Source organism: Plecotus auritus (assembly GCF_963455305.1).
Source record: "Plecotus auritus genome assembly, chromosome: 5".
NCBI classification, from domain to species: Eukaryota; Metazoa; Chordata; class Mammalia; order Chiroptera; family Vespertilionidae; genus Plecotus; species Plecotus auritus.
In genome coordinates this window covers 182,933,437-183,175,201 of record NC_137776.1, presented here as the reverse complement: position 1 = coordinate 183,175,201, position 241,765 = coordinate 182,933,437, and the positions used below count along the sequence as shown (strand labels likewise).

Sequence of the window (241,765 nt, the reverse complement as noted above, 5' to 3'; positions counted from 1 at the left end):
CCGGCCGGGTTGCCAACATCTTGCTGAGTCAGGGGCTCTTGAGTTTCAGCATCACAAGAGGTGAGATCTGCTGGGCTCCGGAGCGCCCTGTCCCTCCGCCTCCTTCACCGCCCGCCCTCTCCCTGCCCCGGCCTCTCCCTGCCCCAGCCTCTCCCTGCCCCACCCTCTCCCTGCCCCGGCCTCTCCCTGCCCCAGCCTCTCCCTGCCCCACCCTCTCCCTGCCCCGGCCTCTCCCTGCCCCAGCCTCTCCCTGCCCCACCCTCTCCCTGCCCCGGCCTCTCCCTGCCCCAGCCTCTCCCTGCCCCACCCTCTCCCTGCCCCAGCCTCTCCCTGCCCCAGCCTCTCCCTGCCCCAGTCTCTCCCTGCCCCACCCTCTCCCTGCCCCAGCCTCTCCCTGCCCCAGCCTCTCCCTGCCCCAGACTCTCCCTGCCCCAGCCTTTCCCTGCCCCAGCCTCTCCCTGCCCCAGCCTCTCCCTGCCCGGGCGGGCGGTCAGGAGGCAGCAGGTGCGGATGGAGAGAGGTCTGGCTTTGGAAGAAGGAGGTGGAGGGGGATAAGACCTTGGGAGAGAGCAGGCCACATCCCCGCTCCGCCACTGGTTAGGCCACCTCTCTCAGCCCCTCGTTTTCCACAGGAAGGAGACAGGACAGCAGCTGTGCGGGCTGGTGGTGCGGAGGGCTGACCCCTAGGAGGGGTCACAGAGTGATGGCCATTCACCCAGGGCCCCACTGGGTCGTTCCATTCACCGCCGGGGGTGGCAGAGCCTGAACGGAGCGTTCCACCCCGTGAACTTGGGAGGCAGATGTCATAGGGGGCCCGTGATGGGGACCCCATGACCCTGCAGCTCCCACCAGATTCTATGCTCCCCTGCTCTGTGGAGTCCTCCCACACTGTATCGTGATTTCCTGGTCACCCTCCCCACATCCTCCCCTCCACACCCCCTCCCCCGACCATCCACTCCCTGTGGGGCGGCTCTGCCTCGCTGGGTCCATACAGACTTCCCAGTGCCTGGCCCCTCGCAGGTGCTCCATAAGCGTTTGCTAAATGAATGCATGGACAGCGATGGGTAAGAAGATGGGGTGGTGCTGCTGATTGTAAAGGACTCCTGTGTACACAGGTAAGGCTGAGTAATTAGTGGATTAATAAGATCAGCATGGCTGCTAATTGGAATAGTAAAATCAGATTCTTCTAGTTCTTGATGGTGTGCATGCTGGTTCTCTCTCTCTCTCTCTCTCTCTCTCTCTCTCTCTCTCTCTCTCTCTCTCTCTCTCTCCCTGCTGAGTAGCTGTCAGCTTTGCCAAGGTACACACTGGGCTCTGACCATCACAACTCTGAAATCTTCTCACTGATTTGATCAGAAAGGAGAGACAGGTCTGAGCTTTACCGCCCCGCCTGGAATTCCCACGGCAGATCCGGGCCACCAAGAACCTCCAACACGTAGAAGACAAAACACAGCTGCCACGGCCCATGTCGGATGTCCAGCATCCGGCCCGGTTCCCTCTGTCACACTTCCAGGAGGGGAGGAGGGCGAGGGGGATGGGGAGGAGGAGGAGGAGAGGAGGCAGAAGAGGAGGGAAAGGAGGAGGAGGAGGAGGTCTAGGAGGGAAAGCAGCCGTGGGGGACTGGAGGGCCAGCTGGTGGCGGCAGGAGAGACACCACCGAGCAGCACCCAATCATTGGACATCTGACCCTGACGCCCCGAAAGGCCCAAGAACTGCCCCTCCACTTGACCTCGGGGAGCTTTGTGTGAGCTGGGAGGTGAGAGGCAGCCGACAGCGCAAGGGCTCTGTCAGTCGGGGATGGCACGGAAAGCCCTCCAGAAGACAGTTCATCCCAACACCCGTCCCTGATGCATTATCCCCAGACCCCGCCGTCCCCCCCTTACTCCTCAGCCGGCCACACTCAGCTGCCCATCGCCTAGAAAACGGGGGTGCCAGGTAACCCTGAAACGCTAGCCCAGTTTACCTCGCCATCCCCATCACGACGCCCCCTGCCCCATTTGCTTTAGTCAGTGGGAGCCAGGCTGTTCCCCATACACGCCTGCTGTCCCCCGCCGGGTCTGTCGGCCACTGGGAACAAAACAGTAGGGGCGTGAGCCTCGAGCCCAGGCCCCCTGCCTCCCCTGTCTCAGGGCCTCCTGCGTGGCTCCAGAGGTGGCACCCACGCCCTCTCCTCTGAGAAGCTGTCCCTGGCCTTCGAGCCTGGAAGAACCCCGAGGCCCCCCGACTGCTCTGTGGGGAGATGCACAGTGTGCTGGCGAAGCTCATGGCTCTGCAGACAACCCATGGGCCCCAAGGCCCAGCCCCACCCTCGGGCAGTGTATGACTTCGGACACATTAACTGATCTCCCTGGACCTCAGTCTCCTCATCTGCAAAATGGGAATAAGACTAGCCCCTCCCCCCAAGATTGTCCTGAGGCTACAAGAGATGAGCAGGTGCCCAAAGCACACGCAAACCGCGTGTCACCCATCGTAAGCGCGCCGCCGACACTGGCTTTGTGGCACTGAGATCACAGCCAGACTTGCACTGTGGCTGTCAGGGCGTGTGGCCCAGGTCCTGCCTCGGGCTGTGAAGAACGTGCAGGCAGGGACCGCTTAAGACACATTGGAGTCTTTCCAAAACTATGTTGTTATCGATTTCAGCGAGGAAGGGAGGGGGAGAGAGAGAAACATCAATGAGGAAAGAGAATCATGGATCGGCTGCCTCCTGCACGCCCCACAGTGGGGATGGAGCCCGAAACCCCGGAATGTGCCCTGACCGGGAATCGAACTATGACCTCCTGGTTCATAGGTCGATGCTCAACCACTGAGCCATGCTGACTGGGCACACATTGTAGTATTTTATTCCCTCCAACCTCACACCCACCCCCTTTGTTAAAGAGGGAAGGAAGGAGGGAAGGAAGGAAGGAAGGAAGGAAGGAAGGAAGGAAGGAAGGAAGGAAGGAAGGAGGGAGGGAAGGAAGGAAGGAAAGAGAAGAGGAGAGAAGGAGGGAGGAGGGAGGGGGGAGGGAGATGGAAGAGAAAGAAAGGGAGATGCTATTACAGCCATCCCAGCAGCTGGTTCCCGCAGGCCCTGTGCTTTGTAACCATCACCCTGGCCCCCACTGCTCTGTGCCATCACTGTTTGCTCCCAAATGAGAAAACGGGGGCTCAGAGTAGTTGAGTAACTGGCCCCAGGTCACCCAGCTAGTGGGAAACGAACCCAGGACCCCTGACCCTGAGCTGGGGCTCAAGGTCACGGTGCACGTGGTTGGAGAAGGGGAGCCCGCTGTGTGTGCACGCCAAGCCGATCCGACCCGGGTCCCCAACCTCTCTCTCATGGAAGAGACTTTAAAACAGGGTGAACGGCAGCCGAAGGTGGGGAGGAGCAGTTTGGGGGCCGCCACCCTATGGAAAAAAGAGGCGCTGGCCGAAACCGGTTTGGCTCAGTGGATAGAGCGTCGGCCTGCGGACTGAGGGGTCCCAGGTTCGATTCCGGTCAAGGGCACGTACCTTGGTTGCGGGCACATCCCCAGTAGGAGGTGTGCAGGAGGCAGCTGATCGATGTTTCTCTCCCATCGATGTTTCTGGCTCTCTATCCCTCTCCTCTCTCTTCCTCTCTGTAAAAAATTAATAAAATATATTTAAAAAAAAAAGAAAGAAAGAAAGAAAAAAGAGGCGCTGATGTTTGGCGACTTCGACCAATCCTGCCCCACTCTCTACTCGGGCGCTATTTTGATGCACGGTGGGAAAATGATGATTTCACCCCTCCCGCCCCAGGAGGGGTGGGGTGGGAGGAGCGCCAGTTTCCCGTGCACAGGAAGATGACAATCCGGGGTGAGACGCAGAGGACAGTGAAACTTGGAGAAAGGCAGAAACAGCCCGGAGTGGCTTCTCCCGCCGCAACCCTGCTCCCTTACCAGGCTGCATCCCATGGCAACAGCATTCTCACTTCGTGCAAATAAAACCTCCTGCCAGCTGGGCCCCTGGTACAGTGGAGCCCGAGGATTAGCATATTCCATGTGAGCGACACAGCGGCACCGGCTTCTGGAGGCAAAGGGGCCCCGGAGCAGCCTGGCTCCGCCAGACCCCAGAGCCCCTTGGGCCGCCCACCGGCGTTCTTGACCGACACCAGACCAGGGCCCACAGGACGCGGCAGTGAGGAGAGCCTGGTGGGTAAGGACCAGGCTAGTGGAGGCTGAGCTTGAATCCCAGCTCTGCGGCTACCTGGCTATTCGACCTGGAATGAGCCACTTCTCCTCCCTGTGACTTAGTTTTCTCATCTGCGACATGGGTACAACAGCACGTTCCCACCAAGGGTTGCGCATGATCCAGTGAAGAAATATACGCAAAGCGCTCAGCACGTAGCGATCATTGATCCATGCCAACTTTCTGGTGAGTTCTCCCACAGCCAACTTTTCAGGAACACACCTGGTGGGAAAAGTGAGAGATGTTTTTTTAACGTTGTGCGCTTTGTGAAAATTTTTATACTAGTCCATTGCTAAATATTGCCATAAAGCTGTGTGTCTGAGTGTGTGTAAGTGTGATGTGTGTGTGTGGAAGAGAGAATGTGTGCATGTGACACTCAACGCTGAGCGGGGAGGGGGCGCTCGGGAGCCTGACTGATGGCTGGAGTCCCGCCTCCTCATTTCCGCCGAGATCTTGGCCAAGTCACTGCACTGCATCCCATCACATCGCACGGCAGTGTTATTGAGGAAGTTAAAGTGGCACGTGCGTCGGGTCACCTGACCTGAGGGTAACAGCCAGGGAAACTGGGCGAGGGGTGAAGACTTTGCCTTGAACTACCCTCCCAGTGGCTATCAGGGCGGAACCCTGGCGGAGGCGGTGGGGAATCGGACGCATCCACACTCGGGCCTCAGGGTGAGGGCCGTCCCGGGAGACTGTGGCCAGGTGACAGCAGGCTTCCTCACCCGGGCCCCGTCCTGGTCATGGCCTACAGGAGCTGCGGGACAAAGGTGCCACAGAGCACCCAAGGAGCCCAGCCTGAGTGATGGGGCCCCAGGAGGGCTGTGCTCCCCGCCCAGCCTCTGCAGACGTGGACAAGTGGGGAAGCAGCCACCCTGGAGAGTCCCATGGCAGCGAGGCCTGGGGCGGTGTGTGTGTGTGGGGGGAGGGGGGGCTGGGGGGTGGCGCGCAGCCACGGGGGTTCTGGACTGGGAAGCAGGGTGGAGTGGGGGGTTCTGGACTGGGAAGCAGGTGGAGTGGGGGGTTCTGGACTGGGAAGCAGGTGGAGTGGGGGGTTCTGGACTGGGAAGCAGGTGGGGGGGTTCTGGACTGGGAAGCAGGTGGAGTGGGGGGTTCTGGACTGGGAAGCAGGTGGGGGGGTTCTGGACTGGGAAGCAGGTGGAGTGGGGGGTTCTGGACTGGGAAGCAGGTGGAGTGGGGGGTATTTGGACTGGGAAGCAGGTGGAGTAGGGGGTTCTGGACTGGGAAACAGGGTGACGTAGGGGGTTCTGGACTGGGAAGCAGGTGGAGTGGGGGGTTCTGGACTGGGAAGCAGGTGGAGTGGGGGGTTCTGGACTGGGAAGCAGGGTTTAGTGGGGGGTTCTGGACTGGGAAACAGGGTGACGTAGGGGGTTCTGGACTGGGAAGCAGGTGGAGTGGGGGGGTATTTGGACTGGGAAGCAGGGTTTAGTGGGGTGTTCTGGACTGGGAAGCAGGTGGAGTGGGGGGTTCTGGCCGGGGAAGCATGTAGAATGCGGGGTATTTGGACGGGGAAGCAGGGTGGAGTGAGCGGAGAGGGCGGTAGGTGTTCAGCTCACATCCATCACTGCTACTCATTCATGCTGGTTCCTATTTGAGCCCCATCAACACCTGAGTCACCAGAGTTCCTGGCGATAATGATAGCAATCAGGTTAGGAGCACATAATTGGATAATTCAATTGCTTTCCAGGGAGAGCTGCTGTTTAATTAAAGAGGACTGAAGGCAGAACGAGGAGGCTGGGGAAGACCTGCCTGAGCATCGGGAGGGATTGCAGCGATCTGACAAGGTGAGGAGCGGGAGCTGAGGGCGGGCACTGCCAGCGGCAGCTGCTCCTGGCTGCCCTGAGCAAGGCACCGGAGAACACCAGCTTGCTTCCCTGGAAAGGCTGGGAGCGGCTCACATCACAGCCAATCAGAAGGCCATCCATCAGCCTAGATTTTAAATAAATTTGCATTTAAAAATAAACACCCTATCCTATAGTCTGCCAGTTCCTAGCTGTGTGACCTCAGGAAGCCACTTAACCTCTCTGAGCCTCGGTTTTCTGCTCACAGTCACAGGCAAGGACTGTACCTGTTGGGGAAGGCGAAGGATTCTTTCAACATTTGATGCTTTGTAACCCTTTTTATATCGGCTAACTACTCAATGTGGCCATGAAGCAGCGTGTGTGTGCATGTGCATGTGCATGTGCATGTGCGTGTGCGTGTGTGCAGGTGAGGGAGGGGGGTGATTTCCCTTTGGGACATACGGGTTAAGTTGTGCTCAGCTGGCTGTGGAGTGAGGCCGCCGTGCCTGCCTCCCGGCGTGTGTGAGGGCTCAGTGAACGCGCGCATGGAAGCCCTCAGAGCAGGCCCGGGTGCGGGCCCAGCGTCCAATGAATGTCAGTTATCGTTAAAGGAAAAAAAGTAATTAACACAGAAAATGCCTGCTAGATGCCTGGTGTGTATACATTTATTATAAAGTGTCAGCTCAAGAGACAAGTTCCCTGGACAAACAGAGCCGTTTAAGAGGTCTCCGCCCATTTTCAAAGACACTCGAGGGCTGCTTGTAACGAATTAGGGAGCCGTCTCCCGTCCCGTAGCAGTGCCGCTCAGCGAGTTTGTACAGAGCAACGGCTGTGAGCAGGCTGGGCACCCGTGGGCAAGGCGGGCAGGGTGCCCACCCCCCGGACATAACTGCCGGGTCCGTGCCACGCCATTGCCTTTGGTCTTGGGGGTAGGACGCCCTACGTGGCAGATAAGGGCCCAAAACAGGCACAGAGTGAAGGCAGTCATTTCTTGCTTCCACCAGATCAGGCAAGTCAGTGAGCGAGACCGAGTTCCCGCCACTCCCTCCGCCAGTTGCTTGCAGGATCTCCCTGCAAACCTTCCTCAAAGAACAGAGCGGCCGCCCCCCACAGCGACCAGGCCCTGTGTCCCGTGCCCTGGCGCCCGGTTAATGTTCTTAATTGGAGCTCTCTGTGCTTGGGGGAGGGGCTGTCCCAGCTGGAGCGTGGAGGAGGCTGCCCCAGGTGTCTCACCCGGCCTCCCCGGACCATGGCCTTTCATCTCCCTGTGGAAGGGCCTTTCCTTCCTGTCATCTCTCTGCTGCCATCTCATTAGGGAAGCTTTGCTCTCCCCCAGCGTCAGGCATTGTTTCTCCTCCCAGAAGCCCCTGCGCCTGCGCTTCACTGCCCAGCACACCCAGCCTCCTGGCCAGAGTGGCTGCCCGGTGAGCTGGGGTGAGGGGGTGGGGGAGTGGGGAGGGCGAGGGGAAACAGTGGTGACAGACCTGAACCGGTGAGTGGCAGAAGCTCTGGCCTGGGGCCTGCAGGGGGACAATGTGGGGGAAGGATCCAAGGGATGAGGCGCGGTAGGGGGAGCAGGAACAGAGGCAGAGCCTGTACGGGAAGACGTTTAAGGGTCATTAATATTAACAGCATTGTTCCAAACAGAATAATGAGCAGGGCTCTAATGAATCGTTTCTAATGGCAGCTTTGCTTCCGTTTCCATGCTGTATTTTTAATCAACAAGTCTCCCGAGGGGCCGTTCGCCGCGGAATATGAACTGTGGGCGCCTGCTCCCTCCCCCGAAGGAGCCCAGTCCGCGGGGATCTGTGAGAATTCCCCGGAGGCTGCCGCCCAGACCTGGTCATTGCAGAGATGACGGTCCTGCATTCCCTCGACAACGTTTTAGAAATCTCTACCGTGCACCCGGCCGCCTCGAGGCCCCGAGGAGGCAGCCGTGGTCGGAGCGATCACAGCCCCCCCGCCCCCCTGGTCAGCGAAGACAGACGCAGGAGCCATTGCAACCCCCCGCAGAAGGGCCGCCCGGAGCTCGGGGCGCCACGGGAGCCTCCCAGGAGGGGACCACCGCCCGTCCAAGCACGGCAGGAGGGCTCCCTGGAGCAAGTGCCATGAAGCTGAGCCCTGAAGTGTGGGGAGGGGGCACCAGAGGGGAGGGGCGCCCCAGGGGCGGACAGGCCGGTGCAAAGGCCCAGAGGCAGGAATTGCGAAGCGACAGGTTTGAGAACAGCACACGGTGCGGAGAAGGGCGTGTGAGCGGCACACCCGCGGTCACAGCAGCGATTCCCAACCGCCCGGGTGGAAGCAACCCGTGTCCGTCAACGAGGGCGAGGTCAGTGAAACACGGTAGGTCCGTGCAATGGGCCGTTACCCGGCCACGAAAAGGAGTGAAGTTCTGTTCCATGCGACAACACGGATGAACTTCACAATCACGGTGCGAAGTGCAAGAAGCCAGACGCAAACAGTCACGTGTTGCGTGATTCCACTTACGTGGAATGTCCGGAAGAGGCGGATCCATAGCGACCGAGCAGGTGGGGGCTGCAGGGGGCGGGGAGCCGCGGGGACGGCTGCTCCTGCACACGGGCTTTAGCGGGTGGTGCACGTGCTTGGGGACTGGGTAGAGGTGGCGGCTGCACAACACTGTGAATGTGCTAAACGCCACCCGATCGCTCACTTTAAGATGGTTAATTTATGTTATGTGAATGTCACCTCAAAAAAAAAAAAACACCCCGAAAGGTGAGAAAAGATAGCGTGTTTGAGAAGCCAGGCCAGAAGACGCAGGCTGTGTGGGTCCTCACCGGCAGGAAGCCCTCCGCCCGCTAAGGGAAGCCTCTGAAGCCAGCGCGGCTGCCCCCAGGCTCTCACAGGTGCGAGGACGCTCCCGGGAACCGGGTGACGGCGGGCTGGCGGTCTCCTTACAGAGGATCCAGGGAGTGAATTACCGGAAGTGCCGAAGCGTGCCTGGCACAGAGCGAGGGGCAGACACGTGCACCGTGACAACACCACCAGCTAAAAGAGACTGAGAGCTTTCTTTGGCCCAGACATGCAGGCCAGCCTCTGCCTGTGTTGTCCCCTCTGACCTCCCACCAGCCCCGTCAACCAGGCACTACGATGAACCCCAATGTACCTGTTAAAAGAAACACCCCAACAGCTCAGAGATGTTACGTCACTTGCCCAAAATCACACAGCTGAGAAGTACAGACCCAGGCCTGAATTCAGGCTTGTCCAGCTCCAGGGCTCTCAACCGTTGTGCTCTGTCGCTTCCTAAATGATCAACTATTTGAAAAGCCCTGACTCCCTCCCTGCCCCCTCCCTGCCCTGCCTGGCCCTCTGCTCCGAAAGCCCAGACCAGTGGTCGGCAAACTCCTTCGTCCACAGAGCCAAATATCAACAGGACAACGATGGAAATTTCTTTGGAGAGCCACATTTTTTAAACTTTTTTTTTTTTTTTTAAATGTTTCTTTCTGTTTTTTTTTTTTTTTAATATATTTTATTGATTTTTTACAGAGAGGAAGGGAGAGGGATAGAGAGTTAGAAACATCGATGAGAGAGAAACATCGATCAGCTGCCTCCTGCACACTCCCCACTGGGGTTGTGCCCACAACCAAGGTACATGCCCTTGACCGGAATCGAACCTGGGACCCTTGAGTCCGCAGGCCGACGCTTTATCCACTGAGCCAAACCGGTTAGGGCACATTTTTTAAACTTAAACTTCTTCAAATGCCACTTCTTCAAAATAGACTCGCCCAGGCCCCGTGGTATTTTGTGGAAGAGCCACACTCAAGGGGCCAAAGAGCCGCATGTGGCTCGCGAGCCACGGTTTGCAGACCACTGGCCCAGATGGTCATCTTTTTTTATCCCCATTGCAACGTCATCCGGAGGACGCGGACGAGAGCAGCGACAGGGCTCCGGGCTCCGGGCTCCGGGCCCCAGGGTGCGGGATGTGTGTTCAAGGCCTGTGGCCATGATGCGTGTGGGTGCAGGAGATGGGCACGCAGCCTGGGAAGCAGCCCTGAGGCCAGCACGACGTTGGAGATGCCCCTCGTTGCCGCTCTATCGCTGGCTGGAGACGGGCTGTGGGAGAATGGACAGCGAGGGTCGTTGACATCGTAACTTGCAACCAGAGTATTGATTGGCCATCAGGAGTATGACACGGCCCCAGCAAAGCATGTTCTCGCCCCGGACCGGCCAGGAGCAGGCCTGGCTGCTTCCGCTCGCCCCAGACCGGCCAGCTCTTCTGCGAAGATGGTCCCTCTGGACAGTTACGGAAGGTGCTCTGCACGCAGTCACTGCTCTCCGCGGCTAGTGTCCCGGCAAAGACCGGAGGCTGCTTGTGACAAACGGGTACAAACCGAGCGCCAGGGCGTGGACACGCAGCCCCCAGGTCAGAGGGAAGGTAACGGGCTGGAGCAGAGGCGGACGGTGCGGCCGTATAAACCAGAGATCGCTGTGTGTAGCGACTCGGCTCGCTTCCCGGGCCCATGTCACGCGAGCCCCGGTTGGTGCTGTGCCTGTTTGCAGCCCGTTGGAGGGCCGGCTCCGGCTCCGGCCTCACATTGATCTGAAACACCATGGCCAACGGGAGGAGGGCGAGGGCACGTTTGTTATTGACTTCATTGTAAAGGAAGTCGGGGAATCAAAGGCAGGCGGCCAAGGAAATGGTACCACGTTGCCGTGAGTTTGAATTCCATAGCAACCGACGGCCCCCAAACTGCCATCATGGCCCGCAGGTGAGGAGCCCGGGAAGGAGGCAGCGGACACTCACACAAATGACACTTTGGGGCGCTTCTTTGGCGACAACAAAGGAAAGAAGGCTCTGGTGCAGTGTGGAAGCCACCCACCTATGGGGTCCCCGTTTGCCAGGACCCGGAGGGAAGGACGGGGGCTGGGACTCAGCGGGCACAGGAGAAGGCTGACCGTCATGGGCAGCCACCCAGCAGCCAGCAGCCTCAGGGACAGGAACAGGGGTCTGGAAACAGCCATCTCTGTGACGGAGAGGCTCGGCGTGGCCTGGGCCGCGGTCGGCTTGCTTGTCTCCTCGGTACACCCCTCCCCCCTCCCTTTGAGGAGCATCGATCAGAGTCGGGACTGAGAAGGTCTGAAGCGGCAAAGGCCCGGAGTAATGGGCTAGCCGAGGGGAGGCGGGCAGAGGGGAGGTGGCGGAAGCAGAAGAATCCCATTAAGGAACAAGGCGGATCAATACGGGCTGCAACCAGGAAGGTTTAAAAGCCTCTCCGCAAAGGCCGTTCCCCGCGGTCAGAGGGGAGAGGGGGCTGCAGAGCTGGGGGCCGAGGAGCGCTGGAAGGAGAAGCCGGGGAAGGGGTGGGGGTCCAGGAAAGCCTCGGCTGTGGCAGGGCGCCTGGCTGGTGCAAGGGCCACTGGCCTTGTGGCTAAAACTCAGCGGCAGGCAACCCCCTGTGCCACGTGCTCAAGGCGGCTCCTACTGATCAGGCAGGAGGCGGGACTTGCAGTCACATGGCCTCAGGGTTGGGTCCCCATCCTGTCACTTACTAGTGACCTCAGGCCAGTCACTGAACTTGCTCCCATTGTGTTTCCCATCCGCAGCCCCGAAAGGACTCCCCAGGCCATGTATAGGGGCTCCCCAGGTCATGTATAGGGGCTCCCCAGGTCATGTATAGGGGCTCCCCAGTTCATGCATAGGGCGCTCCCCAGGTCATGTATAGGGGCTCCCCAGGCCATGCATAGGGCGCTCCCCAGGTCATGTATAGGGGCTCCCCAGGCCATGCATAGGGCGCTCCCCAGGTCATGTATAGGGGCTCCCCAGGTCATGTATAGGACACTCCCCAGGTCATGCATAGGGGCTCCCCAGGCCATGCATAGGACACTCCCCAGGTCATACATAGGGGCTCCCCAGGCCATGTATAGGACACTCCCCAGGCCATGCATAGGGGCTCCCCAGGTCATGTATAGGACGCTCCCCAGGTCATGCATAGGGGCTCCCCAGGCCATGTATAGGACACTCCCCAGGCCATGCATAGGACACTCCCCAGGTCATGTATAGGGCGCTCCCCAGGTCATGTATAGGACACTCCCCAGGTCATGCATAGGACACTCCCCAGGTCATGTATAGGACGCTCCCCAGGTCATGTATAGGACGCTCCCCAGGTCATGTATAGGGGCTCCCCAGGTCATGCATAGGGCGCTCCCCAGGTCATGCATAGGACACTCCCCAGGTCATGCATAGGGCGCTCCCCAGGTCATGCATAGGACACTCCCCAGGTCATGCATAGGACACTCCCCAGGCCATGTATAGGGGCTCCCCAGGTCATGCATAGGGCGCTCCGACCACGCCTGGCCCTCAGCACCGGGTAAGCTGTGATGACTTCCTCTGTCTATCATCTGTGTTCCACAGGAAGTGACACAGTATACCCACGTTTCATTTAAGCAGCCTGCAAGGGATCCACCAAGCAGATGGTTTAGAATGAATTAGTAATTATACGTGACTAATCGACGGATTGAAACTCTCTGTGCCTCTGTTTCCTCATCTGTAAAGGGGAGTGATCCCCACCTCCTGGGTGGGGTAGGATGCCATGAGCTGGGCATGTAGGTGTGAGGCACCGAGCCTGGCACCCTGGGGGGGACCAACGAAGGTCGGCTATGATTATTGTCAGTTAGTGGGCAGCCGATCACACCGGCCCCGGTGTTGGCATCTGACAGGCGCAGCCTGGGAGGCTCACTCCTGCTTCCTGTGTGCACACAGAAGAGGGGCCGAGACAACTGGGTACAAGTCCAGTCTTGGTAGCAGTGAAATTCAGTCCTGAGAGATGAGCAGTCGATGAGTGGTTACTGAGGACTGTCATGGGATGAATGCCCTGGGGGAGCTCAAAAAAGGCCCCCCTCTGCTCTTGGGGAGCTCCTCCTCCCCCCACCCACTGACCCCTCAACCGCCTGTCACTTCTGGCACGTGCTCTGCCTTTGCTTGTGCTGTACCCCTGCTTCAGCGCCCTTCCTTCCCGCCCTCCTGATCTGCATATTTAAATTCTATGCAAAATAAAAGGCCCAGGTCCAAAGGGTAACCGCCACAGGGTCCCATCCCTGCAGCAGCCGCGGCCTCTGAGGTCCTCGCTCTCCCCTTGGTCAAGGACCATCAGCTGGCAGACTGGTTCCCGGAAGCAGACCACAGAGAGGCAGGTGGAAGGGTCCCCCAGGTCCAGGGACTTGGATGGGATCGGGGATTTTTCTTTCTGCCTCTCTCTCTCATCTCAACTCTTCTCTGTGGGGGGCCCCATTCTCTTACCAAGGGAAAAGAGGACTCCCCGCCCCCCTTCAGTATGAAAACTTTCAGGGAAGAGCTCTATTGGTCTGGCGTGAGTCACACACCCACTTATGGACCAGTCATTGCTGCTCCCTGAAGGAAAGTGAGTTTTGTTTTTTTTAAAATATATTTTATTGATATTTTACAGAGAGGAAGGGAGAGGGATAGAGAGTTAGAAACATCAATGAGAGAGAAACATTGATCAGCTGCCTCCTGCACACCTCCTACTGGGGATGTGCCCGCAACCAAGGTACATGCCCTTGACTAGAATCGAACCTGGGACCCTTCAGTCTGCAGGCCGACGCTCTATCCACTGAGCCAAACCGGTTTGGGCAGGAAAGTGAGTTTGATGGCAGGAGAATGGGAGGCGGGTGCCCGGGGGCGTTTGTCCAATACGACACCCCACCTGTATCAGGATGTGAAGGGCGGGGTCGGGGGGCGCATTTTCAGTTTCCCTGAATAGCGCCCCCCCTTTTTTCTCCCAGCACCACTCTGGGGGCGGCGTTCAAGGGCTTTGTCTCCTGTGACAACTCGAGCAGACCCAGGTTTCCTCACTCCCCACATCTCCTTCCCGTGTGTACAGGGCGGGGCAAAAGCAGGTTTGCAGTTGTTCGTATGGAAAAGAGTAGAATAATTAATAAATAATAACACAAGACTAAACCCTGCCTTCCACGTACTCAGCTGTAAACCCACTTTCACCCCTCCCTGTCTTGTTATATCCAGATACCACCCCGACGATTACTGATTTAATTTTTAAATGTTGACTCCTCTGATGTTTACCCTGATTGTATGTGCTTTAAACGGGAACTCGGTATCATGAAAGCAAATGGAAATTCAGTACAACTTGCAGCACACGTAAGGTCACTATAGAAACAAATATCACAAAAGCCAAACGCTGCTGCCAGTTGCTAGAGCTCCGTTCCCACGCAGGCCGGGGCCCCGGGACCGCTGTCCGCGGTGAGGAGGGGGGCTAGCAGGAACGAGGAAGATGCGGGAGGCGCAGGAGCACCTGAGTCAGAACTTCCCTTGGAGCCGTGAAGGTTGAAAGAGACTTGGAAAGGGAGCGTGCTCGCTGTGACTTACCGTTACTCAGCATCGTGCCCGGTTCCGCGGAAGCCCTTCCCCGTGCCACCAGGGCCGGCGTCCCCGCGTTGGCAGGCGGCGAGGTGATCCATAAGGAGACACCTCGGGGGTCCCTGTGCCGGATTCCAGGAATCCTAAGCACCACCGGGTTTACTACACACCATCCAGCCCTCCTTTGCCCTTGGTCCCTGCGGGGGGAGGGGTCTAACCGACACCAGGCCTGAGCCAGTCCTCTGTGGAGGATCCCAGGAAGGCCAGGGACCCAGGCCGGGCCAGAGATTGCCATCGGCCAAGGTCGTCCCTGTTATTACGGGTGCCCCTCCCCCACAACCTCTGACACTCCATCCGCCAGGGCTGATAAATCCCTCGCATTTGGTATTTTGATAACTTGAGGCCCCGAGGCCACTCGCCAGCAGAGACCACCCCCTTGGGGGGCGGGGGGGCTGAGTTATTACCAAAGGGGCAATGGGGTGGGGGAGCCGGAATGGGGCCTCCACGGCCTGGCTGTGCGAGGGAGAGCGTGCGCACTTGCAAATCTCTGGCTAGGCGGCGGGCCTGGCGGGCCGTCCCTGCTTTTATTCATCGCAAACACAGCTCTGTTTCACACTTTCGGCCACGGGGGTCGCTGGCAGAGGGCGGAGGAAACTTCCACTCTAAAGGAGAAACTCCGGGGGGGTGGGGGCAGTGCTTGGCCCAGGCGCGGGGAGGGGCTCTTCAGGAGCGGCTGGCTTATTTCGGAGGCTCGCGGAGGGCGGGTGGACTGTGAGACTTGCTTATTGAAAAGAAATTATTGATTACGGGCGATCGATGGCAGTAAAGAGTTCTGTCTGAATGGCTGGCGTTGAAGGGCGCAGCATCGCTTCCTCCTGGCTCTCTCCCCGCCAGGGCTGGAGAGCCTCCTGAGCCTGAGACGAGGCTGGGGCTAGGCCGCTCGGCTCTCGGCTCCCACACAGGAGGCCTTCCTTCAGACATCCGACGGCTCACGGAGTCCCATCCTGGGTGCCCATGGGCCTTTTCCCTCCGGAAACCACACACGCGGTTCCTGATACGGGATCTTAGCGGTCACGGTCACGGTCACGGTCACGGTCACGGTCACGGTCACGGTCACGGGAGAGGGAGGGGCTGGGGAGGAAGTAGGCGCGGTCGCTGTAAATAACGCGTTTCCAATGGGCATGGGAAAGCTGTGTTGTCCCTTTGGTGGCCTCCGGAAACCAAGCCATCTGCTGGGGGCTGGCTGCTAAGAAGGGGAGACCAGAGGGGCGGCGTCTGCTGATAAAGGAGCCTGGGACCCAGCACCACCCCTGGTGCCCGCTGCCCGCTGACCTGGTTTCAACGGGAAGCTGAAACTAACAGGGACAGACGGCTGCTGGGAGTTCAGAAGGCCGCGTGAGAACACGGAACCGGGCTTTCTGAGCCCTGATCAATGCAGATGACGCCAGTAACAGCCTGTCTTTCTCTCGTGCTGCCCGCACCCTTGAGCGGGCTTTCCGCTTTTCCCTCCAAGTCCTCTGTGGAGGGGCCAGAGGGGCGAGGGGGGCAGGCTGAGGTCATTCCCTGGTCTCATGGTGCTGCTGGCAGAGGCAGCCCTGTGTGGGGAGGGGACCCGGAGGGAGGCGGGGCCAGGCTCTGGCTCACCTGGATCCCTCTGGGTAAACAAATGCAGCATCAGCATGGCAGCGACAGGAGCATCCCAGGGCCCTGGAGGAATTGCCTAACCTACTTAGTATTTCGGGAAAACGATACAGGCTAAAGCCGAGACCGGAAGTGCAAGGTGATCTGCAGCAAAGCCGGAGGGGTTGTTCTCAAGGCCTCCCCGAGGCTTGAAATGGCGGCCACGGCCCCATGGACACGTGGAACCAACGACACCCTTTTTCCCCTTAGGAGAATGTTTTATACCCTCTCACTACACCCCGCCGCCCCGCCCCCTGCCGTCAATCAACCTGATAGATTGTTACAAGAGCCAATCGATTTGATAGATTCTCCCCAGGCAATGACCTGCCGTCCAGTGGAGTGAACAGGCGGCGTGTCTGGTGTGGGACAGACAGGACTGAGCCCCACCCGCACGCACACAGCCTCCCGGAGCCCGGCCGCCCTCCTGCGCCCTTTGGCTTCACACGGACAGCGACCCCTGAGATGAGAGTTGTCAGCCCAGGTCACGAGGAGAAGACTGGGGCCGGGGAGGTGGACCGGAGGCGGGAGTCCCGGGCAGCCGGGCACCGAGCCGCGGAGGCTGACGGTGCGCACGTGGTCTTGCCTTCCTCTCACCCCAGGGACCCGGAGTCTCAGAAGAGTTGAGGGGTAGCAGGGTCACAGTCAAGTTCAACAAACGTCATCGTCTTTTGCTTTTAACCGCCACCCACCCTCGGCCTCCTCAACCTCTCTGATTCTGGCGGGGATGTCCTTGTACCCCTGACCCCTGCTTTCTTTCCTTTTTTACTGTCCCTTCCCCCTCCTCCCCCTTCCCTTCTCTCAGGGCCCTTCCAGGCATAGTGCCTTCGGGCCAATAGATTTAAAAAAATATATAGTTCCATTGAGAGGAAGGGAGAGGGAGAGAGAGAGAGAAACATCCATGATGAGAGAGAGTCATGGATCGGCTGCCTCCTGCACGCCCCACACTGGGGATCGGAGCCCGCAACCCGGGCAGGTGCCCTGACCAGGAATCGAACCCTGACCTCCTGGGTTCATAGGTTGAAGCTCAACCACTGAGCCACACCAGCTGGGCTGGGCCAATAGGTTTTACTATGGATTTGTATAAATGTATTTTGTAGCCCTGATTGGTCTGGCTCAGTGGATAGAGCGTCGGCCTGCGGACTGAAGGGTCTCAGGTTCGATTCCGGTCAAGGGCATGTGCCTTGGTTGTGGGCACATCCCCCCAGTGGGGGGTGTGCAGGAGGCAGCTGATCGATGTTTCTCTCTCATCGATGTTTCTAGCTCTCTATCCCTGTCCCTTCCTCTCTGTAGGAGATCAATAAAATATATTTTTAAAAAATGTATTTTGTAATCGTTGCTAAGCCGAATAATGTATTTTTTTTTAATCTACCAAGGAATGATTTTCCTTACAAAAGAACCCCAGAGTGAGTTTCCCTGCAAAGTGCCGGGGGCGGGCAGCTGTCAGGGTCAGTGCCCACACGGCCGCCGAATCCTGGGGGGGAGGGTGCCTTACTGTGAGCACCCTTTGGGCTTCCTTCTAACTCTGAGGACCCATGCTCCACCTCTGCGTGGCATTTGGGGTTTATCCTGAGTTTATCTTAGATGATCTCCTGGTTTATCTCTCTCTCTGTTTCTATTTTACATAACAAATGCCCTTTGAGACAGACTACATTTGGAAATTCTACAAGATGAATGACTTCGTTTCTTCCACAACTAAATGCCATTTCAAATGCTGCCGGTTAGGAGGGCAGAGGCAAGTACAATGTCATCCTTATTTGGGTCCTGACTCAATTGTACACAGACGTGCTTTTAGACCCTCGGGGGGAACCAGGTGGCGGAGGGTACGGCACAAGGAATTGCCTGTGACTGTGTTAGAGGTGATCGTGGTATCATGGCTGTTTCAAAAACGCCTGAGCTGTGGGAGGTGATTTCCCAAGCAATTACTGATGCAAGATAGGATGTCTGGAATTGGCTTTAAAGTGTCCCCTCCCCCCCCCCCAAAAAAAGGAAAAAGAAAAGCAAGGCCCTGACCGGTTTGGCTCAGTGGATAGAGCGTCGGCCTGTGGACTGAAAGGTCCCAGGTTCGATTCCGGTCAAGGGCATGTACCTTGGTTGTGGGCACATCCCCAGTGGGAGGTGTGCAGGAGGCAGCTGATCGATGTTTCTCTCTCATCGATGTTTCTAACTCTCTATCCCTCTCCCTTCCTCTCTGTAAAAATCAATAAAATATATTTAAAAAAAAAAAAAAAGAAAAGCAAGGACATGGCATAAGAATAGCAAACCGTTTCAACCCTCGAATCTGGTCGACGGCTTCGTGGAGTCTCATGTTCATTCTGCCTTTTGTGTGTGTTTGGCATTTTCCACAGTAAAAAAAGTTAAAGTTTTCAAACACGTGCCCCCTTCGAATATCTACCTGAACGGATGCTGCTGCTGTCAGAATCCTCACCTGCTCACCTCTCTCCACGTGGGGCGCGTGGGGCGCACGGGGCGCGCGTGGGGGAGCGTCCCCTCTGCTCAGCGGGATGGTGAGGCTCCTGAGGACAGGGCCCCCGCTCCCACGTTGTTCCCTTTTCCCAGCACCGGTGGGAACCTGACTCTGGGAGGAATTTTACGCCTGTTTTTTGGCTGGTCGGCCAAGGGCAGTCAAGGAAACTCAGCAAACATCCCCAAGGCCTTGGACTCCTGGCAACGGGAGCGAGCATTCAGGCAAGCGGGGCCCCGAGACGCAGGGGGCCGGCCTGTGGAGAGCGACCAGGGCAGGTCTTCCGAAGGCATCGCCATCCCTCATTATGCAATGCCCCTGATGAAGTAAGCTCGAACCGGGATGGAGAAAAGCCTTACTTTGCAAATGGAGCGGAGCACACACAGCAAAGATAAATGGCAGGGTGCTGTCTTGCCGAAGGGGTGGGGACCCGGTGTTTGTGCTGCTCTCGTGTAACATCCTTAATGACGCCCTGCAGGGACGGAGCACACAGCACACGCATGAAATCTGCATTCGGGCCTTCACGGGAGGTGTGGCTCTCGCCAGGGAGGGCCGAGGAGCAATGCTGAGGCCTCACAGGGGGGTGGCGATACAGATGGAAAATAACAAAATGAGATTTGGCTCCGAGGGAGAAAGGCAAATTCAATTGGGAGGAAAGTCTAAAGCGGGATATTCCCTGGAGAGGACGATGCAGAAATAATGCTGCCAGTGGCTCAGGCAGAGAGCAACCTTCGCGGGAAGTGCCAGGGGGGAAATGGTCAAGATGGTGAAGGACATTCAGAAAGGAGTTATCTACACGTGCCACTGGTGGGCGCCCCGTTCCCCGCCCCCCCCCTCCCCGCCCTCCCGGGGCGTCCTGGGCCCCAGACTCCATCCTGGGCCACATAGGCCGCCTGGGCCCCGCCCCTCTGCTGGGGAAGTGTCCTTACACGCTGCAGGGCATTTCCACGGTGAGGTCATCCTGGCTGCCCGAGGCAGACGAACATTTCCCAGAAGCTGTACCCTCTCGGCCAGGAAAGGTTGGCCCCTGGACGGCCAGTGGACTCGGGCTGGTGAGGCTGACCCTTGGAGGTTTTCTGGACCAAAGGAAGAGGGATTGTGGCTTCTGGAAATGGGACTGGGCCGCTGTGCCTGTAGAGGCACCTTATTCTGCTCAGAGATGCCAGTACCGTTTCTGTTCATATAAAACTCAAGCACTCATCCAATGTTTTGTGAGTACCCACTTCAATGCCAGGCATCCAAGCAGACTCGGTCCCTGCCCCCTGAGCTTAGACTCGGCTAAACGTTTACACCGGGGCTTCGAGGCCCACGCCCCTGAAGGGGATGGAGACGAGGCAGCGAGGCGGCGATCTTTTTAGGAAGAGACCATCCTGCAGATAACTGCGCAAACCTTTCTGCCCTCCCCCCAAACTCCAGGAGACCACCAGCAACTGAGAAGAGGGGAGGCGGACCTGGAAAGACGAAGATGAAGAACAGGAACAGGACAGGAGGGTGTGGATCGTTGTCCAGTTCTAATGCGCCCGTGGCAGGACAGTGTTTTCCCATAGGTATGTGACTCCCTGGGTCTCAAGCCTGCAGTTCAGTGGGAAGGCCGGCCGGCCAATATCTTTGAGTCAAGAGACCTTTGGAGTTAGCAGACTGAGTGTCAAGTTCAAGCTGCAACTCGTACCAGCCGTGTGACCCCGGGCCAGCCACCGAACCTCTCTGACACGCAGCTCCCTTCTCTGGCCCCATCAGCACCCACTTCCTGGGAGATGGTGAGGGACTTCAGTGGCGCAATGCATCGAGAGCGCTTTGTGCTGCACCGGGGTCGGGAGCCATTCAGTAGCGTGACTCTCAGGACCTCCTTATCGGCACAAGACAACCGGCGACACCCACATTTCCTGCGCACCTGGAGGGAGCGTCTCGGCCCCGTGTTTCCCCCGCTGGCTCTTCCGGGGAGGCCGCCACGCTCGCATGCTCCCTGGTGTGTGATGTCGCGGGGCCCGGGCTGTGTGTGTCTCCTGTGGGGCAGGCACTGTTGCTTCCCGGTCTTCCCTATGGCGAGGTCATTTCCCACGCTCTGTGTGTTACCCCCGAACACGCACGGGGCGCCTTCTCTGCACCAAGCTCTGTGGGTACAGAGACGCGGGGACCTGCCTTCTCTTCCTCCATCTTTGAAGTGTGAGCTTCTTCGTGCTTCCTTGACACTCTCCTGACTGCTGTCCCCAATGTCGTCTGGACTGAGGGGATGGGCTTCGAGTTAGGAAGCCCTGGATTTGAAACCCAGCTCTGCCTCTAGTGTGTGATGGTGGGGGAGTCACTTAACCTTTCTGAGCCTCAGTCTTTCCAGCTGGGAAATGGGGAGAACAGGCCCTCTTCCCGGGATGGCTGTGAGGAAGGATGGAATGAGTTACATCACCTGCCTTGGGAAGCCCCTCCCCTGACCAGCCGGAAGTACCCAGTGAACAGCATGCAGTAAGCCAGGCGTCCTCAAACTACGGCCCGCGGGCCACATGCGGCCCGCCGAGGACATTTATCCGGCCCGCCGGGTGCCGCTGCCTGTCCTGCTTAGCAGCTGACTCGTCCCGGGCCCGCAGTGCGCATAGGAATTTGTTCATAGTTTTTTTTTTTAAACTATAGTCCGGCCCTCCAACGGTCTGAGGGACAGTGACCTGGCCCCCTGTTTAAAAAGTTTGAGGACCCCTGCTGAGTAAGCTAACAGCTCTAGTCAAATGACCTTGACTGGGACAGAAAAATGCATTATTTCATCCAACAAAATCCAGCGACTTATTTCAATACGATTAATTTTATCTTTATTTCTATTCAAAAGGCCAAACTATCTTGAAAACATTGGTCTTGCCACCTTGTTGAGGCCATCCTTTCTCTGGGCCTCAGTTTCCCCACCTGTGAAACAGGAGGGCTGGATGCTCAGCAACCTCGAAGGTCCCTCCTGTCTCCCAAAGTTTGCAGACTGTGTATCAGGCCATTCCTTTTTGTCCCCTGAAGCACAGGGGCTTTGGGCGACGATTAAACGGCGGCAGCTCACCCACCAGGCACGTGATGGTCGGCGTGTCTGGGCCTCCCGGTCCAGGACCTTCTCGGCAGTGCGCACCCAGACGCTGGTCCAGCAGAAAACTGGGAGCAGGCTTCCCGCTGGACCCCCTCCGCCCCGCCCCTTGCATCGCCTCCTGGTTGATGGGGCCAGGTATTTGCAAACTGCTTAAGCGCACGTGCACACACACACACACAATCAATATCACAAAGCATAAATCTGCAGCAATTGACTCCAGGCTGCCCTGCCACTAAGTGACAATGTAAAACGATCAGCGCTTGAATACATCGCGTTTTTATCTTGGAGTCTTCCTACAGAATACCCGAGCACTAAATACTCTCTGGATAGCAGGGAGATGCAAGCACGTGTTTTTTTTTTTCCTGTGGAAGATAGATGCGGCTTTTGCGAAGGCCTTAAATACTGATGCAGGGAGTGAGCTCTCTAAATGCCCTGCCGCGACTGGCCGCTTGCCGGTCCTCCGAGGACGATTTGCATCCCTAACTCCATGCCCCCATCAGTGTTCTTTAAATAACAGCGCTGGCCTCGGGGGCCCTTTCCTGGCCCCGAGGAACCCCTCAGTCCAGCCTTGCTGCGCCGTCTTCCTCCGGCCAAGCTCGGGGAGCCAAATGGGGACACGGAGGCAGGGGGAGGGTTAGAGTCTTGTCTAATGGCAGTCACATAGGAACTCAGTTTCCCCAGATTCAGTCCTATGGCCCATGAGACGAGAGGACAGAGCCAGTGCATTATGGGAGCTACAGGAGCAATCGGATTGCTGGGATGGGCCTCAGAGGCTTGCGGGGGGGCCCTATGAGGTGCAAGTCATTAAAAATGCGAGACATCAGCCTCACTCTTTCGAGCTCAGAGGCGCCGGGGTGGAAGGACGTGGGCTCAGCAATAATAACAGCCACGCAGTGAGTGGCAGCAGACCAGGCATTGCACCAAGAACTCCACACGCACCCTCTCAGCTGGCTGGGCCTCCCAGGAGCCCATGAGGTGGGCATCGTCAACCCGTTTGCCAACGAGGCAACATTGCCAGTGACGGGGAGCCAGGGCAGGGCAGCGGACCTGGGCTTGCGTGTCAGGCCCTGTGTGAATTCGGGCAAACCGCGACCCTCTTTGGCAGGCTCAGTGACCCTGAGAACCCCCATCCTCGATCACGGTTGACTCTGTGAATATTCCACTAGCTGGGCACACTGTGTCCGCAGCGTTCGCCCAGTGCCTGCGGCCTGCCGGTCACGGGGGGACACGCTTGCAGCACTGCCGCGGAGCAATGCGTCGCCTCCGAGTGGAGAGAGAGGCTGGAGACGCCGTCCCTCCCCCGTCCAGTTATGGCCAGAGGTAATCAAATATTAATCTGCTCTGGTGCGCCTGGCACGGTCAGGGCTTGATACAGAGCATTCAGAGAGGAAGAAAACACAGTTCCTGACTTGAAGGACTTGGCAATTATGCTGGAGAGGAGACTGGTGCCCAGTAAAATGTCCTCTACTATCGAGGATGGGAGCAGGGCCGGGAGACTGGGGGGCAGGAGAGAGCACTGTAGGCGGGACCCGAAGCCCTCTGGTCTGCCGTCAGTCATCAGGGAGTTGGGCCGGGTGCCCCCAGGTGGATCTCAATGCAGATCTAGTGCGAATCGGCACAGAACCTATACAGTTAGACGTTTGCTCCCTCTGACAAAGAGCCCGTGAGTGCCTCATTGACTTAGAAACACTCAAATCTAATTGAGGGACCAGGGTATATCATCCGGACTGATTGAGAAAGTAGTGCCAAAACCGGTTTGGCTCAGTGGATAGAGCGTCGGCCTGCGGACTCAAGGGTCCCGGGTTCGATTCCGGTCAAGGGCATGTACCTTAGTTGCGGGCACATCCCCAGTAGGGGGTGTGCAGGAGGCAGCTGATCAATGTTTCTCTCTCATCAATGTTTCTAACTCTCTCTCCCTCTCCCTTCCTCTCTGTAAAAAATCAATAAAATATATTTAAAAAAAAAAAAAAAAAAAAAAAAGAGAAAGTAGTAACCTGCCTGGCCGGCGTGGCTCAGTGGTTGAGCGTCGACCTATGAAGCAGGAGGTCACAGTTCAATTCCCGGTCAGGGCGCATGCTGGGCTGCAGGCTCGATCCCCAGTGCGGGGGGGGGGGGGGTGGGGGTGGGGGTGGGGGGGGAGGCAGCCGATCAATGATTCTTTCTCATCAGTGATGTTGCTGTCTCTCTCTCCTTCTCCTTTCCTCTCTGAAACCAATAAAAATATATTTAACAAAAGAAAGGGCTTTGTCACTGCCTTGTGGGACAAGGGTTTTCATGACCCTTGTTGAATGTGTGTGTGAAAACACAAACCACCACAAACAGAAAAACAAAGCAAAGGGAAGGAGTTGCTTTAAAACCCACTAGAGACTAAGAGGCTTTTAAAAGCAGGGTCTTGTTCCCCTTGAGAATGGCTTCTGCTCCTTGTCGCCTTTCGTAGATGACACCTCTTAACTCTCTCAGCGGTCACAGGAACACGGGACTTCGGGGAAATAAAATCTCGATCCAAGCAAAGTGGGAGTGACATTTCCCATCTCGGGGGCCCAGGGTCCTACCAAACATTTTCTAGGTACATCTTTCTAACCAACCTATTGATTAGACCGTTCGCCAGGATGAAGTTAGTGAGCCCCAGTCCCTCCCCACAAAGTGCCCCCGAGGGGAAGCGGCTCATGTATGAAGATGCTCTCACGTTCACAAGCTGATGTTGCAGACCTGGACCAATGTCTTTCCACAACCGGCTGTTAATCCATTTCTTCTTGTTGATTGCTACTTTCCGAATCCTGATCCGGTAACTTTGAATTTGGGGGGGGGGGGGTGTGTGTGGGGGGGGTGTTGTCTCCCCAGGATGGGAAACATGCATTCTAGGGGGGTGGTAACTGGAAGACTCAGTCTTGATCAATGAGAGATTTCATTTGTGTAGCTGAAGGTCTTAACCAGGGTTCGGATCCAGCCCTCCAGGTGTATTATTACCAAGGACGGTTCCTAAGGCATGTATACTTTCTTTGTAAATGCATGTGGTTCCCGATACGGTGCCAGAAGTACATTTTAGGACATGTTCCTCCCCCACCCCCGCCCCTACCCCTCTGCGCCCAGACCCTGAAATCGCCGGGATACCCGAGAAGGGAGATCAGAGGCAGATTTCTGTTTTGTTGTAGACAGTTCTTGTCCTAACCACCCCATCACCACAGGAAACAGAGGTGGGCTGGATCAGCGGGTTTGGCTAATGAATATACCTAAAGGTGTCATTTGTGAGGGGCACCTCATAACCACCGCACCACGGAAACAGAAGAGATGTCATTTTATTACCAGAGTGGTTGTATGTGGAGTTTTGTTTTTTGGGGTTTTGGCTTATTTATTTGTTTGTTGTTTCTCATGATTATTTATTGAATGGTATTTAGTACAGAAGTTTTTGAAAGTTGGGGGCAAAAAAAGCCCTTTTCTAAAAAGACAACTAATGGGGTCTGGATGTAAACGAGAGAAAAGTAGAACTGCTTTGGCTAAAGACGGCCTGAGAACTGACACCACACCCCCCTCGCCGCCCCGACCATCCCTTCTTGACCTCTACCCTGAGACAGAACCTTCATGATACTTCTGAGGGATATTGGTGCCTTGGGGAACCCACTTTAAAACCACTGGTACAGTCCTAGCCAGATTGGCTCAGTGGCTAGAGCCTCGGCCTGCGGACCACAGGGTCCCGGGTTCGATTCTGGTCAAGGGCACATACCTGGGTTGCAGGCTCCTCCCCGGCTTGGGCCCTGGTTGGGGCTTGTGCAGGAGGCAACCCATCCATGTCTCTGACGTAGATGTTTCTCTCTGTCTTTCCACTCTCTCTAAAAATCAATGGGAAAATATCCTCAGGCGAGGATTAATGCAAAGAAAAAGAAAAGAAAAGAAAACCACTGGTGCAGAGGCATAGCAAGGCCTTGAATTGGGAGACCTGGCTCTTCCCTAACTCTGCCCTTAGCTGTTGACCTTGAGGGAGCCATTCAATGCCCGTGGGCCTGAATCTGTTAGACTGGCTGGTTTCTGAAATCCTGGACTCTCCACTTGGACGTAATGAAGATCCCATGACTATAAGATTTGGATTACACAATTTTATGATTCTCAAATTCTAGATGTCTATAACTTAAGAGTCCCTGAGAGCACTTGTGTACTTTAACAATAATTTTATAGTAATGCCTATATTTTTTTAAAAAAAGAAAAAGAAAACAGACTTGAAGAGTTACCTTTTTTTTTTTTTAAAGAAAGAGTGATTAGAGAATATCTCCACGGAGAAAAAGCTTGAGTTATACAGAAATCTGTGGAAAAAGCATTCTCGGGAGAAGGATCAGCAGATGCCAAGGTCCTGTGTTGGGGAATGAGCCCAGCATATTGAAGGAACAGCCAGCAGGCCAGCCGGGCTGGAATGGCTCAGCAGACGGGAGGGTGGTGGAGGCGAGGTGCCGAGTCGCGCTCCGTCCTCCTGGGCAGGGCGCTGAGCCTGCGTTCTCCTCTAAGTGCCGTGAGACGTCACAGGAGGGTTTTACGCAGGGGATGACGTGACCTGATCTACAGTTTCGAAAGAAACTTTTGGCATGGGAAGCAAAGAGACCAGAGAGAGTGCTAAAGTAGCATTCCTGGTGCGGGTTGACCGTGACATGGGCCGGGGAGACGCCAGAGGGGGCGGTGAGTGACGGTTGGGTTCCAACTACCTTTCGAGGGTAGAACCATCAGAGCCCGATGACTGATTGGGTGGCATGCCACACATACCGAGTGACTGTGGACGCAGAAAACAAAGAGCAAGTTCTAATCCGAGCCTTAAAGGGCGTGAGCATGCCGCTCAGAATGGCAGATGCCGGGGTGCATGGGGCTGTTCCTCACGTGGGAACGTCTGGGAGCCTGCCGCGGGTGAAGGGTAGCGGGCCGTGTTTGTGTAACAGGTGTTCAAGGTTCCTCACCACATGGGATGGGTCGGCGCGCACAGATAGAAACACATCAGCAGGCTATAGACAGTGCAGACAGCCAAAGGTGGAATTGTGAGCAGTTTGCTGCTTTCCCACACACTTCTCTGTTTTCTAAGTTGTTTTAAACAGGGATTTGTAACTCGTAATCAGAAAGAATTCCCTTTAATGCCAAAACCGGTTTGGCTCAGTGGATAGAGTGTCAGCCTGCAGACTGAAAGGTCCCAGGTTCGATTCCGGTCAAGGGCATGTACCTTGGTTGCGGGCACATCCCCAGTGGGAGGTGTGCAGGAGGCAGCTGATCGATGTTTCTCTCTCATCGATGTTTCTGACTATCTATCCCTCTCCCTTCCTCTCTGTAAAAAATCAATAAAATATATTAAAAAAAAAAAAGAAAGAATTACCTTTAAGACAAAAAATAAATTGAAGGCAGTCCTCCAGTAGAGAGGGGTGGCTTGATGGATTCAGAGGGGCCGCCACCCTGGCTGTCTTTTTTGCTTCCAGTGCTCAGCTCTGAGCTGCAGCTTTTGTTGATTTACCGACGGGTAAGCTGCCACGTGCCCCGTGCTGGCTGCCACCGCCCTCCTCCCGGCTCTCACCTGGGCTTGGGCTGCGTCCGCCCGGGGCTGCCGGGGACAGGTCCCTGCTCGGGCGCCCGCACTGGGCCCGCACAGAGCGGGGCACACCCTGCCAGGCGGTCTTGGGACCGAGGCCGCCTGAGTGAGGCGTTAGTCTAAAGGGAACACGTTGCTGGGACGCTGCGCTTGCTGTTTCCTCACAACGTTTTGAGGTTTTCCTCCTGACAACTGCGCTCATTGCCGTCGTGGGGTAAACAACACGAGAAGGAACCTCGTGGGCCACAGGATTCTGAACGCCTAGGGAAACGTTTGATTGTACCCACCGAGAGGGCATGAACGGCGGAGACAGCTCAGTCTGGCTCGGAGAGCGGGGCAAAGGTGTGGCCCCTTCCCGCCCAGGGGGACAGACACCCAGACCTCTCCGGCCGGGCGGGGTGGGGCAGTGCGCCCCGGAGATGCTGGTGACGGCAGGTTGCAAAGGTGGCAGTGCCCGAGTCTTTAGCCCAAGACCTGCCAGCTCTGCAGAGAGTGTTGCGCTCGGCCCAGGGAGGAGATCAAGGAACTGCGAGGCCTCCAAGGCTGGGGACCCAGGGCGGTGACCCTTCTTCCCAGCGCCCGGAAGTTCTTTCCTCTCGGGCTCACGTGAAAGAACAGAACAGAGTAATGGATGATTTTAGAGAAGGCAAAATTAAGTTTTCTGGAGGTTTCTAATTTTACTGCGCAGGGAGAAGGGGGACCCCCCGCCAGCTACGGCTAGCTACTATTATTGACGGAAGCGGTAGTCACTCGGTCAGCAACCGTTAGCTGAGCCGTTACCGCGGGCCAGGACTGGGATTAGACAACAGGTGGTGAGCCCTGAGTTTTAGACTGTGACAAAGACCAGGTAAATGTGACAACCGAGGGTTTGTTTCATTGTCTCCCTTTCTCTGATATTCCTTTTTATTTTTATTTATCTATTTATTTAATACTAGAGGCCCAGTGCAAGGAATTCGTGCACGGGGGCTGGGGGGGTGTCCCTCAACCCAGCCTGCACCCTCTCCAATCTGGGACCCCTCGAGGGATGTCCGACTGCCCACCGGGATCGGGCCTAAATGGGCAGTCGGACATCCCTCTCACAATCCAGGACTGCTGACTTCCAACTGCTCGCCTGCCTGCCTTCCTGATTGCCCTTAACCGCTTCTGCCTGCCAGCCTGATCACCCCTGACCACTTCCCTGCCAGCCTGATTGATGCCTAACTGATTCTCTGCCAGCCTGTTTGCCCCTAACTGCCCTTCCCTGCAGGCCTGGTCACCCCTAACTGCCCTTTCCTGTGGCCCTGGTTCCCCCCAACTGCTCTCCCCTGCAGGCCTGGGTCCCTCCCAACTGCCTTTCCCTGCAGGCCTGGTCGCCCCCAACTTTCCTCCTCTGCCAGCCGGGTCACCCCTAACTGCCCTCCCTTGCAGGCCTGGTCCCTCCCAACTGCCCTCCCCTGCTGGCCATCTTCTGGTAGCCATCTTGTGTCCACATGGGGGCAGGATCTTTGACCACATGGGGCAGCCATCTTGTGTGTTGGAGTGATGGTCAATCTGCATATTACTCTTTTATTAGATAGGATAGAGGCCTGGTGCACGGGTGGGGGCCAGCTGGTTTGCCCTGAAGGGTGTCCCGGATCATGGTGGGGGTTCCCTTGGGGCATGGGGCGGCCTGGGCAAGGGGCCTATGGTGGTTTGCAGGCCGGCCCCACCCCCTGGTGACCCAAGCAGAGGCCCTGGTATCTGGGGTTTATTTATCTTCTACAATTGAAACTTTGTAGCCTGGAGTGGAGCCAAGCCTTCTGCTTGCTCCGTGGTGGCAGCCATTTCTGTTGGAATTTATGTATCTTCTATAATTGAAACTTTGTAGCCTTAAGTGGAGGCCAAGGCAGGCCAGAGCAGGTGGAAAGCTTGGCTTCCTCCATCACCGGGGGCAACCCTAGCCTCCTGCTCTTTCCAGCTCTGTGGCTGCCGCCATTTCTGTTTGGATTCATGTATCTTCTATCATTGAAACTTTGTAGCCTTGAGTGGAGGCCTGGGCCGGCAAGGGCAGGCGGAAAGCTTGGCTTCCTCCATCGCCGGGGAAACCCAAGCCTCCCTCCTGCTCTCTGTGGCTGTAGCCATCTTGGTTGGGTTTATTTGCATATCCGCTCCTGATTGGCTGGTGGGCGTGGCTGGTGGGCGTGGCTGGTGGGTGTAGCGGAGCGATGGTTAATTTGCATATTACTCTTTTATTAGATAGGATGTTTTTATTGATTTCAGAGAGGAAGGGAGAGGGGGAGAGAGATAGAAACGTCCATGATGAGAGAGAATCATGGATTGGCTGCCTCCTGCACTCCCCCTACTGGGGATCGAGCCCACAACCTGGGCGTGTGCCCTGACTGGAAATCAAACTGGGACCTCCTGGTTCATAGGTTGATGCTCAACCACTGAGCCACACCAGCCGGGCTGATGCTCCTTTTTAAGAGGCGGGTGTTAGGAAATGTTCGTGCCCACACGGACTGAGTGGCTGCAAGGTGCCAGCCTGCCAGGCATCCTCTGGTGGGACCCTACAGAGTGTAAGGCAGGCACTCGGCTGTCCGCTCTTCAGGGGAGAAGCTAAGGCGGGTGAAGGCAAACCACTCGCCGAGGTCCCACGGGAGCGAACGGCAGAGGGATGCGCACTCAGGGGGCTGAGGTGGAGCCCGTGCCCACAGCCTGGCACCCCACGTGCCTGGCTGCCTCGGTGCTCACCGGGCACTTGTTAGAAAGGCTCCTGCGGAATCATGACTCATTTTAATAGGCACCGAGGCGACTCATTTACACATGAAAACGTCAGAGGCACTGAGCCGGGAACGCGCACACACACACTCACTCTCATGCACGGAACACACTTTGGAAATAGTCTGTCTTCAACCGCTTCTTAGATGCCGTGATGCAGCTTTTAACGAGTGCTCGCCCCCAGAGTGGGAGGCCGTGGAAGCCGAGTGGTAAAAGTTGCCAGTGGCCATTGTGGACAGCGGTGTGTCCTCCGAGCTATTCAGGACGGATCAGGGACGTGGGGCGCGTGTGCGGGGGGAAGAGGGCGATTTTATTTACAAAGCTGGGTGCCTAAGGCTGAGGGCCCCGGTGCCACAAAGGGAGGCCAGAGCACACGAGCCCGCTTTAGGAAACAGTTGGCACCAGTTCTAATATAACTGGTGAAACTTTCATTCTCCCTCTCTTACCTCTCGGCGAGCGAATGCAGGCCCGCTGCCCTTTGTGTGGGTCTAACAACCGCTCAGCTCAACGTTGGGGCTTGAAGACTAATCATAACCCAGAAGTCATGGACTTGGGGCTACCCACCGGCCTCTACACCCTATAACCTGAGAAGCAGTCGGGGTTACTGGAACCCACGTGGCAGCACCTTGGTGCGAGGTAGAAAATGGTGCGCCTCCAGGTAGATGCCGCTGCAAACCACGTTGACTTGGTGAACGGGCCACAGGGGGGATTTCAGCTCCCACTTGTCCCCTTGGCCTGGAGCCCTTGTGCGGTGACCACCCTGCACGGCCGCACACAGCAGAGCTGCAGGGAGTGGTCACTTAAGGTCAGTTGTGAAGTTGGATTGTCAGCTCCACCAGGTGGAAATCAACTCTCCCGTTCTCCGCTGTGTTCAAGCACCTAGCTCAGGGCCTGGCTCAACGCTGGTGCTTAACTAAGTATATGTTGCACGGATGGATGAATGGATGGAGTTGAGGCATCACCAGACTCAGACGTGCCAAGTCGATGGCCTTGGGGACACCCGTGCGGTTGCCTCTCATCCGCAACTTTCCATGACCTCGAAGGCATGACCGCTGCGTGAGCAGCCTCTGTTGCTGGGGGGCCTGGTGGTATTCTGCCTTTGGAAAAGGCAAAAGGGCTCTTTCTGAAACTCTTGAGTGAGGGCTCTTAGCAAATGCATGTCTTGGCTCTTGAGAGCTACCCGTAAGGCATGGAACTAAACAAATCTGATTCTCAGGATGGCTTGGCCTAAAAACATCTCATGTTGTCTTTTGTTGGTGGTGGTGGCGGTGGTGATTTTTGTTTTTGTTTTGTTTTGTTTTGGTGGGGGTTGAAAAGAAATCAAGAAAGAACCAGCCCTGACCGGTTTGGCTCAGTGGACAGAGCGTCGGCCTGCATACTGAAGGGTCCCGGGTTCGATTCCGGTCAAGGGCATGTACCTTGGTTGCGGGCACATCCCCAGTGGGGGGTGTGCAGGAGGCAGCTAATCGATGTTTCTCTCTCATCGATGTTTCTAGCTCTCTATCCCTCTTCCTTCTTCTCTGTAAAATATCAATAAAAAATATATTTAAAAAAAAAAAAAAAGAGTCGTGTGCCATGCCCCCGTTCCCAGGCCGGACGTGACCATGTTCTTCAAACTCTTCACCACTTTTCGGATCGACTGTGCTGAGCTCCCCGGCGCCAGCGCTGCCTGGGGTCTCGAATCCCAGGGAAACCTCTCAGCAGCCAGGCCCTTCACTGCTGATGGAGGCCAGCACTTCCTCTGGCTCCCCAAGCCCCCCGCCAGGCTGTCTCCTCCCCTGAGATCTCTGAGCTGGAGACTGGAGCAGAGCGCTGTGGACAGCGGACAGCGGAAGGCGGAGGGGTCTCTGGCTGCAGAGGAGGCGGAATTGTATTCACATCCCCAGCGAGCGTCAGGGTGGAATCAAGGCCGAGCTCCCAAGCTCTCAGGCCTCCCTCTCCACCTCCCCTACCCAGGTCTGTCCCCGGAAGCCTAGTCACCCCCAAGTTGACCCCTGCACCGCGGCCACCAGGCTTGCTGGGAGGATTCCGGGCAGTGACAGGTGCTCTCAGCTCACGGGACCCTGTCCTCCACCCTGTGTTGTCATAGCAGCAGCTGCCATGATCCCTGGGGAGGGCGGAGGGCGAAGGGCGTCGTGGCCCCGCAGGACCGCCCGCGGGTTTGCGGTCCTCTGCGGAGGTCATCTCCCTCCTGTGGTCTGAGGCTGAGTCAGGGCAAACCTGGAACCCCCGCCTGCTGCCTTTCCAGAAAGCATTCACGTCCTTCCCTCTCTTTAAATCAAACGTTTGTCCTTAAAGTAATACATGCCCATAATTTAAAACATCAACCAGGCTTACAAGGCTTATATTTTGAAAGAGCCCCACCTGCTGACCCTAATGTATTGCCCCAGAGGTAGCTACCTTCAGCTCTTCGAACTCGATCTTGGCTTTTTCAGTTGTTGGCACCACCTACTTGACTTCCTGCTAGGGAAAATGTGCGGGGGCCAGATGCGGCGGGGATCTCCCTTTTCCGTGTCCAGCACGGAAAGAGAGATGAATGAACCGGTTCTAAGTGGAGGCGGCCAGGGATTGAGAAATAAAAGAAAGAATGAAAGAAAGAAAGAAGACGCAGAGACAGATTAAAAAAGCTGGGAGCTGGGTGGAACCGCTGCCACCTCTGATGGAGAGGCAGGGACCCCGAGCCTACGCAGCACATTTATTTTATACCCCCAAACACCAGGAAGTAACGCCAAAACTTAGGATCAAAGGAGCTTATTTGCATTCTTGAGTAGGCCCTAGCATTCCTGGTGCTTGCGTGGATTTACTTATCAAAGTCCGCTACGCTGACACCTGGGCTGATATGAAGGCCCAGCTGATAACATGTCCAACCGTTTTGGGGAAGCATGTTCCCAGGGCGTGGCTCTGCCTATCACCCTGAGTTCAGCTGACAATAATGAAAGAAATGCCCATGTGCCGTCCCAGGCGCTGTCTACAAAAATGAGGCGTGCGCTCTTACACACACACACACACACACACACACGCACACACACACTTGTGTGCACACACACCGTCCCTCTCCTCACCCTCCCGATCGCAGAGATCCTAGTTAGATCAATGGTCAGTGTTTACTGTCCTGTGATTTATGTAAATATTGTTTCCCACAATGCACTAGGATGGCATTTTTTTGTGCAGTTTTATGTGTCTCAGGGCTAGTAATTTTTTGGTCGCTTCGTTTTCTAGCTAGAGTTTATCTCTAAACTCTCCTTCATAACTGTAAAGTCCTTGTTAATGTAGTAAAAACCTCAGAATCCTATTCGTTTTGTAAACACATGTTCGGCTCGGAGCCCCACTTACGTGCCGGGAACTCTGAAGGTTCCTTAAATCTTGAAACATACGCCCAGCAGTGCTGGGAAATGGCCAGATATGATTTTTCCCAAGAATTTCCTCCCTTCTGTGCTCTCTGTTCTTTTTGCCTGCAAATCCTATTTTTGGGTATCGGTATACCTCGGTGTGGTAGACAGAGTATTGCCCCCCCAAAGATGTCTGCACCCCAACCCCTGAAACCTGCATGTTGACTGACATGGCAGAAGGGACTTTGCAGAGGTGATGAAGTTCAGGGTCGAGAGACAGGGAGCATCTGGCCTGGATTCCTGAGGCGGCTCCGGTGTCATCACCGGGATCCTTCTAATTGGGAGGCGGGAAGGTCCGAGGCAGGACAAGGAGCGGGGGCGGGAAGCAGAGGTCACAGTGCTGCGCTTTGCGGGTGGAGGACGGGGCCGCGAGCCAAGGGACGCGGGTGGCCTCCGGAGCTGGAAGAGGCCGAGCCTCGAGTCTGCAAACGGAGCACAGCCCTGCTGCCCAGGCTTTTAGCCGAGTGAGACGTTTCAGGTTTATGACCCCCGAACTGTGAGAGAGGATGTGTGTGTTGTTCTAAGTCACGAGGCTTGTGGCCATTGGGAAGGCAGCCACAGAAAACCAAAGCAGGGCCTAACAAGTACCTACTACGTGCCTGGGCTCCGCCCAACAGTTCACGTGGATTAGCGTTGCTGAAACTCTCCGAGCCTTCGGGTCAGGAGGGGCCCCGCCTTGCAAGCTCCCCCTCGTTGCCTTCGTCGGAATTCTGGTTAAATAATGATGGCTGAGCCAAAACCGGTTTGGCTCAGTGGATAGAGCGTCGGCCTGCGGACTGAAGGGTCCCAGGTTCGATTCCGGTCAAGGGCATGTAAATTGGGTTGCGGGCACATCCCCAGGAGGAGGTGTGCAGGAGGCAGCTGATCGATGTTTCTCTCTCTTCGATGTTTCTAACTCTCTATCCCTCTCCCTTCCTCTCTGTAAAAAATCAATAAAATATATTTAAAAAAAAAATAATGATGGCTGAGAGTCTCCCTTCAGTGTCTCCCTCCCGTCGGACCACGAGGGCTCGGACTGTGGGTCTGTTCACTTTATCCACCGCTTTGGTCTCTTCGATGTCAATGAATCTGGGCCGCGTGAAGACTAAATGAGTCAACGATCATCACCAGTAGTCCTCACAGCAGCCCCGTGTCACAGGCCCGGACACCAAGCCACACATGAGCTCCCCCCCACCCCGCCCAACTTTCCCAAGGAGGCGTGGATGAGAGGGGCAGGGCCAGGATCTGCACCCGGCCTTGTCTGTCTGAGCCTTAAATCCCACGAGTTCAGCCACTAAACTAAAGACGTCCCTCTAGACTGTCTGCCTGGGCCCTGCCTCTGGCTGGCTTCCACCCGGACCTGACACTGGCGGACGGCGCGTCTCAATTAGGCCGCCCTGCAGCTGTTCGGGGAGCCGCCTGGGCCCCGGGGGAGGAGGGTGCAGCGACGAATCCCTATCCGCACCGGGCTGGGCTCGGGGCAAGGCGCTGCAGGAGTTGCTCCGGGCAGGGCTCCAGAATCACAGTGTCATCATCCTTATTATTGTTTTTATCTCATCTGCTCTGCAGAGCAACCATTTTGAAATGGGGCAGAAATACAGCCTAATATATTTAAACATATATTTTTATTTTTATATGATTTAAAAATAAAACGCATTGATGTACATTTCCCAAGTGCCTGCCTGCTGCATCCCTAATGTAATACAACATGACTCAGAGCTAAATTTAAAGAGAGAAGCACATATGTTTAAAGCAGGCACCGACTTTCAATCGGAGGAGAAACAGAGGCAGGAGGATTTTTTTTTAGCGTGGAACGGACTGAGTGCAAAGTGAATTATCGCCAAGCCATCTGGGAAGTCTGGTGTTTTTCAATGCCTTCGCGACTCTAATTTTAAGCCGTTATTTGGCCTTTAAATAACAATATCTTTTCTTTCCATTGGAATCTGCACCAGATTCCGCATTTATTGCGCCATCCACTCCAAAAAGAGCCCTAGCTTGGAGAGCAAAAAGAGCAAAAGTTATTGAACGTATTACTCTGCAGATTGGCTCTGGGAAGCACCCAGCAGTCTGATATTTTGCAAATGAAGTTTGACGTATTCTGGGACGGCATAATGCACTCACCACCAACAGGCTGGGTGCGCCTGGAGGGGAAGGTGTAACGAAAGCCCCTCAGCAGCACGCAGCTCGAGGAAAAAGGCTCGGGGTGCGCTGGAAACGACCTTCACGTGTCCCCCAGGGCTGGAAGGTGAAAGGAAGGTGAAGGATGATAGCATCTTAGCTCCCAAGGGGCTCTGCTCCAAGCTCCCAGACGGTGCTGGAATCCCGTGCGCCGATCCCAGATAAATGTCCACCCCCTTTCTACTTGGAGCTAGTCAGGGAGCTCACTGCCGTTCCTGCTGTAGACGGTCCTTCGCAACATTAGGTTGCAATCTTCCTCCTACAGCCTCCCTGTAACGGGTCCTTGTGATGGCCCCCGGATAACGCGAGGACTCTCCCCGGCGGTTGACATGAAGGTGAGCTGAAGGTCACCACCACGACCTTTCTCCGCTCCCCGCTGAGCACACCACCTCCCCCAAGGACGCGGAGCATGACGGCTTGGGCCGGCGCTCCGAGTAACAGAGAGTCATGCTCTGGGGCCTGCTCAGGGTGGACAGGACAGGAGACAAAGAGGCATCGGACCTCCGTGAAGCCAGATTTGCTTGAACCCTAACCCTTCCATGCCTTCCGCAGCCCCTGAGTATGTGCTGTCTGGAGGTGCGGGCCCCCCCCCGGAAACCAGATTGACTGGGACAGAGGTTCTCAAACACAGGGGCCTGTGACTGCACCACCCAGTCCATAAACCAGGGGTCCTCAAACTTTTTAAACAGGGGGCCAGTTCACTGGCCCTCAGACCGTTGGAGGGCCGGACTATAGTTTAAAAAAAAAAAAATATGAACAAATTCCTATGCGCACTGCCGGCCCGGGACGCGTCGGCTGCTAAGCAGGACAGGCAGCGGCACCCGGCGGGCCGGATCCATGTCCTCGGCGGGCCGCATGTGGCCCGCGGGCCGTAGTTTGAGGACCCCTGCACCCTCAGACCTGCTCCTACCTGTTCTCTCTTCCGCCACAAGAAGAAGACACGCCAACAAACGTGTCAGAATTGACACGAAAGGACTCCCACCACGACTTGATGGAATGCATCCATCATCCGCGCATTGGCAGGTGCTGTCTGCGTGGAAGGGCCCGTGTGACCTCACCTCCCGCAGCCTCTCTTTTCCCTTTCCTTCCGCAGGGACGCCCTCCCCGCAGCCCGCCCCGCTCCGTCCCTGGCCTCACCCAGGTTCCCTCTCAGAGATCTCCTTGCCAGACCAGCCTCCCTGAACCGCCGCTTCCCCGTCACTCTGTCCACTCATCCTGCTTTATTTTCCTCCTTAACATCTCTCCCGGCGTGACACATTATAGATGGCTGCAATAAAAAAAAAGGCAGGCAATAAAGTGTTGGCAAGGATGTGAAGAAATTACATTGCGGGTGGGGATGTAAAATGACGTAGCCACTGTGAAAAAGTCTGGCAGTTTCTCAAAAATTTAAACAGAGTCACATGGTGACCCAGCAATTCCACTCCTGGCTGAGTATCCGAGAGGACTGGCAGCAGACGCCCACACCATCACTCCCGCGTGTATGTCAGAGCGGCATTGTTGGTAACAGCCGAAAAACGGGAGACACCCAAACGTCCACCCGTTGTTTTATTTTATTTTACTTTATAGATTTCGAGGGGAAGGGAGAGGGGAAAGAGAGATAGAAACATCAATGATGAGAGAGAATCATTGATCAGCTGCCTCCTGCGCGCCCCCTACTCGGGGTGGAGCCCACAACCCGGCATGTGCCCTGGACCGGAATGGAACTCGGGACCCTTCGGTCCGCAGGCCGACGCTCTATCCACTGAGCCACACCGGCCAGGGCTGTCTACCAATTGTTAAAGGGTAAACAAAATGTTTACCTTCCTTTGTTGCCTCTCCTGAGGCAGGAGGACAGGGTGCGGGGCTGGAGGGGGTGTTGGGAGGTGCAGGGGCTGCCGCCCCACCCGAGGCCCTGAGACAGAGCCCCCTGTGCCGCTGAGGCCACCCACACGCCTGGCCGTCCCCTGGGAGCTGCAAGCTGGCATCTGCCCTGTGCCCACGGCTGCCGGGTGACAGTTCCAGGTTCAGTAGCTTCTGGCTGGCGGCCCATCGCCCTCTTGATCGAAACACACCGCCCACATCCTCGTCGCCCCGCAATGAACAAGAAGGTGGCTCCTCCCTCACATGGGCTGCGGTCGCGGCTGCACGCAGCTTGCGTTTTCCTCTGCTGTGATTTGGCCTAATGTGTTGGCAAAAGGGTTCGTTCCTGAGGTGTTTCGCACTTAATTACGTATGAACACGGCAGTAAGTGGAGGCCCCTAATAGCATGCGTGGCGGTTGATGAAGTGAGCCTGCAAATGGGCGATTAATCATTGACTAAAATATTTAAAACGCCCCCCGGCTTCCTGGGATGGGCAGGGTATGGCTCGTGTGTGGTCCCTGGGCGGCGGCTCGGCCGGTGGAGATCTGCCTGCCTCTCTGGCCTCTGCCCACTGTCCCCACAGCCAGAGCGGGACCTACACAGGCGCAGGTCACACGGCGCTTCCCTGCTCCCCACCGCCCCTCGTTAGCCCTCTGTCACCGGCAGGCGGACCCAGGCCCCCCCCTCTGCCCAGGACACGGATCACTCTCTCTAGAGACCCCAAATTCTCTGGGCAGCTGTCTCTGCACTTGAACCTCCTCACGTTTCATGTTGCGTTTGTGGCTGCCTCCCCTGCGAGGCCGCGAGCGAGCCCACGGGAGCGGGACCTCGTTCTGTCTGGACCCTCCCGTAACCCTTCTGTGTGGGGAATGTTGCTGAGCTCATGAAGGGTCTGGGAGTGCAGGGGTCCTGGGGCGGGGCTGCGATCCGAGCTCACGGCCAAGGGTGCTCCGTCCTCCTTCTTGAACAATGCGCAGCCTCCCCTAACCTCATGCTCCGGGGTGGTGACCTCTGGAGGGACCGCCACCTCCTTACTGACTGGAGGCCAAGCCTGAGATCCAGAAGAACGAACTCATTTGCCTGAGAGACAGAGTCAGGGGCGGAGGCGCCAGTCTGAGCCCACGTCCTGCATCGGCTTGTCCTTGGGGTCGAGCTGGTCATCACCGTCATTGTCATGTCAAAACCATGACCGGCAGGAAAAGAGAGGACACCCGGAGCGGGGAGGGGAGGGCCGGTGCGCGCCCTTCTTGCTTTGGGTGGAGGATGACAAATCTGATTCTCAGCATTTAAACGTGATCGATGCACTGAGGCTTAGACAGGTAGACGCGGAGCCCGATCCATGTCAGGTATTCTTGGTGGCCTTGACCGGGGCGACGCCGGGCCTGGCTTCATCATGGGCTCCCCAGCTGTTCAGAAAATGTGGAGCACAGTAAATATCTATGCTTATTGAACGACTGACGCGAACACTTGCCATGGCCCGGGGCTGTAGGCCGCCTCAATTTAATCCTCGGAGCCAGCGTGGGTCTGAAGCATTATGCCACGCTGATTACGACAGGTGACTTCCTGGCCTGGTGGCTTATCCAAGGCAGATTGCTTTTAAATCCTTCTGGTGACATTCTGGCCAGCCGTCCAAACGCGCGGCTCCGCCTCGAGTGAATCCTTAATAATTATTAATTGATGAGGTGCTTTCGCCGCCTGAATGCTTACACCACGTGCCCTCTGAATACGGCGCGAGCTGCGGCGTATTTTAATTAAATACTGACGACTTTAATTCGACTGCTCCCTCTAATACTCTCGGGCCGAGAGCACCAGGCTAATGGCTTGCTCATTTTGGAAGATATTAGCAGCAGGGTGCTGCCTTTTACCCAAACATGAGATCATCGTAATTAAAACCTGATATTGTTCGGAATGAACTCCTTTTAAAGTAATTTATGTCCCACAAACACACACAGATGCAATATATGTGCCAGCGTTCTCGAGAATTTACAGCACCTCGGAGGGGCTCTTGTCCGCTCCTTTCCAAAATGAAACCTTCTCTGTCCAGGTGATGAAAGACTCCTTACTGGGTTCAGGGGAAATGTGTGTTTCCACGGATCAATTTCCGAGTCTCCCCGAAGAGCGGAGCCATGGAGAACTCCGGGAAACGAATGGCGGTGGGAGCAGAGTGCATTTGGACTTTATTGCGCCAACCAGCGTCTAAACCACTGAAACAGAGACAGAGACAAAGAGAAATCTCACTGTGCGTGTGCGTGTGCGCGCGTTTGTGCGTGTGCGTGTGTGTGTGCGTGTGTGCGTGTGTGTGTGTTTGGGGGGTTGGGAGGCTGAGCAGGGGGGAGGAGAGACGATGTCTGAGTAGACAAAGAGATGAAATAATTTGGAGCGAGGGTCCAGAAGGCGAGTATAACAGTGTGTGTTAACTCACCGCTTCAGCTTACACGGAGCACAGATGTGTCCCCAGGCGTGGGAGACCCTACGTCCGCCAGCCATACTCCAGGGCGCTTGCCTAGAGCATGACTCTCAACCAGGGGCCCATGTGTGGCTTTAGGGGGAGTATGATCGCCCTGAAATTATATGCAAAACCTGTTTATGGGTAGATATTGGAATGGGCAGAAATAGATGGGTACTTCTTTTCTGATGATAAGGTCTACGGCGTGGGCCACATTCTCTAAGCCTTCGGGGTCCCCCAAAAGGTGAATCAACTTGGAAGTGGAGTTTGCTTTCTCTAACCTTCCCCTGAAAAGGATGGCCCAACCGAAGCCAAAACCCCAACAAGCCAAGGAACACAGATATCTCACTTTGTGAAGGTAAAGAAAAATATTTTCTACAAAAACCTTAAAAACAGCACGGCGACTCTGTGAATAACACCGCATTGCATATTTGAACGTTGCTAAGAGAGTACAGCTTTTTAAATACATGTTTCTTTTTTTTTTAAAGTTGATTTCAGAGAGAGGAAGGGAGAAGGAGAGAGAGAGAAACATCAATGATGAGAGAGAATCATGGCTCGGCTGCCTCTTACACGCCCCTCACTGGGAAGCGAGCCCGCACCCCGGCCACGTGCCCTGACCAGGAATCAAACCATGACCTCGAATCAAACCACGACCTCCTGGTTCATAGGCTGACGCTCGACCACTGAGCCACACCAGCCAGGCTGAGAGTACATCTGAAAAGTTTTCCTCCTAAGGAAAACAGTCCTGTCACTGTGGGTGGCTGTAGATGTCATGGTGACCATTTCCCAATATACACAACCATCGAATCATTAGTTGCACTCCTGAGACTAATGTAATGGTTGTGTGCTACTTACACCTCAACAAAAATAATTTAAAAATCCAAATTGGAAAAAAACAAAAAAAAAAACAAACCTTCAGGAAAAGGAAAACCCTGCACTCCAGAGAAAGAGAAAAAGGCCACCCCAAAATCGTGACTGACCGACAGGACTCAGTTCCCTGACCAGCTCCTGTGTCTCGGAGTTGCCCTTTGCAGGGTCATGTCGTTAGCGGTCACTGGAGGAATAGACCTGTCGCTCATCCTTGCTTGGTTCTGCTCAGGGTCTAGGGCTGGACACAGACGCATGGGTCTGTGACCCCCGAGGAACTTTCTCGGCGCGTTCTCCTCCCCGCTACCATCTTCTGAGTGCTTACTATTTGGGAAGCATCCTTTCAAGAGCTGTGCCTGCAGGGGATTATCACACACCTGTTTTGTACGAACAGGCATCATCATCGGTCTTCTTACAGAGGAGGAAACTGAGGCTCGGGAAGGTTCGTGGCTTGTTCAAAGCTCACAGCTGGAAGTCTCCCGCTATCTCTACCCCCTTTCCCTAAAAACAAACAGACAAAAACCTGTAAATGGCAATACTTCTAAAGGTGAGGCAGATGTCAGGAAATGAAAGCAACGATACAAACCCAAGACAAGCACCTTTCGGCCTCACGGGACTGTAAACGAACTGAACGGTGTTTATGAGCTGTTTGTCTCATGGGGAGCAACATCAGGCCCAGTTTATGTTTTTTTTTTTTAAATATATTTTATTGATTTTTTACAGGGAGGAAGGGAGAGGGATAGAGAGGTAGAAACATCGATGAGAGAGAAACATCGATCAGCTGCCTCCTGCACACTCCCTACTGAGGATGTGCCCGCAACCAAAGTACATGCCCTTGACCAGAATCGAACCTGGGACCCTTCAGTCCGCAGGCCAACGTGCTATCCACTGAGCCAAACTGGTTAGGGCAGGCCCAGTTTTTTGAGCAGAACTCATCCTCACAGTTCCAGAACTACACGAGTGGAATTGAGATGGCCCAGGCTTGGGGGAGGGGGAGTGAGGTTGGAGAAGAAATGAGACTTTGAAGGAAGTGGGTTTAAGGTAAACTACATAATTTTGAAGATCCTGGTCCACAGAGCCTGGCAAACAAGGTTTTTCTTACCACCTAGACCAGGGGTGGGCAAACTTTTTGAATCGAGGGCCACAGTGGGTTCTTAAGCTGGACCGGAGGGCCAGAACAAAAGCATGGATGGAGTGTTTGTGTGAACTAATATAAATTCAAAGTAAAGGAGAGGAGGGGAGAGCAAGAGAACCGGATAGAACAGCCGGATCCGGCCCGCGGGCTGTAGTTTGCCCAAGGCTGACCTAGACTGTGCCTGCACTGTCCCTGCTCACTTTTGATAGCCATTGGAAACAATTTATTTAGACACAATTTCAGTCTTACCCTTGCAAGAATAGTACAAATAACTTCTACATATCTTCCATCTAGATTCCACAACTGTTACTATCTCACTGCATTTGCTTTATCTTTCTCTAGATAAACATATCCATCCCATCTTCCTCCTCATGCAGACATAACGATGCTCCTTTATCTTCCAGGGTACATTTCTCCAAAATGAGGCTATCCTCTTTTAGAACCACAATACAATGATCCAGATCATAAAGTCACCACCGATAAAATACCATTAACTCATCTACTGCCTTACTCAGGTTTCACCGATTGTCTGGGGCTTGTCAGCAAAAGGAAGCCCCGGGTCATTCAGCTGTCCTGCTTCTTCTGTCTCTCTGACGTCGGAACTGTTCCCCAGTCCTGTTTTGACTTTCATGACACACGCTTTGTGGGAAAGTGCAGGTCAGTTGTTTAGTCGAATGTCCTTCCGTTTGAGTTGTCTGTTGTCCTGACCAGGTTCAGGTTTTGCATTTTTGGCAGGACTGTCACAGAGGTCATGCTACCCTCTTCTCAGGGCATCATTTCAGGAAGTGATGTTGACCTTTGATCTCTTGGTTAGGGTAAGGTCTGCCAGGTTTCTCTGCTTTAAAGTCACCAGTAAACCCCTCCCCCCCTTTTACATGACTGAATTAAAAAATATATGCTAAAATATATGTAACATAAAATTGACCATTTTAACCACTACTAAGTGTCTAGCTCTGTAGCGTCGAGTGCATCCACACTGTTGTGCAACCTACACCGTCGTCTGCGGAACTTTTTCATCTTCTGCAACTAAAACTCCATCCCCATTAATCACTAACGCCCCATCTCCCCTCCCCCAGTCCCTCCTCCACCGTTCCACTTTCTGTTTCTATGAATTTGCCCACGCCAGGTACTTCACATAAGTGGAATCACACAGCATTTGTCCTTTTGTGACTGACTTATTTCATTTAACATAATGTCTTCAAGCTTCATCCACATTGTAGCAGGTGTCAACATGTCCTTCCTTTTTAAGGCTGAGCTATTCCTTTGTATGTAAACATCACAGGTTGCTTAAGTAGTCATCTGAGGATGGACACTGGGTTGCTTCAGCCTCTTAGATATTGTGAGTAAAGCTGCTATGAACACACGTGTGCAAATATCTGCTCCAGCTTGCTTTCCCTTCTTTTGGATCTGTGCCCAGAAGAGAAATCACTAGATCCTTGTTTTTTTCTTCTTAATTAATAAGTTCCTTGGGAGTGATACTCTGAGACTATATAAATATCCTGTTACTCCTCACACGTTCACTCACTAGTTTTAGCATCCCTCGATCCTATCTGAATCAAGTATGACTCCAGTGTTGCCAAATGGCAATTTTCTTTGCATCGTTCCTTCTACATTTATTAGTTGGCATTCCACTGTAGGAAATAACTTTCCCATATCTCCCACTTATTTATGGGTATGGACTCATGTTATTCCTGGGGTTATAGTTCTTTACTCCATGGACAGTATTGCTCTGAGAAATACTTTTCCATATAACTCTCAAGAGCGCCAGTTTGGGGACTCTCTGTATTTCTTTGTCACCACCAAGAAAGCCCAGCGTGCAGCCTTACTTCCCTAAATGAAGATCACTTTCCTGCCCATGTATTCGTGTAGTTAAACTAGAATCCCTTTTTTGGCTACTTCTCCCGCACAGACCACCTGAGCAGCCTCGCCCCGCGGAAACTACATTTCCCAGAGGCCTCCGCGCGCGCGTCATCAGTGAGCGCGGCTTTCGCTCGCGAAGCCGGCTATGGAGCGGCTGTGGTAGCGGCGGCGGCGATATGGCGGACGCGCTGAGCGTCGGCGTGAACCTGGAGGCCTTCTCCCAGGCCATCAGTGCCATCCAGGCGCTGCGTTCCAGCGTGAGCAGGGTGTTCGACTGCCTGAAGGATGGCATGCGCAACAAGGAGACGCTGGAGGGCCGGGAGAAGGCCTTCATCGCGCACTTCCAGGACAACCTGCACTCGGTCAACCGGGACCTCAAGTAGGTACCGGCCGAGCGGGTCGGGGTCGGGGCCGGGACCGGCCCGGCGCGCACCATCCCGCTCCCGCGCGAGTCTCTCTCCTCGGGGTCTGCTCCCCTTTTCCGCCTCCACGCCTCTGCCTGCCCCTCGGGGGCACGGCGTCCCCACCTCCGCGTGCTTGACTCCCTGCTCTGGGCCTCGTCGTCTTGGCTGCCGCCGCCGCCTGGACCCCTTCGGGGTCGTTCCGTTCCTCACGAGGAGACACGCCTTTCCTTGAACTTCCACTCCGCACGTCAGCCTGGCAGGCTCTCCCCTGTAGCCCTCTGTGCCCCAGCGGCCTCACCCAACTACTGATGGTCCCAACCGGGACCGACCGGCCCGGCCCCAAGCCCAGGTGCACCCCATCTGATGAGCCCTAATTCCTCGCCGTGGACCTGGAATGCATCAGGCCCACCTGTCCCACCCCCAAGCACCACAGAACAGGCCACGATCAGCCTTTCCCTCCCCCTCCAACACCCCGGCCCAGTTCCCTCCGAGGACAGAACCAGGCTCAGGCGTAACCAGCGAATCCTTAACACCCCCTCCCTCCCTTCACTTACTAGTTTGTGGCCCTTTAAGGTGAAGGATTGTACGTTTCTTTCTCTTTCAGACAGGTTAACCTTCATTCCTTCCACATTATAAGTGGTGTTGTAAGAATGAAGTGGGAGGGCATTTGTAAAACGCACATAGTAGGCACTTTTAATCGGTTAGGTCCTCAAGTTGTCTTCCCTGCCGTGAGAGAGCCAGCCTCTCCGGATTTTTGCGTTTTATTTCTCAGAACTGAGCTGAGCAGGGAAAGGCACTTGGTGAGCTAGCCCTCCTTTGAATGCTGGGGTGGTTAGATTCTCTTTTTCTCAACTTGTCTCCTTAGTCACCAGATGGAAGAGGGAGGTAGAACCCAGGAGGAGGTGGTGGCCAAGTGATGGGTGCCTCTTCCATCCCCCCTAAGTAGGTGCCATTCTCTTCTGGGGGAAGGCCAGGGAATCGCACCCCCTCCTCGGCTCGCACATCGCGGGCTGTTCTCTGGCGCCGGCCAGCCACGATTCTCCCGCTGGAGGGGATGTGTTGGTCACCCTTTCCTTCCTCTTCCGTTTCCTCCCGATTTGCTTCCCTTTGCAGTGTTCAGGAAGCTGTGCCCTTCACTGTTGGAGAGTTTAGGAAGGTCTGCCTTGCCCCTTTGCCTTCTTAGATCTTTCTGCGAGAAGGTGACGGGAGCTTCTGCAGGAACGTGGCATGAGCAGCTGCTCCTTGGGCGGCTCCTGGGGACAGTTTGGGACGGCCCCTCGGACCCCTCGGACAGTGCTCCTGGAATGTCCTTTTCCCTGGCTCCCTGTCCCAGTTTCTCCAGCCGTGGGCAAACTACGGCCCGCGGGCCGGATCCGGCTGTTCTATCCGGCCCGTGGAGCCGAAAGAGCGGAGGGTTCTCTTGCTCTCCCCTCCACTCCTTTACTTTGAATTTATATTAGTTCACACAAACACTCCATCCATGCTTTTGTTCTGGCCCTCCGGTCCAGTTTAAGAACCCATTGTGGCCCTCGAGTCAAAAAGTTTGCCCACCCCTGTCGGACGCAGCCCCTCCGTAGGGTCTTCCCAGTCCATTTGTTTATTTTATCTCTTCTTTGTTAAGTTTTACCATCTGTGAAGCACCAGGGACAAATCTATCCCTGGGTGAATGGCAAGTGATCATCATTTAACTCAGTCAGGTACTCGCTGTTCTGCCGAATGTAACGACCTGTTTGTGGGCCTGAAAACTCAGCGAGGAGCAGTGTTTCATTTACCACCTTCCAAAATTCCGGAGCATCTCCTCCCCCGTCACAGAGAGTAACGCGAGCTGTAAAATCCCAGTTTTAGGCGTCATACTGATTCAGGTGCTCTTAACTTTCCCCCTCCTTCGGAATGGCACCCGAGAGCCAGGTTTTCAGATAAGCGCCCCGATAGGGGTTTTCTGGATGGTTCCCAATCTTTTTCACCAAAAAAAAAGTTCTCTTTGCGGGGCTTCTGACCACTGTGGTGGCGAGCCTGGCCTTTCCGGGGACTCACGTTTGCTCTCCCTGCTCTTTTCAGCGAGCTGGAGCGTCTGAGCAACCTGGTGGGCAAGCCGTCCGAGAACCACCCGCTCCATAACAGCGGCCTGCTGAGCCTGGACCCGGTGCAGGACAAAACGCCCCTCTACAGCCAGCTCCTGCAAGCCTACAAGTGGTCCAACAAGGTAAGGCGACGCGTCAAGACGAGCGCATGTGGGGAAAGCCAGGTTTCTGGTCTACCTGAGTGCAGGGTGAGGGTTTTTCTTTCTTTTTTTGTTCCTGATTCAGCATGGCCTTACAGAGCTGGGAGTTTTAGAATCGCCCTGTGAGCTCCTGTCCTTGGAAGTCCTTGGAAGTTTTTGAGGCTTAGTCATGATGCTCGGGTAATTAAATTAAAAAATCTACGGTGTGATTGACCTGGAGGCTGGCTAAGGAAGCAGCTTTTTTTTTTTTTTTTTTTTTTTCCATCCTCACCTGAGGATATGATTTTTATTGATTTTAGAGAGGGAAAGAGAGAAACAGCGATGGGCTGCCTTCCATAGGTGCCCTGACTAGGATTCGAACCCACAACCTAGGTATGTGCCCTGACTAGGAATTGAAACCACAACCTTTTGGTGTATGGGACCATGCTCCAAGCACATGAGCTACCCGGCCTGGGCCGTGGGAAGCAGCTTTTATGAACCCCTTGAAATTATATCCAAAATAATATTGTGGTCACTTTTCCTGGGGAAGATGTCCTGGCTTCGTCAGCTTCTCAGAGGAGCCCTGGCCCCGCAAGGGAGGGCCTGGTGGCCTACACGTTCGGCCCTCAGCCTTGTCGCACCGCTTGTGCTGTCATCCCCGTCCTAGGTGAGGAGCACTAGCGTGCTGTTCGGTAGATTTCTCTTTAATCACCTGAGGCTCCATCTGAGGGAGACTGTTCTGTACACGTGTCACAGAATTTGCTACTTACGGTTTCCTCAGCCGGTAGGCCTGGGGCAGAGACCCCTGGGGCAGCTGAGGAAGGAAAACGAAACTGTAGTCTAAAGATAACAGGTGCCCGGCCGGCGTGGCTCCGTGGTTGAGTGTTGACCTATGAACCAGGAGGTCACGGTTCGATTCCCCATCAGGGCACATGCTCGGGTTGTGGGCTCCATCCCCAGAAGGGGCGTGCAGGAGGCAGCCGATCCATGATTCTCTCTCATCACTGATGTTTCTCCTCTCCCTTCCTCTCTAAAACCAATAAAAAATATTAAGAAAAAATAAAGATAACAGGAACAGTTAGGTTCATAGCCTGGAAGCAGTTTGTTTATTGACAAGTTCCTTTTGTTTGGGTGCTGAGGGTGGTGTATTATTTTTTTTTCTTTCTTGTTCTTGCTGATAGGAAGTGAGGATATATGTTTGGAATGATTTTGGAAGCATTTCCCTTTACTCTGTGCCACCTCCCTGGAGACACTTCTCACAGTTACTGGCCCTGAGCTGCGCTGTGCCCTCGATTACCCTTTGTTTTTCTCCTCTTTCCTGTCGGCCGTGCCCCGCAGGTCTTGGATGAAAGATGAGCTTGGACAGTTTCTTCCTTGTGCAGAGTTTTTTCTTTGAACTTCTCTCTGGGGGCATTTAGTATCCTTTGGTTTTAGGTGGAACCCTGGAAACTGAGTCTGAGATTTAGGGAGAAGTGATTGATCGTGGGGTGCTAAAGAAAGAGCTTGGGTCTCGGATGCATACATTTAGCCTCTAAGGCTTGTCCCCCAAATTCTGGGCGGCTGGTGGCACACTCAGTTTGGTTTTGAGGATCGGGGTGCCCAGGTGCTGTGGGGCTCTGTCACTCTCTTGCCCTCTAGGCCCGCTCTCCTGGGGTGGCCTGACGTCCACGTGGTAGAAGAGATAGCCCTGCATTCGTAGGTTTGCATGGTCCTTAAAGGAGGTCACCTCCTGGTGTCCACATCAGACCCTGGCAGAGGGCTGGCCCTGCTTGGTAAGTGGCCCCAAGACAGTTCATTAAATCCGGGGGGTGGGATTCTCTGATTGGCCAACACAGCTCACTGGATCACAGGAAGCACAGGAAGTGGGGCTCCTTGGAGCTGGAGAGAGGCGGTTCCCAAAAGGGGGGATGTAGGCCCACAACAAAATTCTCTGTGTCTGTGGCAGTTGCCAAGGCCAGACCCGAGACTGGCCAGCCCTCACCGACAGCCCTGCCCCTCGCTGTCCGGTGGTGCCTCCTTGTTTCCCAGGGGGGCTCTCTCTCTCGGGCATCTCACAGGAGCTCAACTGGTGAGGTGGGTGGGGTGGGGCCGCAGCGCATGGTGGGGTTGACTTCTGGTCAGACTCCTCGTCTGCTTCTTGGTGTTTGGACGTGGGAGCCGGGTCGACGTATCACGTGGTAACGTTGTTCTTGGAACTTGCTGGAGCGATGGAGACTTGTCAGCGGTGGGAACACTTAGCTGATCCTGAAAGCACACGTGGCTGGGACTCCAGTGACTGGGGTTACATGGGAATGATGATGCTGAACTTTTGAATGAAGGTAGCTTAATTGGTCACTGGGTTCAATGGTTGGAGAATGAGAACAGAAGTGCCTGCCCTGCCCCCGCCCTTCCCCAGGGAGGGAAGGGGGTGGTGTTAAGGGAAGAAATATGTGTACGGAGCCCCTTGTTCTGGGGATGCTGCAGGCTGAAAACCGATGGAGACATTTATGAGGTTGTGTCATAAAAGAAAAGAGGAAAACCAGGGCAAGGACTTCTTATGTACATTTCTTTAAAAACGGGACAGGTAACCCCAAGGAATAAGGCAGACAGTGTTCTAATTTTCAGCTGGGGCTATGGAAGCTGCAAATGACTATACACCGAGTGGCCAGATGATTGTGATCTCTGAACACATAATAATCTGGCCACTCAGTGTGTATCCTATATAATAAAAGGCTAATATGCAAATTGTCCCCTCGACCAGGAGTTCGACCAGCAGGCAGGCCAGCCAACCGCCCATGTCCCCGCCCCCTGGCCAGACCGGCCGGACCCCACCCATGCACGAATTCATGCACCGGGCCTCTAATATATTTAAATATACACTGAGTGGCCAGATTATGATGATCTCTGAACGCATAATCATCTGGCCACTCAGTGTGTATCCTATATAATAAAAGGCTAATATGCAAATTGTCCCCTCGACCAGGAGTTCGACCAGCAGGCAGGCCGGCCAACCGCCCATGTCCCCTCCCCCTGGCCAGACCAGTCGGACCCCACCCATGCACGAATTCATGCACCGGGCCTCTAACACACACACACACACACACACACACACACACACACACACTGAGTGGCCAGATTATTATGCGTTCAGAGATCATGATAATCTGGCCACTCTGTGTATATGTTCATCATATGTGTTAATCTTGCCTCTCCTGCAAATGAAAAGGGCTTTTTCATGGCTGGGCTTTCAACACTCATCACTTTAGCCTCCCAGAGCGTCAACCAGCAAGTGCATTAACGTGTGAGGGGAAGTTGGGGCGAGCCTGCCACTGTCAGCTCTGCGCTGGCTGAGGGGGAGGAGGCGGGAAGCGATGCCACCCGTTATGTGCTGAACTCTCCGTCTCATGCGCTAGTGGCCGTAGAAAAGTCTCGTTCTGCCTAATAACAAATTATTTCCTTTAGGGGGTTTGTAATTTTTGTAGCATCATTTGGAATATTAATTATGTGGTAGTTGGCATAATTGTTAGGATAACACATTTAAAAATTAATCTCACCCAATAAAATGATGTCAGGTTGCTGTGAGCAGCACTTTTCCATGCTGAATGGGGAAAGAAGTCGCTTTTAACTCTCGGGCTCCTGTGGCTGATGGTTCTGTGGGATGACAAGCTCTGGTGGCGGACAAGAATAATTGGCGGCAGCGCTGCTCGCTGCAGAGTCCTCGGCGCACACTTTCTATCGCTTTTTCTGTTCAGAAACGTGAGACCGGCTCATCCGAGGCCCCTCTCCGAAGGCTTCAGCGTCCTGGGCGCAGGCTTCTGTTTGGGGCTTGGACTTCCTTCCTTTGTTGGAGGCAGAAGGCTGCTGGTTTAAGGCTGCCCAGCAGGTTGAGACTTCAGCCTTTTTCTGGAGCAGCAAAGACCCAGCAGCCACTCTCCCCTGTGTGTGGGGGGGGTGGGGGTGGGGGGGACTCTCCCCTGTGTGTGTGGGGGGGTGGCGGGGGGCGGGGAGTAGCGGAAGCTGCTGCCACTGCCTCCAACGTTTCTACACACTTAATTTACATGTTTATTAGAGAAAAACCCCTTTTATTCCGAGAGTGTCCAATTGGAAAGTCCCACACATCTCCTCTGCTCTACCCGCCCGAACTCTTCTTACCAGAATCTAGTTCCTTAATGGTTTTATGTGACCGGGACAGTCATCTCTTCCCGACCTGGCATGCTTTGGCACCGTGGAGCGAAGAGGGTGGCATTGTTTAAGTTGCGACACAGCCTTTTCCTTTAGGGACCTGTCCTCCTTTAAGCCCCCGGAGAGGTGCTTTGTCTGCTGGATCCTGCGGGCGTCGCCTGCACCTGCCCCGGTGCCTGGTGTACAGTAAGCATTCAGCTAAAATGCCCTGAATGAATGAGGCTGAAGAAGAGCTCCTACTGTTGCATTTTTCATTTTTCAGCCCCTTCTGTGGTCTGCTGGCTGGCATTTTTGGTGAGGTGCGATGGGGCATTCTTACTTCCGGCCAGTCCTGAGCGCCTGGCGGTGTCACTTGCGGAGAAAGGCCCGAGCCCGCGCGGCGGCTGTGGCTGGGTTCCAGAGGGGAGTTGGGAAGGACGGGATGAGGTCAGTTGATGAGCTGGGGATAAGCTCCGAGGGCTGAGGTTCGCAGTTTTATCTGTGTCTTTGCCACCCGGTGTGCCCTTTCTGGGAGCCGGTTGGCAGCCGGGGCTTCGGAGGGGATGGGACTTGGTGGAATCCTGGAGTTGACTGCGTCAGGCTCGTGAGCCGATCACCTGATGTCAGGGGTCCTGTGGCAGCTGTCGCTTTGGCAGCAGCGTCACTTGCCAGCCATACGCTAATGACACCTCACTGTCACCAGCCTGAGCGCTCCCCGGACATCCGGACCGCGGGTCCACGTGGCTGCGGACATCTGCACTCGGAGACTCCCAGGCTCTCCGAGTGGGTCCAGAACTGAAATCCTGCGCCCACCACCTGCTGCTCGTGGTGGCGCCTTCCCAGCCAGGTGCCCAGACTTCACACCTTCTTCTTCTTCTTTTTTTAAATATATTTTATTGATTTTTTACAGAGAGGAAGGGAGAGGGACAGAGAGTTAGAAACATCGATGAGAGAGAAACATCAATCAGCTGCCTCCTGCACACCTCCCACTGGGGATGTGTCCGCAACCCAGGTACATGCCCTTGACTGGAATCGAACCTGGAACCCTTGAGTCCACAGGCCAAAGCTCTATCCACTGAGCCAAACCGGTCAGGGCCTCACACCTTCTGACTAGGACCTGCTGAGTCCACCCCTTAAACCTCCATCTCCAGCCTCTCCATCTCCACCGCAGCTGCCTGACCAGGCCCCGCTGGTGCTGGGCGATGCTGAGCTCCCGTCTAGTCTGTTTCCCACCCTGCCTCGCTCCAGGGTCTTTGTAAAGTTGACACCCGCTCCCACTGCCTTCCTCTGCCGTCCGTAGGACCCAGCCCCGCTCCCTGGCTGGCATTTGCAGGCACCTGGTCATCGTGCTCAGGGCCCCGGGTCCAGAAGCAGACAGCCCGTGGCCAGATTGCCTAGCCTCAGCCTCCCCAGCTGGCACATGGCCGAACGGTCCTGCCGCTCAGGGAACTTGTGAGGACGGCATGAGCACTGCACTGGAGGGTTAAGCACAGAGCCCGGCAGCTTGCTGTTCCTCGGTCCCTTAGGCTCAGCTGAGTTGCGGCCTCCTCTGGGAAGCCTTCCGAGATGTGCCCAAATCGGGTGCCCCCCGAGTTCGCACCTGTCATTGCTTTTATCCCACTCTGCCTGTTTGTCATCCTCACAAGGTTAAGCCTTGTCCTATGTTAGGACTTAGATAACTTTGGAAGGTTATCTAACACCTTTGAGCCTCAGTCTGCGGGACTGTGAAATGGGCATAATACCGATCTCCTAGGATTGGTCTGAGAGGCTAATGGGAAAATGTGTATAAAGTTTCTAGTTTGGGGTAGGATACTTCGTGGCATTTAAATAGCAATTATTGGTAGTAGCTATTTCCAATGTGTCAGAAAACAGCATTGGACGGCTCAGTTGAAGCCTCTAAATCTCTTCTCTTTCCTTTTTAGATTCTTTGTTTTTTCCTTGTAGAATCTGCTTCTGTGTATTTCACCTTGACTTTGTTCAGATTGTTACTGTTGGCCACAGGAGAACAGAAGGGGAAGTGAGGCTTCATCCTGGATTCTGGCCTCTGTACCCTAACCTCAGGGACCTGGGTCGGGTCAGGCTCTGCCCTGTGAGGGAGGCAGCGGCGTGTCCCGGCCAGCCCAGCGTGCTGCCCTTGGCTTCCGGAGCTCCCGTCTGCCCTCCCCCTCGCTTCGCGGGCTTTGCTGCATCACTTGTTCCTGGAGACTCCGGCTCACTGCAGCCTCCTGGGCTTGGCGGAGCTGCTGGTGGGGCCGCTCCCTGGCCCAGGGCTTCGGCTCGGCCTTCTGCTTTTCCTTGAACCCCCCACGAGCCTCCCTCTCCCGGGCAGCTTACTCATCTAGTAGGTTCTGGCCAGGCCATGCCGTGCGCCTCCCCCTTTGGAGCACTGTCAGCGTGCCCTCAGCCCTGTGAGTGCAGGTGCCTTCTGAAGCCTCAGCTCTATTTGTGGCTGCTCTGCGAGGCGCCAGCCCTCTGCCAGGAGCACAGTGTACCTTCCTGAGTGTGTTCTCTCTCGCTTCCTCCCCAGCCACATCGAATGTTGCTGAGAGAAGCCCCCATGTGACCCGGCAGGGCCGATCTCTGGCTCTGCCCACGGCCTCTCGCTGTGCTGTGGCTGCTCGCACTCCAGGTCTGTCCCGTCTTCTCCAAGGCTGGGGTTCGGCGTCACCTTCCAGCACCTCGAATCTAGTACATAGAAGGACTTAGTCACTGAGGTCCCCCTGCCGTATTTCCAAACAGACTCTCAGAACTGTGCCTCCTTTGTGTTCGATCCCAGGGGACTTCAGTGATCACGTAGGTCATCACCTCATTTTATAGAGAGTGACCGTCCCACGCCGCCCGCCACCCTCTGCCTGAGACCGCAGTGCTGGGCGGCTTGGACAGACCGGATGGCCAGAAAAGCAGAGGCTTCTCCCGCCCCTGAGGCCATTACAGCGCTGCCTTTTCCTGTGGTGGTGCGGCTGCCGACCCCGGCAGTGTAGCAGGCGCAGTGGGCAGTCCACATGGCACATCAGGGGACCGGCAGGGATCGGTGCGATCCGGTGACCGCTGCAGTCTGTGCAGAGCAAGCTGTGCAGGCCCAGCCCCGCGGGACATGGCTCAGGGCCTTACCTTGACCTCCAGAGCAGAGCAGCCCAGCCCCTTAGTGTCTAGAGCAGCCGTGGGCAAACTATGGCCCGCGGGCCAGATCTGGCCCGTTCGGCTGTTCTGTCCGGCCCGCGGAGCCGAAAGAGCGGAGGGTTCTCTTGCTCTCCCCTCCGCTCCTTTACTTTGAATTTATATTAGTTCACACAAACACTCCATCCATGCTTTTGTTCCGGCCCTCCGGTCCAGTTTAAGAACCCATTGTGGCCCTCGAGTCAAAAAGTTTGCCCACCCCTGGGAGGCAGGCGCGCTCAGCTGCTTTGAGCTCTGAATACAGTAAATTGGTATCATAGCAACTAACTGGCATCTTTGCTGGGTGTTTCATGGAGAGAAAGGGACTGCCTTGATCTCTTACTGACGGGTGTGGACACTAAGGGTGGCTGTGTAAGGATCAGACCACTCCCCCCCCTTTTCCTTTTTTAAATATATATTTTTTTTATTTCAGAGAGGAAGGGAGAGGAAGAGAGAGAGAGAAGCATCAATGATGAGAGGGAATCATTGATCGGCTGCCTCCTGCACGTTGGACTGAGCCCGCAACCCAGGCATGTGCCCTTGATCAGAATCGAACCAGGGACCCTCTGGTCCGCAGGCCAACGCTCTATCCATTGAGCCAAACTGGCTAGGGCCCCTTTCCCTTTTTAACAGGAACTGTGCCGAGTCCTCCGGATGCCAGTTGCTCTCAGCTTTTCCTCATTTGCGTGTGTCTGCGTGTCTTAGGTTGGAGAGTGACCCTGTACCGTGGTTACTTCCAGCCAGTAGGCTCCTCTGGTTATCGATAGCTTGTCAGTAGTTGCCACCAGGAAGCGTTCTGGGCTCGGCTGTCTCCTGATGGCTACGTGGTGGATTTTGCAGGGAGAGAGCAGGTTTGGAGTACGTGCATACCTTCACATGCCAGAAAATGCACTTGTTGTAAATGCTCCATGTTATTCATTTCCAAACTGCGTTTGAGTAGTGTGCTTTTCTCGCTAGGAAAATATCTAGTCCATCTACCCAGTACATGTTTGCTGAGCACCTATTATTTCTGCACAGTGAATGGAACTGATAAATTCCCATCTTCTTGGAACTTAGACTATATCCAATTCTCTGACTTGATCAGAGAAGTTAAGTGCCAAGCCACCTGATTTTAATAATTCCTGGCTCTGTGGCTGATCCCTTTTCCTCCTTAGTCAGTGGCCTTTATATGCCTCAGTGTACCAGTCTTTTTTAAGAAATATGTTTTTGTTGATATTAGAGAGAGAGAGGAAAGGAGAGGAGGGAGAGAGAGAGAGAAAAAAACATCGATGAGAGAGAGAAACGTGGATCGGCTGCCTCCCGCATGCTCCCTACTGGGGATTGAGCCTGCAACCTGGGCATTACACCGGCCCCCTCTTGATGCATGGATGCCGCTCAGCTAAGTGAGCCACCCGGCCGGCGCAGTTTACCAGTCTTTACTGTCAGAAAGGAGCATAACTCGTGGAGTTCTGGGTGACAGTTGGCGGATGTAACTTTATGTCCGAACAAAGGGAATTTTGTCTTGTAGCCCTGATATCTTACATATCATCCTGTTTGCATAGCTTGGTGCATTTTAATTCTGTCACATGATTAACGCAAATGCAAATTTTTTGCTAGTAATACACACTTTTCTGGTTTGTGTGCATGGCACCAGTTTGCCCTTATCTTACTCAGCCGAAGCTGTGTTTGTTTTAAGGGGTTCTCATTGGTTTTGAGGGAGCAGTAAATGCATATCTCACATATGTGTCCAGAGGGAAAAAGCAGTCGTTCGGTCAGCTTCGGGGCACTGCCTTCCTTGACACCTTGGGCTTCATCCCTGGCCAGTTGGTCTGTCTCTGTCATAAGAGAACTCTGCGTGTTCTTCGTCACGTGGTTTAGTGACTCTGTAGCAAAGGGTACTTACTACACACGTGTTATTCCCTGTATTTATGACGGGGTCTGTTTAAATTTCATTTCGGTGCCTGGAGCCCTGAAGGATGATTTGCATGTGGTGCGATTGGCCTTAGGCACCAACTTTAGTCCCTCACCCAGGGGCAGGAGCAGGCCAGGGTCCCACTGGGTGCGCTGTGCTCCCTCTGATGGGCTGTCTATTCTGTCATCTGTCTCACCACTTAAACTCACACTTTATAGTTCAGTACACCTCCCGGAGTTAAATGCATTGATCAAATCCTACATCAGCCTTGGGTTTGTGATGAGAATTAGAATCACCCTGAGTCTCCAGATGGAATGACTTCTCGACCTCTGCTGCTCAGCGAGCAGATGACTCAGCGATTGCTGAAGCATTTTGTTGAAGGGATGGGTGGAAGCACGCTTTCCTTGTAAAATTACTGGGATCCTTTCAGTCCGCTGAGTTCCTCACCACGCTTCACCCTCATCACCTGCAAGATGAGTTTGCAGACGCTTGGCACAGGGCCCACACATAGTAGGCACTTGCTGGGTATCAGTTTTTCTTTCATCCCTGCCAGTTCCCATCTGCTGTGCCCTCCACCCCACGCACTGAACTCCAGCCAGGGAGACTTCCTGGTTCACCGGGTGGTTGGGACAGCAAAAAGGCTAGTGTTAAATATCTTTAAAATGTTAAAAAAAAAAAGTAACAGAATCATGGAGGCCAACACTCTCCTGTCCCTTGCTCTCCCGTCTAAACAGGGCAGTCCAGCCCTGGCCGATGTGGCTCAGTTGGTTGGAGTATTTTCCTCCCATGCCCCAGAAGGTTGTTGGTTCAGTTCCCAGTCAGGGCATACCCAGGTTTCAGGTCCTATCCCCGGTTGGGGTGCTTATGCGAGGCAACGATCGATGCTCCTCTCTCGCACTGATGTTTCTCTCTGTCTAAAAAGAAAGAAAATAAAAATATATTAAAACAGAGCAGTCCAAGTTAACTTTAATTGCTCAGAGGAGCCATGACATTGAGATTTTAATGCATTTTCCCAGTAGCTCAGACAGCGTAACCACTTTATCTGGCCGGCAGTTCCTTGGGGTCCTTGGCCAAAATCCTGTGCTGGGGACCTCGGCTTTTCAAGCTGGGCCGTCAGCGCCTGGCAGGCCGCTTGCGGGGCGCTGCTCCTCCTCGGGGCTTCCCGAGTGGTGGGGCGCTGCGTTGCCTTCTGAGGCACGGTGCTGGGCGTGCAGAGCTTTCGAGGAAGGCTCCCCAGGCTTCTGCTGAGCAGAGGCGCCTCCGAGGGAGTCGCTTTGTGCTGATGAGTCACAGAATGGGCAAGGCCTCGGGTCCGCCTCCGGTCTGCTTCGGGTCCCGAAGGAGCATTGACAGTATCTGCACCCTGGGTGACGGGAGGGCAGCTCCCAGCGACTCCCACTCCCAGGCAGCCTTGGGTGGGAGGTGACAGCTGAGAGCTGCTGCCAGCGGGGAGCTGGGAACCCCGGGCCCGGGCGAGTAAGGAAGACCCGCAGCCTCAGCCCAGTCCAGCGTGGTTCGCACTGGTTTCCGGCGCCGCAGCGGGAGCCGGCCCTGCTGGGCGTAGTGCTTGTTGCTGATGGACGCGCAGACGCTCCCTCCCGTCCCGCTTCAGCCGCCTTCTCCCAGAGCCAGGGCACTTGCAGCCGTCTCCTCACCGGCCTCCCTTTCCCCACGCAGTCAGGGTGCCCTTGACAGTGCACGTTTGATCGCCTAAGTTTTCTGCTGAAAACGTGTAGCCGACGCCCTTCTCGTGCTCAGGATTCAGGCCCAGTTTGAATGTAGCTGTCCTGCGGACCCCGCAGGGCCCTGGCCCCTGGCCCTCGAAGCGCCACACTCAGCCTGCGTGCCTCCTGCCCTCCCTGAGGCTGTTTCAGCTCCCGCCTCCCCCCGTCCCCCTGTCTGGCTAATACCTCCCACTTTATCTTTCCAGTTCTGTTTGTAGTCACATACGTGGGACAGTGTCTCCCCGGTCCCCCCGTGCTCAGCAGCCCTGCCCCCCATCATGGCAGGGTTCACGTTGGCCTGTAAGTGCTGACTGGCTGGACAGGGACAGGGACCCTGCCTGCCTGGTCACTGTGCCCAGCGAGGCCCACCAACAAAACAAACTCACAAAACACTTAGTTAAATAAGTGGCTTCCTGGTCCTTGCAGTCACTACCGCAGTGCTGACTAGCCGTGGCTTTGAGGGGCGGCGGGCAGAGGTGGGCGTCCAGGCCCACGACTCGCTGGTTTGGGTGGAGTGACACTTGACCGCTGCGTGTCCTGAGCCCACAGCTGTGCAGCGTCTGCTCGCGCCTGTATTCCCCTCACGGCTTCCTGCTGGAGGTAATGACATTAAGTGTGCGTTTTTTGGCTTTTAAACTAGTTTGGGGAGACAAGCAGAAGGCAGATTCTCTTGATTATTTTGAGGCAACTCTGGAAAGGGCAAAGAAAGGGTACAGCTAAGTTCCCCGAGTGCCTTTCAGCTCCGTTAGCGCTTTACCGGTTCTCACGCACCCAGTGGCATCGTCTCGTCCTACAGAGGCCGCGGAGGGCGGCGTGGACAGCGTGAGCTCTGGGCCCACTGCCTGGGTTCAAGTCCCGCTTCCCCCTCTGCTCCTGTGGCCTGGGGGCGCGTCCTGGTGCCTGCTCTGTCAGATGAGGGGGCGTGCTGGGTCTCCTGGGGCGTCGTGAGGTCTCAGAAGATGGCTGGTCCCCGTAGCTGTCATCACCACCGTCAGTTCTCTAGGAACCGACGCGCCTGGTTTCCCCGAAGAGGGGACTCGGACTCCTCAGAGTTAAGCCACCTGCCCAGCTCCAGGGTGTCAGGGGCCCAGGAGAGTCAGGTCACCAGCTGCCAGTCCTCTCTCTGTGCTGGGCCTCCGCTGTCTCAGCAGCAGGCGGCTGGCCGCTGCTTTCCCGAGAACACGCGGGTGTCTTTATGGCAAGGGCCTTGTTGGGAAGTGGCTGTTCTTTTTTTTTTTTTTTTTTTTAAATATATTTTATTGATTTTTTTACAGAGAGGAAGAGAGAGGGATAGAGTTAGAAACATCGATGAGAGAGAAACATCGATCAGCTGCCTCCTGCACACCCCCTACTAGGGATGTGCCTGCAACCAAGGTACATGCCCTTCACTGGAATCGAACCCGGGACCCTTCAGTCCGCAGGCCGACGCTCTATCCACTGAGCCAAACCGGTTTCGGCGGAAGTGGCTGTTCTTGCAGGAAAAATTCTTGCATAGAAACTTCCGAAGTTGCCCTAGCCGGTTTGGCTCAGTGGATGGAGCGTCAGCCTGCGGACTCGAGGTCCCAGGTTCGATTCCGGTCAAGGGCATGTACCCTGGTTGCGGGCACATCCCCAGTAGGGGGTGTGTGCAAGAGGCAGCTGATCGATGTTTCTCTCTCATTGATGTTTCTAGCTCTCTGTCCCTCTCCCTTCCTCTCTGTAAAAAAATCAATAAAATATATTTAAAAAAAAAAAGAAACTTCCGAAGTTACTAACTTGATTGTGAGGCCTGTGTCCTGAGCATTTGTGTAAGTCACCAGGGAGCATCTCTGTGGACTGATTCCCTGACTGACCTGCAGCCCTGCATGTTCAGGCTTGGTTATTTGGTGGCGTTGCCTTTAAGTTAGCGGCTAGAGCATAAGTTAGCTCTGCAAACCTCAGGGACGTGGAGTGACCCCTGGTCTTGGTGGCGACGTGCTTGCGTTTCTGCAGGACTGAGCCGTGGCTCCTTCACCTCACGGCAGGGACTCCTCACTCTGCCACCGAGGTCTCCGCACGTGGGGTCAGGCTTATACTGATAGGTACTCTTTTACAAAAGAAGCAGAAACGGGACTTTTGTGAATTTGCTAATATTTTTTCCTGCCTTGAGCCCCCTCCCGCCCTGGCAGTGTAGATACCTAGATTGAATCCAGGCTCTGTGTTAATTCACTCCGTGACCTTGGTCTGTCCTGAGCCTCCGTTTTCACATCTTAAATGGGGATAACAGTTCTTACCTTGTGGTTGTTGTTTGTGATGATTCGGTGAGCTGATGCTGGTAAGGAACTTAGCCCAGGGCACGCGACTGAAATAGATTAGTGAGGCCTGGCACTAATTTACTGACACTGACGGATTCCTAACGGCTGTTCCAGGCGAGGAGGGTGGGGGAGAGAAGATGTGCGTCCCAGCACTCACGTGGCAGACAGATCTGAGCTGTGTTTCGGGCAAAGCATATTAATGTCCGCCTCCCCTCGGCCTTCGCTTTCCGAGGATTTATTTGCCGCCGTGATGTGTCAGTGGCTGTGGGTGTTCAGGCTGTAATGGATCTTGTGCTTAAGGTTTCCATTGTCACGGCTGGCTCAGCAGGGCGCGCCCTCCGCCTCGGCTCAGCGCATGGCTGCACCTCGGCCGCCCGTCACCTGCGGCTCCGGTCGGGCGCTGTGTCAGCCTGGGAGCTTGGCAGGCTGGCGGTGGAGCTGGGCAGTGGAGCTTGCCAGCACAGTTCCTGCTCTGATTAATTTACTTAATCTCACTATCTTGTGTCGCTGAGAGGTAATCGTGCACAAATTACTGTTGAAACTTCAAGCTTGTCTCCCTGTAACCAAGCCCATGCTCCCTTCCTCCTCCTCCCGCCCTCCCCGCGGCCCCCGCCTCTGCCCAGGTGAATGCTGGAGTCGGGAAGGAGCTTTTAAGTAAGGAAAGCACTGTTTGCCTTCCCATCCCGCAGGTCACAGCTCACTCGGAGAACGGAGAACGCTTCTCCTTTGTCTTTGCTGTGAGTTAAATTCCTTTTCTCTAATGTGGGGAGGGTACACAGCCCGCTGCTGCTGCTTCCTTCTTTCAAATGAAGTGGGTTTCAGCATGAGGCTAGGAGGGTTATTAGCTCTCTGCGGGGTTGGGAAGGAGGTGTGGATGGGGGGGGGGCACGTTCACCAGTCCCTCTGTTGTCGTGACTGTCAGATGCCGTTGGTTGTAGGTGCATTGCTGTTTCATGTCCCACTGAGACAGACAGCCCCACCAAGATAACTCCAGATGTCATGATGAAAGGTGCAGTGTGATTTCAGCATGTTTTAGAACAGGGGTGGGCAAACTTTTTGACTCGAGGGCCACAATGGGTTCTTAAACTGGACCGGGGGGCCGGAACAAAAGCATGGGTGGAGTGTTTGTGTGAACTAATATAAATTCAAAGTAAAGGAGCGGAGGGGAGAGCAAGAGAACCGGATAGAACAGCCGGATCCGGCCCGCGGGCCGTAGTTTGCCCACGGCTGCTTTAGAATAAGTGAAGTATGGTAGATTGATAATGGAGTTAGTTATAAAATGCTTAGTTTTGATACATTTTCACCGAAGTTGTGGAGGTGTGGATTTGGAGGGCACAGACGTTTTTGTCATAGTGTTCTTCACATGACCTTCCACTTGCTGGAAAATGTCGTGGACTTGGCCTGTCTGTGCAGTTAGGTGAGGGGACCAGAATCCCCTGTTATACATGTTATGTCATGCTTTTTATGTATGACTTTCAAAGGATCACATGTCCTACTTTTTCACTCAGCCTAATATAAAGATTTTACTTTTAAAATTGGGGGCAAGCCCTGGCCAGTGTGGCTTGGCTGGTTGGAGCGTCACGCCGTATACTGAAAGGTCACAGGTTCAATTCCCAGTGAGGGCATATACTCAGGTTGTGGGTTCGATATTCAGTCTGTGTGCGTACGGGAGGCAACTGATTGATGTTTCTCTCTCACATCAGTGTTTCTCTCTCCCTCTCGGAAATCAATAAAAACATATCCTCGGGTGAGGATTAAGTACATAGATAGATAAAGAGATAAATAAATAAAACTGTGGCCCAGTGTTATATAATTCTTAAAAATGGCATTGTCACTTGTGATGGTTTTTCCCCTCGCACGCAGAACGTTCCCTGGTATTTGCTGCCCTCCCTGGGAGTCACAGTCGTGGCATCATCATCGTCAACAAGGAAGGGCTGAGGAGGTGGAGGGGACACGATGGTTCGGCCTCTGGAAGAAAGATGAGCTCAGTCTTCCGCTTCCAGGGGCTTACGAGTACTAGATCAGGGAGTCTTTTCACTTCGGCCAGTAATGCTGGGACACCTGCTAGGAAACCCCCGGGATAGGCAGGGTCTCCTGGTCGCCAGCTGGCTTAGTATCTGGGAAGTTGAAATTCTGGCCTCCCACCTGCTTTGATATGTGCTTTTACTTATCCTCGGGTAAATGAAGTTTCCTGCGCTCCTCCCAACTTACTCCCCATCATTTCAGGCAGGAGGCAACTGGCTACAGATGCAGGGGAGTGTTCAAAGGCGTTGCTGAGCGTGACCCGCGCTGGGCTCTTTCCACGACCCCATCTCTCTTCCCTTAGAGGTCGAGGAGCCCGGACAGATGCCACTAAGTGATCTTCTCAGTGGAGTGCTGAGGGTTACCTCAGGGGGTGCAGGCCAGTGTTTGCATCTGCCTAGTCTGGGCCAGGGGTGGGCAAACTTTTTGACTCGAGGGCCACAATGGGTTCTTAAACTGGACCGGAGGGCCGGAACAAAAGCATGGATGGAGTGTTTGTGTGAACTAATATAAATTCAAAGTAAAGGAGCGGAGGGGAGAGCAAGAGAACCCTCCGCTCTTTCGGCTCCGCGGGCCGGATAGAACAGCCGAACGGGCCAGATCCGGCCCGCGGGCAGTAGTTTGCCCACGGCTGGTCTGGGCTCTTGTTTGCAAGGAAAAGATTCACTTGAGTTCATGGGAGCAAAAGGGGGCCTTTATTGGGTATTTTGTGGGACCAGTGGTCAGGAAATAGAGCCAGAAAGATGTTGGGGACCGGAGCCGTCCCTTTGCCAGGCTAGGCTCTCAAGGACCCGTGGCCCTTGTCCTGCTTCTTCATGCGTCTCCAGCAGGTGCACTGGGTGGGACAGGACGGCCTCCGGCCTCGGCATTACATCACCCCGCTGATGTGAGCGGGTGGCCGATGAAAAACCCACCTTTCAGCTCCACTGTCCACCAGGGAAGCTGGCGTTGCCGTGTGTCTGGTTCAGTGGATATCCATGGAGTCGGGGGCAGTTCTTAGAGAAGCGGGGTCATGCCGCACCGCCCAGAGGCTTCCCTGCATGGTCGTGAGTCTGTTCCTCCCTCTTTCCGCTCAGAAAGTCGGGGAGTTGCTTTTCAGAATGGCTCAGACCCGCCTGGAAGTTGGGGATATTGTCACCCAGCAGTTCTCGGCATTGTTGGGTGGGAGGCTGGAGACCATCTGATCACTTACCAGGGCGCCGTCCGCCTGGTGAATTGAGGTGTCGTGATGGGACCGTGAGGAATCGCTCAGATGGAGAAAGCAGATCAATCCCGGGTCCCTCAGAGGAGCAGCGTGTGCTGTGGACTAATGAGCTGTGAGAATGGCCGTGTTTGCCCTGGTAATGAAGTTACCGCAATGAAGGCAGGAGATGATCAGTATGTGCTGCCGATGGGAGCACTGTCACGCCATTTGAGGGTCAGCCTGCGGAGTCAGGTCCACAGTGTGACCTGATGATGAAGCACTGAGCTCTGGCTCCGGGTTCAAGCTCTGCCTCCGCCATTCCCTTCCTAGTGTCCTGGGGGCGAACGTCTTCGCCCCCTGTGCTTCCCCCCTGCAGGGCGCCTGCCCTCGGCAGCTACCTCCCTGGGCGGCTGGGAGCCCAGGGAATTAATGCCAGGAGCCTGAGAATGGCGTCTGGCTCAGTGAGCAGCTGCTTTTCTTCGCATTATTCATTGTGACGGTTGCACTGCGGTGGGTGCAGGCTTTGCATCCTGTGAGGGTTTGGTGGTCCCCTCTGCTCTGTTGACTCCGTGAGCGGATGGGTGATGGGAGTCCTTTCTGCATTGATGCTCACCCAGGTCCTTGCCTTCCGAACGGGCTGCCGTGGAGGCAGCTCATCCGTGCGGGAGTGTAAGGCATCTTAATGGCAGGTTTCATCTGCGGTTTGGAGTACCAGTTGACCCACGTCTAAGTCCTCCTTGATTTAATCGTCTTTGCTATCCTGTTTGAGCTTGTAAATATTAATTTCGCCTGATTGCGCGTGTGGTTTTCAATGGTCCCAGGGTTAATTACTGGGTTTTGTTTATAAAGTACTCGTAGAGGGCTGGGCCATCACGGAGGGCTGAGGGCCCAGTCCCAGTGCAGCCTGCAGACCCGCGCTAAAGCTTGGGGAGCAGCAGGAGAAGGATTTCGGGTTCTTCCTAGATCTGGCTAGCACATTCCTGTTTCAAGAACTATCTGGGGCATGACTGTTCTCTGCCTTTTCCTGTGAGTTGACAGATGTGAGGAATCCCGAATCTCATCTTCTGAGAAGGATGGGGAAGTGCCAACAGGTCATTTAGGAAGCGCTTCTTGAGGGCCTACTGTGTGCAAAGCTGTGTGCTGGGCTGGGAGGGGCCCAGAGAAGACAGGCCCTGCCTTCACAGTGCCTCCAGGCCGTGGTGGCAGCAGGACGTCCCAGCCATGAGCGTCCCAGGCCGCCTTCTTGAATTTGTTTTCTTGGCGCCATAATTCCCATGTCACTTTCACTTTGGTCACTTGATAGCTTTTAGATAGATTAACTATTTTTCTTAATACATTCGCTTTAACAATGGAACTTTATGACATTTAATTATTAATTATATGCGTGTGTTTTTTGGTCTTGTTAATTCTCACTTGAGGATATTCTTTCCGTTGATTATCAGAGAGAGTGGGAGGGAGGAAGGAGGGATGAGGGGGGAGAGAGAGAGAGAGAGAGAGAGAGACATTGAGAAACATTGATATGAGAGAGACATATGCATTGGTTGCCTCCCACATTGCCTCCCACATGTGCCCACCGGGACCGGGAATCGAACTCTCAAACCCCTTGGTGCACTGGCCGATGCTCTAACCACTGAGTGACACTGGCCAGGGCTATATGTGTTCTTTAACAGATGTTATAACACATAGCTACTAAAGTGAAAAACAGTGCTTGCCTGCAAAGTACCCAGCAGTCACCTGGTAGACGCCAGTGGTCCATCTGACACGCTCTGGTGAACTCTGTCTGCGGGAGATGTGGCTGTTGCCTGGAACGTGAGGCGTGCGAAGAGGAAGCTGGAGGATGGGTGTGGCACAGGAGTTACAGACCCTTCCTAGCTGTGCGGCTTCAGGCATGTTGTTATGTCTCTGTGCCTCAGTTTTCACATGTAAAATGGGGTTACTAACAGTGTTTACCTTATTGGGCTATTGTGAGAATTGAGATGATATCTGTAAATTACACCCTGTAGGGTCTGACACATAGCAAGCTCTCACTAGTGTCCTTGTTTCTGTTTTTAAGCGGCTTCCCCTAATCAATCTCTTAATCCCTCCCTCCCTCCCTCCCTCCCTCCCTCCCTCCCTTTCTACCTCCCTCCCTCCCGCCCTTCCTCCCTTCCTCCCTTCCTCCCTTCCTCCCTCCCTTCTTCCCTTCCTCCCTCCCTCCCTCTCTTCCTCCCTCCCTCCCTTCCTCCCTCCCTCCCTCTTTTCCTCCCTCCCTCTCTTCCTCCCTCCCTTTCTACCTTCCTCCCTCCCTCTCTTCCTCCCTTCCTTCCTCTCTTCCTCCCTCCCTCCCTCCCTCCCTCCCTCCCTCCCTCCCTCATAATGTATTCCCATCTTCGGTGCTTGCCTAAGGAAATGAGCGCCTCCCGCCGCATCGCTTTCTCTCCCGTTACGCGTTTTCCTTGATAGCCCAGCCGACCACCGGGTCTCTGAGCAGCCCCCATGGCACCCTGAGGGCTGTGCACCTGAAGAGAACAGTGGAGCCGCCACTCCAGCCGACCTGTGTGTCCGGGAGTCGCACTGGGCCGAGTCCGGCTGGCTTTGTTCGAGGTTTGTTTCTCTGGTGTGCATTTAAGTCTTCCTTTGAAATGTACCTTCCACAAAGGGCTATTAGGCTCCATCCCGGAGCCATTATGTACTTCAAAACCATGCCGAGTGCACAGCCACCAGATAGCCGCTCGGAATTAAGCTTTTGTTATTAAACCCCAACATAGGGACTGTTTGCAGATGAAATGTCAGCTCTTCTCCGAGATGTTTTGTTTCCTTTTGCTTGTGAAGCAGAAGTTTGTGGACAAGTAGCTGCCCCCTTTCAAAGGAAATGTAAAAGGATAAAGTTGTCTTCAGGTGACTGCCTCTCAGGGCCAAGACATCCGGCTACTTGCTGCTGCTTTCTTTCACAGTCCCCTTTCTGAGCGGCCACCCAGCGCTGCCTGTGAGGGCGGCTGCGCGCGACAGCTCAGCCGGGGCTGCACGCGACAGCTAGGGCCTGGGCTGCACGCGACAGCTAGGGCCTGGGCTGCACGCGACAGCTAGGGCCTGGGCTGCACGCGACAGCTAGGGCCTGGGCTGCACGCGACAGCTCGGCCTGGGCTGGAGGAAAGGAGTCTGAACGATGGCCCTGCTCTTTTCTCTTGATGCCCTTTCCTGGAGCACAGGTTGTTTTGTTTTGTTTTTATTGATTTCAGAGGGAGATGGAAACATCAATGAGAGAGAGAGATGGATCAGCTGCCTTCTGCTCGCCCCACACCCGGGATCGAGCTCACAACCCGGGCCTGTGCCCTGACCGGGAATCGAACTGTGACCTCCTGGTTCATAGGTTGACGCTCAACCACTGAGCCACGCCGGCCGGGCAATTTAATTTGTCCTGTTTTGTTGCCCGTCTTTTGTACAGTTGATCCTAAGCTGAACGCCCTTTATAGTTAAGGTGGCAAGGCACCTTCTCCTCCTCCCCTGGAGTTCTCTGTCCGCATTGTGGCGTGTGACCTGCTCATGTTCTCGGATGCAGAGCAGTGCGGCCCGCAGAACTCTGTGGATGACGGCGATGTTCTCAGCTGTATTATTCGCTATGATAGCCATCAGTCACACGTAACTAGTGAGCACTTGCAACATAGTTAGTGTAACTGCGGGATTACATTTTATTTAGTTTTAATTAGATTTAAATTAAATAGCCACACGTGGCCAGTAGCCATTAGATGGGATGACATCGATCTAGAGGCTGGAAGGAACCCCGGGCCTCACCCCCTTTTTTTCATTTAGCTGAGAGTGTTTCCTGGCTTCCAGCTCGGGTATGGCGGGCGGCACAGGTCTTTGAAAAGCATTGGCTGTTGTGACGGTAATGACAGGATGAGGAAGAGCGCAGACCTCAGCTAGAGGGAGTCAGGCTGTGGCAAGACAAGCCCTCTTTCCCCAGCAGGGTCAGGTTTTAGAGCCAAGTGCATGAGGCCTTTGGGCTAATCTTTCCCGCGGCCCAGGGCGCAGCTGGCTGTGATTCCGCTCCTTCCGCTCCCACTCAGGCACGCTGGCTGCACTGCAGGTGAGTGCAGACCGTGACGGGGGCCTCGAGTCCGCTCTGAGTGCTCAGTGCGTCACTGACAGCCTCAGGTGCTTTGTTACTGTCAACACCTTGTTTGGGGTGCGCCTCCCCGTTGATTAGAAAGACTGCTGTCTTGACATCTCAGTTGAGAAGATGGATGGATCAGAGCATGTGCGGCAGCGTGCGGGCAGGTGTATGTGTTTATGCACGTGTGTTTGTATGTATTGAGCCAAGGGTTTCCTGGGTGAATTATGAGTGAGAAACACTGGTTGAGCCATGACTGAGTCTTCAGGCGTCCATCCAGGATTTACCAAGCGTTCATCATATGCCAGGTGTTAGCAGGATGAAAAAGCCTCCAAGTCCTTGCCCTTGTGGCGCTTCCATTCTGGTGGTAGAGTAGACACACACAAAATACAGATAGCATCATGTGGTAATACGTGCCTTAAAGACAAAGTGATGCAGGAAGGGCTGGAGGGAGACGGGGGTGGAGCTCGCTTCGCTGGGGTACCGGGTGTGTGTGTGTGTGTGTGTGTGTGTGTGTGTGTGTGTGTAGCAGAGGGGCCCGCGGGCAGCTGTCTGGGAGAGCCTTCCACAGAGGAAATGACAAACCCGGCCTGGAGGCTGGGGAGGCATTTGCTGCAGCGGTGCTGTCAGTGCTTTTATGTCAGGAGGTGCCTCTGTCTACCATTCCCATTGCTCTCCCACCTCCGGCCCTGGGAGTGCCGGCGGGCCTGGCCCTGGCTCCTGCAGACTTCCCTTGGTGCACATCTTCAGCCCGAGTCAGGTTGCCCGTGGCCGCCACCTGCGGCTCGCTCCTCCCGCTGGCCTGCCCACGTCCTCAGTGGTGACCCCTCGCAGCCCTCCCGGCCTGGCGCTGCCTCTCCCTGCTGCCTCTCCTCGCCCGCCCAGTGCCCGGCACGCATCCTCCTTTGGCCAGACTGTTCACTCTCTCTCTTTGGGCCACAGCTGTGCTTCCCACATTTCCCCTTGCTGACATGGTACCTCTCCCCGATGCCCTTCTCTCCTCACTCCTTCCAGCTCCCCCACCCCAGGGCCCACCTGCCTCCCCTCTTCTGGGACGCTGTCCCTGTCACCTGAATGCGACTGGAACCCATAGTTCCTGATTCCTAGTTATGTCCTGTCGGTATGACATCACAAGTAATGCCCCATATTTGTTGAGTTGGTAATTAAATACGTAAGAAACATGTTTTTCGATATTTTGGGCTTGAACTCAAAGACTCTGTGTTGTTAGGTATATATATAGATATGCATGTATGTATACACACACAACCTGTGTGTGTGTGTGTGTGTGTGTGTGTATGTACATACACACACACATCTCCCAATTCTGGATTCCTTTGAAGAAGTTTTACCTTTTCTCTCCTGATTTCCTCCATTTCCTCCTGGCAGTGTGTTCAGTTCCACTTGTCCTGAGAACTGAGTGTGTGGTGTGGTTAGGCTAATGGGGGCCTGGGAGCCAGCCTTGTCGATGCAACTGCTCGCATTGTCTCTCTTCTTCCTCTCCCCTTTCCAACTGTGAGCCGTGCCCACATCTAACCTCCTGTGATCCTGTATGTTCTCCTCGTTGGGCCGACCTGGCACTCTGCTGACACGCAACCAGATCTCACCGGCTGGTCACAGAACTGTCCGAACCAGTGACGCCCCGCTCCCGCGACCTGGCTCCTTGCACGGCGCCACGCCCCACGGGGCTGTGTTGTTCCTCTGGCGCCGAGCGTGAGCCCAGGCATGCAGATCCCATCGCAGCATATTGAAGCTTTTCCCTGATTTTCCCACAGTCTGCGGAGCCTGATTTAGGGCCGCAGCAGGATTAAGTGAGATCACCAGCAGCTTCTCTCCGGCTCTCTGGTGTATCTTGTATGATGTGTCCTAATAACTATTGATGTCAAGTTCATCCCTCAAGAAGCCGAGCCTGACCTTTAGTGTCCTGCTGAGGTTGCAGTTTTATGATGTGTTTTTCTTGCAAGTAAAATCAATGGAGAGAAAGCTTGCTAACTTCTCCTGCACGCGAGGCGGGTGGGCCCTGCTGCCTCCGGAGGCCCGTCCCTTGGCAGGGCACACTCTTGTGTCACGTGCAAGGTTGTTCACCAAATTGATTGGTTGGTCCACTACTCTTAAAGGTCACGCTTAATGACATTTTGGGAAGATTGAGGAAGGTGCCCTGGCCGGCCCCGCGTTCTCCTTCGCGGCTGTTTGCTTTTAGCCGCCTTCCCTCATTTACTAGGCAGTTATACCAGTGCTTAAAGGGCAGGGCCCGCTGTGCATTTTTATCCTGAAACTGAGCCCCAGCTCGTCCGCTGCAGTTCACAAATGGTCTGTTTGGCTCACGGGAACCCTAATGTGAATGGATGACACCCCATTGCTGCGAAGCCCTGCTCCACCCCCGTTAACCAGGGTGTGGGATGCAGGCTGGACCGGGCCCGCAGAGTGGGCCGGCTCATCTGTGCGGCTGCCCGGCCAGGCTGACCGTCCAGGGGGTCCTGCCGGTGGCCTTTCATGTTGAGCCTGTGCTGAAGAACAGATGGAGGGGAAGGGGCGTCCTTGACAGGCTGGGAGGGTGGGGACCTTTAAGTTAGAGGAATCAAAAGAACAGTTTAGTTATTAGTGGCATGTGTGTGACAGCTTGACATTTGGTAATTGTCCGCCGAGACCACGCTGCTTTGGAACGTGTTCTTGCAAATGTGCCACGTGACATGTTTTTCCTAATAAGGAGGACTGGTCTGATTTGGATAGTTCTGAATAATTTCACATTATTTATTAAGCATCAGCAGTAGGAATATTTTTTCTTGCCATCATGGTTGGCCAGCAGATTAGAAACAAGAGTAATTGAGATTCCTGCTCAAGAAACATGATTTTCATTCTTTTTAAAAAAATAGATTTTGTTGATTTTTTACAAAGAGGAAGGGAGAGGAATAGAGAGTTAGAAACATCGATGAGAGAGAAACATCGATCAGCTGCCTCCTGCACACTCCCCACTGGGGATGTGCCCGCAACCAGGGTACATGCCCTTGACCGGAATCGAACCTGGGACCCTTGAGTCCGCAGGCCGACGCTCTATCCACTGAGCCAAACCGGTTAGGACCATGATTTTCATTCTTGAGAGAAACGTTTTGGTTGGAAAGTTTCTGTAATCTGACTTAGTATCCTGAGAGATAATGTTGTGAATGTTCACAAGATAGGAAATATTTTTTTTGGCAGGAAGTAGTTAATTACCATTTTCGAAGTAATAAGTGCTCATTATCCCAACTGAAGACCATAGAGAAGCGCAAAGAAGAAAAGATGGCATCTATAATCCTCCACTTACAGTGTAGCATGGTCAGCAGCTTAATATTCTGTCTTTTTAGTCTTTTTCCTACATAAATGTTTGTGTTTAGAAGTGTTGTAGTCATTCTTCATATGCAATGAAAACCACTCCCACTCTGTTTCCAATTATAACCTAAGAATTGTTGTGCTGTGATGTGGTGATACTAGATAGTACTCAGAACATCTCACATTTAAACACTGTGTAACATTCTCATCGTTCCCTATTCTGTTTCCCTGTTAGGGCAGACAGTTACTTAGTTTACCAGCGTTACAAATGCGGTTGGGGTAACGATCTCCAAGCACAGTTTTCTTTGTTCAGGAGAACCCCTAAGGGTAGAGGCCCAGGAAGAGAGTTACTGTGTCAGAGGTCTAGGCTGTTTTATTCTCCAGGACGTGGATAAGCTTTATGTATAAAACCATAGCTCACCAGTTGAGCCACTGCAGAGGCGCCAGGTGGACTAGGGTGTGTGTGCGTGTGTGTGCGTGTGTCTATTCTTCTAAAAATGCCATTTGTCTGCTCTTTGTATCTTCTGTCTCTTTGCAAAGACTTTTTCTATTCATTTCAAGAGTGTTTGCCCTTTACTCGTCGGAGGATTTCTATAGGAACCATGTGATGTCTCTGTCGGAAAGTTCCAGCGCCTCTGGCCTCCGTAGTGACATCGTTGCCTGTGTGAACTGAGGTTTTCCTTATCATTGAGGGCCAAGTCATGTTGGCTCGTGTCCTGGACATCGCGGATGTTATGCTCGGAGGTGGGCCGTTCGCAGAGCACAGGGATGTTCCTGGGGAGCAGGTGGGCCCCCGCTGGGTGAGGCTGCGAGTTGAGGTCCGCCTTCTATGGGTTCGGGTCTCACTGTTCGCTTTGTTTTCAAAGACTTTGCATGTTGGTTCCAGCCGTCTCACGTGCATGCCGCTCAGTGCCTGTGGCTCGGTGCTCCTCTGTCCTGTGTTCAGTCGCTAGTCCTTTTCCTTCTCGGGAAGGTCAAATCGGCGCTGGTCCAGCTTGGATGGAGCAGGCGTTCAGACACTGCCTCACGAGGTCACTTCTCCGGGCTTCTGTCCTGCAGCCTCTCCTGTACTTGCTGGCTGTCGGGGCCTCTCCTTTTCGGTCCCTGGCCAGAAGCGGGCCTTGATTTGCGCTGCTCTGCGTGCACGTCTCTGTGGCACCGGGACAAGGCAGCGGGCGGCACGTCTCACTGTGGCACCGGGGACAAGGCAGCGGGCGTGCACGTCTCTGTGGCACGGGGACAAGGCAGCGGGCGGCACGTCTCACTGTGGCACCGGGGACAAGGCAGCGGGCGGCACGTCTCACTGTGGCACCAGGGACAAGGCAGTGGGTGGCACGTCTCTGTGGCACGGGGACAAGGCAGCGGGTGGCACGTCTCTGTGGCATGGGGACAAGGCAGCGGGTGGCACGTCTCACTGTGGCACTGGGGGAAGGCAGCGGGCGGCACGCCTCACTGTGGCACTGGGGACAAGGCAGCGGGCGGCACGTCTCACTGTGGCACCAGGGACAAGGCAGTGGGTGGCACGTCTCTGTGGCACGGGGACAAGGCAGCGGGTGGCACGTCTCTGTGGCATGGGGACAAGGCAGCGGGTGGCACGTCTCACTGTGGCACTGGGGGAAGGCAGCGGGCGGCACGCCTCACTGTGGCACTGGGGACAAGGCAGCGGGCGGCACGCCTCACTGTGGCACTGGGGACAAGGCAGCGGGCGGCACGTCTCACTGTGGCACTGGGGACAAGGCAGTGGGCGGCACGTCTCACTGTGGCACTGGGGGAAGGCAGCGGGCGGCACGTCTCACTGTGGCACTGGGGACAAGGCAGCAAGCGGCACGTCTCTGTGGCACCGGGGACAAGGCAGCGGGCGGCACGTCTCACTGTGGCACCGGGGACAAGGCAGCGGGCGGCACGTCTCACTGTGGCACTGGGGACAAGGCAGTGGGCGGCACGTCTCACTGTGGCACTGGGGACAAGGCAGTGGGCAGCACGTCTCACTGTGGCACCGGGGACAAGGCAGCGGGCGGCACGCCTCACTGTGGCACGGGGACAAGGCAGCGGGCGGCAGAGAGAATAAAAGGGGGCAGGGAGTGTCCCTTCTCTCCTGGGACTACCGCTCCTGATGGGAGGGGACATTTCCCTGCCTCAGAATTGGACGCTCTTCTGGGTTCCCATAGCAGCTGCTAACGCTGAGGTCAGCAAGACTGCTGCGATGCTGAGGGCGGGGGCATGGGGAACAGAGAGAAGAAAGAGCCAAGAGGAAGTGCCCGCTCGGTCTGAACTGGGGCACCTTTCCACTCCTTGAGCCGGAACGGGGCTGTCTGGAACTCCACTTGTCCGCTCCAGTGGCCTGGGGTGTTTGTCTGCACTCCAGGTCCGGCAGCGTCCCGTCGAGGCTGGGCATACTGGAGGACAGAGGGATGGCTAACCACCTCTGGCTTGGTGGTACTTCGGAGTGGGGCTTCTTTCTTCAGTCCCTGCTACTGCTTGCTTCTCGGAACCCTCAGCTGCTCCGTGCGGTGGAGAGGCGTGGCCCTGGGATGAGGAATGGCTTTTTAGACTCTCAGTGCATCTTACCAGGTTGCTTTCTCAAGTGGCTACACCAGCTTCCAATTCCTAACCTGTGAGTTGGCTTATCTCGGTGCACTTCATGAGCGATGGGAAAGACTGTCAAAACAAAGCAAAAATACTCCCATCTCTACCTATTGAAGGTGAACCACAGCAGCTTACCGGGTCAGTCTCCTTAATTAGAGATTAGGATCAAACTTTCGCCTTTATATTTATTACCAAGGTGTGTCTCTTTGCTTCTTTTCACTTGTTAATTCAGGTCCATTGGCTATTACTGTGCTAAATTTAGACATACATTTATTTCAGGGTCAGGTTTGGTTGTAAATAACGTAGACCTCCCGAGATATCCCAGGGCTGCCAGGGGAGCTCTGTATTTGCAGGAACACAATGTTCAGCTCACCTCATTGCTTTGCCAAGCACAGCTTCTATCCCCAGCTCTCCACGGTGGCTGCTGGGGCTCCAGCCATCACGTTCTCATTCCTAGCACAACCTGGAAGAAGGCATGAAGGAGCGGTAACTCTTAAGGTGGCTTTCCAGAACTTGCCCAGAACATTTTATTTGCATCTTATTGGTCAGAACTTACACAGACACCCCACTATCCCGGGCTATAAAGGTTGCTGAGAAAGAGAGTCGTTGGCCCGACAGCAGAGAGTGCGTTTAAAAACTTGGGGTCTGTTATTAAGAAAGAAGAAGAGATTGGATATTGATGGGCAGTTGGAAGTGGCTACCACAGTATCCTTTTTTTTTTTTTTTTTCCAGAACTAGAAGAGAATATCTGTTTCTAATAAAACAAGCAAACACAGAGGTCTGAAAAGGAAAAAGTGAGTGGCTGGAGGGGGGGTCCCTCCCTGGAGCCCTTTCCCTTTACACTAAGATGGAACCACTGTTAGCAGCTTGATGAAAAGTTCTTCAGGACCTTTTTGTGTGTATATGCGCAAGTGCACGAATCTGAGATCAAAAAAACAAATGTGGGATCTTACTAAACATATCCTCCTATATAATAAAAGGCTAATAAGCAAATTGTCCCCTTGGGAGTTCAACCAGGAGACTGGGAGTTCGATCGCTCCCTATGACGTGCGCTGCCACCAGGGGGTGGCTGCAGCAGGGCTCTGAGGGAGCAAGGGAAGGAGGAGGTGGGGAGGCGGGAAACCTGATCGGTCCGCATCGCCAGCCAGGCCTAGGGACCCTGCCTGTGCACGAATTTCATGCACCGAGCCTCTAGTTCTCTTAAAATTTTCTTTCATTCACATCACATGTAAGCGCACCATTCATGTGCTATTCTGTTATGTGGCTGTACTGTGATTTACTTAACTTTCCTTCTATTGATAGATGGGTTGCCTAGTTATTTCATTTGAAAATATGTTGTAGGGGATATTCTTGAAAACATAGCTTGGCACACTTTGTACAAATATTTTTCATTGTTTTTCTAACTCTATTAACATTAAGCTTTTTCATTTTTGAAGATATCTTCCCAATTTGTTGTTTGCCTTAGACCTCATTGTCTTCTTCTTCTTCTTTTAAATTTTACTGATTTTCAGAGAGAGGAAGTGGGGGAGACAGACAGACAGACATTGATGTGAAGGGAAAACATTGATCAATTGCCTCCCCTATGTGCCCTGACCAACGATCAAACCCACAACCCGTTGGTGCATGGGACGACGCTCTAGCCACTGAGCCACCTGGCCAGGGCGTTGTATTCCCTTTTAACATAAAACGTTTGAAGTGTTTATTATCAGATCTGGTGTCCTTTTCTTTGTGACTTCTGTCTCTTTTAAACTAACAAAGTAGTTTGTCGTGACATGCTCACATCGGTTTTCTCCCAGGTTTTTCTGTGATTTGATTTCATACTTTTAACTCTAATCCAGTGGCTCCCAACGTGGGGCACATGCCCCATAGGGGGGCAATTTGATTTTTAAGGGGGGCAAGTCTAGAAGGAGTTATTAACAGTGAATTTTTTGCATTTTTTATGGTTGTAGGGGCCTCCTATACAGTATGTATATTGTGACATATTTATGCATTTCAGTTCTTTATTATATGTTTTGAAACTATTTGCTGTTTTTTCATATCTATAATAATAAAAGCATAATATGCTAATTAGACCGGATGTCCTTCCGGACGACCTTCCGGACGAAGCCGGGGCTGTGAGGGAAGCCCGGGTTCCGGGTGCCAGAGGGAAGCAGGTGCCAGCAGCCGGGTGAAGGAAGGCCTCCTCTTACATGAATTTCGTGCATCAGACCTCTAATCACTTCATATTATTATTATTTTTTTAACAATTTCTTAGTGATGTCTTCCTCAGACTTCAGTTGTCCTTTCGTTCTTTTATGTTTCTCTTTCATGGATGCCATGTTCTTTGGAAGCTTGTTTAGACCAAGTCCATGGTCTTTTAGGATTCCTCCACGTGACTAGGAGTTCACTTTTTGAATAAGAATTATATGTCATGGGGGTGGGAGGGATCAGGATTTTAGAGATGCTTAGGTGGGGCATGGCCATAAAAGGTTGGGAACCCTGGTCTAATGGATCTAAAATTACTGTTGGTGTATGGCAGGAGGTAACACTCAATTAACATTTTTCCTGTTTTTAATGCATTTCCACTGAATTAAATGAATTTCATTTTTGCCTTGTTAATAGCATGTCTTCATTAACTGGAAACTGACCAGAAATGAAAACAATTGAGTTAGTTCTCCAGGTAATTTTCCAGCCATGGCATTTGTGGGTAAAATGTGCATTGTTTTTATCATTTAAGCAGATACAGGATTGTCCTTCAGCTGTGAGGTCAGCAGATCCAACTGCAAAGCAGATAATTAGAAACAGTTTGCAGACTGAAATATGGTGCAGCGGGCAGACCGGCTGCCAGTGGCGCGCCCGCCCGCCCGCCCCGGGGAGAGTGGGCCTGGCCGTCCTCCCTCTCAGGACAGGCCTCCTGGGCACCATCTCCCTCCTTCATTTCTGCTGGAAGACCCTGAAAGAGTAGCGGCCATTAGAAGTAAGAATCGTAATGAAAGAGCATTGGCTGCGCATTTAGGAACTGTCAGAGGGCAGGCGAGGGGCGTCACCTTATGTCTAACCCTGGAAGCAGCTCTCACGTGCGCACTGTGGTCCCTGTTCGCTGAGGAGAGCACTGAACCTGGAGGGTCGGGACCTGCGCCAGGGCCACAGCCCCCAAGTGCAGGTGCCAGCGTGCTGCCCCGTCCCAACCTCACGCTCCCCTTCCCTCCTCCTCTCCCTCCACCTGTGTTCTCTCTCCCTTTTCTCCTTTTTTCTTTGCTACCTGATGAGTCACTTAAACAATTACATTTTAAGTTTAGAAAGTCGCAGGTTTAGTATAGAAGTTTGGAGATACAGCAAATAGGAGGAAGAAAATAACTCCCCGTCTGCAGCCTTGACCAGAGTGTGTGAAGGCCGTTCCCCTCGCTCATGTCACTGCTGGAAATTACCAGAAGGAAGTCTCTCCCGCGGCCTGGGAGGCAGTGGCACTGGCGCCTCCGGGCACATCGCTGCTTCCTGATTTTGCTCCCTTCGCTTGGGTGGTTTGTTGCTTTTCTTATTGAGATCCACGGCCCGTCCGCTACGCTGTCCACTATTGCTTCTCTCCCCGCAAGAATCTTTTTTTCTGAATCATAAATTGTGTTCCCATTAGAATTCCTTTTCAAGTCTGTTAAGGATTTGAATGAGCCATTTTAGTGAGCCATTTCTTTCAGCTTACTCTTCTTTTTTTGTTTAATCTTCACCCGAGGATATTTTTCTATTGATCTTTTAGAGAGAGTGGGAGAGAGAGGGAAAGACAAAGAGAAACATCGATGTGAGAGAAACACATCGATGGGTGGCCTCCTGCAAGCCCCCCTATCAGGGCCCAGGCTGGGGAGGAGCCTGCAACCAAGGTACGTGCCCTTGACTGGAATCGAACCCGGGACCCTTCAATCCACAGGCTGAAGCTCTATCCACTGAGCCAAACTGGCTAGGGCTCAGCCTACTCTTTCCTGATAGCACATATTTTCATTTGCTCTCCACAGTAGGGGAATCAGAAGAGTTTTCCCTTTTTTAAATCAGAAAAAACTTGCTATGGAAAACATGAATCTGCTCATTCATGAAAGGTGGCATAGTAACAAGGTGAGCACCAGGGGACCCACTCCTGGCTTCAGAACGAGCAGGAAGCAGCTCCGGCCCAGGTGCGTGTGAGACCCCCCCCTGGGACACCCCCCCTTGGGACATCTCCCCTGGGGATCCCCCCCAGCTCTCCCAGGACACTGCTGCCCCAGGCAGTGGGCTTTGAGTTTTGAGTTATTTCCTTTCTTTTTTTTTAGATGGAAAATTAAGCTTTAAAAGGTTCGGTGAGTTTCCCAGGGCCTGGCAGTAGAAATAGCTGAGGTCCTGGCACCTGGGTCTGGGGTGTCTGGTCCTCTCTCTCTCTCTCTCTCTTTCTCTCTCTCTCTCTCTCTCAGCATGACACATGACTGCCTCCTCACTGGCTAGTAGTATGGCATTTTCCTCCTCGTTTTCACTACATAGATTTCTGAAGAGTGAAGTCAAGTTGTTTCTTGGAAGCAGTGCTTTTATTCACATTCAAACCTGAGGGTTTACACTCGTTGACTTCAGATGTTATTGGAAAACTGAACACTTGCCTGGCGCTCAGAAAGAAAACAGTGGTGTGTGGGAGGCACGTGTGGTCCTGCTTTGTCCCCGTGTCTGGAGTTGGTGGAGGTGATGCCGACACCATCACTCCCTCCACACCGTAAATGCAATGGTTCCAGTGAAGAAACGTGTTTTGGAAGATACTTAGCTGGCCTTTCAAAGAATCAAGTCCTGGGGATTTTCCACTGGATTAGATCACTTTTTGTTCATTTTCACAGCGCCCATCAGCATTCGGCTCACAGACGGAGGTGGAGGTGGAGCTCGGGAATAGACGCCTCTCGCCGTAACAGGCACAGTGGAGTCGCTCCCAGTCCCAGCGCCAGCGTCCGAAGTGGTGGCTCGGAGCGAAGGCAGGGCCTGGCTGCTGCACCCTAGGCGCTGGGGGGACAGGAACTGGGGGGCGGGGGCTTGTCTCCCTGAGGCCTGGGCAGCACAGTGCCTTGGTCACAGGGCGGCGTCTGGAGTCACACACATATCTTGGCTTTCCCACTCCCCGCTGTGTGGCCTTGGGCACGTGACTTTGCCTCTCTGAGTCTGGTTTCTCACCTGTGAAATGGGCACATTAGTACACACGCTCTTTGGCGTAGGAGTTTAAACAAGGTATAGAGAGTAAATGAGATCAGTGATGTCAGCCCTATCTCAGCGCCTGGCACAGCGTGCTCTAGTGATCAAAGCTGCATTGTCATCGCCGTCTTTCAGCCAGCCTCCCATTTTGTGGAGGAAGAAGCTGAGTCCCAGATCTTACAGCCGCTCAGGCTGAGCTGAGACAAGAATCCCGGTGTCCGGCCCTGCCCCTCTGCAGTGCTTCCTCCCGCACGCACATCACAGTCCCTTACCTGTCACCTTCTCTGCCTCTCAGCGGCTGCTGCTCGCCTCCCCTCTTGAGCCGGCAGATCCTGACAACAGATGGTGCTGTTTTGAATTAAAACAATTTAACTCAGGATCCATCAACTGCCAACATCAAACATCCTTAAAAGAAGGAGAGAACCTCATTATCAAGAGTATTTAAGCAAAGTAGGTATTTGATGTAGCCTCATCATTTGCATTCCTGAGCAGAAGCAAGGCGGTGGCAGCTGCCGCCACAGGCAGCCTCCGTGCGCGCGCCTGCACCTAATTGCTTCGGGATGAATTTCCCCTTCTCTTTGCCACACGGCGCTAATTTGGACTTGGGTCCCAAGGTTTTAAGCCACACTGAATATTAACGAAGTGTTTTAACCTAATCTTGTGGTCCACAAATCCCGTGGCTGTACATTTTTCAGCGGCAGGGTTAACACTCAGCTACTGCTTTGTCCAAATGCATGTGACCACGGCAGGCCGACGGACCACATGGGGTTGTGCCTGCAGCCCTGCGGGTGGGGCGGAGCTGCCGGCACCGAGCCAGTCCCGGGACAGTCACTCCCCTGCTCACAGTGCAGTGCCCAGAAGTGAAGTGTATGTTCAGTGCCACGCCCCCTGCCCACCATACTGTTCTCCCCATCTTTCCAAAGGCCACTGTCCATAGGATCACTCCTGCACCCAGTCCCCAAGCGGATGGTGAAGGGGAGTGGATGTGATGCAGTAAAAATACTCAGACTCCAGTCCAGGCGTCTGGGAGCCCCGTTAGACCTGCTCACGCCTGGCTCCGCCGAGGCTCTCCCCCTACTGCTTTCGGCTCCCTGCCCTGTTCCTCTCTGCCCGCTCATCTCCGCCCTCCCGTCCCTTCTTGCCTCTGGCGCCCAGGTGAGGGGCTGAGGGGTGCAGGAGTTCGTGCCCCCTTCGACCTGTCTTTGTTCCGGTCCTCCTCTGTGCCGCCTACTTTATTTTCTCTTTCTCTTTCCTCCCTTGTATTCTCTCCGCGGCCACAGTGCGGTCTCGTGACTAATGCGGGCCCGGCCACCGCATGTCCCTGCTCCTCGAGTAGACTGAGTGGCACCCCGGGAGCCGCGATCCCGGTGGCCCAGGTCCTGGTCCTTAGCTCTAGCCTCGTGTCAGCAGGAGATAAGAGGACTGAGGTGAGCATCCATGTGTCTGCAGCCAAACAAGGGGTTATCACTGCAGCTGGGGCCTTGCTAGAGTCCCAGGGGCTGCTGAGTGTGAGTGGAGGGGTGCACCTGCGGGGCGTGCACCCGCAGGGGAGGCGCCAGCAGAGGGACCAGCACCTGTACTTGTCTCCTTTAGGCCTTCTTTTCGGGCCGTTGTGTCCTTGACCCAGAGTTCAGGCCTAATGGGCCGGGGGGTCCTGTGCTCCCGGCGCGATTCTGCTGAGAGTAAACGTGCTGTCTTAGTGTTTGTTTGCCGCATCGCGCTTCTGCCCGACGTTTGGGTTTGAAAGCCTATTTATAGTCTCTCGTGACATTTGCACGGACAGCCCCGTCAGGTGATGCCTTCTGCGTGAGCCCCTTTCATCCTGCCCCGCCCCCCGTGTCCACTGTGATGTCTGACCTCTATACATGGCTCTTCCTAGCGAGCGGCCAGGCGGCCTCTGCTGAGTTCGGTGTAAAGGATCCTCCCACGGGGACATGAAGCGAGAAGGCGCGGCGCGGCTGTCAGCGCTCATAACTCGGTTCCCTGCCGCAGGGAAGGGGTGAGGCCCAGCGGCCTGAAGCCCCGTTTGTTTAGGGTCCCTGGGCCGTGGGAGGACTGAAGCCGCTTTAGGAGGCCACAGACACGATGAATCTCACAAGTAATCCATCTAACCTGTATCTGACGGCGTTTTGAAAGGTGATGTGTGCGTAGTGCGTGTTGGCGTGGTGGTATGAGTGAGATTTATCATATCAAAGTCGGTGTGAGGGGAATATCTGTTGTCTGTTTTCACTTTATCAAATGTCCTGCTTTTGTATTGATACCGTTCCCCCCTCCTGTGGTCTTAGAAAACAAAACACGGAGGCATGACATCTCAGAGCTGGAAGGGAGGCCACAGAGCCAATATCTCCTGTGGGGGGGGGGACCCGTGGTCACAGAGGTGAGGGTGTTCCCGGTGAAAGCCCCGAGGGGGACCCAGGCCCCCAGGGGACATGGCTGTGGCCCCTGCTCATGGCGATCCTGGGGCCGGTGAATACTGCCTCCTGGTTCCTTGCCTCATCCTTGGATGCGGGGTCTTCACGCGCTCTCCATGGGGCCTCTCTGGAAGAGGGCTCCCCCTGCCAAGGGGACACCAGACAGCTGGGGTGGGTTCAGTTCCGTGTCCCTCCCGCGAGGGCCTGCCTCAGGGCTTCCCTCGCACAGGCAGAGGGGAGGACTGCGCGGTGAGAGCTGATGGCGGCAGGGCTGAAGCTTAGCGCGCACTGGCTCTGGGCCCTGGGCCCTGGGCTCTGGGCACTGGGCTCTGGGCCCTGGGCTCTGGGCTCTGGGCACTGGGCACTGGCACTGGGCTCTGGGCTCTGGGCACTGGCACTGGGCTCTGGGCACTGGGCTCTGGGCTCTGGGCTCTGGGCACTGGGCTCTGGGCACTGGGCCCTGGGCACTGGGCCCTGGGCTCTGGGCTCTGGGCTCTGGGCACTGGGCTCTGGGCACTGGCACTGGGCTCTGGGCACTGGACTCTGGGCTCTGGGCACTGGGCTCTGGGCACTGGCACTGGGCCCTGGGCCCTGGGCCCTGGGCTCTGGGCTCTGGGCACTGGGCCCTGGGCTCTGGGCACTGGGCTCTGGGCACTGGGCACTGGGCTCTGGGCACTGGGCTCTGGGCACTGGGCACTGGGCTTTGGGCACTGGGCACTGGGCACTGGCACTGGGCTCTGGGCTCTGGGCTTTGGGCACTGGCACTGGGCACTGGGCTCTGGGCACTGGCACTGGGCTCTGGGCTCTGGGCTTTGGGCACTGGGCTCTGGGCACTGGGCACTGGCACTGGGCTCTGGGCTCTGGGCTTTGGGGACTGGCACTGGGCCCTGGGCTTTGGGCACTGGCACTGGGCACTGGGCTCTGGGCTCTGGGCACTGGGCTCTGGGCACTGGCACTGGGCTCTGGGCACTGGCACTGGGCCCTGGGCTCTGGGCTCAGGGCACTGGGCTCTGGGCACTGGCACTGGGCTCTGGGCACTGGCACTGGCTCTGGGCACTGGGCACTGGCTCTGGGCACTGGCACTGGGCTCTGGGCACTGGCACTTGGCTCTGAGCACTGGCACTGGGCTCTGGGCACTGGGCACTGGCTCTGGGCACTGGCACTGGGCTCTGGGCACTGGGCTCTGGGCACTGGGCACTGGCACTGGGCTCTGGGCACTGGCACTGGGCGCTGGGCTCTGGGCTGGGAGCTGGGCTCTGGGCACTGGCACTGGGCACTGGGATCTGGGCTGGGCGCTGTGCACGAACGAATGCGTTTCGTCCCCACAGCAGCCTCATGGCATGGGCACAGCTGTGATATGACTCGTGCCAGAGGCGAGGCGCTGGGTGGGTGCAGCGAGCTTAAGTCCTTGGCTGGCGGTGGTGAAGTTGGACCCAGACCCACGCCCTTCACCAGCCGAGCCTCCTGCCTCTCAGCCGAGCACCTGGCACATCGCACCCGCTCGGTAAGTGACAGGTTTGATGGAAAGTTAAAGCACTGAACGCCACAGCTCCGAGGGGTCCTGGGGTTACTTTGGCCTGTGGCATCCCCACAGTTTAGAAGTCCAATCGGAAGCAGAGGGACTAAAATCATATAATTGGAAGCCATGGTTAAGCCAGGTGGACGTTCACGTTCTTGTTCAGGCCCTGCCTTGGACTGGCTGGCTCTCCTGCTCCTTCAGCCTGTGCTCGGCCAGCAGCCAGAGTCCCGAGACTGGAAAAGTCATGGGGTGCCACTCCCCTGCTCAGGCCCTGCAGGGTGCTCGCCTCACCCAGGGCACCTGCCTCACCCAGAGGAAAGCCATGTGCTTGTAGTGGGCTTCCACACCCACAGGATCTGCCTGCCACCCCACGCCACCCCACCCCACCTCCTTGCTGCCATCTCCTTCTCTCTCTGCCCAGCCATTAGCCTCCTTGCCGATTGATCCCAAAACATTCAAGCTGAGCTCCCACCTCCCCCGGCCTCGGGGCTGACTGCTCTGCCTCCGAATAGTCCAGACTCTTTGCTCAGAATCAGCGCCGTACTTAACCTTGCAGCATTCCCCCCTCGCACTCCCCCTTCCCTGCACATCTTAAAAACCGGGACACTTCTAAAACAGCATATTTTTACTTTTAAAATATCAAGAGCTTATTGTCTGTCTTCCTCTACTAGGGGGTGTTCTTTGTTTGGTTTATTGATGTTTCCCAAATGCTTAGAAGATACCTGGCCCATATTTTTTGAATGAATGAATGAATGGATGAATGAATGAATGAACAAGCGAAAGAAATGGATGAGTGTAGCCTGGCCGGCACGCCTCAGTGGTTGAGTGTCAACCTATGAACCAGGGCGGTCACGGTTTGATTCCCAGTCAGGGCACATGCCCCGGTTGTGGGCTTGATTCCCATGTGGGATGTGCAGCAGGCAGCTGATCAATGATTCTCTTTCATCATTGATGTTTCTCTCTCTCTCTCCCCCCACCTTCCTTTCTGAGATCAATACAAATATATTTTTTTAAAAAAAGAAAAGAAATGGATGAGTGTTGCCTGGTGAAGCCACTTTCTCGTTGGGCCATTTAAAAATCAAATAGCTGCTTGTACCAGATGAAATGTCATATCCTCCCGACTGCATGCTCTGTGGGTTCTTTGCACCTTGTCACGTGGATGTGTCACCCATCCGTGCTCACCCCGCAGGATGTGGTATTTGTGGGGCAGGCAGCACTTAGCTGGTGTTGAGGAGGCAGGTGACATGACATGCTGGAAACAGAGGCCCGCGTGCTCATCTCCTTTCTGACGGGAACAAGCTCTGTGTCAGCCAAAGCTGATGCGAGTGAGGCATGCCACTCCGCCCAGACTGCAGTCGCTCTGGGGGGCGGGGGGCCTTACCTGTTTTGCCAGTTTTCGTTCCGCGATGTTCCCCGGAGACTCGCAGCCCCGCTGTTGTCATCTCCCCTCCCCAGCGTGCTCCCGGGCCCGTGGTCGCTGCGGATTTGTCTGCATATTGCACGCCACCTGCGATGTGCGCCGTCCAGGCTTTAGAGTCTGAAGGATGACTTACTAGCCGCTCCATGGCTCTCAGCTGCTCGCTGTTGGTTGTGTGTGCCGGTAACGCGTCCCAGCGGTTCGAATCCCCAGAACCGCGGGCTGGGCAGCCTTGCCTTGCCTGGTGTGTAGACCCCTTGGACAGCCCTGGAGGCTGACCGATCCAGTACGCAGGCCTCTAATGGAAGTGTGGCTTGCGAACCTTCTCCCGCAGCTGTTGCGTTCAGGCCTGCGTGCCGTAGGTGACACCGAATTGGAAAGCGCTTCGGAGAGTTGTGGCACAGAGCAGCACCGCACACAGGGACCGTGCGGTAAGGGTCCTTATTTCCAGTGGGCTCATTTGCGTGGTGACTGCGCTTCCCTTTCTCCGTGATAAGGTAAAGGGCATGCTTGTTCCCTGCAGTGTCTGCTCTTCCCACTACCCTTTGCGGAGCGCTTCGCCTGTCCCCAGCGCTGCGATGAAATGTTCACGCACTTTCTTCTTGCGCTTCCTTTAACGTGCTGAGCCCCCTCTTGCTTCGGCTCTTGCTTCGGCTTTTGCACGTGCTGTTCCTTCCGCTAGGATGTCCTTCTGGTACCGGCTTCCAGCACCTGTACCTCAAAGGGCATTAAGTTTTGGTTTGCGGGAATGTCTCTCTAGACGTCCAAGCTGTCGGCTACAGGGGCACAGAGCTGTGTCCTGAGCACCAGCACCATGCCTGGAACAGAATCCTGTGCCTGGAACAGAATGATCGCTGTCTGCAGTGAGGGCTGTGCTCCGGCTTGTGCAGATGGCCCACTAGGTGCATGCATGTCATCGTTCCTGTCTTAGTGACCGGGACACTGGGCAGGGGAGGTCAGGTCACTTGCCCGAGGTCACCAGGTAGTAGCGGCAGAGCCAGGATTCAGACCTAAACCATTTCCTCCTGCTCTTGTGTAACAGGCAGGGGACGCTGGCCCTTGTGGCGTACTAATCATAACCAAGCCCTGATACGGTCAAAACAACAGTGCAGAAAGCAAAAGACCGTGTTCGAACTGCGTCTGAACACGTAGGAAAACGAGGTGTTCTTATTTATTAAATGTCAGCTAGAGCCCTCGCCGGTCTGGCTCAGTGGATAGAGCGTCGGCCTGTGAACTGAAGGGTCCCGGGTTCGATTTCGGTCGAGGGCACATGCCTGGGTTGCAGGCTCGATCCCCAGTAGGGGGCAGGCAGGAGGCAGCCAATCGATGATTCTCTCTCATCATTGATGTTTCTATCTCTCTCCCTCTCCCTTCCTCTCTGAAATCAATAAAAATACATTTTTTAAAAATGTCAGCTAGAAAATATTTTTGTTCTGTAGCTTTTTCAGATGTTTCCAACATGCCTTCTGCTTTAATCCAGCGCGAATGTCATTCGCTGTTGTTGTTGTTGTTGTTTTTTAATTTTAATTTATTGTTGAGGAATCACCAGTTTCTTCAGAGCCATCACCCAGGGTGCAGCCCACACTGGCTGACTGGGCGGGTGGGCCGCGCAGCCTGTGACCAGGGCCCCGGCTGGAACTCGCTGCCGGGCCTCCAGCGGGGCCAGGACTGTGGGCTGGCTGAGTCCTGGCTCCCGGAGCTCCCGCCGCGCTCGTGTCCACGGCGAGAGGCTCTGCTGTGGCCCTGCTCGCCTGCTCGCCTTGATGGCCCGGCGGCCCGGCTGTTGTGGAGCCTCCTCCGTGAGGACTGGCTGCCGCCCACCGCTCTCTGAAACTTTGGAAGGATCGCCAGCTGTTAGGAAAGTGACAGATAGCGCCTTGAGCTCTGTACGCTTTTACCTGCCTTTGCGTTTCCTCTCCCCATCCCTCACTGTGCGTGCGATTGTGCAGGCATCTCGGAGATGCTGGCCGGCTCCGGACCGCCACGTAAAGCATTAGGTGCCGCACTGAGGCAGTCACACTGGTTCTCTGGCTCCCCGCCGCTTATAGAAGTTAAGTTCACACTATACTGCCGTCTGTACCAGCATCTTGTAATGTACGTTCGTTAATCCCTATTGCTAAAAAGTGCTCAGCTTTTGCACGTGCTGTTCCTTCCGCTAGGATGTCCTTCTGGTACCAGCTTCCTCCTGGAAAAATGGCACCGGTAGACTTGCTTGCTCTACGCGGATTTCCACTGCCCTTTGGTTTGTAAAGTTGACCTGGCCCTCTACTCCCAAGAACAAGGGCGTCCCCCCCTCAGCCACCGTCAGTTGTCAGAATGCACCAGGCCACTGTCACAGGGGGCTTTCAGAGCTGAGCCTCAGCGCACAGTCCCCGCTTGTCTCGCATGACAATTGGATGTTTATAGTAAAGACCCGTATCTATGTAGCATTTTCCGGCCTTGAGTCTTTCTCGCTGACCTGTGCTCATAGCCAAGCGGGAGGATGAAGGCCACAGTGCAGTCAGGCCGTCTGCCTGAACCCACCCGGTGCAAAAGGCACCCGAGCTCACAGCGTGGGAGATGCTGAGAAGACGGGGAGCATGTGCAGACCCACGCTGTCCACTCGAGGTCTAGTCTCCATCACACGCTCCTTTTAGCCTCTCTGAGACCCGGAGGGGAGGGCCTCGACTCCTCCGCAGCCATCGCGGAGGGCTTTGCCCGGGCTGCCTCCTTGGCGGAGCTCGGTGATGCCACCGCGAAGGGCAGGCTTTGTTAGGGACCTGGCTCTTGGAGACGTGAGAACCAGACTTTGATTTACCATCATAATGGGTGACGTTAGTGATCTTCAATCCCGAGTCTGATGTGCTCGAAGCATCTATAACCTTCATTTGTCCAGGACACTTTTAAACTCGCCTTCCCTTTCTCCTTTGAATCTAACAAAGGTAATCACTTGTTTTCTGTCTCAGATCTGTGGGCATTTATGAGAGCTAACGATGTGTTATGCCTTTGGGGAAGAAAGGAAAAATCCCTGATTCTCGAGCTGGGAGGGGCAGAGCAGTAAGCCGCCTCTCTGTTCCCGTATATTTAATAGATTGTGTTGGCACTCCTGGTCCCACATCTATTCATGCGGGGCTGTGTCGGTGCTGTGTCGCTGCTTCTGAGATTGGCACTGTTATATTATTAATGGTACTGCTCACACATGCCTTGCATTTAATGTCGAACATAAGAGGCTCACCTAGCATGAGTGAAACATCTCAAATTGAAAGTGTAGATGCTATAAAATTTTTAAAGGAGAGAATGTGTTATGGTTGAACTTTTGAAATAAAAATTAGTGTATTTTTAATCACCAAGTTAGGAATGTCCTTGGATTCTTGAGAGGGGAGCGGGCCGTGGGGAGGGAAGGAAGGTGTGTTCGCTTGCTTTTCTGCTAGGTAGAATCCAGAGACCTAGAGCACTGGTCGGCAAACTGCGGCTCGCGAGCCACATGCGGCTCTTTGGCCCCTTGAGTGTGGCTCTTCCACAAAATACCACGGCCTGGGCGAGTCTATTTTGAAGAAGTGGCGTTAGAAGAAGTTTAAGTTTAAAAAATTTGGCTCTCCCAAGAAATTGCAATCGTTGTTCTGTTGATATTTGGCTCTGTTGACTAATGAGTTTGCCGACCACTGACCTAGAGAAAACACAGGATCGGAGCTACGTGGACGGACATGAAGAGGGGAAGAGGAGTTTAGGGAGACAGCCGCTCCGTTATTAACTCATCCGTCACGGCAGCGGTGGCCGAGACCTCAGAACAGTTGGAGACTCACACACACAAGCGCATGTGCTGAAATGCCACGCTCGGTGGCATTCGGGGGAGGGTAACCTTTGATGATGAATTTTCTTGCCCTTTGTAGGGGAGTGGAAGGGGAGGCGGTGGTACTTCACAAGACTAAATTTACCAAAGTTTTTCGAATTTAAATTTTCTTAGAAAAAATGTCAAATGATTGTAGATCCCAAAACGCCTGTGTTGGCATTTTAATGGTGCTTTGTTGAGCCCAGTGAGGTGCGCAAGTGGAAAGCAAAGCGGTGAATTTTCCCGGTTTTGTGGTATTGAGTCTGGAGCCCTGCACCAGACGGCATCCAGGAACCCCCAGGATTTATCTATTGTGTGTGATCTTTTCTTAAACATGGTTAACCTGTGCCCTTTACAGACAATGCCGGGTCAGAGAATGTCAGGGGAGCTTCGCATGGCTCTCATGGGGTGTAAAGAAAATGATTGTCCTCAAACCAGAGGCTCTGATGGGCATTCGGAGCGTGGTGTGCGGAGAGACACCTGCGGAGGCTGCCTCTGGCTGTGGGGCTGCAGCCTGTTAGCGTGCGGTGTGCGTCTGGCCCGCGCCGCGGAGAAGAAGAAAGCGTGTTCCTGCTCCCGCCAGGCGGCCGGAGGCGGCTGTGTGTGCTCTCCACGCAGGAGGGCTTTCAGTGCTTATCCACACGCCGGCGGTTTATCGCCGACTAGAAGGGGGGCTTGGGCACTGCCAGGAGGAGGATGGCTTCACTGCCAGGCTTTGGGGGGCGGGGGGTGGACAGCAGAGTCCTAGAGGGAGGCTGGGTGAGGAAGAGCCCTGTATTGGAGCGAGTGGGACCCGGAGCGCTGGCCTGGTGCCCCGCCCAGTCCCCCTGCCTCCTGAGACCTGTCACTCCTCCTGAAGACTGCAGCGGACAGGGTGCTCTGCACAGATGCACTTGCACAGGTGAAAACGAAACTGTCATTTTGTTCATCTTACCACTTAGGCCAGTGGTCGGCAAACTGCGGCTCGCGAGCCACATGCGGCTCTTTGGCCCCTTGAGTGTGGCTCTTACACAAAATACCACGGCCTGGGCGAGTCTGTTTTGAAGAAGGGGCGTTAGAAGAAGTTTAAGTTTAAAAAATGTGGCTCTCCAAGAAATTTCAATCGTTGTCCTGTTGATATTTGGCTCTGTTGACTAAGGAGTTTGCCCACCTCTGCCTTGAGTGAAGACGAGGCCAGAGACAGTTCTTGGGCAGAGCAGACGCCACGGGACTGTTTTCAAGCTCTGCTTTGAGACAACATTGGCTACTCGGGCTCAGCTCTTTGGGAAGGAAGAAGAAAAAGCAAACGTGTGGGCTTAACAGGGGGTTTTGCCAAATTACAAACCACGGTTGAATTCGGATGCCACATCATTGCATCCCCAAAAGTTTTACTTTCCGGTAAACACCGAATGAGAACTATAAAACGGAGCCCAAAAGCCACGAGGCGTAGATTCTCTCCCCCTCGCACGTCTCCACCATTTTCCATTGTTTCTCAGTTTCCATGGCAGTTGCCATTCCGATCTTGATGCTGCTGGAAGCTGGGTGGGCTTGGGGCGGGTGGGCTAACGCAGCGGGACCCCTGCCCCAGCCGGGGAGCACTGGCTGCCAGCAGCTCCCTGCAGCACCTCGCCCACCACAGCCACCTTCCGCCGCGGCAGTGCAGACTCTCCGCACCTCATTATTTCTACAACCTGAGCGGATTTGCACAGTAATTGATGTGTGGGAGGGAAGGCATCTGCTATAGTAAAAACCTTTAACTGTTGCAGTAAAACGAAATAAAATTAAGTGCTGCTGGAGTAAACCCACAGCCCCCAGGTGGGCATGGCGGGTCTGTGCGCAGGGCTCATGTTTCAGGACCTGCTTCACGTCGAGGCTCGCTTTTCCCAATAAAATCTTCGTGTTCATCAAGTGAGTGGGAAAAGGCAACTGAGTCGTCCTGAGGCGTGCGGCAGCAGCATCAGGCCCTGCCTGTTTCACACGCCACCCCCGGAGGGAGCGCCCCCAACCCTTTTAGCTCTTCTTTGGATACTTGCCTACATTTTTCTAAATAACTCACTCACTCTGCTCTTTTAGATGTTATCTTGGACCCCACTCTGGAAGATAAAGATTGAGCATTGTATCCCCCCCTCTCCATTGATTTGCTGAATTGATACTCGGTGTTTGTGGGGCTATGAAGACTGCGCACAGCGGAGCCATGTAGGGTCCTGTTCCTCCTCGTGAGGGCAGGGGCGGGGGCGCGGCTCGCCACCCACAGTGCAGACCCGTCCCCGCGCCCTGAGCCTCTGTGGTCCCTGAGCCTCTGTGGTCCCTGAGCCTCTGTGGTCCCTGAGCCTCTGGGGTCCCTGAGCCTCTGTGGTCCCTGAGCCTCTGTGGTCCCTGAGCCTCTGGCATCCCTGAGCCTCTGGGGTCCCTGAGCCTCTGGGGTCCCTGAGCCTCTGTGGTCGGCCTCTCCGGAGAGCACCCCTGCCGCTCTGGAGTTTTATTCTCACCCCACGCCTGGCCGCCCATACCTGAGTGCCCCACTTCCGGTCTTGGGAAGGCTGCAGTCCGGTCCTGCTTGCTCTTGGACTTCTTCCCCTCCAGCCCCACCCCCACCCCGTGCTTCTCTCTGCGAGGGAGCTCGGCCATTGGCTTCCTGTCTTCTGAGATGGCGCTGCCCTCCCTCCCTGTGTTGTCCCGCTCCGGCTCTTTATCCTGAGCACAGCCCTGGGCTGGGGCTCTCCACCACCGCAGTGGTGTGCGGAGGGAGTGCCCGGGACACGCCTGTTCATCCCGGCGGTGCACCAGGAGAGCTGGCGGGTTTTCTCCTTATAACTGTTCTATTTTCACACAGTTGACGTTATTCAGTAACCCATTGAATCAGATTTTGAATTTTATTTCTGGCCAGTTTAGCTCAGCAATTTCAAGAGACAAGAAGTTTTGTGTATTTGTTCGCTTGTTGTTTTTTAAATATATTTTTATTGATTTCAGAGAGGAAGGAAAGAGATGGAAACATCAGTGATGAGAGAAAAATCATGGATTGGCTGCCTCCTGCATGCCTCCCACTGGGGATCAAGCCCGCAACCCGGGCACGTGCCCTTGACTGGAAATCGAACCCGGGACCCTTCAGTCTGCGGGCCGATGCTCTACCCACTTAGCAACACCAGCCGGGGCAGAGCTCGTGTGTTTTTTTTTGTTTTTTTTTTTTAAATATATTTTATTGATTTTCTACAGAGAGGAAGGGAGAGGGATAGAGAGCTAGAAACATCGATGAGAGAGACATCGATCAGCTGCCTCCTGTACACCTCCTACTGGGGATGTGCCCGCAACCAAGGTACATGCCCTTGACCGGAATCGAACCTGGGACCTTTCAGTCTGCGGGCCGACGCTCTACCCACTGAGCCACACCAGCCGGGGCAGAGCTCGCGTTTTGAACACACATTGCTTCGTTTACACACAGACGTGCAGCATCTTAACTTCGTTTCTTACCAAGCACATTTCTGTGTGATGGGCTTTCATTCCCCGTGAAGGGTCTCCTTTCGCCACATGCTCCAGGCAGCGCGCGGACGTCTGCACAGGGGCGATTCGGAAGGTACTGCCCTCTGGGGCCCTGGTCTCCCCGGCCCCTCGGTGTGATGTTTCATCGCGTAGGAGGAGGGAGAGGATGAAATGCCGCCCCTGAGAAGACCGCCCCTGGCCCTCTGCTGCCGGCGGCTGGGGACAGCCCCTCAGTGGCGCTCCTGCTTTGGGCTCAGAGGTCAGCTGCCTGAGCGCACGGTTGAGGGCAGGAGTACTCACGGGTGGGTGGTGGCGGCGGTAAAAGCTGAACTTTTCAAAGAAGCAGCAGCGCCATTAGAATGAGAGCCACATCCCTTGTGCTGGGTGGGGAGAACCAGGCAGTGCTGGGGGGGGGGGGGGTGGGGGGCGGGGGGCGCAAGGAGATGTCCTGAGACCAAGCCAGGCTCTGGAGCAAGGAGTGGCGCACACAGCGGGGCACTCTCCAGGCTGTGCGCCTGGAACAGACGCCCAGCATTACTGTTGGCATGTTTGTGCCCCTCCCCCAATGCACATGTGATTGATGAGGAGCCGGGCCTTGGAGAGGTAATCAGATGAGGTCAGGAGGGTAGGTCCCTGATGATGGGACTCGTGTCCTTACAAGAAGCGACACAGTGACCTGGCGGCCGTGTGCAGGCCAGGAGGGGGACCTGCGCCCGAACCCGGCCTGCTGGCCCCTGCGCTCCCGTCTGCAGAGTGAGAAACAAGCGCTGTCGGCTGCCCACCCAGTCTGTGGTCTTTGGGTGGAGCAACCTGAGCCTCTTCGCACCCCTTCCCGTCCTTGGAAGCCAGACATAAGCCACCAGTTTAATACAACTGGTCCTCGCACAGCATTGGTCACTCCAAGTTGCTTCGTTATCATGTTGATGAGATGCCATAGGAACTCACTCTTGTTTATATTAATTATTCTCTAGTAAAATTGATATTCTTCGGACGTCTTGCTTAAGTCACAGAACCTATTGACGATAAGTGAGGACCCACTGTGTTTGCCTGTGGGGGTCCTTGCATTTTCTGTGGGCAACGCAGCCCTTTAAACCCACCTCTCCTTCCTCTGTGCCACCGCGAGGAGCAGGTCACCCAGGAGCCTGTCTGCCCTGATCTTCACCTCTGGGTCCTGCCTTTCGTTTGTCTCTGCCCCCCAAAGGGAAGGCAGATGCGGCTCGGGAAGCCCGTTTCACGCTTTATTAAAACCCCACCCCCTTGTTCCCAGGCTTCGGTGCTGACTCAGAGAGGCAGCTTGTTCAGATATGCATTATTCTCGTGTGAAAAACCGTTGGCTTGTCTTTCTTCCCACCCCCTCCTATTCCGTAACCCTGCTTCGTGGAGGCTGTTCTTATGAAATGCCATAATTTGCTCATTGGAGAGTTATTTGTAAACTTAATTAACTCTCTGACCGTGTTGGCGAGTTAGGTCAGCCTCTCTGGTCGTGGTCCCGTACCCTGGCCTGTGTCTGTTAGAGACGTGGTAAATAGTTTGGAAATGCCAGTTGGTGATGTATGGGTCTCTTTAACATTGCTTTGATTTATGTGCAGTGCTGTGGAAAAAGGCAAAGAAAGCAAATTATATGGCGAAAAATGTTGCCAATCTTCACTTTTTCACTCTTAGTTTTAAAAAGTACACTTATCAATCAAATCTGATGGATTTTCTTTTTTTGTAAAGATTGAAAATTTAACTATTTGAGGACTGTTGCAACGCAGGGTCTGTGTCTGCTTAATCAAGCGTGGTTGTAGTTAGCACCTGAGTAGATCAGAATCCTAAGAGCTCTTCGGTCTCTGCTGTTTGGCCCCAGCCTGCTCTCCGCACCACTCTTCAAAATGCGTGCACGGGACAGTCAGATTTTCCACAGGATTTGGGACAATGGAAGCCCTGGCTGCTGGAAGCATGTTGCACCCGTGTTTGAAAGCCTGAGTCCAGGTGCTGGCCAGCGAGCTAATTGTAACTTGTCTGAGGGTTCCCTCTGGCGTATTCGTGGTGGGTTCCAGGTAGAGATGGGCTTCTGGAATCAGTCAGTGAGTCAACAAGTTTTGTGAGGCATTCCTCACTGGCCGCTGCTGGTCCCCATTGTGGTTGTTTGCTTGTTCATCACCACCGAATTTGGAAACTTTGAGTAGGGCTGCAAAGCATCATGGGAGTAAGTCACTTGTACATGGAACAAAGGCCCAGCTCTCTGTCAGGCCAGCCATCCTTACTCTCCCCTTCCTCAGATCCATCCCCAAACAGGCCCGGTCACCTCCTCTAAGGGGTCGGTTGGTTTTGTCAGAAGCAAGGCCTTCCAGTTATTGGCTCAGTCACCCCCTGAGCTCAGTCTAGTTGTTCACGGCTCAGCAACCTCAGCCTGTTACTCATCGTAGTTAACGTGTATTGAGTGTGTTCTGTGTGTCAGCCACGCGGCTCAGCACTTTCACGTACTCAACCCTCACCGACTGTAAGAACTGGAGTGGGCTTTGCTCAGTGAAATCGCAGTCACTTGCAGAGTAATGAAGTAATAGAGCGTTACCCCCAGTAAGGGGAGAGAACGGAGGCTCTTGAACGTGGGGAGAGTAACACACCCAAGGTCACCCCGTCGGCTAAGTGAGGGCCCTGTGACTTCTACCCAGACAGCCGACTCCATCCCTGCATTCTAATTAGAGGGAGGGGAGGGGAGATCACCTCGGTCATGCTGATCCATAGAAAATTCACTCTCATCTGTGGTTTATCTCAAACCAAGAACATACCCCCGATTGGTATATATGACTGTTGCTGTTTTTCCTTACGCAAGAAAGCAGTCACAGCCCCATGTTTATCAGGAAAATCCTACCACGGAGGCTGGCACCTGCTCTGCCTTTCCTCCCACTTCCTGTGCAGACCATCAGACTTCAATCGCCAGTGGTCCTGTAAGGACACAGCGCTCTGGGCCGGAGGGAGACTTGGATCTTCTGGCGCTGAGCGCGTTCTTAGCTGCGTAAGAATGTCTTCCTAACTCGATGGTTTCAGGCACCAAGGTTGAGCCAACTTCCCGGGCATCGGGGTTGTGTGTAGATCAGAACAATCTGCGCAGCGTGTTAGAGGCACTTCCCACTGCTCCGCTGGGCCTTGTGGTTGGAGAGCTCGAGGTGGGGCGGCCCAGGAGGCACCGCCCCCGCTGAGCCCCAGTTGTACCAGAGTCCATGAGCTTCCTTCTCAACACAGCAGCTCCTTCAGAAAGCCTCGTGGGTCCTTTTTCTCTTTCCACTTACAGTTTCTTGCCTGACATGTTGAGGGTGACAGTATTTGATTAAAAGATGATCATCTAATCCGTTTTGTGAACATTCAGTCATCGCTGGCATGGCTGGAGGAGGCCAATTCCTGGGATAGTGACTGATAATCGCAAGAACGGCCCTGTCTTTGTGTGCATGCAGGGCACTGTGCTCAAGGCGTTTGCGCGTATCATGTCACTGAATTCCTACAACTGCTCTGCTTCATCTGTGGGAGAAGGCGGACAGTACCTCCTTCCCGGGCCGCCGGGAGGTCGGGAAAGGCACTGGCAAAGCCTGCCTCGGCGTGCGCAGGCCACAAGAAACAGCTGTGTGCTATGAGATCACATTATCTTCCTGTTGGGCGCCAAAGAAGCAGGCTGAGGGAGAGGCACACCCAGCGCTGGGGCCGAGCTGGGGCTGAGCTGGGGGCGGGCCTCAGCTGACTGACTGCAGAGCTCCGCCTCCCATTGGCCCTGCTGCCTCGGGCCCTAACCTCTGCGCTATGGACCCATCGCCCACCAGTACTTCTCAGTCACCAGGCTTTACTCCTCCTGTTCTTGAAGTGACAAGGCAGTTGTTAAAAATGATCAATAAAAAATGTGTCTTTCGCCCAGCCAGTGTGGCTCAGGGGTTGAGCACTGACCCATGAACTGAGAGGTCATTGGTTCGATTCCCGGTCAGGGCACATGCCCAAGTTGTGGGCTCAATCCCCAGTGTGGGGTGTGCAGGAGGCAGCCAATCAATAATTCTTTCTCATCATGGATATTTCTCTCTCCCCCTCTCCCTCTCTGAATCAATAAAAACATTTAAAAAAACGTGTCTTCCCAAATGCTTCCTCCCGTTTCCTGACCCCCGTCCTCACAGGCCTCCAAGCAAAGCAGCTGTCCCCCGGCTTCCAGTCCTGGCAGTTTCCGTGTCTGATGTCATAGTTCTGTATCTGTCAAAGTTAGGGACACGTGGCCCCGTGGCCCCTTCTGCTGAGGTTGAGGGAAGGAAGAGAGGGAGCTGAGGGCATCTGAAGGTGATAGTAAAATGGTGCCAAAGCAGAAATCGTCATTTCATGACCCTGGAAGAAAGACTTCTACTCTCCAACCAGCCCTGCACTGATGAGGGGGCACATGGGAATCACTTCCACGCCTCATGAAAGAAGCTGCTAGTATCTAATTATGTTATAGTTATCAGGATGGTGATTTTTAAATAATCATGTTTGCTGGTTTCTTTAAGAGTAATTTTTAAAATATATTTTTATTGATTTCAGAGAGGAAGAGAGATAGAAACATCAATGATGAGAGGAAATCATTGATTGGCTGCCTCCTGCACACCCCCTACTGGGGACCGAGCCCGCAACCCGGGCATGTGCCCTTGACCAGAATTGAACCCAGGACCCTTGAGTCCACAGGCCGACACTCTATTCACTGAGCCAAACCAGCTAGGGCAAAATATTTTTAAAAATATATTTTTATTGATTTCAGAGAGGAAGGGAGAGGGAGACGGGGAGAGAGATAGAAACATCAATGGTGAGAGAGAATCATTGATAGGCTGCCTCCTGCATGCCCCACACTGGGGTCGAGCCTGCAACCCAGGCATGTGCCCTGACCGGGATAGAACCGTGACCCCCTGGTTCCTAGGTGGTGCTCAACCCCTGGCCCCCCCCGGCCGGGCTTGTCTCCCCCGCTTTCCCAGAGTCCTGTGAAGGTCGTTTCCTCCATTTTCAGCCACATGCACAGTTGGCTTTGTTCGTGGATCTGTTCAGAGATGAGTGATACCTCCCCCGGCTGATTGGCATCTTTGACATCTGGTGACGCGCGTGCAGCTGTCGTGTAAACGGGCCAGTTGTGCGGCAGCCTATTAATAAAGGTGTGAGTCCCGGGTGCTCCAGGAGAACCGTCTACACGCCCCCCCCCCTCCCCCAGAGCACGGATACCAAGGAGGGAGAACGCCGCTATCCGGCCTCTCTGTTTACTTTGACAGCTTGTGAAGCTCGGACATTTGCGGGTTTGTATGTAGGAAGAAAGAAGTCCACAGGGCACTAGCATGTCCCTGACGCTACGCTGAGCAGGGCTGGGCCCGGTTCGTGTCTTGCCTTCGTAGTAATTGAAAGGACTGGAATCCAGCTTCCCCATGAGAACAGATAGGCAAATAAATTGGACGCTTCCTTCTGACCGTTTACTGATGGTGTTTTGACCAAATAAAAAGATCATTTACCCAGGAAGTCTCAAATCTAGGGTTGTTTTTCTTTAAAAAAAAAAGTTGGCTATTTGAAAGAAGCCTTAGGAGATAAAAGGAGGGAAGAAGCTAATACCATTATCTGATATTTAGAGAGAAATCCAAGCAACACAATTAGACAGATGGGGTTTTCTGTGGCTGTTTTCCTCGGCACAGATAACACCAGGCTGGCTGCCTGGTTCTCTCCTTAGAGCTACGTTCAAAGGAAGAGGCAGCGCTTTAGCATCACACGGTGCTCGCTCATTAGCTGCAAACAACGCAGACTCAGTAATGAGGGCAAAGGTCTGCCACTCAAAGTGGCGATGGGGTGTTTAATGGTTCAGGGGAAATGGGACTGTGTGAGAATCAGATTAGCGCCCCCCCCCCCCCCCCCCCGCACCTGCCACAGGCCCACACCCAGCCACACTCGGTGACTCAATGCAGGTGTCATTGTCCTTGGTTGGGGCTGTGAGCAGGTTCCTTTGCCAGCCGCTCTGGCTGTTGGGGTCCGTGTTTGAGGGCCGGTGACGCTGCACGGATGGCGTCCTTTCTCGTCGCTCTCCTGGGCTGTCACACAAATTTCCAGAGAGGACCCTGCGTGGAAACCGATTGCACACGTGATTCTCAGGACAGTAAAGGGACTTGTAAAACCCACTAGGCACTAACAGCCGTGGGCAAACTACGGCCCGCGGGCCGGATCTGGCCCGTTCGGCTGTTCTATCCGGCCCGTGGAGCCGAAAGAGCGGAGGGTTCTCTTGCTCTTCCCTCCGCTCCTTTACTTTAAATTTATATTAGTTCACACAAACACTCCATCCATGCTTTTGTTCCGGCCCTCCGGTCCAGTTTACGAACCCATTGTGGCCCTCGAGTCAAAAAGTTTGCCCACCCCTGCACTAGCATGATGGCCCCATCATACAACAGATCAAGGCTGATGTGTTACTGCTGAGTCTAGAATTTAGATTTTCTGACAATATTGGCATTTCTATGATTTCCTTTCTCCAAGGTATGATTTTTCCTTTTTTACCTTGAATGATATTAAAACCTTAAAATGGTAAGATATAGAACTGCCCCGAACTCCCCACTTTGGTGGTGGCCGGAGTCAGGGAGGAAAAGCAGGCGTGCCTCAGCGCTTAAAGAGGTCAGAGCGAGGGAGCGACAGGAGCCAGCGAGTGTGGTGATGCGGACACCGCAGCTCCCGGGCACCCCGGGGTCCCTGTGCATCAGGGCCCCCGGGCGGGAAGAGCCGCTGTGTCTCGTTGCTGGAGCAGAGAGGACACACACCAGCCATTCCTTCAGATAGAAAGGTGCGACATACTCATCCCACGGTGACTGCCGAGTGGCCCACTTCCTAAGGTGGGTGTGGCCCGGGCCAGTCACCTCCCAGGCTGGCGTCTCCTCTAGTGGGGGTGGTGGCGGCGGGGGTGGTGGGCACCTCTAGGGCCTTTCTCTGACCTTAGAACCCTGTTTTCTTTTCAAACTGCTGTCCATTGCAAAGTATATCCTCTATCCATTTTGGAGCAGGTAGAAGCCTTTAGAACAGCCGTGGGCAAACTACGGCCCGCGGGCCGGATCCGGCTGTTCTATCCGGTTCTCTTGCTCTCCTCTCCGCTCCTTTACTTTGAATTTATATTAGTTCACACAAACACTCCATCCATGCTTTTGTTCCGGCCCTCCGGTCCAGTTTAAGAACCCATTGTGGCCCTTGAGTCAAAAAGTTTGCCCACCCCTGCTTTAGAACAATGGTGAAACCAAACGCCCATGTAACTCCTTTAGAAATCCAGATGAGCCAGACTTCAGAGCCGGGGGGTCAGGGGGAGCGTGTAACGGTGCCCGTAGGGAGGGTCGTGAGATGTGGACACAGCTGTGGTTAGAGGCAGAGCCCGGCGGCGGGCTTCCAGGCTCATTGCTCCTCCTGCGGGTCTCAGTCTGGCCCTTAGGTTTACCAGGACCCCTGGCAACGCTTGGCACCTTTGCAGGTTAAACAGCCTTGGTTAAAACCCATTCGCAAATCGAGGTTCTCCTAATTCTGAATGGTTTCCCTGGATCACTATGAATTGTTGACATTTTCCCAGGTCCAGAGGTCACTAGCAGACATACGGATTAGAAAGGGCTTCGGGTAGAGGACAGAACATCCAGGTCAGTCACAGGAAGAAGAAGGCGGGCGGGCATTAATAGACAGCAAAGTTGGAACGGAGAGAATTACTCTAAAAATCCAGGGAACGCTGAAATCGCTTAGCGATAACTTCCCACTTAGTAAAGACCCACCCCGCCCACCGCATACACACTCGTCCTCACCGCTCTAAGATGTGGGAGTTAAAAGAACAGATCATTTCATTTTCCTCCCGCTTTCACTTTATTCTTGCTGGTTAGTGGAGAACTGACCTTGGGCAGAAAAATCACACGAGAACTTGGATAAGTTGCTTTTTGAAACAGTTGTTTCCACGCCACAGACATTTGGAGCAAAGGATGTTTATTGAAATGCACTTTTATAGGAAATGTTACAGAACCTGTAATTGAAAACTATGGCAGGACTTTTGGAGAGTGGTGTAGAAGTTCTTCATGTTTATTTGTGGATTAGCTGCATGCACTTCCTTCTGCTGTTTAAAACCTTTGGCCGAGGCACGCGTTCCAGGAGCTTTTCAGATCTAAGCTGTTTCGTGGAATGGAGTATTTAGTGCTTAAATAATGTATAAATCCTGTTGGACAGGAGCTGCCTGTCAGTTTTATTAACTTTGACCTTTTCTCCCATTATAAAGATGCTTCGGTAAATATTTAATGGGGCCCTTATAGATCTTGACATCGGAGCGGTGTTCCTGGAAACGGGGATAAGTGTAGTGATTAACAGATGTCGCCTAATCACCGTGAGTCAGCTTTCTGGGGAGAGGAGTCCTTCCACCCACATGTGCCCTTCGGAGTGCCGGGCCCATTGAGGCTGGCCAAGATGCAAAGGCTTCAAAGGAACCTTCCAGACAGCCAGCAGCCAGCCTGCATTTCTGCTGTTTTGTTTTTTTTGTTTTGTTTGTTTGCGCAAGTGATCGAAATGATGCCAGGTGGGCAAAATCACCCCGCCACTCTGCCTAGTTAGCAGGCCTCGCCCACTCAGAGTCAGCAGGCCGGAACGGCTGAGCTTGCATGGACCCTGACAAGATCCAGAGCGGAGGAGAGCCAAGGAGAGCCGCCGCCCTGAGCTAGGAGGGGACCCCTGCCAAGCTGTCTTTCCCTTTAAGTCCATAAAGCCCCGTGCATATTGCACTCATTGCAGATTCTGGTGGGAAAGATCGAAACCCAAGTAGCTGACATTTTGAAACATTGTCTTTCAAACTTGTACTGTCCCTCGCTGCCATTGATTTCCCATTTAAGAACTCTGTAGGAGAAAAACAAATTTGAGCAAAATTCATTGGTCAAAGATGAGTTGTTAAAGCCAAATTAGGCCCCCCTTTTTCCACCATGAGGGGAGCTCCATTTTTATTATGAATGTGATACATCTTTGTCTTGTATTGTGCAGCCAGAAGGCTCCCGCAGCAAATCGACCACGTAAATCAAGAGGCTGTTAAAAAGCAATATGGACGCTCCGAACACAGACACTCAGGCTTACTGCGTGCCTGGATGCCTTCATTTTTATAGCCACTTGCAAGAAGCAGGCCATTTCGTTTGGTTTTGCTCTCTCTCATCCTCCGTGTGTGTGCAGCCAGTGGCTTTAGGTGAGGCCGTTCATGTTTCAGAACATTATTCCCCTTTGCATCCAGGCCCAGCCCCTTTTAGCCGGCGCTCACCAGCTTCATTACCAGGAGCTGTACGCCGCGTAGCCGACGCCGCAAAGGAAATCTATCCTTTGAAGAGCATTTTGAAAAGAAATTGATTCAGTGACTCGGAATGAGTAACTATTTATATGTTCAGTTAATTCCAAATAAGTGTTTGAAAGACCTTGCTTAATTTGGGGAAGGAGGAGGAAACATACTAGATGTTATAAATAGTCTCAGTCCAAATTCTCAGCTTGGCACTTTCTCATTTGAATGTGTTGTTTACATCTGTTCAAAATTGGGATACCTTTCAAGGATGATTTTATTATAGACAGATCGATGACAGCTCTTAGAATCTAAAATACAAAAGTATGGGATTTTAAAAGGAAGGTAGGAGTCAATATCACGTGTCAAATTGAATATAAGCTTCATCTGTCAACGAGTGAGAATTAGTTGTATTTAAATCAGAATGTCCTGGTGGTAGGAGTTGGGGGGCTGGGAGATTGCACTGAGCACAAGGGAAGTGTGTGCAGTGATGGAAACTTCTGTGTCTTGATGTGGGTGGCAGTTGTACAGATGTATACATATCAGAACTCGTAAAACTGTACACTTAACGTGTACTTTTCATTTTATGTAAATTATAACTCAACAGGGTGTTTTTTTTTAAGGTCCTGTTTGGTTTAGAATTAGGCAGTATTACTTCTCATTTCCAGCAGAGAAATGAAGGTCTAGAGAAGTAAAATGATCTCCTAAGTAAACTCACAGCTCAGCAGTTTGTCCAGAACAAAGCAAAGGCAGCTGGCGCTGAGCCCATTTGAAGTGTGTGCTTCCTTACCCACTGTATGCATTGTGTACACGGCGTGAGAGTAACTTCTTCATCCCCTCTCTCCAGTGAGCCTGTACCCACTGGTATCCGTATCCTCCTGAACTTACTACGGTTGACATTGTGTCTTAATCACTGAAAACAGTGCCCAGCGCTTCTGCACCCCGACTCGGGATATGTTTGAATCTGTTCGTAAGCGGTCTTCTGCCCCTGCTGTACTGCCGTGGGCTGTGAGTTATGTGGCTTTTAGTATAAGCAAGACATGACAGTAGCAAGAGTTCTTCTTATAAAAAATGGCATTGGTTTTAACACTATTTACATAAGCATATATGAATAGCAGTAAAAAATAAAGTAAAAGTTACTCTAATTCTACCACTTAGAAACACACTGTTAATATTTAGAGAGCATCTTTTTGAGTGTCTCTCTGTTTCTAATGTAACCTATTGGTTTGTTTTTCAATGCAACAAAATGGTATAAAGTTCTTTTAATATTCTAGCCGGTTCCCCAGTATTGTTGGGTATTTAGATTGTTTTCAGTTCTTCATCGTTATGTAATGCTGTGCTGAGCAACCTAATTCGTGTTTCTTCTCCTGTTTTCTGATTATCCCCCTCTCAATGATTCCTTGAAGCAAACTGTTAGCCGCTGATTTGCAATAATTTGCAATGTTTTGAAGGGGTACGATGTACCGTGTTGCTAGTTCAGTGCCCGCGCCCTGCCTTTCCCAGGGTCACTCTCCCCCTTGTTCTGTTTCTGGGCAGTTGCAGTACCACGCAGGCCTGGCGTCCGGCCTTCTGAATCAACAGTCGCTGAAACGCTCTGCGAACCAGATGGGAGTGTCTGCGAAACGCCGGCCCAAGGCGCAGCCCACCACGCTCGTCCTGCCGCCTCAGTGAGTCACCCCGAGAGCCAGGGCTTTTGCCCTCGGCCAGCTCCGCCGTGTGAGGTTTGGGCTAATTGAAAGTTATTTTTGCGAGATTGTTCTTTTCTCTTTGAAAAGCATCTGTTAAAATTAGAAACCCAGCGTACAGGTAACGTATTTTGCATAGATCTTACATGAAGCAGTTATAATACAGCTCATAGTGTATGTATTTTGTGTGTGACTTTTCCGCGTAGGATTTTAAGATTCCTCATAGCTGATTCTTTGTTTTCTTGTCCCATTGCCACAGCTGGCAGAGGGTAAGTGGCCAGCCAGCCAGGAGCACATTTTTTAAAAATATATATATTTCTTTATTTATTGATTTCAGAGAGGAAGGTAGAGGGATAGAGAGATAGAAGCATCAATGATGAGAGAGAATCATGGATCGGCTGCCTCCTGCACACCCCCTATTGGGGATCGAGCCCACAACCCGGGCATGTGCTCTTGGCCGGAATCGAACCTGGGACCCTTCAGTCCGCAGGCCGACGCTCTATCCACTGAGCCACACCGGCCAGGGCTAGGAGCACATTTTGAAGGCTACAGGCTACCTGGACAACCTGCTGGGGCTGGCGTTAGAACCGGCACTAGGCTCACCTGTTTTCTTCTTCTTTCCTTTTATTTTAAATATATTTTTATTGATTTCAGAGCGGAAGGGAGAGGGAGAGAGAGAGAAAAGCATCAATGGTGAGAGAGAATCACTGATTGGCTGCCTCCTGCACGCACTGGGGATCGATCCTGCCACCTGGGTACGTGCCCGGACCGGGAATTGAGCTGTAACTGCCTGGTTCATACGTCGACGCTCAACCGCTGAGCCATACTGGCTGGGCACCTGTTTCTTCTTAAATAGGAATACATTGCTTCTTTTTTTCACTAGCAGAGAGCTGTAAAAGGCTCATAAAGTGTGCAGCTTGGTAACTGTTTGACACATGTACACCTCGAGGTAGCTCCGCCCGGATCAAGCCAGGTGGCCACCGCTGCCCAAATCCCAGTCTGTACACGTGCCACCTCCTCCCCCAGTGCAACACTCCCCGACCTCACTCTGGAAACGTAGCTGCTCTTGAACTTCGTATGGATGGGTCACACAATATGTAATACTTCCTATCAGCTTGTTTTTTCTCAACATAGTATCTGTTCGATCCATCCCGATGGTTGGTTCATCCTTGTAGCTGGGTAGCATTCCTTCTAAAATGCCACACTCATAAGGTGACGCACTCATTTCCCTGTTGGGTCACTTTGTACCAGGAGCCCCCTAGGTGGGGACGCAGGCTCACTCCGTGACGGGGGATCAGAAACGTGGACACAAGTCTTTGCTGGTAGCTTTCCTGTCAGAACGTGCCCTCACGAGAGGCGCAGTCCTCTCCAAGGCTGGACTTGGACTTGAGACACATTCCCTTGCTCATCCTGCCCTGCAGTCATTTCATTTCCATCCTCAGTTACCAACTGCACCTAAAAATGTCCGGCCCGGAAGAGTGTTTGCTGATGGAACTCAGGTGTTCATCCGCCTTCATTTATTCTCTGTTTGATTAGCAAACACTTATCGTACTGACTGTCTGCCAGGCACCGTCCTAGGCTCTGGGGATAAAATCAGGAGCAAGACAGACATGGTCCCACCTTCCTGGAGCTTTTCATTTACGGGGGGGGGGGGGGGAAGGCCCAAAAAAGGCACCCTTCAACCAATGCGTAAATACAGTAACACCATAATTTCTGTTATGATTGGTGCTTAGGAAGGGAGCATGGAGGGTGGAGGGAGTGGACGTGGGGGAAACTTGGAGAGTGAGGAGGAGAAGGGCCAGCGGGGAGCTGGGCGGTGACAGGGGACGACAGGGACCTTCCCATTCGTGCGGACACGTAGACCACCATCCCGGCGATCTTCAGGTTCTCTTCACGGTTAGCGTGTGCCCCCAGGATAGGGCGAACCCAACCAGCTGGCCTCCGGCAGGGTGGTTTGTGCCTGCTGCAGGCACACATGCCCCATTTTCCCTCTACAGGGCCACTCCCTTGAGTGACACGGGACAGTGTTACTAACTGTGGGGCAGAGAGCTTCTTAGGAATGTGACTCTGTTTCTCAGGTGTTGAGGTGGTGATTCTGGAAACCTCAACTTCCCACCTTGGCTGCAGGCTCGATCCCCGGCCTTGGTCGGGGATGTGTCTCTCTCACATCGATGTTTCTCTCTGTGTCTCTCACCTTCCCTTCCACTCTCTCTAAAAACCAACGGAAAAATACCCTTGGGTGAGGATTAACAACAACAAAAAATAAAAAATAAATAAATAGATAGATAGATCTCAACTTCCAGCTCTCAGAAGTCTAATGGGCCTTGTAACTTGTCATTTTCTCCGCGTGGATTGTCGGCTGAGGCAAGACGCTGGCGAGAGGGAAAGGCTTTCTCAGGTCCCTTAAGACGGAGCCGAAAAGTGCGGCTGCTAACTCTCTCTCAACAAAAGTCCGTGCTCCGTCCATCTGTGCAGCATTCGCTCATTTGCATTGGCTGGAAACCTGCTTCCAGGTGACATGCTATTATGAGGACACTCAGCAGCTATTTTAAGCACCGAGGCAATCAACAGACTCTGTTCTCATGCCAGAAAAAAAGAGGTGCTCACACTGTCATTATACGTTTCTAACGAGTCACTCAAAACACCCCGCTTCAAAGAGAAAAGTGGTTGCTGTGTCCTAAGAATACGACTTTGAAATGATTTCCTATACTTAGTAGCCTGTTTCCTGTGGAAATTGACTGTCACCTTCTCACATCATTGAGCTTTCCGGGCTCGCGTTATCCTGGAAACCCGTTACAGGACTGCTGTCCCGTGGGCAGGATCTATAGCGAGAGGCCATTCAGGGCACTTTCATTGAGCACCTGCTATGTGCCACTTAGTGTATAGACATCGGGATAGAAACACCAAGGAGACTTTGCTGCTGGCTTAATTGGATTATAAATTTTTTTTAAATTAAGAATAGGACACTAGTTAATATATACATTATTGTAGGTTTTTGGAAAAAAAAAGAAAAAAATACTTTCACCCTGAGAAAATTATTAAGGTTTTGATAGGTATTGTTCTAGACTATTTTCTCTGCACATGTAAGTATAAATTTTAAAAAACAAAAAACAGCCTCCAAAAAGCATTGGCTATTGTTCCATATCACATCTCAGTATTTATTGGTGGAGCTGTTGGATTTAAGGTAATAGAGAATATTTAAAGTTGTTTATCAATCACCCATGGTATAGTTGTATTTTGTAGAACACTAATTCAAAGTTTGTATTATAAGCACGGCATAACTATTCAATAGCTCTGTCATTAAGGAAATCCCGGAACTCCCTTATCAAACAACACCTAAACCTCCCAGGTTGCTCCATTCGCTGCCTGCTGCTGTCTGACAAACTGCGGCGGCACGCAGTGGTTGGCGCCAGCACACACAGCCTCTCGCCTGTTCTGTGCCTCTGGAACCCACGAGTGGCGCTGGGTGGTCTGGCTCGGGGTGTCTCAAAAGGTTGCGCTCGGACAGCAGCCAGGGCTGCAGCCACTGCAGGATGGGCTGGGATTCCCAGGTCACTTCCAAGCTGGCGCACTCACATGGTGATGGAGCTGGTGCTGGCTATTGATGGGAGACCTGGTTCTGCTCCACAGAGCCTCTCCATGGGGTTTGAGGATCCACGTGACTCCCGGTGACTTCTCCCAGAGCAAGAGACTGAGAATGAGAGCCCTGGAGTCTCTCCTTTTGATGACGTAGCCTCAGGAGACATGGCGCACCAATGCCACCCCATCCGTGTGCTAGGCATTCCAGGGAGGGTGTGCCAGGGGAGGGAGGAGACCCGTGGGAAGGAAGGAGGGCCGGAGGAGGCCCAGCCAGGAGACTGCAGAGGGAGAGGGCGGGGCTGGGAGCCCAGTCAGTTCTTTTCCAGCAAACGTCTCGGCCTTCCTCACGTGGTTGGCTCTCTGCGCTGTGCTGGGGTTTGGAGATGAATAAGGTATCATTTAGGAAGCGCGAGTGGAAACAGGCACAAGCAAGCAGGAGGGAATCAGCATGATGGTCCTGACATGGCTGAGACGGCCGTGGGCCGGGCCCTGAGAGACCCGCGCAGGGAGGCCCAGCCGTCCTCCACCTGCTGCTGTCTGCCAGGGGAGGGCGGAGGCCTTGCTTCATTAAGGGGGCAGGTTTGCTTTTCAAATAGCGGAGGCCGCAGTGAAGGACCTGGCTGGGCCCTCACTCACTCTGCTCAGCACTTAATGCCAGGCTCCTGGGCTTGGGCAGGGGCTCCTGGGCGTGGGCAGGGGCTCCTGGGCGTGGGCAGGGGCTCCTGGGCTTGGGCAGGGGCTCCTGGGCGTGGGCAGGGGCTCCTGGGCGTGGGCAGGGGCTCCTGGGCTTGGGCAGGGGCTCCTGGGCGTGGGCAGGGGCTCCTGGGCGTGGGCATTGGCCCTGGGCGTGGGCAGTGGCCCTGGGCGTGGGCATTGGCCCTGGGCGTGGGCAGTGGCCCTGGGCGAGGGCAGTGGCTCCTGCCAGCAGCCAGAGGGCAGTCAGGCTGCAGCGCCAGAACTGGCTCTGAGACGGAGACCACAGGCCCGGCAGGGGTGCAGGCCACTTGTGCGGTGTGTTTGTTTTTAAAATGCAGCACCCAGCCCTAACTGGTTTGGCTCAGTGGATAGAGCGTCGGCCTGCGGACTCAAGGGTCCCGGGTTCGATTCCGGTCAAGGGCATGTACCTTGGTTGCGGGCACATCCCCAGTGGGGGATGTGCAGGAGGCAGCTGATGTTTCTAACGCTATATCCCTCTACCTTCCTGTCTGTAAAAAATCAATAAAATATATTAAAAAAAAATAAAAAAAATAAAATGCAGCACCCAGATTCCCGTGTTCCTATAGGATTGGTGGGATCAGTGATCCAGAGCTGCTCCCCCTCCAAAGAAGCTTGTGAGAAGACACAGGTGCTCATGTTGGGAGATCTTTTATCACGTCAGCTCTCAGGGGCACTGACATGGCAGCCCGCTCCCCTAGTTCCCGAGTGCTCACGTGGAGGCGCTTTTTTGTCTTTTTTGGCTAACCCTCTCCCAAGGGTATTTGTCCATTGATTTGTAGAGGGAACGGAAGGGAGGGGAGAGACGGAGAGAAACATCAATGTGAGAGTGACACATCAATTGGTTGCCTCCTGCAGGCACCCGATTGGGGCCGAAGACCAAGCCTGCACCCAAGGTACATGCCCTTGACCGGAATCAAACCCGTGACCCTTCAGTTCGTAGGCCACGCTCTGAGCCAGACCAGGGCCCATGGAATCTTGAAGAAGGCGCCATCCTTTTCCTGAAGGAGCCGTGTGCCCTGGGGCGGGGCAAACGTGGGTTTGGGCGGCAGCGGAGCTGAGGGCTCCTCTCTGTCCTTATTCTGCACACACAGCTCCCTCCTGTTCCAGGGAATAAAAGGAAATGGTTTCACAGAAAGGTTAGTATAAAAAATACTGCCTCATCCCCTGGACCTTGTGGAGACAGGCTGTTTCTCTTGCATCGCGTTATCTTTCTGAAAAGGTCCTGCTGCTAAATCAAGGGCACGTCTCCTTTCATGGGCGCCTCTGCCAGTCCCGGGGGGTGCCGTGCAGCCCCAGCCCAGCACAGCCCTCCGCGTGCCCACCCACCTGCCCAGCACTGCACCGGTCTCCTCTCTCCCCCTCTTCCGTGTCCCCCTTCGTCCTGCGTCATCCTGGAGGCCGATGACCAACCCACCCCGCCTCCTGGAGACCGCCCCGCTCATCACCCCTGCCCCGGCGGCCCCCTCCGAGCAGGACCCCCTGGAAGAGGCGACTGCTCGGCTGCGGCTCCTCACGCCCCAGGCAGCACTGGCTGGCTTCTCTCCCTGTCCCCTAGTTTGCCTCTTGCAGACGCCACAGACACGGCCTCACGCAGCACAGTTTCCTTCGGCTCCGCCTGGTGTTGGAGACGCACTTGTGTCGCATGTGTCGGTGGGCCGTCCACCTTCTCAGGGGCTAGCGCTCCTCGGGGTTTGCGGAGCCTCCGGTGCATTTCCCGAGCCTGTCCTCTACTGCGGGGTTGTCAACCCTCCCCTCCCTCCGCTCCTGCTCTCCCAGGCCTGCCTCGGGTGTGAGGCACCACATGGGCCCAGCAGGCTGCGAGGCAGTGGCCGGTTCAGGAGGTGACAGGGAAGGGGCAGAGCGCACACCGGGGGCCCATCTGAGCTTCAGCGCGGCCACGAGTGCGGCTCCGGGAGTTGGACTGAAAGGAACTCCTGCTCCGCCACCGCCTGGCGCAGTTTCCCCAGATCGCCCACCGGAGGGCGCACACGTGCTCCCACCGGCGACTGCTGCCTCCCACGGCCGTCCCGGCTGCTCCTGGGGGGCCAGCAGCATCAGGGAGCAGAGCCCGGCTTGGGTCTGTGCTGGCCCGGTGATGAGAGGCACGAGCTTGTCGTGGTCACTGGCGTTAAACCGAGGCGGGCAGGTGGCTGGCTGACGCGCACGGGACCAGAGGCTCTCCCGGTAGCGCCCTGGCCAGGAGGCCACCCTCTCCTCCGTGGCTGCCTTCGTCCTTGGCCGCACAGGGGCGCCCGGTCTCGCGTTGCTGGGCCGTCACGGAAACCCTGATGCGGTGCCACCTGAATGGGACGCTTCCGTCAGAGGCCCTGTTTCCTTCTTGGCGGCTCGGTCCCCAGAGGATCCTGGTTTTTGTCGAGGGCAGAATTTGTTTAAATTCTTCCACATAGATGGTGGTAGGAATGTGGACGAGAATAGTTGGCCTCGCTTTTCATCGGGGGGTGTTGCCTTGGCACAAAGGCTGGTGAAGAAAGCGTGAGCGAGGAGCCCACGGGCCCGTTGCCATGAACTTCTGAAACCGGGGCATCATTTTCTGGGTCCCCGTTTCCAAGGATGGCGTGACCCAGGCGGACTCCCCCAGGCTTGGGCTGGGGGACGGGGCAAGTGTGTAGCCCGGACTGAGTGTCCCCGAAAGGCACAGAGAACTTCGCAGCTGGAAATTTCCTGAGTTTTAGAAAAAGTCATCAAAACTTGAGCAGAAGTTCGCTAAATCCTCCTGTCCCTATTGGCAAGTATTAAGTAACAATATTCATGAAATGCCAGGGAGAGGCTGTGTAATAAAGAAATAAGCCCCGGCCTTGGTGGCTGCAGCGCCCCAGAAGAGCTGAAATGGAGGATGTAATTAAAGATGGAAACAGTGTTTGCCTCCGGAACAAGAGACACCTCTCCGGTGGGGCCGTATTAATAAGGAAGAGATCAGTGCCCGATAACACACCTCAGAGCTCATTTATTAGCCTCGTGTTTAAACGTCCGACTCAGTACTTCGCTGCTGCTTTCCTGCAAGACTGGAGCTGTCTCCAGGAACGGCCAGGGAAGGGGTACCAGTCTTAGCCCCCAAAAGGCGCCTGAGCCTGGCCGGGTGGCTCAGTGGTTGAGCATTGATCTGTGAACCAGGAAGTCACAGTTCGATTCCCGGTGTGGGGCGTGCAGGAGGCAGCCAATCAAGGATTCCCTCTCATCATCGATGTTTCTATCTCTATCTCCCTCTCCCTTCCTCTCGGAAATTAAAAATAAATAAATAAAAATAAGGGTGTCTGAGTCTGTCCAGTGTCCTGGGTGGGAGAGGGCCTCACTGCAAGGTCACCCGACTGGATCACCCGTCCTGGATCTCAATGTCTCTGCTTGTCCACAGAAAAGGGTTCTGTCTGTTGGTCTGTTGGTTCTGTGCGGGGTTGTGGGTTTGGGGACAGGTGAGCCAGCTGTCTTAAGGTTGTATAGCTGGCGGGAACGGGGGGAGGCACTATAAAGGTTGTCATGCCATCTTGACGCAGTGACAGAAAGAAAGCCTGGTGTCAGATGCCTGGTGCTCGGGGCTGCGTGCAGTGGCCGCCCTGTCCGCCAGGGCCTGCCCGGCGCGGCCTCCTGCTGCTGCTTTGGTTGCTGTCCGCTGGAGGTGCTTTCCCATTGGCGCTGATGCCGAGCCGCAGGCACCGTGGGGCCGGGCGGAATAGGCCTCCTCCCTGCTCGCCTCACTGCGGCCTTGTTCTTGCTTTTTCAGGGGTTCTCCTGCAGGGCCCGGAGCAGGCCTCAGAAAAGCCCCGGAAATGCCCTGTCTTCTCTTTTCTTTTTTAAAAATATTTTTATTGAGTTCAGAGAGGAAGCAAGAGGCAGAGAGAGATAGAAACATCAGTGAGAGAGAATCATCGATAGGCTGCCTCCTGCACACCCCACACTGGGGATCGAGCCCGCAACCTGGGCATGTGTCCCTGACTGGAATCGAACCCAGGACCCTTCAGTCTACAGGCCGACACTCTATCCACCGAGCCACACTGGCCAGGGCTGAAATGCCCTTTCTTCTGTGCGACCGTGCTCACGCTTCTGGCCGGGAGAGAAAGAACGTGTCTCGCAGTCTGCATCACTGACTGGGAAGGAAGGTGTGGGTCAGTGGCTCAGACCTCCCGGGAGGCTTTCCCTGCAGCTCTCCACGGCCACAGCCACAGCCACGGCCACTGCCACTGCCCGCCCTGGGCTTCCGTTAGACGGCACCTCCTGGGGACCAGGGCTCTGTGACTCCTTTGCTGCCCAGCCTTGGCTCAGGTACTGATGGCTGAGCAAATGGGCCCTATAGGCTAGTCCCCTTTATGCTGTCACTCACACACACACACACACACACACACACACACACACACACACTCACACACACACACACACACTCACACACACACACTCACACACACACCCACACACACTCACACACACTCTCTCACACACTCACACACACACTCACACACACACACACACTCACACACTCACTCACACACACACTCACACACTCACACACACACTCACACACACACACACTCTCACACACACTCACACACACACACACTCACACACACTCACACACACACACACACACTCACACACACACACACTCACACACTCACACACTCACACACTCACACACACACACTCACACACACACTCACACACTCACACACACACACTCACACACACACACTCACACACACACACTCACACACACACACACACCCACACACACACTCACACACACACACTCACACACTCACACACACTCACACACACACACTCACACACACACTCACACACTCTCACACACACACACTCACACACACACACATGCGCGCGCACACCCCTGAGTTGGTGGGGTGACTGGGGTGACCGTCTTTTCACAGGAGGTTCTGGCCCTGTGTTTGCACTGCTCACGTCTTAGTAAAGTGGGAGAGTGGGCGCTGGGTGTTCCCGTGCCTGGGAACAGGCGCACCTGCCCACAGAAGTGCCTGCAGTGCGGAGCTGGCCTTGCAGTCAGACCGCCCTGCTGCGTGCGGAGGCTGGGATCGGGGCTGGAGGCTCAGGCCGCCGTGGGAGGGGCCGCCAGGCTGGTGGGAGGGCGCGTGGCGGCGGGATCAGGAAGGTGAGTCCGGTGGCAGGTGCGGGCAGCTGTGGGAGAGCCCGTTGCTCTCGTTACTTACGGCCTCCCTCCTCTCTGGGCTGGAGGAACCTGGGGGGGATGAAGGCGGAGTCCTCATAGATATTAATGCGTAATCTGTCTGTGGAGAAGAAAGAGAGGGACATTTTGTTTTAAATGCTCTATGCTTTATGCCTCGTTAGCATAGATGTTGGAAAAGATCCCGTCTCCCCTTGAGAGCCATGTTAGTGCAGCCAGTAGCCGCCCTGGGATCAGTCTCTGGGCGGGACTGTCGTACCAGCGGGGCAGGGGGACGCCTCTGCTCCCTGCTTCACTCCGACCAGTGCGGGCCGGGCCAGGAAGCCAGCGGGAAGTCCTGGGTCCTTTTCTAGACCTTCCATCTGGACCTTTGTCCCTGTGTGTGTTTATACCTTCACTCTGCAAGCGTCTATTGGGCACTCTGTAAGCTAGGTGTGCGCTCCGTCAGGTAAGGGTAGGTGTGCGCTCCAGGAGCCAAGGCGAGGTGTGCACTCCATCAGGTAAGGGTAGGTGTGTGCTCCGTCAGGTAAGGGTAGGTGTGCGCTCCAGGAGCCAAGGCGAGGTGTGCACTCCATCAGGGAAGGGGAGGTGTGCGCTCCGTCAGGTAAGGGCAGGTGTGCGCTCCGTCAGGTAAGGCGAGGTGTGCGCTCCGTCAGGTAAGGCGAGGTGTGCGCTCCGTCAGGTAAGGCGAGGTGTGCGCTCCGTCAGGTAAGGCGAGGTGTGCGCTCCGTCAGGTAAGGCGAGGTGTGCGCTCCGTCAGGTAAGGCGAGGTGTGCGCTCCGTCAGGTAAGGCGAGGTGTGCGCTCCAGGAGCCAAGGCGAGGTGTGCGCTCCGTCAGGTAAGGGCAGGTGTGCGCTCCGTCAGGGAAGGGGAGGTGTGCGCTCCGTCAGGTAAGGGTAGGTGTGCGCTCCGTCAGGTAAGGGTAGGTGTGCGCTCCGTCAGGTAAGGGTAGGTGTGCGCTCCGTCAGTGGCAGTCTGAGGTGCAGCCCTGCCTTAAGCCGGTGAGGAAGGCAGGGAGTCCTGGCCCGTTAGCACCAGGGGCTCGTGCCTTGGGCGAAGAGGATGGCCTCCCCTGGCTGTAAGACCCTCCGCCCCCCTTCTCCAATGCGTTGCGGGGTGGGCGGGGGGCGGGTGTGTGATAAGAACAGTTGCTGATTGTTGGAACTGCCCGGCAGGAACATAATGCTGCTGATGAGCTCATTATACTGTTTTATCTACTTTGGGTAAATTTGAAAATGTTCACAGTAGAATGTTTTTAGAAATGTGGCTCTGGAGCTTGGATTGTTATTGAAGAAACAGAGTTTTGGTAATCAGTGTGGGGTGAGCAGGAGAATTCTCGGGGTGGGGAGAATCTGCCGGGGCTGTGGGGGGAGACCAAAGCGGGGGGGGGGGGGGGGGACGGGGAAGGAGCCCGCCGGCCGCCATGTGGATGGCAGCCCTTACGGCCTGGCCTTCGGCCTGGCCGCCGTCAGCTGCTCTGTGCTGTTGTCTCAGACCTGCCGTAACAGAGACTGAAATGTAAGGTCACTGTCGTCTGTGATACGGAATCAAAGAGCAAGTGTACAATAGAAGCAAGGTAAAGAGCCGGCCATGGAGCACGGCATCCAGCGTGGCCGCCCGCGGGACCGGCTCAGAATTACGTTCATTGCCCCTCTAATGGCATTTCTCGCCGCGAGGTGATGTCCGGGAAGACAGCTCTGTCGTGTGGTTATGACATCACTCGGGCCATTACTGGGCTAAGGAAGGACCCGGGTGGGTGGGTGGGTGGGTGGTGTGGCTCATCAGACAGGAGCTGGGCTTTCTCAGTCCCCTTTTGCAAACAGAGCTGCAGGGTTGTTCACATTTCACCGTGCCCTGCCCAGCCAACGCTGTTTGTAAGTGGAACCCTGTCTCTCTCTAAACCTTTCTGTTCCTTCCTGGAATGGACGGTATCTTGGTTGGTCTTTGGATGTGTCTGTCTCTCTCTCTTTCTCTCTGCCACGTAGGCTCTTAGTAACCCACAGATTTTGGCCCAGGAAGTCCGTTTAAGGTGATACGTGACCCAGAAGCAGCGAGCCAGTTTCTGGTGCACTGTGTGGGAGCTGTCCCCTCGCCCCACAGCTGCGTGCCTCGGTGGTGTGAGAGCAGCGTGCGTGGGAAGTGGCTCGTGTAGATACTGAGGGCGGCGCCTACAGAGGCGTTGGGGAGAGGACAGACCATTCACAGAGCCCCGGGCTCAGCTCTGCGCGGTGCGGCGGGGACCAGTGTCAGGGCTTTCCTCGCCCCCGATGGGAAGGCAGGAACCAGACCGCTTGGATTCGGCGCAGCTGATGCAGTTAGGTTGCTCCCCGGTCCTCAGGAGCTCCTGGCTGAGCTGGAGGAAGGCGGAAGTCTCAGCTCTGCTTTCCAGTGTCGGTCCCGAATGGTGGCATCCAAGGGGATGTCTCCCGGCGGGTGCAGGCACCGGCCCCTGGTGGCACCTGCCGGTGTGAGATGCAGCTGTCCTTGAAGGTAGCAAGCGTCTGTTGTTTTGCATGGCTGCCTCCAAGGTATTTGGGAACAAGCAGAAGCTTGAAAAACTGTCAGAAGTTGCCTCGGGAGGGAAAACGGGCTCTTCCTGTAGTGCCTCCGGGTTATGATTTCAAAGTCAGGGCTCACCCGCTCCGCCCTGGAATGACCCCGACCAATGGACTGACCGCAGTGCTTACGGGTTTCGCACTCCATCTGATTAGCGCACAGCGTCACGGGCCCTTGCCTCGCAGGAGCTTGGTCCGATCGAAGGGGCAGCTGTGTTCAGAGGCGGATAAGGGAGTCCGTGCCGGGTGGCTGTCCAGCAGCCTTCATGAGCTTGTGAGCTGACGTCCCCCAGGAGGCCCGCCCTGCCCCGCCAGGTCCCCGCTCTCGTGGGACTCACTCTGCTCAGACCCTGGGTCCCGGGGCAGCACTGGCTTTCAGGCTGCAGAGCCTGGAGTTCAGGGCGAACCAGAGATCATGTCCTCTTAGGGTGACACTGAGATCACGTCCTAGGTGACACGGCATGAATCCAAGGACGGGTGGTGGCTCTGCCCCTCATTGGTGTTACAGACACGCCCGCCTTTGGGAAATGTGTACAGGGACAGGAGGGGGTGGGGGGATCCTGTTGCAGGGACTGGGGATCTGGGATGCGGTACCAACGGGCGCCCCGGTCTCATGGGGAGTACCTGTGAGCGTGTAGGTAGTGGTGCGGTTTCAGGGCCCCCGCGAGAACATCAGGATGGTCAGAACGAGGGAAACCAGGCCGAGGCCCATGGACTCACAGACGGTGCCCAGCAGAGTAGGAAGGCTGCATGCAGGGGGAACTGACTCCTGCAGCACCGCCGAGTTAGGGATGCGCTGGTTCGCAGGGTCTGCGTGGGCGAGGGGGCGGGGGCGGTAGAGGGGGGTCAGCGAGCCCTGCTGGGGCCCTGGCCCTGTGCATTCCGGCCCGGGCTGGACTCCTTCCTGTGAACAGAAGGTGTGGAGGGAAGTGCAGGGTGGGCTGGAGAAGGACAGTGTGAGGAGACAGAGGTGAGCGGTCCTGTGGGGACTGGGAGGGTAGGGAACCGCCTGGGTGGGCGTCCGCAGCGGGAGGGTGCGCTGAACTTGGACTAACTAGGCGGTCAGGGCAGATTGCTGCCAGGCGCGGCCAGGTCACTCACGTTCAAGGTGAGTATATTGCTTCCCACGCGGGTGTTAAAATAGACCCAGGGCCTGCCGAAGTAGATTAGAGGTGAGGTGATAGTGATGTCTGGGATATGTGTCCTGTTTTAGATTTGGTATTTCTTAAGCACATTTATGTTGGGCGGTAAATAAAACGGGATGACACAGTAGAAATAACTGTAGAGCTGGCTGACATGGAGTTTATTATCCGGCTCTCTCTACTTTTGGATGTGTTCCAACATTTCCATAAAAGAAAGTGGAATGGAAAATAGCATAGCGGCTTGTACCACCTGTGAGTGCTCGCAGGCTGTGCACTTGAGGTGGTTAAGATGGAGAGTCTTATGTCATGGGTTTTGTATCACAATTTAAGAAAATGGTTAAGATGGCAGATTTTTGTATGTATATTTCACCGCCTTAAAACAGTGAAACATGTCTTACCGCAAAGAGGTGGCATCGGATTGTGACTGGCGGCCACAGAACCTACTGCGGAGGCCTCTTCAGACATGTCTTCAGCCCTGGTACACCAGGTTGCGGGTTCCATCCCCAGTCAGGGCACAGGCGGGAATCAACCAATGAATGCATAAGTGGAACAACACCTTGCTATCTCTGTCTCTGTCTCTGTCTCTGTCTCTGTCTAAAATCAATAAAAAAGCCACGTCTTCACGGGATGAAAAGTGAAGGGACATCCAGCTCCTGCCGCTGCTCTGGGAGGGAGTCCCAGGGAGACACCGGAACCAGCCAGCTCCCTGCTTCATGGTTTTGCTGAAGGAAGCGCAGACCTTAATTAGTGCTGTCTGAATAATGGAGTATTTGCAGTGTTATGAATGTGTTCTTTCCTAATACTCACCAGCTATTGACACTGGAACCTCCAACTTAATTCGTTCTGGAAGGCTGTTCAAAGAACCGAAGCCTTTTTTCCCATTAGAAATCGTGTAAGTTGAATTAATCCATTCCAGGACTCCAAGTGATTCCGTTTTAACCTTTGTTATGTATGGTACTGTTTATAAATAAACACATAAAGCCATGAAATGAAAATTTAACAAAAAGGAAATGAAATGTACAATAAAAAAAAGAAAATTTAATAAGAAGCAACAATGAAAATCAGCGCAGAGATGTTCATGTGAGGTTTAGCAGGGAACCGACTCCTACCCGCGTGTCCGCTCCTTTGCCGCCTGTGAGACGCGTGGCCGACCCTACAGGGATCCGCATGAAAGGGTCGCCGGCCTGAGAAGCCAGTTGTTTGCGATGGGAGACGTTCGAGAACAGAGGTTGACTGAGTGTGATTGCCATAAGCCTTGGTTTCTGCATCACAGAATAGAGCTCCGTTATGTACACCTGTAGCTGTGCTGACGTGTAGGTGAGGCAGTGAGTGTAAAGCCACCTCGAGGACTGTTTCTGTCTCCCTGCACGCTGAACCGCCCGCTGAGAAATAGGCTGCAGAGTGAGTGGTTCCTCCAGCAGGTCAACAGCAGCTGATACGTGCACAGCTGTTCCCGTGTAAGTGGCTGACAAAGGAGATTTTCTCGATATTTACTCGGCCATTTAAAAATATGTATCTATTGATTTCAGAGAGGAAGGGAGAGGGAGAGAGAGATAGAAGCATCAATGATGAGAGCATCATCGGCCGGCTGCCTCCTGCACGTCCCACACTGGGGATCGAGCCTGCAACCCAGGCCTGTGCCCTGACTGGGAATCGAACCTTGACCTCCTGGTTCATAGATCGATGCTCAACCACTGAGCCACACCAGCTGGGCACTTGGTCATTTTCTTTTTAATTAAAAAGTGTGATTAATCACTGTGCTACAGAAAATATTGTAAAGGGGGAAAAAGCTTACAGTTTTACTTCTTTAATATCATGATTTTATTTTACGTCATTGTATTTTACAGAATGATTTTCTCAGCTCGTATTTTTTAAAAATTGTAAACCTAAAAGTCAGCTAATTCAGTCCATGTCTTAATAGACACGAACCCTGACCATTGCCCACAGTTTCGGCCGCCCAGGCCCTGGGCACGCACTCTCCCGCGCGCTCCTTGTGTGAGGGGAGCGCTGAGGCCGGGACGGACAGACCCTCACGCAGCAGGACACGAGCCAGGTTGGTCGTGTTCAGGCCCAGCGGGTGCTTCCCGCCGCCGCCGCAGAATCCAGACTGAGGAGGCTTGCTGGCACTTGCTCTAGAAGGGAGAGGACCCATTTCGCACATAATTCTTCCTGACGGCCCATAGCATTTTAATTGCTTGCTATTGTGTCAAAATATTGTCCTTCTGACAGTCGGGATAATGTAAACAGAAAGCAAGAGGAGATGGAAAATGGAGTAAATTTGTAAGAAAATAGGAATGCCCTGAAATACCTAAAAGACTGACTTACTATCATCAGGAACGCATTTGGATCTCAGGCGTTGTCAGGTGCGATGTTTGGAGGAGGTGGTGATTTCTTTCTTTAAGACAGAACCTGTTCACCTGCAGCTTCTCTGGGTTGAACGCAGCCGTGGGAGGAGCTTGGGTCCTGCCTGTCCGCCCTTCCGCTCCCCGCTGAGGAAATGACCCTGTGGGACCAGCTGAGGGATAGAGCACATCGCATCAGCCTGCTGACTGCTCATCCCCACATCTTTCGCTGCTTCTCACCTCGGTGCCGTAGCTTGTTCCCTGTTTCAACCCCCCGGCATGCAGGCCGGGTCCTCTGTGCGGACCGCAGGGAGCCTCCTGGAGCTTTGAACAGGACAGACGCCCGGAGGCTTTGGTGTAGGATGGAGCTTCCCGGACCTCGGCTCCCCCCACTGTGCACTTGATGAGAGAACCAGAAAGTCGGCCAGCAAAGGAGGCACCTGCATCAGTCAGACAAGGGCAGGGGCCTCACCTCTAGGAAAGCAGCGGGCTCAGAGTTCTTCCCTGGCACCATTCAGGGCCCGGGACCAGGAGCAGGGCCACAAACCTTGGGCGGAGAGTTTGACCCAGGAATCCCTGGTCAGCCAAGTTTTGTTACATAGGAAGACAGCAGTGTTCTTTAACAATGGACCAACTGCCCAGCCAGTGTGGCTCAGTAGTTGAGCATCAACCTATGAACCAGGAGGTCACGGTTTGATTCCTGGTCAGGGCACATGCCCAGGTTGTGGGCTTGATCCCCAGTAGGGGGCATGCAGGAGGCAGCCAATCGATTCTTTCTCATCATGGACGTTTCTCTCTGTCTCCCTCTCCCTTCCTCTCTCTGAAATCAATTAAAACAAAATGAATCAACAAACCACAGACTCAAGGAAAAAGCCCATAAGGCTATCCTTAAAACCTACCCGAGACACAGTCCAGTGAGTCGGGTAAACTAAGTCCGTTTGTTCCTCAGCAGATAGGGACTGAGCCCCGCTGTGTGCCGGGCCCCGGCCCAGGCCTGGGAACGTAGCGCCATTAGCTTCCATCCCACGAATGATGGCAAAGCCAGCGGTCCTTCTGAAAATACAGCCACGGGGGAGCTGGGGGGAGTTGGCCATGTAGGTCTGGGGAAAGTCCCAGGCGGAGCAGGGGAGAGTGGGGAACATTAATGAAGGTTCTGAGGACCAGCTGGGCCTTGAACACTACATGGAGGTGCTTGGACCCGTTCTGGAGACTGGAGCTCCAGCACTGGCCCTGATCACGTCCAGTCGAGGCAGAGGGAGCCGCCTGAGGAATGTAAACTGACGGTGACCTTGAGCCAAGCGGGTCGCTGGCAGTTCCGCCTTGCTGCGCTATAAACAATAGGCCTAGGTTTACAAATTGTTTTGAGGGTACAGTATGTGCTGATTTCAGTTATTAAATTGTCCATTTAGAAAATTTATTAGCGCAAATGAATTCAGTTATTTCAAACGTAGAAGCAAAATATGGCGTGGCGTGAAAACAGACGATATAATCAGCCGTAATGGAAACGCTTGCATACCATCCCCGCCGTGATTGAGAGTGAAAGCCGCTCCGCCTCAGCCTCAGAGGACGGGGCTGCATATTTACTCGTCTGTCTGAGAGGCGCACTTTTAGGTGCTAAAAATAAGCGTCGTTAATGACGGGAAGGGAAGTCCAGGTCCAGCGTAGTAGTAAGCTCCCGATGTTTATCGCACACCCAAGGCAGAGCCCGTTTGTCAGTACTGCAGGCGGCCTTTGAAGTAGCTGCTGCCGGAATACAAGGAGCTCCATCGGGCTCACAGGACCTGATCGGGCGGGCGGGCGCCATGAGCGGGAAGGAGGGCTTGCTTGGCAGGTGGCACTTCTTGATCTGGTTGGCACGCACGGGCTGCAGTTCCTGAGACAGGAGCAGGTGCTGAGTGCGTTATGTCAGGGGCAGCCACACTGATAGTTAAGTCACAAGATCATCCTGGACCGAGGGGAGGGGGCCACACAGGATGTAGGTACCGGGACGTGTTCCCCTGGGAGCTGCCATGTAGCCGGTACCACCTGTGTAAGAACCTATGTGTGCATGTTACATGCTGTCTGCTACTAATAGGTACATACATGGGGGCGTCTAAAGTTAGTGAGCGCCTTTCCCCAGACGCTCTCCCCCATAGGAGTCCCTCTTCCCACCTTCCCGTCCACTTCAGAATAAAGTGGGAGAAAGTGGTCAGGGTCACAGTTGGTTTTGTTAGGAAGCATGCTCATTCCTCGCTGCAGGTGCCTGCCCTGGAGCTCCTCCTGCTCCTGCGGGGACGGGGAGGGGTCCCGGGGCGCGGTGGCTTTGCCCTGTGGTCATGTCCGTGTCCTCAGCCACCGGTGGTTGTGAATTCTCTGAGTCCCTGTGCCAAGCCGCCTCGGGGGAGTCGCTGCTGAAGGGAGAGCTTGCAGCTTGCTCACTTAGGGTGGTTCTCCCAAATGGCCACGGTTTAAAATAAACACGCCGGGGGAGAAGAGCCGTTTGCATCATCTGTGCGTGCTCCTGTGCGTTTGACTTCTTCATTATCAGCGGTGGCGCTTTAGCTCCGTCTCAGCACATGGCGCAGACTCCATGGGGCTGGCGCGTGTCGTGTGCCAGTTCTGAGGGGAAGCGTCTTGAGCCGTCACCCCGGGCAGAAATCCGAAGCATTGATTTATTGTGATTTAGCCAAAACAAATCGTGGTTCTCCTTAAGACTGGCAACAATGGCTGTGAGTGAGCAAATGTGCACACAAGGTGTGAAATTAAGTTTCAGAGTCACAGAACGCGCTCCCAGCAGCTCGGGTCCGTGTTTGTATTTCGGTAACGACTTCAGCGCTGTTGTTTATTGCAATTAGGAGCCCTGCTGCTTCGCAAATGATACCCTCATCCCGATTTAGCTCCTGAGGAAAAAAAGCTGCGCCGGTTTCCGATGGAAACCCGAGGCTTAGTTCTTGCTTCCAAAACGTGCAAATTCTGTCAAAAATTTGGGGTGGCTGAAACTCTTCCTCCAGGGTTTTCCTTCCTAATCGGCTCCACCGAACGGATTCCTCACCCAACAAGGAGTGAAACTGTCTACGGAGACTGTCAGCGCATCGAGCTCGGAGGGCCCCCAGCCGCAGTGAAGCAGTTAATGCTCAACATTTCCTCTGCCTTTTTAAAAAATGGGACAAGGCAGGCGAATGCTTCTATGCAGCTTTCCTACCAAACAGTCAAAACCCATTTAAAGAGAGAGTTTCCAAGAAGAGCAGGATTCACAAAATGAGTGTGCATTGCGCTCGGATTTTGCAGAACTAATTGGGAAGCGTGCCCGTCTGCTGTCACGTCTTCTGAGAAGCGGGGAGAGATGTGTTATTTTGCGCCCCTTCCCTCATGGTCCCCAGGTCCCATTTGCTCTGTGGGAAGACAGTGCAGACAGGAAGCAGCTGGCTGCCCTGAGCGGGCCTGCCGCTCTCCAGCGCGGCCCGGAGGCAGGGCAGGGGCCGGTGTGTCTGCAGGAGGACCTCTGCCTGGCCCAGCATTTGACACCTAATGAACCGGGGGGGGGGGGGGGGGGGGGGCTGGCTCGTTTCTAAGGCCGCTCAGTGCTCAGAGCTCCTGCTCCTGTTCAGTGGCAGCTCGCTTACCCCCCACTGCCCTCCACACACACCTCCCTTTAGAAAGGCTGTTTTCACATTGTGAACGTGGGTGATGTATGTATGTATGAATGTATGTATGTATGTAATATATTTCCCCCCCCCACCCCAAAGAAACAGCAGTTTTCTTGGCAGTGACATATTTGTACTTCTGGCAGACCAAAGGCCATTTAAAGAAACAATTACGTTTTAGCTGAGTTTCCGAATTGGAGAGATAGATAGTTTCATTATGTTTTAAATAAAAAGTTTAAATGTCAGTTTGGGCAGACTGAGTAGCCCCAGGTTTTGAGAAAGAGATCCTGCAGAGTCCCGTGGGTGCATCTTACTATTGGTCCGTTCGTCCATCCATCCGTCCTTCTTCCTGGGGCCAGGTGCTGCCGCACAGGAGGTAGCAGGCAAGTGGCCCTGCCGCTGAGCAGATGTGTGTCCATGGGGGTGTCACGTGTCTCCCCATCTCCGACGTATGCGAGCTCCATTCCCTCCTTCACTCAGCCGGGCCCCCTCGAGCACCTGCTCTATTCCAGGCACGGGCCAGGGATAGCAGACGGCAGGGGAGCCGTCCCTGGATTCCCTGCGTGAGCTTGGTTCAGTACTAAATTTCAGGTGTGTTGTTTTGTTTTGTTTTTAATATTTAGTGGTCAGTAATGCAATTTATTTGGAAAAAACAAATATTTGCTCATATTTATCATACGCTTCTAATACGGAAAGGAAGATGCTCAAGTATTGGTTCAATTTCCTAACCTGTTTAAATCGAGAGATGGCAACGATACCATGGGCCTTACCTGTTTTAATTCATTGCTTGGCCCGACGTCCTTTAAGTTGAGGAGACAGACAGGAAGGTGCTAGGCCCCATGTTTGACTCGCTGGGGTGTCCACAGCCTCCAGCCCCTGGCCCTGCCCAGGGGAGCGCCCGAGGTCCGAGGGATATAGGTGACAGCATCGCCTCTGCAGTGCGTCACTCACCTGCTCGGGCTGTGCACCACGTTAGCTGGAGAGTGTAGCTGGAGAGTCCAGTGCCTGTGAGGTTGAGGGTCACTCAGTTCTGGGTATAAAGGCATACTACGCCGCAGGGGTCCTCAGACTTTTTAAACAGGGGGCCAGTTCACTGTCCCTCAGACCGTTGGAGGGCCGGACTATAGTTTAAAAAAACAACTATGAACAAATTCCTATGCGCACTGCGGGCCCAGGACGAGTCGGCTGCTAAGCAGGACAGGCAGCAGCACCTGGCGGGCCGAATAAATGTCCTCGGCGGGCCACATGTGGCCCACGGGCCGTAGTTTGAGGACCCCTGATTGTAGGGTTTTGTGGTATAAACGAAGGGCAAGGATGGTGGGGAGGAGGATGGAGATGGTCTAGCTGTATTAAAAACAGCAGTAAATATTCTCTGCTGGAAGTTCTGTATATATGAAATTAAAAACAGAATAAAATCCCCCTTGGAGAGGGTTCATCCACGTCTGTAACTGACCTGAGAGCAGTGTGTCTCCCCTGTCTGGACTCCAGGGGGAGAGGGGAACCAGGCATGGGACAGTCTTTTTTCCTGTTATTTTTTAACCTAATAAACTGTTTTGAACAGCAGTTCTAGGTTCACAATAAAGCGGAGCGAAAGTGCAGAGTTTCCATGTGCTCCCTGCCCCTGCCGAGCCCCGCCTCCCCCACGGGCACCGTCAGTGGCCCCGCCAGAGGGTCCACAGTTACAGCCGAGGAGCCCACGCTGACAGCCATCACCCATAGCCACGGTTTGCATGGAGGTCGCTCTCGGTGGTGTCCACTCTGTGGGTTTGACAACGTCAAATGACACGTGCCCACTGTTCTACTGTCACATAGAATAGTTTCAAAGCCCCCCCAAATCCTCTGTGCTCTGCCCACTCTTCCCCAATGTTTTTTAACTTCGTAGTGGAAAATCTTGAACATACACAAAAGTAGATAAAATATGGTCATGAACTCACGTGTACCCCAACAGCCAGCAGCCTCTTACATGATTTTGAAGCAAATCTAAGACACACCATTTTAGCCACAGCAATTCAGTATGTATCTCAAAAGGTTCGAGAGATACGTAAGGAGTTAAGGACTTCTAAAATACGTGCCCATTTCGCTAAGCAAAATACTCTCCAGGCTGTCTCAAAGGTAAGAGATCCTTCTTTTTTCACTCCTGCATAGTATTCCATGGCGTAGATGTACCACAGCTTTTTAATGTACTCATCTACTGATAGACACTTGGGCTGTTTCCAGATCTTAGCTATTGTAAATAATGCTGCTATGAACATAGGGGTGCATACATGCTTTCTAATTGGTGCTTCAGGCTTCTTAGGATATGGTCCTAGAAGTGGGATCACTAGATCCAGACACATAGAAGCATGAACAGACCGTTGGATCTCAGAGGGAAGGCAGGGGGAGTGGGTGGGTGGGAAGAGATCAACCAAAGGACTTGTATGCATATATAAGCATAAGCCATGAGCACAGACAATAGTGTAGTGAAGGCCTGGGGCGGGGGACAGGGGCGGGCTAGATGGGGTCAATGGGAAAAAAAGGGGACGTATGTAATACTTTCAGTGATAAAGATGAAAAAAAAAGAAGAAGAATAGCCTGGCTGGCAGGGCTCAGTGGTAGAGCGTCAACCTATGAACCAGACGTCACCGCTCGATTCCTGGTCAGGGCACAGGCCCGGGTTGCGGGTTTGATTCCCACTGTGGGGCATGCAGGAGGCAGCTAATCTCTGATATTCTCTCATCATTGATGTTTCTACCTCTCCATCTCCCTTCGTCTCTGAAATCAATAAAATATATTTAAAAAAAGGAAGAAGCATAGTTTCACTGCCCTAAAGTCCCTGTGCTCCACCTACACACCCTCCAGCCTCCAAACGCCCGGCAGCCACTGATCTTTTTTTTTTTTTAATATATTTTATTGATTTTTTTACAGAGAGGAAGGGAGAGGGATAGAGAGATAGAAACATCAATGAGAGAGAAGCATCGATCAGCTGCCTCCTGCACACCCCCTACTGGGGATGTGCCCTCAACCAAGGTACATGCCCTTGACCGGAATCGAACCTGGGACCTTTCAGTCCGCAGGCCGACGCTCTATCCACTGAGCCAAACCGGCTAGGGCAACCACTGATCTTCTATTCTCTCTCTAGCTTTGCATTTTACAAGATTGCAGATGGTTGGAATCACACCGCTTTCATGCTTTTCAGACTCGCACCTTTCTGTTAGCATGATGTGTTTAAGTTTCCTCCATGTCTTTCAAGGCTTAGCTCATTTATTTTTATCACTGAATGTTCTATTATATGGAAATACCACATCTGTTTATGCCAGTGGTCGGCAAACTCCTTAGTCAACAGAGCCAAATATCAACAGGACAACGATTGAAATTTCTTTTGAGAGCCACATTTTTTAAACTTAAACTTCTTCTAACACCACTTCTTCAAAATAGACTCGCCCAGGCCGTGGTATTTTGTGGAATAGCCACACTCAAGGAGCCAAAGAGCCGCATGTGGCTCGCGAGCCGCAGTTTGCCGACCTCGGGTTTATGCATTCACTGAGTGGAGGATATTCTGGTCGCTTCAATTGTTGACAAACATAAATAAAGCTTTATAGAAGTTTCTGTGCAAAAAAATAAAAATATATAAACAAACAAACAAAATACACGACCACGATACTGCGCTCTTACTAACAAAACTAACAGCAGTTCCGTAGCATCAGGTTTCCAGTCTTCAAACTTGCAGGTGCTCCTGGGTGTCACAGGTTCTTCACTCTTTTTCACAGTTTGTTTGACCTGGGATCCCAAAGGCCGCATCTTGTGATTGGTCGCTGTGTGCTTGTGTCTCTTTAATTGACAGCTTTCCCTCCACGGCTCCCTCTTCTGCTTCGTCTCCCCGCTCTCCCACGTGCTGCTGAAGGACCGTGTTGCTGAAGGACGCGGCTGGTCCCGGGCAGTTTCCATGTGTGGGTTTTGCCGGTGCCGTCCCCGCCGTGTGGTGAGCCTGCTCTCTGACCTCGGTGTGAGTCTGCAGGGGCCAGACGCTCGGCCGGAGTCACGTTTGAGTTGTGTGTTTGTCCTGGCCAGGCTGCCTCATTGAGGGTATCTCCCCTCTCAGGAGGCACAGGAGGTCTGGGGTCCGTCTTCTTGATGACATTACGCTCAGCGTCTAGACTCGTTAGCGTGCAGAGGCTGATATATTATTAGTGTTCTCCCTCGCTCATCCATTCGCTGGAATGCTTCCAGAAAGACAACTTCCCCGTCGACTATTTGATTACCCAGATTTCCAAGTAGAGTAGTTCCCTAGCAGCCTGCAATTAAGACTGGCTTTTTCCCTAAGTATTTTAAAAGAAAGCTTGTTATTTTTTGGTTAAGAACCCTCACTTGTGAGATGGCTTGGGGGTTCTTTCCATGGCCTTGAGCAGTCCCAGGCTTTGGGGGAGCTGATGGGTGCACTGGGTCCAGACACCTCTGAAGAGTGACAGTGCACTGCTCCCCGGGGCCACCAGCAGAGCGGAAGGCCCGCCCCACGCAGCCTGCGGGCCCGGGGCTGGTTGGATCATCCGATTGCCCTGACCTGGGTTGTCAGGGAGCGGCGCACTCCTCGGCAGCCATCTAGACCAGTTTACTTTCACAGGCAGGACGGGGAGGCCCCGAATGCTGGGGAGGCCGCAGCGGCGGTGCCAGAACGGAAGCCACGCTCTCTGACTTCCCGCGCAGCACGGTGCCCGCAAACCGGCTGCAGCCTGCCACCTCTGTCCGTGGCTCATTGTTGGCACTGGACTGCTCTGTGGTGGCACAGCAGAGGCCCCTCAGAGGATGTGTCACGTGGGGTGTTCCCCAGGAAGCAGCTTGGAACGAGGTGCCTCAACTCTGGCTGGAAGAGGAGCGGCCTAAGGGTTAACCTCCCGGACTCACAGGCTTGGCGGAGCCATCAGGATTCCGTTCAAGTTCATCCTTGTAACCGACATCAAAGCCGTGCAGCTGCGACCCGAGTCCCAATTAGTGCTTTTCCCGGTGAAACGGGGCGCCTGCACGTTGACTCTGAGATAACGTGCTGTGATCTGGTTTGGGAGCGCAGAGGGGCAGGCCCCTCGTATAATTGCTGTGTCTCAAAGCCTAATGGTCCGTGTCTCCGTCTCCCCGGATTAGATGGCGGCGCTGGGATCAGACGCAGCCCGCTCCGCTGGCCGCTGGGCTCATTTGCTGTGTGGTTGGACGTCTTTGGTAGCTGTTTCCATAATCACTGTAAACAGTTCGTATTTACAGATTTTTTAAAAAAAAGCAAGTGATGAAGCAAATTGGTCAGAGTTCAGCCTGTCAAGGAAGGAAAGAGAAGACCTCGAGCACATTTCTTTGCTCACTTCCCAGACGGCCTTGTTGTCCCAGGGGGGTCGGGCTGAATTCATTGGCAAGGCCTGTCAGTTAAGGAAGCTCGGACTAGTGAGAACATCTGTTCACATCTGGTTACGGGACTAGCGCTCCCCAGCCAGGAGCAACCCCTCACTCATTTCAGTAATAAATACCCCCACGCACCCCGCACTGCCCCGTGTCTGTACAGAGTTCCTGTTTTCTTGGCCTTTGATCCTCAGAGCATAACTCATCATGACCTGATCAGGGGGATGGAGAGGCTAATGAGTCCCGGGCATCAGCATTTTAGACCAGTGTGGTCAGCTCCTGGGCCGAGTGGGAGGCCAGGGGCTGGGGCCATTGTGGGTGCTCAGCTAGCCAGGTAACCTTGGACTCACCCGCTTCCTCACTGTTAACTCTGAGGAGTTGGACTAGTGTAGCTCTAAGTTTAACGTCTCTGCACTGTCACCCTGGTCCTTACTGAACCGTCTCTCCCCTGGACAAGATAGTTGTTGCTTCCACCACTTACGGTCTCAGATAAAGACAGACCAACAGAAAGATGCTGCCTTGATCCCCCACAGCCCCTCCGCTCCCGAGGGCTGCAGCTTCCTGTCGTGGCGTCTGTGAGAGACGTCTGGGTGTCCCGCCCAAGATCTCCCCTCTTCCCTCAACTTGGTCAGTGGATCCTGTTCCTTAGTCTCAGCGGGTTCCACAGACATCGCCTCCACATACAGCCCACGTGGCTCTGTCTCTGTCTCTGTCCTCTCGCTCGACATTGGGCGTTGATGTTTCTCTGCTTCTGGCTGTGAGCTGAGGGCGGGGGCTGACCTTGCTCATCTTTGCACTGAGGATGGTACAGGATGTGGTACATGCTGGTTAAAGAATGAATGACAGCTATTTTTTTCAAATTTAAAACTGGGAGACATTTGCTCAGACTTCATGCAGCTTGCTCAGAGAGGTGAAAACTGGATCAGAACTCAGGACTTTCAGCTGCGCTTCCCCACAGCCATCGATTTTAGTGTCCTTTCTTCTCCGTCAGTTCTCTCCTTGCCGTCTGGCAGGTCACAACCACTGTTCCTTGCTTCTGCCTGCCAGAGGTCTCGGTAAGCAGTGGGGTTGGCCAACAAAATTAAAGCAGAGTGACGTGGTCTGATGGCCCACCAGCCACATTCCTACACACTCTTTATAACAGAGGGATGACTCTACAGCTTACCAATTAGGTGAACTTCTCGTAATAGAGGTATAATGCTAAGCTGCAATTTCTTTGGTAAAAAAAAAAAAAAAAAAAAAAATTAGAGATTCAGTCCCTTTCAAAAATACTGGCTTCAAGATAGTATAAAAACTTACTTGCGTATTCAGCAAACCTTCTCCAAATCACACATTTAAAGGATAAAAAATAAATAACAAGTAACCCAAACAAGTTTTACAAATGACTGCAAAGTAATTAAGTTTCTTTTTACGACCTTTTACATCGGCTTAAAGGTCAGTGTGAAAATAGATGAGAGTTCGCCGAAACCGGTTTGGCTCAGTGGATAGAGCGTCGGCCTGCGGACTGAAAGGTCCCAGGTTCGATTCCGGTCAAGGGCATGTACCTTGGTTGCGGGCACATCCCCAGTGGGAGGTGTGCAGGAGGCAGCTGGTCGATGTTTCTCTCTCATCGATGTTTCTAACTCTCTATCCCTCTCCCTTCCTCTCTGTAAAAAATCAATAAAATATATTAAAAAAAAAAAATAGATGAGAGTTCAACTTAGAACCAAGGGCACCAGGCAGAAAATCACTGGGTGCCATCGAACACCCATGCCCACCCAAGTTTTCTACACCTGAAGCACGGTTCTCCCTGGCACCTGGGGGTTTGCTGGTCTGAAAAGATGCAGATGCCCTTCTGAACTGATGGGGAGTGGAGGCGGCCGTGGTGCCAGCACGGTGACTAGTGAAGGGACAGTGACGCCGCTCACGGGCACAGTGAAGGGGCGCGGAGGGACGTGGGGGGAGTGCCTCCCTCTGCTGGCCCACCTTCTCTCCTGGCTGCGCCTCTGGCGGGGGTGGGGGGCGGGCAGAAGAGGCCCCGCGGGTGCACTGGGTGGCCAGATCACACTCCCCCGTCTGTCTCGAGCTCCGTCGCCCTCCGGCTTTGTGTCTTTGGGCAGGTCACTGCCCTCTGGGCCTGCGATTTCTCCGCTTGTAGTGAGAGAATTAGGTTGTCCATCGCCAAGGCCCCTTCTCTCTCTAGAAGCCCTACCTGCACGGTGAGACACGCACACACCCAGAGGGGCAGCCCTGTGGTCCAGGGGGTGAGCATGGAGGTCGGGGTGCTGTTCCTGTTTGGTTCGTGTATCCGTACAGACTGGTACTTTCCTCCAGGCGTCTCAAAGCCCCATCTCATTAACATAAACAGAGGTAAAGTTTATTTCTGACCGCTTATAATAAGAAGTTCCAAGGTGGGGCCGCTGGGGGTGGGGGCGCGCCATGTGTCAGCAAATCCATGACGTCACCAGTTCTAAGCTGCGCCTTATTTTACGTCCCACAAAGGAAGAAAACGGTCCGTTGAACTATGACATGCTGTTGATTGTGAACACATCTGTTAGATTTCAGACACGATTGGGTGAAATCCGGTGACACCATCCTTCCAGGCCCTTCTCTGCGCCGAGGCCTGCCCTTGGCCAGCGCCCTCCCCGCCACAGGTCCTGGCCTCGCAGCCTGAGCGCAGGTGTGGGCTGCCTCCTGGGCTCCTGTTCGGAAGGGGCCGTGACCCAGAACCCACGCTGACGTCCCCGGCCTCCTTGGTGAAAGGTGGTGCTCACACGCGCCGGGTGGCGTCCCCGTCGCTGCCAGGGGACCGGGAACTACCGCGGGCTGAGTCAGACCCTCGGGATTTACCTCCCTGCCCAGACGGAGCGGGGACAGAGCTGTTCAGGGCCCATTCCTCCGCAGGCTCCGAGACCCCAGGCGGTGGCTCAAAGCTCTCACCTGCGAGGCCTTTCGTTGCATGATGGGACAAGTCCCGCTGGAAGATGCCTGCAGGGGAGCTGAGGGCCGGGCTTGTTTAGGGTGAGCGTGTAGCTAGCCTGGCAGGGAACTCTGTCGGTGCCTGCAGCCTGTGGGGGTGGCTTTGCTGTCTGCGCAGGGAGTGGCCTGCGCCAGGGCCCAGGTCAGTCAGAGTTCTGATGGTGACTTAGATCTGACAGTTCCTTTCAGAGAGGCAGGCTCCGTGGCACGGAGCACCTGCAAAGCTTTCTTCTCCTCTCTGGGGGAAAGGTTCAGATCAGACAGATGATCATGACAAGACCAAAGCCAAGAGTGAATGTCCCTTCTCCACCCCGCCCCCCAGTCTAGTCCATTAGCAACAGCTTTTAAATTACATCCCAAGTCCTTCCCTCTCTGTCACCACCAGTGTGGCCCAGGTCCACGCTGCCTCCGCACGCCTGGAGCCTGCAGCATAGTAACTGGCGTCTGGGACGTGTGACTCCAGATCCACGGGTAGAGTTTTCCATTCGGGAGCCCCCCGTGTAGTGGGAAGGAAGACGGGCCTGGAGCCAGAAGCAGAGCAAGACTCTTGCCATCTGTGCCCTTGGCCATGACCTGACCGTGACCCCTTCATGCCATTAGGGTTTCTTCCGTCATGAGGAAGGGCTGGGGCCTTTCGCCTGTGAGGACTGGGATTCCTGGAAGCATGAATATCCGGTGGCTTCCTACGGATTCTGACTCCAAGCACCGGAGTCGGGAGTCGGGTTTCTGGTCGAGACTGCCGCGCGTGCCCTGATGATGGAGGCGGAGGTGATACCTCCAGCGAGCGTGCGCTTCGTCTCACTTTGCACCTCCCGTGTGCAAGCAGCCGCTGCGCATTTTTGTGGATTCGCGGTGCGTGTCACGGGGGATACATTTACGCGAGGTTTCTTGGCGAAGTGCAGTTCTGAAAATAGTACCGTGCCTTTCTGAAATTTTTGAATTAACACCCACAGATTGGAATGGCCCTGGGTTTGTATTTTGAACAAGCTTGTGGCATACTGTTTACTCAAGCACGAGATTCTTGCCAGATTAGAAGACAGTGTGAGGAAGTGTTCGGTTACTGACGTGGCGATGCTGGCCACCTCTTATTGAACACCTACTGTGGACCAGACCTTGAGCCACGCACTTGAATCCGCTGTTATTCAGCAGCGCTGCGAATGAGGAAAATACCGTTCTTCTAAGTTTCGCGGACGAGAAACTGGGGTGCGAGCGGGTGAAGCAGTGCCCGCAGCCGGGGAGAGGGCGAGGCCAGAGCTCTGCGAGCTCCAGGGAGGCCGCCGGCCGCCGCCCCAGCACCCTGCTCCTTAAGCCACTTAATCTCCAGGGGTTGGCACTACTGTGTTTCTCTCCAGTGAGGAAACTGAGGCACACAGGGGAGGTGACTCGCCAAGGCCGCATCGCTAGTTAGGGTCAGAGCGAGGGTTTGACTTGGCGTCACCGTCCAGAGCCCATGGTCTTAGCTGCATATCAGGTTCCCAGCAGCGGCACGGCGGCTGGCGGACCGGCACTGCGTCCCTGCTGTCAGCCATGCCCCTAGAAGTGACACCAGAAGAGCAAAAGGGTCCTGAGTGAGACCCTTAAACTCCCCCCCGTTAGGGACATTGAGCGTTACCCTATTGCATGTGGCCTGAAATTCAGCAACAACAAGCCGACCTCTTGCCTGGCCGCTGAGGTCTGGAGTCTGGGGACCGTCAGCAGGAGCGCGCCCTTAATCTCCGGTGTCTGAGCCTATTGCGAAGGGGACGTCCCCCCCCCCCTCCCGGATGCCCTCGGCTGCCACAGCACTGAGGACTCCGACTGTCCCCTGTCTGGCTGGGGTCCGGTCACGCTGCACTGGAGCTTTAACATGGAAAGCTGCTCGTTTAAAAAGAGGGTCCCCGGTTTGGTGTGTGTGGGGCGGGGGGCGTCTAAAATTAGTGACATTATTTTATGAGAAATTGGAGGCAATACCGACCAATGGAGAGTGGCCTTGGCTTGGTTGTGTGAATGGATTCCTCTATGTTTTTGTTATTTGAACTGTTTTCTTAACTTCGGGTTTATATTTGAGAAGAAGTGGAGGCCAGCGATACCTCTGAGCACCAGGTAGCCCGGGACTTCGTCAACATGGGCCCTGAGACAGCCCAGCTCCGGGTCCCGGCACTTGGCGGGTGGAGCCAATGGCCGGGGACGCCTTCAGTGGTTTTTCACCTTGAAAAGAACAAATTTGAAATAAATAGACGGGCCCCTTGACCTGCTACAGGAAGGCTCCCACTGTGCTCGACCCCCAGGCCTACCCCCGGAGCTTGCCTGGGCCACACTGTCGTGGGTCCTCGGAGACGGCGGACCACAGGGACCACTGGCTGCCGCTCTGTGTGGGAGAGGCGGGTGCTCGCGTCTCCACACGTCGGTCCTTGGCCAGGGGAAGCGCCGTGGCCGTTCAGCGCTGGGGGCCAAGCGGAAGTTCCTGGGCTGCGGACCGCGAAGCGCGTGTTCTGCACTAGCAGCCGCACTTCAGCAGCTGCTTAAACCTGACCCTTCGGGAACGAGGGAGAGAGTTTCGTGAATAATTTATTTCCAAAGAGAAGATGAAGGGACCCGAACTTTTCCCCTTCCCAGATCTTTTCGACTCGAGTGAAAATAACCTGCGAATGCTCTCGATCAGGCAAGTGGAAGTCGTCATGCGCACTAGACGTGCGTTCACGCTGGAAACCTCAGCGGGGAAGGTGCCGCCCTGTAAACACAGCGACTTTGCAGTGAGACCGGCCTGGGCTTGCTGGAGGTGGGTTAGGCAGTGCTGAGCGCGCATGAGCATAGCGCACGGGAGAGCTGCGAGGGGTCCCCTGTCCTTGGATTGCAAAGGACGCCGTCAGAGCAGCCAGGTGCGCCCTTCTCAAGCAGGCCACCTTCTACGCATGACGCGTCCTTGGTTCAGGTTCAAATGGGAGCGTTTGGGGCAGGGGTTGGGTACAATATCACAATACAATGCCCCTCCCGCCCCCTTTCTTCTTTCTCCTGTTCTTGTCATTAGCGCCTCCCCCTCCCCGGCATGGTTTTGTGCTTGTGGCCTGTGTGATGTGTGACCAGAGGGATCTTCCATGGATGCCGTCTCCATTGACAGCCATGACATTGAACGAGTGAGCAAAGGCACCGTGTGCCTGCATGCTGCTTCCCAATGGTCGCGCCCCCGCCGCCACAGGCAGTTGTCCTGATCAAGTGATCGCTGGGGTCAGGCCCTGTTCTAACACCTTACGTGACCCGACCCCCAGCGGAAGACGGCCTTCCGACTGTGGTGCCATTTGCACACTGTGGTGATGGGACTCGGCGAGGAGGTCTGACTCCCTGCCCAGGGCGCCAGGGCCCGTCTCCACGCCCTGTCCCCATCTGTGCCCCTTCTTTCTCCACTGCTCAGTCAGACCGAGGCCCTCGTGCTGGGGGGCCAGTGTCCACTCTCGTTCACTGTCCGTTTCTGACCCCATAGCGACTGGGAACACCGGCAAGAACCAAGGAGGAGGAGGGCAGGCAGAGCCACGTCCTCCGCTGCCAGAGCAACGCATTTGGAACCCGCAGCAGACACAGCGGGTGGGGGCGAGGGAGGGGGGGCGGCTGGCGCCCCAGGGGAGAAACGAAAACTAATTACAAAGCGCAGGACGTTCATAAAATGAAGTGCTTTCTTGTGAGGAACAGTCATACCTTTGTTTCAAGAAGATTCTCAGAAAAATGGGTAAAATGAAGGTCAGTCATCTGCATAGATAGGCGTGAGGGTGCGAACCGTTTGCTGATGGGAAGGCGCAGGCTCCGGGGCCGGGCAGTGAGGACGCGGCGGCTGGCGGCTGTGGAGGCAGGAACCGTGAGTCACCGTGTCACCGTGAGTCACCGTGTCGGAACCTTGATTGTGCTGCTTCGTTTTCTGCTGCTTCTGGCGCTTGGAAAAGGTCGGGTTCCCGATAGCAGGCCTCCCGTTTGAGCCAGTCACACTTGAAAAATACCCTCTTGAAATGACCCAAACCTAACTTCTGACCATTTTTGTTTTGGAAACACGAGCCTCAGGGGGTCTTTGTTCTCTGCATCTGTTTGGGAAAATTGCATTTGCTCTGTGGAAACGGACTGGACGTGGCTCCCGTGGCTGATACGGGGCTGTGATCCCGGAACGCTGTCCAAGGGGGGTTTGAAACAGCTGGGTGGGCGCAGGCTGAGAGGGAGGGCTGGCTGGGAAGCGGCCTAGCGGGACACGAGGCCTCAGCGTGTTCCTGGTCATCGCGGCACGGCGTTTAGAAATGCATGTCCGGTCCTCTAAGGTTTCATTTTTGGAAACTTTCTCACGCACCAAAATAGATGAATCAAGAGCTTTCGGATCAATGCTGGAATGGCATCCAGTCTGCAGAATGGAAATCAGTAGCCAGTTCCCCGAAATCCACAGAATGAAACCCGCTCACCGCTTCACCCCTCTGCGCGAAAGGGAGGCATGCTGGGATCTCTGCGGAAACGGGAAACCGTTTCCCGGGATTGTTACTTTATTCCAAAGGTGTTTCAGAAAATACCAGAGCAGATAGTATCGAGCGGGGGCAGCTCCGGCCTGGATTGATTTCAGGGCGCGCACGCATACATTTAACCACAGACTCATTATTTCTCCAGAGGCTGTGCCTGAAAACAGATCGAGACGATTTCTCACAACCGTGTGGCGTAATTCCAATTACATTTACGCTATGACCAGAATGTATTGTTGGAAAAGCGAGAGTGGGTAAGAATATTGGAAACGCTGCAATGGAACTATACAGTGAAAACTTCGTTACGTGCGGCTATAAAAGGCTCCTAACTCTGCCCTTCGGAGGAGTTTTTTCTTTTGTTTTGTTTTGTTTTTAGTGTTACTATGCAGCACATGTTAAAGGTCTGTATGAAGGACCAGAGCAGGTTCCGATGTCCGAGTTCTAATCCCGGCTTTGCCCACAGCCTCTGGAAGGCTTCAGCGAGGCAGCCCGTCCCACTCCCCGGAGGGGAGGGAGGACCGGAGAGCCTCCGCCTTCAGCTTCAGGAAGACATGCCTCCCTGGGGCTGTTGTTCCAGTTCTTACAGCTGTCAGCTCCCGCGATGTGTTTCCCACATGAGTGGTTCACTGGAGTGCCTCCCGCCTCCTGGAGAAGACGGTGCTGGAAGTGACGCTGCTCCCGTGGCCGTCTTCCAGGGCGCGAGCAGGCCGTTAGCCTGGGGCAGTGGTCGGCAAACTCATTAGTCAACAGAGCCAGATATCAACAGCACAACGATTGAAATTTCTTTTGAGAGCCAAATTTTTTAAACTTCTTCTAACGCCACTTCTTCAAAATAGACTGGCCCAGGCCGTGGTATTTTGTGGAAGAGCCACACTCAAGGGGCCAAAGAGCCGCATGTGGCTCACGAGCCGCGGTTTGCCGACCACCGGCCTGGGGTGTTAGGGCCCCATGGACACGGGTGGGCGGTGCCATCTTGGGTGTGAAGGGGTCCCAGAAAATGAAGGCAGCGTTCCCTTGTGTGCGCTCTCCTCCACCGGGCCGTGGAGCTGCGCGGGGCCGGAGGCCAGGCGTGGCTCAGTGGGATCTGGAGGAGTCTGTCTGCCAGAGCCTCCGGCAGCCGCTCGGAACCCGCATGAGCCGCGAGAAGTTTCTGAGCCACCTAATCGAGCTCAAAAGCCTCACGTTGCTTAACAACAAATAATGTACTGTTTTGAACTCAACAAAGAAAGAAGCCTTTGAATTAAGGCGGGAAGATGTCCGAGAACATTTCGGGCAGGAAGACAGGCTGTTCTTAGGTTGCGATGAACAGCCGGGGCAATTGCCTCCTCCCGGGAGCATTGCCCGTGTGCGTGTCCTGCCGCTGCTGCCTGTGAGGCCCATTTTAACGACCTGTGTCGGGTCTGAATGTCAAGGGTTTTGCTCCGTGGGCAAAGCCCTCACTTCTAGAGGGTCCTCCTGGCTTTCCTGTCACCTGAAGCAGGACAGACCTCTCGAACGCACGTCTCTCAGGTCCTGAACTGCGGCAGGAATAATCCATGGTGACCAGGCAGGTGCCCCCCTGGGCCGCCATTCCTTGCCTCCCACAGCCCCTCTGCGCTGCTAGCTCCATCCAGTTGTAAAGTTTTGCCTGATATTTAAGTGTTCCCTGCTAGAACTCTCTCTCGTTATTCTCATCCACCAGCGTAACTGATCCAACTTTGCTGGCAACTTCCATTTGCATGTTTTAGGGGTAACAGTGTCACCTCCTCTCTGTTAAAGGCGCACTCGCTCCCTGTGGTCACGTCTTTGTGCACCTGTGTCGTCTGTGCCCACCTGCGGTTTGCCATCCCTCCTTGCTCACATTGGTGCTGCGCCTGTTTTTGCCAAATGGAGTGATGATCTATCTCTTCTCCCACACGTCACCTCAGTTCCAAGCGACTCATTCACAGGTGATTCTCCACAGTCCTCCTTGGACAGCTGTGGGTCTGAGCAAGAGAAACAGCCTGTGCCTTCATTGTGAGCTGTGTCCCTGACTCCTGAGTAGTGTGCTCTGCCCACTTAAATACCGTGTGCACACATGTGTGCCCAACTGCTCGCCTGCTTGCCTTCCTGATTGCCCCTAACCGCTTCTGCCTGCCAGCCTGATCACCCCCTAACCACTCCCCTGCCAGCCTGATTGATGCCTAACTGCTCCCCTGCCAGCCTGTTAGCCCCTAACTGCCTTCCCCTGCAGGCCTGGTCACCCCTAACTGCCCTCCACTGCAGGCCTGGTACCCCACAACTGCTCTCCCCTGCAGGCCTGGGTCCCTCCCCCCGCAACTGCCCTTCCCTGCAGACCCAGTCACCCCCAACTTCCATCTTCTGCCAGCTGGGTCACCCCTAACTGCCCTCCCCAGCAGGCTTGATCGCCCCCAACTGCCCTCCCTTGTAGGCTGGTCCCTCCCAACTGCCCTCCCCTGCTGGCCTGATAGCCCACAACTGCCCTCCCTTGCAGGCCTGGTTCCTCCCAACTGCCCTCCCCTGCTGGCCATCTTGTGGTGGCCATCTTGTGTCCACATGGGGGCAGGATCTTTGACCACATGGGGCAGCCATCTTGTGTGTTGGAGTGATGGTCAATCTGCATATTACTCTTTTATTAGATAGGATAGAGGCCTGGTGCACGGGTGGGGGCCAGCTGGTTTGCCCTGAAGGGTGTCCCGGATCAAGGTGGGGGTTCCCTTGGGACGTGGGGCGGCCTAGGCGAGGGGCCTGTGGTGGTTTGCAGGCTGGCCACGCCCCCCGCAACCCAAGCAGAGGTCCTGGGATCTGGGATTTATTTATCTTCTACAATTGAAACTTTGTAGCCTGGAGTGGAGCCAAGCTTTCTGCTCCCTCCGTGGCGGCAGCCATTTCTGTTGGGATTTATGTATCTTCTATAATTGAAACTTTGTGGCCTTAAGCGGAGGCCAAAGCAGGCCAGGGCTGCAGAAGCTTGGCTTCCTCCATTGCCACGGGCAACCCTAGCCTCCTGCTCTCTCCAGCTCCATGGCTGCCGCCATTTCTGTTGGGATTTATTTATCTTCTATAATTGAAACTTTGTAGCATTGAGTGGAGGCCTGGGCAGGTGGAAAGCTTGGCTTCCTCCATTGCCAGGGAAACCCAAGCCTCCCTCCTGCTCTCTGTGGCTGCAGCCATCTTGGTTGGGTTTATTTGCATATTCCCTCCTGATTGGCTGGTGGGCGTGGCTGGTGGCTGTAGCGGACTTACGGTCAATTTGCGTATTACTCTATTATTAGATAGGGTGTGCTCTTTAATTGCACGAGCCCTCTGAGCATCCTGCCTGGTGCGTTGGGGCAGCCTGCTCAGCCACCGCGAATGTATCTCCTGTGAACTCGAGTAGGCAAGGTCCTTCCTGCCAGTTCCCTTGATCACAGATTTGCTCTTTCCTGGGCTTCTTGTCAAGACACTCATCTTCAGTTCCAATATGTGGTTGCAGTGCCCTTTCCAGCGATAAGTTTCTTCAGAAATTTCTAGTAATGCCGCCCCCCCCAACCCCCGCCAGACAGGGACAAAGTCAGTGTGTTTGATGCCAGTACTTGGAAGAGTTCTGCTGTGAAGATGCTGGTGGATTTTACTAAGATCCACGAGGGCCAGTAGATGCCAGTCACTCAGAGGCTAAGGAATGGGGCGCTTTGACTGGTTGGGTTTTCTAGAATAGTGACCATGTGCCATTCAAGATGCTTAGTCGTTAGGGCTGTGTAACTGCCTCCTTTGCACATGGTAAGCTCTTAGGAAACATGTGTTGCATTACCAGAGCTAGGAGGACCCTTAGAGATCATCTAGTACAAGGAAGAGGAAGCCAGAGCCAGGAAGCCAGCCGACATGCCCACGGAGGCCCTGTGGGTGATGAAACGCGCTCTGTGCCCAAGCCCGTCAGGGACCCCATGGGCACTGCACCCGGTGCTGCCTCTCCCCTGCTTTAGGGCTGTAGGGAGCTCAGCGCTGGCCTTCCCCACACTGTGGAGGAAACAGACCCAGTTCTCATCACCCGAGTCCCGGAGGGATACAGGTTCTGCCTCGTCTCCCCAAGACTTACTGACAACCACTTGCTGGGACTCTCGTCCCATTAATATTTGAGAATAATGCAAAGAATTCAACATGTTCTAAACATTTTTAAAAACATCAATCTTATTGAAGTATAATTTACATAAAATGCACCCACTTTATACTGAATAATGTTCCATTATATGTATACTAGAGGCCCAGTGCACGAAATCATGCACGGGGAGGGTTCCTAGGCCTGGCTGGTGATCAGGGCCGATCAGGTTCCCCGCCTCCTCCTTCCCTCACTCCCTCAGCGCCCCACTGCCACCGCTGATCACCTGCCATGTTCTGTGCCACCCCCTGGTGGTCAGTGCACATCATAGCAAGCGATCTAACTCCCGGTCTCCTGGTCAAACTCCCAAGAGGACACTTTGCATATTAGCCTTTTATATATATAGATACCACAGCATGGATTGGTTTTTTTGTAAATCCAATTTTGCATTCTAGAATATGCTAGATCATGATATGCTGTCAGTCTAATGTACTGCCGGGTGCCATTGGCTCCTGTTTTGTTAAGGAATTTTGTCTGTTTCTGAGAATTGTATCATTTTGTCTAGTTTCAGAATCAGGGTAATGTGGGCCCAGGAGAAGGGTTGAGAACTGTTCCCACTTCCTGTTTTTTGAGAGTTTCTGTAAGATTCTTATTGTTGCTTCCTCGGAGTTTGATAGAATTAACCAAAAAATCCACGTAGGACTGGAGTTTTCTTTACAGGAAGGTTTTTGGTAACATTCAGTTTTTAAAAAGCAGATACTTGGATATTTTTATTTCTTATATCAGTTATCTAATGATCTTTCAAGGACTGTCCACGTCATCTAAGTTTTTGAATGTATCGGCATAACGTTGTTTGTTATATTCTCGTAGTAGCCTTTGACTGTCTCTGGCATCTGAGTGCTGTCTCCTCGTTCATTCCTGATGTTGTTGAATTGTGTCTTTTTTCTTTCCCTGATCAGTCTAGCCAGAGATTTCTCAATTTTCTTTATTTTCTTTCAAATTATCTGGTCTTGATTTCAGTTTTTCTCAAAGTTTTGTCTGTTTTCTCTTTCATTACTTATAAGCATTGTTTCCTTCTTACTTTGGGTTTAATTTGCTTTGCTACATGTTTTTAAATGGAAGCATAGATCTTTAATCTTTTAGTCATTTAATTTTTTTATGTAAGCTTTTTTAAACTATAAATTTCCCTCCAATATGGCTTTAGCTGCATCCCACAAATTTTGATATATTTTTATCATTCATTTCAAGATATTTTCTAATTTCCCCTGTGACTTCTTCTCGAGTTAATTAGAATCGCTAACTATCTAGGGGATTTTTTTGATGTGTTACTGATTTTCTGCTTGTTCTTAATTACTGAGACAAGGCTATTCATGGCTTCTTGGGAACAGAAGATTATTATCTTGGATGACGTCACCCTTCCAAGCTTCTTTCCTTTTGTGAATCATCTTGGTGACTTTCTTATTATAAAAGATGGGCTTGTTCCCTGAAGTTTTCCCCCTCCCTGGCAGAGGAAAGTTTCCTTGGGTGGGTACCATGGGGGAGGAGCCAGTAGGCAGGGCTCAGAGTGGGGTGGGGGTGGGGGTGGGGTGAGCAGAGGGTCAGCTCAGTTCACTTTATTTCTCCTCTGACTTGAGTGTAAGAGAGGTTTGCAAAGGATTGAAAGACTGCCACAGACTTCTCCGCTCAGGGCGACTGGATCAGTGTTGTCGGTGGTCTGGTGAGGCCACTGTGCACCTGTAGAGGGCGCCCTTTGAGAGTTTCTTGAGGGCTCTGCAAACCACCTCTACCTGTCTCCAGGGGAGTCCTGGGCTTGCTGCCCTGGGAGGAGCGCGCTCTGGCACCATTTAACCCCTTTGAACAGGGCGAGGGGGGTGGGGCCGTGGCCGCTGCGGCTGCCTGTGAAAGCCTTTTTCCCTGTGGAGAGGCCTCCCTCCCTGCTCAGCTGCGCTTTCCACTCCCGTGGAGTCAGCTCCCATGATTGATCACCTGCAGCCTTGCCCCGGGATTGCGGACCTGACACCGCCCTCCTGGGCCGCTTCCCCGCTGCTCTCCTCACCAGCTCCAGGTGTAGGCCGAAACCTTTTTTTTTTTTAAGTATAAAAGTGAAAATTTATTTAGAGTGCAAAAAAAAATCACCAGTTTTCCAAGCCAAGCAAAACCTTTTTGAAACCAAGCTGTTTTATTGCCTGCCTTTTTTTTTAATCCTCACCTGAGAATATGTTTTATTAATTTGGGGTGGGGGGAAGAGAGAGAAACATGGGTGTGAGAGAAAAACATCGATAGGTTGCCTCCTGTACGCAGCCCAACTAGGCATGTAACCTGCAACCTTTTGGTGTGCGGGGCGACGCCCCGACCCACTGAGCCACCCAGCCAGGGCTGTGACCCGCCTTACTTTAAGGGGGTTTCTACACGCAGTCATTTACAACCACCTATAGGAGTTTCGCCATAATCTTTGATCAGCTGTTCTATTATCTGCATGATATTTTTCTTTAAATAAACTCATGTTTTAAACTGCGTCATTCTAGGAAGTGATGTCTATGAACGCCTAGGTTTCAGTTGCTAGTTACATATTTTCCTATGTACCTATATATTTAAATTAAAAATGTCCACCCATAGATGTGCGTTGCCTCCCGCACCACTTTGTGAGTGTGCCCATCACACTTTGGAAATCGTTCGTCTGGGGTAAATGTGAACGTGACCGTGAACTTAGAGGGAAAAGCAAACCAGCACTTGACAGTGTCCGAGAAGGAATGCCTGGAGCCTGCAGCGCAGGTGCTGGACCTGCAGGGAGAAAAGGGAAGTAAGAGGAGCAGAGAGGCCTCTGGGTAACTTTCTCGGGGGGCACATCTCTCAGTTTGATCCCATGTTCTGTGTGAATGCCTTCACTGTCAAAACTGGCCACGTCCACAGTTCAGCATTCCAGGAAATATTTGTTTCATGAACTGAGTGTGTGTAAAGTTTTATTTTGTTACCAGTTTAGACTATTCATATCACTGTTACCCTCAATTAATGTAAACATTTTTCAGTTTCCCGTATTTCTTATTCCAGACATTTCCAAAGGCGCAGGCAGGTGAGCCAGCGTCCTCAGCTGTCCCCCCTGGGCGAGGCAGCCTGTCGTGTGTCCCGGTCCCTTTCTCACCCTGTGACCTGTGACGTGACCTGCTCCCACATTCCTCCCCGCCGCCTGAGCCCCAAGGGTCATCTTGCCAGGCCCGACAGGATGACTGATTGAATACCAATCGGCGGTTGGTGTGGGTGTTTTCCTTGTTTGGTGTTTTTTTCTCCATAACGTGTGAGAGCTTGCAGAGGACGGAGATGTTGAATGAAAGTGTAATTCTTTCCCCCAAGCTTAACACATTGTTTCAATGTTTTAGGGACAGCGGGGCCCACAGATATCTGAATACATTTTTAGTGCAAGAACAGAGATTTCTAAAACGCCTGCCTTCCAGTTATTAGTAAAAATAACACGCAAAGCAGGTGTTTACTATTTGCCCCTTCCTGTTACTTAGCAACTTTGCGCATGAATTGCGAGTCATACAGTAAAAACCCAACAGGAGGATGGAAGGAATCTTAGTTGTGTTTTTCTGGAAATGAGCCTGTGGCCTTTAAGGAAAAGGGGGTGCAGATGCAGTGGGAGCCTCGCGGGCCGATCCCCAGCACCTGTGTCCCGGGCTCCGTGAGTCCTGCAGGCTGGCCCACAGCACCTGTGTCCCGGGCCCCCTGAGTCCTGCAGGCTGGCCCACAGCACCTGTGTCCCGGGCCCCCTGAATCCTGCAGGCTGGCCCACAGCACCTGTGTCCCGGGCCCCCTGAGTCCTGCAGGCTGGCCCACAGCACCTGTGTCCCGGGCCCCCTGAGTCCTGCAGGCTGGCCCACAGCACCTGTGTCCCGGGCCCCCTGAATCCTGCAGGCTGGCCCACAGCACCTGTGTCCCGGGCCCCCTGAATCCTGCAGGCTGGCCCACAGCACCTGTGTCCCGGGCCCCCTGAGTCCTGCAGGCTGGCCCACAGCACCTGTGTCCCGGGCTCCCTGAATCCTGCAGGCTGGCCCACAGCACCTGTGTCCCGGGCCCCCTGAATCCTGCAGGCTGGCCCACAGCACCTGTGTCCCGGGCCCCCTGAATCCTGCAGGCTGGCCCACAGCACCTGTGTCCCGGGCCCCCTGAGTCCTGCAGGCTGGCCCACAGCACCTGTGTCCCGGGCCCCCTGAATCCTGCAGGCTGGCCCACAGTACCTGTGTCCCAGGCCCCTGAGTCCTGCAGGCTGGCCCACAGCACCTGTGTCCCGGGCCCCTGAGTCCTGCCGGCTGGCCCACAGCACCTGTCTTCCTGGCCTTGACAGCCCGCTGCTGAGGTGGCCAGTGTCCTCAGCGAGGCTGTGGAGTTTCTGCGTGTCTTTCCTTAGATGAGAGTAACAGTAGGTGGTCACGGGAACCCTTTCTCTGTCTCTGATGCATCTAGTCTTGTGATTGCAGTTTAGAACCTACTCTTTCTAAGAGAACAAGCAATCTTTCACGGACATGACAAGATACTTTACAAAGGGGAGAAGTTTGACCTCAGTTTCTAGGCATTGAGATCGACAGTTGTAGTTTCGGGCAGTCGCATCCTCGTGGAGGCATTAACCCAGCCCCCCTCTGTCTCCGCGCTGGCAGAGCCTCTGGTGCCATCATTCTGGACGGGTGTCGGGGAGAGCCTTAACTCACTCTCAGGTCGCGCAAGGGCTGTCCCCAGCATCACCTCGCCCCCCAATGCGGCTGACTAACACAGGCCCTGCGGGGCCCGGAGTTCGCAGCGGGGCGATGGACAGTGTGTGCGCCCGCACGGCGTGGGCTAGGTGCTACGGAAGTCTGTTTGAGCGGCTCAGCATCTCCCTCACACGGGATCGCTGGCTGGAGTCCAGATTTGTTGGTGTGTTTTTTTTCCTTTTGAAGAAAGGTCAGACTTTAGAGAACGGAGCCATCTGTCCAACAAATTATTTTAAGGCTTTAATAACAAGTAGTTTGCAGTATATTTCAGTGTGTGGAGTAGACGACTTATGTTTTGTGAGACCGGTCTCTTTAGAAACGTCTTCCACAGCCTGCGTCGCTATCGCTTTGGTGTTGTGACCCCAGTTTGGTGGTGCGCATCTTGGTACTAATGTTTTCGCAGAATTAATTAGTTGGTTAGAGGGGGCGTTAGGGCTGGCACGGCGACAGCGTGGTGCCCGTCGCGGCTCCTGCTTCCCGTGGCCCAGTGCTGCCAGGACAGGGGCGGCGCCAGGGCCCCCCTGTGCTCGGAGGCTGTCTGCGGGGCTCTCTGGTTGTGTTGTCACTGACTTTGGATGACTCACGTAATGGACTCTCCCAACACCTCACATCTGTTAAGACCTGCCTTTGAGTTGGTTCGTGACTGCCTAGCCCGGGTCCGCGGCTGGCTTCCCCGTCCTGTCTGCTCAGCTCAGCGGGTGTCGAAGGAGAGCGTGGAGGGCACCAGGCCCACGGCAAGGAGCGGGGGCGCAGCATCGAGGGCAGCGTCCTGCGACCCCATGGAGAGTCCTGTTGGGAAGAGAGACATTAAGCAAACAATCACCGGGAAAATGGCTTAATTACAACGGGGACAGGGGACACAGAGAGAATTAAGAAGTGCTGTAGGGTCAGATGAGATGCTCCGGCTGATGGGGCCGAAGGGAGTGTCGGAAGCTTCCCTGAGGAAGTGTCATTGAAGTGGGAACCCAAAGACATGGAGCGGGAGCAGGACCGACCTGGACGTGGGGGAGCTGTGAACAGCATCCTCCGGGCAGAGGGTGCAGAGTGCACGGGGTGCAGGCGGTGCGAGGGGCACAGGCTGCCCAGGTCGCCCTAGGAGGCAGAGGCGGAGGTGGAGGCCGGGCCAGGGGAGCAGAGGCGGAGGTGGAGGCCGGGCCAGGGGAGCAGAGGCGGAGGTGGAGGCCGGGCCAGGGGAGCAGAAGGGGAGGTGGAGGCCGGACCAGGGGGAGCAGAGGCGGAGGTGGAGGCCGGGCCAGGGGGAGCAGAGGCGGAGGTGGAGGCCGGGCCAGGGGGAGCAGAGGCGGAGGTGGAGGCCGGGCCAGGGGGAGCAGAGGCGGAGGTGGAGGCCGGGCCAGGGGGAGCAGAGGCGGAGGTGGAGGCCGGGCCAGAGGGAGCAGAGGCGGAGGCGGAGGCGGAGGTGGAGGCCGGGCCAGGGGGAGCAGAGGCGGAGGTGGAGGCCGGGCCAGGGGGAGCAGAGGCGGAGGTCGAGGCCGGGCCAGGGGGAGCAGAGGCGGAGGTGGAGGCCGGGCCGGGGGAGCAGAGGCGGAGGTGGAGGCCGGGCCAGGGGGAGCAGAGGCGGAGGTGGAGGCCGGGCCAGGGGGAGCAGAGGCGGAGGTGGAGGCCGGGCCAGGGGGAGCAGAGGCGGAGGTGGAGGCCGGGCCAGGGGGAGCAGAGGCGGAGGTCGAGGCCGGGCCAGGGGGACCAGAAGGGGAGGTGGAGGCCGGGCCAGGGGGAGCAGAGGCGGAGGTGGAGGCCGGGCCAGGGGGAGCAGAGGCGGAGGTCGAGGCCGGGCCAGGGGGACCAGAAGGGGAGGTGGAGGCCGGGCCAGGGGGAGCAGAAGGGGAGGTGGAGGCCGGGCCAGAGGGAGCAGAAGGGGAGGTGGAGGCCGGGCCAGGGGATCAGAGGCGGAGGTGGAGGCCGGGCCAGGGGGAGCAGAGGCGGAGGTGGAGGCCGGGCCAGGGGGAGCAGAGGCGGAGGTGGAGGTCGGGCCAGGGGGAGCAGAGGCGGAGGTGGAGGCCGGGCCAGGGGAGCAGAGGGGGAAGGTGGAGGCCGGGCCAGGGGGAGCAGAGGCGGAGGTGGAGGCCGGGCCAGGGGAGCAGAGGCGGAGGTGGAAGTGGAGGCCGGGCCAGGGGAGCAGAGGGGGAAGGTGGAGGCCGGGCCAGGGGGAGCAGAGGCGGAGGTGGAAGTGGAGGCCGGGCCAGGGGAGCAGAGGTGGCCGCTGGACCGCAGGGCCTCCTTGGCCATCGAGGACTTGCACTGGAGCTCAGCACTGAGCTGCGGCGCCTCATCCAGGATGCAGAGAGCAGGGAGCTTCTGCACAGCCTGGCAAGTGCGGCTGTGGAGGCAAACACGGTCCCTCACGTCCGACGCCCGCCAAGGTCACGGAAGCAGGCCTAGACCTTGTTGGGAGGTTAACAGGGAGACGGTCGTTTATAAACAAACACTGCCCTTGGGCTCCATCATGGAAGCATGACGCTAAGATTATCGACTCTTAGACTCATTGCCCCCGCTTCTGCATTCCTGCAACATTTTTTTTCTAAAATTAAAATAGCTTTATTGAAAAAGACAATTTCCCATTCAGAGAGGAACAGAGAAGAAAGCAGATACCTCAGCGCTAGCACAGTCTAGAGCAGCTCTCCTGAACCTGGGTCTCTGCGTGGATTAGAAGGGGCTTAGGAGCTGGGACAGCGGCCTGGACAACTTGTGCGGGGTGTGCTTTCGCTTGCAGCACATTCTCCAAGGGACCTGGGACCCAAGGAAGAGTTAGCGGCTGGTCAAGAAGTCAGGGAAGCCAGTGTCTGTCACCGGCTCGCGCAAAGCCTGTAGGTTGGGGGGAAATACCTGTGTCACCCACAGGCTGATGGGGTGGTTGGGTGGAGACACTGCAGCCCCAGGTGGGCAGGGGGGGCGCAGACCACCGCATGGAGACGCCACTGGATCCCCAGCCTGAGGGACGCTGGACGAGAGGACCTCCGAGGTCCCAGGGCTCTTTAAATTGGGGACATTTAAAGGAGCAGGCCAAGCCACTTGCAAACAGAAGAGAACGCGGTGAGGAGTCTGAGAGGTGGCCTGCTTGCTTCTGATCCGCAGCGACGGGGAGGCAGTTGCTTCTGAGCTGAGTCCCTCGGACGCCGTAGAGACCTGGAGAAGAACCCGCTGGGTTGTCCTGGGAGAATGGGGGGAGCCCAGCGGGAGTCTGATGGAGCAGAACAGGACGGGAGGTGGGATCCTCGCGTTGGTCAAACTTAACTTCCGCCTGAAAACACTCGGGTGAGTCACACCGTGATCCGACCCGTGCTTTCCAGGGGTTGTGTTTCTGGCCCTTCGTGGGCCACGGGCCGCAGCTCCTGGGCGCTGCCCCGAGGGGAGCGGCCGCTCTGGTGGAAAGGCCTCTGTGATGTCAACAGGAGCAGCCAGCTCTCCAGGCCTTACCCTGTTAGCAGGCTGGCAGAAACGTGCAAATTGTGACTCACTGCTCAATTTGGCACGAAATTAATCTTTCCACATCGCATCTACTCAAGTGTGACTCGTCACCACTGCTGTGTGACTGCTTGTTTGCCTGTAGCCAAAGGTAGAAATTAAAGCACTTGGCTCCTGCCGCAGAGCGAGTGGGACATACGGTGCCGGGTGGCAGGGAGCGCGCTGTGCCTGCCTTCCCCACCTGTCCCTGCCCTGCACGCGGAGCCCGGCGTGGCAGCGGGCGTGGCTTGGGGTGGGGAGCAGCGTTCAGAGACAGTCTGCAAGAGGGGTACCTGGGGCAGAGCCGGCTGGGCACCAGCCCCCGCAGAGAGAGAGTGCACTCTGCCGCCAGCCTCATCCTTCTGTCAGGCCACTAGCGGTGGATTTGCGTTTTGAAAGCCACGTCTGCTTGCAAATGAATGTTTTGATTTTTGCTGCAAGGATTCAGACATTGTTTTCCTCTGTTAAGCAGGCAGCTGACTTTCTCTCTCTCTCCTCTTGGCAAACACATAATGTCACCTGTGAAAAGGAAATTTGCATCTCCGTTATGTTAGACATGGGAATGGAAAACAGTCTGCTGGAAATTGATTTCTGCTTAATAAAATCTTCGGGTGGAGCTTCCGAGCTTTCTCTGCGATCGCTGGTTGGGAAGAAAACAATGCCGCCCCGGCCTCTCCACTTGAACCTCTCCTCCCACCACTGCCCTCCTTCCTTTACCCGCGAGCGCTCCTGGAGACGGGGATGGAGTGCAAGGAGCACGCGTGGTCCGTGTGGCCCGCAGCCAGGACCCTGGCCCCTCCTCACGCGTCCTGGACCAGCCGTGGGCAAACTACGGCCCGCGGGCCGGATCCGGCCCGTTCGGCTGTTCTATCCGGCCCGCGGAGCTGAAAGAGCAGAGGGTTCTCTTGCTCTCCCCTCCGCTCCTTTACTTTGAATTTATATTAGTTCACACAAACACTCCATCCATGCTTTTGTTCCAGCCCTCCGGTCCAGTTTAAGAACCCATTGTGGCCCTCGAGGCAAAAAGTTTGCCCACCCCTGGTCCTGGTGTCTGCACCGAGCTTGGTTTCCAGACCAGCGCTCAGCCTCCTCAGTGCCCGCCGCCTCGCCTACCACAGAGACGGGCTTTCCAGAAAGTGCTGCGAGCCCTTCAAGGTGACCGGCACGGGAGAGCGACCGAGGTTCTGGTTCATTTGCATCCTGCTGTCGGAGCTATGATGGCTATTGATTATGATGGCTATTGATTGAGGATCGTTCAGAAAACATGCCCCCTCGCCCCATTAGCATATGCTTAGCAAATGACCTCCGTTCTCATAGGACAGCAGATTTTTGCTTCCTGCTGAGTCTGAATTAACTGGGTTTAAACTGCGTGCATGGGTTTAGGAGAGAAATATGCGAATGTCCTATGGCCTGGTGCACACGGTGACGCGGAGTGTGCCGTGTGTCTCCGTCATTTCGAGGAACATCGGGAGTGATGGGAAGTGAGTTGACCTCCTCCTTTCTTCATGTTTTCACCTTGCGCAGCGCTAAGCTCAGCGCTGAGGCTGTACATCAGGCAGCTGTACGTCCGGTGGGGACGGTGTGGCCTGAGGTGTGGTCTCTGAGTCACTGTTTCTTAGCCTTCTTTATATTTTTTACTGATTTCAGAGAGGAAGGGAGAGAGAGAGAAACAATGATGAGAGAATCATTGATCGGCTGCTTCCTGCATGCCCCACACTGGGGATCGAGCCTCCACCCTGGGCATGTGCCCTGACCGGGAATCAAGCTGCGACCTCCTGATTCAGAGGTCGATGCTCAACCCCTGAGCCACGCCGGCCGGGCTGCTTCTTAGCCTTTTTGAAAGTCAGCAGAACGGGCCTTACCTCTAAGAACTACCTCTTGTTCTTTCTGAACCAGTTCGCTTCTGAATGCCATGGCCTCCTCTTCTGGTCCTTCCGGCTCTTTGGTGCTGAGTGTGCAGAAGTCTTCGCAACCTGAACATCAGTCTCGCGCCCCCTTCCCCAGCAGCCTACGCCCTCAGTGCCCCTCCACCTCTCCCCGGGTCTCTGCCCGTCTTTTTGCTGGGGGCTCCTTATTGCCGCGCCTTCGGAGCTTTCTCTGCCTTCTTTGCTCTGTGATAGCATGCCCTGAGGAGAACCTGCGAGTTAATCAGTGAGATTGCTGTCTGCCTTTCCGAGCTGATTCCCCGTGTTCGCTTTTTAAACAAATGGCATTGTGTTGTCTGCTGCTCTCAGGGGCCCCTGGTTGCAGGCTGAAGCCTTTCATGTTGTGAGTGGAGAGCTAATCTCCCTCTCCCCCCAGAGAACACGGCTTTTCTATGTCCCTGATCTAATGGACTGTAATTTAATTTGTCGTGTCCAACAGATACGAAATCCAATGCAGAATCCTTAATGGATAGTTTTGCATCTCTGCTGTTGTATTACACATCCCCTCTGTGGCCAGGGGCCTGGATGGATGGTGAGCACAAACGCTGGTGGATTTCACTCTCAGAGCGTCGGTGCCAGGCCAGCTCTGTCGGGGCCACGCGTGGCATCTCCATGGTGAGCCTTGGCTGGAGGGAGAGGTCACCCACCGAGACGGGGTGTTTTTGCACAACTGGCTCACAGGGGACCAAAGGTGTCCGTATGCGCCAGGTGCCATGCTCGGTGCTTACAGTCAGTTGTCTCAGTGACTGTAAACCTTAAGGAAGACAGGTTCCATTTGGGCCAGAGGAGCAGAGGACTTCCTTCGGGAGGAATGTCTCCAAAAAGAGTGGAACTGATAGAGCGCCTAACCCAGGGGTGGGCAAACTTTTTGACTCGAGGGCCACAATGGGTTGGTTCTTAAACTGGACCGGAGGGCCGGAACAAAAGCATGGATGGAGTGTTTGTGTGAACTAATATAAATTCAAAGTAAAGGAGCGGAGGGGAGAGCAAGAGAACCGGATAGAACAGCCAGATCCGGCCCGCGGGCTGTAGTTTGCCCACGGCTGGCCTAACCTGTGTGACTGTAGTGAGAAGTTTCAGAGTCATGTGGAGAGTTCAGGGATAAAATGGTAAAAGGTACATAGAAAACTAATCAAGTGAAAATCAGGCAGAACGGGAAGCTGTACAGCAAGTGACTAAGTGTACTCATGTGCCGCTGTGTAGCTCAGCTACTGAAGGTATATGTGTAGCCCTGGCTGGGTGGCTCCCTGGGTTGGAGAGTCCTCCCATACACCAAAGGATTGGGGGTTCAATTCCGGTCAGAGCACATACCCAGGTGTGGCTGGATCCCCAGGCAGGGTGCATACGGGAGGCAACCAATCAGTGTTTCTCACATTGATGTTTCTCTCTCTCTCCCTCTCCCTTCCTCTCTCTAAAATCCATCAGCATACTAGTATCCTCAGGTGAGGATATATGTGTGTGTGTGTGTGTGTGTGTGTGTGTGTGTGTGTGTGTGCATAGAGTGTAGAATGTAAATATTGAATACCCGTTTAAGCAAAAATTGTGCTATAACTTGAATTAGCTAGTGTCCAGCCAGGAAAAAGGAAGGGTTGAAGGGTTGGGTTAGGGTTAGGGTGCCTTAACCCTAACTAAAGACTGATTGACTGGAAGACAAGAGGAAAAACAGGGAAGTAGTATTTTTTACAAAGAGCCATGTTACCCATTAGCCTTCTTGAAAATGGATTCTGTTAATACAAGTGAAACTGACAAGCAGTCCCGCGCACTGCAGGTCTGTGTTCCTGTGACGAGGCTTCCGTTCATGCAGCGTGTTTCTCTTCCCACTTAGGTATGTTGACGACGTGATCAGCCGCATTGACAGGATGTTTCCTGAAATGTCCATCCAGTTATCCAGGCCCAATGGAACGTCAGCGATGCTTCTGGTAAGTTCTACCTGACCATCTGTATGGAAGAAAACTGGCCTCGAGATGACACGGTAAAGGGTGTAAGGTCACTGAACTCCAGAGCCCGTGGACCCAGGCAGATTCTGGTGACCCCGCTGTTTTCCGCCATCACCGAGCAGTCACCGCCAGGGGCAGCAGAGAGCCTCAGGTGTCCGTGACCTGTCATGGGAGCCCTGGGTCGTCCGCAGTGTCTGCCCAGGTAGAAGGGGCAGGAGGAGGGGGAGGGTAGACTTGGCTCCCTCTAAGGCGGTTGAGGTCTGTTTGGCTCACCTAAAGCTGACCAGCCTTTCCTCGTGGGCCCGGAGGTATCAGGGCTTCTGAGCACATCAGAAATGGAGGGGCGGCCCCTTCCCTGTGTCTGACCTGGAGATACACTCCGCCTCCTCTTCATGCGCATGGACCGCAGACGCGCACGGGAGACGGGCGGGAGCAGGAGGGGAGGACACTCAGGCGCTCAGTAAATATTTGCTGAGTGAACACGCGAGTGACAGGTCACAGCATCTTTCTCTCCCACGTGTATGCGTGTGTCCGCGTGGGCTGCAGTGGGGACGGCTGCGGGGGAGGGAAGGAATGAGGCATCCACACTAGTTCCATCCCAACACTGTCCCTAACCCTAACCCCAACCCTTCCTTCTTCCTGGCTGGACACCAGCTAATACAAGTTATAGCACTTCCTCCGGCGTCTTTGCGAGTCGGAGGTGATGCCCTAGCTGTCCCCTCCGTCCCCAATGATACCCCCGAAGCTTTCAGCCTCTGTGTGGCTGCTCTCTCTGCCCTGTGGGGGGCTCTTTGATGCTGGATATGTTAATATCATGATGGAATAAATCCTATTTCCGTTCTTTGAGGAGATGAGCTCAGTCATCCAAAACCAAATCTGCTGTGTTGATATTTAGTTTCAGTTCATCTACCGCCTAACATCCCATTATTAATTTTCTTCCAGCAGTCAAGATATTGTAAGCACTTAATCGAGTCAGAGACTAGAACAAGCAGCTGGCTTCTTTTGGCATTTAAAATACTCATGTACTGCCGGCCGGTGTGGCTTAGTGGTTTTGAGTGTAGACCTATGAACCAGGAAGTCATGGTTTGATTCCTGGTCAGGGCACATGCCCGCGTTGTGGGCTCCATCCCCCATGTGGGGCATGCAGGAGGCAGCCAATTGATGATTCGCTCTTATCATTGATTTTTATATCTCTCTCCCTCTCCCTTCCTCTCTCTGAAATAAATAAAAACATATAAAATATATTTTTAAATATATTAAAAATTGTGACTGATTCACCAGGTATAAAATTGTAGGAAAAAGATGAAGCTTCAACCATATTTGAAAGATACCTTGGTATAATATAACTGAATCTTTATGTTACGTGATTTACAACAAATAAAACCCATTTGTCAATCTCTAAACATACATTTTAACTAACCTTCCATGTCTTTAACATATTCATGCCTTCTGTTGAATGACACGTCTTTTTTAAGCCACGCGGACACATCTCAGTGCTAAGGTTGAGAAGCCCTGCTTTAGCGCATGCAAATGTGTGGCTCCTGGGAAAATGCCAGAAAGTTCTCCTGGAGGCAGCGCCGGAGCAGGACCCAGACTTGTCCCCGTGTGCGAGGCCAAGGCGCAGCTTCCGCCGTCCTTGGGAGCGCTCCGGAGTCTAAATTCTGTGATGCTGCTCTAGCCGGTGTGGCTCAGTGGCTAGAGCGTCGGCCTGTGGACCCAAGGGTCCCGGGTTCAATTCCGGTCCAGGGCTTGTACCTCGGTTGCAGGCTCCTCCCCAGCCCGAGTCCTGATCAGGGCTCGTGCAGGAGGCAACTAATCGATGTGTTTCTTTCACATCAATGTTTCTCTCTGTCTTTCCCTCTCTCTTCCATTCTCCCTAAAAATCAATGGAAATATATCCTTGGGTGAGGATTAAAAAATAATAATAAACAATAAATACCTAATTAAAAAAATAAAATTCTGTGATGCTGCAACAACCACTTGCGGAATCTGTACCCAGATTTCAACACTTGGTCACAGCACCGATCGTGATTGGAATTCTTCGTTAAATGCTTTTTTGAAAATGCCATTTTGTAAGACTTATTAGAAAAGTCAGCTTTTATTTTTTACCTCATTTTGACACATAAAAATTGTACATTTGTTTTCTGAAATCAGACCCATTCTTTAAGGCAGCACTTCTCAAATTAGGGTCCAGCCAGAAGGGGCCGCAGAGACTGTTCCAGGGGCTCCCAAAGTCCACGCCGCTTCCAGGGCCGACGTCGCTTTCCTCTTCGCTCTCTTGTTCAGGTTCCCCGTGTTTTCCGGGGCTGCCTAGCGCGAGGTGCCGTCGTCACCCTAATGCCTGTGGGCTTGCGTCCTGTGTTTCTCATGCGGTAAATATTGGTGGCTTCCCACAGAAACAGAAACGCCAGGGCCTCGGTCACTTACAGGATCGCAGCGAGACCAAAATGTTGGAACTGCTGCTCTCAGGAGAAGTGTGCCGAATGTACGAATAGTCAAACAGTATGTCAAACTAAATTTCACAAAAGCGGTTCCAAAAACGGGTGTTGCAATGGCAGTGAAATGAATGGAAGTTTATTAATGATTTTTAAAAAAAGAGTGAAAGTTAAAGGGATGTTGGCCATTCTACAGGCCAGCTACCTCGGCTTCCCCAGAAGAGCATTTCCGGAGGCAGTTTGGGGGCTGTGAGCGGGGGCCGGCTCTCACCCGCACCGAGGGGCTGCTGGTGGTTGTCGGCTGTAACAGTGGCCGCTGGCCTGAAGCCGGGGTCTGTGTTTTAGGGGAGGAGACTGAAGTCTGTGAAGTGGAAATAACGGGTTGTTTGCTTTAAAATATTTGAGGTTTGCTTTAAAATATTTCAAAAGAGAGAGAGGGCTGGCTGAAGCAGGTGTGGCAACATCTAAATCTTAGTCGTTTTCTAACTTGGGTGGTCGTTAAATAACCCGTTCCTTTATGTTTGAACATGTTTGCAATCAAATATTATGGGTGACTATCTAAATCCAAGATAGATAGTATTTCTCAAAAAATACAGAGAAACACAAACAAATAAAACTATAAAAAACACCATAAACAAAACTAGAAGACCAAGAACGCCCGCACTCCAAACTGTGCGTGAAGGAGACAAGAAGAGCCGCACGCGCAGTGAGCTCTGCCCTGCGGGCTCCCTCAGCCTGGCCCCCCCCGCGCGGAGGGCAGGGCGGGCCCCAAGGAGGCCGATGAGAGCGGGCAGTGCTTGCCCTGGAGGGCCAGGCGGGCGTGGACGGGGAGGGCACGGGGAGCATTGATGGCGGCGGAAGCGTTGTGCCCTTTGAGGTGTGGTTTATGTGGCTCTGCACATTTCTCAACATCCAGAGAAGGGTACACTAAGGTGTCCATTTTACTGTAGGCAAATTTAACCTTAAAAACGTTTAAGCCTTAAACTCTCCCAATGGTACGCTTGCCTAAGTGTTTAGGGATGAAGTCTACTAATGCCTGGAAAAAATGAAGGTGGACCAGTGGCTAGGTCAGGGGTGGGCAAACTTTTTGACTCGAGGGCCACAGTGGGTTCTTAAACTGGACCGGAGGGCCGGAACAAAAGCATGGATGGAGTGTTTGTGTGAACTAATATAAATTCAAAGTAAAGGAGCGGAGGGGAGAGCAAGAGAACCGGATAGAACAGCTGGATCTGGCCCGCGGGCCGTAGTTTGCCCAAGGCTGGGCTAGGTAGATGGAGATATATGTGATAATTAGGTAGGACAGAATGATAACTGTAGATCCTAGCTCATGGGAATATGGGTGTTCACCTTACAATTCTTTCAGCTTCTTAGATGTTTGAAGTTTTTCATCGGGAAAGTGTTGAAGGACTAAACAGCACAACGTCAGGAGCCACCCCACCTCCCAGCCAGGGAAACAGGCACCACCAAGCGGAAGAGAGCTGTTTACCATCGCTCTCCGCTGACCTCCACACCCTCCGGTGGACGGAGAGCCGAAAACCACTCTTGAATCAGAAACTCGGAAACAGGCAGAAATGTGAAAAAATGAAAAGAACTTATACTCAGTAAAAAACGGACGAAATGATAAAATTATCTCAGAAATTAACTACATTTCAACATGCTCAAGGAAAAAAAATAGACTCATATGAAATATAATAAGGGCATTGAAGAGATGCCGGGAAACAACCAAGAGGATGCAAATAAGCGAAGACAGAAGCAAGGGTCCGAGAGCAGGCGGTTGAAGGGGAGCCGAGACCGGGAAGGGACGCCGTGGCTGCAGTGGGAGGCCTGAAGCGCAATGGGGCAGGAGCGCGGAAGCTCACGGAGGTCTGGTCTGCACATGGGCAGGGCTCGCTGGTGCCTGCGACATCGACCAGCGACGGCCAGGCCTGAGATGTAGTCCAGTGATGCTATTAGACATCAAAGATCGAGAAGAAATCCCCACGGCTTCCAAGCAAAAGAATCCAGTAGCTTACAAGGCAAGAGAATCAGACTGGCATCAGACGTCTCGAAATCAATGCGCAAAGCACCAGGCAGTGATGGGCGGCGCTTTCAAAGGCGTGAATCAAGGGTGCATGTGCCTTTCAAGCACCCAGGCCAGAGGAAAACCATCTCACAGAAGTCGGCGCCTGCTCGCCCAGCTCGCGGAATCTCAGGACGAGGAGCTTCGTCCAGCCACGGGACAGGCGGGAGACTTCAGCTGCGATGGAGAGGGAGCACACCCTGTATTTCATTGTCGCTGTGAGACTACCAGCCGTGGGCAAACTACGGCCCGTGGCCGGATCCGGCCCGTTCGGCTGTTCTCTCCGGCCCGCGGAGCCGAAAGAGCGGAGGGTTCTCTTGCTCTCCCCTCTGCTCCTTTACTTTGAGTTTATATTAGTTCACACAAACACTCCATCCATGTTCCGGCCCTCGAGTCAAAAAGTTTGCCCACCCCTGGACTAGACAAAGGGTGTGACGAGGGGGAAGTGCTGATGTTCTAGCACAGCGGAGAGCATCTCCACCAAGATGGGAGGAGGGTAGGTGAGGATGCAGTAGAATGAGCTCACTGGTTTTAGTGGGTGTGATGGAGGAGACTTACAGGGACCATCACACGTTGACACACAAGATGCTGAAGTGCCATCTGAGAAAAGGGAGGTCTGAGGACACGAGTGTGGACAGGAGGTAAGAATGAGAACAAAAATCTAACCCTGCCAACAGCCGTCCGTCAGTGAACAAGTGTGCCAGCGAGGAGAGCATCCCCTAGCCCTGTGGTTCTCCACCTTCCTAACGCCGTGACCCTTTCATACAGCTCCTCATGGGGTGGGGACCCCCAACCATAAAATTATTTTCATTGCTACTTCATAACTGTAATTTTGCTACTGTTATGAATCGTCATGTAAATATCTGTGTTTTCCGATGGTCTTAGGCCACCCTGCTAGCGGTTCTCAACCTGTGGGTCGCGACCCGCTGCTGTAGAGCCTAAGACCATCGGAAAACACAGATATTTACATGAAAACTACACCAAAAGGGGGCGAGGTGCGTTCTGTGTGTTTGTTTGCCTGTTTGAACCAATCTCATTACCTGGTCCCTGTTGCTTCTTTAGTTTCTGTAGCTGTTCGCTCAGCACGGTCGTCCCCAGAGGCGATCGTGCACGCGTGTCTGTCGTATGTGTGTTTAGCACTTAATGGTAACTGACAGTCTCCCTAAGATTCCCTAAAATATTTAGTCTAAATGAGTGATAGCCCAGTTAGTCTCCCTAGAATCTCCCCGCCCCCCAAAATGCTAATATTTCAATAATCCTCCGATGTTATCATTTCTAATGATACCGTTTAAAGCCCATAGTTCATCTCTCTAGTTTCCCGCCACACTTTTCAGTTGCATTTGTCCCCAGAAGCTGGGAAGCACATTCTACCAGCGCTGACGGGTCTGTATCATGAGGCTGGCATGTGCCGCAGTGGGTGTAAATGTTGGGGAAAGTGTTGCTTCTGCTTTAAACCGTTTTGGATACGTTCTCTGAACTCGGTGCCTGGCAGGAACAGCTGGCACTTGCTCTGTTGAGGCACGTGAGGCTGTGCTCACACTTCAGGGAAGCGGGTTGAGGAACGCTGTCCCACGGCTGCCTTCGCGGGGTTTTAGCTTGTGTAGTTCAGTTTTATGTCATGGTAATGGGGCCTGTTTTCGGGGTACCCAGTTTCCAGACTGCTTGTCTTACCCCCTGCCCCAACTCGAGGGCTCTCTATCCCAACAATCATCTTCATTCTCCTGACAGATACCAGCTGTACCGGTTAATAATGCGGATTATTTTCAATAGCTGGAGTTACACATATGTGGACATATATGCGATTTGACATGTATGCTATTTTGTTGTAATAACAGCAAGCTTCAAAACTTAGTATGTCAAATTTGCTGAAGGTGTTAACATCATAGATATTTTAACGCTTAAAAATGTCGAATTTTGTGCCAAAAAAGAGCATTTGCGGGAAGTTATAATTCATTACTTTATTTTGAAGAAAAGTGCTACTGAATACTTCAGGAAGCTTATGGTGAACATGCTCCATCTCACGATACTTGTGAACTCTGGTTTAAACGCTTTAAAAGTGATGGTTTCGATGTGAAAGACAAAGACGTCCAGGTCAACCAAAAAAGTTTGAAGACCAACGATTACAAGCATTATTGGATGAAGATGCGTGTCAAACTCAAAAACAACTTGCAGAAAGATTAAACATTGCTCAGCAAACAATTTCTGATCTTTTATAAGCAATGGGAAGGATTTTAAAGGAAGGAAAATGGGTGCCACATCAACTGAACGAAAGACAAATGGAAAACCGAAAAGTCATCAGTAAAACGTTGCTTCAATGGCACGAAAGAAGGTCTTTCATTGTGACTGGCAATGAAAAGTGGATTTATTTTGAAAATCCCAAACGCACAAAATCATGGGTTGATCCAGGTCAACCATCAGCATCGACTGCAAGGCCAGATCACTTCAGAAAGAAGACAATGCTCTGCGTTTGGTGGGATCAGGAAGGTGTGGTGTATTATGAGCTTCTAAAACCAGGTGAAACCGTTAATACTGATCGCTACCGACAACAAATAATCAATTTGAACCACGCTTTGATCATGAAATGACCAGAATGTGCCAGAAGACACAGCAAAGTAATTTTACTTCATGATAACGCACCATCACACACTTCAAAACCAGTTAAAAACACGTTAAAAGATCTTGCCCGGGAAGTATTAACCCACCCGCCGTATTCACCAGACCTTGCTCCTTCAGATGACCACTTGTTCCGACCCATGGCACACGCACTTTCTGAGCAGCACTTCAAAACACACGGAGACGTGGAAAGTTGGGTCTCTGAATGGTTTGCCTCAAAACAAGCAAAGTTCTATTGGGACGGTATCCACAAATTACCTGAAAGATGGGGGAAATGTGTAGTTAGCGATGGACATTACTTTGAATAAAGCATTTATTACTTTGGATAATTTCTCTTGAAATTATCGTGTGTGTTTTTATTACAAAACCCGCCTTTATTAACCGGTACACCTACTGATGACATACTGTGTGGAAAACAGCCCCACATTGTAATCTCGCAGGGAGCTGGCCGCAGATGCACCAAGTGCCACATGCACACCGGCCTCGCACCCGCCTGCCAGCCTCTGCCGCCCGCCCTGCCCTGCGGCCTGAGCTCTGGCCACAGGCCGCCAGCTGGCCCCCTGGTTTCTGGACCCACAGCCCCTACTCCACCTTTCTCCAGGCCAGCCTCCTGCTCCTTAGGGAAGCTCACCTGGTCTTTATAACCTGGCCTCAGTTTACCTTTGACCTCTCTCCTCCTCCCTCCCCTGGCCTGGGGTCCGTGGCGCTCTCTGGTGCTCCTCATCGGAGGCCTGTTGGCATCTGGATTGGACCGTTTCTCCTGCATGGAACTGGCGGCGTCTGCAGAGGGTTGAGCATCCCTGGCCCCGAACTGCTCAATGCCAGTAGCTCCCCCACTCACTGTGACAAGCGAAAGTGCCCCCTCACTTCCAGGGGCTCCTGGGGACCACCGGACCCCCCAAATGCTCCATGTGTTCCGCTGCTGTGCCTTGGGCCTGCTGATCCCTCTGCCTGTGACGTCTCGGCCACCTCCTGCCGCTTCTGGCAAAGCTGCTGTGCGTTCTCGGGGTTGGGTCTGCGCTCCTTTGCGAGAGGCCCAGCCTTGCTTCTTCAGGCTGCTTAGCCTCTCTCATTGCTCCCACTGCACAGCCTGTCTCCCAGGGGTGGGCGGTGCCCAGAGGGCCACGGGTTGATGTCAAGTGGGTCACTTCGCTTTAAAATGCCAGTTGGGCCCTGGCTGGTGTGGCTCAGTGGATAGAGCATCGACCTGTGGACTGAAGGGTCGCCGGTTCGATTCCGCCAAGGGCACATGCCCAGGTTGCGAGCTCAATCCTCAATAGGGGGCGTGCAGGAGGCAGCCGATCAGTGATTCTCTCATCACTGATATTTCCATCTCTCTCTTTCCCTTCCTCTCTGAACTCAATAAAATTATTTTTTAAGCCGAAACCGGTGTGGCTCAGTGGATAGAGCGTCGGCCTGCAGACTGAAGGGTCCCGGGTTCGATTCCGGTCAAGGGCATGTACCTTGGTTGCGGGCACATCTCCAGTGGGAGGTGTGCAGGAGGCAGCTGATGGATGTTTCTCTCTCATCGATGTTTCTATCTCTCTATCCCTCTCCCTTCCTCTCTGTAAAATATCAATAAAATATATTTAAAAATATATATATATATATATTTTTTTTTTTTTTAATAAAATGCCATTTAACAGCTCCTCCAATGTCACATACCACATGCACAGAGCCTCGGTGGCTTCTGGAGGAGTCTGTGGCCTGGCCAGTTACCCAGTAACCTCCGTTCCCACCTCGTGCGTGGCCTCACGCCGCCTGGGCGGACACGGGGCACTTTACAGAGAGGGCCCCTCCGGGACTTCACCGTTTCCGGAGGACAAAGAGCCGGTGTAAATTATTGGCACTGATCTTGTCATTAGAAGACAACCCTATTGATCAGTAGGCCCTTTGAATCCCTTGTAACTTGTCTCACTTTGTGTTTGAGCAAATGGAGCCATTTCTCCCAACACCCCCTGCAGTCAGTAACATGGGGCAAAGTGACGTCCCTCTTCCCGAGTCATAATCTCTGTCTTGAGGAGTTACCAACACGGAGCCCGGCTGCTGTTTTCCGTAGACACGTTGTCTTCTGCAGATTTATGCCCAGCAATTGAATCTCATTAGCCCGGATTTACACTGCATGGCCCAAGCGTGTGAATAATGGAAACCTTCCGGGGCAGCATTAAATCTCCGGCTGATTTTAAAAGCAGTTTATCTCCGTATTTTACTTTATTCCCTAACCCGGTCCACACAGTTGATTTTTCCTCCAGTTAATCGTTTCATCGCGCCTATGCGTTGAGATAAAACAGTTGTCGTTTTAATAAAAGTGACACACACAATCCATTTTGGTTGCCAGCTGAATTAAAAGATGAGTGTGCGTTCACGCTGCCATGATCTGTGGCATTATTAGTTCTATAAGTTATATGATACTGTATTTTATTCAAGTTAATCGAAATAATTGGACTGTATGTAGTTACAGGAGGGGTGGTGGGCATTACACCGTTGTCATCACCATCAACCCCCTTCAGGAGCAAACTAGTGAGGATGCGGGCTCTGGCCCGGCCGGTGGGGCTCCATGGTTGAGTGTCAACATATGAACCAGGAGGTCACCATTCAATTCCAGGTCAGGGCACATGCCTGGGTTGTGGGCTCGATCCCCGGTGGGAGACGTGCAAGAGGCAGCCGATGAATGATTCACTCTCATCATTGATGTTTCTCTCTCTCCCTCTCCCTCTCTGAAATCAATACAAATAGATTTCCTTTTAAAAAGAATGCACTCTCTGGAGCAGACCGCGGGCTCAGTCCCGTGCTCGGACACTTCTGTCTGGCTGAGGGCTAACCTCTGTCGGCTTGACTCCAAGGTGCATGTTCTTTCTCGATTCCTGGCCCCCTCCCCCGCTTCTGGGTGTTTCTGAGACACTGCCAGACCTCTAGGAACGCATTGTGCCTGTGAAGACCTCCTGTCTGGCTTCTGTTCGTTGTGGTCATTGAATCCTTTTTGAGTGCCTTGCATGACTGGGAGCCCCAGAAAAATAGAATTTTACCACATTCTTCCTGTCCCTTTGAAAGGGCGGGGAGAGACCGACTCCATGTTCCCTTTGTTCCATGTCCTCCACCTCCTGGAGTCAGGTTCCTGCCCTAGAACCTCTCCAACAGCCCAACCCACACTTTTGAATTAGCCAATAGAAATGCAAGAGGAAAGTAAGCCGCGCCCTGCCTCCATGTGCAACCTGACCCCGACCAATCAGCGGAGGCCACACTACCTCACCCCTCCTACCTCTCCCAGGCCCCCTATAAATCAGCGCGTTTGGGGTCTGGGGCTCTCTCTCCACCTCGCCGCTGCGCCGGTGAGTGTGTGTGTGGGACTGAGCTCGAGCTAGCTCGATTAAAAGGCTCTTTGCTTTTGCATCGGACTCGGCTCCCTCGTGGTCTTTGGGAATCACGAAATCTGGGCATAACACCTCGTGTCTTCAGGGCGTAGAGCTGTGCCTGGCGCAGAGGAGGCCTCCGCTCGTAGCCGCTGAGTGGAGGAAGCCGGGGCACAAGTATTGCGGGTGGCAGTCAAGTTTCCTGTTGTTCAAGTCAACAAGGACCAACTCCCGCTGCCCACTTTCCGGGTGGGTCGGCCCACGCCAACGCACAGGGACTGCTAGACTCTGGTGCTGGTTAGAGGCCAGACTCAGCCCAGAGCTAGCCGAGTGGGGTGGGGACCTGATTGGGGGGGGAGGCGGGAGGCAGTTCACACAGTGACAGTGCCATCCAGGAGGGACCTCACAGCCGCACCCTCACGGAAGGGGTGGGATTTCAGGAAGCTGATGGGCCTTCCACGCAGGGAGAAAGGAAAGTGAAGGGTGAGACTTGTCCTGATTCTAGAAAAGTCTGCCCCTGCCGTCGTGAGTAGAACCCTAATAATTGCTCCCTGTAACTCTGCCTGCCGCGTGGTGGCAACGGTAATATATGCTTACCAGTTTGGTTTTCACACCAGCCCCTCTGTGCAAGGTGTTAGCGCCGTTTCATGGAAGAGAACAGAGATTCAGAAGGTCACGCTGCCGAAACCGGTTTGGCTCAGTGGATAGAGCATCGGCCTGCGAACTGAAAGGTCCCGGGTTCGATTCCGGTCAAGGGCATGTACCTTGGTTGCGGGCACATCCCCAGTGGGAGGTGTGCAGGAGGCAGCTGATCGATGTTTCTCTCTCATCGATGTTTCTAGCTCTCTATCCCTCTCTCTTCCGCTCTGTAACAAATCAATAAAATATATTTAAAAAAAAAAACAGAAGGTCACGCTGAGTATAGGAGCTGGGGTGTGACTTGAGATCCAGGGGGTCAGCCCCAAGTCCTGGCCTCGAGTCACCCTCTGCGCTGTCCGCGACAAGGTCACTGGGTCAAACAAATACAAGAAGCTCCTCGTACACGTGAACTGGGGGAATGTGTCGCAGTGAGTCTGGTCTCTTTTTCTTTTTTTTCTTTTTTAAATATATTTTATTGATATTTTACAGAGAGGAAGGGAGAGGGATAGAGAGCTAGAAACATCGATGAGAGAGAAACATCGATCAGCTGCCTCCTGCACACCTCCCACTGAGGATGTGCCCGCAACCAAGGTACATGCCCTTGACCGGAATTGAACCCAGGACCTTTCAGTCCCCAGGCTGATGCTCTATCCACTTAGCCAAACCGGTTTCAGCGAGTCCGGTTTCTTTAAAGGCTTCTTGAAAGAGGATGGTTTTGATAGCATTTGATGTGGGTAGGAAATACTTTCTGAATATATTTCTGACTCTCCCCGTTCTATTTCCTTCCTTCCCACGGGCTTTATCAAATGATTGTTTTGTTGGTAAATTTAGGGTGCAGTTGGGACTTATATGTAGATTATAACCTCCTCTCAAAGGGAGAGAGGATTTATCGTTTCCATTCATTCTCATTAAAATAGAGCATTTGCATCTTAACTTTTACATCTTGTTCCAGGAATTTTAAGCAGTCTGATTGTATGGAAGTGGGTCGTATTAATTGCAAATGGGCTAGACATCTGCTCGCTAACACAGAGCGATTTTTTTTAGCTGTTTTGTTGTTATATATCATCTACCAGAGTGATTAAGTGAGGGCTGGCCGTGATGCTGTTACAAGACTAGGATTCTCAGAGACTCACAATGTAACCATAAAAATGAATTTAAGAGTGAACCTGGAGAGTTCTAGAACAGGGAGCCGTTACCCATCTCAGAGTGGGTAGGTTTTAATCCACAGCGTCCGGGAGCCTTCTCTGATCTTGGAGCCACTAGGGTCCGCTCACAGCGAGCCCAGGTCCAGGCCCCAGCTCTGGGGCGAGGGGAGAGGAGCACCATGGCTGGCTGTTCGCACCGGCAGCTGTGGGGTGGAGTGAGTGACGGGAGGTGTCGGATGGAGACATACCATCGAGGCTGGAGACGGGTGGAACGGGCGAGTTCTCTCCTGATGCTAATGTCGCCGTTTCCGGGGTGGGTTTCCTGCGGCTCTAATTGCTAAGGAGGTCGATGTGCACAGGAGGCACTCGGTGGTTAAACACAGCTCGCAGGCCCCTTTATTGCAGTCCTTTTCAGAGCCTTTACCGTGCCAGCGTGCGCTGTGAATCTTTACGAGGGGGGGTGTGTGTGGTTTCCCCGACCCGGGTGACCAGGGACACCTTTTCCTTCCGTGGAGTACACTGAGGGACACGCTGTCGTGGAGAACTTGCTAAGCACTGATTTTGTAATTGGGAGCTGAGGAGCCAGTTTAACGTGGAGTCCAGCTCCTTGGGGCGCTGCCTAAGCATCGTGCCACTTGGAACTCTGCAGGATCGGGCTGCGTCCAGGTTCAGGTTCCAGGCCACTGGTGCCACTGGCTCCGCTGGGGCAGGAGGGAGGCTGGGGCCTCGGCATGCCTGTACTCGACAGGAGGAAGGTGGCAGGTGACTGAGCAGCAGCGAGCAGGGAGGGAGAAGTCAAACCTGTCTGAGGGAAGTGTCCAGAACAAGTAACGTTTCCTGAAGTGGTTTCCTGGCCTGATCCAGCGCCTGCTGCTGCGTGGGCTCCGTCACTGTTTGCTGAAGGAGGAAATGGCTCGGTGCTCCGAGGCCTTTGCACAAAAGTCCAGTGTTGATACTCCGTCACGTTCTGTTTCCGTTTCATTGTCAAATGCATGTAATCTTTCACACCTGGAATCAAAGGTTACAGCGCCAACTTTTCTGTTCCTGCCAGTGCCAGCTGTCCTCTCTCAGGGACAAGCCCCTGGCACGGCCTTGGCGCAGCCGGTGTGTGGGCATTGTTATTCTGGGCGTGGGACTGGCTGTGAACTGATGGATCCAGGCCGAGACTCCGTCCCTCCTGGGACCTGTGACAGGGAGCTGGCACGGGAGAGAGGTGATGTCTGCTGCCATGGAATTGAGCAAAGCTCGCTGACTCACCAGAGGGGCCAGGCTGCAGTTTGAACCGTGACCTTGACCTCATTCAGGCGTCATGGTAATGGTTCCGTAGCTGTCTTACAGCCCAAATCCTTCCCTGCTGCTCAGCAGGCTCTTCCCAGGCAGTCCCCGCCTTCCGCAGAAGGTGGCTTGTTACCCAGAGCCAGGATCCTTCGCTGCCCTGTGATAGGGGGAAGCCATTTAGAGCACTTAATTCGCGTTGACTGTTTATTGGTGCACACTGCAATTAAGTTAGATTAATGAAAGGTAAATTCCAGTCTTTACGTGAAAACAAATCTCTTGGAAAGGTCCTAATTAGCATGTGTGTTTATTTAGCCTCTCGTGGTTTAATTGCATCTCATCTTGCTATTTACAAACAGGCGTCATTACGGAATAATGAGTGTGAGGAGCATTGCTGCTGCTGCAGATGAGGGACTGGAAGCGGGGGAGGGGCGGGCCGGGAGTCTGCCGGTTTTGAGTTGCTTTTGAATGAAGAAGGCAGGATGAATGGTCCTCCGGGCTGTCTGAGGGGAGGACACGGCGACAGCATGCCAGGGCCAGCTTGCCCTTCGCTGCAAGGAGCTGGGCTGCTTTAACGTTGCTGCAGCGTAACCCGCGAAGGCGCGCGCTCACAGCTGTCTGGCTCCGTGTGTAGGATGCTTTCTGTCAGCCCGCATTGCAGAGCCTCTGCCTTCAAACCCATGAGGGCTCCCTGGAGGCCGGCCAGCCTGCGAGGGGTGGGGCTTCCCTCGGGCAGCTCGGCCCCGATCCCTTCAGCCCCTTAGAAAAGCCCAGTGCAAAGCAAATCGAGAAAGAGGTTCGTGAATGATATCTCAGCGGCATCCCTAATACCTCACTCCAACTGAACATAATGCCGTCGTTCCTGAAGTTACAGAGCAAGTCCATCTTCTTCCGCTGGGTGCTCGGGCCTTTATAGCCTGTGCTCGTTGGTTCAAGGGCGAAGAGCTGAGCTCCCAGTGGGAAGGCGATGAGCAGGCGGAAAAGAGCGCAGGATAGCGATAGTCCTGTCCTCTGTGCGGTTCTCCAGGTCCTGCTGTACGGCACGCGCTTCTCGTTCGCAAGGAGCAGAGTGGAGGGCCGCGGTGGCAAACCCGAGGAGGACGCGCCCTGAGTCCTGGGCGGGAAGCTGGTGGGAACAAGCCTCGGAAACACCAGTGCCTCCGTTTCCCCAGGTTCTGGTTATGGTTGCCAACACTTCTGTGACTGTTCTCTATAAATGCAAATTGCTACCACTCACTGCAGTAACACCGGGAGTCCTCTAGGGATTCCTGGGTGAGCTGAAGTCCAGGTTTCATTGCTTTCAAATCGGGTTGCAGGAATTCACAGTTTTCAGTGCATTTGTTCCAACAAACTAGATCGATTTTAAGGTACCCTAAGCAGAAGCCAGAAAGTTCTTGGTGTTCTGACTACAGCCCGTGTGTAAGGGACCCCGCCGCTGCGTCCTCGAACAGCGGAGGCCTCTCTGTTGTCGCTAACTCGCGCCTAGTCCTTTCCAGCTCACGGAGCTGTGGGGCACGTCTTCCCGTTCATATTAATTGGATTTTAAAGTGACCTTGTCTATGTATTGATTTGAATGAACATTTTCTACATCAAGGTCAAGCTGGAGCGCGTCCGACAGTCGAGATGGTAAAAAGCCAAGCGCTGCCGAACAGCATGGACAGGAGGGCGGGGCTGTGGGGGGCGACTTTGCACAGAGGACGCCCTGAGCCTTTGCAATGGAGGGCGAGTTCTCTCCTGATGCTAATGTCACCGTTTCCGGGGTGGGTTTCCTGCGGCTCTAATTGCTAAGGAGGTCGATGTGCACAGGAAGCTTTCGGTGGTTAAACACAGCTCGGCAGGTCCCTTTATTGCAGTCCTTTTCAGAGCCTTTACCGTGCCAGCGTGCGCTGTGAATCTTTACGAGGAGGGTGTGTGGTTTCCCCGACCTGTCTCATAGGCAGAATCCTTGGGGCAGGTGGTGGGGTAGTGCGGGGACCACCCTCGCCTGAGCTGGGTCTGCCTCCTGCCCCACAGCCCCGAGCCCAGATGCTGTTCCTCTGGTGTGTTCAGGGTGAGGTCTCAGCTCGTCTGAACTCACACCCGCCGCCTTGGGAAAAGTCATCCATAAACTCTGCCGTCTAGCCAGGATCTCATCCGTGAGTCCCGTCTCCAAGCTGCCCACTTACCGTCTCTCCATGTAGGCGTCTCAGCAGAATCCAAACTCAGTAAAGGGAAGTGATCCCCCACCCCCGCCTCTGTTCTTCCCTCTTCTTTTCATCTCCTCTCAGTCAACAGCAAGACCATCTACCTGCTGCTCAAGCCAGACGCCCAGACGTCTGTATGCGGCCTCACAGGCGTGCTCTGACCTTGTCCCGGAGCCCAGGGCAAGTCTGCATTTTGGGGGAGGACCCCAGGAGTCAGGGGAAGCCTGGGTGGCATTGAACATTGTCGCCACATCTAAGAGCACCTCTTAGGAGGAGCACCAGGTGGGAGTGCTCACCTGTCCAGCCACCTCCACCTTTCAGAGCCTGTGATGACGGACAGGTGCCACGCAGCAGGGTGAGGAGGCAGCGCCCCCTCCCCCCGGGGTTCCTCGGGGACACCGGGGTCGAGGGTGCCCTCCATCTCCTCAGTCTCGCATCGCTTTGTCACCTCTTCCAGGAGGAGCCATAGTGGACTCTCCTGAGCCTCTCGAGGCTTCTGCTGACACCTTGAAGATGGGGCACTTGGACAGATGACTTTAATTCTTTACAGCTCTCACGTCACATGATTCTCTGAATCCGTGTAGGCTTTCCGAGTGTCCCATGCTACAGGCACTCATCTAGTCAATAAATGAGTGCTTATTGGGGTCACTCACTCCATCTTTTCTTTCTCGGGAATTAGTATAAATACGTAGGTTCTTGGTGCTGTGGGGTAGCTATGCCTGTCTGCCTCCCCCTCCCTCACCTTCCTAACTGGACCTGGAAAAACAGCACCTACGGAACCGCAGGCCTCTTACGTCCTGGAGAATGACATCTCTGAGTGGCTGTATGGCTGTGAGTGGCTGTGAGTGGATGGTGCTTGTGAGTGGATGGTGGTTGTGAGTGGCTGTGTGGCTGTGAGTGGCTGGTGCTTGTGAGTGGCTGGTGGTTGTGAGTGGCTGTATGGCTGTGAGTGGCTGGTGGTTTGGCTGTGAGTGGCTGGATGGTTATAAGTGGCTGATGGTTGTGAGTGACTGTATGGCTGTGAGTGGCTATATGGCTGTGAGTGGCTGGTGGTGTGAGTGGCTGTATGGCTGTGAGTGGCTGGTGGTGTGAGTGGCTGGTGGTGTGAGTGGCTGTATGGCTGTGAGTGGCTGGTGGTGTAAGTGTCTGGTGGTGTGAGTGGCTGTATGGCTGTGAGTGGCTGTGTGGCTGTGAGTGGCTGGTGGTGTGAGTGGCTGTATGGCTGTGAGTGGCTGGTGGTGTGAGTGGCTGTATGGCTGTGAGTGGCTGGTGGTTGTGAGTGGCTGGTGGTGTGAGTGGCTGTGAGTAGCTGTGAGTGGCTGTATGGTTGGCTTCTCTTTTTTTAACACACTCCTCCCCCCGAAGCCGAGGTCACTGTGCCGCCTTTGTCCGAATGACAGGCGCTGTGCCGGGTCACGCATGTGCTTCTGGTCCTGGGTTCCTGGTGCAACTAAGCTTTCGGTCAGCTTGCCTCCCCTGTGTCCTAGGCACCGGCGCTGCTCCGGTTCACGGCGCCTTTCCCCTGCGCACGCCCCGGAGGGACAGGGTGTCGCTCCCGGCCTGCGGTGTGGATCCAGCGCCAGATTTGCTCCGTTTGTGTTGGAGTGGAGATAAATATTCCTGCTGTTCTCCTCAGCCTCGCTCCGCTCTGCCTTTCCTGCCTGCGACTTGCCTTGCCATAGTGAACTAGGAATTCTCTTAATGGACGACTCCCCGCAGGCAGCGGCTGTGAGACCAGGGAGAGGACCAGCGGTGTCAGCCCAGCGCGCAGCCGGCCCGATGCGGAGCGAGGCAGGGACAGCGTTTCTCTGGGCACCTCCCTGGAGGGTCTGACCTGCCGGCAGCCCCGCTGGCTTCCTTTGAGTCCACAACTTGCCATCGAACACGCGGGGACAGACGGCGGAGGGGTATGGAGGGAGCTCTTTGGAAATGTGCTGCTTAGTATAGAAGAAGGGTTACCGTGGCAACGGCAAGCCTGCTTCATTACCAGATGGCATCAGCTTTATCTGTGGTATCCCAGAGCAGTTGCCAAGAACCCACCTGCACCCCGTCCCTGGGCGTCTTGCCTGTGACCAGGGCCGGCGCTGGCTAGCTTGCAGGTGGCGTCCATTGGCCTGTGTGTGACGCACTGCCATTTCCTTCTCCCAAACTCACCGTCATTACACCCTGGTGCATGCCGATACGGTAACCAACACAGTCAGACCCACGGGAGTCTGCGGCAGGTAGAGGGGCGTGCGCGCTGGAGAGGGCGCCTCAGCCCACTGTGCTCGCGGGGAAACGGAGGCTGGCGGCTGTTTGTTCAGTTGTGCGCCACGCCCGTAGCCGCGTCTCCTGTATCATCTCACTGAACCCTCCAGCAGGCCCCATGCGTTCCCACCCGAGTACAGGCACCAGGTTGTCTGACTTGCCCTGTGTCACACCAGCCGAAGTGGCAGATGAAGGACTGCAGCCCCGTGCCCTTGACCGTTGGGCGTCATGGTCACACCTCGGGGCCCAGCACTGCTGCAGCCACGCTCTGCAGCATCCCTTGGCCGCAGGTGTGGGCAGAAAGGCAAACAGCGTCAGGGCAGGTTCGCTCCAGCTTTGAGGTCAACTGGCTTCCAGTCACCTCGCCTCTGTGAAGTGCTGGCGGGTGTGGGCAGGGCCACCAGGGGGCATCCTCCGTGCAGGCCCTGTGCACACCCTCACCAGCGAGCGCATCGCCTCGTGGACGCCTGGCGGCCACTCTGCAACAGAGCTGTCCTCACCTCTACTCGTCAGGAGGAAAGCGATGTTTGGAGACACCGACTCCAGAGCCTCAAACTGCCAGGCTTGAAAATTGGGTGCAGAGCTGCATTATTGACCGTGTTAACCATTCAGGCGCCCTAGTTCTATGCATTTTCACCTGGGTGAGCGCCAGGTCCTCCCCGGCCCGGTAACACCTGAGAACTGACATGCCGTGGGGCTCAGTGGGGCCGAACCAAAGCACACTTGTGCCCTGGCCGTCCGCAACCTGCGCAGCCCAGCCTGGGCACAGCGTGGCGGTGCGCCGTGCACAGATGAATCCAGGACCAGAAAGAGGCGTGAAGGAGCTATGCACCCTGATGCAGGTTCATGCAATTAAAAGCAAAAATTGGGCCCATCAGAGCCATTTGCAGCTCTTGCCCGGTTGTGGTCTTGCAGTCCGTTACCCAGGACGAGAACCAGGGCTGCGGAAGACAGGGCCTCGGCAGGGGGTGAGAGGCAGCCTGGAGCGGCAGGCGCCCCACGTCAGGAGGCACCAGGGGCCAGGTCGTGAGGGACTCCACGTCGAGCAGGTGCCCCCCGCCGCAGACGGGGCAGCTTGAGCCTCAACACGAATAATAATCGCACGAGACAAAATCCCAGCAGCTAGTTTAGTCTGAGAGCGTAGGATAATGCGGCGAGGCAAACGAACCTGTCCGCAGTGGGAGAAAGCTAGTGAGCCGAGGCACTGTTTTATTTATTTATTTATTTATTTATTTATTTATTTATTTTTAATATATTTTATTGATTTTTTACAGAGAGGAAGGGAGAGGGATAGAGAGCTAGAAACATCGATGAGAGAGAAACATCAATCAGCTGCCTCCTGCACACTCCCCTCTGGGGATGTGCTCGCAACCAAGGTACATGCCCTTGACCGGAATCGAACCCGGGACCCTTGAGTCCACAGGCCCACGCTCTAGCCACTGAGCCAAACCGGTTTCGGCCCGAGGCACTGTTTTAACAACTGGAAAGGAACGAGAAAGAATTGAGCCTTTACCCTGCTTTTCCTGTATAGTGAGCCCTGCCGCTCCGTAGCCAAACGGGAGGGATGGGAAGCTTTCGTATAGAGTGTTCCTGCTAGTGAAGGAAAACGGAGGTCACACGGAGTCCGCCGTGTGGAACCTGCTGGGTCAGTGCTGGGTCAGCGGGTCCCCACTGAGACCCAATCTCGCACGCCTCCTGTGGGTGGAGTGGAACATGCCTGGGAAGCAGTCTAGAAGACACACACAAAATCAGGCTTGAATGCCATCTAATCACCAATTTACGGGAAGTGCAGAGTGAGAGGAACACGTCAAGCACACCACCGGGAGGCCGTCAGCAGAATCCAGGCTGTGGGAAACGGGCGGGAAATGACCCGGTTTCGTCAGCAAATGGAGTGGAGGGGGGTAGAGAGAGGATGCCTTTCGTGCAGGAGACGGTTAGGAGACGGTCGGCAGTCACAGCGTGGCCATGTTCAGGTCCAGGGACCAGCGACCTCTCACGAATGTGGCTGTGGAGATGAGCGCTGAGCGTGGGTAACAGTGAAATTTCTGGTTTTGTAGATGTGGGGTGACGTCACGGTGATGCTTTGCTGTTTGAGAGCCTGTATCTTTTGGAGATGCAGACTGAAATATTTACACATGGAAACTATCCTCTGCTATTGTTTCAAAATCATACAGAAAGGGTAACCAACTAACTAAACAAGCAAACATGCAGAAAGGGGAAGTAGGTGGGGAAGGGGGGAGATTTGCCAAGAGTTGTAATTGTTGACGTTGGGATGGGTCCCTGGAGTTCCTTACGCCATTTCGTTCCTTTGTATGTTATTTTAAACCTTCTGTAATAAAAGACTTAAAGAAGTAATTACGTTGGTGCTCCCAGGAGGGGTGATTTGGGTATTTTACTTTAATAGCACCTGTTGTGGCGAGAGCAAACCGAAATGGGTGTGTCCGTGCCTTTCTGGTTGGCACGGCCCTGTGCTGGGCACTTGGGCAGATTGTACCAAAAACCTTAAACTATTTACATGATTTGCCTCAATAATTACATTTCCGCAAATCTGTCCTCAAGAACTGATCCCAAATGTCTTGAAAGCTTTGTGAACGAAAGTGTGTGCAGCCATATTTATCTGAGGGGTAACTGGAAGCAGCTCATGTCCAACAGAGTGGCTGCAGGGGCCACAGTGTAGCCAGCGAAGAGGCAGGCCGCGTGCAATGCCGCCTCCGCAGACGGCACCGCGACGGAGCGATGCTCATGTCGTAATTACCTTCGAAATACCCAAGTTCGCTCTTCAGAACAAAGAAGTTAAAAGTAACATTTCTAGTACCTGTACGTGTCCTTTTTCCTGAATTCCGTCTCAAGAAACTGGAGAAATTACCAAGGCAGTGTATCAGGTAGTTGAAGTCAGCTAGACTCGGGGTGTCTTTACGGAAACAGCATCTCGGTTTCTGGGCATCGCAGGAGAGTTCAAATGTGCTGAAAGCAGTGGCCCTGCAGGAGGAGGTGGGGGCTCTTCATTTCAGTGCTGAGAGTTACAAAGTTAAAACTCGGTGCCTCCCTCCTCCCCTTCCCCTTCTCCCCGCTCCCTGCCAATGAGCTGCACGTGACCTGCGGACAGAGCGTGTGACCTGGGGACAGAGCATGACCTGGGGACAGAGCGTGACCTGGGGACAGAGCGTGACCTGCGGACAGAGCGTGTGACCTGGGGACAGAGCGTGACCTGCGGACAGAGCGTGTGACCTGGGGACAGAGCGTGACCTGGGGACAGAGCGGCTGCTCCTGCCTCTGGTTTATTGGCATCTTAGCTAGTGGTGTCCAGTGGTGTGAGAAGTGACCCTGTAAATGTTGCGGGCTGTAGCAGTAACGAGAAGACTATACGCTTAATAAGGTGTTTTTGGTAACTTTCTCTGAAATGTAAATAAGTGTATCACCTTTTTCTTGCCGGGTTCATATTCTGTGCCATTTTGGGCGAGAACGGAGACACCCCCTCAGAACTGAAAGCTATGGAAGGAACAGGGTATCGGGGACGTTCAGGGAAGAGGAAGGCTCTTATTGCGGACAGGCAGTTGGACAACCGCTAGGACTGGGGAGGAAGGAAAGGGGGGTCAGCACCCCGAGAACCAACTGCACGCTGGAGCCACAGGGGGTCCGCTGCTTCGGGGGAGGCTCTTGTCCTCACTCAGACCAACGGGGACCTTTGGCCAATTCTGTGGGGTCGGCCTCCTCGGAACTCGCTCCAGGGTCTCATCCAGGTGTCAGACGAGTTACGGGAGCCCCAGGAAAGGGAGGCGCCGTTTCCGTTCTGAGTGCCGGGGCTCCAGCGGGCACAGCGGGCACTCTTCCCTGGCATGTGTGACACTGCACTGTTTTTGTATATTTTAATCCATATACTTCCTGAAAGTTCTAAAAGAGAAAGAGCACTTAAATGTATTTCCAGGATTCTGTTCCTTTTTGGAGATAAAATTCAGCCACTTTCCACTTACGGTCAGAATTTATTTGGTATTGCCGTCCACTCTGACCAGCCACTGGAAACAGATTGCCCCAGGGGTACTCCCTGGACTCCGGGGGTGCACGGGCTACGATGGCCCTGAGAACCCGGCTCGCTGACTCCTGGAGCGCCCGAGTCAGGGCCAGCCTGGGAGGAAGCCCATCTCGGGGCAGAGAAAACGAGGGGGTGTCACCTTACCTGGCAGATAGCAAGCACATGGGGCGCGTCCTGACAGGTGTGAGCCAGTTAGAAATCACTCAGCGTGGTGAGATGGGCCCGCACCATCTTCAGGTGGTGAAGGAAGAGCTTGTGTGGCTGCGAGTTTGTTATTCAATGCTTTGGGATGCTAGCACAGGGACAGCCAGCACGCCCTCCCGCGTGGCCCCCCTCGTGGCCCCCGGTGCACCTGACACAGGAGGGCGAGCCCAGCGTCGTCTTCTCATCATCTTGCCCAGCTTTGTGTGATTTGCATGTTCATGCGTGGTGTTCATGTTTGCACACGTGTTTTGGCAGGTGACCTTGGGAAAGGTGCTGAAAGTGATTGTCGTCATGCGGAGCCTGTTCATTGACCGAACGATCGTGAAGGGCTACAGCGAGAACGTCTACACGGACGACGGCAAGGTAGGCGGGGCAGCCCCTGGCTGTCTGTTCTTGTCCGTGTCCCGGGGCAAATGTGGCGGGGCCCCGGGTGAGCGGCTTAAACACACGGGGAGGCCGAGGTGATCGGCGACATGGCCGCGTCCACGTGAGGATGAGCGCGCACCGCACACGCTCTCCCGTGCGTCTCCGCAGGCTCTTTCCCTCTCAGCCGATGCCCTCAGTTGAATTTCTAATTTATCGCCTTAGACCCCAGGTGCCTCATTAAATGTGTCTTCTGAGGAAATGGATTTTTTCCTTTTTCTTTCTTTTTTTTTTTTTTTTTGCCCAGTCACGCAGCACATCAATAGCCCGTGGCTCGGCGTCTCGCTTTTCCTGAGCCATGGGGGAAATTCGAGTTTGACATACAAGCTGCCGCCCATCTTTCCGTGAAGCTAACAAGGAGCGCAGGAAGCAGCTTGTCCTCAGCAGCTCCACTGAGCGATGCACCCGACCTAGGGCAGGTTCTTCCGTGGGTGACTTGCTCCATGGAAAGATCACCCCCGTGAGCCCCTAATTTCCCGTCACCGCACTGTCCATATGGCTCTGGGCGAGCGTCAGAGACACTGATGGGCGCTGACAGCCTGCATTGTGTTTGCTCCCAGAGCGGAACGGGCGCTCCTGCCGAGACGCCACCCAGACGCCCCCTGGGCCCCCAGCACCTGTCCCGTCTGCCCTCAGGGCTGTCCTTCTCTCCACGAACCCCATGTAAACCTAAGTGTGTTCGCTCTAGCACTCACACCCAACAGCCGCGTTATGATGAGGAGAGAAGGTTCTTCAAAAAAAGAGGTGACAGCCCTCGGCGGGGCTCAGTGGTTAGAGCATCGCCCGCTGACTGAAGGGTCCCCGGTTTGGTTCCATTCAAGGGCCCGTACCTCAGTTGCAGGCTCGATTCTCTGCCCTGGTCGAGGGGGCGTGCAGAAGGCAACCAATCGATGTGTCTCTCTCACATGTATGTTTCTCTGTGTCTCTTCCTCTTCCTTCCTTCCTCTCTAAAAAATCAAGGGGAAAAGGATCTTCTGGTAAGGATTAGCACACAAAAAAGGGGGTGACTGCGTGAGCCGCTACCCCCCGCGCCTCCACCCTGCACGCCCAGGCTCCGGCCTCTCCTTGCCCGTGCCTTGGCCTCCATCCCCCCGGAGGTCCCACATGGCGCCCACACCGGTCACTCCTGGACTGGTTTGTGTCACCCCTCTTCTCTCCGCATGGACTCAAGCTTAGCCTGCCCCAAGCTCAGCTCATCATCCCCCCTAAACTCAGACCTGTCCGCGGCTCCTTCACTTGGTCAGTGGTGCCACTGCCGAAGTGCTCAGTCCCCCCTCCCCGAATCCAGCTTGTCAGCGGGCTCTGGGGTCCTCCTCACCTGTCCCTCCAGCGGCCCCTCCTGTCCTGCACTACTTTCCGGCTCGTCTCTCAGCCGAGTCCCCGCGCCAGCCGCTCACGTCTGCTCTCCAGGTCCTTCCCCAGTCTGCCCTTCCCGTGGCTCCCACGGCTGTCTTCCCAAAGTGCGACTGCTTCTCGCCATCTTCCCACCCCCCAGAGCAGCCACCCCCACCCCCCAGAGCAGGAAAGGGGGCGTTAAATGCTGGGCACCGAGCAGCCCGCGGTCAGGAAGGGGAGAGGGTTCGGCGGGTCTCACTGCAGAAGCTCGCAGAGACGGCTGCTCTGTGCTCGTCTCCCGAGAGGGGTGCACAGTGTGCGGGTTTCCTACCTCGTTTGACCGCCAGGTGCTTTTCTCCCCTTATTCTCAGAGCACACGTGACTCCGGCAGTTTGCAGAAACTCTGGCTGTGGAGTAAAATCTCAGCTCCTTAGCCAGGCATCTAGCGAGCTGGCCCGTCTTCCTCCTGACCTTGTCTTCCTCTCCAGCCTTTGTGTAATGTGGCTGTCTCTCACTGGCACCCTCTGTGCCCTTAGCCCGGTGCCATGCCCTCCCCGTCCACCTGATAAACTTCCCCTCTTCCTGGTGCCTGGCCCAGTGCCCTCTCCTTCCCGCTCCGTCCTGTTTTCCAGGGGCCTCTCCCAAGCACAGCTGTGGCGACGGCAGCCTGGGTTTGCCTCGCTCACGGCGCCGTGCCATCACGCATCCACCCACAGCGTTTGAACTGCCTTTTGCTCTAACTAGAATTAGTGCATCGTGGTTATTTCTTCCCACATCTGTCTTGCAGGTAGTGAAAATACTAACAGTGTCCGTATGTTAGTCTGGTAGGCACTGTGCTGAAGCAAGCTCTGCCTAGAGGGGTTACTGAGTCCTAGACCCATTTTCCAGATGAGGAGACTGAGACCTGCGGTCACACTGAGCCAGAGCTCACACCTCCCCCTGTCCGTGGCTCCTGAGGACACAAGCTGTCCTTGATTGTCCCAAGGATAGACCTCAGGGCCTGGAGCACAGCCCAATGACATGGGGGGGGGTGCGCGATGAGAAAGCCCACTTGGAGTGTGAACGTGCTTTGCCTGGAGTGAAAAAGGGAGCGTGAACTGTTAGAGGTGGGAACTAAAGGAAGCAGCAGGGAGTGGAGTGTGAGTCAGAGAATAAAGGACACGCACAGTCGCACGCGTGGGTTTTCCTAACGAGTGGTTGGCGGGGGCTCTCCGTTCACCAGAGAGAATGTGTGTCCGGAAACAGCCCTGGGCAAACTACGGCCCGCGGGCCGGATCCGGCTGTTCTATCCGGTTCTCTGGCTCTCCCCTCCGCTCCTTTACTTTGAATTTATATTAGTTCACACAAACACTCCATCCATGCTTTTGTTCCAGCCCTCCGGTCCAGTTTAAGAACCCATTGTGGCCCTCGAGTCAAAAAGTTTGCCCACCCCTGGTCCGGAAACCTGCATCGTACCAGGCTCCATATCACCACGGCGATACAGGGGGCTCTGTTCCCTTTACAGCCGCAGGCAGTGGCCCTCACACTGGGACTAGCAGACTGAAGGGCCCAGTTCGCTGTTACTTTAAAGCAGGCGTCCTCAAACTACAGCCCGCGGGCCACATGTGGCCGGCCGAGGACATTTATCCGGCCCACCGGGTGCCGCTGCCTGTCCTGCTTAAGCAGCTGACTCGTCCCGGGCCCGCAGTGCGCATAGGAATTTGTTCATAGTTGTTTTTTTTAAACTATAGTCCGGCCCTCCAACGGTCTGAGGGATAGTGAATTGGCCCCCTGTTTAAAACGTTTGAGGATCCCTGCTTTAAAGGTACATCAACTGCATTCGGCAGAGCAGTTCTCAAATGACTGCTCCGCCCAGAATCGAATCCCGGCCAATCTTATGAGCCCCTTTTTTCAGAGCACTTCACAAACACTAAAAATAAAACCATGCAGCCACTGTCAGTGTTCTGCTTCGAGGACTGATGTGGTATCCACGAACGTAAGTATCTCACTCACAGCTAAGCATGCCTGCGATCCACGGCTGAGAAGTCTGGTTTGTCCCAAGTAAAACGTAGCGTTTGGAAGGAGCCATTGGCGCTCGCCGTGGGGTCAGTGAAACAGTCCTTGCACATCGCTGGTCCCAGACGCAGCCGCCTCTGCTGACGGGGCTGGGCGGCCCCGGCCGTGTTTGCTGCGGTCTCAGAGCGCAGCCGCGGCCTGTGGGTGGGGCTGGGGAGCCTCTGTGGGGATGAACTGTGTGTCCTCCAAACCCAGCGCAGCCAGCACATTCTGCAGGGTTCCCGGATCCCCCTGCGTGTCCCCTGCAGCAGGAGTGGCCCAGCCCCACCACTGCCCACGCCCGCCGCTTTCCCCTTCCCAGTGCCACCGGGCTGTCACTTCGCAGTAACACCACCTCCACTGGCCCAGTCACCCTGTCCCCTCACCTGCGGTGCACACTTTGGATACCAAGCACCGTGGCTAATTCCTCCAGTAAAATAGGAAAAGGCTCTCAGACTCACTGGCCTAGAGCTCAGTGTCATCCGGGAGGCGCCCGCAGCCTGACTCAGCAAGCCCAGGCGCTGTCCTCGTTTCACACCCGTCACACTTACCTGGGAAGTGCAAGTGTCTCGGGTGAATTGATCTCATTAGGGGATTTAGGTTATGTTCACGCTACAGCTTCATTAATTACCCCACATCCATTTGTTTAAGGCTGCTTTTAGCCTCCTAGTGAAGAGAGGGAAAGTGGGGTATCAAAGGGAGCCTTCAAAGACAGCCCGCGCCGTCCCCAGGGTGATGCTGATCCCTGCCTTCTCCCACTTCAAAGTGGGACGTGTGTGTGCGTTTGGGCCGGGAAAGCTGAGTCTGATTCCTCTAATAAGAGTTGGCATGAGCCCCGTTTGATATTAGATGCAGGGAACATTTTGATTTGTTAGAGCCTTTGAAACTGTTCAGACGACCTTCAGAACAGGGGCCTCTTGTTACTGGTGGGGGAAGGGCACCGCTGGGGCAGGCACTGCCGGGCGGGGACGGATCCGTGCAGAGGAGGCCCTGCAACGGTGCTCGGTGCTCGCTGCTCGCTGCAGCTTTAGTAACAGATGCGCGCCCTGATGGGAAGTGAGAAGTTCACAAATAGTAGACCTGTCGCTGCGTCCCGGTGAGGCGGGGTCCCTCTTTCACTCCCCAGGGCGGGGGGCGGGCATACAGAGACCACCAAAGGGAGGTTCGCGGTTTCGGAACCTTGGCTAACCACGGAGAAACCCATCCCCACTGCTGGTCTGTGGCCCCACCCCTACTGACGCCCACCTCTTGACCTCGCAAGATGAAGCTGCTGGTAAAATAAAAGCTTTAAAAGCTGAAGTCCCGAAGGCTTGCAGGTTTTATTTGGAAGTGTCAGTTTTAGGTAATTTTTAGTTCTCTGCACTATTTTTTGAAATGAAGAATTGATAACTTCCTGGTAAGCTGCCAAAATCGCCCGTGGCTGCTCAGTGGGTTGTGGTGCTGACGACGGTCCCATCTGCGGTCCTGAAGCCGGTCTGTCAGGTTGCACTTGGCAAGGGCGCTCGCTGAAGGCCTGGGACAGCGTGGGGTTCTGAGCCGCCCCCATCTGAATTCCATTGCAGGGCCATCTTCCTGCCCGGGGAGGAGCTGGGCCTCTGGAGACAGGCCCGGTTTCTGATCCTCCATCGCACCGCAGCTCGGTGATGTGGAGCAAGTGGCTCAACTCCCTGCGCCTCAGTGTCTTATGTTACCATCCCTGTGCAAGGCTGGGAGGGTGCCCTGCGGCTGAGTGTGGAGCTGTCAGTAAGAGGCACCTGCCACAGGCGGTGGCGGAGGTCATTGGCGGTGGCGGAGGTGATTGGCGGTGGCGGAGGTCATGTGGCAGTGGCAGAGGTCATGTGGCGGTGGCGGAGGTGATTGGCGGTGGCGGAGGTCATGTGGCGGTGGCGGAGGTCATGTGGCGGTGGCGGAGGTCATGTGGTGGAGGTCATGTGGCAGTGGCGGAGGTCATTGGCGGTGGCGGAGGTCATGTGGCGGTAGTGGAGGTCATGTGGTGGAGGTCATGTGGCAGTGGTGAAGGTCATTGGCGGTGGCGGAGGTCATTGGCGGTGGCGGAGGTCATGTGGCGGTGGCGGAGGTCATTGGCGGTGGCGGAGGTCATTGGCGGTGGTGGAGGTCATTGGCAGTGGCCATCACGGTGGTCAGACTCCCTGGCCTGCCCATGTTGGGTGATGCTGATGTCTCTCCCGTAAGTTTCTGTCACTGTTGTCACTAGTTCTTCCTGTGCCTGGGAGGCCCTTGACGTCTTGATGACTGGCCTGGGGCAGATGTGTGTGTGAAGCAGGTGGTCCTCGGGATCTGATGTAATAATCTACCTGGGAACACGGTACCCCCACCCTGAACTGCTCATCCAGCCCCAGAGCCAGAGGCTGCTCCGAGGCTGCGTGTCCAGCCCCGTCACGGGAGGTTGGCCTTTCCCGAGCAGGGCTTTCCTGGGGCCCCGATGCTGCGGGGCGTCACTCCTTCTCAGGACACTGTAGTCAGAGTTGCTCAGGCATCGGCTGGGAGTTTGCAGCCTCCAGAAGCTCCCATTTGAATGCACAGCCAGTGAAGTCGGTAGTTCTGCCGCCTTGCAGCCTGGAAGCTGGAGCTAATGAATATTCATTTGGGTTAGATGTGGCTCCCGGAAATGAATTTCTGAAATCTTCTGGCCCCGGGGAGAGGCGGACACTGACCCCCGAACGCTGATGAGATGCTTTCTTTGGCGTAAATCTAGCAGAAAATCAAGCGCAGCCGCCTGCTGGGCCTTCCTGGCAAAATGGGACCCATTGTTACTGGTCCTTTTCTTACCGTGTGCGCCTGGTGAATGGGGCGCTTTGTCCAGCGCCTCCTGCCCAGATGGCCCTGCGTTCCCCGGGGCCTGCATGAGGCGGGCAGGCCCGTTCGGAAGGAGCAGCGCACGTTTCACAAGCACGTGTGTTCTCGGGCCGGTTAGGCCGGTCAGTGGGCCTTCGTTCCCCTCGGATTTCTCTTTTGAGACATTTTGCTGAAGGTGTTGCTGTTTTTTAATAATTTCATCTTTTAAATTAAAACTGCAGTCCCTTCATCTGTGTGCAGACTCCTCCTTTTCTGCCTGGCCATGTCCCGGTCTTGCTGTGCCCTGTGCGGTGGGGGCAGGCAGGAGGCACAGGCTGGCACGGCAGGAGGATCTGTCAGCTCCAAGCCCAGACATGGAGGTTACTCTTCCTGGAATTTAGATTTGGGATCTTTGTCATCTTCTGTCATCTTCCTGTCATCTTGGCGGTGATTTGTTAGAACTAAAGACACAGAACATCGTTCACTCAGCAATCTGGGTGGTCTTTAAGGCTGCGTGTTCTAAGCCCTGGGCTACACTGCTTCCCTAGGAATGCAACTGAACCGACTTCCCCGAGGTGACCAGCTGCCCCCAGGCCGCCCTGCCAAGGAGTGGCTATGTAGGGAACTCACATTTCTTCAGAGTTTCCTTCAGACTTACCTGGAAGTAGCATGTCACTTTTTCCCTAGAGCAGGGGTGGGCAAACTTTTTGACTCGAGGGCCACAATGGGTTCTTAAACTGGACCAGAGGGCCAGAACAAAAGCATGGATGGAGTGTTTGTGTGAACTAATATAAATTCAAAGTAAAGGAGCGGAGGGGAGAGCAAGAGAACCCTCCGCTCTTTCGGCTCCGCGGGCCGGATAGAACAGCCGAACAGGCCGGATCGGGCCCGCGGGCCGTAGTTTGCCCACGGCTGCCCTAGAGCTTGCAAACCTGTCAAATTAAAAGTCTAAGCCTGAAGACCTTTTAAAGTGTTGCCCCATCAACTGGTTTAACTGGGGGTGGGGGTTGGAAATTGGCAGCACCCTTGTGAGAGTCGGTTAGCCAGACAGAAGGAGAGGGTGCCAGGGGTTGTGTGGGAGTCCAGGAAGGGATGGGACAGCAGGGGGAGGGGAAGGGGTTTGAACGGATGTTCAGTCCATCAGATTCTTCCATGACGTTTCCTGGACTTGGGTTAGCAAAACCTCCACCCTGGCCCGCAGGAGCCCTGCAGAGGTCAGAGGTCCTGAACCTTCTGCTGCCCCAAAAGGTTTCCGACACGGTGACACTTACGTAAAGCTGACCGCGAGCCGGAAGGAGCCGGGAGAGCGGGTGCCTGTCTTCACAGCCAACCTTTTCTTTTAATCCTCACCCAGGACAGGCTGGGTGAGAGGGGAAAGGAGAGAGAGAAAGAGGAAGAGAGGAACATCAACATGAGAGGGAACATCAATTAGATGCGTTCCATACGTAAGAGAGAACATTAATTGTTTGCCTTCCACACAGCCCGGGCACTGAACCCACACCCCAGCTATGTGCCCTGACTGGGGGGGGCTCTAACCCACAACCTTTCGGCATATGGGACGATGCTCCAACCAACTGAGCCACACCAGCCAGGGCCACAGCCCAACTGTTCATTTCCAAGGACTGTTTTCGGAAGGCCAAGTGTTGGTGTTTTCACCTGTCAAATGCAACCCTTCACTTCCTGTCTTAGAGCGATCTTCCGGCTGATTGCTGCTCCTGCTCCCACCTGCTCCAGAATCAGTACCACAGCACAGGCTCAGACAGCTGTGTCTCAGGTCCCCCTTGACCACCGGCCCACCCAGGGGCAGGTTGCAGGAGGCCCATCGACCAGGTGTTTCAATTTGCTCAACTCTTGACCTCGTGTATTAAAGTTGACTTTTTAGCGCCAGAGGACATACTGGCGGGCCCGCTAAGCTGCACCATCCTGAGCTCTCCCACCTGCTCTGGGTGCTTCTGTCAGCCAGCCTTCACTTGTTCCTGAAATAGTGAGGGGCATCAATCTGATCTCTCAGCAAACCTGTAAGACAGGGTGGTTTGGTGAGTGCCATGAAGTGCCCCGTGCAGGACCCAGTGTGGCCAGAGGAGGACTGGCCTGGGTTCATGCCCAGCCCTGCCCACGTTTCATCTTGGGCCGGGTTCGAGGCCGGGGCGCCCTAGTCACAGGTTCTCGGTATCCCGTCAACAGGCTCCTTAAGTCACCAGCAGGTTGTAAAGAAGACATTCAGGCGGGACGGTTAAATCCTTTCAACCCCGGGATCGTTCTTCTATTGTATAATCAGTCTTATTTTTCCAAGCTGAGCATCATGTTTTGAAGTCCGGGTTCTAAAATTGACACTGACGATTCTTTCATCCCTTCCCCCACAGCTGGATATATGGTCCAAGTCCAACTACCAAGTGTTCCAGAAGGTAAGCTCTGCTCTTGGCTTTGTGCTCAGGGGAACTGAGGGGAGGCTGATGCTCTGAGGTGTCAACACTGCTCTTTCATCCCAGCCTCTGAACAATCACAAGCCAGAGGCAAAGGCTGCCCACTGTGTTTCCCTTTAGTGATGGGAAAAGACAAATCCTTGAGGAGAGAGCAGATGCACGGTCCCCAGGGCTGGGCGTGGCAGGAGCTGATCCCGCCCCCGAGGGCCAAAGGCTGAGGGCCCTCGTGGCTCCAATGGGAACATTCTGTGCAGTGATTACAGGATGTGTGCTTCAGAGCGAAGGGACTAGAACCTGCAAAGGGCCAGTTTGTATTTGTAAATTATCCCTTTTTAAAAAGTCAGAGTCTTTTCAGTTGTTTCAGGCTCAGCCCATGGTTTTTGTGCTCAGTTTCTCCGAGCCTGTGGCCCATGGCTTCCCTAGGGCCGGCCCAGGAGGCAGGCGGCCCCGCCCGACCCTACCCCATCCCCTTTACGCTGGTGCCATCGTTTTCAGATTGGGCTTCCTCGTGAAGTACTGTTTGGGAAATGTGACGGGAAAATCCACGTTCCAGCTCCTGCTGGTGGGAGGAGACCACCGCCGCCCCAGCCCTCGGGCCACTCCCCATGGGGCACTGCCGCTTCCTCTGTCCTCGTCCATCCTCTGCTTCCATCCAGCCATGCAAACAGCAGAATTGTTGTCATTTCATTCATAGCTTCAAGTTCAGCAACAACTATGAATTGGGCCCCTTTGCCATGTGCCAGGCACCGTGCCAGCTGCTAGGAATCTGGGGGACAGACAGGGACGCGCAGTGAGATAACTCGGGGTGTCACTGGGGGCTGTCCTCAGGAGTAGCAGGGAGGGCCCCTTCCTCTTGGGGCCATCACAGGAGGGAGGCCTTTCCTGGCAGACCCTCACCTGAGGCAGGAAGGTGAGAAGGAGCAACCACGTGGACGGCCGGGAAGAGGTCCCAGCATGGAGGCAGCAGCCGGGAGCCTGGTGCTGGGGGTGTGGACTGCCTGGAGCTTGGTGCTGGGAGGGAGGACTGCCCGGAGCCTGGTGCTGGGAGGGAGGACTGCTGGGAGGGAGGACTGCCCGGAGCCTGGTGCTGGGGGCGTGGACTGCCCGGAGCCTGGTGCCGGGAGGGAGGACTGCTGGGAGCCTGGTGCCGGGAGGGAGGACTGCCCGGAGCCTGGTGCTGGGAGGGAGGACTGCCGGGAGCCTGGTGCCGGGAGGGAGGACTGCCCGGAGCCTGGTGCCGGGAGGGAGGACTGCTGGGAGCCTGGTGCCGGGAGGGAGGACTGCCCGGAGCCTGGTGCTGGGAGGGAGGACTGCCCGGAGCCTGGTGCTGGGAGGGAGGACTGCCTGGAGCCTGGTGCCGGGAGGGAGGACTGCCCGGAGCCTGGTGCTGGGGGTGTGGACTGCCCGGAGCCTGGTGCTGGGGGTGTGGACTGCCCGGAGCCTGGTGCTGGGAGGGAGGACTGCCCGGAGCCTGGTGCTGGGAGGGAGGACTGCCCGGAGCCTGGTGCTGGGAGGGAGGACTGCTGGGAGGGAGGACTGCCCGGAGCCTGGTGCTGGGAGGGAGGACTGCCCGGAGCCTGGTGCTGGGGCGTGGACTGCCCGGAGCCTGGTGCTGGAAGCCTGGACTGCCGGGAGCCTGGTGCTGGGGGCGTGGACTGCCGGGAGCCTGCAGGCTGAGCGAGCAGTGGGCGAGGGGGAGGTGGGGGGCGGCGCAGCAGGTCTCCCGGGTCCTGGTACAGAACTTGGATTTCCTTCTCAGTCCAGTGAGGAATGCTGAAGGGATGGATGCGGAGAAGGAATGTGATTTTGTTTTTGAAATATATTTTTATTGATTTCAGAGAGGAAAGGAGGGGGAGGGAGAGATAGAAACATCAATGATGAGAGGGGGTCATTGATTGACTGCCTTTTGCACACCCCGCCCCCCACTGGGGATCCAGCCCGCAACCCAGGCATGTGCCCTTGACTGGAATCGAACCCGGGACCTTTCAGTCCTCAGGCTCACGTTCTATCCACTGAGCCACACCAGCTAGGGCGAGGGATGCAATTTTGAAAGTTGTGCCCATGTTATTCCCACTGAAGTAACAGTGTATCCAGCTCGCCTTGCCTTCTTCTTCCCGGAAAACAGTGCTGGGGGCTGAGGAGCGTCCCCTGTCCGCTCCTCCTGGGGCCGAGCCTCTCCTCATTAGTGTCCCCCCCCCCCCGCTCCCCCCTCCCGCCCCCCGAGGCTGCCCACAGTCTCATCAGGGGCTCTCTGCACTTCGCTCGGGGCCAGGAGGCTTTTCCCAGCCAGCGAGCCTCCAGCAGGGATCCAGAGAAAGGCGCCTGGGGTGGGGCCGGCACAGGGCAGGAGGACAAAGAACAGGAAAGGCTTCAGCAAGTCCGTGTTTCTCTGGCATTTAAGCTCCGCAGGGCAGTCACTGGTGGGATCTCTAACCTCCTCGTTTCAAAACTGTGTTTCCATCCAGTAGCTTAGGACGCGGGAGGGCAGCTACTCCCTGCGTTACTCTTGGCAGGGAGGCCAAGGACAGGGGTGCAGCCCAGGTAGCAGGCGGGGCAGAGGCAGTGTCAGCGACAGGCACAGCTTCACAGCCTGCCCCGCGGGCTCAGCACCACGGCCAGAGCCCAGGAGGCCCACTCACAGCCACCGTCATTGTCCTGGGGCCAGGGAGGCAGAGGCGCCCCCAGCCCGTCTGCCAGCAGAGCCAGCTGTGCCGGGTGGGGTACAGCGGGGGTGATGCCCGGGGCAGGTCTGCACTGCAGCTTCGTCCATGCACTCATGTTCACGCACTCACACATTCACACATGCCCTCACTCACAGTCCCGTGCAGAGGTGGCCTCTGTGGGTAGACTCTCGGGGTGTTGCCAAGTGGCTACCTGGCGCTTGCAGTCAGAGAGACTGGGTCACCCGGAGGAGGCGTTCTCTGAAACTGGACACGCCGGGCCCCAGCATCAGCCGTCCCCTGAGAGTGTATGTGACAGAGCTGACGGGTCGCTAACTCCAGGTCCCAGCAGGGGAGCTCCCGGAGGACAGGCCCGCCCTTTGAGCAAGGCTAGGGCTGCAGTGCGGCCCTGCTGAGCACCCACCTCGCCTCAGAGGCCCTGAGCCTCACCCCCATGCAGGGCACGGCCTGGGCGAGCCGGGGCTCCTGGTCACGGGACAGACACGCACAGCCGGGGAGTCCACAGGGGCTGCTGAGGGCAGGCAAGTCCAGGGGACGAGGTGGGGCAGGGGGGTGAGGGCACATCTGGGCGGCGGGTGGGCTCCCAGAGCGGGCCCAGCCCCTCTGCTGCCTGCGGGGATGGGCTTGTTCTTTTTGAAAGGACTTTCCTGTCACTGGCTGGCGAGGTGGAGTGGTGGCACAGGTGCACCTCGGGGTGAGCGGTCAGGCCTGCAGCCACCTCACCCCAGCCGCTCTCATCCCAGGGTCCTCTGCGGGGAGTGGCGAGGCAGCCGGGCCACCAGGTAATTAATGAGGATCCGGCCTGAGCCCCGTCTCCTGCAGCTCTGTCCCCGCTGTCCGCCTGCTGCCTCTGTGCTCGTCCCTGCGGCCGGAGGCCTCCCCTCACAGGGGCAGCAGCAGGTGTCGGCTGGAGGGACGCCAGTCAGCTCTCTATCGGGCTCCCCTTCTCAATACGCAGCTTTGAAACACTCAGGGCTTAACTTGCCCTGTTTACTAATCTTGCAGGACATACTTCTATCCGAGGCCCCAGCTCGCCTAGCTTAGCGGGGTGGGGCGTGTGCAGACAGACAATGGAGTCATGCCATTGGGCCCCACACAGTGAGAGCACCTGGGACCCTGGAGCCTGGTCAGGCCCGGGGCCACTCGGCACTGCGGGCACAGTCCTGCCCTGGCGTGGGGACGGCCTGGAGTGGGGACATTCCTCCACACACACACACACACACACATACACCCGCACAGTCCTGCCTGGCGTGGGGACGGCCTGGAGTGGGGACACACACACCCGCACAGTCCTGCCTCGGGCACAGTCCTGCCGGCTGCTCAGGAGCTGCTGGGCTCAGGCAGGCCACCCCCTTCCTGTGACTGGGAAATGGAAATTCTCACAGGCCATCACCAGGTCCTTGGGGGACCCCTCCCACCTGGGGTGCTTGCTCTTTGTCAGACCCTGTTCAAGTGCCTTCCCTTCCAATACATGTAACCCTGTCCGACGTCATGGCTTTAAGTGACAGGCCCGACCCCAGCCGGTGCAGTCAGCTCCAGAGCCTGTGCCTCACCCTCGCCAGGCTGTGGGTGTGGACCAGCCCCTGGCCGGGGCAGGTGCTCAGTGAGCAGGCAGCTCCGCTGGGGGTGCAGCTAAAATAGCTTGTCATCTCCGGGGTGCCCTCCAGCGCTCAGATCCCGGGCTCCTCGCGCACAATCTGGTGTTGGCGCTTTGGGACGCTTGTTCTGCCTGGTGGCTCCCCGATGTGTTGACTGGCAGCTGTTTCAAGGTCTCCTGAAAGATTCCTTCTCCTCGGAGCTGGGTTCCCTCAGCCTGGAGGGGGTCTGTGAGCCCTGGCGGGGGAGGGAGCAAAGACAAAGCGCATCTGCTGGCAGGCGGTGGACATGGCACCCACGCAGAGCGGGCCAGCAGGACTCAGGAGGCGCGGCTCTCTTTGCCTGGAGGTGAAACAGGACCTTCCTGTGCCCCTCTCGTCTTCTCTCTCTGCGTCCCTCCGTCTTCTCCCCTCCCCCTTGCCGGTCCCTGTCTCCTGGTTAATTGTTGCTTTGTCTTCCCCTCGCTCCCCTTAAGGGCTTGCCTTCTGCTTTGCCTTTTAGGCTCTTTCAGCCCCGCCCGCCGGCTTACCGTGGCTCCGTTCTCAGGAGCCAGCGGCGCCCTTCCTGAGCCTCTGCGGCAGCTTTCATCTCCCAGCGGAGTCTCATTAGCTTTCAATACACCTGGCGTCTGTCCCCGCCGGGCTGGCAGTCGACTTAGATTACTTAATGGCAAGTTTTTTTGTTGCCCCAGGTCCCTTTTTTTCTGTCTTGGATGCTGAGCAAAAAACATCTTTGTTGTTGAAAAGTGTAAAACAAAAACATATTGAAGGTGGACTGCTTTGACAAAAAGGACGATCCTTGCAGGGGAATTTCTCCAACATTCAGCAACCCTGTCTTGCCTGGTGCTTTGAAGTTCGGTCATGGGAACCAGGAAGCAGCGTGGAGGAGTTTGGGAGGAAGGGAGGGAAACCCGCCCGAGTCCGCTCCCTTCTATTAACTTACCTCTGTAACTGCTGATGGGGAGGCTGCCGAGGTTAAATGCTCCTGTGAGCACTAGGGAAACCGTTACCGGCTGGCAACTGCAGGAGTACGTTTCACTGGCCTTTCGGAAACCAGCCTGCACCCAGCTGACCGCCCACCCAGTGCACACCCCCCAGTGATGGGAAGGCGAGGTAGGTGCCCTGCCGGGGAGCCACCTGCCAGAGCAGAGCTGGAGCACAACCCCCGAGTCTGGGGAACACTCCCCAGTTAACGCTGTCCTGCTCTCGAGTAGGAGCCGCGTGACAGGTCTCACCTGCACCTTGGCTGGGACTGTGGCTGGGACTCTGGCTGGGACTCTGGCTGGGACTCTGGCTTCCCGAAGACGCCACGGGCTGGTTGGTGGGGGCAGATGACATCCACAGGGAGGGAGGCCACAGGCTCAGACAGCCATCGCCCTGCCCGCTGTAAGTCTGTTTCCTCTTCTATAAAACGGAAATAAAGAGAGCACCCAGCTAGTTGCCATGGGGACGAAGTGCGAGGGGCGCGAGCATCACAGGCCCCATGAATGCAGTGACTTGGTTAGTAAGTAACCCCGCGGTCCTGAAAAGGCACCTTCGGGAGTAGGAGAACCCCGCATGGTGCCAGCACCCACTCCACGGCACCCCACTCCACGGCACCCTGTGACATCTCAGCAGCCGCGTTTACCTTGATTCTTGAAAACAACACGCTCTCCTTCAGATTTGCCCTCCTTGGTTTTGTGCACAGACTCAAAAGCTGAGGGGTGGGGGCTCCAGGGGGGGCCTTTTCCCGCAGTGCCTGGACCCCACCTCCTGGCTGCTGGAGGCCCATCCCTCCCCGGCAGCGGGTCCCTCCCCAGCAGCCGGCGCCTGAGAGTCTGTAGGAAAGTCCAGGCTGGAAGGAGCCCCACCCCGGCCCTTAGTCAGCATCTGCTGGGGAGCAGGGCCCCGGGGACCTGTGCTCTGCATCCTCCTGCACTTTGATCCCTAAGAATAGCTGCAGAGGCTGGCTGATGGCTGGGCCCGGCCCCGAGACCCTGGTCCTCGGTCCCACCAGGGCCCAGAGCTCGCGAGGCCAGTGCTGCTGGTCCTCGAACCCCATCTCAGGCAGCCGTTCCTGAGGGAACGTCCTCACCACAGGGTGACCTTGCAGGCCTGGCCAGCGCCTGGCTCCTCTGGCGGGTGGGCGAGCAGTGTCCTGGAGGAAGAGCCGGGAGAAGGGGATGGCAGTGCTGCTGGGACAGATGAGCCTCTCAGTCTGTCACTCAAACAACCAGTTTACTTCTTGCTCACAGTGCACACCACCCGCGTTGTCCGAGAGCTGGGCCTCCATCACTCGGGACCCAGGCTTTTAGCAAGGCACCACCACCTGTGAGTCCACCTGAGCGTGGCCCCGACCCGGCATGGGGAGGGCACGGGATCCACACTCGCCTTCTCTAGCTCCAAGGGAAGTAACACCCGTCCATGTCCCGGTGCGTCAGCTGGGGCCAGCCACGTGGACCGACCTAACTGGGAAGTTCAGGAGCCTGAAGGGCCGGGCCTGGCAGTAAGCCCCCAGCACTCCCGGCCCGAGAGCATGCAGGGTTCCCAGCTGGCCAGGGGGCCGAGCCCAGAGTCCTTGGTCCTGTCCCGTCCCCAGCCGTGGAGGCCTGGCTCTCTGCCCCACACACTTCACATGGGCCGGTCTCCCTAATGTCTCAGTGACCGAGTGCACCATCCAGTCGGCACACGGGCCAGGAACCTCCGGGGCGGGCGAGACAGGCAGGGCTCTGCCCCTCAGAATTCACAGTCAACTCGGGGAAACTGACGCTAAACCGAAGTTGCAAAGAATAATCATACACATTCAGCCCCGAGGAATGCCACGACAGAAATGATCTGAGCCCGAGATATGTCCCCTCGGGGGATTCTGGGAGGGTTCCCTGAGCACGTGGATCTGAACTGGCCGAAAGGGGGACGGGAGCTGGGGGGGAGGGGGCACTTGAGGACCGCAGCATTTTCAGCAGAGGAGAGAGGAGAGAAGGCGGGACCAGGGCCTGAGGGTCCCCAGGGTCCCGTCTGGATTCTGTCCTGTGTGCACGCGTACCCTGAGAGGGTCTTCAGCAGCGAGGGCCATGTTTAGAGTGACGGCTGAATAAGCACTAATGTTGATCAGACAGCCTGCACGAGCTGTTTTATTTCATGCTCGCAATTACCCACGTGGCAGGTGTTGTCAGTTATCCCATTTTCCAGATGGGAAGACTGCAGCCAGGAAAGCTGAAGTGCCTGCCCCTGTTGGCACTGCTGGGAGGCGGAGGCCCATTCAGCCCTCCAGACCCCACAGCCCCTGCCCCTGCGGCAGCAGGTCCCTGCCAGTGCCTCGCTGAGGCAGGCCTGGGAGGAACAGCAGAGCTTGGATGGGTGTGGGCAGAAACCGGGAGAATCACCCCGCACCCAGAGACTTGAGTATGCGCCGTGGACAAGCCCAGGTGTCGGCTTAGACCCCTGGGCAGGTGGTGGTGTCGTCACTGAGCAGCTGGAGGAGAAGCAGGTCGGCGAGAGCACTTTAGATGTTTCTGGAAGGCAGTTATCAAAACAGCCAGGAGCGGGCAAGTCCCGAGGCCAGCCGAGGAAAGGAGGAGGAGATGGGCGCAGGCCAGGCATTCCATGAGCAGAGGATTCTGGGCAGAGGTTCTTGGCAGAATCTTGGGGAGATGCCCTGAATTCCGAAGGCCACAGGGGCCAGGCAGATAGCATGGTGAAGCAGGCTGGTGGAAGCCCTGGGGGCCGGGCACAGGGCCCCGCCCAAAGGCCCGCCCCACCTGGACTCACACTGATGGTGGCCACGTGGCTGTGTGGGGGCCAGCATGTCACATGGCGGGGCTCGCTTCGTCCTCACACTGATCCTCGGGGCGGCACGGGTTGCTGCCCCCAGATCTGGTACTGCAGTAGAAGCTGGGGATCTGAGTTGGGTGAAGTTTCCTGAACTTAAATGTTCGCGTTAAAACTTGTCGACAGGAAAGCAAAGGTGCTGTCCACCTGAACACAGCTCCTGGCCTTGGGCTTGGCCTCTGGGGGGCAGTGTGACTGGGAGTTGGGCCCAGGCCGGGTGCTCAGGCTGCTGAAATGCAGATCCAGGCTCCGCCCCGGGGGCTCCGGGGCTGGAGGGGACCTGCCACGGCTGGGAAAGGAGGACATCCAGGCTAGGGGACAGCAGGCCGGGTCCCCTGCTGCGACAGTGGTGATGAGGGGGCGGGGCTTTATTAGGGGCGCTCTATGAACTAAATGGTAGGTGCAGGAGAAAGAATTCCCCAGAAATTCTGTGATTGTGAGGAATGTTTCTCAGCTTATAAAACGGCACTTGCCGGGGTGTAGGGCAAGGCATCGCGATGGGGAAGAAGCGCGCTTCCCGGCTCAGGTTCCACGGGGCCGAGCGAGCTTTGCTGATTGGCACCACGCCACTCGCCACCGCCATTTTCCCAGGTTGCCATCGCTGCTGCGTAGAGAGGGTTAGGAAGCTGTCTGGCAAGAAGGCTTAAAGCCAAGCCCGTCTTTGCACTTTAAGAAACAGTGCCGTTCGCCCTGACAGGCACTGCGTGGGAATTTCTCGGACACGCGCTGTTTGCTGCGTTGGCAGGAGAGCCAGGCAGGTGTTCCTGGTGTGGCCTTTGGTGAGTGGGCACTTTTAAGTTTATTTCTTATTCAACAAATACGTGCTGAGCACCTGCTAGATGCCAGGTGATGTTCTGGGCCTTGGGGACACAGCACAAACCAGATGGGCGTGACCCGTGCCCCCACAGAGCTGTTCACCTAGTGGGGCTCACCGGCCACCAAGCAGCCATGAGGGTCCGTGGGCAGAGGCCAAGTCCAGGGTCCAGGGTCCAGGGGAGCAGGAGGGGCGGGAGGCGGGCTTTGCGTGCATGGCCATTGTGTCTGGGAAACTGAGGCCTGGAGAGGGTCTACGAGCTTTCTGTGAGCTGGGGAGCCCCGTCCTCACGCTTCGGGCGTGGCCTCTGGCCTTGGGTGCAGGCCCACAGTCCAGCTGTGGATCGTTGACAACTCGGCGAGTGGGGCCAGACCAGCCCTCTGGCTGCCACCTGGCTGGTGTGCATAACGGCTCTCAGGCCCTCAGTGCGTCACACGTGCGCTGCGGGTGGGGGGAGCCGGGGAGTCGGCACGAGAGGGGCCACTGTCTTTCTTGTGCACCGAGTGTCGCAGCATCTATAATGCAGGCATCCCCGATGAGGACAGTCACATAAACCATGTGTGGACAGAACCGTCAAATTCAACGTAACCTATTAACTTGCTGATGGGTGGCGGGCATTAGCATTGGTGGCGTCGTCGTCGAGCGTCAGGCCTGCAAGGACCTCAGATCGGCCCTGTGTTCCAGAAGCGCCATTGGGACGGCAGGGCTGAAGCCAGCGGCTCCCTCTGGGCGCCAGTGCCTCCAGGGGGCTCACAGCAGCTGAGCCCTGGCTGCTGACAGCCGCTGCTTGGAGTGGGGGGCTGCTTGGAGTGGGCGGGGGCTGCTTGGAGTGGGGGTGCTGCTTGGAGGGGGGGCATTGCTTGGAGTGGGGGGTGGTGGCTGCGGCTCCAGGGGCTGAGACAGACCACTGCCGTCAGAGGCCCGGTGAGAGACCATACTTTCGGGACGAGGTGCCTCGGAGGTAGTTATAGTGAGGCCGGAAAAGGTCCTCAGAAGTGGCCACATTCCTGACCCTGAGGTTGCTGGACTGTTCCCCCCTGCGCTCGTCTTCAGGCCTGGACACCTTCCTTTCTGCCCCTCCCCCGCTCCGCGGACTGACCTGGCACTTGGGATTTCCTTGCGGACGCCGTCCCTCCTGGGAGTGCGAAAGCAGACTCTTTGCGCTGGAAGGAGTGAGCGGGTCTTGTTTTCTCTGCGGACGTGGAGTGGCCTCTAACTCGTCACTCTCCTCGGTCCCCAGGTGACAGACCACGCCACCACTGCCCTGCTGCACTACCAGCTGCCCCAGATGCCCGACGTCGTGGTCCGGTCCTTCATGGTAAGTGGCTAAGAGCGGAGGCTCATTTAAACCTGAACCCCCTGAGTGAAGCTCGCAGGGGCGGTTGGGAGCCGCAGGGGCAGGTGGGTGTTCCGTCCGCACACAGCGAGGGCCTCCCAGGAGGTGGCCAGCGGAATGATACTTGCTCTACACTGGGAAGGGATCCAGGAGGAGCGACGTCTGCTTAGCGAAGGTGCTTTTCTGTCTGCGGGACAACCGGCGCTTTCGGAAGGGACCTTCCAGCCGTCCCCAGCTTCACTCAGGCAGAGGCCACTGAGCTCCTGGCTGCGCCGCGCTGTGACTGAGACCAGCCTTGCGCTTCTCCCAGACATCTCATCCTCCGGTTGGGAGCTGGGCTCAGGACGGGGAAGGGCCCGGGGGTGCTGGCTCAGCTCCTGCCGCTCCTGTTCAACATTCAGAGTTTTGCGAGCAGCTGTTCAACAGTTGGGATCGGAGCTGGGTGTTCACACCGCGGAAATCAGCAAGCACTGCCAGGCAGGACGCCCCGCCCACCCCAAAGCCAGGTCATCGGCTCGCCGCCGCGCCGTTCATCACGTGACCGCCAGGTGGCCTACGCAGGGCCGGCTACTGGCTCCGCACGGCCTGGCAGCGCCGCCCACGGTGTGCACCTTGCTGGCGGGCTCCACGCTCTCCCACCAGTGGGCCCGTCCTTCACCGCGGCTGCGGCCGCCTCCAGTCCCTGCCAGCACGGCTGCCGGGCAGGGAGCCACGCGGAGGACTTGCCTGTCAGCAGTCCACAGCGTGGGCAGCGAGTGGGGCGTTGCTCGTGCCCTTTTTCCGATCGGGTTTGCCTCACAGTTAAGCTGTTGCGAGAACCTGCAGTTCGTTTCTTAGGGGACACCCCTGGCTCCTCGGTGGGGGGCTGGAACAGGCCACACAGGTGCTTAGTGCCGTCCACGCAGGGGCTCGCTCCTGTGTCCAGGGTCACTCATGTGTGGACGTAACCGTCAAATGCGATGTAACCTATTGCTGATGGGTGGCGGGCATTAGCAGTGGTGGCGTCATCGAGCGTCAGGCCTGCAAGGACCTCAGATCGGCCCTGTGTTCCAGAAGCGCCACTGAGACAGGGCAGGGCTGAAGCCAGCGGCTCCCTCAGGGCCCGCCCTCCGCGGGTCTTCATCTCTGGTGCACACAAGGGCTTGCTTTACCCCAAGGGGCCATAACGCCTGCTTTCCTGGGCGACTTACCTGGAGGCTTGGGGAGCGTTTGAATTTGATCGGCACCGAAGGATAAATAGTTTAACTGAATGACCTGTTGACCTCCTCACGGTTATTGCCAAAACCTCCAGCCCGGCTCTGCCCAGTGGCAGCATCGCAGCCAGTGAGGCTTGTCTAAGGCAGGGGTCCTCAACTTTTTAAACAGGGGGCCAGTTCACTGTCCCTCAGACCATTGGAGGGCCGGACTATAGTTTAAAAAACAAACTATGAACAAATTCCTATGCGCACTGCGGGCCCGGGACGAGTCGGCTGCTAAGCAGGACAGGCAGCGGCCCCCGGCGGGCCGGATACATGTCCTCGGCGGGCCGCATGTGGCCCGAGGGCCGTAGTTTGAGGATGCCTGGTCTAAGGGGTGATTATTGCTAATTGAAAACTTTCCCCCGTACTCCGCCATGACGACTTGAAACCTTGGCAACTTTTGACAGTCTCTGTGGAGACTGAATTAAAACACACTCACACACACACACACACACACACACACACACACAGCACCTCCAACCCGGGGCCTGGGGAGGCAGTGGTGGCGGGCCGGGCTGCCCCTGACGGGGCTGTGACGACGAGAGAAGGTCTGTATCAGTAAGCCGGCCGCCCTCCTCAGAGAGCAGTGTCTCACCGACGTAACTTGGGAGGACGGTGAATGACGGGATGCTTGAGCTCTCATGGCGAGCACTGGCCGCCCGCGCTGGGCTGGGGTGGGTTGGGTGGGTTCGGTTTGCAGCAACCCTCCCTGAGCTGGGGTGGAGCTCTCATGCTTATGCATGATGCCGAGGGGCTGCACTCTGAACATCCGAGCGGGGCTCCGCCGCTTATTACGTTATCGGTGGCACCGGGTTGTCCCCGCCCCCCCCCTTCCCCGCAGGTGTGCTGGCCGCACCGTGACCGTGAGCGATGACCTGGAATCCGATTAGGCAGAGGCGTGTTGGCCTCAGTGGGAATTCTGAAGTATCAGCAATGTGTTCTCCCTCCACACGTGTCCTCGACCACTGGTGGGAGCAGGAGGGGCCCATGCCGGTGTCAGCAGACACTGCCCGCCGCCCAGGGAACGTGCCCACGTGCGCCCGCCCATGGCTGTGGGCCGTTCCTGCCTGAGAGGAGGAATAAAAGCTCCCTCAGTTTGAGGGGGGCGCGTGCAGAAGTGAAGATGGGCAGTGTGGCCTGTGGGGTCCAGTGGGATCTGTGGGGCCTAGTGTGACCTGTGGGGTCCAGTGTGGCCTGTGGGGTCCAGTGTGGCCTTTGGGGCCCAGTGTGACCTGTGGAATCCAGTGTGATCTGTGGGGTCCAGTGTGACCTGTGGGATCCAGTTTGGCCTGTGGGGTCCAGTGGGATCTGTGGGGCCAGTGTGACCTGTGGGGTCCAGTGTGGCCTGTGAGGTCCAGTGTGGCCTGCGGGTCCCACTGCAGCCCAGTGATGACTCGGTCACCTTAGCCCTCTGTCCGAGAGGTCACTAGGCTTGAGCGGAGGGGTGACCTTGGAGGCACCGATCCCTGTCTTTCGCTCTCTCCTCGCTCTCTCTAGACCTGGCTGAGAAGTTACATAAAGCTGTTCCAGGCGCCGTGCCAGCGCTGCGGGAAGTTCCTGCAGGACGGCCTGCCCCCCACCTGGAGGGACTTCCGCACCCTCGAAGCCTTCCACGACACCTGCCGGCAGTGACCGCCCCTCCCCGACCTTCACCCCCGCGTGTCAGGGGTCAGACCGCCCACTGCCCCTTCCCAGCGGAGCCTCTGAAGGACAGACCCCGTCCCAGTGGACAGGACACCACGCGGGCGGCAAGCGACCTTAGACCCGGGATGAGGGTACTGGCGCGCTCGGTGGTCGCTCAGCCTCCCGGGCATCGCCCCCGGGGTCGCGTTCCCAGTGTTTCCACGAGCCCCTGTCCGTGCAGCCGTGCTGGCGTTGCGTTCTGTAACTTATTTCTATGACAATAAACCGTCCCAGCACACGCTGTTTCCTGTCTCCTGACGCCCCTTTACGATCGGTCAGAGGAGTGGGCACACCGGCCTTTGGGGAAAACCGCGCTCGTCTGCGTTGCGAGCGGTTCTCCGCGAGGAGGGCTCGCTTTTCTGCTTCTGCTCTCAGAGGGCATGGTGGCACCCTCCGTTTCAGACGCTTGGCCCCTCGGAAACTGTCGTCCTTTTTGAGAAAAAAGTACACAGTGCTTCTTTTTACTAAACCAGTAACACGCACCCCGAATGAAGGGAGGTCCCCGCCCGGGGCTCCAGCCAGGACCCCGAGCAGGCGTGCCGGGGGGCCTGGCGTGTCCACCCGAGTTGGGGCCTAAATGTTGCTGTGAACAGATTCCAGCCCCGTCTGCTGGGTTCGTCACCCGAGTGGGTGGGGTTCTCCAGGAGAGCGGGCGTCTCCAGGGCCGTCCCCGCCGACCCGCTGCAGGTCACCTTCCCGCTGCAGGTCACCTTCGGAGATGGCCCAGGGAATGGGCGGGTCCCGCCTGGTGTGGTGCCGACACTCCCACTCCCCCACGGCGCATGGAGCCGAGGGTGAAGGGACTTAATGATGGAGACAACAGGGAAGGCAGGTGTGGCCCAGCAGCGTGGCGTCCTGGGAGCTCAGCAGAAACACACAGCCAGCCCCAGCGGAGCCCGGAGCGACAGAGCGGATGGATGCCCCGGTGGCCAGCAGCCTGGGTAAGGAGCCCCCAGGTGACTGACGCGGGCCCGGGAGGAGGTGGCCCTGCACCCAGTGGACATGAACCAGGAATGTCTTTCATCTGTTCCAAGGGGCTCGGCGATTTCTCCTGCCTCCTGTCTTACCGTCCGTCACGTGACAGGCGATCCCTCCACAGGGTTCCAGCAGCAGCGCATGCAGCTCCCTGACCTGCCGGCATGGTCCCTTCTTTCCCCTGAGGCGCTGTGTGTGGCTTCGCAGGAAAATACAGAATCGAGGACATTGGGGTGTGCATCTTCCCCATCCCCCCTTATCCGAGGTTCCGCTTTCTGCAGTGTCAATTTCCCGTGGTCAGCGGCGGTCCGAGAATATTAAAGGGCCCACACGGGATTGCATGTGACTTAATTATCACCCGCCAGCTCTGCATCGGCTCCGTGCGGGAGTCTCTCACTGTCACCCAGGTGGGTGCAGGCGTTGCCCCCCAGGGTGTGCGGGTGGCCCGCCAGGAGGTCCTGCCAGGTGCTCTGGGCCATGCGCAGATCTCTGCCCGTGCCTATGCCGCCCAAGCTGGTGCGCCCAGGCGACGGAGTCGGCAGGCACCCGCCAGGACCGACAGAGCGGATGAGCTCCTGGATTGGCCCAGGCTTCCTCCTGCACTAAACTGGGAGCTGGCCTTCAGCTGGCGGGTGGCGTTTTCACACCTCACCCGCCGCCGCACGCCGCCGGCCTGAGTGCTGATCTTTCCGTGTGAACGCGCACAGTCTCCATCGCACTCGGCGTGTCAGAGTGGGGGCTGCTGCTAAATCCAGAGCCTTTGAAGGTCACCCTTAAAGGGACAGCAGCTTCAGCCGCCAGCGTAAGGGGCGGGAGGCGTGGGAGCGTCAGGGTCTGAGGATGGAGGGCAGAGTGTAAGAGTCCGCTCACCCCAGCTTCCGCATCCCCGCCGGCGTGAGGACACCTCGGGGGCCTTCCTTGTCCTGCACTTGACAGGCGAGGGTGCCCCGGGCCTCCCACCTGCTCCCCCCGCAAGGTGCAGCCGCCCCTCCCGGGCTGTGCACAGCCCACCTGCCGCCAGCCGCGGCCCGCCTGCTCGGGGATAATTAGGCTTCACTCTAGGACAGCAAGCCTCTCTCCCATCTCTGCCATCCTCCCCTCTCATTCCCACCCCTGCTCCTTAAATTAGTGGAAAGGAACCTCATAAAATGACTTTCCAGTTGGGTTTTAAATTGCAGGTCAGCTGCTTCCTGTTATTAGGACGTGAAGAGGGAAACGTAAAGTTCACGCTCAGCCCAGGTAACGCAGCGGGCAGCTGGAGGGTGATTAGTTGCTCAAGAGCCGCTCCCGCCTGTCTCTGTGCTAATTGAGTCTGAAATTCCAGCTGGAGATGTGCGGGGCTCGGTGTGATCCGCGGCCGGCCCTGGCTGCAGCTGCTTCCCATGTCCACAGTGACGCCACAGTGAGGCATCCCTGGGGAGAAGGGGGCGGGAGGACGGGGAGAGGCGGGAGCTGGGGAGCCGGCCTGGGACCCCGCAGGCCTCACCAGCCCGCTGCAGAGTGGATTGTTAGTGAATGCATTGCTCACTGTCATCGAATGCTTGGCTCTCATCTCAATCATAGGCTTGCTTTCTTAATTACAAAAGGAATACACATGTTCCTTTTATAGAAAATTGGGTAACATGGCCCGGCCGGCGTGGCTCAGTAGTTGAGCGTCAACCTTTGAACCAGGAGGTCATGGTTCAATTCCCTGTCAGGGCACATACCTGGGTTGCAAGCTTGATCCCCAGTAGGGGGCGTGCAGGAGGCAGCCAATCAATGATTCTCTCATCACGGATGTTTCTGTCTCCTTATCCCTTTTTCTTCTCTGAAATCAATAAAAAATTTTTAAAACAAAACTAGGTAACGTGGATAAACACAGAAAAGAAACATCCCCACTAGCGAGAGAGAATTACCGGGCCCTCTGGTGGCGGTCTTCCCAGACTTTCCTACGGGCACTTTTGTGTGTGTACCTGAAAAAAACATCCTACTGTGTACCGTTTTGAAACCTGCCTCTCATCCCTGGGCAGAGACCTACCTCCAACACAGAGGCCCCGTATGCAGGGCTCAGAGAATGTGGACACTCCCTTCTCCTCTTAGAGCCCCACAGGAGCGGTTCAGACCAGACGGACGCTCGGTTCCATGCAGTCACGCAGGGCCCTGTCCTCCCGCCCCGTTGCACCACCCGTGGCCGGGGACAGGGTCTGCAGGGTGGGACTGAGTCACGGGGCACCTTCTGAGCTTGCAGACGGTGAACAACAAAGCCATCGTGAGCACGCGTGTGCAGGTTGCATGAAAGGCAGTCTTCGCTTCTGTGGGGCATACATGCCCGTTGTACACGTGCTGGGTCATAGAGTGAGTCCATTTTTAGTTTTAAAAGGAAATGCCAGTCTGGCATTTCACATTCACACCAGCAGTGTCTTCACCAGCATTTGGTATTGTCGCTCTTTCCTATTTCAGCCGTCCTGATGGGTGTGGAGTGACATCTCATTTTGGTTTTTATGTCCGTTTCTCTGCGGGCTGACAATGTGGCCCATCTCCTCATGTGCTTCTGCGCCATCTGCATGTTGTCTCGGGTGAAATATCTGTGCAGTCTTTTGCCCATTTTCTAATGGATCTTTTTGTTGTTGTTCTTTTGTAAAATGTGTTTTTATTGATTTTCTTTTAGAGAGGGATAAAGAGATAGAAACATCAATCGGCTCCTCCTGCATGCCCCACATTGGGGATCCAGCCCACAACCTGGGCATGTGCCCTGACCAGGAATCGAACCGGTGACCTCTTGGTTCATGGGTCGATGCTCAATCACTGAGCCAAACCGGTTTTGGCTGGATTGTTTTTTAATACCGAGTTTTGAGAGTTCTCCGCATACGATTCCTTTGTCAGGTGTGTGATTTGTACATATTTGACCCCCCTGTAGCTGGTCTGTCTCTTCATCCTCTTTATGGGCTCCTTCTCAGCGTGTTTCCACTTACCCATCATTCTTTAGGTGTTGAATCTAATGTTGGGTTGTAGGTGAGCAGTGTTCTGCTCTTAGGAACATCGTCGTGTGCACGCGTGTTCTCGCAGGCAGAGCAACCTGTGGGACAGGCCTCCCTGACCACTCGCTGTCCACGTGCCGCCCCCGCCCCCCCTGGCTGTCCGTCAGAGCACCCATCACATTGGATGTTAGTCATCTGTTTACTTGTCATGGCCCATCCCCACCACGAGAGGGCCAGCTCCATGAGGGCAGGAGCTGGGTCTGTCTAGGGCAGCCGTGGGCAAACTACGGCCCGCGGGCCGGATCCGGCTGTTCTATCCAGTTCTCTTGCTCTCCCCTCTGCTCCTTTACTTTGAATTTATATTAGTTCACACAAACACTCCATCCATGCTTTTGTTCCGGCCCTCCGGTCCAGTTTAAGAACCCATTGTGGCCCTCGAGTCAAAAAGTTTGCCCACCCGTGGTAGGGCGTTGCTCTGCCCCTTGCACACAGTAGGTGCTCAATAAACATTTGCCGAATGTTGACTGGAACAAGGAAGCCAGGCTCAGATCCCTGCTCTGCTCCCAAACAGGTGACTGGGCCGGTTGCTCGATCCCTCTCAGCATGCAGTCTCCGCCTGGGCATCCAGCATGGAAGTCCTGTGAGAGATCACACCGCAAGTACTTCCTGCGCACCTACTGTGTGCAGGTGCTAGTGCCAGCGTACCGGCAACATCAAACGAGAGCGGGCAGACAGTGCGGGGTCGGTGGCATCGCTTGCAGGCACATGCGCATGGATGCTCGGGGAAGTGGTCACAGTGTGGGGCGTGGTTCCTTTAACACACCCCCCACCTCTCCTTGTTCGCTCTGAAGAGAAGATTCCGAGAACTGAGCGGGAGCTCGGCGGACGGCCGAGCAGCCTCAGCTGCGCATCCGGACCGTCTCAGGCGCAGGGATTCAAGCCCCGTCTCCGGAGCGGCCGAGCGCCGAAGGGACCGCAGTCGCGGGCGCCGCCCCAGCCCCCCATCCGACCTGCATTGCTGTGGTTAGAACGCGGCCCTTTCTAGTCGTGGCCTTTTGACATTTGACTTTGCACTCGACCCCCTACAGCTGATAGGAGCTGGCCTTTCGTTCCCAAAGGGTAGTTGGCCAAAGGCCAGAGCTAATTTGCTCTCCTTCCTGTTCCTTCCCATTTGTTTGCAAACCCACAAAGTTCAAGAAGACTTCACGCCCAGAAGGGCAGGCCTCTCATTAGGAAGCAGGCAGGTAGCTCTCCGAGCATGGGGTGGCTGTGAGAGAGCTGGCAAGTCGCAGCCATGGGCCGACGGGCACAGGCCTGGACAGCCTCGGAGGGACAGGGGGACCTGGTCACCTTGCCTCCAGCCCGGAGTGAGGGGCCACGGCCTGGGGGTGCCCGCTCAGGCTGCGGGGAGGGCCGAGGGCAGCGCGGGTCCAGAGCGGCCAGCCGGTGAACCTTGTGCGTGGGCCTGAGCGTTTCCGATTAAGCCATGTGGACCGGCGCGTTTCCCCACTGAGCCACAAAGCACGTGGGACGGCCCTCGCTGCACAAAGGTTGCAGGGTCTCGAGCCCAGCGGAGGGCCAGCGCCCCAGCCTGCCACACCGCCCACCGCGAGCCCGTTCGTCAGTGTGCCCGCCACTGGGAGCACGTGATCCCAGGAATCCAGACACTATGGGGGTGTCACCCTTTTGGGAGGAAGCAGGACCTTGCCTTGCCCACATGCACACTCACACAGACACACACGCACGCACACTGACACACTTACACACACACTCATACACTCACATTCACACACTCACACTGACACGCACGCACACTGACACACTTAACACACACTCATACACTCACATTCACACACTCACACTGACACGCACGCACACTGACACACACACACTCATACATACACTCACATTCACACACTCACATTTACACACACGCACGCACACTGACACACACACTCATACATACACTCACATTCACACACACACAGACACGCACACACACTGACACACACACTTGCACAGTCACACACTCATACATACACTCCCATTCACACACTCACACAGACACACACGCACGCACACTGACACACTTACACACTCATACGTACACTGACACACAGACACACGCACGCACACTGACACACACACTTGCACAGTCACACACTCATACATACACTCCCATTCACACACACAGACACACGCACGCACACTGACACACACTTGCACAGTCACACACATACATACACTCCCATTCACACACTCACACAGACACGCACGCACGCACACTGACACACACACTCATACATACACTCACATTCACACACACACAGACACACGCACACACACTGACACACACACTTGCACAGTCACACACTCATACATACACTCCCATTCACACACTCACACAGACACACACGCACGCACACTGACACACTTACACACTCATACGTACACTCAGACACACGCACGCACACTGACACACACACTTGCACAGTCACACACTCATACATACACTCCCATTCACACACACAGACACACGCATGCACACTGACACACACTTGCACAGTCACACACTCATACATACACTCATGTTCACACACTCACACAGACACACACGCACACTGACACACTTGCAGTCACACACTCATACATACACTCCCATTCACACACACAGACACACACGCACGCACACTGACACACACTTGCACAGTCACACACATACATACACTCCCATTCACACACTCACACAGACACGCACGCATGCACACTGACACACACACACACTCATACATACACTCATATTCACACACTCACACAGACACGCACGCACACACACTGACACACACACTTGCACAGTCACACACTCATACATACACTCACATTCACACACATGCACACAGTCATGCACTCACATTCACACACTCACACATACACACACTCACACACTGACTGGTTCGGGGATGGGCACGTGCTCTAACCCAGCGAAAGACACACAGGGCTTAGTGTCTTGCTGGCACTAAGCCTGACGCGTGCGGCGGGAGAGGCTGCGGGAGAGGCTGCGGCGGCGGCGCCCTGCGGACCAGGCGCAGAGGGGGGACCGCGCCCTGCGGACCAGGCGCTGAGGGGGGACCGCGCCCTGCGGACCAGGCGCTGAGGGGGGACGGACTGAAGGCAGGGGCGCGGCTGGACGGCCAGGCGCTGCCTCAGGCGTTCCCGAGGGAAGACCTCCCGTCCTCCCCTCCCGTCGGCCTGGGCGTGCTCTGCCCCGAGGCTGCTCTGCAGCTTCAGGGGCTCTGCCATCGGGAGAGGCGGAATGGGCCGTCTCCCTTCCGAGCCCAGCCGTGTGGCCCCGTGACAGGTTCTCCTGGAGAAACGGAGACGGTTTCTTCTGAGCCCTGGGCAGCAAGCCGCTTCCTCCGCCCTGAGCTCCGTCCGCCGGGCAGTTCCCTGGCTCCGCTTCATCGTGGGTGGCGCCCCACCTCCCTCCTTCCCACCTCCTTCCAGCCTCACCGTGGCCCCCAGCCCCACCTCCAGATGAGGGAATTTTCAAGGGTGTGTGAACTAGTTTTAAAACCAGAATGCTGCCCTGGCTGGTGTGGCCCAGTGGGTAGAGCGTCGGCCTGCGGACTGAAGAGTCCCGGGTTCGATTCCGGTCCAGGGCACATGCCCCAGTTGTGGGCTCAATCCCCAGTAGGGGGCGTGCAGGAGGCAGCCAATCAATGATTCTCTCTCATCATTGATGTTTCTCTCTCCCGCTCTCCCTTCCTCTCTGAAATCAATAAAAATATTCTTTTCAAAAAAAGAAACTATTAACAAAACAAAAAACAGAATGGACCAGCCCTCTCCTTCCCTTCACGCTGAGGGACGAGGAACTCTGACCTGGGGACACAGGCCACTCACGCAGAACCAGGGGGAACCAGCTCGGGGTCCGGGCCCACCGCCACGCCCCAGCCTCCGCCCCTCCGGGCTCAGCAAACCCACAGGGGGACACTGCCGTGGGGCGGGGGGGGACGCTGGTTTTGTGTCTTGTCCCTCGCAGCCCAGTCCGTCCCAGCGATGCACCTGGGCTGGCCCTGCGTGGGGGATGCCCTGGCGGTCAGTGTCCGATCGTCTGTCCCCGGTGGGTTTGAGCACCCAGGAGGTCTGTGTTAGGAACCGGGGGTTTACGGCTTCTTCCCTGGTTAACTGGGGAGTAAGAGGATTTCACTGGACACGTCTTCCCAAGCCGTGGAGCCCGGGGTCCGAGCCGTGGAGCTCAGGGCCCAGACACGGACCTTGAGCAGCGAACCACGAGTGGCGGAGATACCGGAGGGCCAGCCGGAGCGGGACGGATGTGGTCGCGGTAAGGTTTTGTTTTCCGTCTGGTGACGTTTACCGTTCGCACGCTGTGTCGCATGAGCAGCGTGGTGACTTAATGTCACGGTTTAGTGACTCATCCCGCGTCCTTCCCTCTGCCTGCTCCCTCCCTGCCAGGCTCCGCTGCCCAGGGCCGCCCTCCAGGGCAATGCCTTGTTTGGACCCGAGATGTCCTTTTGAGTGCATTGTGACCCCAGGACCTGGCCGAGTCTGCTCGTTGCCTTTCCAATGACCACACTTGCCTGCTTCGCCCCAAGAGCCACCACCGTGAGCCTGGGATAAAGACGTGGTCTCCCAGCTCCTACGGCTAGGGGTGGCCCTTGGGGTGGCCTCGGGTTGTGTACAGCTGCTAGGTGGTGTTCTTGGGGGGCAGCTGAGAGGAGGGAGGTCTGCTCTGCCCCTTCCTCCCTCCTGCCGGCCAAGGCGTGGCTAGAGAGCCAGCTTCAAGCAGCCCCGTTGGGCCAGGAGGTAGAGCCACGTGCTGATGGGGCACAGAAAGAGCCTGTCTCTCAGGCAGCTGTGCCCCCCCTGGGGTTTATGTGAAGAGAACGAGGCTGTCGTGTGTAGTCAGTGTAACAGGACACTCATGTTCTGAATTTTCTGTACATTAGCTGAATTGGACCCCGATTGACACAGGATCTCCAATGGAAGCTGGGTTTTTACAAAATCCTCAGTGCGAGCTTCTTCTCCTGGTTCTTTCTCACCTTCCGAGGAGTTAATTGAGAGTCCCATTTAATTGCTGTTTTTCTGTTCTCGAATGTGGGGTTTGTGGCGGCTACACCCCAGGCCCAGGCAGTGCTGGGTGCTCCCCGCTCCTGGTCCTGCTGGCCGCCTCCCCCGCCATCATTAACACCCCCGTTCCGCCGGCCTCCATTGCGACCCGCACGATTTCGGTTTCTGCTAGTGTTTAACACTGCTAAAGGTTATTGCATCCATCTCCAGTCAAGAAAGAATTTAATTAGCATGTTCCTGCCTCATGAAGAGAGGGGCTGCATGCATGTTCTGAGCTGCCACACACACACACACACATACTGTGTGGTTCCTGGCCCGTGCAAATAGACCAGGCGGCTTTCTCTTCTCCTCCTCCCAGCCTCCCTGTCCCCTCATGCATTTTTCATCTCCACTCACCACTCCCGAAATCCTGCCCTGCGAACGGCATCGATCGGCTGATTAAGCCATCAAGTCACAGCAAACACCTTTAATTTCCGAAGTCCAGGCCCTGGCTCCCATCTCTCCCTCCTGCCGCGTTCCTGCCGTCCGTGTTACAGACGAAGGCAGAGGGTTCCGCAGGCCCGACCCACCTCCGACCTCCACATCCCTGCCCTCATCTGGGGGTGCTGGGTAATCAGAAGATGGACTTACAAGACGCCAGGTCCTGGACTTAGCTGCCACTTCACCTGTCGTCTAATATACATGAGGGGCACCCTCTCCCAGGGCCTGTTTAGAACCACCCTCTGTGTGTGTTCCCTGTGCTGCCTAACAAATGACCCCACACTTAGCACTGAAGGAACAGACTCTCGCTGTCTCCGGTTTCCGTGGGTCAGAGACTCAGGAGCGGCCTCCTCGCCACGTGGTCCACCTCCGAGTCTCGTTGGGCGTCGTGGTCACGTGGCAGATGCTGTCATCAGAAGGTGACAGAGCCAGGATGTGGTTTCAGTTCCTCACCAGATGGGCACCTCAGGGGCTCCTTGGGTGTCCCTGGCATGGCCGTGTGCCCCGCAGGGTGAGGGGTCCGAGAGAGCCTTTGACAGCCGCGGCTCACACACCATCTCCTCCTCTTTTTCTCTTCGTTAGACATGTGTCACCAAGGCCAGGGGAGGGCGTTAGGCTCCACCGTGGGAAGGGCACCCCCAAGACCTGGTGGACATATTCGAATCATCACGCTCTGCCCTCCGGACACAAATGGACACACAGTCTCCTCACCCCCGCCAGCAGGCTCAGCTTGCTCCTAAGTAAGCCCTGGAGAGACAGGGTCAAGTGGACAAACCACACCTGCTCCCCAGGTGCCTCCCAGCTCCCTGGAGGCCCAGAGCGGGTGTGGGAACCCTAATCAGAGTACGCCGGATGATCAAGGCCAATCTGCCATCGCGTGCGTGCCGGCGAGTGTAACCTGTTCAGTGGATGTGGCACGAGCGTCACTGATTGCCACGAGGCCTCGTCTGTGCGCGTGTGTGTAAGGCGGCACTGCCCGGCCGGGGCTGCGCGCTGTGCACCGCTGTGTGCGGCAGCGTTGAACTGCTTGGTCTGGTGGCTCCTGTAGTAGCCATGGCCACTTCCTACAGAAAGTCTCCCGTGTGTGCCGGCGCCCTCTCATGGACCCATCTACAGCCGGTATGCGAGGACCTGGGCTCCCACAGGGGCCAACAGCCCCGCCCGGATTCCGATTCGGGACGGAAAGGCAGACGCCTGTGCTGCCAGAGGAGTGGGTCCCGGTGGATTTCTCTGGCTCCCAGCCCCAGGGACGGCCCAGCAAAGGGCCGCTTTCCCTCCGGAGGCCCGTCTGCGCGTCCGAGTCAGGAGGGGAGCGCCTCTCCCAGGGGTCCAGGCACAGGAAGGGCAGGGAGGGCTCACGGCAGGTGCTGTGTTCACCCGGGCGGCATGCCAAGGACTGCGTCGTCCTAGAGCAAGTGGTCGGCAAACTCATTAGTCAACAGAGCCAAATACCAACAGGACAACAATTGAAATTTCTTTCGAGAGCCAAATTTTTTAAACTTAAAATTCTTCCAACACCACTTCTTCAGAATAGACTCGCCCAGGCCATGGTATTTTGTGGAAGAGCCGCACTCAAGGGGCCAAAGAGCCGCATGTGGCTCGCGAGCCACAGTTTGCCAACCACGGTCCTAGAGGAAGACAGGAACAGAGCGGCCATGCCCTTGACTCGCCCTCGGTCAGCTGCTGTTCCCAGGTTCTCGCTGGAACCATCTCCTCTTCCCCCAGGTGGTCTCCCCAAACCCACGTGGATGTGCCCCAGACCACACCTCTGTCTGGAGCGCATTCCCCCCAGGCGTGGCCAGAGCTGTCCTCCAGCTCCCAAAAAACCACTGCTGGATCTCCACCCCACCCCCCCACCCCCCCACCCCGGCAGGAACGTTCATGGCCAAGTCCAAGGGTGAATGGGAGGGCTGAGTGGAATTTACTTAAAGCCCCAGCTCCACTTAAAATAGCTCCCACCAGGCACTTAGCAGCGAAGTTCTTTGATTTCCTCTCCACGTGCTTTCTCACCATCACTAAATACCAAGATATTCTGGTCCCAGTTCCAACTCCCCCAAGGCCTGATTCACGCAGCTGCACATGCTGGGGAGTATGAGACATCGCCACCGTGAACTTGGATGGGCGGTGACATTGACGAGAGCATCAGGCCAGAAGCTGGCATTTGAGCTCGAGAACAACTTGGCTCTGCAAACATCGCCAGCGCCCAAGTTAAACCATCAGGAGCCACACGTGTGACCAATGACATCACCTCCCATTTAAAGCACTTGAAAACCATTTTTTTCCTTGTCTCAATTGATGTGTGTTTCTAACTGCCCGTTCTGGCTTCTGAGCTGTGAGAGTCGGGGCCATTTTGAGGGCAGATGCCCCAAGGCCCCCTCTCTCTCGGACTTACTTAACCTGGTCTTGGAACAGCTCACCTTGTTTTGATCTCTGGTTTTTCATTTCCACCCAATTTTGAATTCACCTACTTGCCTTCCAGCTGATATATGAGTTGAGATAGGCTTGATGATGATGGTGGTGGTGGTGGTGATGATTGTGATGATGATAGTGGTGGTGATGATAGTGATGGAGATGATGATGGAAGTGATGGAGATGATGGTGGTGATGATAATGATGGAGGTGGTTTTGATGATGGAAGTGATGGAGATGATGATAGTGGTGATGATGATGATGGAGGTGGTTTTGATGATGGAAGTGATGGAGATGATGGTGGTGATGATAATGATGGAGGTGGTTTTGATGATGGAAGTGATGGAGATGATGATAGTGGTGATGATGATGATGGAGGTGGTTTTGATGATGGAGATGATGATGATGATGATGGAAGTGATGGAGATGATGGTGATGATGATGATGATGATGATGATGATGGAAGTGATGGAGATGATGCTGGTGGTGATGATGATGGAAGTGGTGATGATGGTGGAAGTGATGGAGATGGTGATGGGGGTGGGATAACACTCATGGAGGGCACTCATGGAGGGCTTTCTGTGTGCCCAGCACTGTGCAAAGCCTTGCTGAGGTTGGGTTTTCTGGAAGGAGATGCTGAAATGGACTGTGAGATATTTATTATTGATCAACACCTGTGAGGGGGGAGCAGGAGGAAGCAGGATTGGGCAGAGGGGGTGGCTAAACCACGACACCTCTGGGGCCTCAGCAGGCCCAGTGGGGAAGTCAGAACCAGCACTGGCTGACGCCCAATCAGCTAAGCCACATTCCCGGTAAAGGGCACATGCTCAGGTTGCAGGGCTGGGAATGTGACCCTGTTGGAGTGCATGCTGGAGGCAGCTGATAGATGTTTCTCTCTCACACATACATCAATGTTTCTCTGTCTCTCTCTCCCCACTCCTCTCTAAAATCAATAAAAACATACTTTAATTTTTAAAATGTGATTAAATTTAAGTGAGGTCACATGAGTGGTCCCTAATCCAATATGACTGGTGTCCTTATAAGGAGGAGAATAGGACATAAACAATACAGACTGGAAGAGGGCCGTGTAAGGACAGCAAGAAGGGGCCATCTGCAAGCCACGGAGAGAGGCCTCAGGCAATGCCAAGCCTGCTGACGCCCAATCTTGGACTTCTGGCCTCCAGGACTATGACAACATTAATGTCTGTTGTTAAAGCCACCTGGTCTGTGGTATTTATTATGGCAGCCGTATCTAAACCTTTGAGTACATTTTGAAGTTTTTCTTAAGCTAGAATCACAAAAAAGGGGTTACTTCATCAAAGGATATGCACTTTTTAAAGACTTTTATTTAGAAACTAGAGGTCCGGTGCATGAATTCATGCACAGGTAGGGTCCTTCAGCCTGGCCTGCAATCGGGGTCAATCTGGGCTGGCCGGTCGGCCGGGGGGACGGACTGCGGGAGGTTGGTCAGCCAGGGGGAGGGGCCACAGGAGGTTGGCTGTGGGAGTGCACTGACCACCAGGGGGCAGCTCCTGCATTGAGCATCTGCCCCCTGGTGGTCAGTGCGCATCATAGCTACCGGCCAGTCATCCCGTCTTAATGCCCATTTGGTCTTTTATATATATAGATGATGATAGACTCACAAGAAGTTGCAGAAATAGTACAGAGTCCCATGTAGCCTTCTGCCAGCTTCCCCCAAAGGTGACATCTTATGTAATTATAGCACAATATTCAAACCAGGAAATCGGCATTGGTACAATTATATAAAATGGACTACAGGCTTTATCCAGTATAGTGGTAGGTTTTGTATATCTTTCCATAGATTAATTCCTCAGTATTTGGTTTTCTTATGCCAGTGGTCGGCAAACTGCGGCTTGCGAGCCACATGCAGCTCATTGGCCCCTTGAGTGTGGCTCTTCCACAAAAATACCACAGCCTGGGTAAGTCTATTTTGAAGAAGTGGCATTAGAAGAAGTTTAAGTTTGAAAAATTTGGCTCTCCAAAGAAATTTCAATCGTTTTGCTGTTGATATTTGGCTCTGTTGACTAATGAGTTTGCCGACCACTGTCTTTTTTTTTTTTTTTAATATATTTTATTGATTTTTTACAGAGAGGAAGGGAGAGGGATAGAGAGCAAGAAACATCGATGAGAGAGAAACATCGATCAGCTGCCTCCTGCACACCTCCTACTGGGGATGTGCCCGCAACCAAGGTACATGCCCTCGACCGGAATCGAACCTGGGACCCTTCAGTCCACAGGCCGACACTCTATCCACTGAGCCAAACCGGTTTCGGCCGACCACTGTCTTATGCTATTGCAGATGTTATTTTCTACTTTGTTTCCGGAATAAGGGAGTTGAGTATACTGACCTTGTTTCCAGCAATCTTGCTAAATTCACTTATTAATTCTGTTAGTTTGTTTTAGATTCTGTTGGAATTTCAATGTTTACAATGATATCATCTATAACTAAAGTGTCTTTTTTTTTTCCTTCAAGCCTTATACTTTTTTCTTGCTTGATTGCGTTGGTTAGAAGTGCCAGTATCATCCTATCTAATAAAGAGGGAATATGCTAATTGACTGCCCCGCCCTCAAAGATGGCGGTGCCCAGTCCCCTCAGCCGTGCACCTGCCTCCAGAGTCCCCCAGTCTCCTCAGCCCCCCAGTCACCCAGGGCCAGCCCAAGGCACAGGCAAGCCTTGGATGGCAACTGCCCAGCTGCCCAGGGCTGGCCAAAGCTTGCGCGGCCGGCAGTGGCAGCAGCAGAGGTGTGATGGGGCGTCGCCTTCCCCTGATTGCCGGGTCCCCTGATCGCAGGGATCCCGGACTGTGAGAGGGGGCAGGCTGGGCTGAGGAACACCCCCCCCCTCCAGTGCATGAATTTTCATGCACCAGGCCTCTAGTATAGAATAAAAATGATGATGGTGTGAAACCTTATTTCACTTCCAGTCTCAGGACTGAGGGGAGGGGAGGAGGGGAGGTTTCTCTAACCTGTCATTAAGTATGATTGTGCTAAAGACTTTCAGTTCGAGCCAAGCATGTTCACTTCCCATCCTAGTTTTCTAAGAGCTTTCTCTTTTCATGGATGACATTGAATTCCATCAAACAATTTTTCTGCAGCCATGGAGTTGATCAGATTATTTTTCCTTTGTTACATTATGATTTACTTCTGAATGTGAAGCCAACCTTGCATTCCTGAAACACACCCCCTTTGGCTGTGATACTGTTTTACTTGATTCACTGATATTTTGTTAAGTATGTTTGCAGCCGTTGCCATGAGGACAGTGGTCCATGATGTGCATTCACTGTAATGTCCTTGTTAGGATTTAGCATTAAGGTTAGGCTAGCCCAGCCGTGGGCAAACTACGGCCCGCGGGCTGGATCTGGCTGTTCTATCCAGTTCTCTTGCTCTCCCCTCCGCTCCTTTCCTTTGAATTTATATTAGTTCACACAAACACTCCATCCATGCTTTTGTTCCGGCCCTCCGGTCCAGTTTAAGAACCCATTGTGGCCCTCGAGTCAAAAAGTTTGCCCACCCCTGGGCTAGCCTCACGCAGTGATTTGGGGAGTGTCCCTTCTTTCTGTATTCCGTCAGCCATTTTGTGTAAATTGGGGTTATTTCTTTCTTAAACGGTTAGTAGAACTTGCCAGTGAAGCCATCTGGACTTTTTTTTGTTTGTTTGTCAGATAGTTTTCATTCTGGATTCAGTTTCTTTAATAGGTAAGCATTTTTTTTTTTCTTCTGAGGGTTTTGGTCCGTTGTGTTTTTAAAATATTTTAAGATATCACTTAATTTTCAAACACATCAGCATAAAGCGCTTCCTGGTGTCTTCTCCAGTTCAGTTCACACATTAGACCTCCATCTGATCACACGGGTTTCTGTACGATTCTCAGTATGACTTCATGACACCTGCGCCGTAGCACTTGACAAGTTACACCGGCATGTCTGTGCACGTGCCCGTCGATCACCTCCCCACACCGAGGAGAGACCAGACGGAACTCACTGACCAGACAGGACACCTGAGAGGACGCCGACCTGGGACAGAGGGGACGGTCGGCGCTCGGGCGCAGAGGCACCCCTCCCTGGCCGCTGAAGTGACTGCCTGCTAACGAATGAGTCTCACCTCTTGGACGCGAAGCTTTCCGATGCTGTTTGCAGCGAAGCGTCCGAGGACTCCCCAGGTCCACTCGGCCAGAGGAAGTCGCTGATAGATTAGTGTGAATGAAGATTAATCAATAATTTATGCTGATGTTTTCCCTCACGCTGCCGGGGAGTCCTGTTTTGATATAATTTGACAGGGTCAGGCACACCTTGGTTTCATTAAAGCCGATACAGAAAATTAAAAGGAAAAAAATGCCTACCACCCCACCGGTGATTGGTCACCCTAGATGGACGCAATCTGCAATCGATGAGGAGGGATCGAGGAGCGGACGGGGCCGCGGGAGGAAAGTCCGGACTCAGCAGAAGCTTCTGCGTGGCGGCCCCGATGGAACGCGGCAAATGTACGTGCGCTTATTGGCATCTTCTCATAACGTGGCCTTCAGGAGGCAAGCCGTCCGCACGCCATGATGGATGGTGATGCTACGGAGCCGGTGCTGAAACCCACGGAGCACCACCCCAAGAAGCAGGCGGAGCTGGCGATCACTGTCTTCCCAGCGGGAGGGAGGGTCTCGGAACCTGGCGGAGAAGCACTGTCAGGGGGGCTCCTTGGTGGACTCCCCAAGGTCTCCCCCTCCCGGCTCTGCGAGGCTCTCCCGCTCCTGGTTCCATTCTGGGAGAGACCCCAGCGGAGTCCCCTCCAAGCCCTGGGAGCTTCCAGAGCTTCTAGGGAACTGCTCTTTCAGCTCCACTGTGTCCTCTGCCCTCCGGACGTGGATGAAGCTCTGAGGGGTGCGGCCTACGGTAAACCCGAGTGACCGTCAAGCCCGGAACGGCACCTCTGCCCGGGGCAGGGGTGCGCTGCTGAGTCAGGCTGGTCACCTGACCTCTCCCAGGGGACTTCTCGCTCAGCGGGGTCCTCGATCCCACCAACACGTGTGTGAGACGTGGCCCCAAAGGAGCCACCCAGAACCTCAGAGCAAACTCACTGGGAACGAGGGTCTTTGCAGATGTGGTTAAGGCAGGACCTGGGGTCATCTTGAACCGGGGAGGGCCCTAAGCCAATGACAGGTGGGGTGCAAAGAAGAGAAGGCCACGGAAGGCGGAGGCGGGGCCTGGAGGGATGGCTACCACCAGGGCCGCCAGGGTGGCTGCCCGGGCGCAGGAGAGGGGCCTGGAGCCATTCCCAGGCACAGCCTCCGGGGGGACCACGCGCCGCACCCGGGCTCCGGCCTCCTGCCCTGAGGCCATCTCTGCGGTCTCCGGCCACTCGGTGTGGCCACGGGTTGTGGCAGCCACAGGACGCTCACACACTGCCCTCCGAGGCCCATCTCCCACCCTCCAGACTCTCCCAGCAGCCGTGCCCCCCTGGCCAGCCACCCACCCACAGCCGCTCTCTCTGGCTTCACGTTCCCCGCGCCCCCCCCCCCCGATCCCCACTCCAGCTGAGGGGCCGGGACAGACCCCCCTGTTCAGGAGCCACACTGCGCCCCTCCTGGCCAGCTTGCCTGGCACCGGGATGGGGTCTGGGCGAGGAGGGGCATCTCCTCAGCTCCCCGGGAAGCTCGTGATGTGGCTGACACTGCCCCCCTCCCCCCCCCAAGGTGACCTTCCCATGGCAAACCCCGGGTTGGCATGTTATTCACACAGAGCATCTTGGAATGCGCTCAGAACACACGGCCGGCCGGGTTTTCGTGGTGACTCCACACCTGCCTTAGACGGCGCATTGGGGGCGGGGGGCAGAGCGCCCACGGCTCCGCCAGCTCGGCCAAGGGCTCTCAGCGGTGACCCCACAGCGGCCTTGAAAGTGGAGTCTCCGCGCAGAGCTGTCCCGCCCTCTGACCCCTCCCTGGCAGGTGCTGACGGTGGACCTGGCGCCGACGTAATTCAGGGCCCGAGCAGCTGCGGACTCCGAGCAGGACTTTCCACAGCACAGGCGAAGCGGGGCGCAGGGAAGGGCATGGGGAGCAGGTGTGGGCGTCGGGGGCTGCCCCTCATCTGTTCCTCTGCTGACCCCTAGGAGGCTCCGGAGCTGGGGTGACAACACCTGTCCATGGTCTGCCGTCTCAGAGACCAGGACTGCGGGGCACGTGCCCCACTGTCCCCTCCTGTCACCGTGAGCTCGCCCTGCTGATGGCCATCTAGTAGGGGCTGCACCTGGAGGCACAGCGCAGGCCACAGCCCTGCTCACGCCATCAGCGGGGTGACCTGGGGCAGGACCCCCGCCCCCCGCCTGTGACGCCCCGTCCCCGTAGAAGCAGTGAAGATGCGCTGGACGGGAAGGCGCTCCCCCCACGGGCGGACTGCAGCTGTTGGAGGAGATTCTTCTAGAGCAGGGGTCCTCAAACTTTTTAAACGGGGCCAGTTCACTGTCCCTCAGACCGTTGGAGGGCCGGACTATAGTTTTAAAAAAAACTATGAACAAATTCCTGTGCGCACTGCGGGCCTGGGACGAGTCGGCTGCTAAGCAGGACAGGCAGCGGCACCCGGCGGGCCGGATCAATGTCCTCGGCGGGCCGCATGTGGCCCGCGGGCCGTAGTTTGAGGACGCCTGCTCTAGAGTTTTACATCAGCTTTTCCACTTGGCTCCCTGGGGTGACCCCACTCCCTGCGCTGTGGCCACAGGCAGGGTCTCGGGACCCGCCTCTCGCTCAGACCAGGGTCCAAAGGAAACAGGCATCGAGCCACCAGCAGGTGGGGAAGCCCTTCACACGCGGTTTCACGGAACCGGGTGATGGGCTCCCGGCCCGGCACACGTCAGCCACCCGGGACTATCGGCACCGCCCCTGGGCCTTCCAGGCTTCGGCCTCAGGACCTGGGTGGCCGGAACCCACACGGTCCTTCGGATCTCGGCCCAAGTGGCCACAGTCCGGCCAGACACGGCTCACTCCACGGGTCCCTCCTGACCCGGCGCTGGCAGGGTAGCCCCCGGGCTCCGAGGAGGGCAGGGTCCCACCGCGAGGGCCAGGGCAGAGGCTTCAGAAGCCGGAGGTGCGAATCCCAGCTCTGCCTCCTGCTGGCTGTGTGGCCTCAGGCCAGTTCCGTACCCTCTCTGGGCCCCCTCCCCTCCTCTGCAGCGGGGACTCCGAGCAGCCACGGACGGGCCGGCGCAGAAATTAGCTGGAAGCGCTTAGCACGGAGCCCGGCCCAGGGTCAGCCCGGCCGAGGACGAGCGTTGTCACCGTCAGTGCTGTCATCGTGTCTTCCTTATCTTCTGCCCACATCTAGGTTTCCCCACTGTGGGCGGCACATGAGGGACCCCAGCAAACGGGCCCCCGTCCTGAGAGGCACTGGCTTCAGCAGCTGCTCCCAGCTGCCCAGGCACAGCGCCGGCGGCCTCACGCGGCCCTTCCCTCCGGCACTCCGAATACACACTCGCGGTCGCAGGCCGGGCTGCCTCCCAGCACCCCCAGCGGGTCCCCGAGAAGCCCCTGCAGGCCGCACAGCGGGAGGTTGGGGTCTGGGAGCCAGAGGCGGCTGGAGCTTGCATTCCGCTAGGCTCTCGTGAAAACGGAGCAGTGATTCCTGACTCCCAACGGCCCGCCCCCCCCCCCCAATCCGGATCCGATCCCAGCATGGCAGAGAGCAGCTCCGCAGGACGGTGCCTGGAGGCCTAGTAAAACCCAGCACCGCCTGCTGCGGCTCAGGCTAACCTGCGGGCCGGAAGCCTTGAGCCCAGGGCGTCGCCACCAATGCCCAGTGGACTCGCCCCCTCAGGTCCTCAGAGGCCGTCATCGTCCCCTGGGTCCCTCCGGGGACATGAAGCGGACTTCTCGCCTGCTGGGCAGGCGGCGTCCACCAGCCCGGGCAGTGGGTGTAATGGAGCTGGTGGCACGTGGGGGGCAGGCTGCCGCTCCCCGCCACACCCCTGGCAGACATCGCTCGTCGATCCCGGTCCCTCTCCCCTGGGCCCCGCCTGTCCCCGGGCTTCTGCCTCCGCCCAGCCAGGGCTCCGCAGGCGGAGAAAGGCCTGCCATCCACCGGGGAAGGAGCCTGGGCTCCAGCCGATGCGCGATGGCCGCGGTCCCTGGAGGCAGTCACTGGAGTCCCCGGCCTTTGTTTGCTGGTCTGCAAAGTGGGGTGGATGCGGGAGAGAGACTGTCCCCACCACCGCCAGCACTGTTCCCTGCCCTGGTGCCCGCTCCGCCACCACCGTGAGACCCTGGGCCACGGCCAGGCAGTGACCTTGAAGTGAGGGTAGTGCCAGCCACCTCCCCACTAGGCGTGTTGCCAAGGTGGGTCTGCCTCCCCTCCCCCATCCTTCCTTCTTTCCCCCTCACCTCCCCGTTGCTTCCCCCTCTTCTCGCTGGCCTGTGGGCATGGGAGGCGGGGACAGAGATGCTGTCTCACCCGCTCTGCCCTCACATCCGTCGTCCTGGCGGCCCTGCCCAGCCCTGCCCTCCACCTGGTGGTCAGTGACCTCCCCACGCCCGCTGCCTCCAGACCAGGAACAGGGCGGGCAGGGGGAGGGCGGCGCAGGCCTGGGCGGCTTCCCGGAGCCTCCGCCGAGGAAACGGCCTCTGGCCTCTGGGTCAGTGCCAGGAGCTCCCGCAGTAACCAGCAAGTCGGCCTGGGCCGCTGCTCCCACAGGTCCTGGAGAGTTCCAACCTCTGGCCTCGCACCGTCAGGCCATTCCTTGGCGCCACGGGTCACTTCAGCACGTTTGTTCTCCGGCCATGCCCGCAGGGGCAAGGATGCGGGGCAGCTTGTGGGCTGGGACCTGCGGCCTTGCGGGCCCTGGCCTCCCTGGGCCTCCGCTCCCTCTGCAAGCCCGTCCGGCCGCGAGCGCGGGGGCCAGTCCCAGGCGAACATCAGCGTGTTCTCAGAGACCGGGTGGGAGTCGGGCTCCCTCAGCCCTGCTGCTGGGCAGCCAGGGGTCGGGCTGATGAATTTGTCCAACAGACCGCCAACCCCGGCGATGAAACAGGAACAGCCGCGCGCGACTCAGAACAGGGCGCTTCCTGGGCCAGGCCCCTCGCACCTCCCCAGGAGGACACTCGGGTCACACAGCCCTCACACCTCGTCAGGGGGACGCTGGCTCCTCTCGCTGCCCCTCCCCCACCCCTCATTCTTCGCCAGAAGCCGTTTCCTCGGGCAGAGCGCCTCCGCCTGAACCCGAACCTCCTGCGCGGATGCCAGGGGGGATGTTGCTTTATTGCCCGGTGCTCTGCCCAGCCTCTGTCTGCTCAGCACTGCCCCCTGCTGGGCAGGCCATTCTGTGCCCGGGCTGCAGGTGCCCGGGGTTGGGGTCCTTTCCGGACTGGAGCGCAGGCTTCTGCTTCAGGAGGGGGGTGAGGGGCAGGGGGGTGAGGGGCCGGGACTTGGGGCGATGGAGGACCTAGTTTGTACCAGGCACTCCCGGGGCATCCCGTGTTCACCACGGATTGCTGCCTCCGGGTACAGATGCGGGAGGGACTGGAGTCTCCGTGGTCACGTGAGCCCCTGGAGGTCGCGCTGCCCGTGACCCGGTCTGACAGGGCAGAGCAGCTTTGGGGACGCCCCGGAGCCCACGCACAGGGAGGGTTTGGTGCCCTGGGCCCGTGTTCTCCCTGAGGCCCCGCAGCCGTGGACGAGCACCGGCCAGTGGGCGTGACGGCAGCTCCTCGCAGGGCCACGGGCTGGAGCGGAGCCACTGCCACCAGCTGTGCCGGGGCAGCCGCCTGCCAGGTCTCTGCAGGCCCCCGCCCTGCCAGCGGGGCAGCTGCTGCGGACGGGCCGTTCTAGGACAGCCTGTCCCCCCTCCCCCCCCACCCCGCAGAGCTGGCAGAGCCTGGGAGCCGCATGCAGGCTCTGTGCAGAGGGCTCCTTGCCTCTACCACCCCCACCCCGCCCCGCCCTGTACAAGGACAGGCGAGAACCCCAGCTCAGAGAGGCTGCGTGACTCACTCACGCCCGTCAGTGGCAGAGTGGACACTGACCCCCGAGCTGGGTCTAGAAACGCCCTCGGACCACTGGGCTCCCTCGCGGTGAGTTCTGGCCTTGGCGCCTGCCATGGCGGGCGTCCTGGACGATTTGCAATCGCTCTCCTTGGAGAGACGGTGTGAGAAAGGCCGTGAAACTTGGCTGCGCAGCCTCCTGGGCGTGCAGACAACTCCTCTGACTCCCGGAGGGGGTTTGCCTCCCCGCCCCCCACCCCTACCCAGAGGCGGGCAGCCCAGGTGAGGCCCTGGCTCCCTCCCTGGGCACTGGATCCTCATTTCATAACCACTCGGGACAGGTGCCGGGCACTGTCTCCAGGGGCCTGAGTCCCACCGGGGAGACGCCAGTGCTGTGGGATCCACCCTCCAGCAACTCGGCGGGACCTCCTTCTGCCCCTGGTACTGACTCAGACGGCTGCAGGCCCTGGGCCGCAGGTCCCAGCTCCTTTCCGGAGGCAGGACCCAGAAGGGGTCAGGAGGCCCCCACTCACCCAGGGCCAACCCTCACAGCAGACTCACACGCTGGTTTGGGTTTTGATTGGCCAGGGGCCTGGAATCCCCGGGCGGACGGCGCAGACACAGGGGAGCCCGTATGAAGCCACTGGCTTGTTCAACGTGGGAAGAGGAGGAAGCCTTTCTAGTCAGTGTTTCAAAGGCCCAGACCTCACAGGGCGCTTGTCCAGCCCCGCGCTGCCTCCCCGCTGGCACCCCTGGCTCTGCCTGGTCCTGCCTCCCAGCATCTGAGCCCGAGGCCAGCCAGCCCCCTCCTTTCCGAGTCCCAGGGTCCCTGCCTGCCCGCCCGCAGGCTGGCCGAGGCGAGGCTCCCCACTTCCCGTCATTGCTCTGAGCTCGAAGCCGCCCGTTCTAGGTTGAAATGTGGACCCCAAAATCCATATGTTGTAGTCCTCAGCCCAAGTACCCCGGAATGTGACCTTGTCTGGAGACAGGGTCTCTATAGAGGTCATCGAGTTAAAGTGAGGTCGTTGCAGGGGGAGGTCCCAATCATCCAAAAAGATGTCCCTTCAGAAAGGGGAGACTTGGACCCAGAGATGCGCCGCGGAAACCCCCCATGCGGACGCACAGGGAACAGCAAGAACAGACCTTCCTGGGGCCCCGGGGAGGGACCGGCCCTGCAACGCCTTGACCTTGAAATTCTGGCCTCAGACCTGAGACATGAAAGGCTCCTTGTTTAAGCCCCCGCCCGGCGGCCGTACTTGAGTCCAGCATCCTTCCCGAATTCACACGTGACCTTACCCGAGAGGCCGCCAGTACCGCCACTTCCCGCCGATCCCAGCATGTGGCTGGGCCTGCCGCCGCCCAGCCCGCACTGCGCACCAGCCCGCTCTCCTCGCGACCCTGGCGCACACCTGCTCCCCCACGCCCGGCCCGCCGCAGCTGGCTGCCCCTCTCCGCAGGCCCACGTGGCGGAAGGAAGAGCCCCACTCAGGAGCGCTCAGCTTGCCAGGCTTTCGGGCAGAGGGGCTGGGAGGGAGCGGACATGGTGAGCCGTTTGGGGAGGTAAGAGCCCCCCTCTTCTCTGAGTGGGGTAAAGCCTTTTCAGGAAGTATGGCATTCAATCTCCCCACGTAGAAGAGAGGAAAACTGAGGACGTTGGTTCCTGAGGAAGGTCCCGGGCCAAGCCCGTGAGGGGCCTCCGCCCAGGGCCTGGACAGCCTGGGCTCCCCGCTGAGCCCCTCCTCTTGCTGGGCTCCATTTCCCAGCGTGCCTGCTGGCTGCTGGTCCCTGGTCCATTCAGGTCCCAGCGCAGCCCGAGGCCAAGCAGACGGGTCACCGCTAACTATATGCTAATGACAGCAGGGACCAATCAATCTCCCCTTAATCAGGCAATCGATGCACGAGGCAGGTGTGTTCAATCCTGGCCTGGGACTGAGGGCGGAGGGAAGGGAGGGGGAAGAGGTAGAGGAGGGGAGAGGGGGGAGGAGGAAGGGAGGGGCCGAGCTCCCAGCCCACCTTCCTCCACCCCGAGAGAGTGAGCGAGAGAGCGGCTGCAAATTGAACTCATGGCTCAGGAAAGAACCGAGAGAAAGGGGGGAAGTCAGCATCTTTTTAATCAACAATCAGAGCTGCAGCTGCTAATGAACCAAGGTTCTCCAGGACCCCAGGGCACGTCCGGGTGGAGAGGCACCAAAAGACGTCCGCCCTCCCCTGCGCCCCGCCCCTGTCGCTCCCCCTCAGCAGTGGGGGGGGGGGTCTAAACCTTCAGACTGGGGGACCTCAAGGTCAGCTAGTCCCACCCCGCCTTTTGGAGATGGAAGGGTCCCCCAAGGTCACGGCCACACTGTCCCCTCAATAGACGAGTCAGCAAGAGCCAGGGAGGCAGGGCCTCTTCCATTTTGTTCTCGGTGGCCATGCCCTCGGGGGCAAGGATGTGGGGCAGCTTGTGGGCTGGGACCTGCGTCCTTGCGAGGCCCTGGCCTCACTGGGCCTCCGCTCCCTCTGCAAGCCGGTCCAGCCGCGAGCGCAGGGGTTCCGGAAAGCCCCCTCTGCCGCCATGCCCTGCGCCGCCCCCACCGCCGCCAGGTCAGGGGCAGAAGGAGAAGCTGGGCTGGAAGGAAGCAGGTGAAGGAACTCGTGGTCTGGAAACCTGTCCCCAGAGCAGCTCGGCTCAGCCGCTCTGCCGTTAAGAGCTCTGAGCTCTGCCAAGGAGATGAGGGCGCAAGGCCACACCCACACAGAGGAAAACAGACCTCGGCTTCTCCACTGCCCGCCCCTCCATCTGTCATATCTGCCTTCCTGCAAGCGTGCACACACACACACACACGCACACGCACACGCACACGCACGCACAGCTATAGCCTGCAGGCCCCGCACCCACGCTGGGCTGACCTCAGTCCTGAAGCCCTGGGTGGCAGAAGAAACCCCACTCAGGACAGATTGCATGGGGGGTGGGGGCTCCTGGCACCGAAGGCCGGGGACACCTAGGCCTGGGGGTGGCAGCAAGGCACTGGGGCTGCGCTGTCCAGGACGACAGCCCGCAGGCACATTGGAATTAACTTCGCAAATGTGAGTCCGATTTAAGTTTATTTCAATGCCCTGCAGGTTAGCACCCGGCTCCCAGTGCACGAGCCACATTTCGCGCTCCGTAGCCACATGTTACAAACCAAGGCTGAGCCCACCGCCCGGCCATGGAGCAAGCCAGACCCCAAGCCTCATCGGGCAGCCCTACAGGGACATGGCTTTCCCCCACGGCTGCTTCTCTCTTCCTCTCGGCCGGACCCTTCTGGTTGACCCGCTGGCACGTGGCCCAGCCTGGCCCCAGCAGCCTTTCCTCTGCCCTCTCAGCTGGCCCTCACCCAGGAGAGACCGCAGCTGGCTCGCCCGGTCTGCAGGCGAGCACAGGGCCCTGTGTAAACAGCGCTGCCCGGGGGTGGGGGGGGGTGGGCGGGAGAGGATGGGCAGACGGCTTCCTCAGAAGGGACACGGCTCCCGGGGCCAGACCGTGGAGGATGAGTGAGAGACGGGATGGGGTGCATATAAACCCCACTCAAGGCAGACATGTCTCCGTGGGAGATCCTGTCTCGCAGCAGCTCAGACACGATGCTCTCGATCACGTTTCCGATAAGAAAACTCCAATCCGGGGAGGGAGAGTCAAGTAAGTTATCTGGGATCGCACGGGAGTAATTGGCAAACCCTCAAGGTCAGATTCCCTGTGATGGTCCTGACAGCAAGGCTGCCCGCCGAGACCGGCAGGCTGGCACCAGGGCGGCTCCCCTCTCCCCACGCCCGCTCATGGCTTTATCCGCCCTGCGGAGAGAGGGCCCCGACCCTCTAAAAGTAACCCCTCCCTCTCCCTGATCGTTCAAGGTCGCCGGGTCTGAGTGGCTGGCCCCGCAGGAGCCCCAGCTGGAGATGGCCAGCCTCCCGGACTCGCAGGGTACCCGCGGAAAGCGGACTGGGGACGTGTCCCTGCAGGACTGCTGCTGGGGGGCTGTCTGTCGGGGCGGGCTGACCCCTGTAGCAAATGACCCCAGACCTCAGGGGCTCGGGCAGTGAACGTTTCTCTCTTGCGTGTGTCTCCGTCCAGTGGAGGTTATTGGGAAAGGGGAGACCAAGCTCCATGCGGCCACCCAGGGACCCAGGCTCCTCCAACTTGGGGCTCCACCCCACCCCACCCCTGCCCCCAGAGCAGGGGCCAGCAAGCTTTTTCCGTGAGGGACCAGGTCGTAGATATTTTGCGCGCCCTACAGTGGCAGCTACTCAATCCTGCCACTGTGGTGGGAAAGCAGCCACAGGCAACACAGAGGAACTGGCACCACAGCATTCCAATAAAACTTTATTTACAAAAACAGAGGGAGGCATAGGTTTGTCCGACTCTGCCCTAGAGCCTTAGCCTCTCACTGGGCCCTCTGCACCTGATGTGGAGACCAGGAAAGAGAGAGCAGCTTTGGAGGCCGGGCCTGGAAGTGGCATAGACTTCATTGCTCCCACTCAGGTCCCATTGGCCAGAACGAAGAGGCGTGGCCCCATCTCGCTGCAAGGAGTGCTGGGAACTGTAGTTCTCCTCTGTGTCCCGGCGAAACTTGGGCAAGAAGAGGCCTTCCTTCAGGGGTCACCTGTTCCCTCCTGCCCTGGTCCGTGCTACGATCACCCGACAGGAGGCCTCCCGCATCAGCCTTTGGGAGTGCTGACAGCAGGGAGGCTGGCAGGCGAGTCCCGGGAGGCTGGCATCCCCGGTGGATGGCGTGTCCCTCTGCGCTCCTCGGGGAAGCCGTGCGCCTGCAGCAGGAGGCTGTGCCAGCCACGGACTCTGCTGCCCTCACCTCGAGGGGCGCAGCTCATTCGGTCAGCAGGCACGATGGGGCCGTGGGGACAGGGCCATGAGCAGGGCCTGCCGGGACTCTCATTCACCCAACACCTCTGCCCTTTTCTAAGATGCAGCTCCGTCACGGACATGCGCTGGGCGCAGGGCTTCACGGCCTGGGAGGAAGTCTGTGGTCGGCGGTGACACTGGGCGAGGCTTCCCCCTCTGCCTCCGCCAGCGGCTGCAGCTCTCCGCCGCTCTCACCCTGGAGTCCTCGGGGGCTCCCTGCAGCCAAGGGAGGCACCCGCCAGCCAGCAGAGCCCCAGAGTCACTCGTGGGATGGGCCTTGTGCTCCCTTTGGCCCTGTCGTTGCCATGGGAACGTGCACGGTCTGACCTGATGGAGAAGGGAAAACACGGAATACGAGTTAACACAGCCAACAGCAAGCTGATTCCAGACACGGGGGTGAGCCCAGCCCAGGCCTGGTGTGGTGCCCGCCACTGAGACTGGGGGGTTGTTCGTTACTCGGCACTAGGAAAGCGACGTGTATTTGGGACACTCTCATTGGGTCCCTTTTGTTGTTGGTGATCCTCACCTGAGGCTGTTTTTCTATCGATTTTTAGAGAGCGGAAAGGAGGGGGAGAGACAGAGAGGAACATTCATGTGAGAGAGACATATCGATTGGTTGCCTCCTGCACATGACCCGACCAGGCTGGGGATCAAGTCTGCAACCAAGGTAGGCGCCTTTGACCGGGATCAAACCGGAGACTGTTCAGCCCAAGGGAAAATGCTCCATCCACTGAGCCAAACCAGCTAGGGCATCACTGTGTCCATTTTGAAGATGGAAAAACTGAGGCCAGGAGATGTTAAGTACTTTGCTCCAAGTCTCACTGCTGGGAAATGGCAGGGCCTGGGTCAGCCCCTATGCACTCACCACTGAAGCACAGCCCATGAGAGCCTCCGCTTTCGTCTGAAGGCGACGGCTGCTCGCACCCGCGGCCGGCCTGGTGCTGAGCAGGTGCAGCAGGCGCCAGTGTTTGTGGAGTGAGTGAGGGGAAGAATCCGCTTTGAGTGGCAGCGACTGGGAGGCCCTTCTTGCTCTCGGGGAGCTCATGGGCCTGACTCCCTCCAGCAGAGAGAGGGGGCCTCTGAGCCAGCAATCAAACCTCATCGCAGGAGCTGAAGCCAGGCCGACAGGGACACATTACCACTCAGGCATGCACTTTGTTCTCCCGCAGACCCAGGGGAGACCGGCCAGAATCAAAGGCTGCGGGGAGACAGACTCCTTAGAAAGCTCTGGGCTTCTGATGGGGTGACAGCCCCTTTGGGAAGGAGGTAGGGAAGAGGAGGCAGGGGCCGGGGAGGCGGGCGGGAGGCTGCCCAGTGGTTCAGGCCTAGGTGAGACCAGCTGAGGCCAGGGAGCCACCCAGAGGGACACCTCGAGGGAGGGAGGCAGTGTGCAGGGAGCGGAGCTTGACCAAGCCCCTCCACGGCACCCTGCTCACCCCAACCCTGCAGCTCCCGGAGCTCCCCAGGGAGCCCTGCTCCGCTCCGCCACCACCGAGAGCAGAGGAAGCAACGTTCTGTCGTTGGCTGTAGTTTTACTCACACACACACCAAACACACACACACACTCACACACACACACTCAAACACACACCACACACACTCACACACACCACACACACACCACACACACTCACACACACACACACACACCACACACACCACACTCACACACACACCAAACACACACACTCACACACACCACACACACTCACACACACACCAAACACACACACACTCACACACACACACCACACACACTCACACACACACACACACCACACACACTCACACACACACACACTCACACACACACACCACACACACTCACACACACACCAAACACACACACTCACACACACCACACACACTCACACACACACCAAACACACACTCTCACACTCACACCACACACACACATGCACACACACGCACACACACACTCTCACACGAACACTCACACACACACTCATGCACTCATACCACACACACTCACACACCACACACACACACACCACACACACGCACACTCACACGCACACTCACATGCACACTCACACACACATATACACACACACTCATGCACATACACGCACTCACATTCACGCACACTCACACACACACACACACCACATACACACGCACACTCACACACACCACACACACGCACTCACACCACACACACACATGCACACACACGCACACACTTACACACTCTCACACGCACACTCACACACACACTCATGCACTCATACCACACACACTCACACACCACACTCACACGCACTCACACACCACACACACACACACACTCACACACCACACACACTCACATGCACACTCACATGCACACACACACATATACACACACACTCATGCACATACACGCACTCACATTCACGCACACTCACACACACACACACACTCTCGCACACACACACACACCACACACACTCACACAAACACACACACACGCACACATGCACACGGGACACTTGGTCTTCACCTACTTGATGTTCCCCATCATGCACCCCGGCTCCGACAACCTTATGATTCCATCACATTCCTGCCCTGTCCCTTATCGGCACTGATGCGTCTCTAATTGAACAGAATCAAAGTATGTAGGCCTGTGTGCACCGTCACTGCACACGCACACGCACACACAGAAACCCCTCCTGACGGGCCTGCGTGGCTCCCTGGGTGGTCTGATGATGAAGCAAAGCACCCACCAGGTAAGGGGTGTCTACGGTTCACCGGCTGCTGGGAACTCCGGCCCCCCAGCCCCCACTGTCCCTCCTGTCTCCCCAGGAGTTCGTGCCAGTTTCAGGTCAGGACGCTCCCTCTTCCTGAGAGCAGAGCCGAGTCGAGTCCCCCAATGGGCTGGGCTCCGGCCTTTCTGCGCCTCCCTGTGGACGCGTCCGTGGGGCTGGCAGGTCAGCACGCGCGGACTCATGACCGTCTAACCCAGTCTCGGCATCATGCCTAACGTGTGGCATGCAGCGGTGCTCAGTGAGTGCGTGTAGACATTCGTGTGCTTCCCATGATGGGACTGTGACGGCGGCGGGGAGGTGGGTGCTCTCTCCTCCATCCCCGATGCTCCCGGCATCGCTTCCTTTGGGGTCTGTCTTCACAGTCACTGAACAGCACCTTCTGGACGGAGGTGCAGGAAAGCAAGGACCAGGCCCCCCGAGGTCCCACCGCGGGGTGGGGACAGAGAAAGCTGATGGGGAGCAGCTGGGGAAGCTCTGCTGGCTGGGCGAGGCTCTCCATGTCCAAGGAGCGAGAGGGTACGGGGGAGAAGTGGCCACGAGGGGGTCCCAGGAGGAGGAGACACGGAGGACGGGCCTTGAGGGAGATGAGGGGACAAAGGCCTGGGCTGAAAGGAACAGAGTGCGCAAAGGGCTCCAGACAAGAGGAAGAAGTGTGAGCACAGACCTCTGGTCAGAGACACGGGGTGGGTTTGGCCTTTGCCATCAAGGGGGCGTCAGGAGCACTGCGGGGAGGGGCAGGGGGAGGTGCCCGAGGTCCCCAGGGGAGGGTTGTACTTGGAGATGCAATGATGAGAAAGCGCAGTCCCCGTCCCGGGGACCAGGAGCGTCTGACCGGCAGCGCTTGTCTGGTGTCCCCTCGTCCTCTGCCCCTGCCACCCACCACTTCCTTTGGCCCTTGGCCCAGGCATAGGCAGACAGCTGGCCTCCAGCCTGGGTGTTGGTTCAGCACCACGGAGAGCGCCCCAGGGCCGGCCTGCCACAACTTCGGGCTCAAAATGCCAGTGATTCCCGTCTCCCACCGGCCCCTCTCTGGAAGCTGGCCACGGCTCTGCTGGGCCCACACTCAGACCCACTCCTGGCTTTTTTTTTGAATATATATTTTATTGATTTTTTACAGAGAGGAAGGGAGAGGGATAGAGAGTTAGAAACATCAATGAGAGAGAAACATCGATCAGCTGCCTCCTGCACACCTCCCACTGGGGATGTGCTCGCAGCCAAGGTACATGCCCTTGACCAGAATCGAACCTGGGACCCTTCAGTCTGCAGGCCGACGCTCTATCCACTGAGCCAAACCGGTTAGGGCTGGCTTTTTTTTATTTTTATTTTTTTTCCGCATCTCATGCTCTCAAAACGTAGTCTCCGCCTCCCATGAGGTTGGCGATACCTTTGCCTCGTTCACGCCACGCAGATTTCCGAGTGTCCCCACGGTGCAGGCAGCACACGGACCAAGGTCTAGGCTGGTGGCAGGGGGCCGCAGGGGGCCGCTCTGGCATCCGCTGGCGTGCATCCCCCAAGGTCTCCAGAGCCCCTGGGCACCTTCTGCAGAGAAGCAACTCCAAAGAACGGAGGCGGGAAAGCCGTGGTGGGCAGTCGCACGCTCCCAGCACCGCGAGCAGCCACAGTTACGCTCACGCGTTCACGCTGCCGGTTATCGCGGCTGCCGGGTGCGCTCACGGTTACACGGAAGCGGCGTGCCCACCTCGAAGCACGAGACAACCCGCCAGAGAGGGGGCATGCCCCCCGCACTGCAGCTGACAAGCGGCAGAGCGGGCCGGGCCCAGGTGCCTGGCTGCGACCCTCTCTCCGGAGCACCGGCCTCAGCCGCTCCCAGCAGGCTGGCCTGCCATGTTCACAGGTCAGCACGGCTGAGGGTCACAAACAGCATATTTTCTCCTTTGCAAGCACCCCTTCCCCAGGTTCCCCTCCACGGGGTCTGGCCGCAGCGACCTCCCGCCGTGGGCAGCTGGGGAGAGCGTCCCTCTGCGGGAACTGTCTGCTCTGCGGGCCCCCCCACCCCCGATCCAGCCGGGCGGTGACCCCAGCAGCAGCTAATGGGCACAGGCCATTCGAGAAGGCAGCTCGGTGAAGGGTCCTTGGTCTGGGGGCTGCCTGGCGTGAGCACGCGGCCGCATGAGAAGGCGTCTGGAGGGAATTAATGACGGGGCTCGGAGAGTCGCCAGCGGCAGGGAGGGATGAGCCAGGTGGTGGGGTTTCGGGGCGGCGGGGGGGGGGGGGGGCGGTCCATCTCAGCAACCGACGCTGGAAAGAATTGTGGGAATGCCAATGGCCCCAACTCAGTGGGAGGCTGAGGACCCAGAACGCAGGAAAGGCCCGGCCAGGTGAGAGAGCCGTGTTCGGGTAACCCGTCGGCCTCTGCAGCCGGGGACAAGGGGGGCTGCTGGCTGGCATCCATCCATTCGCTCGTTCGTTCATTCATTCCTTCATTTCTTCAGCCTCCGTCAGTCGATCCGTATTCCGGGAGGCCCTCTGTTTGCCGGGACCTGGCAGGGACTGTGGCAATAGGGACTGGACAGGCCTGGCCCTGCCTCCAGGGACTACGTTGCCAAGCCGTCCGCGATCAGGCTCAGAGATTCTGACCGCCTCCCGCGTTCCCCGTCTCCCCGCCTCATGTGTTGAGCATCGTCATTTCTTGAGCCCTTCCTCCTGCCGGGCCAGCTCTGTGCTCTCAGCACTTCCTAACAGAGCCTTTCGGAAGGTGACGCTGTTATTCCGACGTTCCAGACCGGGGGGGGGGGGGGGGGGGGGGGCAGGGGAGCCGGGGGCCAAAGCTCAGAGAGGAGAAGGAGCTCACCCAAGATCCCCCGGTTCCTCTCCGCCTTTCCAGGCGCCTACCAGCCCAGCACCCACGCTGCACGGCTGCAGTGCGCCCCCCCATTGGACGCCGTGGGGGCAGCAGAACTAGGCCGGCCCAGGCCTCGCTCCAGCCCTGACCGTGGAGCCAGAGAGACAGGCCTCAGACACGTCATTCCGTTAGTCCCTGTGATGAATGCTGTGCAGGCAGGCTGTGGGTCGAAGAGGGTCCCCCAAATTCATGTCTCTCCGCACCCCCAGAACGTGACCTTATTTGGAATAAGGGTGAGGATCCCGAGATGAGACCACCCTGGATCAGGGCGGGCCCTCGATCCAGTGACAGTGTCCTCATCAGACGTGAAGAGAAGACGGGCACAGAGGGGAGGGTGTGGCGATGGAGGCAGAGGTGGGGTTCTGCAGCCGAGGCCCCCGGAGGCTGGGCGGCCAGAAACGGGGCGAGGAGACATGGGGCAAGTTACCGCAGAGTTCCGGGCCAGCCCTGCGGGGCCTGGGCTTCGGACATTAGCCTTAGGCACGGGGGACCCATTTCTGCTGTTTCGGCCCCAGGGTGTCGGCCTGTTGCAGCAGCCCCGAGAAAGCTCGGCGGCATCCAGGCCCTGTCCCGGTCTAGAAGGTCGGGGACCGTCCTGGAGGAGGGGACGCCTGGCGTTTGCGCAGGAGTTAGCAGCCCCGCGCGTCCCAGCGTGGGAGTGGCAGGCGCCAAGGCCCGGAGCCAGGAAGAAGGCCTGAGGGAGGGGCCCGCAGCGCTGGTGCGCCGGGCGGAGGACGCCAGGTGGGCAGAGGAGGCCTGTCTCTGCCCGCCGCAGGCACCAGGTGCTGGGGCGATGCCAGGTGCTGGGCTGTGTTGAGCGTGTGCGTGGGGAGTGCGGTGCCGTGACCGTGCCCGCCGTGTGCCCGCACCTCCCAGGACAGTGGGTCGCACCTGTGCCCAAGCCTGTGGCTACGGCCTTGTCCCCTGTCAGGCGCGCTGCCTGGGGGCCCCTCCGCTCCCTGCATCCATCCCGGGTCCTTTGTCCGTTAGACACCCCCCCCCCCCCGCCGCCTGCCACCCCCTCCACATTCCCGCTCCCCACGCTCGCTCAGCGGGTTACAGGGACTCTCCTCCTTTGATCATCCTCGGACTGAATTAAAATGGCATCACCATGGCCCTGTCAGATGTGCCCAAGGAATCCGAGTCTCCGGTGACTTCATTAGCGCCAGTGCCTGGAGTCGTCAGAGCCACGGCGCTTTCCTGTCCCAGCCCCTCACCCCGCAGAGGGGCCTCATTAGCGGGGAAATATGAACCACTTAGTAGTTCCATTAACTCCGTGCTTCCAGCCCGTCTCATCTCTGCCTTTCTTCCCGCTCTGCCCTCCCCCTCCCCCGCGAGTCTCTCCTCTCCGCTCATTAATCCCAGGGCCTCTGCGTGGCCCCCGTCCCCTCACTCCGCCCCCCGCCCCCACGCCTTCCCTTCCTTCTCCCTCATCCATCTCAGAATCCGGGGACTCGGACACCTGGAGCCAGGACCTTCTGCAGGGAACCCAGCATGCCCGCTGGCTCCAGAGCCTCCCCAGCCCCACCCAGCCCCCCGATAACACCACGTCGGCTTTACGCCTCCATTCGGCTGCCACTGGAGTGGCTAAACGCCGGAAGGCCGACAACCCCAAATGCTGGCGAGGATGTGGCACCGGGGACTTGTGCGTTTCCTCCGAGTGTGGCCGTTTCCTTTAAAGTTCAGCGGGCGCCTGCCCGGTGGTCCCACCCCCACCCCTGGCACTCACCCCAGAGAAACGAGGGCACGTGTTCACAGAAAGGGGATGCCCAGGGCAGCCTTGTTTATAGCGGCCACAATGGGGAACAACCCCAAATGCCCACCAACGGGGGGAGGGGAGAACAAATTGTGGCCCCTCCTCATGACCGGTCCTGGATGAAGGGGTGCGCGCCGGCTCACACACAGCGGGGCTGGCTGGGGCAGGCCCGGTGAGCGCAGGGGGCCATGCCCGTGCTATCCGAGAGCAGCAAGCGTGATCTGTGGTGTTAAAAACCGGACAGCGGAGGCAGGCGGCCAGAAAGGGTGATGGAAGCTCTTCTATCTGGTCCTGGGCGGGGGCCTGTGGGCGCATAAAGCTTGCTGAGGTGGGTAGGTAAGTCCCGGACTGGATTGTCTCTTAATCATTCTCAGTTATATAGAGAGTGTCCAAAAAATGTATACGCACACTCTGGATAATTATAAAGGCGGTATTTATTAAAATACATCTCATTTTCAAAAGTAACCTATCAGCTGAGGTGTGTATACAATTTTCAGGGACACCTGTATGTGTATGCATGCATCTGTGTGTGCACGCGTGTGTGTGTGCATGCATGTGCATGTGTGTGCATGTGTAAAGACCCCTCAGGCCTTACCCCTCCCTGGACTCCTTCCCCTTCCCCGTGTCCAGCCCACTTCCCAGCTGAGCCAGGCCTCCAGGCAGCATCTCTGCCTTTGCTGCCCTGGAGTCTCCTGTCCCGCCCGCTGCTCAGCACCGGCCCCCGAGCGCCCCCTTGTGGTCACAGGTGGTGCTGCATCTTTCTCACGGGCCCTGGGGCCCAGCATCACTCCCCACGCCCCTGGGGGCTGAGCAGACACACGAGGAAATGATTGCTGCCTTTGTCTGTATGGCTGTAGCTACAGTCTAGATACGTGTTTACCTCCTGTTTAGGTGGGTCTCTGTTCAATCCATACAGATCCACAAACTCCGTTTCCCGTGCATGTCACTAACTCTGTGATCGTCCTGAGCTCCGGGAAGGCGTAGGCCCCGGCCAACTCTCTGGCTCTCAGGGTCCCCGGGGGGCCCACAGGTCAGCAGCCTCTGCCGGTCCTCCCTGCAGGCTGGCCCACGCCTAAAGGCCCCTGCCACCTCCTCCCCACCGCCTGCTCTGAGGTAGTGAGTGCGTGGAGCTCAGGGGCCTGAGGCCAGGCTCTGAACGGAACTGAGTTGGGTTTGGTTTCTGGCTTCGCTGTGTGACCTGGAGCCTCAGTGTACTCATCTGTCAAATGGGGTAATAGCACCTGCCTCCTTAGGATGTCAGGGGGACCAGGCAACGTTTTGCTTGTAATGCCCTGAACCAGGTGCTTGTGGGGAACTGCACAGCCAGGCAGCCTCGCCCACCTCCAGGGTCCCGTGAGCTGAGTGGGTCTCCCAGCCCCCGAGTGAGGGGTTCCAGCCCCCCCCCCACCCCTGCACCTGGGGAACCTCCAGTGGCCTCCTCAGGACGGACAAGGAGCACTTCCAGCTCAGAGCAAGAAGCCAGCCCTGGGCAAACCGGAACCTGAGGCTCCTGGTGGAATCCGTGCCAGGAAGGAGCTGCAAGGCGGGAGCCGCGGCGGGGCGATGTCGGCCAAGCGCTCCAGGTTTCCGTTGTAAGATGGAGGGGCTCTGGGGCCCAATGGGCAGCCTGGTGCCTGAGCTAATAATGCTGTTCTACACGGCAAAGCGGCTAAGTGTACATCTTAAACGTTCTCCCCACAAAGGAGAAATGGTGGTTATGTGACGGTATAGGCGCTCACTAAGCTACGGCGATAATCATCATGCAGTTTGTAAGTCTATCGAGTCAACACTTGGACACCTTGAATTTACAGTTTATATCTACCAATTACATCCAATACAGCTGGGGAGAGGTTTTAGTAGAAAAATTAGAAGGACGTAATTCTTTCATAAAAGGCAATTATTTACATTTTTAAAAAGATTGCCGAAACTGGTTTGGCTCAGTGGATAGAGCGTCGGCCTGCGGACTGAAGGGTCCTGGGTTCGATTCCGGTCAAGGGCACATGCCTGGGTTGCGGGCTCGATCCCCAGTAGGGGGCGTGCAGGAGGCAGCTGATCCGTGATTCTCTCTCATCATGGATGTTTCTCTCTCTCTCCCTCTCCCTTCCTCTCTGAAATCAATAAAGACATATATTTTTAAAAAAAAGAAGAAGAAGAAGGGCAAGGAGATGTGACGCCGGATTTCAGCCCAGATGCTCCAGGCGAAGTCCCCGGGGGCACTTGCCTTCTCTCCCGCGTGCTCTTTGAAGCCCCTGTCCACCAGGCCTACTTACCTGCTAAGAACCGCACAAGACATACACGTTCAGAGGAAATGAGGCAACAGCAGCAAATACAGAGAAGAGAGAAACATCACCCCGAATCCCGCCCTGACGCCACCTCGGAGAGACGCACCTCCTAGGTGTCCTTCCCGGCAGGCGGGGGTGCGTGCGAGCCCCTGTGGGTGCCCCTGCGGGCGCGATTTCACAGAAATGGGAGCAGCTCCGCCCTGGCTACAGGCTGCACTGCTGGCGGGACAATGACTGTGCACAGCCTTTATGTCCGTGCACCCGCGTCCTTTTTCCTGGCTGTGTAATGCTCCGCGGCGTACAGATCCTCGTTGAAGCAATAATCGCCAGGCGGGGCAGACATCACTGATCGGTGTGTGTTTTCAGATAGAAACGCTGCGAGAGGGTGACGGGCGGGCCCGCGTTTTTCTCTGCGACACCCCGGTGAAGGCAGCCTCATCCATCGCGGGGGGGGGGGGGGGCCAGGTTAGGGAGTCCTTCCCGAGGGGGAGCCCAGATCTGTCTCCCAGAACTTGCCCACGTTGGTGTCAACTCTGCATTGGGGTGACATGGGGTGTCCACCCCTAGCCTTGGCCTCCTCAACCCCAGCCCAAAGCCAATGGCAGTTCCTAGCCCGTGGCCCACCGGCCCTTGGCACCGGCTCAGTGTGAGAGGAGGGCTCCTTCCCCCCTGTCTCCCGGGTAGGCGTGAGGGTGGTAAGTTCAGAGGTCAAGAGCCCTGGCTTCGGAGCCAGACCGACCTGGGCTCACATCCGGGAGCCCACCGCCTCCTGGCTGGGCGGCCCTGGGAGGGCGTGTGAGCTGCCTGCGTGTCACTGTTCTCGGCTGTGAAATGGGTTAAATAACCGCGCCGACCTCACGGAGCCACCACCAGGCTCTCACAGGGACCAGTGCGCTCGGACCCGCGCCTGGCAAGGACTTAAGGCTCAGTGAGGCGGTGGGGGCCTCACCCAGACAGCGCCCCGGCCCTGCCCCGCCCCCGGCTGTCAAGGTCTGTCATCTCATCCAGGGGGAGGACCCAGGCCGGCTGGGGAAGAGGGTGGGCCACCGACACGGAGAGCGATCAATACATTATTTAACAGCGAGAATGCAAATGAGGAGAAAGCAGTGAAGGCGCTGCCGCCGCCCCGCCAGCCCCCGCTTTCCCTGGCCTGCACGCTTGCTGACAAAGTCTCCAGAAAATATCAAAACAGCCTCCGGCTGGAGCCGCCGCCACGACCACCGCTATTTATTATTGATGGAAACCTTGGCGAGTTCTCTTTCTAAGGAAGGCGAGCCGGGGAGAGAGCTGCTAATCCACGTTTAAAGGGATAGACTCCCATCCCCCTCCCGGGGCAGCGGTGTTTATAGCGCACTGCATCCCGCCCAACTGTCCCCGTCCTGGTCCCTGGTCCTGCCGGCGGGGGACGGGAAGGGATGGGCACCTGGAGAGAGCAACGGGCGGGGAGGGGCTCTGCCTCCGTTTCCCTTCCGGGGCGTGTTCCACGGCCAGCGACCAGAGGCCAGGCCTGGGGGCGGAGGGGCAGGGGTCCCCACGTGAGGCCAGGGAGCTCAGGCCACGGAGGAGCTGCACGCCTGGGCCAGGCCTGTCTGCGGTGACCCGGTGACCCGACAGCTGTCCACGCTCGGACCCTAAGCTCCATTCTGCAAAACAGTCAGAGGTGGAGACTGAAAATGCTTTGATGTTAGAAATACCTCAACCACCCAGCAGTCACCCGGCGAACACCTGCATTATCTGGCGCAGTGGTCGGCAAACTCATTCGTCCACAGAGCCAAATATCAACAAGACAACGATTGACATTTCTTTTGAGAGCCAAATTTTTTAAACTTAAACTTCTTCTAACGCCACTTCTTCAAAATAGACTCGCCCAGGCCGTGGTATTTTGTGGAAGAGCCACACTCAAGGGGCCAAGGAGCCGCATATGGCTCGAGAGCCGCAGTTTGCCGACCACTGATCTGGCGGATTGAGGAGAATCCATTGCGGGAAGAGGCGGAGCCACCTGGGGCCGCGGGTGTGGGGCGGCGTCTTTGAGAAGCGAGGGCTCCCGGAGCATCACAACCCGCAGAGACGGAGAATCTGGAGCTTATCCCCCAGGGGTCCCGGGGTCCTGCCCTGTGGGAGCAGCCAGGTCACAGCAATAAAGACACGGGAGGGGCCGAGGGGAGTGGTGGGGACTGTGGCGAGCTGGGGACCACAGGCCTCGTCTTGACAGGCAGCTGTCCCTGCGCTCTGGGCCCCCGATGATGGCAGAGTTGGGTCTACTGTTGTCAGATGGCCCCATTTTCCAAAGGGAGGCAGACACAGAACTTTAAGATGACATTTCCCCGTTTTCAAACACTGGCAGCTCATTCTTATCCCGAAAGCAGTGTGTGGGCCGTGCCAAGCTGGCTGCAGGCCACGCCCAGCCCGGGAGCCACAGCTGTGCTCCGAAAGGGAGCGCGTGCCCTCGGCGCTCCTCCTGGACGGGGCATCCCCACGAGTGGATGCCCACAGGAGCGCTGGCACGAGCCTGCGGGCTGCGGCAGGGAGCCGGGCACCGCGACGGCCTCAGTGATGCTGGCACTGGGCTGGCACCGACCCCGTGGCTGCAGCCCAAGCGGCAGGCACCCCACAGCCCAGCGCCAGCCTGCCTCCCCGTGGGGAGCCGCGGACACGCCGTCCTTGCACAGGCGGGGAGAGCTGGGCCCGGCTTGAGACTCCCAGGCTGGCACCTCCACGCGGTTCCTGAAGGGCCTGGGCCTGACTTTTTGTTCTCACCGCCTGCCCTTCCCCCCCCCCCACCCCACCCCCCCCCCGCACACACACGTACTTCTTGCGAACCAGCGACCTTGGCAAGGGCATGAACCTCCCATAGCTTCCGTTTCTCATCTGCAGCGGGGGCCCCCACCTCGCCGCGTCGCTGTGGGGCTGAGGTAAGAGGGTCCAGTCGGGTGTTCAGGGTGCAGTCGGAGCTCAGTAAATAAAGGGTGCACGTTAGCTTGTTTAGCTGACCGTCTGCTGGCTCCCTCCGGGGCCTGGGGCAGTCCCTCCCGGGAGGAGCCGGGAAGAGACCCTGTCAGCTCACATGCTGTGCCCGGTACCAGCTGTGCCCTCCTGCTGCCCCTTCCAGCTGTGACCCAGCCCCCGGGGGCCATGACCGCCTGCTCCCTGGCCCAGCACACAGGGAGCCGCCCCTTTTTAAATATATATATTTTTTATTGATTTCAGAGCGGAAGGGACAGGGAGGGAGAGAGAGAAACATCAGTAATGAGAGAATCACTGATCGGCTGCCTCCTGCGCGCCCTGCACTGGGGATCAAGCCCACCACCTGGGCCTGGGCCCTGACCGGGAATTGAACTATGACCTCCTGGTTCACAGGTCGACACTCAACCACTGAGCTGCACCAGCCAGGTTCAGGGAGCCCCTTTAAGGACCAGTGGGTGGAAGTAGGCGGAGCCTCATGTGGGGAGCCGCGGGGGGGGGGGGTGGCCCTCTGGGGTGGCAGAGCCCTCCATGCCACCCACCATGATGGGAGGGGGTGGTGGCAAAGGTCATCCTGCCCCCAGGTCACAGGTCATCCCTGTCTCACTGTCCAGGCCCAACTTTCAGATGAGCCAGCAAAGCTGCCTGGGTTTCGGAGCTCATGGAGGTTTCATGAAAGACCTCGTGTTCCTTCGGAAAAGTCCCTCTGCCCCATCGATCCCCTGGAAAGGCGTTTGCTCCAGCAGAGGGGGGCGTGAGAGTGAGGGGGGATGGAGAGCACGAGGAGGGGGGTGAGGGCGAGGAGGGGTGAGGATGAGGAGGGGTGAGGACGAGGAGGGGTGAGGACGAGGAGGGGTGAGGACGAGGAGGGTGGTGAGGGTGAGGAAGGGGTAAGGGCAAGGAGGGGGGTGAGGACGAGGAGGGGTGAGGACGAGGAGGGGTGAGGGCGAGGAGGGGTGAGGATGAGGAGGGGTGAGGATGAGGAGGGGTGAGGACAAGAGGAGGGTGAGGGCGAGGAGGGGTGAGGATGAGGAGGGGTGAGGATGAGGAGGGGTGAGGACGAGGAGGGGTGAGGGCGAGGAGGGGTGAGGACGAGGAGGGGGTGAGGACGAGGAGGGGTGAGGACGAGGAGGGGTGAGGGCGAGGAGGGGTGAGGATGAGGAGGGGTGAGGATGAGGAGGGGTGAGGACAAGAGGAGGGTGAGGGCGAGGAGGGGTGAGGACGAGGAGGGTGGTGAGGACGAGGAGGGGTGAGGACGAGGAGGGTGGTGAGGGCGAGGAAGGGGTGAGGGCGAGGAGGGGGTGAGGGCAGGGAGGGCCCTCGGAGGGCAAGGCCAGGCTGGACAGGAGGCGCTTCGGGATCTGCGGTCCCTGCCTGCCCTGCCCTCGGGGGTCTGCCTCCTGAGGAGGGCCGCATTCACAGAGGGTGAGGCCTCCCGCCGGCCGTCTGCCTGGGGCTGCGTGTGCTTGTCCTCTCCGCCCGGAGAAGCGGGGCAGCTGCAGGGACGCAGCGAACAGTCCAGGCCCTGGGCGGGCAGGCAGGCTTCCCGCGGCCCCGCCAACCTGGGCTCAGCGCGGGCTCCGCGGGTCTGGGCTCAGGACCCCGCCCGGCCTAGGCCTCCGTCTGCGCCCCCGGCCCCAGGCTGCCTGCGCCCCATGCACCCAGGGAGCCGCACGGAGACGCGCCCAGCCCCTGGGGCGGGAGCCTGGCTGTGAAGAGCAGGGCCGGGGGCACAGGGGGCACCGGAGGGCGGGGAGCCGGGGGCAGCCGGGCGCAGCCAGGCCTCTGTCCAGGGCGGAGTCCGCGGCCGAAACGGAGCCGAGGCCAGGCTGCTCCTTCACTGAACCGCCGCGGGGCGCAGGGCACTGCCGGGGGGCAGGGGGGTCCCCCCCCACGGGCCTGACCCTCACAGGCCAGATGCATCGCGAGCTGCCGTTGGCGTCCGTTTCCGTGGCGTCCACCCCGCGCAGCTGGGAGCGCGGAACCCCAGCTCGGACCCGAGGTCGCACCAGGCCCGCGCACTGCCCGCACCGGCTTTGGCTGGTTCCCTCCGAGGCCCTGGGGGAGCCCACTCCTGCCGATGCGGCTTCTGGGGCTCTGGCCACCACCCTCCGACCTCTACGCCCCTAGTCTCCCTGCCGGTCTCCCAGGAGGCCACTTGGGGTGACCCTTAGCGCCCACCAGGTCACCCGAATGACCTGTCTCAAGACCCTTTCCTTAATCACACCCGCAAGACCCTTTCCCACATGAGGGAAGATCTGCCTTCCGCCCCGAGGTCGCCCTCACGGGTCCCGGGGGTTGGGGAGCAGCTGACTCCCAGGGGGGCCACGCCAGCTCAGCAGGCCCTGCCACCAGGAGCCGAGCTGGTGGGCAGGTGGCGAGGCCTCTTCCGGGGCCGCACGGGCGGAGCCAGACTCCTGATGTGGAAGGAGCATCGCATCTTCGTCTCCTCCTCTCTGAGGTGAGGGGGGCAGGCCCCAATGGGGGGACAGGCCCGGGGGGGGGGGGACAGGCCCGAGGGGTACAGGCCCGATGGGGGTAACAGGACGGGGGGGGGGACAGGCCCGAGGGGGGGACAGGCCCAACAGGGACAGGCCCGGGGGTGACAGGCCCGATGGGGACAGGCCCGAGGGGGACAGGCCCAAGGGGGGGACAGGCCCGAGGGGGACAGGCTCGAGGGGGACAGGCCCAAGGGGGGGACAGGCTTGAGGGGGCCAGGCCCGAGGGGGACAGGCCCGGGGGGGGGGAACAGGACGGGGGCGGAGTGGGGGGGACGGGCCCGGCCACAGAGCTCATTTGTGCCCAAACCCTAGAGGGCAGGTTTCCACCCGAGGATCCGAGCCGGCGGCACCAGCCTCCCCATTTTGCAGGCAAAAGGCGACACCATCCCCGTGGAGAAGGGGGCGCTGAGCCTCCCACGGCCACCCCCGCTGGCCTCGGGCCCCCGCCGTGCGAACGCCTCTGGGGCTGCACTCCCCGCTGGCTCCTGCTGTCCAGTGGGGCCTTTGCTCGGACAGTCCTCCCAGAGGCAGCCTGCGGTCACCCGCACCCCCGGCCCCCCAGGGGGGCTCCTGGCCACGGAGAAGGGCAGGGAAGAAAGGCGGGACTCTGGGGGACCCCAAGCGCTGGGGGTCTTCTAGGAGGGCTCTGCAGGGGCCCTGCAGGCGGAAAGGAAGAGCTGGACCCCCAGAGCAAGCATACCCTCACCCGGAGGCTAGAAAAGCAATCCCAGGAGAGAGGGCGACTTGGCCTACCTGCGTGGTGTTCTCCGGGAAGGGGAGCTACGCCTGGGAAGAGTGGTCTGTCCCCACGAGGCCGCCTCCCCACAGGAAAGATGGGACTCCCGGGCCTGGCAAGCCGGTTCAAATCCCCACTCCCCCACTTCCTGCGGCCCCCCCCCCCCTTTTAATTTTTTTATCCTCACCTGAGGATATTTTCCCATTGATTTTTAGAGAGAGTGGAAGAGAGAGGGAGAGACAGAGAGAAATATCGATGTGAGAGAAACACATCGATTGGTTGCCTTCCGCATGCGCCCCGACCAGGCCCTGGACCAGGGAGGAGCCTGCAACCGAGGTAGGTGCCCTTGATGGGAATCGAACCCGGGACCCTTCGGTCCACAGGCCGACGCTCTATCCACTGAGCCACACCGGCTAGGGCAGGGGTGGGCAAACTTTTTGATTTGAGGGCCACAGTGGGTTCTGAAACTGGACCGGAGGGCCGGAACAAAAGCATGGATGGAGTGTTTGTGTGAACTAATATAAATTCAAAGTAAAGGAGCGGAGGGGAGAGCCAGAGAACCGGATAGAACAGCCGGATCCGGCCCGCGGGCCGTAGTTTGCCCACGGCTGGTAGGGCCCGACTCCCCTTTGATAAAAAATACATACCATGGAGGCCTTTGAGAGAATTACGTGTGGAGCTCCATGTACCTAGCACACAATCTGGAACAAAGCAGGTGATCAATTTTTTAAGGGCAACAAATGTTAATATTTTAAAAGATGCTACAAATCAAAAACTTGTTTTACATCCTCTCCCTCTGCCTTCTCAGCCGGTCCCCACGATGCAGTTCATAACTCCCCGCGACACCCTCTTCAAGCCGATGAGTCCAGTTTATAATTCATTGGGTTTTCTTTCCCCTGAGACGGACATCTCCAAATCGCGATCTAAAAAAATAACAATAACACGATCAACACCATTAACATCTGAGCCTGGGAAAGTCTAAATGGAGCGACTGCTCTCAGGACTCAGCGAACAGGAAGGGTTTCAGGCCTTCGGGCTCTGCCTGGGGCGTTGGGTTTTCCGGGTTTCTCCCCGGCTGAGGAGCGTAGGACATGGTCTCCCCGCCCACCGCGCCAGAGCGCTCTCAAGGACACAGGAAATGCCAGCCATCGGCCAGGACTGCCATCGGCCAGGACTGCCATCGGCCAGGACTGTCGTGAGCAAACACGACATCACGCGGGGGTCACAGCCTCCTCCCCACTGAGCCCCACCCACCTCAGAATCCTCCCCTCGGGGAAAAGTCCCGGGCAGCCAGCCCCAACCCATCTCCCAGGCCTGCTGGACGCCCAGCAAGCTTATGCATTGTTCCGAGCGTTTCCCCAGAGAGTGGGCGCAGCCAGGGGCTTCGGGGAGGCCCGGAGCTGGGGCGTGGCCTCGAGGCAGAGATGTGGGTCTCACTCTAGACCCCTTCCCTCATCGTTCCTGCTGCTTTTCTCAGCGGCTCCCAAAGCCAAGGTCGCGTCGCTCTCAAGCCGCCATTCGTTTTGGGGTGTCAAGAATCTTAGTGTTTCTCCCCCAATGTATTTTATTGATTTCAGACAGGAAGGGAGAGGGAGATAGAAACAACAGTCAATGATGAGAGAGAATCATGGATCAGCTGCCTCCCGCATGCCCTCTCCTGGGGACCGAGCCCACAACCTGGGCATGTGCCCTGACCAGGAATCGAACCCTGACCTCCTGGTTCATAGGTCGACGCTCAACCACTGAGCCACGCCAGCTGGGCAAAGCTTAGTTCTCTTTCTTTTTTTTTAATATATTTTATTGATTTTTTTTTACAGAGAGGAAGGGGGAGGGATAGAGAGCTAGAAACATCGATCAGCTGCCTCCTGCACGCCCCCTACTGGGGATGAGCCTGCAACCCAGGTACATGCCCTTGACCAGACTCGAACCCGGGACCCTTCAGTCCGCAGGCCGACGCTCAACCACTGAGCCACACGAGCCGGACAAAGCTTAGTTTTCTTACCCTTCCCCTCCCCCCAGTGCTCCTGACACCACGGGGCCTGAGTGAGGCGACAGTGAGCATTTCTGGATGGGTCGATAGCTGGTGCGGCCCATCGTCCCACTCCTAGGCTGGGAAAGCAGACGTGGTGGTGAAGGGCACTGCGACCTTGAGGGGATGAAGACACCCGAGAAAGTCCCCGCAGAAACAGGGAGCCTGCCCTTTGGAGCTCCCGGACAGGCAAGGGGTGCGCCCGGCCACCCCTCAGCCCAGCGGACCCGTCAGGTGTGCGGGCTCTAAATTCTCCTCCTTTCTCAGACACCTCGAGGACGGCTTAAAATGCGGGATTTATTCAAATGCGGTGGGTTTATCTCTGCATTCAGAAGAGGAGCTGGGAAGCGTAGGCAGGAAACGGTGATGAAAAAGCGGGCACGCGTCCATACGCCTTTCCTTGTTGCCCTGGGAAGCCGCTTGTTAGTAACCAGTCCCCTTCTCGGGGGCCCAGGCCCCACCCCTGGAATGCCACCCGGTCTGGCTGCTGGGACCTTTGAGAAATAGCGCAGATCTGGGCGAGAGAAGGGCCAGGTCCATAATGTGGAAGGTGGTCGCGTGGGGAGCCCGAGGGGAAGACTAGGATGCTAATCCAGACTGAGGCAACTGAGGGGAGCTACGGAGCGAGGGAGGTCACCCGACGAAGCCAGAAACGGGAGAACAGAGATGCCAGAGCGAAGCTGGGGCCAGAGCTGGTCGTGGGGCCCGGGTGCCTGGAACCCCAGAAGGAAATCATAAGATTTGAAACGCAAAAGAAAAAAGGAAGCCAAAACCGGTTTGGCTCAGTGGATAGAGCGTTGGCCTGCGGACTGAAGGGTCCCGGGTTCGATTCCGGTCAAGGGCATGTACCTTGGTTGCGGGCACATCCCCAGTGGGAGGTGTGCAGGAGGCAGCTGATCGATGTCTCTCTCTCATCGATGTTTCTAGCTCTCTATCCCTCTCCCTTCCTCTCTGTAAAATATCAATAAAATATATTAAAAAAAAAGAAAAAAGGAAATCTGCGAGAGGGCAAAGGTCATTAGAACTTAGTAGCTAAGATAGGAACAGGTTCAACGAAGGTTTTCATAAAATACTAGAGGCCCAGCACAGGGCATTCGTGCACTGCGGGGGGCGGGAGGGGGGCGTGGGAGGGGCGATCCCTTAGCCCGGCCTGCGCCCTTTCACAGTCGGGGAGCCCTGGGGAGGGTGGGGGGGCGGTTATGTCCGACTGGCGGCTTAGGCCTGCTCCCCACTGGGGAGCGTTTCCCCCTGGTGGTCAGTGGGCGTCATAGCGACCAGTCATTCCCCTGTTGGGTCGATTTGCATAGTACCCTTTGGTTAGAGAGGATTTAGGAGTGGCGGGGCCTCAGGAATTCCCTAGTCCAGTGTGTGAAACATCCTCTGGGTTAGTTTTAGCATCGGAGCTCTCTTTTCAACGAATAAAATGCACCAAGCTTGTAAGGGCTGCTCTTGTAGGAGCGGGGAGGGCTCCACCCCACGGCCTCCCGCCCCACTGCCCCTCAGAGGCCGCTGGGCACCTCCAGGGGCATCGATAACAAAGCACTGACTTCCTTCTACCTACTCCCACGGCAGGGAAAGAGGCGCAGTGTGCGGGGTGAAGGGCGCCCCCGCGATGCAGCGACATCCCTGCCCTCCACCAGGGGTGCCCACGACCCCGCGCCATGACAGCCACACACGTGCAGGAGGCCGCCAGCCTCGCCAGTGGTCACCGAGTGCTGCCCTGCGTCTCTGACCGGGGGCCCCGTGGCCAGCCTGCGTGGGTGAGGCAGGGCACCCAGCCTGGCTCCTGCCACGTGGACGCCTGGCTGGTCCCTCCGTGGCCCCGTCTGTCCGGTGGGCACAGTGCAGTGCCCTGCGTGGGGGGCTGTGGTGTGAGGGGGGAGGGCTGTCGCTGCTGGACCCTCCACCCGCCCTCCCCTCTGAGCTCTGCCCAGGGCGGTGGTGAGATTCTGGAGAGAAGGCTCCCGAGGCCCCAGCCCGCGTCCAGCAGCGGGTAATCGCTCAGTAGATCATATTGTTCATTTATTTCTAGAATTAAGCCCCACGATAGACCCACTAAGCGAGGGAGGGGGTTACTATTGCCATTTTGCAGGAATGGAAACGGGCACAGAGGATTGAACCATTTTCCCCAAACCCCAAGGTCAGTGAGTGATGGAGGCAAGGGGTCCCTGGATTTCCTCCCCAGGGCTCAGCCCTCCACGCCAGGGTAGGAGGAGGGGAGAAGAGAGAAAAGTGGGGCTTGGGACAGGTGTAAGCCAGGCCGGCTGCTCCCTCTCCGCTTCCCTCGGGGCGGCCCTGGCCGGAGGCGCTGTCCTTCTGCGGGACTCTGCTGCCCTCTAGTGGCGCTCAGCGCAGGACTGGCCAGCCTGGTGGTGGAAGGGGCCTAGGTCTTGCCGGTGCCTTGTCATCTCCGCCCACCGCATTCTACAGCTGCGGGGGGAGGGGGGGGCGGCTTCTCACGCAGCCAGGTGCTGTGGGGAAGGGACCCGTGATGAACCCCCGCCCCGAAAGACGTCAGCCCACACACCTTACCCGGCCCGGGGGAGGGGCATGCCTAGGGATCGGGCTGGGTTAAGGGGCAGCCTGGAACCCTCGCTTGGCCCCTCAGCTCAGGTGTGCAGGTGTGTGCGCACAGGTGTGTGTGTGTGTGTGTGTGCGTGTGTGTGTGTGGAGCAAGCAGAGGCAGCATGAATACAGGAGAAGGAAAACAGAAGATGGAATTCCAGCCCAGACTGTGTCCCGTGTCACCTGCAGATCCGAAGCAGCACTTACACGGAGTTTAAGGACTTATTGAAACGCCTCCCAGGCGTATGTTTTGCAACGGCCTCCATCATCACTGCGCACCCTAAAAGCCAAGAGTCAGGCAGGAATGTACATCCGCACACTCCTCGGGGTAAATGTTTGGCCATAGGTTCCAAAGCCAGCTAGACATGCGCCCTATGCCCCAGGGATTCCATTCCTGGGTGTGCCCTTGAAAATCGGAGACACACACACACACACACACACACACACACACACATGTCCACCAGAGGGCAGGCACAAGCATGTCTGAGACCGCCCAAACCTGGAAGCAGCCCGAACATGCACCCCAGCAGGACGGGCGAACGCTCTGTGGCATCGTACACGCTGCACGCCGCGGAGTACTAGGCAGCAGTGACAAAGGACGCAGGGGGCAGCATCATGGATCTCATAGACGCACGCTGAGAAAAAGACGGACGTCGTGTTGGAAAAAAGTCTCAGACAATGTTGGGCGATGGAAAGATGCCGCAAACTCCCCATGTATCTGAAGTTCAAAGCCAGGCTCAGGGACTCTCCGGCGGTGGGGTCAGAATGGTGATTGCCTCCCTCCGGGGTTCTGATTAGGAGGTGATAAGGCGGCACTGAGAGGGGGAGCACTGACAGTGTTCCCGATTTTGTGCGGATGCTGCACACAGGTAAAGATTCCTTGCCCTAGCCCCGTGGTCGGCAAACTGCGGCTCGCGAGCCACATGAGGCTCTTTGGCCCCTTGAGTGTGGCTCTTCCACAAAATACCACGGCCTGGGCGAGTC

General features: G+C 55.9%; 1 protein-coding gene and 1 long non-coding RNA gene across 4 annotated transcripts; one reads left to right on the top strand and one right to left on the bottom strand.

The window, feature by feature from the left end:
• The first annotated feature begins 43,633 nt into the window (after positions 1-43,633).
• Positions 43,634-230,417, top strand: MED27 (mediator complex subunit 27). 3 transcript variants are annotated; one of them, XM_080669789.1, is made up of 8 exons: positions 43,634-43,884; positions 45,968-46,112; positions 101,053-101,183; positions 149,111-149,204; positions 171,658-171,765; positions 180,354-180,395; positions 190,551-190,628; positions 229,831-230,417. In XM_080669789.1, exons 1-8 carry the CDS (start codon positions 43,682-43,684, stop codon positions 229,876-229,878), a joined length of 849 nt encoding a protein of 282 aa, XP_080525915.1. In that variant the 5' UTR covers positions 43,634-43,681; the 3' UTR covers positions 229,879-230,417. The 3 variants fall into 3 exon arrangements, with proteins under 3 accessions (XP_080525915.1, XP_080525913.1, XP_080525914.1); XM_080669787.1 differs by lacking the exon at positions 229,831-230,417 and adding an exon at positions 193,382-193,819; XM_080669788.1 differs by lacking the exons at positions 190,551-190,628; positions 229,831-230,417 and adding an exon at positions 193,382-193,804.
• Positions 168,917-176,176, bottom strand: LOC308249082. Its single transcript, XR_013960673.1, has 7 exons — positions 175,944-176,176; positions 175,153-175,860; positions 173,144-173,567; positions 172,656-172,772; positions 171,343-172,235; positions 169,984-170,147; positions 168,917-169,188 (listed from the first exon to the last, which is right to left on the bottom strand). It is a non-coding gene; the product is annotated as an uncharacterized lncRNA (long non-coding RNA).
• Positions 230,418-241,765: the final 11,348 nt, after the last annotated feature.

What these genes read in the sequence shown, in the direction of transcription:
- MED27 (XM_080669787.1), top strand. Translation starts at nt 43,682, where the DNA reads ATGGCGGACGCGCTGAGCGTCGGCGTGAACCTGGAGGCCTTCTCCCAG. An exon ending in ACTACCAAGTGTTCCAGAAG is followed by an intron (nt 180,396 to 190,550) that starts GTAAGCTCTGCT and finishes CTCGGTCCCCAG; the next exon opens with GTGACAGACCACGCCACCAC. An exon ending in TCGTGGTCCGGTCCTTCATG is followed by an intron (nt 190,629 to 193,381) that starts GTAAGTGGCTAA and finishes CGCTCTCTCTAG; the next exon opens with ACCTGGCTGAGAAGTTACAT.